A 275397-nucleotide genomic window follows, 5' to 3' on the forward strand; every position below is an offset into this window, starting at 1 on the left:
AGACTGGAGGGAAGAGCCTGGAGGCAGAAAGATCAGTGACCATTACAACAGCCCAGGCAAAGCTGGTTGGCCATGGAACCAGACCAAATGGAGCTTAATGACTTCATGCTCTGGACTCGTCTACAAAGATCCCATATCCGGCATTCCTTCTGAGCTCTAGATCATGTTTACAATAAAGAAATTATTCACTACAAATTTTTATCACTACAAGGGAAAAGTTTTAACATTTCCATCTTCATCGGCCTTGTAAGAATAAAGTCAAAAAGGGGGCAGCTGGCTGGGGCGCCTGGGTGGCTCAGTGGTTTGGGCTGCTGCCTTCGGCTCAGGTCATGATCTCAGGGTCCTGGGATCGAGCCCCGCATCGGGCTTTCTGCTCCGCAGGAAGCCTGCTTCTCTCTCTCTCTCTCTCTCTCTCTCTGCCTGCCTCTCTGCCTACTTGTGATCTCTGTCAAATAAATAAATAAAATCTTTAAAAAAAAAAAGGGGGGGGGCAGCTGGGTGGCTCAGTGAGTTAAAGCCTCTGCCTTCGGGGCGCCTGGGTGGCTCAGTGGGTTAAGCTGCTGCCTTCGGCTCAGGTCATGATCTCAGGGTCCTGGGATCGAGTCCCGCATCGGGCTCTCTGCTCAGCAGGGAGCCTGCTTCCCTTCCTCTCTCTCTGCCTGCCTCTCCATCTACTTGTGATTTCTCTCTGTCAAATAAATAAATAAAATCTTAAAAAAAAAAAAAAAAAAAGCCTCTGCCTTCAGCTCAGGTCATGATCTCACGGTCCTGGAATCGAGCCTCACATCAGGCTTTCTGCTCAGCGGGGATCCTGCTTCCCCTCCTCTCTTTCTGCCTGCTTCTCTGCCTACTTGTGATCTCTGTCTGTCAAACAAATAAATAAAATCTTTAAAAATAATAATAATAATAAACTTAAAAAGGCAGAAAAAGGGGAGCCTGGGTGGCTCAGTGGGTTAAAGCCTCTGCCTTCTGCTCGGGTCATGATCCCAGGGTCCTGGGATTGAGCCCCCGCAACCAGCTCTCTGCACAGCAGGGAGCCTGCTTCCTCCTCTCTCTCTGCCTGCCTCTCTGCCTACTTGTGATCTCTGTCTGTCAAGTAAATTTTTAAAAAAGAAAAACTAAAAATTAATAAATAAAATAAAAGGCAGAAACAACTCTACTTATATCCAAAAAACCAAACAAAAAGGTCTGATAGCAAGTACACTTTCTAGCTTTGGACCGTGTCCCGTTAAGTGAACGACATTAGAGGCTCTCTTCCACTTTGGGAGAAACTTCCTCCCAAAGACTGCACACTGTCAGCCACACTCTGACTGCCTTGAGTAGGAGGCTTCATTTGTAATAGTAAACTTCTGGTTGAAGAGCCCACTGAGGTCCTCAACAAACAGTTTTGCGTCTCTAATGTCATATTTCCAGAAAGCAATCATTTCCAGGAGACGTGAGATGCTGACTGTTGAAACGCAGGAGGATCCAGGATTTTATTGTGGCTGAGTAAACAGCACAACGGATTGAATGTTTACTCAGGGCCCACTGTGTACTAAAGACTGATGACACAGATGACTGCAACAGTCCTGCCTTCAAAGAAGCCACAGTCTACTGCAAAACATACACCAAAAAGTCAATGTAATACAAAGCAGTTAATGCCATTATGGAGGTATGTACGAGATGCTCTGATGACGACGACGATGATGATGATGACGACAACAGCCAATACTGATGAAGTACTTTGTCTATGCATGACCTATTCAGAGCATTTTTCCTATATTGATTTACTATCCTTACAATAAGACTAATATTATCTAATTTTTATAGATTAGAAAACTGAAGCACAGATTGACTGAACAATCTTAGCCCAGTCCTGCAGCCACATGATTAACCAAGTCAGTCAGGTTCCTAACTCCGGGACTGAAGTGCCCACCCTACTGCCCCTAAATGAAGGACCAATTAACCTCGCCTAGAAGCACAGTTCACACCAAAGAGAACAACAGAAAGTAGATGGCATCTCTGAGACCCACCACTGGAAAAGCAACCAAGCATTCACCAGACAGACAAGCTGTCTGGGGTGGAGGGTTGCTCTGTGCAGCAAATGGGTGAGGAGACAGCATTCTGAGCAACAAGAATGAACGAGGAGCGATACCAGGAGGGAACCAGCATCGGATTTAAGGGTGCTTGGTTTAGTCAGAAAACAGTCAGAAGCATAATCTTCTCATGGAGAACTCCTAGGTTCCAGGGCCAAGAGAGGAGGCTGTCAAAAACTGAGGTGGTACAGGCCTTGCACGCTTCATACTTCAGGTCAGAGACGCTCATCTGAGGCCTTTACTGCTGAGTGATGTGAGCAGGTCTGCCTTCAATAAAGATAAATCTGGATGAAAGGGGGAAGGTGGCCCAGAGGCCAGGAGACCAATTAGGAGGTTACACAGTAACTCTGTCAAGAAATGATAAGGAGTGGATGAAAGTGAGCAGATGCTTCTGAAGTAGAAGCGACAGTACATGCTGACTAATTGCCTGTGGAGGGTCAGGAAGAGAAGCAGACGGGAAAAGCTGAGACCCCTGTTCTGAGTGGAATAGGACAAAAGGAAGATCAAATTTTAAAAGGAGTAACAGTAACACTCATAACAATAATAATGATGATGGCCCTAATATTTTTTTAAAGTAAACTCTACCCTGTGATGTGGGGCTCGAACTCATGACCCCAAGATCAAGAGTCATGGGCTCTATCAGCTGAGCCAGCTAGGGTCCCTCTCATTTCCTAAGGTGGTACTACACACAACCGCTATGCTGAATCCTTTGACAAGAACAATCTCATTCAGTGTTAAGAAGGTAAGTTCTATTACTGTCGCCCTTTCAAAAATGGTGAAACTAAGACCGGAAGAAAGTAAGTCATTTGTTTGAGGCCATACTCTCTAAACACTGAAGCCAGAGAAGACTCAGGTAGAGTTCCAAGCGTCTGCGGAAGTGTCCAAGTGTGGGTCTCTAGCAGGCCACTGAGTAGCTTCATGGGGACGGGAAAGGGGGCATGCTAGAGATACAGAGTTACAATACCAACACAGCTACACTACTATTACCATTCCTATTGCTATTTTCTATGAAGCACTTTCCGTAAACAAGATATACTTTGAATGTTTTACATGCATGGTTTCATCTAATCAATACAATCCTGAGGGGGGAGCTGTTATTCTCATTCTTACAGAAAAAGAAACTGACATGAAGTAAACCATTCAGACTACTCAGACAGAAAAGGATGAATCTCTCCCAAATGCGGGGCTTCCTGATCCAGAGGAGGGAAGAGAAGAGGAAGTGGCAGCAGAAGACAGGGCTGGAGGGAGGGAGGGCCAAGGACTGAATCCTGGAGAATCCCATCCCTGACAAAGCTGGCAGAGAAATAGAGTAGCAAAGGAGTTTATGAAGGAGTAGTACACCAGGGAAGAAAAAGCAAAAACGGAAGGCGCTCCTCATTTGAAAACTAAAGGAGATGTGTAAAAGAATAGGGTAGTTAGTGTGAAATGATACACAGAACTCAGACGTGACCAGAGTTTACGTCGGGTAATAGGATTAGCAACAAGACACTTAAAACCCCTTCCCAGAGCAGTTCAGTGGACATACCAGGACAGTGGGCACAAAGGAGAAAAAGGTGAGGTAGAGCTGGCTGGTAAAAGAGAGGCACTGATAATAGCAATAACAATACCTTTCCTATTTCTTAAGCTATTACTAAGTACCAGTGTTATGCTAAATACTTTTACAAGAACAATCTCATTTAATATTAAATAAATAAACTTTCCTCTAGGGTTTGTGGGTCACACACTGTCCCATATTTTCCTTTTTCTTTTTTTAAACAACCCTTTAAAAATGTAAAAAGCATGTTAGCTGGGTTATACAAAAAACAGGCCACGGGATGGATATGAGCAGCTGGCAGTGGTTTCCTGACCCTTTCCTAGAGGGTGGTGCTTAAAAGCACAGACTCTGCAGTCAGACCAACTGCTCCTCACTGCCTGGGTGACCTTGGGCAAGTCACTTAACTTCTCTGCGTCTCAGTTTCGTTACCTGTAAAATGGGGATAACAACAGGAGCTACCTCTCTGGGTTGTCATAAGGAGAAATAAATACAGATTAAGCACTTAGTTACTAAAGAAAAGGCTTACCAGTATGAAGGGGGCGATAGAGGATGGGCAGACAAGAGTAAGCCAACAGAGAAGGAGAGATTTTAAAAGGAAAAGGACTAATTAATTTTTTTTCAAGTCCCAAAGAAGAAGTAGAGGAACAGGACCAGGATAGTACACGTGAATGCAAGAGAACAGCCTGTATCCTAACTGCTGGGGAAAAGTATACACCGGTTTGGAGAGCAGCCGGCCAACTTTCATCAAAATTTCAAACACATGGATCTTTTGCTCCCCTCTCCTCTAAACTTGGCTGTGCATATATCATATATGCATATATATACCCAAGCGAGGATAAAGCTATGAATGCAAGGCTGTTTCCACTACAGAAGTGCAGTAAAAATGGAGAAAATGAAAGAACTTACCAGTCCATCAGTAGAGGAAAGGTAAAATACAGGAATGCGCATCTATACAATGGGTCTCATGTAGTAATTCAGAAGAAAGAGATAAATACGCTGACAGGGAAAGGTCTCTACGATTTAATTTCTTATTTCAACTTTTTATTCTGAGATCACTGGAGAGTCACATGCCACTTTAAAAAGTTAACACAGAGAGAGCCCGTGTACCCTTTACCTAGCTGCCCTCCATGGCAACAGTTTGCAAAACTACAGCTCAATACTGAAAGTTAATTTTTAATATAAAAGCAAACTCAAACTAGTGTGCCTATTACATCCACTCCCTCTTGTGTATATAAGCCACCATACAGTCTCTGCATGTTCAGAAGATACACACTTTGCTGGCTCCCAGCCAACACCTCTGGAAAGTGAGAAAGGTAAGGGAGGGAGAAGATGAAGGACATTCACTATGGACCTTTACACCACTTCTTCTTGGCCACCAAGTGCAAATACGACTTCTAGGATAAAGCAAGTAAACAGGCAAAGGGATTAACTTTTGAAAAAAAGCCAAACACCTATCTCTTCCCTCCAGGGGGTTGGGTAGGTGAAGTAGAAGGGACAACAACTGAGGAAGCTCAGTGAAGTTTCCAGTCACTTAGTTATAAGCAGAACGGGTCGGTGGATTCATTCTGTCACAGCCAGCTTGCTGCCGGGTTCTGTTCTAGGCACTGGAGGGTCAAAAATTAACCACATAGGTACAGTCTCAGAACTCCAGGAACTGAGAGCCTACCAAGAAAGGTGGACATTAACCAAAGTTACACAATCATACTTAGCATTATATTACAGCACAGCAGTCTACAACATGGGCTGCAAGGCCTGACCACTGCGTGCAAATCCCAGCTCCGCTGCCAACGGGTTATGTGACTTGGTACAAGTGACTTAACACTCTGCACTTCAGTTTCCTTGTCTATAAAATAGAGACAATTATAGGTCCTATTTACTTCCCCATCTATCTAACCCAGAAGGTTGCTGTAAAGACTTAAAAGAAAAAAAAAATGCTATATATGTGTGTGTATGTATACATAGAGAGAGAGAGAGAAAGAACGCTCAGAACAGTACCTGGCACACAATAAACATCATATGTTTGCTATTATTGTAGTTGTTAGTCTCATTACTATTAATTATTTTAGGGCAAGTCTAATCTGTGTTCAGACAAATGGAAGGTCAGGAAAAGCTCCTTTGAGGAAATGACATATAAATTAAATTCCAAAGATGCATATGAATTAAAAAGCGAAAGAGAAAAAGTGTCTGGCAAAGGGTAGGACGGACACAAAGACCCCAACGCTACTCATTAGTGTGGCATGTTAAGAATTTGACAAAAGGCCAATGAAGCTGGGCTCAGAGAGGACAGAAAACAAGAAAGGGCATGTGAAACTTGGGAATTTTATCTTTATCTAAGTAACAGAAATTATGATACAAGAAATAACAGATTTCTTAGTTTTCCCTTTTTTTTTTTTTTTTTTTTTTTAGGGTCACTTTACTAGACTATGGAGACTTCTGTGATCGAGGGACGTAAACGTGAGCTCACCAAAAATGGGAAAAGATCAGGAAAGAACAGTCATTTTGGTGAAGGGGAAAAGAAGTCAGCGACAGGCAAGTAAGAGGGCTACTAACAAGAATAAAAAGCACAAATGAGGGCAGAACTCATGCGCTACCAACTGAACAAATAAACACGATTCCATCGTTTCTTCGGGCCCTAAAGCAGGAACATGGAAAATGGGCATTATTGTTAATCCGCAGCCAGAGATGGGCATAGCATGGGGGACAGAAGAACAAAGGTGCAGGAGAACTGAGGATACTTCTGACTCACTGAAAGTAACCATGTCCACGTGGACAAAAGTGATGCCAGGAAGAATGTCACACATTTGGAGACAGGCAAGATTTCAAGGGGCTGGAGGCCTCCGTGAAATCAGAGAGTAAGTTCAGCAAACGGCGGAACTGAAAAGACAGGAAATTGTGTTCAAGAGCAAAATTTCCAAATTTATGATTTCAGAGGTGGCAGTGTCACCAGCCCCAGGAATAGACTGCCGCAGACAAGTGCAAAGACAGACGGGGAAAGTGATCAAGCCAGAATGAGATTAGGATGTTGGACAAGCAATTGACGTAAACACTAAAGACACAAGAGATCAGGGAAGAGGTAAGAGAAAACTATTTCCAAGGATCTGGAATTAAATGTTCAGTTACATTCTAAAATACAGCACCATAAGGAATGTGTTGTTAAGTATCCATAGTAAAACAGGCATGCCTTGCTAATAACAAAGCTTCATTTATTTATTTAGCCAAATAATTTTCAAAGATTCCCTGAATACCATTCCTGAAAAAAGCTCTCAGAAGGACAAAAAAAAAAAAAAAAAGGAAACTTTCTTAACGATAATTATCTGTCACACTTCGAGGGCAAGCATCACCATAATGCTAAGAACTAAAGATATGGACAGCCAAAATCTGGAAGAAAATCTTTGCAAAACATATATCTGATTTTAAAAAAACAACAACTCGGGATGCCTGAGTGGCTCAGTGGGTTGAGCCTCTGCCTTTGGCTCAGGTCAAGAACTCAGCATCCTGGGACTGAGCCCCGCATCAGGCTCTCTACTCAATGGGGAGCCTGCTTCCTCCTCTCTCTCTCTGCCTGCCTCTCTGCCTACTTGTCATCTCTGTCTGTCAAATAAATAAATAAAATCTTTTTTAAAAATAAATAAAAAATAAAATAACAACAACAACAACAAAAACCCTACCCATATATCTGATTTAAGGACAGGTATCCAAAATATTCTAAGAACTCTTAAATCGCAACACTAAAAAAACAAACAACCACAGAGACAATCAAAAAAATGGGGAAAGATCTAAACCTCCCCAAAAAAGATACACAGAGATAGGAAATAAACATGCAACAAGATGCTCCACATCCATGTCACTGGGGAATCGCAAATTAAAACCACAATGAGATCCCACTACACCCTATTAGAATGGCAAAAATCCAAAAAGCTGACAACACCAAAAGCTAGTAAAGATGAGGGGTGACAGGGGCCCTCATTCACTGCTGGTAAGAAAGCAAGACCAAACTGCCACCCTGGAAGACAAGTTTGGCGGTCTCTTACCAAACTAAACATACTCTTAGCATACGATCCAACAATCACATTCCTTTGTATTTACCCAGAGAGCTGAAACCTGCACGTGGATTGCACAGCAGCTTTATCTGTAACTGCCAAAGCCTGGAAGCAACCCAGATATTCTTTGGTAGGTAAGTGGATAAACTAGGGTACATCCAGACAATAGAATATTACCCAGTGATAGAAAGAACGGAGCTATCAAGCCACAAAGAGACGGGAAGGAATCTTAAAGGCATATTGCTAAGTGAATGCAGCCAGTCTGAAGAGGCTGCCTAATGTACCATTCCAACTATATCACGTTCTAAAAAAGGCAAAATTATGGAACCAGCAAAAAGATAAGTGTTTGCCAGGGGCTGGAGGTGGAGGGGTGGGGAGGGTAAAAGATGACTAGGTGGACCACAGGAAATGATGAAGGCAGTTAAACTACTGTGTGCGATACTCTAATGGTAGATACATGACATCATGCATTTGTCCAAACCCTCAGAACTATACGAAGCAAATGTGGACCTTAATGTAAACTACAACTTGAATTAATGATAACATACCAATACTGGCTCATCAACTGTAACAAATGTACCCCTTAATACAAGATGTTAATACTAGTGGAAAGGTGGGGGCAAGGGGATATCTGGAATTCTCCGTACTTTCTACTCAATTTTTATAAATCTGCTCAAAAAATAAAGTCTATTCGGGGTACCTGGGTGGCTCAGTGGGGTAAGCCTCTGCCTTCGGCTCAGGTCATGATCCCGGGGACCTGGGATCGAGCCCCACATAGGGCTCTCTGCTCAGGGGAAAGCCTGCTTCCCTTCCTCTCTCTCTGCCTGCCTCTCTGCCTACTTGTGCTCTCTGTCAAATAAATAAATAAAATATTTTTTTTTAATGTCTATTAATTTAGAACAAAAACTAAAGGTATTATCAATTGACTCATATAAGAGAAAACAATGTCCAATATCAGTAACAAAATCCATTCAAGAGATTTAGGGTGCCAACTCTGCCTGGGCTGGGTGTGGCTCTTCTACCTATTGGCAATGTTGCTGTAAGCAAGTCATAAACTTCTCCAAGTCTCAGCTTCTCTACTGGAAATAACCATCATGGAATTAAGATGAACTGAGTGCATATACATAAAGCACTGAGACCAGTGACTAGAATTAAGTGTTTAACAAGTATTAACCCCCTGTTACTCAAAGGTCTATAAAACTATCAGTCAAAATCACATGGGCCTTGTCAGAAATGCAGACTCTCAGCCCACCCCAGACTGACTGAGTCTGCATTTTTCCTGATAGGCCATCTTTTTTTTCCTAAGTTTTTACTTAAAGTGTAATAGTTTCAGGTGTACAATACAGTGATCCAACAACTACATACAAGACCCAGCATCCATCACAAGCACACTCCTTAATTCCCTTCACCTAGTTCACCCATCATCCCCAACCAGCAGTTTGTTCTCTATAGTTAAGAGTCTATTTCTTGATTTCCTTCTCTCTTTTTTCCCTTTGCTCATTTGTTTTGTTTCTTAAATTCCACATGAGTGAAACCATATGGTTTGTCTTTCTCTGACTTATTTCTCTTAGCCTTTTACCCTCTAGCTCCATCTATGTCACTGAGAACGGCACGATTTCATTCTTTTTTACGGCTGAGTAATATTCTGGGGTGTGTGTGTGTGTGTGTGTGTGTGTGTGTGTGAGTGAAATATACACACCACATCTTCTTTATCTATTCATCAGTCAACGGACACTTGGGCTGTTTCCATAATTTGGCTATTGCAGATAATGTTGAGTAAACACAGGGGTGCATGTGTCCCTCTGAATTAGTATTCCTATATTCTTTAGGTAAACACCAAGTAGCGCAACTGCTTGAATCTGCATTTTAATAAGATCCCTCAGGTAATTTCTGCACACATACATAAAGTTGAGAATCATGGTATTAGGTGGTATTATTACCACCATAACTACTCTTCAATATTGTCACTAAAAAAGGAGCATAAGCTTTGGAGGAGTCCAAATTATCATTTGCTCATGATTATGATTAGAATACTTTAAAAAGAGAGGGAGAATCAACTGTAATAGTTAAAGAGATTCCAAAACATTCTATAAAGTGACCATAATTAAAACACATAGTACAGGTACACAGATAAGCACCCTTTGTCAAGAGTCTATTTTAAGGGGCTCCCGGCTGGTTTGGCAGGTAAGGCATGCAACTCTTGATCTTGGGGTTGTGAGTTCAAGCCCTACATCAGGCGCAGAAATTACTTAAAAATAACATCTTTTTAAATAAATAAGATTCTGTGTTAACAAGATCATTTCAAATAAGCACACAAGTGATAAACTATTAGGACAAATGCTACCCAAAAGAAATTTTTTTTTGAAAATCCAGATCCTTATCTCACATAATACTGAAAATATATTCTAAGTGGATTTAAAACCTAAATCTTAAAAATAAATTTACAAAGCACTAGAAGAAAATACAGAATATTTTTATTGTTCCGATGGGTACCTACATTCCTGAGGATAACATAAAACCCAGGAGTCCCAGTGGAATGATAGAGAGGATTAGCATGACCCCAGCACAAGGATGACACAAAAATTTGTGAAATGTTCCATATTTTTTATACAGACATGTAAAAATAAATAAATAAATAAATAAAATCTTTAAATAACAAAAGACACCATAAGTTAAAAGTTAAGACAAATTATATGAGAGAAAATACTTACACTACACATAATGAAGCATTAATAACCATATAAGAATTTTTAAAGTCCTAGACATGATTAAGAAAATGAATACTAAGATTTCAAAAAACTAACAGAAAAAAGGGGGTAGGGGAAATTAAAGTGGAATTTTATATATGTAAAGAGACTGAATTACAAAAGCTGCACCAGCACAAAATAAAATAAACCACCCAAATCTACCTACAAATATTTGCATGTGCTCTGAAAGAGACACGAAAGAACATGTACCAAACTATTAACATAGTTACAGCTACAGAGTAAAAACGGGAATGGAGGAAGCATTTTGCTTTTCTCTTCATAAATTTCTATAAATGGACTCTTTACGATGAACATTTTTTAAACTTATCTTTGTTTAATTATAAAAGAAAAAAGGACTGAGTGATAGTTTTAACTTAAAAGGCTAATACTTTCACGAGCTTCCTGGTTTGCTCAACAAGTACTTAACCCCAAAAGCTTATAACATCTGGAAAATATATTATTGTTATCAAAACTTTCCTAAGAATCTTTTTAAGTAAAAATATGCCAACTTTTCTCCTCCCCAAATAGACCACAATGTTCAATTTCTAGTGGCCCTCCGTTCAAAGCTAGTTCCAACCTAATTTCCAAAAGCAGTGTCTAAACCAGACAAGAAATTTAGCAACATAACACAGAATATCAAAATGGAAACCACATGTTCAAAATATGCCTCCAAGTAACAGACAGCCACTGGAGAAGAGTTAACTGCTAGTAACTCCACACTCACTTCAGTTTCAATTCTGAATCATTTCTCCATCACTAAACTGGAAAAAAAATTTTTTTTCAGCCATTTGTCATCTCTGACTAAACACAGGCTTCAGCCCCCAAATCACTAAGTGTAGAGAAGTACATGCCCTCACGAAGACTGCCAATAGAAGGGTTTTTCCAGAAAAAGTGGTTCATATACACAGCAGGAAAATCTTGTACTACAGGGAACTCGGTTACCACCTTAATTCCCTCAACCAATTTGGAAACTACTGGAAGTAAATGACTAAGAAGTAAAACATATGAGGAAAGATGAAAAAAAAATATTTCTACGTACTGAAAACCACATAAAGTGGTTCAAGTTTGCTTTTAGTTGCCTTCTGCTGAAGTTAGAATATTAAATTCTTTTGCTCTGTGTGAATCAGAAGTTAGTTTCTCTGGTTTCTTATAACACACAAAATTTTCAGCTGCTAAAATATACAACTACTTAGAGGGTTTGGTTTTTTTTACTACTTATGCTTAACAAAATGCATTACATGTAGATCTGCCCAATACTAACTATTCCTCATGTCATTAGACCTGAATTTATTAAAATGATAAAAAAAAAACTGCCAGGTCTTGGAACTAAGTATCCCCCTCTTTCCCTAAAACTGTCACTCAAACACGATGAATCTAAAACAGTAAGTAGCCATATCTCAGAAGATAACCAAAAGGAAGCCATAAATGAATGAGGCTGGTATTCTCCTCACAAAGGAGAGAAGAGAGTCATTACCCTTCACCATATATGTAAGAGGCATATATAGTCTCTTGGCTTTTACAGCATCTTCCAGGACAGCATCTTCTCCTCAATCTAAATTCAGGTGCCCGGATATTTGCAACCAAAACAAACTGCAGGATCTAGTTTCTTTTCTTCAAAAGGTAAACAATCCCTCTGGCCTGATTTACCAAAAAAGATGTGAGTAAAAAGAAATGATAGGACAACAGCATACCCAGGTTTTAAATTCTTAGTTAAGGCCCTTAAGACTCCCCATCTTTTAAGAAAGAGAGAGAGACAGACCTTGTCAGTAATGTTAGAAATTGCACAGTCGGTGCCTCGTATTCAGCCAAAAAAAAAAAACCTCTCCATGTACACTGATAATTTTATCACATGCCAGTGAGCATGTATCAGGAGGGTACAGGAAAAGTGTGCAATAAGAGTGCAGCGTGGAGAATTCACAGAGAGACAGGTCAAGAGAAAACAGGCTCAAAACTAACATCAAAGTCCATCAGTATTCATAATACCAAAATCACCTCTGTGCTGAAACTCGAGCTTCCTCTAAGGTATTATCAGTCAGTTACTACCAAGAAAATTTTTAAACAACTCAGAGTGCTTCTTTTGTCTAATTTATAACATACTTCATTATCATCTGAGACACCAAAAATTATATAACCTTATGCCTTTGTCATTATCTCTTATTTTTTTTTTAAAAGAAGTGTTTTGTTTTGTTTTGTTTTGTTTAATGTATTTATTTGACAGAGACACAGAGCACAAGCAGGCAGAGGAAGAAGGAGAAGCAGACCCCCTGCTGAGCAAGGAGCCTAATTCAGGGCTCAATCCCAGAACCCTGGGATCATGATCAGAGCCCAAGGCAGACACTTAACAACTGAGCCACCCAGGCACCCCAATCTCTTAAGGTATTTTAAATGGAAACATCATACTATTTACTGCCTCCTGCTCGTAACTCCTTTTTCTTCAATCTTGAAGATTACTGACTCTCAAACCTGGGTAACAAAGATTGATTGACCACTCTTCCAATTCAACTACAAGGCATTCTACCCTCAGTAGTAGGTTAGTACTTAACAATAGCTTACATTTCTTTTCTACTGATAAGCAGTGCCACAAATTAGAATTAACAGTATGACTGAGCATGTTCTCTTAAGGAACTTTATACTTTATGATTATTAGCTACTACACAGATCTTTATTTGTGGACTCAAACCTACAATAGCCCCTTTAAAAAAAAAAAAAAAGGCACCTTAAAATAGACCCTAAGTTCTTTCACAGAAAAGGATGGGTAATTAGCAACTAAACAGCATACAAACTGAGTTCTCCGGAAACACCCAAATATTATTAATATATCTGCACTGCATTTGACTTCTAATTGCTAGAAAACTTGTGCTTGAGAAAATCCAGGAACCAATCCCATAGAAAATAATTTGTCTCTAGTGATTCTTACCCAACATGAAAGTGAAATATGGTTTGACTTCTTGCCTTGCTCCGATAAATTCCAAATGACTTTATTACTTAAAAAAATGAAAAGACAGGATGAAGACTAAATGCCAAAAGCACAGTTCCATAAAAGAGCAAGTGGATAAACTGGAATTCAAAATAAAAGTTCTTGCTCTCAAAAGACACTGTCGAGGGGATGAAAAGATAAGCCACAGAATGGAATAAAATCTTTGCAAAGCAGTTATCTGATAAATTACTCGAGTCCGGAATATACAAAGAATTCTCAAAACTCAGTTAAAAAAAACAAACAACCCAATTTTTAAAAATGGGCAAAAGTTTAGAACAAGTACTTCACCCAAGATACACAGCTGGCAAGTAACTCCATGAGAAGATGTCAATATCATTAGTCATTAGGAAAATGTAAATTCAAAGGACAAGACAGCATATACAACGAGTGGCAAAAAAGTTCTCCTCCTAGCGTTGGTGAGGATATGGAGCAACTAGAACCCTTATACACTGCTAGACAGAAGGTAAATTTATACAGACACTTTGGAAGACAATTTGGCAGTTTCTTCAAAAGCTAAACACACACCTACCAGCCATATGACCCAGTCCTCCCACTCCAAGGTGTTTACCCAAGAGAAATGAAAACATAAGTCTACCCAAGGTTCCACATCAAGTTCCTAGCAGCTTTATTCACAATAGCCAGAAACTAGAAACAAATCACATGTTCATCAATAGAAAAATGGATAAACAAATCCCCTTATAGCCATGTAATGTGACATTACTCAAATTCATCACTCAGCAATAAAAAATAACAAACTACTCATACAGACAACAGTGAATGAATCTCTTTTTTTTTTTTTTAAAGATTTTACTTACTTTAGAGAGAGAGAGGAAAGAGAGAGAGCACATGCATGAGCACAGGGAGGGACAGAGAGAAAGGGAGGAGACTCCCACTGAGCAGGACACTGGGATCATGACCTGAGCCCAAGGCAGCCACTTAACCCAATGAGCCACCCAGGCGCTCCAACTGTGAATGGATGCTGAAACCTGGTTAAGGTCATTTACATGAAATTCCAGAACAGCAAAGATAACCTATATATAGTGACAGCAAAATAGGGGTTTTCTGGGGCGGGGGCATGGTGGGGAATGAACGCAAAGGGCACTAAAGAAACTTTGGGGGATAATAGCAAAGTTCTACATATTGATGGCGTGGTCATCACATGACTGTATATATTTGTCAAAATGCAAACTGTATACTTAAAATGGTTCCATTTGGGGCACCTGGGTGGCTCAGTCATTAAGCGTCTGCCTTCTGCTCAGGTTTTGATCCCAGGGTCTTGGGATTGAGTCCCACATTGGGCTCTCTACTCCCCAGGGAGCCTGCTTCTCCCTCTCCATCTGCTCATGTTCCCTCTCTTGCTGTGTCTCTCTCCGTCAAGTAAATAAATAAAATCTTGTAAAAAATGATAAAATGGTTCCATTTTATTGAATGCAAATTCTGTCTTAATCGAGTTAATTAAAATGTACTTTTGGGGGGGAAATCTATGAAATTATAGTGTTTCTTAAGGCGTTTATAGTACCTTCTACTAGATGACTTTCAATCTTTGACACTCTTACAAAGAATCTCAGAAAAGGCTGGGATTATTATCCCATTTTATAAATTGCAGGAGTGGAAGGGAAGCAGGATACATAGTGGTACCAATGAGATGCATGAGTTTGCAGCGTAACATTACATTGGGCAGATTTATCAATGGCAATCAAACTACCACCCAACAAACTGGCAGGGCAGGGAAGAATGAAGTGCTGGGTCTTGAACTGCTGGGAAAAAACTGGCTAGAACCACATATAAAACAAAGAACAAAAATATATACATATTCCCAGAAAGAAGGTAGGTAAGAAAAGGAAAAGAAATGCCTAAAGTTGGGGCGCCCGGGTGGCTCAGTGGGTTAAAGCCTCTACTTTAGGCTCAGGTCATGATCCCAGGGTCCTGGATCGAGCCCCACATTGGGCTCTCTGCTCAGCAAGGAGCCTGCTTCCTCCTCTCTCTCTCTGCCTGCCTCTTTGCCTACTTGTGATCTCTCTGTGTCAAATAAATAAATAAAATCTTTTAAAAAAAAAAAAAAAAAAGAGGGACGCCTGGGTGGCTCAGTTGGTTAAGCGGCTGCCTCCGGCTCAGGTCATGATCCCAGTGTCCTGGGATCGAGTCCCACATCGGGCTCCTTGCTCCGCAGGGAGCCTGCTTCTCCCTCTGACTCTTCCTTCCACTCTGTCTGCCTGTGCTCGCTCTCATTCACTCTCTCTCTGACAAATAAATAAATAAAATCTTTAAAAAAAAAAAAGAAAGAAAGAAAGAAAAAGAAATGCCTAAGGTCAACATTACCTATATGTACCACACACCTCAAATAAAAAAGGAAAACAGTCATACGGAAAACAACTACTTTCAATACAAGTGAAGTGTATAAAAGGAGGTCAGAACCCAGTATATCAGATCTGAACCCAGATCTGCCAATGACTCACTCACATTTTATTGAGGTCACTAAGTACCTCAGTGTCCCTCCTTTTATTTATTTTAAGATTTCATTTATTTATTTGACAGAGCAAGAGAACAAGCAGGGAGAGCAGCACAGGGAGAGGAAGAAGCAGACCCCCTGCCGAGCAAGGAGCCCAACATGGGACTCAATCCCAGGACTCCAGGATCATAACCGGAGCCAAAGACAGATGCCTAACTGACTGAGCCAGCCAGGTGCCCCCTATACCCCTCTTTTTATTTTCCTCTCCCTTTTTTTAAACAGAAATATTAATTCTGGTCCCTGAATAGTCCTTTGGGGCACAAAGAAATAAAGAATTTATCTGCAAAAAAATTTTTTAATTCTATAGTCAAGTCATATTCTCTGTACCAAAGCATGCAACTAATAATACACTACATTATCATCAAATCAAATTAATAATTAGGTACCTTAAGAATCAAAAATGGCTCCTATAGCCAAAAGATCAAGTCCAAATGCCTCAGCTAAAAACTCATGTCCTTTCTGAACCCAGTCCCTCCCATTTATTTTAATAAACCAATCTAGAGGCGTCTGGCTGGCTCAGCTGGCAAAGGATGCAACTCTTGATCTTGGTGTTGATGAGTCTGAGCCCCCACACTGGGTACAGAGATGACTTAAAAATAAAATCTTTAGGGACACCTGGGTGGCTCAGTTGGTTAAGTGTCTGCCTTCAGCTCAGGTCATGATCGCAGAGTCCTGGGATTGAGGCCCACATCAGAGTCCCTGCTCAGTGAAGAGCCTGCTTCTCCCTCTGCCTGCTGCTCCCAGTTTGCGCTCACTCTTGCTCTTGTGAGCTTTCACTCTCTCTTGGAGAAATAAATAGAATTAAAAAAATAAAATAAAATCTTTAAAATAATAATAATAAAATAAGGGGTTCCTGCCTGGCTCAGTAGAAAGAGCATGCAACTCTTAATCTCAGGGTCATGAGTTTGAACCCCACATCAGGGATAGAGATTACTTAAAAATTTTCTGAGATTACTTAAATATTTTTAAAATAAATGAATTAATAAAATAAAATATACCAATCCAAATTTATCCACTTTCCCTCACAGTGTTTTCCACCCCTGGACATGCTGTCTTCATACTACTATCAGCAACCCAACTCCTATACTTTGTTTGAAGGTGACCCCAGGGATGCCTGGGTGGCTCAGTGGGTTAAGCCTCTGCCTTCGGCTCAGGTCATGATCTCGGGGTCCTGGGATCGAGTCCCGCATGGGGCTCTCTGCTCAGCAGGGAGCCTGCTTCCCCCTTTCTCTCTGCCTGCCTCTCTGCCTACTTGTGATTTCTCTGTCAAATAAATAAATAAAATCTTTTTTAAAATTTTAAAAATAAAAATAAAGGTGATCCCAAAGTCTACGGGCCCTTATAAGAAGAACTTTGTTTATCTTTAAAACAACAACAACAACACAAAACTGCTCATCCTTAATCCAGTCTTCTTTCTAGTCTCTGAATTTGTGCTGAATCAGCACTATAAGATACGGCATTTAATTTTATGCCATATTTCCCTATTCTCTAATTATATTTTACTTTTTAAACCTTGTATCTTCACCTCCAAAACAAGATTAACCTTCCAGATCGACAGAATGACTTCTGTTGCTCTGTCAGTGATGGTGCATTATAGACAGATTCAAACTTCAAGGGACAGGAAGCTGCACTGCATTCCATTTGGGCAAGATCGGCAGCCATCTGGGGGCGTATCTGTCCTATCTGGAGTCAGTGTGGAAGAAGGCAGAAGGGCAGGCTTGGCACTTCTACCTCCAAGTTGCTGGGCATTTTGTTTTTTTGTGGAGTTCATCTTTGTTTTTATTATGGAAACTTTTAAACATATACATGAGTAGAGACAAACAGTGTAATGGTCCTCCTGGACCCATCAGCCAGCCACAACAGTTATAAAAAAATGGCCACTGGACTCTAGACTCCTGACCTTTTCCTCAGCAGACCCCAGATACAGTATTATGTTATCCCTCTGTACTTCAGCATATATTTCTAAAGGTGAGTACTCTTTCTTATGAAAATAACCAGAATGGGGGCACCTGGGTGGCTCAGTGGGTCAAAGCCTCTGCCTTTGGCTCAAGTCATGATTCCAGGGTCCTGGGATCAAGCCCACATCTGCCTCCCTGCTGAACAGGGAGCCTGTTTTCCCTCTGCCTTCTATGCTCCCTGCTTATTCTCTCTCTCTCTCTCTCTCTCTGACAAATAATCTTATTAAAAAAAAAAAAATTCCTTCTTATTCTCAACACTGAAGTGCCATTACCTCAGAGCTTTTAGCACATTCAGAAAAACATTTAATTCCATGACCCAACCTCCTTCCTTCACTGTTAAGTTGCCATATTTCACTTATCACTCAGGAAGAGTTTTGAGTTCTAATGTTAATAAATATAAATAATGTAGGCCCCATTAAAAGATTACTTCCCATTTCTATTAATCTTTTTGAGGAGCTCAATTTTAAATTTTAAGTTACTCCATTGTCTGCTTCCCATTTTAAGTGAGTTAATAACTGGTGGGACATTTAAAACTGAAAGATTACAAGCACAGTGCTAAGAGACCAGCATTAGGTTAGCTCCACTCCTTAGCCATGAACTTCATCCCTCATTAGTCACTTTGAGGGGAACCAGATAAGAAGGTGTTCAGTATCAGCTCAAATACAAACTCTCGCCTAGAAAATAATACAAATGCAGATAGTGAATCAGTGGGGTCACTGTTGTTCATCTTCAGCACAGATTAAGAGAAGCAGCAAACAGCCAAACAACTGGGAAGAATTCAAACTTTTTTTAAACAAAAGGAAAGGAATGACTGAGTGGCTCAGGTGGCAAGGTCGGACTCCTGATTTCAGCTCAGGTCATGATCTCTGTTTACGGGATCAAGCCCCACATCGCGCTCTGTGCTCAGCTCTAAGCCTGCTGGAGATTCTCTCCACTCCCCCTGTCCTTCTCCCTGGTTGCTTCCTGTCTCTAAATAAGTAAATCTTCTTTTAAAATAAAAATAAAAAATAAAGAAGCATAATCTTCACGATGACTTCTAAGGTAACTTGGACATTCGGCAGGACAGGGTCAATCAAAATACTTTTCTCCCCGCTTACTTAGGCTCAGCATTGCGGAGGAGAAAAAGGACATGACAGTCTCCGCCTTTAAGGAACTTAAGACTCTAGCTGGTGAGATGAGACTAAGACACTTAACAATCAGCCCACAGTATGAGACGTCACTGTGCATTAAGTTGCGTGAATCAAATGTGAAGTCCTGTAGCTCATGGAAGAGATGGGTCAGCGAGGGCTAAAGAAGCCCAAGAAGGAGGATTATGTAAGGTCAGAAGAATAGCTAAACCTTGAAGGCAGGTCAGGTTAGGAACCAGGAACACCAGGATAGATGGTAAGCTGTGGGTAGAGACCATGGTTTTTTTCTTGCTCATCACTCCATTTCAATGCCTGCTACAGTGCCTGGAACAAAGTAGACATGCAAATATTGGTGGATGACTAGAAGGATAAATAGAAGAAAGTAAAGGGGGGAAGAAACAAAGAATAGGCATTCCAGAAAAAAAAAAAAATTAAGATTAAATGTGGCGATTTCGTGAGACAGTGAGGAAACACAGAATGGTGAGAAATTAGGTAAAAGAGGTACAATGAGGGGTGCCTGGGTGGCTAAGTGGTGAAGCCTCTGCCTTCAGCTCAGGTCATGATCCCAGGGTCCTGGGATCGAGCCCCGCATCGGGCTCTCTCCCTGCTCGGGAGGGAGTCCGCTTCCCTTACTCTTTCTCTGCCTGCCTCTCTGCCTACTTGTGATCTCTGTCTGTCAAGTGGATAAATAAAGTCTTAAAAAAAAAAAAAAAGAAAAAGAGGTACAATGAACCCAAATCATCCATATTATGAAGTACTAAAATGAACACAGCCAGAAAGCACACTCAGTCGTGTTTCCACTTTTTAAGAACACTAACAGTGCAAATGGCCATTTTTCCTAAGATGGTCATTCATCCTTGTAAAATTCTAGGACACAGAGAACTAACACCACTAGCTAATGCAGACGAATTTCTTTTCCTGGGTATTTTTACTATCTAGAAATGTGCCTGGGTTATCACTAAGGTCAGTTTCTTTGAGAGTTGTGTAATCAAATGCCTGAGATTCACCACAATTAAGGCGAGGGATGGGGGAGTGTAACCTGGCAGAAAAGCCGGTGACTAATGCCGAACCACGGCTTCCAGGTGATTAATTCACCCAACTGTCAACCTCCCATATTAACACTCCCTTACAATAGTCGTTGAAGTAAATCAGAAGAATTATCCGGTAAGTATTCTTCCGTATTTTTGCAGGATAATGTGAAAGGATTGAAGGGAATAAAATCTAGTTAAGTCTAAGGTTTAGAAACCAAAATCTGTTAAGTCAAGAAGATTCTTACTCCCTCAAATTTCACAATAGCAGAATTCATCATTACAGTGAGTGGTCTCTTTGTATATGGATTCCCCGGGCATCCCCACCACAAAAAAGTTCTAGGTCCTGGCTACCCCTAGCTACAGTCTTCTGGCAGCTCTGTGATCTCTATAGAGACGGACTTCAGAAAAAGGAGTCTAATGGGGGAAGCGACACTGGAGAATTTTACTTAAAGCTACACATGCACGGCAAGAGAAAGACTTTAAATAATATGCTTATTCAGAGGGAGTCTGGCCAGTTCTTAGCATCTCCGTGGGTCATTTTTCCCCCCTAGCATTCCTTCCACTCTTGCAGCCTAAAGCATCTGTAACAGGCAAGGTGTCTGGTTACATATTAATAGTTATAATGACAGTGACAGAATTCTGGTTATTTAGAATTCCATTGTCCAGTTTTGGTGCCTAACACCTAGTATCATGGAAAGAACAAAAAGCCTTGGAGTCATGCTGACCTACTTATAACTCTACACTGAAAAGATATGTGACCTTGGACAAGTTACCTAACCGAACCTCAGCTTCCCCAACTAGGTGTGACGACAGATCCTTTGCAAAGTTGTTGAGAGGTCAGCCTGCTTTATACTGAGTACCCAGAACACAGTAAGCACTTAGCATATGGTAATTACGATGGAAGGCTAATAACCAGGCCCAAATTCAGATTTCCAAATAGTATTAACCGTATGATGAAAGAATGAATCATGCTGGTTTTGTCCTCCATGACGCTCACTCTCTCTAGTCCAGATGTTGGCTGACTTACCTACCCTCTTACATTTTCACCCAGTGTCTAGAAGAAGGCCCTCTCCCAGTACTCAGTCTTGAGGCCAAAAATGACCAATATTACAGCCATCCCCGTGCCATTACTATCATCCCCTCCCTGACTCCCAAGCCTCTAGAAAATCCTGTATTTTTATTATTGTCTGTTTCTCTTTTACGACCTATACCAAATGCATTCCTGTAACAGATTTTTTTTTTAAAAAGATTTTATTTATTTATTTGACAGATAGAGATCACAAGCAGGCAGAGAGGCAAGTAGAGACAGAGAGGAGGAAGCAGGCTCCCCGAGGAGCAGAGAGCCTGATGCGGGGCTTGACCCCAGGACCCTGGGATCATGACCTGAGCAGAACAGAGGCCTTAACCCACTAAGCCACCCAGGCGCCCCCCTGTAACAGATTTTAAATAATGTCTTTTCCCCAGTCTAACCTAGGGAACTCTGAAAGCCTCCGGTTTCTCTAAGAACCACCATGTTTTGGATTACCTTACTACCATACTCCAAGGCGGCAGTCAACCCATGATGTTCTGCCAGTGTCTAAATGCCTTTATGTCTGTGTCATAAGCAAAAACCCAGCCCCTCTCTGCCCTGGCAACAAGATCCTGATTTTAGAATGACAGGTACATCCCTCTCTCTCAAGCTTGCCTCATCCAGTTTTATTTCATATTATTCTCCCACCACCACTTCCCTACATCCTGGCAGGAACATTCCCATTTTGGGTAAAGTGAAAAGATACCCAGTGGGAGTCAGAAGACCTTGGTTCTTCTACCTCCACCTCTGCCCCTCAAACAAGTTCTGAAGGGTTATCTACTGCCTTCTGGGTCAATGCTGGACTCACCTCACAGGAGTGCAGTACAACTCAAATACAACATTTGTGAACATGTTCTACAGACCTTAGATACTATTATACTATAACAAGTTTCTACTATGACTTAAAACATCTACTATTTTTAAAGAATTATTATTTATTTATTTATTTGAGAGACACAGAGAGAGAGGGTGTGTGGGAAAGCACTAGCAGGGGGAGCTACAGAGGGAGAGGGAGAAGCAGGCTCCCCGCTGAGCCTCAATGCCACGAACCTGAGATCATGACCTGAGCCGAAGACAGACGCTTAATGGACTGAGCCACGCAGGTGCCCCCAAAACATTTACTTTTGAATATAAAACCATAACATATTTCTTAAAATCCTTTAGTATTATTTATATTAGCAAGATTCAAAATAACTCAAACAGTCATCCACAAGGGAACCAACTAAAAAAAAATGGTAACATTCTTTCATGGGAATACTGTAAAGCATTTCTTTTTAATTAGAAAACTCCTTATATAGTTACATGTAATAATCCTCAAGACGTAACAGTGTAAAAAAGACATAGACTAGTGTGTAGAATTTACTACAATTTGTTTTAAAAGAGGGGTACAAAAAAAAAGGAATATAAAAAACAGATATATATATTTACTTATATGTATATAAAATATCTCAGGATATATGAGACATTGGTAAGACTGACTGCCTTTTGGAAAGGGATCTGGATGGTTATAGGGTATGTGTGAGCAGGAAACTTTTCTGTTTCACTCTTGTAACTTATGAATTTTTGAACCCCTGGATGAGGCTGGAAAAATCATCTCTTCGTATAACTATAAGCCTGAGAAATAATAGCAACCATTAATGAGGATGACGGCACACCTGACAACTCATTTCCTGGGCCAGCTTCAACATCACAATCACCACCGCCTAACACAATGTTCCCTTCCATGACCTCATTCCATCAAAGTGACTAGAGTTTATTTATTCCTTCTAGTCAAACTTCCTGACTTGCTAACTTTACATCTGTGTGCTATGCCTTTCTACACTCAACATTATTTATAAACTCCTAAAACTTACTGTCTTTAGCATTCTATTGCTTGCCCTAGAAGGAACCTCCAGATGAAAACATTTCCTACTTTTAGGGATGGTTCAGAGATCCATTCCAATGCTACCTTTTCTGAACCAAAGACTGCGGTCTGTCTCTTACTTACTCAAGATTGACCACAGGATCCATGCAAATCATTAATTTGAGCCTCAACGACTAGAAGGCTATGATGCCAACCATCCCCCTATTCAGAGAAGAGTAAATTATGTTAATACCCTCTGATGTGGCAGAAAAGTACTCTTTCCAAACCTTGCAAAATAACTCTTCCATGGAGGGGCGCCTGGGTGGCTCAGTCGGTTCAGTATCTGCCTTCAGCTCGGGTCATGATCCTGGGGTCCCGGGATCGAGCTCCGCATCAGGCTCCCTGCTCACTGGGGAGCCTGCTTCTCCCCACTCATGTGCTCTCTCTAGCTATCTCTCTCTCCCGAATAAACAAAACAAAAAAACTAACAATTCTTCCATGGGGTAAGACTGACCAAGGCAGCATTCTCCCAAACCTAAGTTTTAATTATACTGCCTTAAACTTGACTTTCATCGTGCTGGGATGACATAACAAGACCTAAAACACTGCACAAAACAGCATCAGGCGTTCCCTCCATGCTCCCTCTCCTATGGCAGGCAGGTTATTTTTGGACCCAGCCTATGAAGTAGCACTTTGTTGACTACGAGCTTTACCCTCTGAATATTCCTTTCACATCCAACCTCGGTTCTCACTTTCTGGCACAGAGCTCCAAAACCTCAATGGAATACATAATGAAATGCTGGGTTACTTCAGTGCAAAAAGGTCAAGCTTACAAAAGCTTTCTAATTGGGAAATCTCTTCAATGAAAGCATATAGAAATTTGCTGACTCCTTCTTTTCCCTTCTCCCTTTTTCCAACTGCTATTTGCTTTCCTTGGAGCCAATCTCCAGTCAAACACAAAAGCCAGCCACCTACCCACAGCTCAAATACAGACAGGTGTTTTGCAAGCACAGTAAATCTCAAGAGTACCTAATCAACATGAGATAACATCTACTAACAAGCTGTTCATTGGTGTGCTCGAACAGTTAACTACCAGCACTGAGAAAAGTCAAGAACACAACTAAAAGAAAAGTAAGCCCATTTTCCATCAACAGAGACTTGCTCAAGGAAGAATCGTGTAAGTCCGCTAGTCCTGCACACAAAAACCCTTCATTCCGGGTTTATTTTCGGTGGCATTTAATTCCAGGGTGGAGACTAAGGGTCCCAAACAAACCTACTTGAGAATTTTTTTACTTTAATACTTCTAGAATCCATGGTTAGGTTTAATAAGGAAAAGTCTGAAAGAGCTTAACAAAACCGCTGCTATTTTTTTTTTTTCCAAAGAAAACGGGGATCCATCTGAAAATACACTTGTAAATCAGCAGTTACTTAGAATTAGGAGCCTTGTTGAAGCACTTTGGAATAATGTTCCAACAGAAAAGAAAGCAAGGATTCTTCCACAATTGGTACACTCTGTTCCATTTGCTCCATTCCCCAAACATTAAACTTCTCTAACATTCCTAAGACTCTAATGTTGGTTCCCACATAAGGATGACTGGACAGAAAATTCCAAGACAATACTCTATTTCAGACTATAAGAATTTCTAATGTTTTACAGAGCAGAGGGTACACTAAAGAAACAGAATGTTATTAGTTAGCAATGTTACCTGACCTTCACCCAAGTCATAGCCAATGAATCAATCTGATACTACAGGCCTTAGGAAAGAAATGTGTCATGTGTGAGGTGAAAAACCGACATTGCCGAAGTCAATTCTGTACACCACTTTTTAAAAAAGATTTTGTATTTATTCATTAAAGAGAAAGAGAGGGAGAGAGAACATGGAGGCATGATCAGAGAGAGGAGAAGCAGCCTCCCTGCTGAGCAGCGAGCTCAACACAGGACTCGATCCCAGGACCCTAAGATCATGACCTGAGCTGAAGTCAGACACTTAACAGACTGAGCCATACAGGTGACCCTGTCTACCGATGTTAAGTAATAACTTTTCTACTATCTGCTTTGCAGTCAGCTGGATGCCAACACAATTTCTTGATGCCTTTTCTGCCACCTACCCTCCCTGTGTATTCTGCATTAAAAGACCATGAGAAAAATGTTTTTCTAGAGATGCCCAAGATTATAAAATGAGAGTTAAAGACATTTGGGGGGCGCCTAAGTAGCTTGGTCGGTTAAGTGTCTGCCTTAGGCTTAGGTCATGATCCTGGAGTCCTGGGATCAAGCCCCGCATCAGGCTCCCTGCTCAGCAGAAAGCCTATTTCTCCCTCTACCCCTCACCCTGCTCATGCTCTCTCTCTCTCACTTTCTCTCAAATAAATAAATAAAATCTTTAAAAAAAAAAAAATGACACTTAGGATATCAGGCCAGAACTAAGGATGTCATATCATAGAAAAACTCCAGCAAGTAACACCCCCAAATCATTTCCACTTTGCAAGCTGACTCTCACAATAGATTAAATGTTTAATCAGTAAGTTAAATGAATGTCTTCTAAGGGGTAGCAAGAAGTTTTACTAAAGGAAATCACTAAAGTGCTTCCCATTCAAGACTGTTTGAGGCTGGCCTTCCAAACATGTTTTAAGTAGGAGAAAGCTGTAATAATTAAAGCTACACAATATCAAACCCAGTACAGATAGGATAATCAATGGCTTAAAAGAGTTTGGAAATGTACCCAAGCATCTGGAGATTTTGTAATAAAGTTGCATTTTAGAATTAAGAAATAAATAATTATTCAAGATACTGTGTTGACACCATAAGTTAGACATCTGGAGAAAAAGATTCAGTCATTCGGCAGATGGAGGCCATAACGTGAGGCAGGTACCGTGCTCAACACTGAAAATAAGAACAAGGGGGTAAAATTACATAATCCAATGCCCTCATGGAGCTTACAGTCCAGTGAGAGAAGAAAACTATTAATAACCACAAAAATAAATAGGAAGTTACAACCCCAGCAAATTCCACAACTGATCCCTTCCCATTCACTTTACACCAAAATGCATTCCACATAAAGCAAAGATCTAAATTTAAAAACAAAACCATAAAAGTACTTGACAAAAACATGGGCAAATATTTTTATAAGATTAGAATGAGGACAGAAATCACATGAGAAGCCATAAGGTAAAAAAACAGAAAACATAACTACATAAAAATGTTTATATATGTATTTTTAAAAATATACATACACACAAAGTCACAAGACAAACATAGAAATTCTTCTGTAATATTTTCAGAGGTAACTAATTTCCCTAATGTTCAAAAAGCTACTGCATAATTTAAAAAGGTAAAAAAGGGGGTGTCTGGGTGGCTCAGTGGGTTAAAGCCTCTGCCTTCAGCTCAGGTCATGATCCCAGGGTCCTGGGATCGAGCCCCGCATCGGGCTCTCTGCTCAGCAGGGAGCCTGCTTCCTCCTCTCTCTCTGCCTGCTTCTCTGCCTACTTGTGATCTCTGCCTGTCAAGTAAATAAATAATTAAAAATAAATAAATAAATAAATAATAAAATAAAATAATAGGTAAAAAAAAAAACAACAACAACAGAAAAGTAGACAAAGGACGCAGACAATTCCAAGAAGAAATACAAATAGCCAATCAGCAAACTAAATGACAATTCACTATTAAATAACTACAAATTAAAATGAGGTTTGTTTACCTGTCAGATTGACTTGCTAAAAAGATGGCTGGTTTCCAGTGTTTTAAAAACAGAGAGAGCACTGTGGTACACTCCCAGAATTGAGTGAAATTAGCTTGGCCTTTCTTGGAGGGCAATTTGGCAACATTTATAAAACTTGAAGCATTCACACTTCCAAGCAAGCATTCCTCTCCTAGTGGATTATTCTATTAAATTACTAACAAAATGAAGCACCTAGTTTCAAAAGAAGATCTGAACATTGTAAATGTCCTAAGAGAAAAGAATACATAACTTTTGGGACGTTCAATTTAAGCAGGACCTAATAAAACTCTTACATTTGATTTTTTTTTTTATTTTAAAAATTAAGTCTGACTGAGTCTTCTGAATAGTAAATAATGCAACCACAAATAAATGGAATAGAAGAGAAACACAGCACAAGTGTGCAAATATAAATGTGCAGAAACTAATAGATGCAATGTGTGATAAAAATCAATAAATAAAAGCTGAGAACAACCCCAAACCTATCAATAGGCTAAAACAGAAATAAACTATAGTATTCACCTTAAATGGAATACTCTGCAGCCATTAAAAAGATTGAGACGAGGGCAAAATGTGCGGACATGGGAAATTATCAGAGATACACTAAGTTAAAAAACAAGTAGCAAACTAGATGTGTGGTATGATCTCTTTTTAATGAAAAATATAAAATGTTAACACATGAATAGGAATACCTGGTTATAAAATGTTAACTGTGTTTTCTCTGGAGAGGGAACACAGCCGCTTCCTATGTTATATATTTATAAAGCTTGATTATTTTGTAAGACAAATGTATCAGAGAGATACATACATAGATGTTTTTAAAGAGACTCTGAGGCTACAAAATGCCCTGGAAAAGGAAGAACTATTTGAAAGTGGGAGAAAGGGAAACAATGAGTAAAAAGAGAAAAAAATATTCACAACCAGAGCACATTATTTCAGAGTTAGAATAACTTGACAAATTAAGAAACCAGTGCATCTTAAAAACTGTTATGCTACGAACAAAATCATCAAGAAAGTGAAGAGACAACACACAAAATGCGAGACCATATCTGTAAATCATATATCTGATAAAGAACTTCTATCCAGAATATGTAAAGAATTCTTACAACTCAACAATAAAAAGACAAAGCCCAAGTAAGATACAGGCAAAAATCTAAACAGACACTTCTCTGAAGATCTACAAATCGGCAATGAGCACAGGAAAAATTGTCACCACCGTTAGTCATTGGGAAATGCAAATCAAAACCACAATGAAATACCACTTCACATCCACTAGGATTACTAGATCAAACAAAAGAACACAAGTTTTGGCAAGGACATAGAAAAACTGCCACCCTCATACATTCATTACTGGGGGGAATGGAAAATGGTGCAGCCATTTTGGGAAGCAGTTCGGCAATTGCTCAAAAAGTCAGACATGGAGCTATATGACCCAGCCATTTTCCCTCTTTGGTATATATATGCAAGAGAAATCAAAACATATGTCCACACAGAAACCCGTATGTGAATGTTCATAACAGCATTATTCATAATAGGCAATGGGCAGAAAAAAACACAAATGGTCCACTAATTCACCAGTGGATCAACAAAATGCAGCCTGGCTAGACAATGGAATATTACTTGGCCATCAAAAGTAATAAAACTCTGACATATGCTACCCACATGGATGAACCGTGAAGACACTATGCTAAGGGAAAGAAGCCAGACACGAAAAGCCATACTTTCTATGATTCTATTTATATGAAATGACCAGAATAGACAAACCTATAGAAACTGATCAGTGGTTGCTTAAGGTTGGAGGAAGAAGGCTGAGGAAATGGGTAATGACTGTGAACATTTATCTTCCATTTCTTCTGAGGGGAGTGGAAATGTTCTAAAATTGATTGTGCCGATGGTTGCACAACTCTGTTAATCTACTAAAAACAACAAGCTGAGGGAACTGTGTAATATGAGAGTTACATCTCAATAAAGCTCTTAAAAAATATATATGTAAGCAAAAAAGAAACTGGAAGCTCCATGAGGTTAAAGAAAACTGGCCAAAGAAAACTGTCAGCGATCAGAAATTAAATCTGCAAACACAGCGCCTTGACTCCCACACCAGTGCTCAACTCATTGCTATGGACTACCTCAGGCAATCTGGATGGGCCCATAAGGTTCCCCAGAGAGCTGGAAAAGCAGAAAATACTGGTACCAGCACAAGAAAAAGAGAAATTTAGGTAGTAACCCAACTGAAATGTAGTTTTAAAATTTAATAGGAGTCCCAAATGGAGTCTTGACCCCCCCTCCAAAAAAAACCTAACCACGACTGATACAAGAGGTTGTGACTCAGTAGAACAGTACCCCTTTTACTAAGAGCTCAATGAGAGCAGAGGACTGGATGCAGCTGCTGACTGACAAAGGAAGAAGGAAAATGAGATCAGAAGAGGCAGCAGGCTGCAATCACTGGCCACTCTTATGCCCATGTCAGAGAGGCCAAGCAGCAACATGCTTCAAAGAAGTTATTTTATTCGCAAGGGGTGCAAAATCCTTTATAGAGGTCCGAAAGTATCACCCCCAAATTCAATTATGTCCCAGGACTACTGTACACATGTAAGATCGTTCTAGGTACACGATATGAACACAGTACCTCTGCAGCTGACTAAGACACAGAGATCATTGCTGGGACACAACTGTCCCATTTGACTAGAATAACAATATCACTGTTGACAGAGACAGGGAAAGTAAGCCAAGAACACGCGACCACTAAAAACATTATTTTGAGGGTTTGGAAAAACGCGCTACCAAAAAAATAAGAAAATAAAATAAAAAACCCTCATCTATTGTCCGAACACTGCTTTATGCAACACTAGAATGAACATTTTGACAGAAGGAAAGGACAACAGGAGGCAGGAAGCAAAAGAAAGAAGTAAGAATTCTTGCAGGTGCCCAACTAATCCAAATAAGAAACACACAGCTCTGCTCCTGTCTTCCACAATGAAAACAATTCTGTTTCTTGTGGCATATGAACCAAGATTTTTTTTGCCAGGAACAGAAAACAACTTACTACATGAAAATGTCAACTTGTTCCATGGAACACTACCCTGGCAGTGAATAGATATAAACCTTTTAAACTAGAGAGACTGGCTGTTTCCTCACTAAATTCTTAACATCACTGGCCCATTATCAAATTCAGTTCAGTTCATGCAAACTCTGACAGAAGTGGACAAAAATACCATCCTGAAGTATACCCTAGAAATAAGAAACTCTATAAAATATCTTGTCCCTAAATTCCTAACAACTTTCACTTATTTATAATCTTATGGTCGAGCAGAAGCTCTCTTAACCCACCTCCACCCAACCAACCTGCCTAGACAACCAGTGCTTCCCCTTCACCACATGAAGCGACCTGAAACTGTCCCGGAATACAACCCGCGCCAGAGAACAGCCGCTCTTGCTCCCTGACGTTTCTGCCCCCACATTGAGATGCATGCTTACCAAGAATGGATTTTCCCCAAACCTATTTCTACCAGGTGCTCTTGTGATTACTTATGTGAAATCAGGGAGAAAAGAAAGGCCTGTTCTATGAAAACTAAGTCAAATGCTTAAGAGACTTGGTAAAGTCAAATTAGATGTAGACGAGACAGATGTAAAAGACTGGGGGGAGGGAATCATAAAACTCAAGAGGGATTCTGTACTCACACTGCTTCACAAATGCCTTTCCATTCAAGCTCTGCTTTTTTAAAAAAAAACCCAAACAAACTGGAAATCATAGACGATAAACTATGGGTATGTTTAATGCAAACAAGATGAAGGAGCTCCAATCAAGACATCCAAGACACAAAGAAAGGCCTTGGCCCTACATCAAAAGATTAGCCTGTGTGTTCTTTAAACGAATTGCAAAGAAAAGAGAAGGAGGGGTAACCTATAGGGTAAAACAAATTAAAAACAACAAAAAAAAAACTTTTAAGGGATATCAATCAATTGTAATGTGCAGACTTTATTTAGATCCTGATTCAAACGTGTAAGTGGTGAAAAAAAAAAGAAAAAATATATATGGCATTTTAACGTTGATTTAATGACAAGAAGGAATTACTGTTGTTTTAGGTAGGATGATGGTCCTGGTGTCATGTTTTTTGAAAAAGAATCCTCATTTGGAGATACATGCCAAAATATTTATAGATAGAATGATAGGATTCTATAAGTTGCTTTGAAATAAACTAGAGAGACCAATCGGGAAGGGGTATGGATGGAAGACTGGCCATGAGGCGGTATGGGCATGGGCTGGGTGCTGAGTCTATGGGGGTTCATTATACTACTCTCTCAACTTTTGTTTACGTTTGAAATTTCCATAATAAACACTTTTTAAAAGATTAGTGAATGCCTATGTATATTTTAAATTAAAATACTAAAAGTATGTATGCATCCTTATTTTTGATTTCCCTAGTTCATTTGTTTTTTGCCCCAATTAACCAAGCAAGTCATAATCCAAACTTATTGCCTAAGAGGTATTCTACTGCAGATAAAGTAGTATATCGCCGGATGCCCAAAATATAGCAGTAATAACCCAAAAACATTCTAAGAACAATATCCCATATGGCCCAATTACCCTTTAAACCTCTTAACACATAGAGGACATAAGCAAATCCCAACACAATAAGGCTGCTGCATCACCATATTTATTCACAAAATTACCTCCCTTACAATTTCCCTTCACCATCTTTTTACCTTTAAAAAGAGGGAGGAGTAAATTACAGCCTTTGTTAATCTCTGAAATTCTCACTCAGGTTCACCAAAGAATAGTTATTTTAAAAGCCAGGGTTCAGGTAAGACTCTCCAATGCAGGTTTCACATCTGGTTGGGAAAGGTCCGGGGGGAAAAATGATGATTCACCAGCGACTGAAAGGTAAGAGTCACACTCACTCTGTTCTTCCTCGTCCAGGTTGGGCTCAGGGAAGGAATGTACAGGCAGCTGCTCTAAGTCCCTTTTGACCCGTCCTACAGCTGACACCCTAGGCTCAGAGGCACAGCTAAGGCCTTGAAAGGCAGAGGGGATACAAGATAAAGGAGCCTAACCCTGGCACGGTCTTTCTGGAAAGCAACGTGGCAAGACTGGTATCAAGTGTCTTAAAAACATGTGTACCCTCTGACCCAGTAATTTCACTTCCAACAATCTGTCCTGAGCAAAAAATCAGAAATGCATCAAAGACTTCAATGTACAAAAATGGGCATCACAGAGAACTTGAGAATAAAAAACTGGGAGGAATCTTCAGCTCTGAAAAAAGTTTCAAAAAATGGCAGTCATCAGACAATGGAAGGCTATACACTCATTAAAATCAATTTTTACAAAGAGTTTCTAATGATGGGAAGATGTTTATAATGATAGAAGAGGAAAGAAATGAAATAGTATAATAATATGATCCCAACAATGTATTTTGTAATATTCATAACAGTTGCCTCTAGGTGACAAGATTAGGGTGATGAGGATTAGATTTTTTTCCCCTTTACTTCTTTAAAATTTCCTGAGTTTTCCCAAAATTTCTTCCATGAGCAAAAATTACTTTTGTAATCAGAAAAAAACAAAAACAAAAACAGGGCAAAGGGGTAGAAGAAAGCCCAGTAATAATCAGCTATCAGGCTGGAGTAAGAGTTTATGCTGTCTACCTCTTCTCTTCCTCCTCCATCAGGCTCAAGCTGAAAGCATTCAACTGCTCCTTTAACTTCACCTAGAGTCTACCCTGAAGAGAATAAAATTTATCTTCTTGTCCTCTAGGACCAACAGTTGCTTTTTTTTTTTTTCCCATACAGATGACACAACAAATACCAGTTGAATTAATCTATTAATGGTAAGGACCATTAAAAGTAACACTTTAAGTTAAGGGCCAGTGACCCAAAGTCACTTTGTTTTTAAATCCAATCACTTTGTATAAAGAAAAGAACCAGAGGTAACTCAACACAGAGTTTAAAGTTATTTCAGGAAGTGCTAGCAGCCCAAGACAGACTGGTGGTGAGTCTGCAAATGAAGAAGCTCCAGGGCAGAAGAGGCAAAGCCTGGGGTTGGCTGACCACGCTGAATACAGCACTGGGGGCTTCTCAAGGAAACAACCTACCCACAAGGAAATAACCTCCGGAGAGCCTGGATACCCAAGAACCTTCCCTTTAAAGTAAGGGACTAGGGGCGCCTGGGTGGCTCTGTGGGTTAAAGCCTCTGCCTTCGGCTCAGGTCATGATCCCGGGGTCCTGGGATAGAGACCCCCATCCGGCTCTCTGCTCAGCGGGAAGCCTGCTTCCCTTCCTCTCTCTCTCTGCCTGCCTCTCTGCCTACTTGTGATCTCGGTCTGTCAAATGAATAAATAAAATCTTTAAAAAAATAAAAAATAAAGGGACTAGAATTTCAATGGTGGGATTTACTCTAGATAGAGAAAACTTCCTAGTAATGAAAGTTTGAGATATGCCAGAAATAAACTACTTGCCCAGAAAGCTAGTGGAATCTCCTTACCCAGAGATTTGTTAAGGGGGAAAAAAAAAAAAAACCAAAAATTACTTTTCTTTAATGTCTAAACTGGAGATAGAAAATTTCAATCATAAAATTCTAAGACATATTAAGGGTATAAAATGAAACTTAGCTCCCTTTTTTTAAAATCCTGATATCCATTCACTAAATGAGTATTTACAGACATTGTAGCAGGCACTGAGACTACAGCAGCAGACAACAGATTAAAATCCCTGCCCTCATGGAGCTTCCATTAAATTATCACACTGTGCCTCCTAAGGAGCATTAAAAGCTACATTTTGGGGGTGCCTGAGTGGCTCAGTGGGTTAAGCCTCTGCCTTCAGCTCAGGTCATGATCTCAGGGTCCTGGGATCGAGCCCCGCATCAGGCTCTCTGCTCAGCGGAGAGCCTGCCTCCCCCCCTCTCTCTGCCTGCCGCTCTGCCTCCTTGTGATCTCTCTCTCTCTCTGTCAAATAAATGAATAAAATCTTTAAAAAAAAAAAAGGCTACATTATTTTCTGTCTTTTTTTAACTTTAGGTTATTTCTAGAAACTTCAAGCATGTCACAAACACCTTCTAGCATTTAGACTGATCCAGACGAGAGCTTAATAAATATTTCTGAACAAGACTAAAAAAAAAAAACTATGTGGCTGAGTACAGGGGTAGCAGGCCGACTTAACTTCATTATATACAAATTTGCACTTCTTGAATTTTGTGCCAGATAGCATCCATTCCTGGCTTTTGATAAATAATTTTCAAAAGTTTACTGGATGGATGGATAGGTGGATGGATGGATGGATGGATGGATGGATGGATGGATGGATGGAATGAAAAATTTCTTCTGCAAAAAATCTCAGTCTTAGGGGCGCCTGGGTGGCTCAGTTGGTTAAGCGGCTGCCTTCGGCTCAGGTCATGATCCCAGGGTCCTGGGATCGAGTCCCACATCAGGCTCCTTGCTCAACGGGGAGCCTGCTTCTGCCTCTGCCTGCCTTTCTGTCTGCCTGTGCTCATTCGCTCTCTCTCCCTCTGTCTCTGACAAATAAATAAATAAAATCTTTAAAAAAAAAAAAAATCTCAGTCTTAAAGAAATGTGATCAGCTAACCTGAATCTTGGCATTCAGTTCTTCATAAGGGAGCAAAGGGAAGTAAAGCACACTGCTGGTAAGCATGTACATACTAGAGCTGAAACTAGGCAGAAATCTGAAAATTCTCAGAACTTCCTAATCAAAACCTAAATATAGTCTAAGACAACTAGCCAAAAGTATCCAACTGAGTGAGCGCAGCCCACACAGACAAGCTTGAACAGGCCACGGGTATATCACTCCTTCCTTTTCAGTTTCTAGGAAATGAGGCTGAGTATTCCCAATCTGATTCCTACCTTTCTCACTAAACTCTGACATGACATAAGTAGCAGCCAGAGACTTCTTGTCTTCAGTGCATCGCACATCTCCTAAATAAATCTATTTCTAAACAGAACTTCACCATGGCTCATCCAACAGGTTTGTAGTAGCTGAAGGAATTTTATTCTGAACAGATCCAAAACAAGCCTTTCCAAGCTAATTCATCCAAGGCTATTGAGGCTTCTCAAAGACATTGCCTAGGCCACTTATTTAACAATTATTTATTACGTTAGGATAAATATCCCTAAGAATGTACATAATTTTCATTGTCTGGATGTTATCAATCATCTACGAGACAGTGTAACTATATTATTAGGCCAAAAGGGACCAACCTACTCACTGTTTGAAGGAGGCAGGGACTCACCTGATGAGTGAGGTTCTTCACTTACTTAGGAAACAGGCATAGTAGCTCTTAGTAATCCCTACACCCAACATGGGGCTTGAACTCACAACCCCAAGATCAAGAGTTATATGTTCTGCCAACTGAGCCGGCCAGGCACCCCTGGGTCTAACTCTTAAACCAGAAAGTAGAACCACGTAAGAGGAGCCCTAGAAAATTGGTTCTCTTGGCCCTCACCTGTGTCATTGAGGGTATGTATCTTCTTGACCAGTTTTCTTAATGAGTTAAAAGATGGCACCATGCCCTAGAAATTGTTAGCAATCCGGTAAGGAGTCCATCTCAAAAAGGTCCTTCAAAGACAGACCAGACCAGACCAGCCCAACGGAGCAAAAGTATAATTACTCATATTCACTGGGAGTAAGCTAGATATAGTGGTGAAAGAAAACTCTATAAGGCAGGCTGTGTTTATGGTCATTGCCTTTTCTGTGTTCATTGCTTTCCTTTTTTTACTTCCTTAGTATTTTGAAACACTTTTTTTTTTTTTACAGACTTATTTATTTTTGAGAGAGAGAGCATGAGCGAAGGGCAAAGGGAAAGGGAGAAAGAATCTCAGGTGGACTCCTCACAGAGCATGGAGTGGGATACGGGACTCGATCTCACAACCATGAGATCACAACTGGAGCCAAAACCAAGAGTCAGGTGCTTAACTGACTGTGCCACCCTGCCACCCCATGAAAGGCTTTTTTTTTTTTTTAAAGATTTTATTTATTTATTTGACAGAGAGAGAGATCACAAGCAGGCAAAGAGGCAGGCAGAGAGAGAGAGGGGGGAGGAAGCAGGCTCCCTGCTGAGCAGAGAGCCTGATGAGGGACTTGATCCCAGGACCCTGAGATCATGACCTGAGCCGAAGGCAGCGGCTTAACCCACTGAGCCACCCAGGCGCCCCATGAAAGGCTTCTTTGATGCCTCAGTCAAGTCAAGGGGGCAAAAAGGGGTGTTTGAGTAGGATTTAAAGGCCAAGCAATGGACCCATGGAGGACTGCTGGTAAGTGACAGAAGTGACAGAGTGAAATAATGCCAAAAGGACAGGTGAAATACCGTGTTGTTATATTTACTCTTCCTCTCTACTTGGAAATTTTTCCTCTTATCCTGGCATCTGATTTTTGGAATTCATTTTACTAGAAATGCTAAATCTCTTAAACTTCAATTAGTAGGTACATCTTGTTTCTTTAATAAAAGATCACGATGGCAAGTACAATGTTTTCTCTGACTGGAGAAGTCAAAGTAGAGTTAACTAGGAATAGGGATCCCTGGATTCTAATTCCAACTCCGCCATTAACTAACTGTAGGATTTAGGCAAATTGATAAGGGGGGGGTTGATACCAAAGAGACAAAAATCTAATGGATAATTGGTGCAAACTACTTTAATTAGCCCCTAAAGCCTAAGATTCTAAATTCCATGAAATCCATCTTTCTAGACTCTGGAAGACAGAGGTAGAATAGAACATGTCTAAGATCTTTTTTGTGCCCCTCCAAATCAGCAAATCAGCAAACATGGATGATCATGTTTAATTTATGTGGAAAATGTATGTCATTCTCTTACAGATGTGAAAGAATGTAAGTTGTTAAAATTGAACACCTCCTCTATCTGAAGAAATGCATTAGAAAAAGCATTTTTACCCTTAACCATAATAACTTAATTTTTAAAAACATTAACCAGATGATACCAGAGCTCTGTTGTGATGTCCTCTGATGCCAATCCCATTTCATACTCAATTCCATCAAACAGCCTATGAGACCCATATGATCTGGCCCCCAACTTTCTTACCTCACCTCTTACAATCCTTCCCTTGTTCACCAAGCTCTAGGCACCATGACCTTGGGTCTAATCTTTGGATAAACCAAGTTCATTTCTATCCCAAAACCATTGTACTTGCCATTCCTTCTGCATTGAAAATTCTATTTTCCAAGTCTTCCCAGGCTGGCTTTTTCTTATCATTCAGGTGTGAGCTCAAATATCATCACCTTATGGGGCACCGCTTCTTGATTTTGGCTCTGGTCATGATCTCAAGGTTGTGAGACCAAACCCTGCATCAGGCTCTAGGCTGACATGGCTGGCTTAAGATTCTCTCTCTCCCTCTCCCCTGCCCCCCTCTAAAAAAAAAAAAAAAGAAATAAATAAATAAAATAGCGACAATCTATAAAATATCTATATACATATATCTCATCAAAATATTCCCTGACAATTCTATGTGAAGCAGCACCCTTCCCCAGCACTCTCTGGCCCATTTATTTTCTTCATGGTATCTACCAGTGTATGAAGTTATGTGTTTACATGTTTCTTGTCTGTCTCCTTGCATTCGAAAGTAAACTCCAAAAAGTCAAGAGCTTTTTGTCTCTCTTGTTATTGGTAAATTCAAGAGCCCAAGATAGAAGCTGACCCAAAATCTGGATTGAGTAATCACATGCTGAAGGAACAGATGGATAAGGGAAAGGTTCTATCCCTGTACAAAGGTATTTCTGATGTCTTTTAGAATTATAGAGGTTCTGGTGAGTAGAGAGCACTTCTTTTTCTCTTCAAAGCATCCATTTTGTTCTCTTTTATGCCGTGAACTAGAAAACATTCGCCAGATTGATGCTTGGAAAATGAAAACAGCACTTCTGGCACAGAAATAACTAGTCTGGGCACCTCTGGCTTGAGCCAGATCTATGACTTTCTAGGGAGCTGGCACCAAAGTCAGAATGTTAAAATAAACAGCTTTGATGTTGAAAGTGGAATACTGGTATTTTGACTCTGGAGAAACCAGTCCAAATCAATCTTAGCTCTTCACAAAATCTCAACAAAGTTAGTAACCCCATCACAACTGTATCAAAATGAAGTCAGTAGTCTTTCAAGAGTCATTTTTAGATTATCTAAAGATGGAGCTATCTTCCTCAAATGTATCTAGTGTAATCTTCCTTTCATTTTCTTCTTAATACAATTCTCTTCTCTATTTACAATGAATCTTGCTTTCGGCCTTTGCATGAGCATAAGCATCATCTACTCTGCTCCATTAAACTCTTACTTAGAAGTGAAAATACTGCCCCTTGCCTGCTCTGAATCTTTCTCTTCATGGAAATGAGTTTGCACTAAACCACACAACACACCCGTATGTCATGGCTGGTTCACATCTGGAATGGAGTCATGGGGCAAAATATTTTCTGTATATAATATCGAAAGTTAAGAATCCTGACCTTGGCCTTCAAAGTAGCACACTGTGCACCCAAATGCAAATGTATACTTAAATTTGTAGGAATATTTCTTCATATTCTCCACCAGATTTAAGTGAATCTCTGGGAGTTGGGGGGGAGTGCATGCAAATCAACTCTGTTCCATCACCAATGTAACAAAGAGTAATTACACAAGCACACTAAAAATGCAGGACGGCCCAAAGCAAAAGCCAGGGCTAGTCATAGTTTTCATTAGACAAGTCTCATAATTGCTTTAAAGAAGAAAAAAAAAGTTTAGGAGCGCCTGGCTGGCTCAGTCAGCAGAGCGTGCTACTCGTGATCTAGAGCTTGTGAGTTCAAGCTTATGTTAAGCATAGAGCTTACTTTAAAAAAAATGTTGAACTAATGGAAAATTGTGTTTTAAAATGTCAATTTCATGAAATTACTCCATAGTCCACTGGAGTTCAACCCAAATATCTCAAATTGGCATCTGAAATAACAGCTAACTCACTTCTTTACACTGAAAGCATATCATGAAGATGACATCTACCTGCACAAAAGAAATGGCATACGCATTCACAGACTGTTCCAAACAGATGAAAAGCAAAAATAGGGTAGCTCTGTCCTACTCACCTTTCTTACTACAGAAGCTGCTGCTGACATTTACCACATGCCTACTAGGTGCCAGGCACTGGTGTAGGACCTTCCCATATACTATCTTACTTAATTTTCCTGACACCCAAACTTGTGAGGGAAGTACTACTGTCATCTCATTTTACAGATGACCACATCCGTAATGACCACATCTCATTTTACAGATGACCACAGAGAAGGTTAATAATCCAAGATCACCCAGCTCCTAGGCAGAAGAGGATTCAAACCCAGGCAGCCTAACTCAAAGCTCAAACTCTTAACACAAGCCAGAAGCAAGCAAGTGATACATATGTGTTGAATTCACACCTTATAATTATTTGATCTAAAACTTGTATAGTCAGATACACATTTTTAAAATGCACACAACAAAAATCTACTCTTTGTTCCCATTCATCCAATCAGTAAAGGTATAATTAGGCACAGGCAACAGACTATAAGCAATCTGAAGGCAGAATATTAGACAGTGCCCTACCAAAAGAAAAGAGCCAGAGAATCTCAGACCAAGACTTCTCAAAGAAAAAAAAAAAAAAAAAAAAAAAAAGGAAACCAAAGAAGTAGGACAAGGTGGGACAAAGACAGCCAGGGTGAACTGCTGACCAAAGTGTGTCACAAATGACCCTCCTCTCCTGGGACCTGTTCGGAAATGATGCCCCAGGCACTGCAGAACTGCCAGTATCAAGCCTGAGCCCACTAACCCCGTGCTGCAGAAATCACCAACAACCTAACAGGAAACTCTCTCCTCTTTTCAACTGATTCTCTTCAGCCCAGGGTCCTACTCCAGGAAGTCTGAGAGTTAACAGAATTTAGGAAAAAGCCAGTTTCACCACTTAATGTTGGACAGAGGGCAGTAGCTTAGTCAATACATGAAGTTTACTTTAGCCTCTTAGTCCTTGGAATGGATGGTGTGTATAAGAAAAGGTGATCGTTAAATATTTCCCTGATGTTCAGAAAGCACCGATTACCTACCCTCCTTCAACCAATACAAGTATCTTCTGAATTACCTGAGTCCGAAGGTTAGACATGATTTTAAGAAAAGCCCTGACCATTCAGTGCCTTACAGGGACAAAAGGAGAAAGAAAACAATCACAGACCTCTGAAGATGAACCGAAAAATTATAGATTCTGGAAAGAGATGGGAAAAAAAATAATAACTCTCTTTGGTTCCAAGTGACCTGAATGCAGAAGTAAAATAAAGGCTGCAGTGCATGGGGAGAAAAATCTATCTCCCTAAGCAACTGAAACAGCAGCTTCTGCGTCTACTAGTACCTAGCTAGGCACCTTCCTCGCCATTATATAACCACACCGTGGCCTTAATAGGCCATCACACTGTATGTCAACAGCTGTTAGGCACATCTAAGCTGTCAGCATTTAAGAATCCCTTCCAAAGTGGATTCAGATAACCAGGGAGCAGGCCAAAATATGCTCATCGTTCACCCCAAGCACATGATAACTCCTTGGGAATCAAGCTTCACTCATGTCGTCAGAGTAATTTAAGCAGCAAAAGATAGGGTGCTTGTAACTGTAACTAGGAAATTGCACACTGCTACAGAAACACAAATGAGTGCTGCTGTGGTCCTCGCACACATGCAACTCATTGTCCAAGCCATCTCCTTCGGTCTCATTCAGGATTTAAAATATTTCCATACATACGAATTACATAACTGCACACCACAAATGATCAAAGATAAAAACCAACATAAACAGTGACACCCGTTTATAAACAAGCTAATGTTTGAAATGCTGCAGTCCTAAAGGACACCAAGGCCTCAGAAAAAAACCAAGAAACACACACACACACACACACACACACACACGAAAATTAGAAAGCAAGCAGATCAGCCATAATTAGCCACTGGCTTTGCTGACTATGGAAGATAAAAATGTCTCTTTTATATATAAAGCCAAGAATCAACTGTTTGCAATTACATTTACAAAAACATAAGACCCTGTCTGTCACAGAATTTTTTATCAATATTTTGGTGTATCCAAGGGCTGCAAGACACAAAATTATTCAATCGTAGATACCATAAACCAGGAAACCAATTAAGTTCATGGCGTGCATCCCCCAGAGGTCAGAGCAAAATAATCACAGGAGCTCAATGTGATTACTTAGAAGAGAGGGGGAGGTTAAAAAAAATAAATAAATAAAGGAAATACTGAAACAAGGAACAAAGCTCTCCAACAACTAGGGCTGTTTATAAACATTACTTTGGGTTAGGGAACAGTAAACAGAACTGGAAACACCTGGGAGCAGGGGTGGGGTGGGCAGAGAGGCACCAAAGTCTTCACTCAATCTAGTTCCCCTCAGGGTCCTCGAGTGACTTCAGAGAACCCTGGACTTTGGCATCTCATTCAGCTCAGACCTGCAGACTTGAGGCCCTCTGATAAAAACTGACAGAAAGGCTGAAGGGGGCCCCCCAGAGGAAGTGAAACTGACCAATCAATTTTCCACAACCACCTACCCTGCCACCCTGGTAAAAAGGGCCCCTTGTAGGCTTTGACAGAAAGGAGGGAAAAGGGAACTCCAGCTTGTGAGTGAGCAGGAGAGAAGGCCCAGACAAGTTACTGGCTTCTGAAAACAAGCAATTGCCATAAAAGCAAAAACAAGGTCAGCAATGATAAGGGCTAGGCTGAGGAGGTGAGGAATTGATGTGGCTTTGGTAGGAAGCGGCAGCAGCTATAAGGGTTCTTCATCAGGTTGAAGGAAAACACAAACTGCAGTTTTAGAAACAATGAATGACTACACTGAAAGTATTCATTCAAGTGAGAGATTGAGCAAAGCAAGATCTGGAGTACAAACGGGCTTTGTGGGTCCTCTCAAAACCAAAAGATTCCTCCTGATGACTTTGATTCCAATACTCCCAATGCAGAAGACTACCCACATTTCCTCAAAAACTAATTTTATATGTAAAATCGTATACCTATACTTTACATGGCTTCCTAATTGACCTTGGTCAATTTCACTATTACAGCTCCACAAATCCCTTGAGAACCGAAGGGCCCAACGAGTGTAATCCTCCAGAGTCTGGGTTCCTCATGCACCTCTTCAGTCACCCAGGCTTTTCCCCCCACCGCTGAGAGCCCACCCTGCGCTCTAGAAAGCCCATGATTCCAGACCCTCCAACAACTAAAAATAACCAGTAACCCAGCTCGCCCAAATTGTTTAACCCCTGACTACCTAGTGCCACCATGAACCTGGGGCGCCCTGGGCCTCTTTTCCCTAAGCTCCTTACTGGGGAAAAGCAAAGTAATTTTCTTCCTCGTTATTTTCCCATTTTCTTCATCGCCTCCTCCAACAATCTCGTCTGTCCTCAGGCTCCCATTCCTACCATCCATCAGTCCTAGACGATCAAACGCTGATTGGCATCTGTCATAAGGTACCAGGTCCTTCACATCTCCCGGTACCCTGCACCCACCACACACCCCTCGTACATGCCCCTGGCGTCCTTGTTCCCCTCCTAACTCCCCCAGGCCGCCAGTTTACCCTCGTCTTCCCCATCCTACTGGCCACATTTCCTATCCCCCTGCCCTCATTCCCTTAGGATTTCCTAATTGCTGGTTCCAGAGTCCTCTTGGCTGCCAGTCTCCGGCTCCGTGAGAGTTCCAAACCTCTTCTTCCAGTCGCCCCCTCCGCTACCCTCCGCAGAGCCCCGGCTGAGCACCCCCTCCCCATCGCCGGCTCCTCGGTCCCCCAGGTCTCCGCGCTCCGGGCCCCCCCCCCGTGGCCCCCTCGACCGCGGAGTTTCCCCTCTCCCGGCTCCCCGGCGTCCCCTACCTCCGGCTCGCCCCCTCCTCACTCCCTTCCGACAGCCCCCTCCCCGTCCGTGTCCCCGATCCCCAACGCTCTCCACTATCCCGAGCCGCGCTCGCCGCGCCGACCCCGCAGCCTCGCTGTCGCGGGTCCCTCCTGCCTCGCCGCACTCGGACGGACGGTCCCGGGGTGCGCAGCCCCGCAGCCGCCCGCTCCCGGCGCGCCACTACCTTGGCCTTGGTGACGAGGTGCGTGGCCCGCTTGACCACAGCGAAGTTGCCCTTGCCGATGGTGCGGTCGATCTCGTAGTAGCCGATGCGGGCAGGCACCGGCCCGCGGGAGGCCGGGGCTGGGGGACGCGGCGGGCCAGCCGCCGGGGGCACGGCAGCGGGGGCGGCCGGGGGCCCCGGGGCGGGCGGAGGCAGCAGGCGGCCCGCCGGCCCGGCTCCCCCCGCTCCGGCCCCGGCAGCCCCGCCAGCTCCGCTCGCCGCCGCCGCCGCCATCTTGTTGTGCAGTGAAACCTCCCGGGCCGCGGGGAGCCGGCGGGGGGGAGGGGGCAGGGGGGCGGGAAAAAGAGGGGGGGCCTGGCGGACGTCACTCCGGGAGGCGGGGCGCCCGCGCCGCCGGGGCCCGGCGCCATGGCAACCGCGCGTCACGTGCCGACGCGCGTCACTGCCCGCAGCCATGGCAACCGTGACCTCACCGGCAAGCTCGACCTTCCCGCGTGGGCCCCGCGGCTCTGGCGGTGGCTCCCGGCTGCCCCCCTCTGGGGATGAGACGGAGGGCACCGCAAGCCGGCCCGCCAGTCCCCAGCCGCCGCCGCGCTCCCGAGGCGGGGGTGCCGGACGCCAGGCCCCAGGCCGGCCCCCGCATTGCCCCGAGAATGGCTAATGTGACCCCTGCTGTGACCTCCGTCCCAGTTCAGCAGTCACCCGGGCCTCCCTTAAAACAAAATATTTCCTCATCACCAAAAATACCGGCCTTGTCCCACTTTAGCCCTTGAGGCCACAAAGGCAGGAATAGCTACAAGAAACTGTAACCAAGCGGGTGGCGAGGCAGGGGAATTCTTCAGTAAAATTCCTTCCCCTAACACAGCCCAACTCGCCGGGTACAACTCATCTGACTGTCACCGAAAACAGGGGGCCTAGGGAAACTGGGATTTGCGTGTTCCAAGGGTGGAGAAACCAGCCCAAACATGCATTCCAGTCATTGGGTGGGTGAGGGCCAGAGAGGCTACGTCATTTTCCTCCCACCCCGTCTCGGAACAGTTCTATAGCGAGATGACTGTCACAGTGCCTGCGTCCTATTTCTGTCACTTGTCTAACCCTGATGAAGCAGTGGTGCGTGTTGTCCAGGGAGCCGCGTCATGGTTAGGGACAAAACCGATATGTTGGGCAAACTAAATAAGTACTAAATAAATACTAAAATAAATACTAAGTAAATACTAAAATGACAATTCCCGGGGACTCTCTGGAGACGTTAAAGGCGATCAAATTTATAATTCCAACAATTAAATCTCACATTCCTTTTTTCTCCCTTCCTCGGCTATCTGGCATTCCACATCCTCCGGGGCCCCACTAGCTCCCGGGGGTTCCGCTTCTACGGCGTCCCACCGCTTTTATTAACTAGATTAACCAAACCACATGAGGTGGGGGTGGGAGAAGGATAGGACACCGGGCTGTCAGTAGCAGGATGGTCTTTGGCAGGCTTGTGGGGGCGAGGAGAGAGAAGACTGTGAACACTTCCAAGGTTAGGATGTATTCCTTCATTCCAGTGCTCATCTACCCACTTGTATATGTTTCTCTAGGTGGCAGAACCCTGTGGTCAGGTCATTGCATGTCAATATCCAAACTGACAGCCAGGGAGGAGAGCAGATGTTTACTCTCTCCGACCAAAAGCTATTTACTAGCCCTCTGGTTCCCCACCTGACTATGAGTAATGGCGGGCACTAGGATGGGACGGAGAGGTCATCCCACAGTTGTCTTGCATCAGTTCCCTGGTAGCTGTTCCAAATTGCCAAAACAATCAACAGTAATTGGTTCCTTGATTAGGGCAGAAGGATAAGGACGAAATGGTCCTCAGCTCCTTGTGCTGGTTAAGCCCTTTCCTTGGCTGAGCTTGTTCGGTCCCAGATAAATGACAGGGTGTGGCCAGCCTTGCTTACCACTTCATGACCTCGCTCACCTGCCTCTGCATTAACTTCAGTGCTGGGCCACAGAGTCACAGTTTTACCTTCTCCCTGGGGAGGGCGTCTCAACAGAAACCTTAGCTAGCTGGGAAGGCAAGGGGAAAAGAATCTTTTACTCTGAAGGCTGCAGGAGTAGCACCAAAACCATTCTCACCAGTGTCTTTGTAGCCTCTCCTGTCCTCATAGATATCAATGGCGCATCAATTACTCCAACTTCTGGCACTCTCTGGAGGGTGTCAAACACAAGAAGCCTCTAAGGAGAAACTAGGAAAGGGAGCATGGCTCTCACTTCCAAGAGGAAAGGCAGATCGTGCTTGTCCCCTGATAATGACTGGAATGTGTATGTGGTGCGTTAGATCATGTATCTAAAGCCCATATGGATTGAGGCCAGTAGATGGTGTGTCCTGCGGAGACTTGGACAAAGATTTGCTGGAAAGCTCCCTGAAGTGTCCTCTTTGGTGAGAAGAACGTGGAAAATTGTGGAGGGCATTGCACAGCAAAAATCATGAGGAAACAAGGAAAACAGTTTAGATGTATGCATTTAATAGGGATTTCTTGAGCACTAAGCCTGAGGTAGGGTTAGGGAAGAACTCACAGTCAAAAATAACAATGTGTCAGACACTACACTAAGCAGTTTATGTATGTGAACTCACTTAATCCACAACAACCCTAGGAGACACATTTTATTTTGTCCCCATTTTGCAGATAGGGAAAAAGAGGCATCGTAGGATTAAGGGAATTGGCCATGGTCATAGAACTAGAAAGTGGTAGAACTAGAATTCAAACCCAGGCAGCTCTCGAGCCTGAGATCTTCCAGGACTGGATTATAAACCTTGCCAAGGGAGGAGCTGGTAGGGGAAAAAACAGTTTCTCCAGAAGCCCAGGGTGATGGAGCTCACTTTAGACCCACGGAGGAAGAGGAATTCTTGAGAGGAGGAAGAGGAATTCTTGAGAGCAGGACAGAGCTGGCACCAATGCGTATCAATGAACAGCAGACTATGAGATAGGGCTGAAGTACCTAGGACGGCTTCACTTGTAGGTCGCGTCATGATGAGACTCACTGTTAAGGGTGTATTTGGCTGCCTTTAGAAAGCAGGTAGGTAGGTGTGTTCCCACGCAGCTGCAGACTCAGAGGAGAGGCCCAGGGGCTGAGCTCTCAGAACCCCTGCCGTCGAGTATAGAGGCAGAGAGCTAACCACCACCCAGTTCCCCAATCAGCTCGGTAACCAACTCACTCTTTTCTAAAAAAGCAAAAGATTGGGGCGTCTGGGTGGCTCAGTGGGTTAAGCCGCTGCCTTCGGCTCAGGTCATGATCTCGGGGTCCTGGGATCGGTCGGGCTCTCTGCTCGGCAGGGAGCCTGCTTCCCTCTCTCTCTCTCTCTGCCTGCCTCTCCGACTGCTTGTGATTTCTCTCTGTCAAATTAATAAATAAAATCTTTAAAAAAAAAAAAGCAAAAGATTAGGGGGGAAAAAAGACAAAAAAAAAAAAAGATTCAGAGATGAAAATGAGAAATTTTCCTATGTAATGTCATTATGCTTCTTTCTAGAATTTGAAAAGGACACACCAAGGCATTCGTGATGGGTACCGTAGGCCCTTAGACACTTCTAGAAATGACGCCAAACCTCTGAGGACCTAAGTTTTGTCTGGAAAAGAATATAAGCAGTAGGAAGCAATACATTAATTCTTTTTTTTTTTTTTTAAAGATTTATTTATTTATTTATTTATTTGACAGACAGAGATCACAAGCAGGCAGAGAGAAAAAGAGGAGGAAGCAGGCTCCCCGCAAAGCAGGTGTCGGGCTCCATCCCAGAACCCTGAGATCATGACCGGAGCCAAAGGCAGAGGCTTTAACCCACTGAGCCACCCAGGCACCCCTAATTCTTTTACAATTTCAAAGGCGCTCTTAGCCTGTCTGCAGGGTAGTTTCCCGGCGACCTGAAAGAAAACTGCAGCCTCACCACACAGCTCCAAAGATTCTCTGAGCCATCAGGGCCTTGAAGAAAGTCCAACACTCACTTTACATTGGCCCAACTTATTACTGCTCTGAAAAAAACTAATGTTATAGGAGCAACACACTGATAGAGAGGGGCATCATTCAGAAATTTTGTGTGTCAGAAAGCAATACCATATTTACATGCCATATATTCCCAAACTAGGGAATTATTGGATGGTTATCAATTCTGCCATCATGTAGAAATCAGGACACTTTGTTTGATCACACTGTCCAAACCCTCGGTGGCCATGGTTCTCCAGATGAGCCAAAAACACTCCTGTTTTTGCAAGGGCTGTGCTCTGCGTTATCACCTCAGCTAGGAGGCTGCTGCCTTCCCTCCTTCTATCCCACATCAACCTAGTCAAGTCCAAAAGCTCCCCCTGGGTGCCAAGAAACAGGTCTAAGCAGCCAAAGTAAGTACATAGTCTCCTGCTAGAAAATATCTTGGGGAAGGGGCTTAAGAGAAGCTAAGTAAGCTGTCAGTCAAGGGTTTTCTGACCCGAACCAAAGGCAGAGGCTTTAACCCACTGAGCCACCCAGGCGCCCCCCTATGATTTTTTTTTTTTTAAGGTTTCCTGCACTCTTAAATGTGACTAAATCATCTTTTAGGATCAATGTTTTTCCTCAGGGAGATACACCTTTGGTTTTATATGGAAAAATACACTGGGTACAGAAAAAAAAAAAAATTCATTCAGGACAACTTTTTTCACAAAACAATATGCTCCTTAAGGAAATGTACCCTTAGATACTCTGTGGTCAACTCCTTAATATTTATACCAATACATTTTTTTTCTTATGTGCTTCTTTCTCCTAACTTAAAAATATTATTTAAAATGTTGGCATATTTGAATCTTTTTCTCCCTTATATAGAAGTGTACCTAAAATGCTGGGAATTCACAACATTTCACAGAAAGTAAGCGGAAATTCTTTATTTCCCTGACTCTAAAGCTACGGAACTGCCTCTTTCCTGTTTATTCCTTCATCTTCTCATCTCTCCTGCCTGAAGAGCCATCTTCCCTGCCACAGCTGCCTTGGGAATTGCCTCTCAGTTTTAAGTGCTCACCTTCACACAGCCTTGCCTGTTTTGAAGACAGTACAGAGACTCTCTGCCTTTACAGCTGCTTCCTTGCATTAAGATGGGGGTTTACTTGGGTTTTCTACCAGCCTCTCCAGCTGTTGGCGAAGCAACATTTATGCAATTGGGATTGGCTTCCGGAGGTAGCCGACCTACCTTTGTTTGCTTCATTTCCACAATTTTCCCCAGTTTAACTAGCAAATCCATCTTGCACCTCTCAAGTGGGTTCTGCGGGAGAAGGCCCCTCTCCCTTGCCTGCAGAGACACCTGCCGGTGAAAGTTCTCAACTACAGGATGGTTAGGGGCGCTCCCTCTGCCATTCCACTCCAAGGCCTTCTAGTCCTTTCTGTTTAAACCACAGGCCGTTGAAACCACAAACCCACATCAGGAGCCAGAAAGCTGGAATCCAAATGGAAGCCGACTCCAGGAAGCTGGAAGTCTGTATAACCAAAGAGAAAGCTCAGTGGGCTGAAGTTACAACGGGTGCCTTGGACAGAGGTAACAGTCTGCCCCTGTGGTTTGGGGCCCCCCCAGCCATGTCTCCAGTTAGCCCCGGGCGGGATTCCCATGGCATTTTAAAAAGAATTCGTTAAGGATGCGATTAATGGTCACTTATTTTTATTTAAAAGATAATTTCCTCTTCGGCATGTTTAAAGAGCAGCGTGGCATCACAAGTAAAAAGAATAAGGATTTTACAGGTAGACCTAGATTTTGGAGTGGGCTTTTCCATTTACAAGGTCACCTTGAGCCTCAGTCTTTTCTTCTGGAAAATCACTCCTACCTCTTGGGCTTGTTAGGAGAATTAACTGTTATAAATATGTACAGGGACCTAGATTAAAGTCTGGCACATGATACACACTCGAGTATTAATATCCTTTCTCTAAAAGCAAGTAAACAAGGACAGGCCGCTTTCCAAGTCACCATGAAAAGATGAGGAATGATGGAGAAGAAGATTAGGACTGTGAAAACAAATTAACTTCAGGGGCACCTGGGTGGCTCAGTCAACTAAGTGGCAGACTCACGATCCTGGCACAGGTCATGATCCCAGGGTCATCCCAGTAGGCTTGAGGGTTCTGCCCCTCTCTCTAAAATCAATCAATCAATTTTTTTTTAAATCAACTTTAGAGTTAAAGGGAGAAAATGATAGTTTTAGATGTTTTCGTTTGGTTTATTAGGTATACATGGTTCAGTCTTTGGATGTCAGACAGCTTCATGTTCATGATACAATCATAGATGCCCAGTAAAACCTTCCCAATCTCACGACTTCATGAAGTAGTTCTTTTTTTTTTTTTTCCCCTGATGCAGGGCTTGATCCCAGGACCCTGAGATCATGACCTGAGCTGAAGGCAGAGGCTTAACCCACTGAGCCACCCAGGTGCCCTTCATGAAGTGGTTCTTATCCCCACTTATAGATGGTTGGATTACTTGACCCGCCTGATGACTGACTCACACAGCTGGGAAGCGGTGAGTCTGAGCAGATCCAGGCTTTTAATCGCCAAAGTTAGTTGTCTTTCTGAACCAGTGTCTGTGGTCTGTTTAAAAAAAAAAAAGATGCCAAGGATAATTTTTTTCTCAAATTTATTTAAAGTAGGTGTGTAGGGGCACCTGGGTGGCTCAGTGGGTTAAAGCCTCTGCCTTCGGCTCAGGTCATGATCTCAGGGTCCTGGGATCGAGTCCTGCATCGGGCTCTCTGCTCAGCGGGGAGCCTGCTTCCTCCTCTCTCTCTGCCTGCCTCTCTGCCTACTTGTGATCTCTGTCAAATAAACAAATAAAAATCTTTAAAAAATAAAAAAAAAATAAAATAAAGTAGGTGTGTAAGGAAAATACTAAAATATTTCTGTCATTCTTGTGCAAAAATCTGTTTAAGAAATTGTGTGCATTCTTGGGGTGTCTGGGTGGCTCGGTCAGTTAAGCGTCTGCCTTGGGCTCCAGTCGAGTCCCACATCAGGCTCCCTGCTCAGCGGGGAGTGTGCTTCTCCCTCTACCCCTCCCCCTGTTCATGCTCTCTCCCTCTCTTTCCCTCTCTCTCTCTCTTTCAAAAAAATAAATTAAAAAAAATTTTTTTAATTGTGTGCAGGACACCTGAGTGGCTCAAGTCAGTTAAGCGTCTGGCTTCAGCTCAGGTCATGATCCCAGAGTCCTGGGATGGAGCCCTGAGTCAGGCTCCCCGCTCAGCCGGTAGTCTGCTTCTCCCTCTCCCTCTTTACTCCTACTCCTGCTTTCTCTCTCTCAGATAAATAAATAAAACCTTAAAAATTTTTTTTAAAAATTGTGTGCATTCCCAAACTTTCTACAAGTGCCTTGTGAGAACTCTATAGGAACTCTATGAGGAAGAAAAACTCAACCCTGGTGGCATTTCTTTCTTTTAAAATTCATTTAAAATCATAAAAGTAAAACATCACTAATTATATTTATACCAATGCCTTCCTTTTATGCAATAATCTTTTAAGAAAGTCCAAACACCCATGTGTGATTTTTAACTCTATTTTTCAAAATGCAATTAAAATGTCTTAATTTCTTTTTTTTTTTTTCTTAATTAAGATGAATTGAGTCCAATGTTAAGGTAAAAATAGGGGCAGAATACAATGTGGTAGGTTTTAGTGTCTGAGCTCTGACAGTCCAATCCCCAACTCCAAGCTCCAGGTTGAGTGACATTCTGATAAAAGCTGGATTGTGAAAACCAAAGTAGGCATCAAACATTCTCCCCTTACATTTCACACCAACTTTAACAGCAGCTTTGATTTCTCTAGAGATTTTCTTCCAGTGACTTCCAAGCAACCGATATTTATGGATTTATTGTTTGGTAAAATTCAAACTCTCAGAGCAGAGGTCTCAAGTGCCTTTACAACCTGGCCCCAACCTCTTGGTCAGCATTTTAAATTGCAAGGATTTTCCCACCCCGCCCTTCCCCACCCAGGACCACTGCATGCTCCCTTAGGATCAAAATACATTCTAGATGGAACAAGATGGGATTGGGAGGGAAACAAACAGTAAGAGACTCTTAATCTCACAGAACAAACTGAGGGCTTCTGGGGGGTGGGAGGGTAGGGAGAGGGTGGTTGGGTTATGGACATCAGGGAAGGTATGTCCTATGGTGAGTGCTGTGAAGTATAAACCTGGCGACTCACAGGCCTGTACCCCTGGGGCTAATAATACATTTTATGTTAATTAAACACACACACACACATTCTGCACTTTCTCCCTAGCCTTTGCTCCTTCCTGCACATGTGTTTGGGATACCCTTAAAGCTCACCCAATTATTTGAAATTCCACTACTCCCTTAAGGTACAGCTCAGCTCAGGATCTTCACAATTCTTGTAAAAATCGTAGTTTTCTTCCAGGTCTCCTGACCATTTTGTCTATTCAGACCATAGGCTTCCGAGCTAGATTAACTGGATTCAAATGCTGACTTCACACACACCTTACTAGCTGTGCGGTCTTAAAAAAATAAATGAGCGTCTCTGGGCCTCAGTTCTTCAGCTATAAAATAGGGATAATCACAATACCTATTTCATGGGTATGTCAGGAAGATTGAATAGATTACCACGTATAAAGTACTAGCAATGGTGCCGGGCACATCATTGGTTCTCTACAAATGATTGCTAAAATTATTATTATTGCATATCTATTGTAGCATTTTTAACAATCTAACTTATAGTGCCTTCCATTTATGGCTCTATGTCTAAATTGATTGCAATCCCGAAACAGGCAGGAACCATGTCTGCTTAATTCACTATTCTACATCTAGGACTTAACACTGTGCCTGGGACATTACAAATATTTCTTTCTTTCTTTCTTTTTTTTCTTTTTTTCTTTTTTTTTTTTTTTTTGTCAGAGAGACTGAGCACAGGCAGACAGAGTAGCAGGCAGAGGCAGAGGGAGAAGCAGGCTTCCTGCTGAGCAAGGAGCCCAATGTGGGACTCGAGGCCAGGACGCTGGGATCATGACCTGAAGGCAGCCTCTTAACCAACTGAGCCACCCAGGCGTCCCCATTGCAAATATTTCTTAAATAAATGAATGTCTCCTCATTAAATTATGATTTCCTGGACGCCAAGGACTTCTGTCTGTTCAGAGCACTTCCTCATTACTTCATTTCTATACGCCCTGAATCTCATGGAACACTAGCCCCTGGCGGCACTCAGTCTACACTGAGCAAAAATAAAGCGAGAGAAAGACAGAGAGGTTTTGTCCTAAAGCACATATTCTCTCACTTGAGAGTTTATGGAGACACGACTGGCATAGGAGAGCAGCCGTTCAAAATCTAACTTTGGTCTGAGCATGTTACCTTGCAGAAATGCGGGGACCCCAAGGAACTTCTGGAGAAGCTAAGAGAAAAGCAAAAGGTTTGCTGGGCAATCAAGCACCCTCCAGATAATCGAGGCCACAGCACTGCCCAGGACCCTATGCCTGCTAGGAAAGAGAAAGCTGGAAGAAGGGCAGGGGAAGGGACAGCTGGCAATGATCCAGTTCTGACTTCAAGGTAAGGGGAAGGGAAGGTGGAGGAGTCCTCGCTACAATTAAAACATGCCCCCAAGGCTGCATAAGAGCTAAGAATAGTTTCTCCAAACTTGTAGTTTAATGTCGTTCTGTCCTCAGGACAAAGAGGAAGCCATTGGCTGAATTTTTTTACTACCGTGATTTACTAGTCTCTTTACCTCCAGGTAAAATAAAGCCTCTTAAAAACTCTCCTGTCAGGGCACCTGAGTGGCTCAGTTGGTGAAGTGTCTGCCTTTGGCTTAGGTCCTGATGTCAGGGTCCTGGGATCAGGCCTTCTGCCTCCCCTGTCTGTTCATGTCTTCTGCCCATTTCTTTACTGAATTATTTGTTTTTTGGGTGTTAAGTTTGGTAAGTTCTTCATAAATTTTGGATACTAACCCTTTATCCAATATCTCATTTGCGAATATCTTCTCCCATACCGTAGCCTGCCTTTTAGTTTTCTTTTTTTTTTTTTTTTAATTAACATATAATGTATTATTTGCTTCAGGGGTACAGGTCTGTGAATCATCAGGCTTACACAATTCACAGCACTCACTATACCATATACTCTCCCCAGTGTCCATCACCCAGACATCCCATCCCCACCCCGCCGACCCCCAGCAACCCTCAGTTTGTTTCCTGAGATTAAGAGTCTTTTACGATTTTTCTCCCTCCCCGTTCCTATCATGTCTCATTTTTTCCCTCCCTACCTGCCATGGCCCCGTGCCCTGCCACTCAAATTCCTCATATCAGAGAGATCATATAATAATTGTCTTTCTCTGATTGACTTATTTTGCTCGGCATAATACCCTCTAGTTCTCTCCACATTGCTGCAAATGGCAAGATTTGGGGGCTTTTTTTTTTTTTTTTTTTTTGATGGCTTCTGGTGTATAGTTGCTCGTAATATGTTCTTATAATTGTTTTTCTTTGGTGTTGGTTGGGATCTCTTCTCTTTCATTCATTATTTTAGTAATTCGGGTCCTTGCTCTTTTCTTTTTGAAAACTCTGGCGAGAGGTTTATCAAGCTTATTAATTCTTTCATAAGAACCAGCTCCTAGTTTCATTGACTTATTCTACTGGTTTTTGTTTTGTTTTGTTTTGTTTTGTTTTTGTTTGTTTCTATTTCATTGGTTTCTGCTCTGATCTTTATGATTTCTCTTCTTCTGCTGGGTTTAGGCTTTCTTTGCTGTTCTTTCTCCAGCTCCTATAGGTGTAAGGTTAGGTTGTGTACCTGAGAACTTTCCTGTTTCTTGAGAAAGGCTTGTATCACTAAATACTTTCCTCTTAGGACCACCTTTGCTCCATCCCAAAGATTTTGGACAATTGTGTTTTCATTTTCATTTGTTTCCACAATTTTTTTTTTTAATTCTCCTTTAATTTCCTGGTTGACCCATTCCTTCTTTGGTAGGATGCTCCTTAGCCCTCATGTATTTGAGTTTTTTCCAACTTTCCTCTTGTGATTGAGTTCAGGTTTCAAAGCATTGTGATCTGAAAATATGCAGGGAATGATCCCAGACTTTTGGTACCAGTTGAGACCAGATTTGTGACCCAGGATGTGATCTATTCTGGACAATATTCCATGTGCACTAGAGAAGAATGTGTATTCTTTTGCTTTGGGATGGAATGTTCTGAATATACCTGTGATGTTCACCTGGTCTAGTGTGCCATTTAAAGCCCTTATTTCCTTGTTGATCTTTTGCTTGGATGATCTGTCCTTTTCAGTGAGAGGGGTGTTAAAGTCCCCTGCTATTATTATAATATTGTCGATGTTTTTCTTTGATTTTGTTATTAATTTGTTTATATAATTGGCTGCTCCCATGTTAAGGGCATAGATATTTAAAATTGTTAGATCTCTTTGTTGGATACACCCTTTAAGTATGATATAGTGTCCTTTCCTCCTCTCTTATTATAGTCTTTGGCTTAAAATCTAATTTATCTGATATAAGGATTGCCACCCCAGCTTTCTTTTGTTGTCCATTAGCACGGTAAATTGTTTTCCACTCCCTCACTTTAAATCTGGAGGTGTCTTTGGGTCTAAAATGAGTCTCTTGCAGACAGCATATCAATGGGTCTTGTTTTTTTATCCATTTTGATGCCCTGTGTATTTTGATCGGGGCATTTATCCCATTTATAGTCAGGGTAACTATTGAATGATATGCATTTTGTGACATTGTATTGCCTATAAGGTGACTGTTACTGAATCTTGTCTCTGTTCCTTTCTGGTCTGTTAATTTTAGGCTCTCTCTTTGCTTAAAGACCCCTTTCAATATTTCCTGTAGGGCTGGTTTGGTGTTTGCAAATTCTTTTAGTTTTTGTTTGTCCTGGAAGACTTTTCTCTCTCCTTCTATTTTCAATGACAGCCTAGCTGGATATAGAATTCTTGGCTGCATATTTTTCTTGTTTCGTGCTCTAAGTATATCATGCCAGTCCTTTCTGGCCTGCCAGGTCTCTGTGGACTATGTGGATAGGTCTGCTCCCAATCTAATATTTCTACCATTGTATGTTACAGACCTCTTGTCCTGAGCTGCTTTCAGGATTTTCTTCTTGTCATTGAGACTTGTAAGTTTTACTGTTAGATGATGGGGCGTTGACCTATTTTTGTTGATTTTGAGGGGGGTTCTCTGTGCCTCCTGGATTTTGATGCTTGTTCCTTTTGTGAAATTAGGGAAATTCTCTGCTATAATTTGCTCCAATATACCTTCTGCCCCTCTCTCCCTTTCTTCTTCTTCTGGAATCTCAATTATTCTAATACTGTTTCATCTTATGGTATCTCTTATCTCTTGAATTCTCCCCTCATGGTCCAGTAGTTATTTGTCTCTTTTTCTCAGCTTCTTTATTCTCCATCATTTGGTCTTCTGTATCACTAATTCTCTCTTCTGCCTCATTTATCCTAGCAGTAAGAGTCTCCATTTTCTATTGCACCTCATTAGTAGCTTTTCTGATTTCAACTTGGTTAGATTTTAATTCTTTTATTTCTCTAGAAATGGATTCTCTAGTATATTCCATGCTCTTCTTGAGCCCAGTTAGCACCTTGATAACTGTCATTCTGAACTCTAGTTCTGACATCTTACTAATGTCCATATCGATTAGGTCCCTAGCCGTCAACACTGCATCTTGTTCTTTTTTTTTTTTTTTTTTTTGAGGTGAGTTTTTCCGCCTTGTCATTTTATCCAGAGAAGACTAGATGAATGAGAGAACAAAATACTAAAAGGGTAGCAATGACCCCAGAAAAATGTACACTAACCAAATCAAAAGAGACTTGAAACTGGGGGGAGAAGAAAGGAGGAAAAAAATATATACGTGTATATATATACATATATATATTTACATAAATATATTTGTGTGTGTGTATGTGTGTATATATATATGTGTGTGTGTGTATATATATATATATACACACACACTAGACTGGTGACTAGAACAGAGCCACACACTTGATTTTGGGTGTATTTTGGTCTGTTAGAAGAAACTGCTTCCCAAAATTTTAAAGAAAGAAAAACACATGTATATACAAAAATAACGGTAAACATGATGAAGGAATGGAATATGACTATAAAGATGGAAATTAAAGAAGATTCTAGAAAAGGAATTGATAAGATAAGAAATCGGCTGAAAAAAGAAAGGAGAAAAAAAAGAGGAAAGAATGTGATCAGGCTGGAGACTAGAACAAATTCATGAGCTAGATTTAGGGTATATTTTGCTCTGTTAGAAGAAACTGTATCCCAAAATTTTAAAGAAAGAAAAACCTATATGTATATAAAAAATAAAGTTAAATACAATGATGGGCTAGAATATGACTATAACAATGAAAATTTTAAAAGATTTTTATTTATTTTTTTTAAAGATTTTATTTATTTATCTGACAAGTAGGCAGAGTGGCAGGCAGAGAGAGAGGGGAAAGCAGGCTCCCCACTGAGCAGAGAGCCTGATGTAGGGCTTGATCCCAGAACCCCAGGGTCATGACCTGAGCCGAAGGCAGAGGCTTTAGACCACTGAGCCACCCAGGCACCCCTAAAAAGACTTTTAAAAAGGTATTGATAAGACAAAATAGTTTAAAAATGTTAAAATAGGAAAGCGGGAAATTTTAAGAAATAGAGTAAGAAAGGGATGCCTGGGTGGCTCAGTTGGTTGGACAACTGCCTTCGGCTCGGGTCATGATCCCGGAGTCCCGGGATCGAGTCCCACATCGGGCTCCCAGCTCCATGGGAAGTCTGCTTCTCCCTCTGACCTTCTCCTCGCTCATTCTCTCTCTCACTGTCTCTCTCTCAAATAAATAAATAAAACCTTTAAAAAAAAAAAAGAAATAGAGTAAGAAAAAATCAAATTTAACTTTGAAAGACTAAAGGATCATGGGGGAAAAAAAGCCATCAATTCTGTGTTGCTTTCCCTTAGCTCTGGAGTTATGCAGTTCTCATTTTTATCAGAGAATGTGGTCTTGGCTGGATGTTCTTGCTGATCTTCTGAGGGAGGGGCCTATTGCCGGGATTCTCAAATGTCTTTGCCTGAGGCAGAGTTGCACCGCCCTTGTCAGGAGTCCGGGTTCACTCTTGGAGCTTTTGTTCCCTGAACACTTCCCATAGAGCGTTGGAGGACAAGAATGAAAATGGTGGTTTTCCAGTCTCCTGCCCTAGAGGAGCCAAGAGCTCAGGGCCCCACTCCTCAGTGCATCCTCAGAGAAAAGCTGTCAATCCCTCCCATCTCCCTGGTCTCCAGCCACACTCCAAGCTCACGTGGCTTGGGACTGAGCATTTCTATTTCTGGCACACAGCTCTGTTTAGAGTCTCCAAACCCAGCAGATTCCTGCCATGTACTCCCACGCCACTCCTCCCAGAGCAGGAAGGTGAATCTCTCAGATCTACCACTTGTGAGATCCCTGCTTGAAGAGTAGTGGTCTGCCTGTGCCTCGGATCATGGCTTAAGGTAACCCCGAGCTGAGAGCCCTGCCTCAGCTCTGTCTCTGCTGCCAGCTTCCCCGCTCCAGTTCCTGGGAGTTCTGCCACACTCAGGCACCCCCAATCTTTCTGTGACCCCGCGGGTCCTGAGACCACACTGTCCTCATGAGGACTCCACCCCCCGCTTAGCCTCTGGACAATGTCCCTCATTAGAGCAGACTTCTAAATGTCCCAATTTTGTCCTCTGCTGTTCTTCCACTTGCCAGGAGCCGGCCCCTCCCCCGGCGGTCTCTCTTCCCATATGTCGCCTCGGATTCACTTCTCCAAACATTCTACCTTCCAGAAAGTGGTCAATTTTCTGTTCCTAGAATTGCTGCTCTTCTTCTCTTTGATCTCCTTTTGAGTTTGTCATTGTTTAGAATGGTTTGACAATTATCTAATTCAACTCCTGGGATCTGATGATATTTAGGTCTCCTACTCCTCTGCCATCTTGACTCACTCTTCTGCCTTTTAGTTTTATAGTTTCCTTGGATGTGCAGAAGCTTTTCTTCTTGATGAAGTCCCAATGGCTCATTTTTGCTTTTGTTTCCCTTCTCTCCAAAGACGTGTATAGTAAGAAGTTGTGCTGCCAAGATCAAAGAGATTCCCACCTGTATTCTCCTCTAGGAGTTTGATGGTTTTCTGTCTTACATTTAGGTCTTTCATCCATTTAGAATTCATTTTTGTTTATGGTGTAAGAAAGTGGTCCAGTTTCATTCTTCTGCATGTAGATGTCCAGTTTTCCCAGCACCATATGTTGAAGAGACTGTCTTTTTTTCCATTGGACATTCTTTTCTGCTTTGCCAAAGATTAGTTGACCATATAGTTGTGAGTACACTTCTGAGTTTTCTCAGATAGAAATCTACCTATGATACATATTATAGATCTATTGATCTATGTGTCTGTTTTTATGCCAGTACCATACTGTCTTGATGATTACAGTTCTGTATTAAAGCTTGAAATCAGTAATCATGGTGCCTTCATGTTTTTGTTTTGTTTTGTTTTGTTTCATTTTCAGGATAGCTTTGGCTATTTGTGGTTTTTTGTAGTTCCATACAAATTTTAGGATTCTTGGTTCGAGCTCTGTGAAAAATGCTGGTGGTATTTTCATAGAGATGGCACTAAATGTGTGGATTGCTTTGGGTAGTATAGACATTTTACCAATATTCTTCCAATCTGTGAGCATGGAATATCTTTCCACTTCTTTGTGTCCTCTTCAGTTTCTATAGTTTTCAGAGTTTAGATCTTTTACCTCTTTAGTTAGGTTTATTCTTAGGTATGTTATTATTTTTCATGCAATTTGCAAATGGAATTGATTCCTTAATTTCTCTTTTTGCTGCTTTGCTATTGGTGTAAAGAAATGCAACAGAGGGCGCCTGGGTGGCTCAGTGGGTTAAGCCGCTGCCTTCGGCTCAGGTCATGATCTCAGGGTCCTGGGATCGAGTCCCGCATAGGGCTCTCTGCTCAGCAGGGAGTCTGCTTCCTCCTCTCTCTCTGCCTGCCTCTCTGCCTACTTGTGATCTCTCTCTGTCAAATAAATAAATAAAATCTTTAAAAAAAAAAAAAAAGAAATGCAACAGATTTCTGCACATTGATTTTATATCCTGCAACTTTGCTAAATTCATGTATTAGTTCTAACAAATTTTTTGGCGGAGTCTTTAGGGTTTTCTACATAGAGTATCATGTCATCTGCAAATAGAAAAAGTTTGACTTTCTCCTTGCTAATTTGTATGCCTTTTATTTCTTTTTATTGTCTGACTGCTAAAGCTAAGACTCCTAGTACTATGTTAAATAATGGTGAGTGTGGACATCTTTGTCTTATTCTTGACCGTAGGGGAAAGTGTCTCTGTTTTTCCCCATTGAGGATGATATTCACTGTGGGTCTTTCATATGTGACCTTTATTATGTTGAGGTGTGTTCCATCTCTTTCTACTTTGTTGAGGGTTTTTATCAAGAATGGATGCTGTATGTTGTCAAATGCTTTTTCTCATCTATTGGCAGGATCTTATGATTCTTTAACTTTCTTTTATTAACATGGTTTATTAGTTGATTTTTGACAAGGATACCGAGACAATTCAATGGGGGAAATTATAGTTTTTTCAAAAAATGGTACTGATACAACTGGATATCCACATGCAAAAGAATAAAGTTGGGCTCCTAGCTCACACCATACACAAAAATTAAATCAAAATGGATTATAGGCCTAAATGTAAAGGCTAAAACTATAAAACTTTTAGAAGAAAATATAGGAGTAAATCTTCATGACTTTGGGTTTGGCAATGGGTTCATAGTTACAACACCAAAAGCACAAAAGACAAAATTAATAATAGATAAATTGGACCACATCCAAATAAAAATAGAAACAATAAATAATTTTTTTGCCACAAATAGTGACATCAAGAAAGTGAAAAGACAACTTACTGAATGAGAAAAAATATTTGCAAAGTCATATATCTGATAAAGACTTGTATCCAAAATATATAAAGAACTCTAACAACTTAGTAATAAATGGACAGTCCAGTTACAAGTAGGCAAAGGATTTGAATAGATATTGCATCAAAGAAGATGTACAAATCACCAACTAACACATGAAAATATACTCAACACTCTTGGTCATTAGATAAATGAAAACCAAAACCATAGTGAGATACTACTTCACACTCACTAAGATGGCTAAAATAAAAAAGATGGACAAAAATAAGAGGATGTGGGGATCACCTGGGTGGCTCAGTCAGTTGAGCATCTGCCTCTTGATTTTGGCTAGGTCATGTTCTCAGAGTTTTGAGATCAAGCCCTGCTCTGTGCTCAGTGGGGAGTCTCTTGAGATTTTCTCTCTCTCTCTCTCTCTCTTTCTCTCTCCCTCCCTCCACACACACTAGCATAAGCTCTTCATCTCTCTCAAATAAATAAGTAAATCTTTAAAAAAAAAAAAAGGGATGTGGAGGAATTGGAAAATTCATACATTGTTGGGGAAAATGTAAAATTGTACAATCAATTTGGAAAAATGGTTTAGTGGTTTCTCAAAAAATCAGACATAAAGTTACTATGTAACCCAGCAATTCCATTCCTAGGTAGGTCCAAGAGAACTGAAAGCATGTTCATACAAAAATCTGGACATTAGCGTTCATAGCAACCTTAATAGCCAAAAAACAAAAATAACCCAAATGTGAGTCAACTGATAGATGGATAAATTTTTAAAATGTAGTACATCCATACAGTGGATTATTATGCAGTGATAAAAATAAATGAAATACTAATACATGCTACAACATGGATGAGCCTTCAAAATAGTATGCTAAGTGAAAGAAGCCAGACACAAAAGTTACATACTGTATGATTCCATATCTATGAAATATTGAGAATAGGCAAATTCATAGAAACAGAAAGGAGACTAGTGGCTCCTTAAGACTGGCAGGGTTGGGCAATAGGAAAGAATGAGGTATGGTTACTAATGGATAAAGCATTTCCCTTTAGGATGATGAAAATATTTGAAACTTAGATCATAGTGATGATTGCACAAGTTTGGGAATATACTAAAATCATCGCATTGTATACTTTAAATGAGTTAATTCTTTTGGTAGGTGAATTATATCTTAATAAAGGTGATAAAGTTTTTTTAATTAAAAAAAAAACTAATCACAAAGAAATTCCCTACCAATGGAGACTCAACTGAAGGGAGTTCAGTGAAAAGGGCACAAAAAAAAAATATATTATCAAGTGTTTCATCCAAGCAAAAAAGGTCTTTGTAAGAAGAGATACTTTCAGGGAAGGCAATGGGAAGTGTTAAAGTCTGCACTACTTTAAACTTGTAGAATCCAGAATCAGAATCAGTTTTCTCTCTATAAAGAATACATATTGAATGAGGCACCTGGGTGGCTCAGTTGCTTAAGCATCTGACTCTTGGTTTCAGGTCAGGTCATGATCTCATGGATGGTGGGACCAAACCCCACATCCAGCTCCCTGCTCAGTGAAGATTCTCTTTTTATGCCTCTCCCCCTACTTGTACAGGAAGCCTGATGTGGGACTCAACCCCAGGATCCTGGGATCATGACCTGAGTAGAAGGCATACATTTAACCAAATGAGCCACCCAGGCAGTCAATAAAAAAATCTTAAAAAAAAAAAAATACATACTTCAGGGAAGGGAGGATGTATGAGAAACACCTCTGGGAGGGAGCCTTTCATGAGAGGAAGAACTAAAATGTTCCCCATTTACATTCATCAATTTTACTGAAAAAGAGAAAACCCCACTTTGTATGCAATGCTTTAAATAGACCATACAGCTAATCCCACTGATTCCTGGGAAAACCAGCAACCTTGCCCTGGAGTCCCTGAAGAATCCCTCATGGCAATGAAAAGCTCAGCTGGTTCTGTGACAGTAGCAATGTCTGCTTATTTCCCGGCTGTCCCTTGTTGATAGACCTCGAGGGTTGTCAATTACAGTTTCATCGTGGAGGTAGTCTCCTGGGCTGAACTATTTTCAGCTATTACGTGTTTACTTTGTTGGGGGAGTTCATCAAAAGGTCATGACCACCGGTGGACACTCGAGCTGGACTCTGGCAGTCAGAGGCTCCTCATCTCTTCCCGGTCCTTGAAATGTATGCTCTGCCTACCGTTCCACTGGCCCATGGTGCAAGCTATTCCAAGGACACACCCTTCAGAGAGTAAGGTTTTGTTGAGAACATCTGGATGAACCCAGTTTAGGCCTCCACAGAAACTTCTAAGATTTTGAGAAGCAAATGTGGATATCCACTCATCTTGTGGCCTCCTGAGACAAGCCTCATAAAGAGGTCCCCTGGTTTACCAATCTGGCTGGGTCTGCCTCTTTCTTTGGTCTCTCCTTGCCTTCCATATAAAGGGGGCCCGTTTGTGGACCAACACTGCCGACTTGGAAGAGTTGGATGTGCGTGAGGCTTTTTTACATCGTCTGAGATGCAGCCGTGAGATCAGCTGTTCGGAATATCTAGCAGATGGACGGAGACATGATGAAGTCCATCTCCTCCAGAATGGGGTTTGAAGTATGAGTTGGGGAAAGAACTAGAATGATATTCTCTGGCTTACTTCCTCACCCCTCGTGGAGCGAAGCTAGAAAGAAACGGAAAAAGATTGGCATGGTTTCCATAGAAGCCAGTACAACATGGCTAAGCACAGAGCACAAAAACTAGTGGGATAAAGGAATGACCTGAAACAAAATCAAACAAACCAGCCACCACTCGACCATAAGTTATATAAACCAGCAAGCCACAAACACCCCCTACATTGTGTGCATGAACTAGATTCGCTGAAATACACTCCTTGTATTTGAGAAGCAGGTCTTACGAAATAAACAACTTGCAAAGACAATGCTATACTGTAGTTAATTCTGTAGCCAAAAAAACCCAAAAAAACAAAAAAACTCTTTTCCAGGGAAATATCTTGGGTATATCTGCGGTTGCCTAGCATTATATCTGATAATAGGAGATATGTGATCAGAACTTAGGAAGAGGGACAGACTGCAAGTCTGAATTGGTGGTCTGATCAAAAAGAATGCTAGGTTGTCGAGGGACTGAAAGGAACAGAGAAGGAACCTAGGATGTTAATCCAAATCTATTAAATCAGAACATTTTAGACCAGAAAGGGCCCTGGCCCTTGTTTTCCAATCTTCTTATGGTACAAATGGGAAAACTGAGTCTCAGACTGATGAAACGCCTATCCAAGCACTGGCGATATTAAAAGACTTGTCTAAGCTCAGACGGGAGTAGCAGGTTTGGAATCAGAAGTTACATCTTCTGATGCTTTCCTTATGAAGCCAGCGCTCTTGCCTTGTCTCCTCCCGAGAGCAAGTGAAGAAAAGCCAAGAAACCCAAAGATCCAAGTAGCAGCCAAAAAGATCCTCTCCTTTCCACAGTTATGACAGACCAGAGCTTTGGAAGTCAGAGACAGAGAAAGAATAGACAATGAGGTCTGTATTAGTCAGCTCCGGCTGCCCTAACAAGACACATACACTGGGTGGCTTCAACATCAGGAATTTATTTCTTGCAGTTATAGAGGCTGAGATGTGCGAGATCAAGGTGCCATTGAATTTGATTCCAGGAAGAGGGGCTCCTGTGGGCTTGCAGACAGCTACCATCTCGCAGTGTCCTCCACTCTCGGAAGGAAGGAGCACGAGAGCTCTTGTCTGTCTTTCTCTTCTCAAGGGCACTAATCGCATCATTAGGGCCCACCCTCCTGACCTCACCCAAACCTGATCCCCTCCCAAAGGCCCCACCTCCAAATACCATCACATTGGGGAGTGGGACTTGGAAGTCTGAATTCTGGGGGCACATATTCAGTCCATAACAAGGTCTCAGTGGTCCAAGCAGGAAAACAAAACAAAACAAATATAGGAGGGCAAGTTGAAAAAGGGAGGAAAAAAGTACAAATCGTTTTTCCTTAGCCCTGTCTCGTGCTTCCTACTGAGGTTTGGGGGAAAAGGAGGGGTTGAATGGAGGACACGTTGCAGCTAGGTTGCGAGTAGAAGCACGATAGAGCCCTGCCCCCCAACCTTGTGCTCCAGTGGAGTAACAAGGACCTGTGCTCAAGGCAGTTAATAGTTTAAGGCTCGGCTCTGCCACTGAGTGTCTTGGTGACCTTGGACAGCTTGGGATTTCTCATCTGCAAAATGAGGACAGTAAGAGCCTCACTACAGGGTTGCTGTAAAAACTAAGGGAGATGGTGTTTACAAAAGTACTTTGTAAATTATAAAGGGCTATGTAGGTTTGTTTTGCTTACTGTTAGTTGTCCTGGGGCCATGCCCATGTGACAAACACGAGAAGTGGGAAGCATAGTCCCTGCTTCCTTGAGCTCCTAGAAGTATAAATAAGGCTTCCAAATATGAAAAACCTTTAGGAGAGCACATGGCTGCGCAGGGCTGATCAGGGATCTCATCTTGCCACTGCAGGTGGCTCAGGGATGGCTGGGTGTGTCTGGCTAGCTGGAAGGGTGGCTTTAGGGGTGTTTATTTGCAAGAACCTTTTGGTGCCTCATTTGAAAGACCTCCTCCCAGGAGAACATGAAGGCAGGTATCATAGGCTCCCCAAGAGTTAGTGCTTTGTTTGTCAGAATGGAGTGTGGTCTTTGTTACTCTGTCACAACTTCTAAGCTAAAGTCCAGGCCTCCAAGGAAAGACAAGCCTCATGTAGACATTGAGAGAACTATTTTCCTATGTCTATAACATATCGGACCCCAAATAACTTGTTTCGGGACATCCCTCCCCTGGCCAACACACCCCAACCACCAACTGTGTAACCCAGAAGAGTGAGAGAAGGTGTTTCTTACTTGGTTCCTGACCAGCAGGTGCTCCTCTGAGACATGGTAGGAGCCCAGTGGGAAAGACCCAGGGCACCCAGGAGAAAGAGCAGAGTCATGGTCATGCCAGCCTGCGGAGTGTCAATTTCCAGCAAGGACCACAGCACAATTACTGAATGCAGCAGTGTGCACTGTTTCCAACAGAGCAGTGACAGTCCCTGGCAGAAATGGCCACGCCAGGCTACATAGTGGGAAGCAGTGTTAATGGAGCAGCTCTGAGCAGCGGCAGCTCTTGATTGAGTGTGGGGGATATTTTGGAAATAAAGGATTTAGATAGTCTACAGAGCTATCAGGAACATGGAGGGAAGGGGATCTGCAGACAGTTGGGGCCCCTATGTTAGCAGGTAACCCCTAAAAGCCAGCAAAGGTTCATGTAATATAGAGTCATTTCAGATAACAAAAAAGTTGGTAGACTAGAATCATTAACATCCCAGAGGAAGCATCCATGAATCTTGAAGTTGTTCATGATGCATGATTAAATACTGAGAGGTGAGGCCCCTGGCTGGCTCAGTTGACAGAGCATGTGACTATTGATCTTGGGGTTGTGAGTTTGAATCCCTCAACTAACTGTAGAGATGACTTTTTTTAAAAAAAAATTACATCTTTTAGGGGCACCTGGGTGGCTCAGTGGGTTAAAGCCTCTGCCTTCGGCTCAGGTCACGATCTCAAGGTCCTGGGATCAAGCCCCACATCGGGCTCTCTGCTCAGCAGAGAGCCTGCTTCCTTCTCTCTCTCTGCCTGCCTCTCTGCCTACTTGTGATCTCTGTCTGTCAAATAAATGAATAAAATCTTTTTAAAAAATTTTTAAAAATTACATCTTTAAATATATTGAAAGATGCCTCTTAGTCTGTAAGTCAGAGAGCTAACACTCAACCATTAATTCTCCAACATCCCAAAGTGCCAATAGAGCTTGAAAAGAGACATCTTTAATGCCACGGTGCTAGACTAAGAGCTGGGAAGTAAGCCTCCTTAGGAGGTAACTCTTGCCATTCACCTAAATGCAGAGCAGCTGCTGCCTCTGCTTTTTCCAAGGAAAGTCTTCTCTGCCTTCTGCTTTGCCCCAGGGACCCAAAGGAGACAGAGAATCCTTAGCTCTTTCCCTGGGGAATAGGTGGTTCAGACTCCCTCATGCCTCCCAAGAAAAGTCAGAAACAGGTGATAGGTTGGGATGCAGTAGACCTAGATTACCCAAGGCCCTTGCCCACTGAAGAGTCCCTGCAAAGATGGTTGCCAGGGTTGCTTAGGGAACCTGCAGCAATAAATCTCAAGTGGTCTGATGGTTACCATAGGCAACACTCTAGCTTCCCTGAAAACAAGAGACAGGTGCTCTCTTTGCATCCTTCATACATTGGGGATGAAGTTACGGGGGGAAGGGGAAAAAAATGTTCCTAATTCTGAATTCATTTTAAAGATGACTACTCAATGAAATAGAAGCTGAATCTCCTATAGGATTTCCTAAGGTAGAAAGGATTTTAGTCTTCTGTATGGGGAGAGAGATAATAATTAGCAATCTAGCTAAGTGACAAGGAAATCAAATGAAATACAAGGAAGATAAAAGTTTCTAGGTCTTAAAGCTTGCTGCCTGAATGTAACCAGTGACAAGGGTATAAATTGGTGGGGTGTTTTTTGTTTTTTTTTTTTAAGATTTTATTTATTCATTTGACAGAGAGAAATCACAAGCAGATGGAGAGGCAGGCAGAGAGAGAGAGAGAGAGAGAAGCAGGCTCCCCGCTGAGCAGAGAGCCTGATGCGGGACTCGATCCCAGGACCCTGAGATCATGACCTGAGCCGAAGGCAGCGGCTTAACCCACTGAGCCACCCAGGCACCCCTAAATTGGTGGTTCTTAATCTTTAGTATCTATAATAATCACTGAGGGATTTGCCCCAGTAACTTCTTTTTTTTAAAGATTTTATTTATTTATTTGACAGAGTGATCCCAAGTAGGCAGAGAGAGGGAGAAGCAGGCTTCCTGCTGAGCAGAGAGCCTAATATGGGGGCTCAATCCCAGGACACATCCCAGGATGCCGAGATCATGACCTGAGCTGAAAGCAGAGGCTTAATCCACTGAGCCACCCAGGCGCCCCGCCCCAATAACTCCTAATTCATTAAGTCTGAGTTGTGATATGGATAATAGCAGTTTTCTTTTCTTCCTTTTCCTTTTATTTCTTTCTTTTCTTTCTACCATTGTCAACAGTCTGCAAGCAACTTAAAACTTTGGAGCTTACATCAGACTTGCTGAAACAGTTCAGAGAAAGCTAGAAAATTCATAAAACAAAGAAGCCTGAAGACTTGATCTCCTCCTTGGACTCTGGTCCTTTTGCTGATAAACTCCTTCCCCATCCCAAGATCCTGTCCCCATCCAACACTTCTGAGACTGAGGCGAGTCTCGAATAGATCTGAAGCAGGACTGACAAAGTACCTCCAGGCAGGATTTTGCCAGTGCGTTCTTCCTGCTGTTACTTGTAACTACACTCTGGGCTAGAGATGCTAGAAATGGTGAAAAGGAGAAAAATAGGGTCCCATCAAGGCTTCAGGTACTGATCCTCTTCTAAGCCTGAAAAGTGAATTTCATGCTTCTGGGGGCTGTAGATACTGCCTGGATGGTCTTCAAATCACAATGGCTTTGATCTAATGATAAGGTCAGTTCTGCCCTATCATCTTCTTAGTTCTGGTTACTCACTGTTTGAGCTCAGGCTGCCATAATCAAACACTATGGATTGGTGACTTAAACAACAGCAATTTATTTCTCATAGCTGCTTGAGGTTTTATGTCCGTGATCAGGGTACTAGAATGGTCAGATTCTGATGAAAGCTCTCTTCCTCATTTGTAGACAGCTGCCTTCTGGTTGTATCCTCAGCATAGCAGAGAGCAAGTACCAGTCTCTTCCATTTTTCATAAGGACACTAATCCAATCATGCGCCCCACCCTCGTGACGTTATTAAACCTAATTACCTCCCAGAGGCCCAAGCTCCAAATACTATCACATTTAGGGCTTAGGGCTTCAGCATGTGAATATTGGGAAGATACAAACATTGTATCTTGACATACATAATACGGGTTGACTGCCCTATCCATTAAAAAAAAAAAATCTCAGGGGCGCCTGGGTGGCTCAGTGGGTTAAAGCCTCTGCCTTCAGCTCAGGTCATAATCTCAGGGTCCTGGGATCAAGCCCCACATCGGGTTCTCTGCTCAGCAAGGAGCTTGCTTCCCTTCCTCTCTCTCTGCCTGCCTCTCTGCCTACTTGTGATCTCTGCCTGTCAAAAAAAAAAAAATCTAAGAGTCCTATTCCGCCCAAGACATTTTCCCCGTTCTGCAGCTTTTAAAACACTTTACCATGAAAACTTTTAAACATAAAAATATGAGGAAAACATAGTACAGCGATCCTCTACTTGCCTATCACCCAATTCAATTATCAACGCTCTGCCACTCTTTTTTAATGGATTCTAATCTCCAACACAGACAAGTAGTTTCTATGAAGACAGAAATTGTGTTTTAATGTCCTTAGAACCAGGTAAATTGCCTGGCTTGTGGGCACTTAAAAAATTATCGCTGAATTAATGCACGGTGACAATGGCCCTGTACTACCATGCTAGATGTTATGGGAGACACCAAGATAAATGAGACCTGCCTCCTGCCCCCAGGAGTTTAGAATCCAGAGGAGAGCTACTATAGCTTTCCTCACGGTGGGCAAGAGAGCCGTGCCAAGTCAAGTCTCACAACCCTGAGATCACAACCTAAGCCGAAATCAAGAGTCAGACACTTAACCAACGGAGCCACCCAGGAACCCCCATTTTTTGGTGTATTTTATTTTTCCAGCCACTGATCTTTTTATGGTTTCCATAGTTATGCCTTTTCCAAATGTCATATAGGTGGACTCATTCAGTACATAGTCTTTCTAGATTGTCTTCTTTCACTTAGTAAGACATATTTAAGGTTCTTCCGTGTCTTTTCATGGCTTGGTGGCTCATTTCTTTTTAGTGATGAATAATATTCCATTGTCTGGATATATGACAGTTTATTTATGCACTCACCTACTGAGGGACATCTTGGTTGCTTCCAAGTTTTTCCAATTATAAGTAAAGCTGCCATAAACAACCATGTGCAGGTTTTCACGTGGACGTGTTTCCAACTCATTGCGCAACAACCAGGGAGCCTCATTGCTGATTGCTGGAACGTATGTTAAGAATATGTTTCATCTGGGTTTGTTTTTTTTTTTAAGAGTATGTTTAATTTTGTAAGAACCCACCAAACCATCTTCCAAAGTCGCTGTGTACTTCTGCATTTCTATCAGCAATGAATGAGAAGTACACAGAAGTACACAGCGACTGCTGCGGTACGTTCTTGCCAGCATTTGGGGTTGTCTGTGTTCTGGATTTTGGCCATTCTAATAGGCATGTAGCAGTACCTCATTGTTTTAAAATATTATTTATTTATTTGACAGACAGAGATCACAAGTAGGCAGAGAGGCAGGCGGGGGGGGGGGGGGCGGGGAATCAGGCTCCCTGCTGAGCAGAGAGTCCGATAGGGGGCTTGATCCTAGGACCCTGGGATCATGACCTGAGCCAAAGGCAGAGGCTTTAACCCACTGAGCCACCCAGGCGCCCTAGTTATTTTATATATGTATTTCATTTTTATTATTTTAAAAAAGATTTTAATTATTTATTTGAAAGGGTGCACAAGAGAGAATAGGAGCTAGAGGAGGAGCAGGGAGAGAGGAAGAAGTAGGCTCCTGGGGTCATGACCTGAGCCGAAGGCAGACGCTTAACTGACTGAGCCACCCAGGCACCCCACTATCTCATTGTTTTAATTTGCAATTTTTCTAAAGACATCTGATGTGGAGCATGTTTTCATATGCATATTTCCCATTGTATATTTTCTTTGGTGCTGTATCAACCCACTGTGTAATTGGGTTGTTTGTCTTCGTATTGCTGAGGGGGTTTGTCTTAAAAAAAATTAGATTATATTATGTATGTTTCTTTCTACCTTGCTTTTCTCACTTACTACAATGTGGAAATCCTTCTAAACCACGTGGTATAGATCTTACACGTTGCTTCTTACAGTTTTATAATACTTCACAGCGTGAATGGTGCCGTTTGTTCAGACGTTTCCTGTGGACAAATGGTTATTCTCCTTGCACATGGCTTTGCTGTTACCAACACTGCTGCCGTGCGTAGTCTTATGCTTAAATCCTAACACACTGTTGCTTTTATTTCTATTATGAAAGGAAGATTCGGGTGGTGGGTTGGAATACAAACTCCGGCTTCAGATGGCCTAGATTTGAAACCTGTTCCACACTTAGTATCTGTGGCCTGGAATCACCTGATCTCTCTGTGCCACAGGTTTCTCATTACTCGCTATAAAATAAAGATAATAGTAGTTCTTACCTCATAGGGTCATTGCAAGGATTAAATGAGATAATGTTATGGTGCATGGAACAGAGCCCGGCACAAAATATGTACTCAATAACTCTCACCCTTGATTATTTTTTTAAAAAGATTTTATTTACTTATTTGAGAGAGAGAGAAAGCAATGAGAAAGAGCGCACAAGCAGGAGGAACAGCAGAGGGAGAGGGAGAGGGAGAAGCAGACGCCTCACTGAGCAGGGACCGTCCCAACTCTGGGCTCAGTACCAGGGCCCTGAGATCAAGACCCAAGCCAAAGGCAGCCACTTAACCAATGGAGCCACCCAGGAAACCCTGTCACCCTTTATTATTATGAGATAGATTCCCAACAGTGGGATTGCCTAGGTGAACGGTATGTACATTTTCAATTTTAACAGATGTTTCTAGATTGCTTTCCAAAAAGTCAACAAGATTCATATTTCCACCAGCATGAGAACCCTTCCCTTGTATGTCACGGTCAGCGGTAGACATGGCTATTCTTTTTCATTCTTTTGCATTTGATAGGCATAAATGACAGCATTGTTCTTGAATTTGTCTTTCTCCAGATGCTGGGAAGATGGGCATGTGTTCGTATGCTTTGTTGTCATTTGTGTTTGCTCTTTTGTGAATTGTCCATTCAAATCTTTTGTCCACTTTGCTCTGTGTTGTTTGTCTTTTTGTTACCAAATTTTAAAAGCTCTTTACATTTTAGAGTTCTTAGTCCTTATATGTCCTTTGCATGGTGAAAATTTTCTCAAGGTATTAATAGCCTTTTGGCATTGTTTATGGAGTTTTTTTTACACAAAAGCATTTTTTTAATACTGTTAACTCTGTTCTTGTATAATTCCTAAGTCTCCTGTCTTGATTTAAAGGTCATGCAACTGAGCTGATATATATATAGGTGTTTCAGTTTTCTTTATAATTTGTATTGTTGTTTACATTGAAGTTCTTAATCATTTAAGATGATTTTTTTTGTATATGATGTGAAGTAATAAACCTTTTCTCTCAAGATGGATAGTCAATTATTCTAGCATCATATACTAAATAAACCACCTCTTTTTCATAATTTTCTTGTCTGTTCTTGAATGTTTTTTCTCCCACATAAACACTGAGATAATTTTATCAAAATTTAAAACCCTGTTATAAAATGTCACAAAGTTTACAAATATCGGTAATGGAGTATATGTGTGTGTTCCTATATATGCACAATCTTCTGAAGGCCTACATACTACCATATGCTTTTTCATTGTACTATGTGCAGTGCACATCCTTGCATGTGTATTCTTTTTAAAGATTTTATTTATTTATTTGACAGAGAGAGATCACAAGCAGGCAGAGAGGCAGGCAGAGAGAGGGGGAAGCAGGCTCCCCGCTGAGCAGAGAGCCCAATGTGGGGCTGGATCCCAGGACCCTGAGATTATGACCTGAGCCGAAGGCAGAGGCTTTAATCCACTGAGCCACCCATGTGGCTTAAAATACACTTGCATGTGTATTTTAATACATAGCTAGTTTTATTTTTTTCTGAGAGGCAGAAGAGGATAGAATATACTTATGTTAATATGGACATGTGACAAAATACTAATAATTGGTGAATCTGGGGTGTTCCTTTGTTCGAATGATTTTTTTTTATTAATTTTAATTATTTATTTGACAGAGAGAGATTCCAAGTAGGCAGAGAGGCAGGCAGAGAGAGAGGAAGGGAAGCAGGCTCCCCACTGAGCAGAGAGCCCGATGTGGGGCTTGATCCTAGAACCCTGAGATCATGCCCTGAGCCGAAGGCAGAGGCTTAACCCACTGAGCCACCCTGGTGCCCTGTTTGAATGATTCTTGCAACTCTTCTATAAGTTTAAGTTCTTCAAAATAAACAATTTGAGAAAAATAAAAATAATAAATCATCTGGGAATGTAGAGGGGGGATAAGGCAAATTAAAAATAGCAGTAAGTTGATAATTATTTAAGCTAAGGGATGGGAACATAGGAATCCACTATATTATTCTCTCTGTTTTGTGTATTATTAAAATATAGGAGAAGTTAAAATTTTTTTTACAGATTGAAGTGGGACTTTAAGTGGAATTTCATTTAATTTTTGTCATCAGTTGTTGACATCTTAATTGTTTTCAATCTTTCGATTCAAGAGTATGGTAGATATTTCCCTTTATTCCAGTTTAGTTGTATGTCCTTTGGTGAGGTTTCTCTTAGGCCTCAGATTCAGTGACCCCTTGTTCCCACAAACATTTGCTGAGGCTCTTACTAGGGCAGGGACTGTTCTAGAGACAAGGATACATCAGCGAACAGAACAAAGATCCCTGCTTTTATAAAGCTTAATACTAGTGAGGGGAATGACTGGGGAGGGTTAAGCCTCTGGCACTCTGCTCAGCGGGGGGGCCTGCTTCACCCTCTCTCTCTGCCTGCCTCCCTGCCTACTTGTGATTTCTCTCTGTCAAATAAATAAATAAAATCTTTTTTTTTAAAGGATTTTAAAATAAGCTATAAAATGTGTCTGAAGGGGACAAATTTGATGGAAAAAACTAAGAGCACAACAGGATCAGGGATTCTGTGGTGTGGGGAGTGGGTGGTCAGGAGGCGCTTTACTGAAGAGGTGGCATTGAGCAAAGACTTGAAAAGGTGAAGGAGGGGTGCCTGGGTGGCTCAGTGGGTTAAAGCCTCTGCCTTCAGCTCTGGTCATGATCCCAGGGTCCTGGGATTGAGCCCCTCATCGGGCTCTCTGCTCAGCAGGGAGCCTGTTTCCCTTCCTCTCTCTCTGCCTGCCTCTCTGCCTACTTGTGATCTGTCAAATAAATAAGTAAAATCTTAAAAAAAAAAAAAAAAAAAGAGGTGAAGGAGTTAGCCCAACAGATACTGGAAGAAAACCATTGAGGAAGAAGGAAAATGTTTGTATGCTGAAGAGAATTATCGGAAGAAGAATGAAAAATGAGGCTTTTTGGAACAAGAAGGGACAATTGCTGGAGCAATGTCCTTCACTACATGACAGGGATGGAACCTAGGGCACAGTGGATGGGTTGGCTTAAAGCAGAGCACAGAGAGTTTACCCATGATCATAGGAAGATGGGTAAATGTGGTCTTCTTCTCTTTGCTTCAAATTTCTCAGGAAAGTAGGAGCCAAGGTCATGATCTAGGCAGGAATTAAAATGTTTTGAGGAGAGAGAGGCTATGCTGTTCTCCAGAAGAGTTGATGCGTGAACCAACTCTGTCATGTATCATGTATATACTGCACCATGATCACTGGGCAGCGTAAGGGGACACTTAAAATTCATGGTCTGGATTGTAAAGTGGGACGAGCCAGTGTGGCTGTGTTTTTGCTCCATTCACTCTCAGTTTCTCAGAACAGGTGAAAGTGTTTATGTATTCAGAGTTGTGGTTGTGCCAGATAAATATGATGAATCAAGAAAAGGGTAAGAAACTTAGAATACACACGGAGGTACTGATAAAATGATTTATTGTGGAATTTAAACTGGGTAAGGAGGGGAGAGAGGACATCAAGGGAGAGAGTAGAGTGAAAAGGTATGAGGAGAACAGGAGGTCCTGGGGGGTTTGAAGACTGTGGGTCTTCAGGGAACTGACAAGCATATGGTGGTCAGAAAAGAGTGACAGGTGGCCAGAGAGTGAAATGCATGGCCCGGATGAAAGGTTGTGGATATCGATAAAATAAAATGGGAAAAAGGGTGGAGAACAATAGGAACAGAGGAGAGGTGGTCAAGGGACTGAGAGGCAGGGTTATAGAAAAATCATGTAAATGTCTATTGAGATTACCAAGAATTAAGACATAAGCAATTCTGGAGAATAAGCCAGGAGCTAAATTAGAAAATAAATGAGGGGGGCGCCTGGGTGGCTCAGTGGGTTAAGCCGCTGCCTTCGGCTCAGGTCATGATCTCAGAGTCCTGGGATCGAGTCCCACATCGGGCTCCCTGCTCAGCGGGGAGCCTGCTTCCCTCTCTCTCTCTCTCTCTCTGCCTGCCTCTCCCTCTACTTGTGATTTCTCTCTGTCAAATAAATAAATAAAATCTTTAAAAAAAAAAAAAAAAGAAAAAGAAAATAAATGAGGGGGTATATTGGGGTGGGGAGGATGTTAAACATCGCCAGAGCTATGAGGGATAACAGATATTATCTGATAGCATGAGATTTTTATCTTGGGCTTATCGAGGAAGAAAGACTAGGGATGATCAGAAAGTGGCAGAGCACCTATCCCACGTCCAGACCCAAAGGCATGACGGTCGTGGAAATAAATAAAGCCACCACCTGAAATGGCTTTTAGGGTAAGAAGATATGGGGACTATCTGAGAAATAGTTGAGAATATAGGTGATTTTGCTGATAATGGATCACGAATTTCAGAGTAAAGAGTGGGAGAGTTTTTAGAATCAGGAAGAGTGAGAGAAGGGACACAGTAGAGGATATGCCAACCTTTATGGGGATTAGGCTGTGGGATATAAAGTGTGAAGGAAGAACCTCAAAACCTCAACCTCTTAGAGGAAGGCGGGAAATAGTAAGACTCCGAAGATGACAACTCGGCAAGGAGGGGGGTTGGTTTGCACAATTCCTTGGTGGCTAAATGCTGACAGGGAAACTTAGTGGATCAGAGCAAGACAGTTTCGTACTTACAGCACAGCCAACAGCAGGAGTACCAGCCTAATTGTGCAGATTCCCTTTGTCCTTCGGTCCCCCAGGATGACACAGCAGGACCAGATGGAGGCTGTGTATACATGTGCTTATGCCATGACTGAGAGTTGCCGGGCCAAGGATTCAACATATTTGTATGCTGAGCTGGTCCCCCTCCCTCAGGGGCTGGAAGGGCACAGTTGAGCAAACAGACAGTAGTCATACCCCCTTCACCTTGACCTACTTAGTTGCTCAGTGACTCTTGAAACTGCCCAGCATCAGGGGATATTAAGTCTTCCAATTTGGTTCCCTCTGCAGGGACATTCAGGACCCATAGTGGACTGTCTCTTCCAATAGAAGGGATTGCATGGGCTTTTTGAGACATAAACAGAGGTAATGGACATCATGAGATTAGTTCTAATGGATTCAAGACAGAAGTTCAAGTCAGTTCAATGTCGTTGGGGACTAGGAGGTAGTGGATACGTGGGCATCATTTTTCACCCTCGTTAATGGAGGCAAGGGAGTCTATGGATGTTGACTTCTCAGTCCCACTTCATGTCTCCTCTTGGCTTCCGATGATGCAGGTAGAAGGCCTGAGGGAGAGCAAAGGTCATGGTCAGGTTCTCAAGTATTCAGGTTCACTCTTGGCCCTGTTAGGGGAGGGTCAAATTCATACCAGATGCAGACTCCTCTTTGACACCTGCTGAAGAAGCTGAGATTGCTCAGGAAACCAGGGGTAAGTCTGGAGGTAGGGACTCCCTCTTTGACGCCTGATGGGATAGAAGACCAGAGAGATGTGTGCTCTTAGTTGAGTTCATGCGCCAGGGCAGGGACCCTTCTACACCCTTGATGCTGGGGTAAAAGAACTCAAGGAGACTTTGTCTTAATTCCCACACACAGTTCTCTCTGACTCCTGTTAGGGAAAAGCAAACCTGTTTCTTCAGTCTTTGCCTTTTCTTCTTCATGGTGATAACGTACATATAACATAAAATGTACCATTTTAACCATCTTTAAGTGTAGGGTTCTGCAGCACTAAGTACATGTCACATTGTTGCACAGCCATCACCATGATCCATCTCCAGAACTTTCTCATCTTCCCCAGCAGAAATTCTGTGCCTGTTAGACACTAACTCCTCAGTGTACCCCCCACCCAGCTGCTGTCAACCACTGTTGTAATTTCTGCCTTTGTGAATTTGACTACTCCAGGTACCCCGTTCATACATTTATCCTTTTGTGACCGGCTTATTTCACATAGTATCATGTCCTCAAGGTTCATCTGTATTATAGCCTGTAAAAGACTTTCCTTCCCTTTAAGGCTGAATAATGTTTCATTGTATGTATACACCACATTTTATTCATCCCCTCATCCATCAAGGAACGCATGGGCAGTTTTTGACCTTTTCAATTAAAAATTCCGTGGATGACAGATGGCCCCTTTTCTACCTCGATGGGTGTAGAAAGCCCATACAATTTGATCAAAATCATAACTCATAATCCTTGGTACATATGTACCTACTAACATTGGTCCGTGTGTGGTCTTATCTATTATTTATTTGTTTATTATTTATGTAATGACCTTAGTGCCTAACTTAAAAAGTGGAACTTTGCCAATAATTTACACCTATTTGCTTCTTCCTTGTCCTCTTCCCTTGCTCACTTTCATTTTACTTTTTCTCACACTGTTTATGAATGAAAAAAACATATTGATCATTGCACTATCTGTCAAAACAATTAGGACTTTATAATACAAACAGTGCCTCTTTATGTATGCAAACTTAAAAAAATCAACTAGAAGGACAGAAAAATCCTAGAATGGAATGCAGGTTGGGACAAAAGAATCGAACTGTATTATAAGTGACATAATTTCACGGAAGGGGGTGGGGAAAGAGAGGTGTTGCCTTAAAAACTTTGGGGACTCTACGGGCTCTCTGCTCAGCAGGGAGCCTGCTTCCTCCTCTCTCTCTCTCTCTCTCTGCCTGCCTCTCTGCCTACCTGTTATCTCTGTCGGCCAAATAAATAAATAAAATCTTAAAAAAAAAAAGGAACTTTGGGGACCATAAGACGAAAGACAAAAGGAATTATATGTATGCTTTGCCTTTTAGTTAAAGTCGTTTGCCTTAGAGGTATGGCTTAACAATCCCTAAACTACCATACAAGGATACTGGAAACGAGCAAGTAAGTATGTGGATGGCAGATGGTGGGAACCAGGTTTCTCTCTGTTGGAGTGAGAGGTTATGGAGAAGAAAGGGGAGTAAACTAGAATGAACCATATGGCACTGGGTCATAGTGGGAGATATCAGAGTGAACTTATGTTTAATTCTGTATAGATACTAGTAGATACTTGGAAAGTTAGTGATACTCCTTGTGTATACACGTTAGTGCCGGTATGTTTCTTCCCAAGCTCTGTCCTTTGAGAGCCCTACAGGCAGAGACACTCTGTAGCAGCAATTGCCTTATATATTGTCTTATATATTGTCTCCCCTTCATGCTATTATTAAAAAAAAAACTTAAAAAAAAAAAAAAAGAAGAAGAAAAAGAATCACTGCGTGATCCATCATTTCCACTTCTGGGTATATATCCAAAAGAATTGAAGGCAGGGACTTGAATGGATATTTGTACCTTCATACAGCACTAATAGCTAAAAGATGGAAACAACCCAACTGCCCATGAATGAATGAATGGATAGACAAAATATTGGGGGGGGGTTGTATATACATAGAACAAAATATTACTCAGCTTTAAAAAGGAAAGAAATTCTTTTTTTTAGACAGTTTTTAAAAAAGATTTTTTAAATTTATTTGACAGAGAGAGAGATCACAAGTAGGCAGAGAGGCATACAGAGAAGGAGGGGAAAGCAGGCTCCCCACCGAGCAGGGATCCCGATGCGGATCTCTATCCCAGGACTCTGGGATCATGACCTGAGCCGAAGGCAGAGGCTTAACCCACTGAGCCACCCAGGTGCCCCAAAAGGAAAGAAATTCTGACACAAGTTTCAACATAGATGAACCTCAAAGGTATTACGTTGAGTGAAAAAGCTAGACACAAAAGGATAAATACTGGGCACCTGGGTGGCTCAGTGGGTTAAGCCGCTGCCTTCGGCTCAGGTCATGATCTCAGGGTCCTGGGATCAAGTCCCGAGTCGGGCTCTCTGCTCAGCAGGGAGCCTGCTTCCTCCTCTCTCTCTCTCTCTGCCTGCCTCTCTGCCTACTTGTGATCTCTCTCTGTCAAATAAATAAATAAAAAATCTTAAAAAAAAAAAAAAAGATAAATACTATATGATTCTATTTATGTAGGAGGCACCAAGCATAGTCGGATTCAGAGAAACAAAAAGTAGAATGGTGGTTGATATTGGCTGGGGTAGGCGGTTGGGGGAATAAGGAGTTATTATTTTATAAAATGGCAGTTTGGGAAGATGAACAAGTTCTGGGGATGATTTCACAACAATGGGGATGTACTTAATACCCCTGAACTGTACACCTAAAAATGGTAAATGCTAAGTATATATATATATATATAAAAAAAAAAGAAAACAAAACAAAAAAGCATTCCCCAAAGAGAAATTGGATGTTTTTACACCTTCCTTAAAGTCTTTTTTTTTTTAAAGATTTTATTTATTTATTTGACAGACAGAGATCACAAGTAGGCAGAGAGGCAGGCAGAGAGAGAGAGAGAGGAGGAAGCAGGCTCCCTGCTGAGCAGAGAGCCCGATTCGGGGCTTGATCCCAGGACCCTGAGACCATGACCTGAGCCGAAAGCAGAGGCTTTAACCCACTGAGCCACCCAGGCGCCCCCTTCCTTAAAGTCTTTTAATGATTTCCATGTGCATTTAGTACGGACTCTAGGGCCCGGCATCACTTGGCCAGCCTCATTTTGGGAAGAAGGAAGGTAGGGTGAATCAGAGCTGGGATTCAAATCCAGGCCTCCAGACTCTCAGTGATATAGTCTGTCTACTGTAGTTGACTACATCAGATATTCCTAAGTTAAACTTTACCAGCTAACTAACACCTTAGATAAAATATTTTAGCAAGTAGCTATCCAACGTGACACCTTTCTGAGAATCAGGTCCTTACCTACCTAACATGATAGCCTTTTCATGAAGAAAGAGATCCTGAGCAGGGGACTGTCACCCATTCACGTTCCTTCTAGCTGAGGAAGCAGGGAAAGCCGTACAGAGGAAGGGCTATTAGAACTGAGCAAGGCTTTGAGGAGAAATAGGATTTCCATGGCTAGAGGATGTGGGAAAGGACAGTCAAGGGGGAAGATGTCCAGAGCAAAAACATGGGAAAATGAGCCGTGGGGTCTGCCTGAGGCATAAGTGTATTTGGGGAGTAGGAGATGGCGCTGGGGAGGCAGTTAGAGACCTAAAAAGGAGCAGAAAACAAAAACCACAATAAGGAAACTGGACTTTAAGAGGAAAAGAGAGCAAGTCACTACAGCGTAGACTTAGAGCCCAGAAGTCCCAAGAGTTTACAGTAGAAGGAAACCACGATGATCATGGGCTGAATGCCTGGCACCAGAGCATTTGGGGGCTTAGGGAAGGAAGAGAGAAGGACGGGAAGGAAGGAGAAAGATCTTCTCCTGGCCTATACTTAGCCAGGGAAATTAAAAAAGGAGAGGCCAGAGGCAGGTGTTAAATAATTATGATACCGCCCAGTGAACTGTGAGGAGGGTGGCGTGGATGTGGAATCAAGCGACCTTAACAAAAAAAAGAAGTGGTGTGGGGGGATTGGAGAAGCTGGGGAGCAGTGTTAGGGACGCCCATTCTTCAACAATAAAAGCCAAGACAGAAGTCTCTGAGGTTCCCAAACCCATCATAGAGGCAGTCAAACTAATCACCAAGCACTCTTTCTATACAAACTATGAAATTCACCTCTGTCACTTTCTCCTCCGAGTTAGTTTACTTATTTCTTGTTAGCTTTCTTTTCGTGGTTTTGCAGTAAGATCTGCAAAGCGGAAAGGTCTTGCGGCTTTTCTTGGGAAGTGACTGTGAAGGGAAGTTGGGTAGACTATGTCCACCTTCAGAGTCGGGGAGAGGAAATAAACCGGAGGAGAGAGTGACCGACCGGTGGTGGCTCAAGTTCCACACACAAAAGCACATTTTTAAAAAAGATTTATTTATTTCTTTTAGAGAGAAAGAGAATGAGAGCGACAGGGAGGGGCAGAGGAAAAGAGAGAATCCCAAGCAGTCCATAACTATGACTAGACCCTGAGTTCCTTGAGATTCCTTGTTACCCTGTTCATCTTTTCTCCGTATGGGTTAGCATCATGCCTGGCACAGAGTAAGCATTCAGTAAGAATCTACTGAGCTGAAGAAAATGTCATGTCGATGACTTGAACATTGCCTTTAAGAATATGCAGCTTTTAGGGGTGCCTGGGTGGCTCAGTGGGTTATGCCTCTGCCTTCAGCTCAGGTCATAATCCCAGAGTCCTGGGATAGAGCCCTACATCGGGCTTTCTGCTCAGCAGGGAATCTGCTTCCTCCCCTCTCTCTGCCTGCCTCTCTGCCTACTTGTGATCTCTGTCTGTCCAATAAATAAATAAAATCTTAAAAAAAAAAAAAAAGGATATGCAGCTTTTGAAGCAGACGAAAGAAACTATCTGCCAGAATGAAGTTGGACTCCAGCAGGTTAACTCCCGAGTTTCAACTTCCCACTGCATCTCCAGTCTTTCAGGATTCCTGTTGCTGAGTCTTATTCCTGACTTTAACTCCAGCCTCTGTTCCTCCCAGCTTTTATGGTCTCCTTTCTTGAGGCCTGAAAATTGACCTTCACTTTATTCATTCACCATTTACCAAAAAATATTCATTCTGCCAGGCACTTCCTGGCACTGGGTTTACAAGGAGAAAGGAGACAAGGCTCCTGCCTAGAACGCATATTGAATTAGGGAAGGAGGCTTGTAAACAAAGGATTCAAAGAGGAAGATGCATACTATGATGGAAACATCCATGTTCTCTTGGCTTCATAATTCAGCTTTTTATCTTGAGAGAGAGCCTGAAAATCCACAGATAGAAGGATTTGTAATTTTAATAAGGTGGAAATTTGAATGAAATTCTCTTCAAGGTAGGGGGCAACAAAAACAAAGCATTTAGCAGGAAAGCAAGGCCCAGATGCCTAGATAGGGTGTGAATTTCAGCCTGGCATTGGGGTTCTTTACTCCTCCTCAAGCATATTGTTACAGTCACAACAGAGATCAAGTGATTGCTTAAAAATTTCAAGAACATTTCATCAGAAAATTGGATGCCATTATGCGGTTCTCAAAAATGGAGTGTTCTCAAAGACCAAAATTTTCTCATAAATGTCAAGGATCTATTATATATACTTAAGAATAAATTTATCGAATATGCAAACCTACATAATATTGCTGAGAGAAGTTTAAGAAGATCTAAAATAATGGCACAGTAAACAGTAATCCTCAATCAGGGGCACCTGGCTGGCTCAGTCGGTTAAGCAACCAACTCCTGGTTTTTGCTCTTGATCTCCAGGTCGAGGGATTGAGCCCGAGTTGAGCCCCTGTTGGGCTCTAGGCTCAGCAGGGAATCTGCTTGAGATTCTCTGTCTTCCTCTCCCTCCGCTTCTCCCACCCTCCTCACCCTGTGCACACACTCTCTCAAATAAATAAGTCTTTAAAAATAAAATAAAATCTTTTAAAAAAATCATCAATCAGAAGACTCAGGGTTGTCAAGGAGTCAATTCTCCCCAAACTGATGTATAAAGTCAATGCATCTCCATCAGAATTTCAAAAGGCCTCTAGCAGAAATTGATGAGATCATTCTAAAATTTATATGGATATGCAAAAGACCTAGAACACTCAAAACAATTTTGAAAAAGAAGACAGGTGGGTGACTTAACATTATCTGATCTCAAGTGTTACTACATAGAGTAATTAAGAACGTTTAGTATGGGTGTAAAGGTAGATAATAGAGAAGGACGGAAAAGAAGTTGGCCCACACATACAGTCAATCGTCTTTTCAACTAAGGGGCCAAGATAATTCAGTGGAGAAAAGTTTTTCAACAAACGTGGCCAGAACAATCCCACATCCATATGCAAAACAGTTTTGTCCTTCACTTCACACCACACACAAAAATCACCTTTAAAAGGATTATTATCGGAGTGCCTGGGTGGCTCAGTGGGTTAAAGCCTCTGCCTTCCGGTGATTCCAGAGTCCTGGGATTGAGCCCCACATTGGGTTCTCTGCTCGGAGGGGAGCTTGCTTCCTCCTCTCTCTCTCTGCCTGCCTCTCTGCCTACTTGTGATCTTTGTCTGTCCAATAAATAAATAAAATCTTCAAAAAAAATAAAGGATTACTATCTGAAATACACAAGCTAAAGCTATAAAAACTTTTAGAAGAAAACAGAAGAAATTCATTGTAATAGTAGGCAAAGATTTCTTTCTTTCCTTTTTTAATTTTAATTTTTATTTATTTATTTTTATCATGAAAAAAGTGTATTTAGATTTAGCCAGCTGGACTCAGTTTAGATGATCCCAATTTTGTTGGCAACATCCAAAGCATCATAGTCAGGGGCCAGCCGAACGTGTGCCTTCTTCTCTCCATCAGGCCTGATTAAGGTGTTGACCTTGGCTACATCAATGTCATAGAGCTTCTTCACAGCCTGTTTGATCTGGTGCTTGTTGGCCTTGACATCCACAATGAACACAAGTGTGTTGTTGTCTTCTGTTTTCTTCATGGCTGACTCAGTAGTCAGGGGAACTTGATGATGGCATAAGTGGTCAAGCTTGTTTCTCCTGGGGGCGCTCTTTCGAGGGTATTTGGGTTGCCTTCGGAGACGCAGAGTCTTGGGTCGTCGTAATGTAGGTGATGTGCGGATCTTCTTTTTTTTTGTGACTGTGGACGCCTTTCAGCACCGCTTTCTTGGCTTTCAAAGCCTTTGCTTTGGCTTCGGCTTTGGGAGGGGCAGGGGCTTCCTTCTTAGCTTTCGGCACCATCTTCATAAAAGGCTTTCTTTCCTTTTTTTAAAAAGATTTTATTTATTTATTTATTTGACACAGAGAGAGAGAGAGAGAGAGAGAGAGAGTACAAGCAGGAGGAGCAGCAGTGGAAGAGGGAGAAGCAGGCTCCCTACCAACCAGGGAACCTGATGCAGGCCCTTGATACCAGGACTCTGAGATCATGACCTGAGCCAAAGACAGAGATGTCTTAAATAGGACAGAAAAACACAAACCACAAATGAAAAAAAAAAGATAAATTGTGTTTTGTCAAAGTTAAAAATTGTATTCTTTGAAAGATACTGTTGGGGCAAAGATACTATAAGTGGCCAAAAAGAATATGAAAAGATGCTTAATATTTTATTAATAATCAGGGGAATGCAAATTAAAATTACAGTGAGGGGGCGCCTGGGTGGCTCAGTTTTTGGGCATCTGGCTCAGGTCCTGATCCCGGAGTCCTGGGATCGAGCCCCACATCGGGCTCCCTCCTTAGCGGGAAGCCTTCTTCCCCCCTCCCACTCCCCCTGCTTGTGTGTCTCTCTCTTCCTGTGTCTCTCTCTGTCAAATAAATAAATAAAATATTAAAAACAAATAAATATAAAATCACAGTGAGATATCCCCACCTCTCATTAACATTAAAAAGATTGACAGTATCATGTGTTGTCAAGGATCCACAACAACTGGAACGCTCACACGCTGCTTGAAGCAGCGGGGGGATAAGATGAAAAATCACTCTGAAAAGCAGTTGGGCAGTTTGTTACAATGGGAAACATGCACTTGCAATTTTTTTTTTTTAAGATTTTATTTATTTATTTGACAGAGAGAAATCACAAGTAGATGGAGAGGCTGGCAGAGAGAGAGAGAGGGAAGCAGGCTCTCCGCTGAGCAGAAAGCCCGATGTGGGACTCGATCCCAGGACTCTGAGATCATGACCTGAGCCGAAGGCAGCGGCTTAACCCACTGAGCCACCCAGGCGCCCTGCACTTGCAATTTAACTAGCAATTCTGTCCCTAAATGTTTATCAGAAAAAAAATGAAAACACATACCTTTACAAAGACTTCTATAGGAACTTTCATCTTATTCATAATTAGCAAAACTTGAAACAAATCAAAAGTTCTTATCAATTGACTGGATAAGCAAATTGCAGAATAGCCATAAAACAAAATACTATTTGGCAATAAAGAAGAATACACACAAGGGGCACCTGGGTGGCTCTGTGGGTTAAGGCCTCTGCCTTTGGCTTGGGTCATGATCCCAGGGTCCTGGGATCGAGCCCCGAGTCGGGCTTTCTGCTCAGCGGGAAGCCTGCTTCCTCTTCTCTCTCTCTCTCTGCCTGCCTCTCTGCCTACTTGTGATCTCTGTCTGTCAAATAAATAAATAAAATCTTAAAAAAAAAGAAGAAGAAGAAGAATACATACAACAACACAGACAAATCTCAAAAATATATTAAACAGAAGAAACCAGAAACAAGAGTACCTACTGTATGATTCCATTTCTGTGAAATTGTAGCAAAGGCAAAAAACTAAAATGATAGAAAATAAATCAATGTTTGGTCATGTCAAAATGACTCAGGCAACTTGAATAGTGTCCTTTCCCCCCTCCTAAACATAGGACAATAGGGTTATTGATAACCTTCATAATTGCAGTGAAATAACACACGGCAAATGTATTTCAGTTTCAACTCACGAGTTTATAGTGATACAAAAACATACACACACACGTTGTTTATAAAAATAAGACAATGACAAATTAAAAATTGTCAGTGGTGGAAGCAAAAATGCTCTTGTAATATGTATATATTTTTTAAATATTTTATTTGTCAGGGAGAGAGCACACAAATGAGGTGGGGAGGCAGGCAGGTGGGAGAAGCAGACTCCCCGCTGAGCAGGGAGCCTGCCATGGGACTCAGTTCAATGACCCAGGACTAGATCCCAGAACCCCTGGATCATGACCTGAGCTGAAGGTAGACATTTAACCAACTGAGCCACCCAGGCATCCCAATACTGTATAAAAATATTTTTCACTGTATTTCTAACATTTGGCTGAACCCCAGAGATTTTAAATTCAAGATATGTTTAAATTAAGAAATTAGGAAATGTATGGTTATTGAGGGAAATGAAAATGTGCTTATTTGTAAGGGTGTAAGCAAGGGTCAAAAGGGTTTTCTTAGGTCAAAACTGTCAGGGGCAGGCCCCTGGCCAGATGGCGCCTGGCTAGTTGCCAGGTTAGGATTGCCTCGTGAGACTAAGCGGAACGCCCAAAGAGGAAGTAAACAGCATTGGTTGCTAGCGAAGTTGTTTGTTTAGGTGCACAGCCTGATTCGCTCCCTCCTGTACCCTGCTCGCTGATTGGTCATGTGAGCGTATATAAGTGTGTCGACTTGGGGAAATAAGGAGAGAGAAGATGCATCCGAACTGGGGCGCCTTGTCATCCTTGCGGGTCGAAGGCGATAAAAACATTTTTTTAATGTTGTTTTAACAATGTACAACACTTTTTAAAAACTTTTCATAAACCATCTGATCTTGGGTTCTACCCCCAGAAATTTCCTGAATTCACGTCGCGTGTCCATTCTCAGGCCACATAGCTTTCCCTCCTTCTTTCCACATCTGAAATGCCAGGTCCTCTGAAACCTCCCAGTTCCATTACTGTAACTAATGGAATGGCAAGCAGTCTCCTAAATTCCGGGCCACTCTTGACGTTTACCATTCTTAAAGTCCTAGGTTTACATTCAGTCCCCTTTACTTTTGTCCCTTTGAGGACTCCAATCAGTCCACAGATATTTTGTCAGGATTTATAAATTTTCTCCCTTTAGGGTGGCATTTAATCAATAGGGAAGCCAGACTAAAGAATCTGGATGGATTCATAAAACCCATCGTTGTTCATGGAAAAACAACTTGAAGCACAAGCTCTCTGGATAGTTTTCAATCAATTTGTATCATAGAAAAGTTGTTTTCACCCATCACCAACTGGGATTATTTGGAAAACGGACTCTGAATGGGAAATTCCGGGGGAAGGGGAGCTTGTGTGTGGGAAGTGAGGAGGAGTGAGATAGGATGTAGATGCCACCAGAAATATGTTCCTGTGGGGCACCTGGAGGGCTCAGTGGGTTAAGTCTCTGCCTTTGGCTCGGGTCGTGATCTCAGAGTCCTGGGATAGAGCCCTGCATAGCATGGGCTCTCTGCTCAGCGAGGAGGCTGCTTCCCCCTCTCTCTGCCTGCCTCTCTGCCTACTTGTGATCTCTTTCTGTCAAATAAATAAATAAAATCTTAAAAAAAAAAAAGAATTATGCTCTTGAATGTGACTGGGGGAAGGTGGAAATTTAGAGCTAAAAAGGACCTTAGCGATCATCTAGTCCATTCTTTTTATCTTACAGACTAAGAAACAAAGTCTTGAAAAGTAAAACAGCAGTAGCCTGCAGACAGCACCCTAGGAACCCCTGAAGCCTAGTTCAGGCTCCTTTCCACTGTACCACTTGCCTGTTTTTGAAAATGATCTATTTAGAAAGCTAAATCAGACAAATTCAGGAAACAGGCTCTTCATAGATTTCAGGGTTTGGTGATATTAAGATTTTGCCAAAACACAAAAACTGCCTGAGCTGTAAAGGTATTTAAATATTTGCAGAATCTTTAAAAAAAAAAAAGTCCCATTGAAGGGGCACCTGGGTGGCTCAGTAGGTTAAGCCTCTCTGCCTTTGGCTCAGGTCATGATCTCAGGGTCCTGGGATCGAGCCCCGCCATCGGGCTCTCTGCTCATTGGGGAGCCTGCTTCCCCCCCACCCTGCCTCTCTATCTACTTGTGACCTCTGTCTGTCAAATAAATAAATACAATCTTTTAAATAAATAAATAAATATTTGCAGAAGCTAGTTTAACTAGGTCTAGTATTTCCTAGGGGGTACACCTCCCTTGTTTATGTTTCTTTTTTTTTTTTTTTTAAGATTTTATTTATTTATTTGACAGAGAGAGATCACAAGCAGGCAGAGAGGCAGGCAGAGAGAGAGAGAGAGAAGCAGGCTCCCTGCTGAGCAGAGAGCCCGATGCGGGACTCGATCCCAGGACCCTGAGACCATGACCTGAGTCGAAGGCAGCGGCTTTAACCTACTGAGCCACCCAGGTGCCCTCTTGTTTATGTTTCTTAATGAAAAACTTGAAAACAAGAAAGTGGGGAGAGAGGCCAGCGGCTCCACCCCGGCACAAAATGGACCCTTGATCATTCGTTCCTCATTTAGCAATATTTAATACCTACTGTGAATGAGGCACCGTGCCAGGTGCTGGGAATCCAAAGAACACAGTCCCTGCTCCCTAAGAGCTCACACTATAGTAGTGAAGACAGAGTATTAAAATAGTAATTACATTAAAATATGTTGAGTGTTACAATTGGGGAAATGCCAGATTCTGTGGATTTATCCCCTGAGAATAATTCAAGCTGTTTCTCTTCTGTTATCAACATATTCCGGGGCTGCCTCTTGAGTTCCCCAAACATGAATTCTTTTCAATATAACCCTTAAAACAGCAAACATTTACTGAGCACTTACTGGTGTGCCATACAGTGTGTGAACATCTGCAAGAAAATTCCAAGGTAAATTAGCAATGGAAAAATCGTGCTATAGAAGGACGCAATTAAATGTAGTATCACTTGACAGCACAGGCAAGCTGGAAAACAATTTGATATATCTTGGTTTTTTTTTTTTTTAAAGATTTATTTATTTGACAGAGAGAAATCACAAGTAGACAGAGAGGCAGCCAGAGAGAGAGAGAGAGGGAAGCAAGCTCCCTGCTGAGCAGAGAGCTCGATGCGGGACCCTGAGATCATGACCTGAGCCGAAGGCAGCGGCTTAATCCACTGAGCCACCCAGGCGCCCCTATATCTTGGTTTTTATAGTATTTGTAACAGGTTTTGTCAGAAAATTACCGTGTATCCCGTTGCCCCCCACCCCCACCCCGTCCCCCATCATTTCAGAGCGCTGGAAGGCTCTACCTACTACCTGGCATGGGTCTGAATGAGGTCTGTCCAGCCTTAAAGGGCCAGCTCAGGGCTGTGTTCTACCAAACCTCTCGCTGCCCTAAGTCTGCGTCCATCTTTCGCCCTCCTTCTCTACTCTTATAGGTCCCGCATTAATATAGCATTTAGCAAGTACTCTTTTTAGTGTTGACTTTGTACATGTATGTCTTCCCTTAAACTGGATGGGTTGTTAAGGAAAGGACTCGCCAGCCCCCTATGATATCACCTTAAGAGGCGGTGCCCCCACATCCGTGCATTCATCACAGAAACAGAAATTCCACTCATAATGTAACAGACTGTCTCATTAACCTTGGGGCCCTATTTCCCTCCCAGTTGCAGCAATCTGGTTTATTCCAAGGGGTGGAGAAAAGGAGCCAGGTTGGCTGGGTGAGAGAGGAATGGCGTCAGTGTGAGGTCATGCCACATTGTCCCGAATGCCACCTCCACTCCACGGTGACATTCACGCAGGATTGAAGGATGTAGCTGGACGAAAGATAGTTTGCACCTCACGCAGACTGTGTGCAAAAAGAGGTCAGGACAGAGAACAATGCGGAGAACCTCGCGGGGCGTGGCAAGGCACCTGCGCGCCTGCAGCGAGTGCCGGCAGATAGGGAAGGCGGGCAGCGAGGAGCCACGCGGAGGCCGCGCAGGATGAGGCGGGACTTCCGGAAGCCATTTGCTTGAGTGGCAGGGGAACCGGAAGTGGGGGCGCTGCTGCTGGTGTTGGGGCCCGAGGAGGGACGCGCCGGAGCGGGGCCGCCGGGACTGAGCGAGCGACAGACGCGCCACCCGCCGACGCCGCAGCCGCTTGGGGCCCGCACGGACCCTCTGCCTGAGTGAGTGCAGCCAGGGTCGCGGGAAACCGGCGGCTTAGAGGTGGGGGTCGGAAGGGCCTGCGATTTGTTATTGTGAGAGGCCCGCGACCTCCCCTCCCCCACTGTGCGGGCCCCTCCCCCGCGCCACCTCCCCCCTCCCCGCCGACCCTTCGGGGCCCTCGCGCGCGCGCGCCTTCTTCGCGGTCCTGCGCAGCTTTCCCAGCCGCCCGCGCTGTCCCCGGCACCCCCCGGACCGCTCGCCGCCCCCCTTAGAGCCTCCCACTGGCACCCCACCCCCAAACCTGCCCACTGGGCTGGGCCGCTAGCCGCCGTCTCCACCCGCCTTTCCCGGGGGAGGGGTTCGGAGGAGGACTAGGGTGGCGGGGCGGCCGTCCCTCCCCGGCCCACCCCGGCCCACCCCCCTCGAACAGGCCTCTCGGCACCCGATCTCGCTGTGGCCGGCGGTTCGCCGCCTCCAGCCCCGTTTGTAGCAACTCTTCTGCCTCCTGTCTCAGCTGTTGCCTCTTCCCTCCATCCCCGCGCCCAAACCTCTGACCCTCCCTTCCCTTTCCCCCTACCGGAGAGGCCTTTAACGCGGGCCCAGACCCGTTACTCGGGGGTTTGTTGACTGGGCACTTTTTCCTCCCCTTTTGTTGAAAATTTTCAACTCTTTAGAAACTTCTCCGTTTCGTCTACTGTGTTCAAAAACCCGCAGACTGTCACGGCTCCGAAGGGATTGTTTCTTAGAGGGCCGTGTAGTCCAGCACCTCATTTTAGGGACGAGGCCCAGACAGGGTTGAAGATTTGCCCAAGGTCAACCAGCTGCTTAAAAAGGCCAATAGACAGATTTTCGCAGGTGCTTTTTACCAGGTCCGTCCATGGCCATTCACCATACCAGATCGAGACTTTCTGGCCTGCAGGTTTGCGATATACCCGTTGCATGGTGACTCACTGTTCTGCTTCTCATAGCTCTCAAGCCTGCGTTGTTTTCCATGATAGAAGCACAAACCTTAAGAAAAGCAAACACTTCAAGCTCTGGCTTCTTTTTTAGAACGCCTGCAGAGAAAGGGAAGATCATCTGCACCCACTCTAGGATTTCATTTTGTACAGTTTTAAATTGGGGCGAGGGGGATAAAGGTGTGGAGAAAGGAGGAGCAAAAAATAGAGTATTGTCTCTCCTGAGCATTTGAATACAGCTTTGCCCCGGATAAGCCTTCGGTCTTTAGATTCTCCTGGGCACATTGTTCTGATATAAAGGTTGCCTCCTTGTGGGGGAGCAGGGGAGGAGTAGGAAATCATTGTGCTTTAATTTGTTGGCTTGGGCGGGCATTTGATAATAAATTATGGATGTGCTGGAACCCCTGGACCCACCCACCAGCCCACTGAGGCAGGGCATTCTGGATGAGGCTTTTTTCCCTTTCAGAGTAAGCCTGCCAACTCCCTCTGAAACAGAATGAAGAATCTTGGGTCAGAGTGGACACAGTCTAAATCTTTTAATTCTTGGTGCAACTTTTCTTCTCCCTCTGTTTCCTGGTTAAACTAAAGATCCAGCTGAGCTTGAGAATTTATATTTCTTTGTTGTTGGAACTGGTTTCTGATTAAACACGCTACACCAGCTACACCACATACTGGTATAAGTATCTGGAAATTCTGGTGCTCTCTGTCACAGTCCTAGTTAAGGCAGAAGGAAGATAGAAAATATAGGAAGGTTGGGAAATGTGCAAGTTGCTCATTTTTCCGAAGAATTTATATTTTAATGGACAATTAAAGATTTCCTGGAATAGTCTCTCCTGGTAAATTAACAAAACTTTTGGTCTTCAGACCTTTATCTCTATTCTACTTGGTTTCTCTAACTGAACCTGCCGTTTGTGATCAGAAGTTAGTGACTTAAAATAATCCCCCCCAAAGGGATTATTATGAATCGGGAAGGTGAGATGGGAATCAGAATCCACCTCCCTGTTGGTACTTTTTTTTATTATGTTTCTGATTACAGGCTCACCGTTACCAATACTGTTGTGTATGGTATTGCTCTGAGGCAGGAAACCCAAAATCATTCAGGTTTGTGTGTCCTATCACAGTCTGTACTCTGGATAGCTCCTGATTCAGTCTTCATTTTCTCTTATAAAGAATATAGCAGTTTACTTTATTTGACTCCCAAATTTGAATCTTCTAAATGCATAGATCGCTAGATTATGCATTTCCAGCTTTGTTCGTAGGAGACTGCATGGGCTCATGGCTCAGTTTTTCTTTACTTGCTCTTCTAGGATGTTACCAAGCCATAGTCATCAGTAAAACTGAAAGCTACTTTGTATTGTGAGAATTTGATTTAGCAAAACAATACAAAATCCAAGTGTCTGAAGGCCCAAAGAAACAAATTTGTGCTCAGATACTTTGCCCTTGTTGAGGAGGAAGGATGACCTTGTATTCATAGTTTAGGGGGGAAAAAAAAGACTACCTAATTGGGAATATTTTGCAGTCTTCTCTCAATTCTGTCTGCCTGGTAGCCTCTGATAAGTGACATCTTTTCTCTCTGTTTCTCTGTCCCTGTTTCTTCATTTTGCCCATGAAGAAGTTTAGTACCTATATGAAAGTGTTTTGCTCAGCGTATCAGGATGCCATTAAATTTGGTTAGTAATGATAAGGTGTATAAATGAATCAAATTAGTAAATGAGAATTTATCATGTCTTTTCTATATAGAGTCTTAACATCCTTTGCTCAAGAATGATAGGCTTTGGAAGTCTATCACTCTGAGTTCCAGTTTCAGCTCTCCCTATCATGGAGCAGATTCTTTAAATCCCACTGAGCTTCAATTTTATTAAAATAACAAAGCGCTGGGGTGCCTGGGTGGTTCAGTCAGTTAGATGTCTGCCCACCCTCGCTCAGGTAGTGAACCCCCACGATCCAGCAGCCCCAGGTCGGACTCCCTGCTCAGCTGGGAGCCTGATTCTCCCTCTCCCTCTATCTGCTGCTCTCTCAGCTTGTGTGAGGTGTCTCTCTCTCTCTCTCTCTGTCAAATAAGTAAAATCAATAAAAAAATAAAGCACTTAGCACAGTGTCTTGTAAATAGTAAGTTCTTAATTTTAATTGTGATTATTATTTTACAACAGTTATTTACCTGTTGGAGGAAGTTTGAAAATCCATGTTAGTAAATTGAATCCTAGATCCAGAAAGATTTTAGAACTTAAATAGACCATTGGTCTTGAAAGTAGAGTATGTGCACTCCCTGGGGGTTACAGACGATGAATCATTGGAATACAGGAAATAATTTAGAACTTCTTTTTACATTTATTTTTTTATGTAAAAGAAAAGAGTAAACTTTATTAATATTTAATGTATAAATTAACAGTAACTCATATATTTACTTTGTAAGTAAATATATAATAGGACACACTTCAAAAAGATTCTAGAATATTAAAGATGTTTGGGCACCGCCAATCTGGACCAGTCTTTACTCATTTGCTTTAGTTCACTTTATGCTTTCTTGTTGGGATTCACCTTGCCTCCCTTTGACTCTCCATTGGGGGAATCTATTGTGAGAGACAGGCCATGTCATTTTGTAGTCATACTTGTTAGAAATTCATCTAACTGCACATTCTGTCCACTGGCCCTACTTTCCTATTTGGGGACGTGCAAAATAAGTTTAATATCTCTTCCCAGCGATCTTCAGATAGTTCGACATTTATCTCTTATCTTCCTCTTCCCTAACCAGTTTTCCTACAGATTATAAACATGCCTATTTCATTTAGCTGTTTCTAATATGACAGGCTTTCAGTTTCTTACCAGCTTGACTCCTTTCCTCTAGACACCCTCCAGTTTGTCAAAATTCTTTAAGCTTTTCAAGGTCTGAATATTGTGGGGCACCTGGGTGGCTCAGTGGGTTAAAGCCTCTGTCTTCGACTCAGGTCACGATCCCAGGATTCTGAGATTGAGCCCTGCATCGGGCTCTCTGCTCAGTGGGGAGCCTGCTTCCCTCTCTCTCTCTGCCTGCCTCTCTGCCTACTTGTGATCTCTTGTCTGTCAAATAAAAAAAAATTTTTTTAATTATTTATTGTATTTTTTTTTTTTAATTCTTTTTTTTTTTTTTTTTTAAAGATTTTATTTATTTATTTGACAGAGAGAAATCACAAGTAGAGGGAGAGGCAAGCAGAGAGAGAGAGAGAGGGAAGCAGGCTCCCCGCTGAGCAGGGAGCCCGATGCGGGACTCGATCCCAGGACTCTGAGATCATGACCCGAGCCGAAGGCAGCGGCTTAACCCACTGAGCCACCCAGGCGCCCTTATTTATTGTATTTATTGAATATTGTATCCCAAGAACTGAAATGAAGTTGAAGTGCCCACATTTTATCTTTTAAGTGGTGAGAGATAATGAAGGTCCCTTATATTTGTAGTATGTCACTCTTTCTTGTTCTTGAACAACAATCCCCAGGAACAGTAGTTTCAGTTCTATATTCATATAGTGAGAGGAGAGATTATTTTTCTCTATCTCAGTAGTGGTCTCTCAGTTGATTTTGTGTCAGTTAACTTTTACCTCAGAAATACCGAATATGTTAAGAGTCTCTCCAGGCAGGAAAACAAATGAAAGCAAACTAATGAAATAGTTGGGTTTTTCAAAATTAAGGGATGCCTGGGTGGCTCAGTGGGTTGAGCATCCAACTCTTGGTTTCAGGTCAGGTCATGATCTCATGGTCCTGGAATCCAGCCCAGGTGGGGTTCCCTGCTCAGCAGGGAGTCTCCTTGAGATTCTCTCTCTCCCCTTTCCCTTCACCCCTTCTCCCACTTTCTCTCTCTCTCTCTCTCTGTCAAATAAATAAATAAATATTTTTAAAAATAAATTAATTTTAAAAAAAAGATTCTCCTCCTTTCCCTCTGCCTTTCCCCCCTTTTAAAAAAGGGAAAGAAAACTATTTAAAATTTTAGGAAATAGCCTTTTGAATTAGTGGAAAGTGAAGTTGTTTGTTGCTCTGTTTCTTATATATGTAATTTTGAAATCCATAAAGTAGGAAAACTTCTTTGCCCCTTTTCTGTCTTAAGGCTAATACAGCTGCTTGAACAGCAGTAAAGAAAGCTTTTTTTAAAATTAAAACTACTGGGGCACCTGGGTGGCTCAGTGGGTTAAGCCTCTGCCTTCGGCTCAGGTCATGATCTCAGTCAGAGTCCTAGGATCGAGTCCCGAATCAGGATCCCTGCTCAGCAGGGAGCCTGCTTCCTCTTCTCTCTCTCTCTGCTTGCCTCTCTGCCTATTTGTGATCCCTCTCTGTCAAATAAATAAATAAAATCTTTAAAAAAATTTTTTTTTAAATTAAAACTACTATTAAGCACCATGTCAGATTTAACCCGAATAGCTAGACTTCAATCTAGGATTGAACTTGGACCCAAAGAAACTTTTGTATAGAACATACAGAATGTTTTCTTAGTTTAAAAACAAAAGCAGGGTCCCTGGGTGTCCCAGTTGATTAAGGGTCTGACTCTTGGTTTCTGCTCAGGTTCATGGTCTCAGGGGCATGAGATTGAGCCCCAAGTGGGCTCTGAGCTCAGCAGGAACTCTGCTGAATTTTCTCTCTTGCTTTCCCTGTGTGTGCATGCACTCTCTCTCACAAATAAATAAATCTTAAAATAAGATTTTATTATTTATTTATTTATTTGAGAGAGACAGACAGACATAGTGAGGGAGAGCACAAGAGGAGAGGAAGGAGCAGGCTCCCCGCAGGGCAGGGAGCCTGACTTGGGGCTCTGTTCCAGGACCTGGGGATCATGACCTGAGCTGGAGGCAGACCGTTAAGTGACCAAGCCACCCACGTGCCCCCAAAGTTCAGTGTTTCTATGTGACTGTTTTAATCCCCTGTAGTCATTTTTTTCTTTTTCCTTTAGGAAAATCTTTTAATTTTCCCTTACTTTTCTCAGGCAATGAAGCCTCAACCAGATAACCATAATCTGATTGGAGCTATACAAATTCATCTTGTGGTTTTTCCCAATCCTTGTATTTTATATGATGTTTTTAGCTCCAGGTAGTTTATGTTGTTTGGGTGAAACGGTTAGATATAAGAACTTTTAGGGAGTCAGCATGCATTGCTTTGTGATTAGGGGGCCAGATGTGTTGTTACTGGGGTCAAGCAAAACTGACTTCGTTCACTTACCGCACAAATTAGCTAAAATATCTGAGCCTCGTTTTTTTTTCGTTTTGCAAGGATTGGAAGTGGTACTTATAAAACATGGCATATATAGCCCTTCAGATGGCTATTATTTTCTGATAGTTGCAAATTTTAGTAATCTAAAGAAATACATACAGACAGAGATGGTCCCCGACTTAATAATGGTTCTACTTAATGACATTTTGACTTTACAATGGTGTAAATACTGTGTGCATTCAGTGGAGACCATATTTCACTTTTGAAGTTTGATCTTTTGTGGGGGGGTTGCTGGGAGTAAAGCCATAGAAGTTTATTAAGTGAAGATACAGGAAAAGCTCTGAAAAGTGAGAGGGGTCTGGACAGGGTTGCCAAGGAGGGCCTTTGGGGTTGGTCTTTTATAGAAAGCTAGCCAGGAAACTTAAATCCTTACTTTTAGGAGCTGGTTATTCTTTGTCAGTCACAGGTGATTATCATAAAGACACCCACCCCACAGGCCACCCACCCCCACACCTAGGCCAGATGGTCCCCCATTCTACATGCCATGGACAGGGTTTGGAAGTTTGATCTTTTCCTGGGTTAGGGACATGCGGTAAGATCCTCTGGTGATGCGGGGCAGTAGCAGTGAGCCAAAGCTCCCACTCAGCTACGTGACCATGAGGGTGAACATCCAATACAGGGACAGCTGTTCTGATTCTCATGTCCATTACGGTCTTCAGTAAGTTCTGTGAGATATTCAGTCCTCTGTTGTGAAATAGGTTTTTGTGTTAGATGATGCTGCCCAGTTGTAGACTAATGTGTTTTGAGCACGTTTCAGGTAAGCTAGTTTATACTATTTGGTAGGTTAGGCGTATGAAATGTGTTTTTGATTTGGGATTTTTCTTTCTTTTTTTCTAGATATACTTATTTATATTTTAGAAAAAGAGCATGCAAGTAGGGAGAGGGACAGAGGGAGTGGGAGAGAATCTCAGGCCAACTCTGCTGATCCTGGAGCCCACACAGGGTTCAGTCTCAGGACCCTGAGATCACAACCTGAGCTGAAATCTAAAGTGCCCCAGGTGCCCTGATTTAGGATATTTTCAACTTACAATGGATTTATCCAGATGTAATCCCTAATGTAAGTTGAGGAAGACCTGTACACAGGGTATGGATGGTGTTTTACATTTCCAGTTAGATACAGGCTTAACCCTAAGCTTAATTTTCTTAGACCTAATGCATTTAGAGTGGAACTAATTGGTTTGCATAGTTAGTGTTAAAACATGGGTTTGCTTCTGTAATGTATTTTTCATGAATGAAGGTCTGTTTTCACATTTCGAGCTTTGTTACTTTCTGATTCTCAAAAATTACTGCTTTGGCAATCTAGCGTGTTTTGTTTACTCAGTAAATGCTTATTGAATGAATAGAACTCAATCCTCTTTCAGAGAAAGCTTAGCTCTGTTAGATGATAGCAAGGGAAAGTAAGGGAGTGGTCCGCTTTTCTTTACACCACAAAACCCCAGATGTTTTTCTGTTTTTCGTCATCCTTTGTATATGTCAAGTGATTTCTTGAGCCTGATGTCTGTAGTATGTGTTCTCCAGAGTTGATTGAAAACAATCTGGTGTCTTTGTCTTTCTAGATTAGCATATCTAGGTTTTCTGAATTTTGCTTACTCCTTTACTGTCAGATTCTATATTTGGGCTCAGTCATTAATAACATTTTCTTAATGGATACCTGTCAAAAATAAAATACCTAGTAAGCATTTGTCAAAAGCCAGTTCCAAAGCCTATGGCTGGTTTTGTCACAATCTGTAATAGTTACTTGTGTGATATTTAGTAACCAGTGGACTCTGTTCATGGCTGTAGCAATTTTCCAGTGTCTAACTGAAACAGCGTAAGAGGCTCTAATACAGTTTTCATTGAACCCTTAAGTGTCTAATCCCTTGTGTCGTTTGGTACTTACATTAACATGTAATCATGAAAAATTAATGTAGATGTAAAGTATATACTTGGAGCAGATTTTTTCAGTGTAATGCACTATTCCTAAATGATATTCAAACCTCTCTAGAAGTTTCGGGATGCTTCTTGATATTCACGGGACTTAAGTAGTCATGTCCTAGAACTCATGTTTACTGAAAATCAACTCCAGTTGTTTCATTTCTAGGCAAAACTACAATGAGACTTAAATTACTATTTAAAACTTAACATGTGGCATTTAAGGGGTAACGAATAAACATTCCTGTTGATGAATGAAACGTGATGTCGACATTTGTCCCCTCAGGTGTAGAATGAGCCAAGGAGACTCAAACCCAGCAGCTATCCCACATGCAGCAGAAGATATTCAAGGAGATGACAGGTGGATGTCTCAGGTAAAGGGAAGTGCCTATGTATTACTCACCCGAGAGGAGTCTCTTCAGTTTTCTAGAGTCTTTTGGCCAAATCCACAAGAGTACATTTTTTATGGTCGATAAGAATCATCACTTTAAATAAAAATCTAATGTTATGCTAATGTTGTACATAGTCACCAGACTGATGTTGCACCAGAGGAATATTTTGAAAGCGTAGTCATTGCCCCCTGTTCATCTTAAAAGATAACAGTGTTATCTTTTAACATGGTCCTGCCAGTACTTACATTAACAGTGTTAATGTAAGTACCAAGATTCAGATTACACATTTTTGTAAACTTTTTAAATTTTGAAGTAATTTCCGAATTATACAAATACTGCAATACTACCGTATTCTTCATCCGGTCCTGCCAGTTATCGTTTCGCCCCATCGGCCTAAATGTTCTGTCTGTATCTACTTGGATGTCTACACACCAACATTCAGTGTTTCCTGAACCATTTGAGAGGAAGTTGCAATCATCCTGCCCCTTCACCCCTAAATATTTCAGTGTGTTTTCCAAGAATAAGGACATTTTCTTCCACAACTACAGAGTAGTTACTAAATCAGGAAACTTAACATTGATATTATGCCATGTTCACATTTCTCCATTTGTCCCAATGTTTGTATGTCAGTTTTCCTTCCAGTCTAGGACCACACATTGCATTGCATTGTCCTGTCTCTTTATTCTCCTTTACTGTGAAATGTATCTTAGCCTTTGTTTTTCATGACACTGACAGTTTGGAATATAGGCCATTTGTTTTGCGGAATATTCTTCAATTTGGGTTTACCACTTTCCTCCTAATCAAGATTGAGATTACACATTTTTGGCAGGATATCAGTGAAGTGATGTCCTCAGTGCACCACATAGAAAGTACCTGATGTTGGTTTTTCTCATTGGTGATGTTAACTGTGGTCACTTGATTAAGATGTTGTTGGCCTAAACCAGATCTTATTTATTATGGTATGGACTCCTGGGTTCTTATTCTTCCCAGTGGGCTTATAGAACCCATTGTAATTTTGAAGGTCATGCTATCCCAGGTTTAGCAAGTGGGAATCCTGTCAGGGCGGCTCCTGTGTCTTCTTGATGTGTTCCATTGTTCTTTAGCACCATGTCCTCTTTTATTATTAGCTGCCTTTTAATAAGCTGTTACCATTTAACCATAACTATATTTAACCTTCCCCTGTGGGTTTCCAACCATATTTCCTCTTTGGAATAACAAGCTCTGTATGATTTTATGTACCCAGAGTTTTGCATTTTAGTATTTAGTGATTTTGTTTTTACTCTGTGTTTATACAACTGTACTAGTTGTATAGTTCTTTCATTTTTGTCTTTCCAGACTTAAAAATCAGTCTGTCAACTAGCTTACTTTGAGTGGTAGTTAGTACTTTTTTTTTTTTTTTTTTACTTGTATGGATCAACTGCATGGTTATTCTTAATATTCCTAGTTTGTTTATATATATATATATATATTTAGGATTTTACTCATTTATTTGACAGAGAGAGAGCTTGCACAAACGGGAGTGGCAGGCAGAGGGAGAGGGAGAAGCAGGCACCCTGCTGAACAGGGAGTCCAATGCAGGGCTCGATCCCTGAGCCAAAGGCAGACTCCTAACTGATTGAACCACCCAAGCACCCCAGTTCATTTATATCTTAAAAAGTATTATGAAGGGGAGCCTGGGTGGCTCAGTGGGTTGAGCCTCTCTGCCTTGGCTTGGGTCATAATCTCAGAATTCTGGGATCAAGCCCCACATCGGGCTCTCTGCTCAGCCGGAAGCCTCCTTCTCTATCTCTCTGCCTGCCTCTCTGCCTACTTGTGATCTCTGTCTGTCAAATAAATAAATAAAATCCTCCAAAAAAAAAAAAAAAGTATTATGAAATCCACTAACCATCTGTGTATTTACCACTCATCCTAAAAAAAAAAACATTGCTAATAGAATCAATGTCCTGTGTATACTCCTTACTGATCATTTTCCTTTTCCCACCTCCCCACCCCCAAACCAGTATCCTAAATTTGGTGGGTTTTTTTTTCACATGCTTACATACTATGTATATAAAATTTCTAAACTGTATATATAGTAGTTTTGCATGCTTTTAAGCTTTTTGTAAATAGTATGTTTTTGAATGTATTTTTCTGCAGTGTATCATACATGTTAAAAGCATAGTTTTTTTCCTCCGTATGTTTTTTATTTTTTTTTTAAGATTTTGTTCATTTATGTTAGAGAGCGCTGGAGTCGGGTAGGGAGGGGAGAGAGAGAATCCCAAGGACAGTGCATGCTGAGCGCAGAGCCTGATGCAGGTCTTGATCCCGAGGTCCCTGAGATCCTGACCTGAGCTAATGCTTAGCCGACTGAGCCATCTAGGTGCCTCTTCTCTTTAAATTATATATTTTGCTATATAGGAAGATACCAATTAGGTGCATTTAGGCCATTTATAACTTTATTAAAAGTTAAAACTAAAACTAGGTGTCTCTGTTATTACTGACATAAATTAGCAGGCTTTAAATTAGCATTGACTGGAAAAAATAGTCAAATGGAAGAAAAACAGGAATATTAAAAAAAAGTTTCTTTTTAACCCGTATAGAAGGGTAACTTTACTAAATAATAAAATACATGCTCAGATCTTGGTTTCTTTGGTCCAATGAAAGGAACCAGGGCTACTTGGAGAAATGATTGCATCTATAGCTAGCGTAAAGGAAATAAAAGATGAACACATAGCATCTTGTAGTGCAAGAGAGCAACTACCCAAAAAAGAAAAGAAAAAACAGATGTATGGTAGGAATATCACAGAAGTGAAGTGTCCATAGTACATCTCATAGAAGTCATGAGATACTGGCTTGTCTCATTGATGTTACTCACTTTGACCCCTTGAGGCCAACCCGAAAGAGCACCCAGATGCAAAATTGGACAGTTTGAGCAACATAATAAATCATATTATTGGTTTATAACCCAAAGGATAAAGTAAATATTCACGAATCCATTTTGCTATAAATGAATGGTTGGATAAACAGGGGGAAAGAGACTAATTTTAATTAATGTAGGGGCACCTGGCTGGCTTAGTTGGTAGAGTGTGCTACTTTTGATCTTGGGATTGTAAGTTCGAGCTAGCCCCACATTGGGTGTAGAGGTTACTTAAAAATAAAATCTTTTTTTTTTTAAGATTTTATTTATTTATTTGACAGAGAGAGATCACAAGTAGGTAGAGAGGCAGAGAGAGAGAGAGAGAGAGAGAGAGAGGGAAGCAGGCTCCCTGCTGAGCAGAGAGCCCGATGTGGGACTCGATCCTAGGACCCTGAGATCATGGCCTGAGCCGAAGGCAGCAGCTTAACCCACTGAGCCACCCAGGCACCCAAAAATAAAATCTTTTAAAAATAAATAAATACAGAAGAAGGGAGGGAAAAGAAACCCCTCACTAGAACACCATGGTAATGATCACTGTAGGGAAGGTCTGTCAGTGAATACTAAAATTAGTAAGCACACCTTTAAGGAGAGAGAGTATATTTGCCTAGCCTCAAAAATATCCCCCTGAAAATTACCTTGGTGGTTTTAACATATAATCACATATTTTTTGATATCCCCTCCTTCCAGAAGGTAGAATATATTAATTCCCCCACGAGTGAGAGCTGGATTTAGTGTCTTTTTTTTTTTTAAGATTTTATTTATTTATTTGACAGAGAGAGCGAGAACACAAGCAGGGGGAGCAGCAAGCAGAGGGAGAAGCAGACTCCCTGCTGAGCAGGGAGCCCCATGTGGGGCTCTATCCCAGGACCCTGGGATCATGATCTGAACCAAAGGCAGACTACTCAACTGACTGAGCCACCCAGGCGCTCCTTATGTTTTATTCCTAACAAATACAGTATGGAAGGGAAAAATAACAGATAGTGGAGAATCCTAGCAAACACCCCCTTAACCAAACGGTCAGTGTTAACATCCACCAGTAATAAATCATGTTGATATCATACAGCAAGGGCACACACATCACCTCCATGGTAGTCTTCCAGAATAATTCGTCACATCAATCTGTTCATGACAAAATATCAGACAGACCCAAATTGAGGGAAATGCTACAAAACACCTGACTGGTACTAAACCTGTCAATGACATGAAATACAGGGAAGGACCAAAAAACTGACCCATGATGGAAGACACCAAGGGGACATGTAGACCAAATGCCATGTGGTATTCTGAATTGGTCCTGGGAATAGGAAAAGGACATAGAGGAAAAATTAGTGAGATCTGAATAAACTATTTTTTTTTTTAATATTTTTATTTTAGGGGCGCCTGGGTGGTTCAGTTGTTAAGCTTCTGCCTTCGGCTCAGGTCATGATACTGGGATCAAGCCCCGCACCGGGTTCCCGGCTTAGCAGGAAGACTACTGTTCCCTCTCGCACTCCCCCGGCTTGTATTCCCTCTCTCGCTGTCTCTCTCTTTGTCGAATAAATAAATAAAATCTTAAAAAAAAAAAAAATTATTTTAAGTAATCTCTATACCCAATGCAGGGCTCAGACTTACAACTTTGAGATGGAGGGTCCCATGCTCTGCTGGCTAAGCCAGCCAAGTGCCCCCGCCCAAGTAAGCTAAGATGTTAACATTGAAGGAAGCTGAGTGAAATGTACATGGGAATACTGTACTGTCTTTGCAACTCTTCTGTAGGTCTAAAGTTATTTCAAAACAAAATGTTAAAAACTGTCATGATTAAAAGAAGTTTTGAAGTGATAATATTTCCTGCTGTTCTTTTGTGTACATTTGATATTTTTCAGAAGTTTTTTTTAAGGGTGATACTAGTTATATGTTTTCTGAACTAGAAAGTAGACAAGCTAGAATTTGAACATAGGCTGTTCTGTCCACAAAGCTGGACAGAAGGAGGTACACATAGTCAACTATTTAAAGAAAAGGTGAGGAGGGGCACCTGGGTGGCTCAGTGGGTTAAAGCCTCTGCCTTCAGCTCAGGTCATCCCAGGGTCCTGGGACTGAGCCCCTCTTCTCAGCGGGGAGCCTGTTTCCTCCTCTCTCTCTCTGCCTGCCGCTCTACCTACTTGTGATCTCTGTCTGTCAAATAAATAAATAAAATCTTCAAGAAAATATTTTAAAAATTAAAAAAATAATAATAAAGAAAAGGTGGGAAGGCCTGTGGAAAAATGGCAAGAGGAAAATACTCCCAAATGGTAGTTACTGGGTTAAGATGGTAGAATTCTAAGTGTTTTGTTTTGATCTATTTTTCTAAAATTACTGTACCTACTTTTATACTTAAAAAGAAAACAGAGTACCAGGACCTGTAGAATAGCAGAGCTTAAATTCCATGACCTTCTAGAACTGTGAACTATTTTACTGGTATTAAGAGGTAGTTGGCACTATAGTACTAATGTGGGGAGGAAAAGTGTGGAAGTGTTCCTGCTCACAGCTGTAGTTGTATTCATGCCCACTTTATCTCTTCAGTTTAAAAATACTTATTGAAATAGTAGTAATTTAAGAGAAAGGCTTGACTCCTTCTTTGCCATTGTCTCACAGTTGGAGGCGAATAGGCATTTTCAAAGGCCATGTTAAATATATCCAGATAAGATACATGATTCTTAATTGGTTCCTACTTCCAAAAAAGAGTATTTTACCCAGCTCTTGGAACAACTGGAAAAATGGAATAGAAACTGAATATTTCAGGATGATTGTTCATTGTCTTAGATGTGGTAATAGTTTTGTGGTTTTATAGGAGACTGTCCTTACTCATGCTGAAATATTTAAGGGTGAAGAACCACACAGCATTTGCCGCTTACCTTCAGATGGTTCAGCAAACAAGCAGATAAAGCAAATGTGGGAGAATGTTACTGTTGAATACAGGCAGAGGATATACAGATGTTCATTGTACTGTGGCTTTTCTGTGTCTGAAATTACCTTTTAAAAAGTTTGAGGAAAAGATAAACTAAAATACATGTTAAATGTTTGTTTCTATTCTGGTTTCAGTTTCCTTGAGCATATTAGAATGATCAGTGTAGAAAAGATGGGAAGAAAGTCCCAGCAGTTCATTTCAGACAAAATAAGTAGAATGTTTAACAACAGAGTAACTGGTTGGACAACTGCTCTTTCTAGACCAAGACCTCTCACCAAGAACAAAATGCCAGTTTCTAATGTTTTTTTCCTTTTTCAAACCAGCACAACAGATTTGTCCTGGACTGTAAAGACAAAGAGCCTGATGTACTGTTTGTGGGGGATTCCATGGTGCAGTTAATGCAGCAGTACGAGGTAAAGGTGGAAGAAGAGGTGGGGGTGGGTCTTGGCTACTAAGGTAGATCCATTCATCGCCAGCAGACTTTGACTCTGAGCTGAACCTATAGGCTTATTCACGACACTTTAGAGAAGGTCTAGTTCAGAGTGTGAGGGAGGTCAGACCTGCATAATGGGATTCTTTGTGCCACCAAGCGTGATGAGACAAAAAATTTAGAATTGTTTCTGGCTCCCTTTTTTTGCATTGGTTTCCAAGAAGCTTCCCTGTTACATTTATTTACTTTAATTTGTCCTGGTCATGATTCCCAAGTCTTAACTATGTTTTACATTTTCTTATTTTGTGTATTTTTTTTTTAATTTATTTATTTATTTACTAGAGAATGTAGGGGAGAGGGAGGGTTGGAGGGGAACAGAGAGAGAGTCCCAGGCAGACTCCACACTGAGTGCAGAGCTTGATCCCATGATCCTCAGATCATGACCAACAGACAGACACTTAACTGACTCAGCCACCCAGGTGCCCCTTATTTTGTGTATTTTTGTGGGGAGCTTTTTTTTTAAGATTTGCACACTTCTAAGGGCAATTTAAAGGAAAAGGCAGGTTGATTCCTTTCTGGCTCCAGTGCTAGATTTTTTCATCTCATGGTTCTACTTCACCAAATTCATTTTAATGTGTGAGTAAAGGGAAGGGAGAGCTTACTGAGTTGGCACCTTGAGTATAAATGCTGGGACCTCCTAAGGGGCATCAGGAAGGACTGTGACTCCAGTATTGAGCTGAGGTCAAAGGCTGCATTAAGAACTGAGTGATAGAGGGGCACCTGGATGGCTTGGTTAAGCATCTGACTCTGGATCCCGGGTCTTAAATCTCATAATTGTGAGTTCCAGCCCCACTTTGGGCTCCACACTGGGCATGGAACCTACTTAAAAAATTAATTAAAAAATATATTAAAAAATAATCACAGAAAGAACTTAGTGATACAGTGCCATCCTCAGAGCCCTGCAAACACCGAGTTGCTCACAATTTGCAGCATGACATTTGGATATTGAAAATGAAAGTCATTCTTTCAGGTGCCTCACAAACACATCACAGTGGAGGAATTTCATTTCCCACTCAGTTTAAATAAAGCCAGTTTTTCTCTTTTTAGATATGGCGAGAGCTTTTCTCCCCACTTCATGCACTGAATTTTGGAATTGGGGGAGATACAACAAGACATGTTTTGTGGAGACTAAAGAATGGAGAACTGGAGAATATTAAACCTAAGGTGAAATGAAACTAATGTTTTAAAGAATATCTTTAATCTTGAGTCTTTTGCAGGTAGTTAAATTGTCTGAAACTGCTAATAAAAACAGATTGCTTCTTTAAAACATTATTTTGCTACCGTCTTTGCTTTGTGCCCCCTTAACGTCAATGATATTTTTGTCCTTGCTTATGAACATTGCATAGAGGTATTAAAAAATCAGCGTACTGCTTGCTTAGGTTGTATTTGTAGTTGTCAGTAATGCTCTTCTTCAGCTATAGGAAGGGATCTGATGCTCATGCGGCATGCTGTTTTGTAGACATGAATGCAACACCAGGGGGAATCTGCTCAGACGTGGCCACGGTGGCAGTGCCATGATTCACTTCAGGAAGAAATTTTAGAGCTGTTTAACCATCCAGACAAATTAGTAATCAAGGCCTCCCAAGTTTTTCTGAAGAAAATTTGAATCAGATGTGAACAGATGTTCATAAATGTGTACCATTACCTTAACACATCATAAATGTCCTGAGTTGGCACACTGTGGATAATCTTTTGCTTTGTTGAAAGTATGTTATTTTTGCCTTTAAAAATTTTTTTTGTTTTTTGTTTTTTAAAAAGATTTATTCATTTTAGAGAGAGAGCATGAACAGGAAGGGCAGAGGGAGAGAGAATCTCAAGCAGATTCCATGCTGAGCCCGATGCAGGCCTTGGACTCATGACCGAGAATGTAACCTGAGCTGAAAGCAAGAGCTGGGCGCTTAGTGGATTCCACCACCCAGGCTCCCCTTTTTTTTAAATTTATTACTTATTTATTCATTTAAAAGATTTTTTTTTTTTTTTTTTTAAATTTAGAGCACTGCTGCAAGTGGGGGGAGAAGTAGAGGGGAGAGGGTCAAGTGGACTTCATGCTGAGTGCAGAGCGTGATATGGGGCTCGATCCCATGACCCAGAGATTGTGATCTGCCTCAAAATCAAGAGTCAGACACTTAACCAGCTGAGCCACCCAGGTTCCCCCCACCTATTTTTTTTTTTTTCTTTTTTACGATTTTAAGTAATCTGAATATCCAATGTGGGGCTTGAACTCACAGCCCCAAGATCAAGAGTCCCATGCTGTACTGACTGAGACAACTAGCAACTAGGCACCCCTATTTTTTGGCCTTTGTAATAGAAAAACTTGTCCATGTTCCTTTCTTTTGTGACAGGGTAGAAAGTTACTTTTTTGGGTTGTAGAGTAAGGGATCTGTCTCTAGGTGACAGCCACCTCATAAATTAATTTTTTTTTTTTTTTTTAAGGAATAAAACTTGTTGAAACTTCATCTAGCCTCCTCCCCAGCTACTCTTCAGTATAACTGTGTGTTTATTTATACTATTACACTCTCTTGGGTACTTCCATTATTTTTTTCTGGAAGTCAGGAAGTTTCTATGGCAGGAGTTGCAAATATTTTTCCCTGGCTTTCTTAGATTTCACCTTTTTAAAATATTTTCTTCATGATGCAGAGTTTTTATTTTTACACAGTTGAATTTGTTACTTTTTTTGTGTAAGATCTGAATTTTAAGGATTAGCTTCCAGTTCCACAATGATGGAGGAATTTTGTCGTTTCCTCCTCGTATAGTTTTATTGCTTCTTAATTAATCTGCTTGGAATTTATCCTGAAATATATGAGGCCTAAGTCAGTGTTTGAAGATGGCTGTTCAGTTGAAGTTATCCCTACCATTTGACAAGTTCACCTTTCCTTCTTTTGTTTTTTGAAATGAGATTTTTATCTAAAGAGTGAACAATAGTATCTGAACACTAGATTTATATCCAAACATTTCTTTATTCTTGGTTATTTACCCCTCATCCCGCTTTTTTCTTCTTCCCTCAATTGTAGGTCATTGTGGTCTGGGTAGGAACAAACAACCATGAAAACACGGCAGAAGAAGTAGCAGGTGGAATCGAGGCCATCGTCCAACTTATTAATACAAGGCAGCCGCAGGCCAAAATCATTGTATTGGTATGTAGTCTTCGGGTCGGTAGTCTTTGATGTCATCAAGTCAGGTCAGGAATGTTTTTAGAAATAGGATCACTCATGAGTATAGAGAATCTTTAGGTAGAAACAGTGTGTGATTCTCCTGAGAGGCTCTTCTCTGATATGTCCTGTTGTGTGTTCCCAGACCAGCTGTGGGAGTCCTCTTTTATATGCTCATCCTTGTTTAGAGGTGGTTGTCTCAGCCTTCGTGTTTTACAGTTTTTAAAATTAGCTATGAGACTTGTCCTAGCCCTGAATCTCTTTTTATTAGACTGGGTTTGAATTAACTTAGATGTGTTGTTCGGTCCCCCCATTAATATGTTAAAGGTGGTATATTTATTAGAATTTCTGAATTCGATAAAACATTGGAGATTCTGTTAGCCAAAAAAATGGGTGCTTTATAGTCTTACTTCTAATAGAGAATGCTGCCCTTTGTGGAATTACAGCATTAAGTCTTCATAGTCTCAGAGATAATAGCTGTCTTTCAGTATGAAAGTTTACCTGTAGATATTTGTAGCAAAACTAAATTCTGAATGATATCTGATATGTATTCAGTTCTATAATGAGATGATGTTAGCATGAGGATCAGACCCAAGACACTGTCCTGGGTCCTGGACATACAAAAAATGGGTAAGACGTTGTCTCTCTCAAGGAGCACACAGTCTAGTCTAGTGGTAGATGGGCACAGCAGTATAAAGAGAGAATTAACATACTATATGCTAATAGGAGTAATTATACTGTATACTAAGGGAAAAATGGGTTTTTTTTTCTTCTAAGATTTTATTCAGAGAGAGTGCATTCCACGGGGAGGAGCAGAGTGAGGGAGAGAGAGGGAGGGTAAATGAATCTCAAGCAGACTTGGTGCTGAGTGTGGATCCTGATGTGGCGCTTGATCTTATGACCCCGATATCATGACCTGAGCCAAAACCAAGACTTGGATTCTTAAACCAGCTGAGCCCCAAGCGTCCTATGAGAACAGGTAGATTTTAGACATAAAAGCTGTCACTTGACAAGATTTTATTTATTTATTTATTTGACAGAGATCACAAGTAGGCAGAAAGGCAGGCAGAGAGAGAGGGGGAAGTAGGCTCCCCACTGAGCAGAAAGCCCGATGCAGGGCTCGATCCTAGCACCCTGGGATCATGACCTGAGCCAGAGGCAGAGGCTTTAACCCACTGAGCCACCCAGGTGCCCCATCGTTTGACTATAGTTTTAAAAGAATTCGTTGGTCTCCAGACAAATGGAGAAAGGAAAGAAGGCATGATAGAGGGAGGGGAGGAAAATGGTAAAAGGCTTATACTTGTGTGTGTTTGTTGTGAAAGTGAAGGGGGGTGCTTGAAGAATTTTAGGGCTGTCATTGAACAAAGTTCAAGGCTGGAATGGGTAGGAGAAAAAGGCAATGGCCAAGTTATGTAGGGATTTGTATGCCTTGGTAGAGGAGTTTGGATTTTTCTTATTGGTGCCAGTGCTTATTTTTTTATTCCATGGTATTTAATGTAGTGCACGTGTTTATACCCTAGTATTACTCCAGAAAGGGTTGTGGTCATGAGTCCACCTCTGAGGTACAGTGGCTGGTACTGGAGCTGCTTAGGACACATTTGTTGTATGAATGTTGCCGAATAACTCCTCTATAAATAGTCTTTGTTTCAACCAGACTTAAATTTGATATACACAGGTGTTCTCTACAACACCCAAACATCAGCAGTACCCTAAATGACTCTGTGAGAGAATGATTGCAGAAGTCACTGAACGTAATAGCCACGATCCAGTGACAGTTATGAGAATTTTGTGGAAACAAGATTTTTTTTTTTAAAGATTTTATTTATTTATTTGACAGGCAGAGATCACAAGTAGGCAGAGAGGCAGACAGAGAGAGGGGGGAAGCAGGCTCCCTGCTGAGCAGAGAGCCCGATGCGGGGCTTGATCCGAGGACCCTGGGATCATGACCTGAGCTGAAAGCAGTGGCTTAACCCACTGAGCCACCCAGGTGCCCCTGTGGAAACAAGATTTATGACGCATTTAAGTGGAAAGTCCAAATACTAAGCTATATGTATATTTTATTTAGAATTACTTAAAATACAAATGACCCTTGAAGGGCACTGATCCCCATACAGTCGAAAATCTGTGTATAACTTTTTTTTCTAAAATTTAACTACTGATAGTCTAATCAGAAGCTCTCCTGATAAGCAGTAGATTAACACATATGTGGCACGTTATGATGTACAGTATTCTCAACAACAAAGCTAGGAAAAAGAAAATGTGACTGAGAAAACCATAAGGGAGAAAAAATACATTTACAGTACTATATTTATTGAAAAACATTTGGGAATATGTGAGCCTGTGCACTTGAAACCTATGTTGATCAAGGGTTTGCTGTAGTCCTTTGGTAAAGAGATTAGGGGCATGATATTTTTCCTTTTTGTTTCTTTTAACATGATAGTATTTTAGTAATTAATTATTACTGGGAAAAATCACATGGTATACCTTTGGTATTTTCATATTAAGGAAAATGCAGTGCAAACACACATTGTCCTTGTTTGAAAATCAGAGGTGCAGTGCCCTGTTCTTAAGGTTTACTCATTTTTTTATTGCTTTGACTATTGGAGCAAAGTGTGTGTATGTTGTTCACTGGCCATCCTTTCTGGTTGCTCACATCTCATCGAGACTTAGATACGGAATCACGGAGGGCAGTTCTTTGTGAGTGCTAGATCCAGAGCCCAGTGCTTTACCAGTTATGTAAGCGAGGGTTGAGGATTGACTTCATCTGTGGAATTCTTTTTTTTTTTTTTTTTTTAAAGATTTTATTTATTTATTTGACAGACAGAGATTATAAGTAGGCAGAGAGAGAGAGAGAGGAGGAAGCAGGCCCCCTGCCCAGCAGAGAGCCCGATCCCAGGACCCTGAGATCATGACCTGAGCCGAAGGCAGAGGCTTTAACCCACTGAGCCACCCAGGCGCCCCATCTGTGGAATTCTTGAGGCGCTTAACAATGAGAGGAGATGGTCTAAGGTAGCAGAGTCATAAGTATCCATAGTTCTCATTTGGAACTACACAATCACATAATAAAGTAGTAGTAAAGCTTCCAACATTTTTAATTTTAAAAAAATTAAAAGCGGATGTGTGAACAAGTATTTACTTTGGCATAAAGCTTTTTTTTTCCCTTTCAGTAGAATACCCACAGAAAATCTATTTTTTAAAATAAAACCTCTTCACCGTAGTCCGTAGGAGAAATGGGTAGAAATTTTTTTGCCTACGTAGGAATAACTTGTGTGCTGTCATTAGTTACAAACTGACTGAAAGGTTCTCGACAGTAATTTTATAATAGGGTCAACATCTATAAAAGGACATTTCTAGTTTGAGATGATCAGCCTTGCTCTTGCCACATAAGGGTGGACCTTTATCAACTATAGGAGGACAGACCCGGGATTTATCTGAAAGTTAGAGAATTAACGTAAGTTAACAATGAATGTAGGAAATACCTGTTTTATCCCAGCAGATACTATGTGGCTCTGATTGTTCAAGAACACATGTGCTCCCACTGTTTCTCATGTACAGTAGGACAGGTTCCATGTAGCATCCATAAATACAGCCAGCAGTGGAGCTAGATGATTCTGGTGACTGAGTGGAGAGTGAATTGAAGGGACAACCACACTGGAGGTAGGAAGACCAGTCAGGAGACTTAACATTAACTGAGTGAATAGTGATAAGTTTCCAAGCCAGAGCAGCATGTGTTACCGGAATGAAAGGGGCAGAAATGTTTTGGAAAGTACTGAGGATGAGTAGTTTAATTGTAAATAGATAAGGTATGTGAAGTGAAAGACACCGAGATGTTGGAATGGTCAGTTGCTACAGAGAATGTGGAAGGAGCATAGCCTCGGAGATGATGAATTGGTTTTGGACCTGTCAGGTCGGGAGTGCCTCAGGAAGTTTGGGAAGTTTGAGAAGTTGGGTTCTGGGCTACAGCGTTCAGAGTGGGCCGAGCAGTGGGTCAAGGACAAGACCCTGAAGCATACCAACAGTTAAGGGACGGGAGGAAGAGTGGTCAAAGAACTGTCACTAAAACCCATCTAGTCCAGAGTTTCTGGTCTAGTGTTTGAGAAATCCAAGTTTCAAGAGTGTCTAATGCAGCAATCCTTCCAGGAATCTTGGAAACCACAGGTAAGTCAGGAGAGAAAAACCAGCGACTCTTCTCATCTGCTCTTCTCTGCTTTGCCCCAGGGTTTGTTACCTCGAGGTGAGAAGCCCAACCCGTTGAGGCAAAAGAATGCCAAGGTGAACCAGCTCCTCAAGGTTTCCCTGCCGAAGCTCGCCAACGTCCAGCTCCTGGACACAGATGGGGGCTTCGTGCACTCGGACGGTGCCATCTCCTGCCACGACATGTTTGATTTTCTGCACCTCACAGGAGGGGGCTACGCAAAGATCTGCAAACCCCTGCATGAACTGATCATGCAGTTATTGGAGGAAACCCCGGAGGAGAAACAAACCACCATCGCCTGACTGGCTCCCATCAGTGTTACTCGCACCCCAGCTTCCTCAGATCAGTTATATCACTGGCACTACAGAATCCTTCTCTTTCCTAAGGCACTTTGCATTGTAGAATGTTCCTGGATGTTCATATCTAGTGTTTGAAGGGGAGGAGGGATTTAAACTGGTCCTGTACATAGAAGGTTGGTTTGACACAGGAGACAAATTAGCCAAGGAAGATTGTTGTTTAAATTCATTTGAAACCAGAAGGGGACTTTTTTAGTTGTATGTGTGACATACTCATTGAATTATCACAGTTTTTCCTAGGACAACATCGAGCCTAAGGACTGAACAAAATGAAGATTTTTTTTTCTTGGCTTTTCTTTCTATGGATTATGTCATATAGAGTAACGATCAGGATCACACCAACTTGGCTTTAAAACAGATGTCTTTACCAGTTTTTAAAGTTAATAATTTAGCCCTGTGTTTTTAGTTTGCTTTACTCCTATGTATTCACAACATTTTCTTAACATACAGCATCAGATCGAACATGCTTGTGATTCAGATATGGGAGATGCTATGGTTACAAGTGAATTTGTTCCACTTTCTTAATCTTTCCCATGTTTAGCAGTGGAAGATAGGTTTTGCCCCATTTGGGGGACTCTACGGAGGGTATTATTTTTATGCTGCTGAATATCATGTCTATAATAGACCCATGCATGCAGCCTTTCCTCCCTCTTACCCCTCATCCCCTCTTTGTTTTTTGGGGGGGTCCCTGTTGACATTACAGGCTTTTAACACATTTTTGATCTAGGAGCTTTGTTTCTGGAAATGTAAGTCCCCAGCCATTTACTCTCATGATCCTAGTACTGATGTGCAGCTCATTCTTGTGTGGTGCTCTGTGCGTAGTTGGTGTAGTGCTGTCCACATTTGGAGTTCTGGTTTGGTTTGGTTTGTTTTTCCCTCAAAATGTGCTACACTTTTTTTGGAGAGAGAAAAAAAAAAAAAGGCAACCAGAACTCTGTTTCCCATTCCATAAGCCCTGACATTATTTCGAGTTTTATAGTATCTTAGGATGTATATTTTATTTTTTTATTGGCTTAGTTTTTTAAATTATATCAGTCCAGGAAAATTTGGCCTTTTTTCATGGGGAAGCAAATGGAGCCGCTCTTCAGAGTAGGCATTCTGCCTTGATCCCACCGTTTTAGAGAAAAAGAACTAGGTTTGTTTGACTTTCAGGGTTTGAAAATTTCTTTCAAGAGAGCTCTTTATGACCTTAATGGTTTGCTTGAGCTTCAAGCAAAAACAGTGGGACAGTACATGGTTCATTGTTAGTATACCTATGGGATATGTACAAACTGGACCTACAAACAAATATTTTAAACTGGACCAGGTGGGTATTGGAGTAGCCTATCAGAATGTGCTGTGCACTGATTGTGCTTAACATTCAAGTTCAGCGACTAAGGCATATGTCCGATGTTCTGCTTGCAAGGCAAGTGCTGGTGCTTTGGTGAGTTGGAGGGGTTGCTGATTTGTGCTAGGAGCCACTTCTCATGGAGAGGGATAGAACTTGGGCTGATGTTTTTCTTGTGAAACATCTTTCTAGGAATTTTTTTGTCTTATTTTTAGTCTTTTTTTTTTTTTTTAATACGTGTCTGAATGTATCATGTCTTCACTAACGACAAAGTACATGTGATGTTTACTAGACTCGTTTCTCACATTAAGGTTCCCTCAGTTTTTAGGAGCCCAGAGTCTTGAGTTTATCAAGACAGGTTTTTTCTTAGCTGAGGCATAGTTCTAAGGAGGGCAGAGAAGTTTGTGTGCGAGAAGACCCATCTTATCCGGGTCTTTTTCCATTTGTCAGAGGGCGGGAGTATCGCCCAGACAAACCCATTAGGTTATTCCTGCGGCATGCGCTTCTGGCTTCCCTCTTGGCTAAGGATCAAATAGCCCTTGGTGAGCTGACCTTCGGCTCCTTTGCTTATGTGTGTAAACCTTGGGTGTTACTACATTTTATACCTACCAGAGCGATTCGAGCAATAGTATTTGAACCACTAGCCTCTTAAATAAAATCTGCCCCATTGCTAATGTGCAGATACCGAGTCCACTTTCATTTCTTGCCCACTTTCTTTGCACTGCTTTAGGCAAAAAGTGTTCATCTGTTTTTCTTTGATCAACATCCCTGTTTGCTGCAGTGACAGAACTTAATGCTTACTCTTTGGATGTCTCTCTTTATACTTTCATGTATATTTAAATGTTATGCACTGTCCAAATGAAATGTCCTAGTTGTCATTGTGATTAAGGGGCCAACTTTCCAGACAGCTAGCAGAGGTGTTCTGATCCTCCCTCCGAGCAAATTTCCATTCCTTCGCCCATCCATTCCCGATACATTGCCGGCAGCCAGTGATGGTTGTGGATTTCTGTGGACGCATTGTAAATGTGGCAGGTTGAGGATGTCCTGCCACGGATGACCTAAGGCCTGGTGTTTTGCCGCCTCCGTATCCTAGGCTGCCACAGGCAGTGGTCTGGCGCCCACTTTAGGGTCTTTTTGGACTGTTGGAGGCATCTTTCTAAACCAGAACTTCTGTGAAAAACCTTTACCCAGCAAAACAAATCTTGAGTAGCTCATGCCCTGCTCTTAAGAATTCTGTCTCTCGTTAACAAACAGAAACACTTTTAAAAAAACCTAGTCACTGTTTACAGTTGTATGCTAAAGCCTGAAATACTGTCTGTGCTGTGGTGTATGAGCATTGCCAATTTTATATTTATTGCAGTGAAGAAGAAACTAAAAATATATGAAAATGAGGAGCATGTCCACGCTCCTAAATCTGTGTGGGTGCATGTGGGAGAAGTGAGTTGGGGTCTCTTGAAAGGAGGCTTTTTGGAGTGGGGTCTCCCAGGCTTCTCCTTGGTGTTCCTGCTTGGGGATCACTGCTGCTAGCTGACTGGACCTCCCCAACAGAAGTTTGTGATTCTGCTTTGGCGAAGTTTCATTGACTAGTAGAACTCATTCTGTTTTAGTGCATATTTCAATATAAATGTAAACATTTCACTCAAACTTGCTTATGTCTTTCTGTCTCCTTTATCAGAGTCTGGATTCCAGTGGGTGGGGGGGAAGGGGATGCCTCCCCCTCCCACCCCCTCCCCAACCTTATCACAAGCACATTGGGTACTTAGAACATCCTGCCGCTTTTCCAGGGAACTGAATGTACTGGGCTGACTGTCTCCACATCTCAGGGTTGAAGGAGGGAAGGATGGGAGGAGCAGATACAGGGAACCCTCACTAGACACCTGGGGAAGTTGTCAAAGGAAGTATTTCAGATTGCTTATGCGTATCTGTCAGTTAAAAAGAACTGATTCTTAAACTGTTAAACTAACCTCTTGGTCTTTTTTCCTAATTTCAGTCTTCAGAATTTGTAATTTCCACGGTTTCTCACTCTATTCCTCACACTAATAATCATCAGTTTCCTTTTTTACACTTCAGAGTAACTCTGTTACTCTTCCCCTCCCCCCCAGCATGCACTCGAGTACTTCAAACTAATTGGACTATTTTGAGTTCTTGGGCCATCTAGGGAGAAAACCCTACTAATATTACGTAGGTGTATCCATCCCCTTTCTGCTGTTGGCTGAGAGGCCCGGGGAGAGATAGATGGTATCCATCTAAGAAGTCCTATAATTTTGGTGCCTGAGCTGGGATTTGAACCCAGTTTTAAAACCGGATTTCAGAGTCCTTGCTTTGCCACTTTCATCCAATCTGGGCTGTCTTTCTAGTTGTAGATTCTGATTCAGTGAGTTCATGATAGATACATTCCTAGTTTCCTTTCAGTTGAAGGTCCTGGGAATGAAGCGAGCATCTTCTCACCTGGACCAAGCCAGCAGCTTCCTTCAGAACTTTCTGCAGCTGGTATACTTCGTTACCTTCTGTCCTCCACACGGCCACATGATTATTAGAATTTATTTAAAGTTCGTTACCTGGCCATCTTGCTTTCTTCCTGAAACCAGCAGTAGAGTGAAATTGTGTTCATGGAGCAAGAATTTGTGGTGGTACACATGAAGGAGTTCAAAGACTGCTTCACTGTTAACATGTCCATTAAGTTCAGACTGACAGGAAGACACTTGGGTAAATGATGTTTAAGATCTAAAGGAATCAGGAAACTATAGTCAAATGGCAAAAAGATAATCAAATTAGAAAGTTACCAGCTTCCATGTGCTGAGGAGTTGGGGGTGGGGACCACAAGGGTAGATGAAAACATTGAGGGTTCATCCATACAGAAACTTAAAGAAAGTACAGCTTGCCTCCTTGTAGTCGCCCTTTACCCGTGAGTCCGGCCTGTTTGCACAGGCAGGTTAGGCTGGTTGTGTGCCGTAGACCACCACATCTGAGCTGGATGAACGGCATCAGTAGCCTCAGGCCCATAACATCATGTGACCACAGAGTTCAGGACAGGAACCTTGAGCATGGACTCAGCTCTCACGTTGCATCTTTGCCTCCTAGTCTAAAACAGCCTGACCCAAGCATGACCTTTTCACAGTAATGACAGTAGAACAAGGGTCAGTTACTCAACCGGGCCATCAGGACCCAACTTGATGACTAGCGACCAACCACGCCAGCAGTAATTACAGCAGATAGCTATGCCACTAAAGTTTCTTAGCAGCTGCAAGCTTCTGTGTTTTTTGTATCAGCTACTTTATCACTCTTCACCACAGTGATGCTACTGAGTTAAACTGGTTCAGTCCTGGAAGAGAAGAGAATATGGAGATCCCAAGATACTTCTGTTTTTCTAGTCGTCTTCCTCCCCTGTCTAATCACACCAGGTTCTTCTCTACCCAGTGAAAGTAACCCAAGCCCTTTGTTAAGCGCATCCAAACTACCTAGCCAGGTGAACTTCACTGGCCGGGGACAAGTGGGTAGGAGGGAAGGCTCCCTCGCCAGCATCCACTTGGGGAAAAACTGGATAAAACCAGCAAGAGAGTCCCATCTCCTACTTTTCTCCTGTCATCGCAGGGGTGAAATCTTCACTCGGCAACGTATTTTTACATAGCCACGAAGCAAAGGTCTTCGATGTTTGATAAGCACATAGTCTATTTTCTACTCTGGCCTGATTTTATACTATTGCTTTTATGTTCTCAAAAGACATTCTGCAAACTGCTCAAGCTTTGACCTTCATGACACGTTAGTGTACTGTGGTAAGCTCATCAATAACTAGCAGTCGAAGCCATTAGAGAGAACATCCTATGCCCTCCATGACTTGACCCTCTTCAATGCGTATCTTCCCACCCCTTTGAACCTTTGTGCCAATAGCACTGAACTTTGAGTCTATGACTTTGCTCTAAGTCAAGGCCCCTTGTCGAAAATGCTCCTATTCCTTTGCTAGACCATCTTCTATTCATCTTTTCAGATCCCCCTTAGGGACACCTCCTGGGGTGTTTTCTGATTTCTCCTGATTTCCCTCATTTCCAGCCCTGGTTTGTACTAGATCTCTCATCTCTGAGTTCCCATAATACCTTGTGTAACTTATCATTGCACTTACTCTGTATTATATGCTTACCCATTTGTCCACACTGTTAGATTATGAATTCTTAAGAACAGAGAATGTGTTGTAAGTATCTGTGTTCCCAGCACCCAGCTTAGTGACTAGTACACACTAGGCATTGAATAAACGAAAGAATGAATGAACAGGAGGTTGAGTGATTTGTCCATGGTCATCTAGCCAACCGTCAGCACCAAAATCAGAATACAAATCTTTCAACTGCACTTCCTGTTCTTTCAATGATACTACACTGCTGCTTGTGAGGAACAATGCAGGTTATTAATAAGGATCAATAAAAGTCACTTAAAAACTAGATGCCATACATACCCATCACAAGTTTTTGACATATTTTCTGGAATTGTTTGATTGAAACTAGATGGAATTAATAAGATAGTTTATGGTTTTGTTTTTTGTTTTCAAAGATTTTATTTATTTGTCAGAGACAGCGAGAGAGGGAACACAAGCAGGGGGAGTGGGAAAGAGAGAAGCAGTCCTCCCACTGAGCAAGGAGCCCAATGCCAGGCTTGATTCCAAGACCTTGGGACCACGACCTGAGCTGAGGGCACACGCTTAACAACTGAGTCACCCAGGCGCCCCAGTAAGATGGTTTTTATAGGAAAAGTGAAACTGAAGAAAAAGACTGATTCAGAGGAACAAAGGTGTCGTGGATGAGAGAATCACCGTTGTGAAGGCTCAGAGGACCAGGGAGGTAAAGGAGAAGCTACGGGAGGTGGCCTGTATGTGAGCCAGAGTGTAAAGAGAGGGAACCCTTTCTATTATTGAGAGCAACATGGAGTAAGGGCTGAGAAGCTGCCTCTGTTATCTGTAGATAACAGCCAGAGAGGACGAAAAGCTTCTTGAGTTGCGTCTTCTGATTTCGTAGCTGGACACCCAAGCTTTCTTGAGGTAGGAGGATGGCTTATTCTTAATCAGTGATCTTTGGAGACAGATTTGAGTTGGTCCATTTTTTTTATCTTCTTGTTTTCAGCTGCGTGACTGACCAGCGTCATTTCCTGCAAAACTCTGACGTTGATTCTAGCACACGGCCACAGGGTACCAGGATGCGAGGCCTGATGTATTGTTCAAGTTTCTCAGTCAGAACGGTGAAAGCCCAGGAAAGGGAAAGTGGCTGATCTGTCTGTGGCAGAAACTTGGCCCCCCTCAGTCAAAACTGCTCTCCCTTGGGGCGCCTGGGTGGCTCAGTGGTTTGGGCTGCTGCCTTCGGCTCGGGTCATGATCTCAGGGTCCTGGGATCGAGCCCCGCATCGGGCTCCCTGCTCCGCAGGAAGCCTGCTTCCCTCTCTCTCTCTCTGTCTCTGCCTGCCTCTCTGCCTACTTGTGATCTCTGTCTGTCAAATAAATAAATAAAATCTTAAAAAAAAAAAAAAACTGCTCTCCCTTGACTCCCCTCCTACTCTTGAGACCGTAGTTCAGGATGGTGCATGCAGCCGAGCCCCGCTCCCCTGTGCTGCATTTAGGAGGTAAAGGGACATAAGCCATGACTCTGGAAGGCTCCAAAAGTTTAATTTCACCATGATGCACAGTGCAGGGACTTAAACAGAACTTTCTGACATCAAAGTCCTTGCTTTTTCCATAGTACCAAGAAACCATGTGACAGGTTTGAGACCAAAGCCCCAGAATGACGGAGTAAATACTCTGAGCCCTAATCTGATGTGCATCCCATTTTCATAAGCCTTAGAGAGATGACCAGACCCAAGGGCAGCCCTGAGAAAGAACAGTGCTTGAATGATGGAGAGAAAGAAGGGCTACACAGTGCTTTTGCTGCTGAGGCTCCTGGGCCATTCTGTATGAGCTCCCCCTGGATACACTGAGACCCTTTTATGGTCATGATGAAAATAGGGAACTTCAAGTCCACTTCCTTTAGAGGGCTTGCTTGTGTAACTTTCTTTTTCTGGGTAAAAGTTGCTTAATTCTAATGTTGGGTTTGATCCTGCCACCCACCCGTCGGCACAGCCACTCTACCCTCTATGGAAAACTGGGAATCTTGTCAGCTCCCTGGCTAATGGTCCCATTTTTTAGGTCCTTTCTGCACTCAGGATTGGAAGGATGGCGCACAGGGAAGCTTTAGAGGGAAATCATCTGAGCCTTGTGACCCCACCCTGCCCTCATTGCCAGGACTGGAGTCGGGTTTTTTTTTTTTTTTTATAAGGTGGCAGATAATGCAGTAGCGGGACCATCACAGAAGGTCCAGGGGGTTGCTCTGAGGCCTTGATATCTCCTTTGCTCTCATAAGTCTGGTTTTGAGACCCAGCACTGCTCTTCTTTTATGCTAACTGCTATAGCCAACAAAAAGGCCTTCTCTCAGCACTACCAGACCTGAGAAAGGATCTATTCATAACTGGGTTGTGCTGTTCCCTCCCTAGGGGGGGTGGGGCAGAAGGGCTGAGGAAAGTTCCGCAGACCTGAGAACTGCAAGAAAGTCTGGGGCTGTTGCCCTCAAGCCCTGTTCCAACACAGACGTTGCTGAGGATTCAAAGGTTAAGCCCATGAGCCCTTGCAAAAGGGAAGGATCCCTTCTGGATTTATTTAGACAGATTTCTCTTAAGATACTTCTAGAAGAAAGGGAGCAAACAAATATCAGCAGTCCCCATCCCAGTTGTCTAGCCCCAGAGCAGTGGTTCTCAAAATCTATTGTGCATATCAAGCTTCTGGAGTGCTTGTAAAACCCAGATTCCTGTGCTGCACTTCTAGAGACTGCAACTCAACAACTGGAAGTCATGTCTGGATATGCATTTTAAACAGGCCCGGCAGGTGGGAGGGCACTCTTTGCCCCAAAGCCTAAGAGGCAGAGTTAGAGTGCCCCCAGCCTGGGCTTATTCAATATAGCACCTGGACCAACCAGCCTATAGCTGAGAATAGAGGTTCTTACAGCACCCAGGAAAGTTCCAGAAACTAGTCAAATTACATCAAGCTAAGTGGGGAGCTCAAACTCAGAATGGAAGTATTTCTTAGAATTCCAGATTTACTGGCAAGCTGAGGAGGAGGTCACCATGAGAGAGAAAATGGAATTCACTTGGAATGTGGAAATTCTACATCCACTGTAGTCAGTGACTTTCAGTATAAATCGATAAAAACTTCTGGGGATTGCATGGGCTTATAATGAAAACTCTTCCTGTTATTCTGAGGGTCCTCCAATTCGGATTTGTCCAAATGTGCTGGAGTCTAATAAATTACCTACTCTACTGTCTGTAAAATGAAGGCTTGGTCCAGGAGTCTGCTAAGCTTCCCTTTAGTCTGACTTTCCAGGGTTCTTCAGATCCTCCAGCCTGCTTTTGATCTTCATCCTCAAGCACGAATGCTTGGGCAGGGGGCCAGGTCTAATCCTTGCACATACAATTTGCCTAGTATAAATAGAACAGTACCTGCACATAGTAGGTGCCCATTAAGTATTTATTGCAGGAATGAATAAATATTTATAATTGGCTATGAGATAAAATAGTCCTTTTTGGAACAAAGCCCAGAGAATAAGGCAGGGGCAGGAGCTGCGGCTGCTGGAATCTTGGAAGGAAAAGAATTCCCACAAGTCTCTGGCCCAGGTGGCTTCATCCAGGTGCAGAGAGCCCGATGTGGGGCTCTATCCTAGGACACTGAGATCATGACCTGAGCCGAAGGCAGCAGCTTAATCCACTGAGCCACCCAGGCGCCCCACATTTCTTTTCCTTTAAACAAATCTTATTTGTCTTAGAAATCCATGTGTATCCTAGAAAATATAAATATTTATTTATTTGACAGAGTGAGAGACAGCTTGAGAGGGAATACAAGCAGGGGGAGTGGGAAAAGGAGACGCAGACTCCCTGCTGAGCAGGGAGCTTGATGTGGGATTTGATCCCAGGACCCTGTGATCATGACCCGAGTTGAAGGCAGATGCTTAAGGACCGAGCCACCCAGGCACCCCAAAATGTATACACTTTTAAAAGATCTAAAAACATTTTGAAACCATCCACAGTCCAGTGATTTTTTTCTTTTTGCTACTTTTCTATACTTTTGGAATTAGATGAAATGATACATGTCATTTTAAGAGTCATTTGTAATTCAAAGATTTCTCGATGCTTTTCTATGCATGCCTACATATTTGGAAACCATACTCTTGATATAGTGTCATATTGTGAGTGTTCTCTGTTGACATGTTCCTTAAAGTCTTTTTTTTTTTTAATTTTATTTATTTTTTTGACAGAGATCACAAGTAGGCAGAGAGGCAGGCAGTGAGAGAGGAAGGGAAGCAGGCTCCCTGCTGAGCGGAGAGCCCGATGTGGGGCTCCATTCAAGGACCCTGAGATCATGATCTGAGCCGAAGGCAGAGTCTTAACCCACTGAGCCACCCAGGCACCCCTGTTCCTTAAAATCTTAAGCTTCATTTTGGATGGCTTCATAATAGCACTTTTAACCATTTCCTCATTGTGGACATTTAGGTTGTTTCCTTTATGCTTTATGTTACAAATATCGCAATCATAAGCATAACTGCCTATACATTTTTTTTAAAGATTTTATTTATTTATTTGACAGACAGAGATCACAAGTAGGCAGAGAGGCAGGCAGAGAGAGAGGAGGAAGCAGGCTCCCTGCTGAGCAGAGAGCCCAATGTGGGGCTCCATCCCAGGACTCTGGGATCATGACCTGAGCTGAAGGCAGAGGCTTTAACCCACTGAGCCACCCAGGCGCCCCTATACATTTTTTTTTTAAGATTTTTATTTATTTGACAGAGAAAGATCACAAGTAGGCAGAGAGGCAGGCCGACAGAGAGAGGGAAGCAGGCTCCCTGCTGAGCAGAGAGCCCAATGGGGCACTGGATCCCAGGACCCTGAGATCACGACCCCAACCGAAGGCAGCAGCCTAACCCACTGAGCCACCCAGGCGCCCATGTCTATACATTTTTAATCTGTATTTCATATTTCCTTAGGATAGAGCCCCAAAAGTGAAATTACTCTGTCAAAGAGTATAAAGCTCTTTAAAATTCTTGAAACACAGGCCAAAACATTTTGTAGAGAAGTTTTTATCGATTTATACTGAAAGCCACTGTCTTTCAATGAGCCTTTTAGCTGCCTCTGCAGAGAAGAGGAGAAAGCCCTGCAAGCTTCCAGGCCCAGTTCCTGTCCTCCTAAATGAGCTCTTCCTTTCTTTTCTTTTTTTTTTTTTTTTTAAGATTTTTATTTATTTATTTGACAGACAGAGATCACAAGTAGGCAGAGAGAAAGGAGGAAGCAGGCTCCCTGCTGAGCAGAGAGCCCGATGCCAGGCTCGATCCCAGGACCCTGAGATCTTGACCTGAGCCAAAGGGAGAGGCTTTAACCCACTGAGCTACCCAGGCATCCGGAGCTCTTCCTTTCTTAATGGCCCAAGGATGGGGGATGTCGGTGGGAAACGCGGTGAGGATGGAGGTGGATTCTTACGTTGAGCAAAGAAGTCTTTGTCAACAAGAATCCAGTACTTGGAGATCCTTCACGGAAACATCCATCTATTCCAACCAAAGCGCGCTTCCAGAGACGGGTAGGATTATGAAAGAGGAGGTAGTAGCGGGACAGGAGCTCCAGATGGCTTCCAGCTGGAGGGCTGCGGCCCCTTTAAGGCCCAATCCGAGACTTGGCCCTTTAAATCTGTGTCAGTTTCTCCTGACGTCAGCGGGCGGGCCGGCAGCCCTGCTGTTTACCGCCTCGCGGCACCGCACACTCCCCGGAGTTGCGAGCACGGGGGCCGCCGCGGCCGCCCGGCCTTAAAGGGCCCGCGCCCCGGAAAACGCGCCGTGCCGCGCCGTGCCGCGCCGCGCGGCGTCGGGTCGCTGCCACCTTTCACGCTCCTCACCCTCAGACCCTCCTCCCTTCCCGGCCGCCCCCGCCGCCGGCTTCCTGCCCTCCCTCCTTCCCTCCCCTTTCCCCGGCGTCTCCTAGCTCCCAGCAACCAGCCGCCCCCTGGCTCTCACGGCCCCGGCCGGAGGCCGCGGGGTCTCCGGGCCGCGCTCAGCCCCTCGCGAGCTGGTCCGTACCCCACATCCTCCCCTCCCTCTCCCGCCGCCCCTCCCCGCCGGGCCCCCTGGGAGCGTCTCTGCGGCTCCGGGGAGGGGACGTTTCCTAATCTCAGGCCGGGGTTAAAGTTCTGGTCCTGGTGAGATGCTGGAAGCTGCGGCCAGAGCCGCAACCCGTCCCGGAGGTGTCCTGTCGCCTGTCGCCGTCCCCGCCGCCGCCGCTGTCGCCGCCGCCACTGCCGCCTTGCCGGGGCCATGTTCGCTCTGGGCTTGCCCTTCTTGGCGCTCTTGGTGGCCTCGGTCGAGAGCCATCTGGGGGTTCTGGGGCCCAAGAACGTCTCGCAGAAAGACGCCGAGTTTGAGCGCACCTACGTGGATGAGGTCAACAGCGAGCTGGTCAACATCTACACCTTCAACCACACTGTGACCCGAAACCGGGTGAGGGCTGGCCTGGGCCGGGCTGGGGGGCTGGTGGTGAGTGGGTGAGCAGACCAGCGCTCTGCCAGTCAGTCAGTCCTCTGCTCTTTTAGGGGGCCATGAACGCGGCACCCTACTGGGTTTCGTTTTCCCAGAACCGCAGTGGACTCTTTTGACCAGTCCTCCTTGCTTTGCCACCAGTTTCTCTGAGGCTCCCACTGGACAGTTTCTAAAGTTGTCTCCTTCCCATCTTCTCTTTGAGCCCCTCCTTTCCAGCAGCTGTGCTCTGAGCAGGGCTGGTCCAGCACCCCAAAGCTGACAGCCCCACAGTCTGGGTGTAGGCGGAAGCAGGCCAGCTACTGGGCTTGGCCCACAAAACCCCAAGGAGATGAGACAGACTGACTGAAAGGCTCTGCTTGGCCAAGTTATAGCTAAGACTCCCCAGGGAGATGAGTGCAGGACTTCCCACTCTTTCTGCCTTAGAAAGCCCGCTGGCCTTGTTCAGTCAGAGGTGGTGGAGATAAGACCAACTCCAAGTGGGATGGGAGGAGAGAGAAAGTTTGTCTCCAATGGGGAATCTACCTCATCCTGACTTTCTCTTTCATTTTCTCCCCAGCCACGTGTTAAGCGTAAGCGTGATTGTAGCTAGATCTAGGAAGTCTAGACCCCGGGCAGAGCTGAGATTTGGAGAACTGTTGGAGCCTGGCTCTGTGGTCTCCTGCCTGGCTCTCTCCGTGATTGCATTTACCAAGAAGTGGTAGAGCTGAGAGTGGCAGTGTGATTATTTTTCAGAATGGGGCAGGATCTGCCTTCTGTGGCAGACCAGCAGCTGCCTTTAGTGCCTGTTTCTCTGAAGTTTGATGTCCTCCTGCTTGGAGTCCTTTCTTCCTTCTCCCCCCATAACTGGGGTCATCCCGAGAGTTACTTTCTACCCCTCTGGGAAACATTGCCCTAGGGCTCGGGTCTCAGCAGCCCAGTAACAAGCATTGCCAGGATCCATTGACTGATTTTCTTAAGCTCCCACTGTACGTTCCTCCATGCACCAAGAATGAGAGTGTCTGCATTTTACAGAGGGGGAAATCGGGGCTCAGTGGTGTGAAGTGACTTCTCCACAGCCCTGGCCCTTGGTCAGAGCTAAGGATAGAACTTGGCTTTCTTAGCTTTCAACAGTCTCGTTCCCCGCCTCCCCACTGGCTCTAGCCCCCAGATTAGTTGTTGAATGGGGACTTCCTGGCTCACAAGGAAGAAAATTGAGGAACACTTCTCTCCTGTGTCCCCGTGTCCCTGTGCGAGTATATCCCGTGAACATGGATAGGTATGGGGTATCCTGGGTTTGGCCAAAGTCTCCGTTGTGTTTCCTGTTGGGAAGTGAGGCCCTGGGGTTGTGTGGGTCCCATTGGCCTGCACATGTCTGCTAGCCAGGACAGGCCCTCTTCCAAGAGCCTCTCCTCTAACTCAGAGCAGATCCCTCCTGAAGACTGGGGCTGCTCTGGCAGAAGGGGCATAGCTAGCTGACCAGCCTGACTGGGGTGGTTGGGGGTGGAGAACAAAGTGGTTGGCATGACGGGCTCATGGTCTCTGGAGCCCTGTGTCCCAAGGAGCTGAGGTGGATTCACCGCAGGCTTGACTGAGGGGCGTCTCCATGTCATTCTGCAGACAGAAGGCGTGCGTGTGTCCGTGAATGTCCTGAACAAGCAGAAGGGGGCTCCTTTGCTGTTCGTGGTCCGGCAGAAGGAGGCTGTGGTGTCCTTCCAGGTGCCCCTAATCCTGCGAGGGCTGTGAGTAGGACCTGGGGATCAGGGAGGGGAGAGCCTCACCTAGGACCTGATCCAGGGCCTCAGGCCACCCAGGAGCCCCTCTGTTTCTCGTCCCCATTCCCTGAACCAGAGGGCTGCTCAGTGGCCAGGCCAGCCAGCCTAGAGCTTGTCAGCCTCGCTGGGGGAGGAGTAGGTAGATGTTGAAAACCAGAGATGGGGAGTCAGGGCCTTGCTCCTATGCTGTGGCCTGCTGGCTGGGACAGTAGTAATGTCCTGCTTTCTGCTTTGGGCTGTAGGTATCAGCGCAAGTACCTGTACCAGAAGGTGGAGCGGACTCTGTGCCAGCCCCCAACCAAGAATGAGTCCGAGGTCCAGTTCTTCTATGTGGATGTGTCCACCCTGTCACCGGTCAACACCACCTACCAGCTCCGGGTCAGCCGGATGGACGACTTTGTGCTCAGGTCTGCAAGGGCCATCCCAGGGGACCATGGGCCTGGCCTCTTTGCCAGGCTCTGTGAGTGACCGTGATGGGGGGGCTCTTCTCCCTCCAGGACTGGGGAGCAGTTTAGCTTCAATACCACGGCAGCCCAGCCCCAGGTAAGATCTATCTGGCAGCTGGCCCTCTGGAGAAGCAGGGACATGGATGCAGGAGTGGTCAGCAGAGTCCCAGATTGGCTGCTGGGAGTCCCAGGTTGACTGCACCCTGGCCATGGAGGGACTGTCTGGAAATAGGAGCTCTGGCCCTGAGGTGGTCAGGGACAGGCCACGTGGACGTGCAGAGGCATGGGGTCTGGCTGCCACCTTTCCTCCTTGCCTCTTGGGACACTATTGTGAGTGCCCAGCTGAGGTTGAGGGGAGTGATATAATTGGGCTGCTTGGGGTCAGGGTCCTTCTCCCCTGAGAGCTTCCACTGCCCAACTCTGAGAGGATACACACTGTTCCCTTCTAGAGGGACAGAGAGAGCATCCTCATGAGATGGGGCTCTCCTTGCCCTCCTGTGCCCTCAGTACTTCAAGTATGAGTTCCCGGAGGGAGTGGACTCAGTGATTGTCAAGGTGACCTCCAACAAGGCCTTCCCCTGCTCAGTCATCTCCATCCAGGATGTCCTGGTAGGTTGTCTGCCCTTTTTTGCTCTCTACCAGTGGGGAGCAGGACTGCTAAAGAGGGGACCCAGGGCCTGGGTTCCTGCCCATTTGCCTCTCCCCTCCTCCTTCTGTAGTGCCCTGTCTATGACCTAGACAACAACGTAGCCTTCATCGGCATGTACCAGACTATGACCAAGAAGGCTGCCATCACTGTGCAGGTAGGAAATGCGCATGACCCTGTAGGAGATGTAGCCAGGGGATGAACTTTCCAAACCCTTGCACCTTCACCCCTGCCCCCATTTTTACCCTACTGATAAGACTGAGTCTTGGCCTGCCAGTCCCTGAGATTTGGGGCTCTGCACTTTATGTGAGGGTTGAATCATCTTCCCAATCACCTTGTGGGGTAGGAGAGAGCAGAGAACCCTTTCTGGCTTTCGTATCTATTTCATTCACTGTAACGCGAGCTAGGAGGGGGAAAAGGAGGGGCGCCCGGGTGGCTCAGTCGGTTCAGCATCTGCCTTCAGCTCAGGTCATGATCCCAGGATCCTGGGATCCAGTCCCGCATCAGGCTCTCTGCTCATTGGGGAGCCTCCTTCTCTCTCCCTCTGCCTGCTGCTCCCCCTGCTTGAGCTCACTCACTCTCTGTCAAATAAGTAAGTAAGATCTAAAAAAAGAGAGAGAGATTGAGAAAAGGTTCCTGGCTGCTGCTGAGTGCTGCCCTCGAAAAGGCTGAAACCTGTGCTGGGGGCCGGGAGGGTGAAGCCACACACTCACCTGACAACATCCAGTCTTGCAACTGAGGGGGCAGCAGGCCCCTCCACTTTTCCTCCTGGCTTATGCCCAGACCACATGGCACGCCCATGGGTCCCCTGCTGGTGGTCGTGCATACGTGTGCTCACCTGGGTGGCACGCGGTCGCGGTTTGGGCTCTGGAGCAGGTAACCCTGCTGTACCACTTACTGGCCATGTAACCCTAAAGCCTAATAAGGGCAGTGCTAGTACTTATCTCGTAGGGACCTTAGTGTGGGCTAAATAAAATTAAGTGCGCATTTTGTGGATTGATTTTGATGGTGGTTGACGACAACCATGGTTTTGTCATCCCCATCGTCATCCTGCAGCGCAAAGACTTCCCCAGCAATAGCTTTTATGTGGTCGTGGTGGTGAAGACCGAAGACCAGGCCTGCGGGGGCTCCTTGCCTTTCTACCCCTTTGTGGAAGGTACACAGTGTACCCTGGGCCTCGGGGGTGGGGAGGGCTCGGTCGCTCCCCAGGAGGTAGAAGAACCTGCGTGGCTGATGGGTGGGTCCACCGGGATGTGACGTTTTGGCCCCGGACTCTCCCAGGCCTGGTCCCACAAACTTTTTAGCCAAGCTCCAGGCAGCTTCTTGTTTGACGTTCTGCTTCCAGATGAACCGGTTGATCAAGGGCACCGCCAGAAAACCCTGTCAGTGGTGGTATCTCGAGCAGTCACGTGTGAGTGTGGGTGGCTGAGTGAGGAAGAGGGAGGCTCTTCCTCTCAGACCGGTTGGGGTGGGGGGGGCTGACACGCAGACTGGCGGGCCTGGAAGGGGGAGTGTTCTTGGCAGCCTTCACGATGGGGGGTGGGTCCCAGGGTGGTGTAGTACAGAGTCAGACACTAATAATTGAAGTACTGAGTTCCAGTTCTCTCTTCACCCCTTGTGAGCCGTGCAGTCTCACTGAGCCTCAGTTTCCCTGTCTCTCTGTCTTGATGGTAATAGGATCTGTCCCAGTAGTCCCACCAAATTGTGAGGTTTAGCACAAAATTAGCTGGAAAGTGTTAGGCCCCTTAGTCATGCTCAATAAATATTTACCGAGTGATTGAATGGAGCCCTTTGTAAACTGGAAAATAGAACCTTAAAATAAGGGATTGTAACGGGAGGGGAAAGAAGCTGCCTGTCTTGTAGGAAATCTTTATTCCGCAAATATTTCTTGAGCACCGTCTTTGTGCCGGGTGTTTTGCATTGGCCAGAGTCCTCAGAGTTCCTGTCTGAAGAACAGGGGCCCACTTCTGGGCAGTGTGCTGAAGCTGTGAAGGGCAAAGGACAGTCACTGGGACCCCAGGACAGAGAAGCTTTCCTAGAGGATGCAGCCCCTGAGCTGTGTTTGGAAGGAAGCTGTGTTTAAAAACAGGATGGAGGGGGCGCCTGGGTGGCTCAGTGGGCTCAGGTCATGATCTCAGGGTCCTGGGATCGAGCCTTAGATTGGGCTCTCTGCTCAGCAGGGAGCCTGTTTTCCCCCTCTCTGTGCCTACTTGTGATCTCTTTCTCTCTCTCTCTCTCTCTCTCTCTCTGTCAAATAAATAAACAAAACCTTAAAAAGAAAAAGAAAGAAAAGAAAACAGGATGGAGATTGTGAGAAAGAAAGAGAGGAGAAAATTCTAGCTGAGGGAGCAATAGGAGGAGAGACAGGAATCACATCAGAGTTTGGCCTATTTCGGGGAACTGCCCATTGCTCACCCTGTCGGGCCCTTGTGTGCCATGGCAAGCATCCTTGGAAGGTCTGATGCTTCTTCTTACATCACATCTTCCTCTCTGCCCCCCCACAACAGCAGAGGCCTATGTTGGTGGTATGCTCTTTTGCCTGGGCATATTTCTCTCCTTCTATCTGCTGACCATCCTCCTGGCCTGTTGGGAGAACTGGAGGTAAAGCAGGGCCACTGGGCATCCCCCTTTTCTGGGGTGGGTTGAGCAGGGGAGCTGGCCTGGCAGGATCTAAGCCAGCCCAGGGCCCCAGCTCCACACCATCCTGGGGCATAGGAAGGCAGGTCCCTTTCAGGGTCAGTGCTCCATGGGCCTCTCCTCTGAAAACCAGCCCCTGCCCTCAACCTTCTACCCAAGCCAGGAAACCCCACATTGCTTCCCAGCCTGGGAAGAACCTTAAGGTCACAGACAGAGGACAGGGTTATGGGTGGAGAGGGTGGAAGCAGGCCAGTCCAGGGTAGGAGGGATCCTCATCCTGGCCCCTCTGGTTTGCCTCTGGATTCTGTTCCTGCAGGCAGAGGAAGAAGACGCTTCTGGTGGCCATGGACCGAGCCTGCCCAGAAAGCGGTACCTCCGGAGGCCTGGGCAGGGAGGGCAGAGTTTGCTCTGTGATTTTCTGGATGGTTCCCTCGGGGGCTGGTGGAGGAAAGGCCAGCTGGGGGCTTCTGGGTATTCAGATCGGGACTAACACTCTACAGATGGAAACAGGGCTGGGCTCTTGTGCCCCTGCGACCCTTACGTGCCCATCTTAATGGCTGTCACTCAGTTCATTCTCTGGGTCTAGCTACACTGTCTGTCCGCCTCAGGCAATACAGCTCAGAGTCCGGGGGCGGTTATTAACCTTTCATTCTCTCTCTTTTTCTTCCCTCCTTCCCTCTCTGTCTATCCTCCCTCCTGCTTGGGACCTTCTCTCTCAGCTTCTCTCCTTGGTAAGCTCCAGGGGCTGTGGGCAGAGGAGCTGAGGTCCAGAATGGGCGAGGGAGGGGATGCACCAGGGGGTCTGGGCGGGACCCGGGCTGTCCTAGCTGGTCATGTAGACACATCGGTTCGCTGACCACTGTCTCTGGAGTGAGGACAAAGGATGGCAAAGGCTTCTTCGGGGCCACTCGTGGGAGGCTGGGGCGGTCGGTGGGGGTGGGAGGTAGTGCGTTTGTCAGGATAGGTGCTTACTCTTTGCAGCTGCGTAGCTCCTCCGTGTCTCTTCTCTGGAGTCTCTCTTCTTGGCTGTGGGCCCCACTCTGTTGCCAGAGCTTAGGGGCCCCTGATTTCTCGTTGCAGGTCACCCTCGGGTGCTCGCCGACTCCTTCCCTGGCAGCTCCCCTTATGAGGGCTACAACTACGGCTCCTTCGGTACGTGTGAACGCCAGAGGTTGTCCTTGCCCACTCACAGCCTGGGCTTCTACCTCCAAGGCAGCAGAGTGGCCACGGGGTCCCTTCCGACCCCTGCCTCCCCGTCCTCTCCCACCGAGACCTCACTACGTCCCATGCCCCATCCCCCACAGAGAACAGTTCCGGGTCCACAGACGGCCTGGGGGATAGCACGGGCACCGGAGACCTGTCCTACAGCTACCAGGGTGAGTGAGGCAGGCGGGGCCTTGCAGGGCTGGAGCAGGCTGGGTGAAGCGTGGTGACGGGCACCCGCCTCTTCTGCCAGACGCTGGCACCAGGAAAGGGGCTGCTGGCTCCCTGCCCCTCTCCCCTCTCATGCTCTCTTCCTTGGCCCCACTTCCCGGTAACTTTCCCTTTCCTTTGAAGGGCACGACCAGTTCAAGCGGCGCCTCCCCTTTGGCCAGATGCGGCAGCTGTGCATTGCCATGGGTAGATGTGGGGTGGGGGGGCGCTGCTCTGCCAATCTGCTCCTGCCAGGGCCGTTGACCGGGGCCGGTAGGCTCCAGGGCCAGAGAGACGCTTTGTGCATGGCTTCCCCATCTAAAGCCAATAATTGCCTGCTCTTGTGTCTTTTGAGAGAAGCAGGCACTGGCCTTGATGCTGGTGGACTGGCACCCCAGCTACCCCTAGGCCAGATGTTCTGGTTTGCTGCCACGTTTGCCAGCATCCTCACTCCCTGGCCTGCTGGGGTAGGGCCTATGGGCAGGGGTATCATGTCCTGGCCTCTGGGGACTTCGCTCCAGCAAGGTAACAAGAGGAAGCTTCTGAAGGCACCAGAAAAGAACAGGAGCAGGTATCACCCTTGCTGTACCCCAGAGCCCACTGGGTCTCTACCAAGTGGGGGCCAAGGCCATGCCCTCTCAGAACCCACACAGCTGGGCACCTAATCAGCATGACTTCTGCCGAATTCAGTCCTGTTGCTTATGTCTGGGGCCCAAGGTCTGCTCAGGGTCCTGGCCTAGAAGTCCTATGTCAGTGAGGGGGACAGGGCTGGAGGGGTCCCTCTTTGGTGGCCTCTTCCCAGAACCCACCCTTGTTCCCCTTGAGGACTTAGGAGCACCTGTGATACCTTTGCCCTGGGCCTGAGCTCACCTCCACCCCTGCTCTGAGCCCACAGTTTGCCTCTGCCCATCGCCCAGTAATTGTGACAATTGCCCTAGGTGGGTGGGGACAGACCTTAGGTTCTGTGCCTGTGGGTTAACTGTTTCCTCCTGCCCACCCCAGATCGCTCCCTCGACCCCGTGGGCACTCGGCCTCGCCTGGACTCCATGAGCTCTGTGGAAGAGGATGACTACGACACGTTGACGGACATCGATTCCGACAAGAATGTCATTCGCACCAAGGTCCGATGCCCTGTGGGCTGGCGCTGGCCATGGGTTTCCCAAGGAAAGTAGATTCTGTGTTCAGGCCCCAGCACTGAGCCCCAGCTCCCTCTGGGGTGACATCTTAGGGGAACAAAGGGAAAGAGCTCAGCTGTGGCAGCATCGATCCCAGGAGAGGCTGACTCCGTTCCCAGCCCTGCCAGACTGACGGGCCAACAGCAGTGGGGTGGCCTTGAGCCGGGCCCTGCAGAATTATGGCCTGTGGGAGGGGCGGGGGGATTCTCTTGTTTTCCTCTACCTGGGCAAGAGGGGCTTCTCCAGTCTCCCGGGCAGTGGGAAAGCGGGGCTCACTGCAGCTTCTCCCCAGCAATACCTCTACGTGGCCGACCTGGCACGCAAGGACAAGCGCGTCCTTCGGAAGAAGTACCAGATCTACTTCTGGTGAGTGGGTGGAGTGGGCCAGGCCTCCTGTTACCGGCAGGGTGGCGTGGCCGTGTCTCGGGTTCGGCCTCCTCACCGCTGTCCCCCACCCCACAGGAACATCGCCACCATCGCGGTCTTCTATGCGCTTCCGGTGGTACAGCTGGTGATCACCTACCAGACGGTGAGAGGCCAGGCTGGCTCCCCTGGGCCCGTGCAGAGCACCCTTGCCGAGTGTCCCAGCCTGGGGCTCTGGCGTGCGCACAGGTCTTAGGTCACAGGACCTGGGTTCATAGCCTAACTCTGCCTCATGGGCTGGGTGACCTGGAGCGCGCTCAGGGAGCTTCAGTGTTCTCATCTGCAAAATGGGGCCGTTCAGTAACGGTGACGGCACCTTCCCCAGCTTGTTGCGGGGTTTACGCAACTAGGATCATAGGACTTTGTAGGCCTTGGTTTCTCTTCCTTTTTCTCTGGGCTGTGATGCAAGACCCTCTGTCATGGTCATGCCCCGTGATCTTGGGCTCCACGTAGTGCGAGGGGCGGGGACTGTGCCAGAGAGGGCTGGCCCGGCCAGCCACTTGTGTGGCACTTTGCCATCCTGCCACGTGGGACTGCGTGGTGTGGCCCAGGCCTGGCTCCCTCTTGCCTGGGCTCCGGGCCAAGTCAGGTGTTTCAGCAGCCCCTCCCGCCGCCGTGCCCCGCTGCAGGTGGTGAATGTCACTGGGAATCAGGACATCTGCTACTACAACTTCCTCTGCGCCCACCCGCTGGGCAACCTCAGGTGGGGGTCTTCGGGAGTGAGCTAGGGATTGGGGGTGGCAGGGGAGGCGGGGAGGGCTCCGCCAACGCCTACCGCAGGTAGGGCCGAGGCCATGCGCCCCTGTCCCTCCTTCCAGCGCCTTCAACAACATCCTGAGCAACCTGGGGTACATCCTGCTGGGGCTGCTCTTCCTGCTCATCATCCTGCAGCGGGAGATCAATCACAACCGGGCCCTGCTGCGCAATGACCTCTACGCCCTGGTGAGACAGCACCTGCCACAGAGGCCTCGCCGCCTCCAGGCCCTTTCTAGCAGGCGTGGCCCAGCCCACATGCCCCACCACAAGCCACACCGTTCCTCTCTCCTGCTCCCCATCTTTGGGTCCCTCCCTCCGTCCCTCTTTCCCCTTCTCTGTCCTTCCATCCCTCCCCTCCCCCTTCCTGCCTCACCTTCTCTCTCCCTTCCCTTCTCCCCACAGGAATGTGGGATCCCAAAACACTTTGGCCTGTTCTACGCCATGGGCACAGCGCTGATGATGGAGGGGCTGCTTAGTGCCTGCTATCATGTCTGCCCCAACTATACCAACTTCCAGTTTGGTGAGTGGGGCCTCCTGCTTCCCTGGCTGCACCGGGAGCAGGGACCTGCCTGAGGTCCTCCACCGTCCCCGGGTCCCCCGCAGGGATCCCCAACACTCAGCCCCTGTGGGAGACTCCGGAGCTGGGCTTCCTGTGGGCACACATGTCCTAGTTTTATAGTAAAGAGGCAGCTGGGTGCTACCGCATTCCTTTGTTGAGTGTTTTCTATGGAAAAGCAAGGGTAAACGCCGAGACAAGGAACATACTTGAGCTCTGGTCCCTGATCTTAGGGTGCTCAGGCTAAGTTGTCCTTGCTGTCAGGGGAGGTCAGACTGGATGCCGGCCAGTGGGGCCGCAGTGTGCTGTCCTAGGGACAGTGAAGGGACTGGCGTTCAGCCCGCTGCCCTCCTGCTCTGTGGCCATGGGAAGGTGTTGGGCCTTTCTCGGCCCCGCAGGCTGTCTGGGCTGGGAGTTCATTGCTGAAGTTTGGTGGATGTGTTTGTAGCTCACGTTCCTGTCCCCCAACCCAGACACGTCATTCATGTACATGATTGCTGGGCTGTGCATGCTGAAGCTCTACCAGAAGCGGCATCCAGACATCAACGCCAGTGCCTACAGCGCCTACGCCTGCCTGGCCATCGTCATCTTCTTCTCCGTGCTGGGCGTGGTGAGGCCCTGGCCCACAGTACCCACCCCGCACGCACCCCCTATCCCGTCCCTGAGGTGCCTTCCCTGGGCCTGCCCGGAGAGCCCCAGCCCCGCTGCTCGGGAGGAAGGGTGGGCTGGGGTAGCGGCTCTCCTCAGCACCTCCTCAGCCCTGCCTACGGCGGCCCCCGGCAGGTCTTTGGCAAAGGGAACACAGCGTTCTGGGTCGTCTTCTCGGTCATTCACATCATTGCCACCCTGCTCCTCAGCACACAGCTCTACTACATGGGCCGCTGGAAGCTGGGTGAGGGCCTGCCCGGGGTAGGGCGTGGGGGTCTGGGCAGCCGGGCCCCTGGAAGGAGGGGTCGGTGGCCTTGGGAACCCGCACTCACTTCCGACTTTGGGTTCTGCCCTCTTGCCGGGGTCCCTGGAAGAATCACAGTGGGAGGAGTTGGATGAGGGTTGGCACAGCCATGCTCTCCGAAGCCCTGGGGTTCTCTCTGCTGGCGTGGGCCAGGGGCCAGGAGAGAGTGGTGCCTGTGCCCGTCAGCTCGGTCCCTTCTTGCAGACTCAGGGATCTGCCGCCGCATCCTCCACGTGCTCTACACAGACTGCATCCGGCAGTGCAGTGGGCCCCTCTACGTGGTACCGGCCCCGCCCCAGCCCTCTCAACTCCTCTGTCCTCTCTCCTCCCTCTGGGGTGGGGGGCGGGGCACTGCTGACAGCCCAGGGGAGGGGGGGCAGCGGCTGACTTGGGCCTTCCTCCACTTCTCTCCCTCTCTCTCTTCCCCGCTCTCAGTCCTCGTTTCTCTGCTTCCTTCCAGGACCGCATGGTGCTGCTGGTTATGGGCAACATTATCAACTGGTCGCTGTGAGTCTGGCCATGGCCTGTGGTAGCCTGGCTGGGGACTGGGCCAGCCACTGGCTGCCTTGGGGGCCATGAACAAAGTCTCAGCTTTGGGCATGAGAAATGGGAGCTGAGGAGAGAAATGTTGGCACCTCGGGTTCTAGCATTTCTGTGGGCCTCTGAACCCAGCCTCACGTCATCATAAAATGTGGGGGAGGGGTGAGGGAGAGCCCTTGCCTTGCTCTTGGTCCTCCCTGGCCTCACCAGCATTCCCTCCCTTTGCTAGAGCTGCCTATGGGCTCATCATGCGCCCCAATGATTTCGCCTCCTACTTGTTGGCCATTGGCATCTGCAACCTGCTTCTCTACTTCGCCTTCTACATTATCATGAAGGTGAGTGGTGCTGGGCCTCTGCCACCAGGTGCCCTGCCTTTATGGGATGGAGCCAGGCATGGCCTGCTTCCGGTTAGCACTGAGAGGGGGAGTTTTTCCTTCAACTCTGCCATGAGGTCTGAGGAGGGGAGAGGCTAAAGTCTCCTGCATGTACTCCAGCTGCATCCAGAGACTTCCCTCCTCCAGGAGTGGCCCTGTGGGTGGCAAGAGCCCCGTGCAATGCAGGGGGGGTCTGAGCTGGGGGTCACCAGGTCTGCACAGGCGGGGGCCTCTGACAGCTGGTGTGAGAGGAGCCTCTGCACCAGGAGAGCCCCCGGCCAACGCGCCCCGCCAGCACGGGGCTCTGCGCACCTGGGGGCCTAGCTAGGGTGGATGTAGGGGTGAGGACCCCAGGCTGCTGGCGTGGGACACATTCACTGTGTAGCTACATAAGGTGACGGTGCGAATCTAGGAAGGCTTCCCGAAGGATCCATCCTGTGTGCTGAGAAGTGGCACAAAGGGCGGGGTGGGGTGCGGGGAATGGGCCAGGCCAGGGTCTGGCCCTCAGGCTGCTCTTCCCTCCCACAGCTCCGCAGCGGGGAGCGGATCAAGCTCATCCCACTGCTCTGCATCGTGTGCACGTCCGTGGTGTGGGGCTTCGCGCTCTTCTTCTTCTTCCAGGGACTCAGCACCTGGCAGGTGAGGAGCGACCCGCCGAGAGGGTAGGGCTCGTCCGCAGGCTCCCTGTGAGCCCACCCAGGGCCCCTTCTCTTCACAAACATAGTTTGTGTGTGCTAACCCCGCCCCTTCACAGCCGCCTTTTCACTTAACCCTCCTAATAGTCAACACACCAGCATGGGGCTGTCCCCCCACCCCCACCCCCGTTTTGCCTAGGAGGCCGCTGAGGTTCAGAGAGGCCAAGGGACCTGCCCAAGGTCACACAGCCAATGAGTGGCACAGCTGGGTTTTGAAGCTGGAAGTGCCAGGCTCTCCCCTCTGGCCTCGCAGGCACCTGCCATGATTTGGGTTTCGATTCTGTGGTCAGAACCAAGCCTGCTGGGTCTCTGCCTTTGAAGCACTTAGAATCTAGTTCAGGAGAGACCATCGGTTCCTGGACTGCTCTTTGCGATATGATGCACAAGCTGAGGCGGATAGGCAAGGACGGGAGAGGGAATGGACCCGAAAACAGAGGACAGAGTTAGGAGGTCCAGGAAAGCTTCCTTGCGGAGGCAGACCTCGCTCATGGCCTTCACAAGACCTTGGGTGATGAGAAAGGGCCTGTGGCCCAGCGATGCTGTGACCAGACTCACGACAAGAGGCAGAACTAGACGAGGCAGATTTGGGGTCAGAGAAAGCACGAATTTGGGGGCTGAGTGAAGACTGAAGTCCCGAGGGCAGGATGGTTTTCGTCTCAGTGGCCTCAGCATGTGGCACGGACGGCCCCCAGATGCAGTGATGTCCAGGCAGGGTTAGTAGGGTAGCGTTATGGCAAGCAGGGAGGACCCAGAGTGCTGCAGGTCGCGGCGCACAGTCCTGGCTCCGGTCCTGGGCGGCGTGGAGGGCTGTGTGGCCTGCCGGTAAGGCTCTGGAGAACAAGTGAGCCCGGAGTTGCCGATGGGAGCAGGGGCAGAAGCCAGCATCCTCCGGGAGAAATCTGTCACAAAAAGCCCATTCTTAGCTGTGGGAGACGAGGGCAAGGGTGAGTTGGGAGGACGGTGCGCTCACGCCTGGCACGGGCCGCAGCTTGGCCACGGGCAGCCACAGGCGGGTCTGGTCCAGCCTGGGTGGGCGCGCCCCAGGCAGCTCTCCCTCTTCCTCCCCAGAAAACACCTGCCGAGTCCCGGGAGCACAACCGCGACTGCATCCTCCTGGACTTCTTTGACGACCACGACATCTGGCACTTCCTCTCCTCCATTGCCATGTTTGGGTCATTCCTGGTCTGTGAGGCTGTCCTGCCCCAGCACGGGGGTGGGGTAGAGGCCGAGGTTGCCCCGTGGCCTGTGCCTGACTCGCGGTCCTACCCCACAGGTGTTGCTGACGCTGGACGACGACCTTGACACCGTGCAGCGGGACAAGATCTACGTCTTCTAGCGGGAGCCAGGCCCCTTGCTTTACTCACGGGGGGAACCCCCCGAGCTCCTCTGCCTCACTGCCTAGAGCCTCTGTAGCTCTGGGGGTGTAAGTCCTCACCCTGCGGCCCAGCGCGGGTGGTGGTGGGCCCGCGAGGTCTGGCCCAGACTTGGCCTGGGACGGTCGTGGGGGGAGCTGTGAGCCTTGTGGCTATCCTCTCCTGGGGAGGAGGCCCGCTCCCCTAACACCCCAGATGTTGGCCAATGGCTGCTGCTTCAGTGTTGAGAGCCTCTCATGGGCCCTGTCCGTTGGCTCTCCGTTTGTTCCTCTTCAGGATGAAGGAGAGAGTGTTGTTGCCCTGCCCATCTCACACCTTGCATTCCGCCCGTCCTTCCCCTCCTCAGGAGCCTGCGATCCCAAGCCCTTTTTTTCTTCCTGATCTCCAGTCCAGGGCCTGGTTGGGCCTGATTCTCTGTCCTGCACCAGGGCCCCACTGCTTTTTGGGGCCGTCCCCGACTGCCATCACTGCCCGCTTCAGTCGGGAGGAATGGGGGTGTAGGATTTTGGAGGCTGGCCAGCTGGTGCCAGGCTTTCGGTGCTAAGGCCTAAGAGGGGCTGCAGCCAGTGCTGCCTCCTCCCTCTGACCTGTGCTTGGGACTGGCTCTGTAGTAGTAAGGATCAGTGCACGTGGGAGAGTCGCTTTGGTCTGAGGGGTTGGATTCAGAGGTCAACTTCCTATCCCATCAGCCCCCAGACTGACGTTGGCACCAGGATCGGAGGGAGAGATCAGTTCCCCCTTTCCCTTCCTTTTTCTTTCCAGCCCTCCGTCCTGCCAAGCCCCATTTGGGGGCCTTTCAGTGCCATTGACGCTGCCCAAGAATGTCCAGGAGCAAAGGAGGGGGATACAAGGCGCCCAGCTCCTCCTGCCTCCTCACAGCCGTGGGAGCCCCAGTGCCTATCTTAGAAGGAGGCTCAGGAAGGGACACCATGTTCCCCTCGGTGTCCCCGGTCCAGCCTCACTCTGGGACCCAGGGCTGGCTTCCGTGTTTCCGTCCTGTCTTCGGCCCAGTTTTGTGTTAGTCACACACACATGTATGTGTAGGAGTTTACACTGAGTTGCCCCAGCTCTGGGCCCCTGGCTGCTGTGGTCCCTCGATCCCCATCACCCTACCTGGTCCGTGCCAGATGCCAAGGCTGGGGGAGGTCCGGTCGGGCCTCTGCCTTGGGGATGGGAGCGTGTTTTATTCTGCCCAACTTGTTTTTATGGCTCTCCCTGGGACTGGGGAGAGGAGGTGGATCTGGATCTTTTTTCAGAACTCCATTCAATGTCTGTGTCCATGCTACGGTTGCGTTTCTGTTTTCTATGAACAAGTCTGCATTCAATTAAAGAAACAACCAGACGTGCTTCTCAGGCCCCTCTTTGCTCCCCCTTTCCAAGTGGAGGTGTTGGAGGGAGGGTGGGACAGAGGCCTTCCGTTTCCCAGCTCTGCTGGTCTGCCCTTCTCTTTTCAAGAAAGTAGAGTCCCCCTTGTTTTCCCCATGTGTCCTTGAGTCCCCCGTGTCTCTTCTCCCCTTTGAGCAACTGCCTCAGTTCAGGAAACATGTACCAGGGGCCTGCACCGTGCCAGGCACGGTGCTGGGCAGAGAGGATGGTGGAGTGAAGAAGTCGTAGCGTTGCCGTCTCGCCACTGAGATCCGCCGCTCCCCCCAACCCCCGCCACCTTACCTGGCAAATGGCAGCAGCCTCTGCCCACCTGGCCCCTCACCTTCAAGGCAGGCCAGCTTCCCTTCTGGCCTGAGCCTCTCCCAGCCTGGCAGACTGTGGGTGCAGCCAGTGCTCCCTGACTGTGACTTTAATGGACAGGAGAAGGCAGAATGAGGCAGGGCTGGTTCTCCAAGGAACACAAAGTGGTGATTATATAATAGGGAAGTGTGCATGTGGATGGCAGGCAGGCTCCCAGAAGAGGGAATTTGGGAACAACCCTAGAAAGTTGATTTAGATTCCAAACAGGCCTAGGAGGCCAAGATTTGGGGGGCCAGGAAGCTGGTGAATTCAGACCTAACCTGAGGTCCGCCTTCCTCTAGCTGATCCCCTCCCTGCTGTTCCCAGAAGCCACCACTGGGGGGCACTCCAGCTCTGTCCCTGGGCTCTGGCCTTAGGAGGCTGGCTGTGGTGGGCGTCCCCTCCACCGTCCACCGCCCCTTGCCAAGCGCAGCTGCGCCTCTCCTAGAGGGTGTCCAGGGTGTGGCGGAGAGTGTTAGCCCCTCCCTGTTAGGCCGCTGTAGGGAGAGGGTTGGGGTGGTCTCACAGCGGGCAGCCCAAGGGACCCCACTGGCAGTCTCTTACCTTCTTCGGGGACCCCTTCCCCAGACCCCTGAGACCAGCTCTAAGCCACGGTATGAGTGGGTCTGCTTCCAGGAGTGGTGGAGTCCAGTCTGTTCTCTAGGGTCGGGAGGGAGGGAAGGATAGCAGCCTCGGAGCCTCCCACCCAGCGCTGGTGTCTCAGCCCGGCCAGGCCTTAGAAATCCTCCAGCTAGGGGCTAGGGGCCAGGGTCGACTGAGCTGCGGCGGAGCCCTCAGATTCCGCCCCCAGCGAAAGCGGGGAACTCCAGACCCACCACAACGGGACGCTCTCAACTTGAGCAGAGTGGGACAGCTGAAGGAGGGGGTCTGCCAGCCTCTCCCCTCCCACACGGGGGCCAGCAGGGACACCCAGCTTCTGCCACTCGTGACATCCCCACCCACGTGGCCTTGAGTAAGAGATTTATCTGAAAATGAGGTTAGTAATTACGCTCCCACGATATAGCCCTGAGGATTAAATGAGAACATTTGCAAAGCATTTCCCTGGCATGTTGTAGGTTCTCAGTAAAGTTTAGTTCCTATTTCCAACTGGAGCGAAACCCCCAGGAGGACAGGGTGGCTGGTTAGTCCGATCCCCCCAGCTCTTTCCCCCTCTCTCTGGCCAGACCCTCTAGAATTTCCCCCCCCCCCGACCTCAAACTCAGGGGCAGGGAGCAGTGAGGAAGGAGCCTCGCTAAGTCCAGAGAGCAGGGGAGGCCTTCATGGTCCTGCCCATAAAAGGCTTTTCCCGGCGGCTTCCCAGCCGGCAGCTCAGCTCCGCCCCGCCCGCTCCATCTCCAAAGCACGCAGAGAATGTCTCGGGCAGCCCCCGGCAGACTGCTCCAACTTGGTGTCTTTCCCCAAATATGGAGCCTGTGTGGAGTCACTGGGGGGGCCGGGGGTGGGGAACAGGCTGGGTTCTTCTAGCAGGGAGGGGGCCGAGGGGTGAGCCAGCGGGGGAGGCTGACATCACCCCGGCAGCAGCCCTTTAAACCCCCCACTCAGCCAGCGCCCCATCCTGTCTGTCCAAGTTCAGACACGGAGTGCTCCTTCCCTCCTGCGAGCCCGAGGAACCCCTGTAAGTGCATGTATCTCTGGGTTGGAAGGCAGACAGGCTAGGGCTTGACGGTAGCAGTAGGGGTCCTGGGGACAGGGCCTTCGGGGGTCCTGGTCTCCAGCTTCCTGGGTGGAGAAGGCCACCCTCTCTGTTAGTGTGCATTCCTGATCTCCAGTTGGGGAGGTGTCCTATTTGATGGTGGGGATGAGCCTGCCAGATCCCATCTTGCTCAGACTGGGGAGCCCGGGGCAGGTGGAAATGTTGAGGGTGACTTGGCTGATGCAGAGGGACTGATGGTAAAGACCCTGATGCCTGGGGTGTGGCAGGGGGCTCCGGTGTTCAGCCCTTCGTCATGCCCATGGGGTGTGTGATGGGCTCGAGGTGTTGGGTTAGACACAAGCTGTGTTTGTTGTCCATCCAGGAGGCTGTGCAAGGGCGTGGCAAGTTCTCCAGTGCTGGAGAGCGTGGGCCCATGGGTGGGTACCCAGGGCCTGAGCAGCAAAGGAGAAGCTCCGGGGAGCCACTGAGGCAGCGGGGAGGGCCGCAGGCAGGTGGGCAAGGGCACAAGAGGGCCTTTTCTGGACACATGGCTCCTTCCATCCTCTGAAAATGGGAGGTGGCCCGCTGCAGGCAGAGGGGTAAGGGATGGGTCCTGCGGGAGTTTTGCAGTGTTGGCCTGGGTGGGCCTGGGACCCTGGGCCCTTTCAGAAGGATCTGGCTGCTTCCCCTTAGTGTTTGCTATCCAAGGGGTAGCAGTGAATAGCTGCTAGAGAAGCTGCACTTCTCTGCTGCCAGAACTGAGATAATCCCGACCTCTGGTCGAGTCAGAAAGCACCAGAGGCTTGCTCCTGTCTTCCGAGAGAGGGGGGCCCGGCGGTCCTGCAGAGACCCCTGGTGCTGCTAGTAGTTGGGGGTTCCTGCTAGTAGCAGGTACACGCTGTCCCTTTACAGCTGGACTTTATTCTTTCTCTGGGTGGAGGGGGAAGCTGACAAGAGCCACAGAGCAGGGGCTGTCCTGCCTGTCCTGTCCCAGGAGGCTTTATCAAGAAAGGCTCCTCGGTGATTTGGCTGGCGACCCTCTCCCTCTCCCTCTCCTCTTCCCAGCAGCACATCTAGGTGGGACTGGTTGGAGGCCTTGGTTGGAGGACTGAGAGGGATTTCTTGGAACTCTCCACTTTCAGACTCTTCACCAGAAGGGAGAAGGGTGGGGTGGGTGGGGTGCCTTTCATCCCCTTCCCTGTTCTTTATTTTTTTTTTTTAAGATTTTATTTATTTATTTGACAGACAGAGATCACGAGTCACAGAGAGGCAGGCACAGGGGGTGTGGGAAGCAGGCTCCCTGCTGAGCAGAGAGCCCGATATGGGGCTCGATCCCAGGACCCTGGGATCATGACCAGAGCCCAAGGCAGAGGCTTTAAGCAACTGAGCCACCCAGGCGCCCCTCCCCCTCCCTGTTCTGATCAAAATCCAAATATTGTCTCTGGATCTACAGGCTGCAACTTTGCGTTCTTGTCACAGTGGGCCTCGATACCACTGTCTGCTCTGAGTTTCCTAGACTGGAAGCTGCAGGGGGTGGGGGGCACTCTGCCTTGGCCTGTTCTTCACAGGCCCAGCCCACTGTCTGGGAGGGAGGGCAGATGGGAGGCCAGGTCGGTTGGAGAGTGGGGGGGAGGGGCAGGCTTGTGGAAGGTGGTGGGTGCCTGGACCACAGGGATGCGTGCTGCCTTCCCCGGGCTGGTGGGTGAAGGCTGAGCCGGGCCGGGCTGCAGGGTGGGCCCAAGGTACCTGGTCCCAGCTGACTCATGGGTTTTGACCACTAGTCTTTGCCCCCCTGGTGGTTGGGAAGCTGGGAAGCAGGTGTGAGACCCACACCCCGCAGGCGCAGGCGGGGAAGGAAGGGGTGGGGCCCTTTAGAGGGAAACAGAGCAGAGACTGCTTTGGGATTCTCTGGGTGTCAGCTGGCAGGGGAGAGGGCTGGTGGTGCTCAGAGGGGGCCCAGCCCTCTGGGGCTTTACACCTCCTGAGAGAAGGGAGAGTTTAGATGAGTTCTTTGTCTCCACCTTTGCTGTCCCCTCAGGGGATGACTTGGAAAAGAATGAAAGGAACAGTTTTTGTCCCTGGGTCAGGGCCAGCAGTCCCAGGTCGGCACCCGGAGGCGACTTAACAAGACAGTGGCTCCGTGAAGGCAGAGCCCTCTGAGAGAGATCCCCGCCTCCCCGGGGCACAGACAGGGAACTTGAATGCAGGGAAGTTGTCAGCTGGAGGGGAAGAAGGGTAGGGCAGCTGACCGGGGAGCACTGGCAAGCGAGGACTTTCACTTGGCTGTCCACGGTGGCGGGGAGTGGGGAGAAGGTCTGCCTCTGGCCAGAGAGGGAGTCGGCGTAGCGTGCTGCTACCCCTTCCTCAGCCCATTCTCTCCCTCCCAACCTCTGACTTCTCTGAAGCCAGGCGATGGGTCGGGCCTCATTTGGTACCTTTCTCGGAGGGAGGGCTCTCCCAGGGAGCTCTGAGCACCACCCCTGGGTGACCACTGCAGCCAGGTCTGGTTCCTCGGACCAGCCACCTTGCAGGCCTTGCTCCTGTAGACTTTCCCCCACACTACGAGGCTCTCCCGAGCAGGGCCAGTCCTAGGCCTTAGGGCAGCAGCTGGCGGCTGGTCTACACAGGGAGGGGCTCCCCATGTTCTGGCTGGCAGATTCTTGGCTCTGGGGGGGTCCCTGGAGGGCTCTGGCTCCTCAGTTGCTCTAGCTACTAGGGTGGCGGGAGCCGGGGGCACAAGGGGAAGTCCGTGGGTCTGTCAGTTCTCTCTCTCTTCTGGGCCACCTGAGGAAGTGCGGCTTCTTGACCAAAGGCTCATGGGTTCTGCTGGCTTCCTCGGCCTTGCCAGGGGTGGGTAAGCTGGAGCCTCTTCTGCAGCTGCAGGCCGGAGGCCAAGCTGAGCTGGCAAAGAGCAGGCGTTCTGCGGTTCCAGCTTTGGGGCTAGAGGCTAAAGCGGAGGGAGAAGGTAACTATAACTTCAGGTGGAAGCAGCAACCCCCCCCATGCCTACCTGGACAAGGAAACCTGCTGCTCTCTTATTGTGCCAGGGCAGGGGGTCATGTGGCCTCCTCTGTGGCCTCTAATGCCTCTGTGGCCAGTCTTGGCAAAGAAAGAAGGCTCTAGAGCAGTGGTTGTCAAACTCTGGCCCGTATGCCAAATGCAGCCGCTGTTTGTCAAGTTTTATTGGCTCAAAGCCATGCTTCCTTGTTTACGTATTGTCTGAGGCTGCTTTCACGCTGCAGTGGCGGAGACCATACGTCCTGCGCAGCCTAAGATGCCTGCCACTGTCTGGTGGTCACAAAGTCAGTTTACTACCCTTGCTCTGGACTTCCAAAGATCTGGTGTCCTGTTTCTCTGGTCCCTAAGTTCAGAGAGGCTCCCTGGATGGAGAGGATGATGGGCAGTGCCATGAAAACAAAATGAGCAAACCAGGGGAGGTAAATCAATGTCTAGGACAGATTGGCCCCGCCCCCTCCATCCCCCTGGATCTCCACGGCCTGCTTAGCACAAGCGAGAGCCGAGTTGTTCTCTGACCCTCTGACCTCCCTTCTCTGGCCGGCGCTGCTTTAGCTCTCTCACAACATGGCCAACAAGGGTCCTTCCTATGGCATGAGCCGCGAAGTACAATCCAAAATCGAGAAGAAGTACGACGAGGAGCTGGAGGAGAGGCTGGTGGAGTGGATCATAGTGCAGTGTGGCCCCGACGTGGGGCGCCCGGACCGCGGGCGCCTGGGCTTCCAGGTCTGGCTGAAGAACGGCGTGGTGAGTGGCACCCTGGAAAGGGGGGCTGGGGCTTCGCCATCCTGCTGGGCTTGCGGGGCAGGCACCCCCAGCTGAGTGCTAAGCTGTGTTCTGTGCCCGGCAGATTCTGAGCAAGCTGGTGAACAGCCTGTATCCTGACGGCTCCAAGCCAGTGAAGGTGCCCGACAACCCTCCTTCCATGGTCTTCAAGCAGATGGAGCAGGTGGCTCAGTTCCTGAAGGCAGCGGAGGACTACGGGGTCACCAAGACTGACATGTTCCAGACTGTTGACCTCTTTGAAGGTACAAAGAGAAGAGGGGGTGGAGGCGGCAGGTAGAGGACAGGAAGCTGAGGCAGAGGGGACAAGGAGTGGTCCAAGCTTGCCACCACACGTCTGCAGAGTGGGAATGGGATGTGCCGAGAGAATGCCAGCCACACTCGAGGGCATCGTAGGATCTGCTGCAGCCTCCTCATCCCCCGGGTTGGCCAGTTTTCGGGGGGGGGGGCAGGCCCTGCTGTGGAGTCCTGTGGACGTGGACCTGAAGTTCACCGCCCCCCCCCATTCCTTTCTTTATTCTCCCAGGCAAAGACTTGGCAGCAGTGCAGAGGACCCTGATGGCCCTGGGCAGCTTGGCGGTGACCAAGAATGATGGGCACTACCGTGGAGACCCCAACTGGTTCATGAAGTACGTGGCCACCAGGGTTCTTTGTGCGCTAAGCATGTATCTCTGTGTGAGATGGGAGGTGGCCTGAGCTAACCTGGGGCAGCAGATAGCTGGGAAGGTACAAAGTGAAGGTCTAGGCTAAGGGGAAGATGGGTCCCTGCTGCTTGCCAATGTCCACGGCCCGTGGGACACGTGAGGTGAAGGAAACAAGAGAAGTGAGATGGGGGCCCTGGGATGAGACTAGGATTGACAGAGGAAACAGAACCCAGGTGGAGAATGTGCAGTCCTGGTGAGTCTTTATCCTGGTTTTCCCACTTCTAGGAAAGCCCAGGAGCATAAGAGGGAATTCACAGAGAGCCAACTGCAGGAGGGCAAGCATGTCATTGGCCTACAGATGGGTAGCAACAGAGGGGCCTCGCAGGCTGGCATGACGGGCTACGGACGACCTCGGCAGATCATCAGTTAGAGGGAGTGGGCCAGCCCCTGGCCCTGCCCTTCCCAGCTCGCCGGCCGCAGCCATCCTGCCTAGCCCACTCACCCACACCGTGTAGTTCCTTCAGCCCCGGCCAAGCTTCGAGGCTCCGTCACTGAGTAAAGGTGACCACACTTGGGCAGCTCTTCCCCACCCCTCAGCCTCCGCCCAACTTCTTATCCCAAAGCACTACTCCCCTAACCCTCCTCCCAGCTCCCCTACCGTCTCCCACCATCTCCCGCCTCCCGCCACCCTGGGCCGGGCAATGGAGGGGGGACATGGGCCGGGGGCAGCTGGTAGGGGCAAGTCCACCATCCTCCTTGGCCGCAGATTCCCATTGAAGGAAACCCAGCCCAAACTCTCGTGTTTTTTTTTTTGGTTTTTTTTTTGCTGGAATATTTTGGAGGTTGAAATTCAAAAAAGAAACAAATATATACATCAATCTTTTCTCAGGCCTGGCTGGCAGAGTTTGATTTGCCCTAGTCACTTCCGGTTCCACCAGCTATGAGCAGGCAAGAGGCAGGGAACATTTACATTTTCCTGGCTGTCAGCTCTGAAGGACCCCCCCAATTCAGGGATCCCAGGGCGGGTCAGCTTCCTTCAGAGGCCCAGGCAGAGGAGGAGTGAATCTCAGGGACGGGGACCGAAGGCCAAGAGGAGCGACATTCATGAGCTCTGGGAGGCAGATGAAAGGGGACGCGGAGCGGCAGAGTTGCGTGGAAGGTTTTTATTTTGGAAAAGCTGTGCAGAAAAACATTCAACCAAATGTTGCTGCGAAAAGAGAAACCCAAATCTTAAGCGTTAAAAAAAAAAAATTTAGATCAACTAGCTCCGAAGAGGGGAGGAGGCCAAGGCCGGGAGGAGTCCTAGCTGGTCAGGCAGATAGCTGGCCTCCAGCGGGTAAGGCCATTTCCCTGAGCGCTTTGCAGAGGAAGACAGGGCATTCGCAGGGCTGGAGTGGCAGTGGCGGACCCCTGTCGTACTGCTGCAGACCTGCCCCGCAGGCCCTGGGGAGCCGTGCCCAACCTCCTGGCCTTGCCAGGAGTGTCGTACCGATCCCTCAGGGTGGAGGGTGGGGGGCGATGGTGGAGGAGTCAGGGCTGTGTTCAAGGTTGGCTTCTGATCAGGGCTTAAGGAGGCAGCGGCTTTCAGGGTGAGTGTGCTGGGCCAAGGGCTAACTATCATACCAGTAGGTCCTAGGCTCCAGGTAGAGGCAGGAAGGGGAGGGATGCACAGGAAAAGATTGCTCTTTCTAGGTCCTGGGTCATTAAAAGGACAGGCATATACCCACCCGCCCTTCCCAGCCTTCACCCTGAGCCCTGTTCCCCTGTGACCCTGTGGACGTTTCTGCGGAGAGACTCCTCTGGCCATAGCAGCCGCCGCCCCACCCATGCATGGATGAGGGTCCCTCTGACCCACATCACCGGCTTGCCCAGGAGAAATGAGGAGACAGGCCTGCCCCATGGGGGGGGGCGCCGAGCCCTTGGTCAAGACCTTCTAACCGGAAGCTCCTGTCCAGTCGGAGGAAGATCCAGTGGCCATGGCCACACTGTTCACACGGCACGATTCCTCAGAAGGCCCTCGGCCTCCCTGAATGTAGTCAGAGGGTGCTCTCCAGCCTGTGGATTCCCGATGGGAGCATCAGGCCGCCTTCTCTCCGGGGCTCCCGGGACTTCAGAGCAGGCTTCCAAGATTCTCCAGCTTTGGGAAGGAAGAGTCTGTCCCATATTGAGCCTGTTGGGCCTTGGGTCAGCAAATCTGCTCCTCCTTCCCCTGCAGCAGGTCTGGGGCTAGGTGATGATGAGGGCAGTTCAGGGTACTCCTGTCCTGGGATAGGCCCCAGGCCCCTGGATCCAGCAGGTCTGGGGCAAGGAGCTCAGAGGTGGTGGGAGGGCCCTCACTTTCTGTCTCCACTCCGTCTGGATCCTTGCTGTTGCAAAGTGGCACTGATTCTAGCTCTGTCCCCTCTTCCCTGGCTTTTTGGCTTCGTTGGGGCCAGTGGCAGGGTCCACTCCTGCAAACTCGGTGAGAGGCCACATTCCTCTGGCTCAGATAGATTTCCAGCATGTAGTACACGGTCCAGAAGATGGTAAAACTGCCTACCAGCACCAGGGTCTGGGGAAAAGTCAAGCACCCAAGTTAGGGATGGTTTCCCAAAGCCTGTGGCTTTTCTCAACCCAGAACAATGAGCTCAGAAAATCTCACCTTCGGGACTGCCTCTCCCACCCCAAAGCCCTTGCCCCCACCCAAGAAGCTCCCTCTTAGATCTAGTAGTCGAGTGGGGGCCCAGCCAGCTCCTTGCAACCCGTCACTTCTCAAGTCACCTGGAGTACCCCAGCAAGGTCCAGACCCCCCAGGACACTCCTGCCCTCCCGCCTGCCTGGAGCTGGAGGCTGGGCCCTCGTACCTTGAGGGTGTTAGGGGTGATGGTGTAACCGTTTTCCTCGGGGATTTTCAGCCCAGGAGGGCAGGGCAGAGTGAAGCCGTCATGCAGGTATTTTCCACTCATGGCACTTTCTAATAGTCTGTGCAGAAGAAAAGAGAGGAGGACGCCCTCCTGAACTTGGTTCCCTGACCCCTGGCGTCACTGATTCTCCCACTGCACAGCTGGGGAGGGAGGAAGGCCCATAGCAAGAAGGGGTCCCAGGGCGGTGGAGCTCCCTGCATGGCTTCTACTGGCCCCAGGAGCTGCCTCCCCCCACACGTGTGCCCGGAACCCACCTTTGCCTGTCCCTGATGTCCACTGGACTCCACACAGAGCCGTAGAGGGTCAGCTGCCACTGCCGAAGGACGCCAGCCTGGAGCGTCTCGTCTCCTAGAGCCGCAAGCGGGGCAGTCCGTGAGCTTGGCCCCCACACTGGCTGTGCAAACAGCAGAGGCCCGCCCCCACCCCAGCCCCTGGGGGGACTTGGCCACACGGTCCACTGCCCAGGGGTTCTATTGAGGTGCTTCTTGGGGGCCCTCAGGGATGGAGACAGGGAGGCTGAAAGGTGTGGTTCTGAAGCAAAGATGTTCTGCCTTTCTTTCCTTCACATTTTAGGGTTTCAGCTGGGATTTTGCTTGGGGGGAAAAAATGTCCTTCTACTAAATTAAAGCAAGGTTTGAAAACCAGCAGTCTAGTGACTACCTAACTTGGCAGGAAGCCAGGAGAGTTGGGTTCCGTTGCTACTCTCCTCACTGGAATAGTGTGTGACCTTGTGCCAGTCACTTCAGACCTTGGGTGGGCCTCAGTTAAAAAACAAAGGGAAAAAAAACAAAAACAAAAACAAAAACAACCAAAAAATGGTGAAAATTAGTCCTGCCCTTACCTGCCTACCAGGGCTGGTCGAAGGATGGTTATATGTGAAAGGACTTGAAATGTGGTTTCAACAAGGAATTTTTGTTGCTATCCTGAGGAAAAATGGATCAGTCACTTCTCCAAGGAACATGAGAGGTAGGATCAATGAACAGTCTCAGATCTCAGGGCCCATGTTCTAGATGGGGTGTATTTCTCGGCAGCTACCCTGTCGGTCCAATGGCAGTATTCTCCATGGGGCTGTTTCTGCAGGGACTCTGAGCTCCAGAGGGACCAGATGGTGGGGGACACGGGGTGGGGGGCGGGCTTACCTACATCCCTGATCACAAGTCTGTAAATCCCCTTCGCTCTTTCCCCCCAGCACCGCACAGTGGAGAAGGTCCAATCATTGAAGCCATTTGGGTCTCTGCGGGGGGGGGAGAAAAGAGTAGAAAATGCAGAAGACGTGGGGCAGGGAACCGACCCTCTGCCACAAACATGATTTCTAACTGTAGGAGCCATCAGAACATAGCTGTTGTGGCCAGAGCTCCAGCTACTGGGGAGCGTGCCATGAGGGGTCCCCAAGTGCTGTCCCTTCCCCAGGGATCCCATGAGCTGAGGGACTTGTCAGCATGTGCTAGTGGGAAAAGCAGATGTGGAGAGACCACAGGCCGGGGAGCTCGACAGATTTAGGCTTACTGTTACTTCCTGAGGCACTTACTAGCTCTGTGACTTGTTTCCTCATCTGTAAAAAGAGGGTAAAGTCTCCTCTGCATCGTTCATGTAAGCATTAGAGGAAGTATTTCTCAAGTGCGGTGCTTAGCACGTTTTAAGTGACCTCTAGGAAGCAGGTAGGAAATGGCATCCCGCTGCCACAGTCAGCCAGTGCCATGACAGCAGAGGACAGTGTCCGTGTCCGCTTTTTTTCTATCTTTTCCTCATTGCCAAAAACAGCCCAGAAGGTGTGGGTAGGCATACGTACGAGTCCATGCTGCGAGGCGTGCCGATAAGGGACATCATGCCGCTGGGGCAAAACAGTTTCAATTCCAAGCTGCCACGGCGTGGGTGAGTGATGGAGACTGTCACTGCCACGTGCTCTAGAGTCTTCAGCCCCGACATCTCCAGGTCCGTCCTGCTGACTGTGGGAAGTCAGGCTGGGCAGCTGGGAAACCGGCCCCATCAACACTTACGCCCTCACTTCCTCCCAACACACATAAAGGCACATACTCACTGAACCCACATACAGATACCCAACGCAGCCCTAACGGAGACCCAGCGCAGGCGAGTGAATGGGATGTTGTGGCTGATTTCAAGGGGCTGAAAATCTCGTTTAGTGTCTCATTGGGAAGATCACATATTCAAGACACAACATAAGAACCAAACAGGGCAGCTTCAACCATTCATTCATCCAAAGAAGAATTTACCGAGTACCTCCTACATTTCAGGCACTGTACTAGATGCTGGGGATAGAAAGGTAAGTTGGACATGATCTCTGCCTTCTACCTGCAAGCGGAGAACGAGACGGTATGAGGAGTACATAACTGATGCTAAAAACAGAGAGGCTCTAGGCATGGGGCAGGGAGAGCCTCCGGAGAAGGGGATGAACACAGCGCAGTTGAGAGGGCTATGGGCAGTGGTATGTTCCAGGAGGGGAGATGGCCCAAAGGCAGGGGAGAAATGAATGTGTTTCATAAAGAAGGCAGTACAAATTTCTAAAAAACTAGTCAATGGAATACACTTGGAGGAAATGGTGCTGAATGAAAAATAAGCCTGTCTCACAAGGATATGCAGCACGTGACTTCTGCTGCGTGATCCTCATGAATGACAGCAGCGTGGAGCAGGCTGCCAGGTGAGTGGCTGCCAGGCACGAGGGATGGGGCTGAGGGCATGGGCATGGCCACCAACGAGTGACACGACGGAGTCTAGTGAGGCTGGGGTGGCCTGGGTCTTGGTGGTAGTGGTGGGTACCCAAGGCTCCAGGTGTGGCAAACCTGTGAGGGAGCCCCGCCCCCACCCCGACACACACACACACTCGTACAAACAGGAGTGTGTGTCTGAGTATCCTTCATGGACCATAGCCATGTCCTTTTACTGGCTTTGCTACTGGGCTGGAATTGTTTCAGACATTCACGCGGGGAGAAGAGTGCACGAGACTCCCCTAAGCACAGCTTTGCAGCTCCCTGGGAATCCACAGTTATCTCAAAACAAAGTTTAAGAAAAATGCGAATGACTGCCATGGAAGAACTCCTCAGGGGATGGATGGAAAGGAAGAATTCCTTGGGGGATGGTGGAAAATTAGGGGGCAAGGAGACGCCGTCCTTTCTAAAGTACTTCTTCCCACCGATCCGTTCCAACAGGTGAGGTGGAGACCAGCACCTCCACCTTCCAGGGTGGTGGACAGCTACATGGAAGGAAGACGGGAGGCAAGGCTCAACCCATGACACCACCTTCTGTCCTTCCAGGCCGTGTGTCTGCCGGCCTCCCGCTCAGCCCCACTCTAGTTCGCTCACAGAAATGCACCAACTGCCGTCATCCACTATCACACGGCACCCAGAGGACTGCTGTCCCATGTCATCGTGACCTCATACTGTTTACCTCCCAACCTCAGCACCCACTTCCATGACCACACCCCAGGCCACATCATTATCCAGCACTGCCTCACTTCCAAACAGCTTAGAAACTCTCTTTGTGGGTTTCATCAGATAAGCAATGCAACAATCAGAGGAACCGCTGAGCAAAACGACAACAAAGAAGTTCCTACACTTCTTGATAACGTGTTGGGAAATACTGATCTGGACCTCTCCCTGGGCATAGATGTGTGCACATGTGAATGGTCTTTCATTCCACGCGGCAAGTCTTCCAAGCCAATGTCCCACCCACCTTCTCTGAGCACAAGGACATCTCATCTCTCCGCTTCCCTCACTCCCTTCTTGAGCTCTTCCTTCATCTCCTTGGGTGCTACCCGGCTCCTCTCTCTCTTTTTTTTTAAGATTTTATTTATTTGACATACAAAGATCACAAGTAGGCAGAGAGGCAGGCAGAGAGAGAGAGGGAAGTAGGCTCCCCGCTGAGCAGAAAGCCCGATGCGGGGCTTGACCCCAGAACCCTGAGACCATGACCCGAGCCAAAGGCTGAGGCTTAACCCACTGAGCCACCCAGGTACCCCCCCAGCTCCTCTCTAACAGCTCAGATCCTGCAGCTCAGCTCTCCATCTCCCTCTTGTTTACTCTCTCAAGCTTCATGGGTTTTCTTTTTCTTCCACAGCAACTGTCTGGCCAGAGTCCAACATTGGACCGGCCCCATTCGCCATCTTCTTGGCCTGATCTTCTTATGTCTTTGCTGCTACAGATGAAAGCCAAAAACAAATAAACCCTTTCTCAACCCTTCCCTCTCTTCTGCCCACCGCGTGAAGAATGTGGGCTCTGGTGCCATCCAGCCTGGGTTCGAATCCCACCTTGTCCTAGCTCTGAGGATAGGATTCATTTCCTTATCTGGAAAACTTGGGAGAGTAACAGTACCTACTTCCTAGGGTTGACAGGAGGATTATATTAGTTCATACACATGAAGTACTTAGACGTATACCAAGTATTAAGACTATGTAAGTATCAGATATTACATCTTTTCCTTTACTGGTAAACTTCTTGGAAAAGATGTCTACATTCTCTATCTCTACTTCTTACCCTCCCATTCATTCTTAACATTTTTTCCTGTCAAGACAGTATACATGGTTTTAAAAGTGAAAGAGCAACTTCCTACCCCATTCCTCACCATCCTCCTGAGCCACTCTCCAGAAGCAAACACTTCTTACTGCTCTCGGTTGCTTTCTTCTGGGATCTACCTTCATGTTCCCAAATAATAGGCATGTGTGACTATTTCATGGTTAATCAGTTTTAGACATTATATATCGACTTTTAATTACAGCCCATGAGGATTTGATACCACACCGACCTTCTTCCTACCCTGCCGTCCCCTCTGTCCTCTCAAAATAATTATAGCACCATTTTTAGATAGATTAATATTTTGTTTCCTTACTATGGCCTTATAAATCTTGGGATTTAGCCAAGTAGTATAGAACGATTGTATTTCATTTTCTGAACAATCTGCTGATGTCCCCTCTGCAGTTAGTAACTGTCCTGTGTTTACTCCATATCCCCCATCACTCATGCTCCCACTGCACAAAAGAACCACATGGCCTCTCTGGATACTATTTCTTCAAATGAACAAACAGATTAGAAGCTCCACCAGTGCCTCCATCTCGGGCTCCCTGGTTCCCGTTCCTATCCACTGCCGTGCCGCTGGGCTGGGACCTTCCTCTCCTGCCTTGGGCTTCTGTCTCCTCTCTGCCTACCCACCCCCCCCCCCGCCCCATCCTCTCCTTCCCTTGGTTTATCCTTCCTTGTGGAATCACTGCCTCTCCACCAGTTTCAGGCAGTATGTGAAAGCATCTTTCCTCGACCTTCTCATACCTATCCCGTACCCCAGGATAAGCAGTTTGGCTGAGTTTTAGCGACTAAAAACATCCTTAGGATTTGGAGGTTTTTTGTTTTTGTTTATCTTCTCCCCAAATAGCCAGTGATCCATATTGGCTGAGAGCCAGTCGGAAGCTCTAAGCATGGTGGAGTTTTGTACTGGTAGGCTTCCCTGACTAAAGTCAGCCGGTCTGGCCCCGGACTGGTTCATGGAGGAGCCCTTTGTGTCCGTATCTCCAAGTCTTTCTGTGAGGGGTCCTTCCATTGCCCCAGAGAGGAACCACCAAGCTCCTGGCTGCCAGGGCCCTGGGATCTGGGCAGCTGGCTTGGAGGGGAGGGGCCCCGGCTCCCAGGACATTCCCTGTCTCTAGAACAAGAAACTTCCCAACTCCTAGCGGAGTAAGGAAGGGACATCATCTGGCTGCCAAGGATGGGAGAAGGTGCCCCAGCATCTACCTTTTTACGGATCCCTATTCTCCGCCTCATACCCGCCACTGTCTCCTGGAGCACATGGGATTTCTGAGTCCCCAGCCCGCTGGGACTCTGGGCCACGAAGGGGCTCACTTCTTAGTATCACCCTTGTAGACACTTGGTATGCAATTTTCTCAGCCCTGCTCACTACTCCATTCGTTTTTCATCTTCTAAAAATGTGAAGAAATCTCTCATTTGCTAAGGCCTCTCTCCCATTCTCTTTGTCCTTGTGCTTATATCATTAGTATTCCTTTGTTCTTTTTTTGGTGAGGTTTTGGGAGAAAGTAGAAATAAAAGGACGTGACAATTTGCCATCTTTAACCAGAAATCTCCTGCCTCTACGAATTACTCAACCAGCTGAGATGGAGCGTTTGTCCCTGTGAGTACCTGGAAACGGTTCTCGAAGGCACCGGGGGCCTGTGCAGCAAACCCAGGGCCGCCTCTTCCGTCCTTGTCTCCGTGCCCTCTCTCACTGAGACAGCCCTGAGTTCCCACAATATCATCCTCCAGACTTCCTCCTCCCCCTCCCCCCACCAGCCCATCTCATCCCTCCTGTTCTCCTCCGGAAGGGTCTTTCCACGTACCACCACACTTTAACACAGCCCCATGCAATTGCCGGGTCTTCTTTTATCCTGTTATCCTTTGTCTGCCCACCTACCCTGGGGACCTCCTCCTCCAGATCTTTTCTTCCCTTTTGAACTTACTTCCTCACTGCTTTCTGCATATAACCTTTAGGTGTTGCCCGAAACCTCAAACACAGCAGAGCCAAATTCCAGGCCTTGGTCCTTCATACTGCCCAACCCTTGCCCAGATCTGTTCTTGGGCCTGGGTTCTTCATCTCATTTGATGTCACTACTAATTAGACAGTTGCTCAAGCTCAAAAACTTGGAAATCTTTTTATATGTTAAAAAACATAAATGCATGTATATATTTATATATACATTCATACATATACATTCTGACTACAGAAAATCCCAGATATATATAAAAAATAGAACAGGTGTTCTCAACATCTAACTCCAGTATTTATCAATTTATAGCCAATCTTGTTCCATCAATAGTCCTCACTTCTCAGGGCGCCTGGGTGGCTCAGTGGGTTAAAGCCTCTGCCTTCGGCTCCTGTCATGATCTCAGGGTCCTGGGATCGAGCCCCGCATCGGGCTCTCAGCTCAGCGGGGAGCCTGCTTTCTCCTCTCTTTCTCTCTGCCTACTTGTGATCTCTATCTGTTAAATAAATAAATAAAATCTTAAAAAAAAAAAAAAAAGTAGTCCTCACCTCTCCTTCCCAGAGTCATGTGAAGGCAGAGACCGAGTATATAGTTTTGAAAGACAAGGGACTGGTCTCCTTCACCCTCCCCTACCAGCAACTTGTGAAAACTTGTCTCAGATGCTCCCCACATACAGACCTCCAGGTCACATTCAACTTCCTTACTGAGGCACACGCAGTTCTGTCTGGCCCTGCCCCAGCCATGCCACACAACTCGAGGCTCCCTGAAGTTCTGTGGACTCTACACATGTGGCCCCTGCTTCTAGATGGCCCTCTCCTCACCTCCTCCCGCAGCTTAGGTCGGTCTCTAGCTTCTCTAAGAGCCCTCCTGTTTTGCCTGGGTGGGGGTCATCTCTCGGACACTGTGTCATCTCTACAGCAGACAGGCTGCCTTCCCCCTCCCAGACGGTGAGGTCCTAAGGGCAAGAATCCTGTCCTATCTCTGAATCCCCAGAACTTAACGCAGTGCCTGGAACGAGGTGGGTCTCGCGTTAGCAGAATGAATGAGTGAATTGATCGAGAGACATTGCAGAGAAGTACAGAAAGACGGCCTTGCACGGGAACGGACAGGGTAAGACCTGGGGAGAAGCAAGGGGTCCGAAGTGGCTGACCACGCCAGGGCTTCAAGCGTGCGACTCTACAGCAAGGCAATGGCTCTAACGGAGAATGGGAGAAACCTAGAAAGTAAGCTGGCTTTTGGAGGGTGACAATGAAATCTGAAATGTCGTATTTGTGATGTGCCGTGATGGTGGGACACCCAACACTGCACGGTGACGCAGGCAGAGGAAGCTGCAGGGGGACACCGGTGGCATGGCTGGAGGAGAGCGTTAACATGGCAGACAAGGGGCTCACAAGGCATCAATGCCATGTTCCAGAATGTCACAGAGCAGAATGGAATCCAAAAAGAGTCCCACGAGAGCCCGTCTGTGTTAGGATATGTGTGGGGCCATGCCACATGCCCTTTCTACTGGTGCAGACCGACTCCGGTGGCTGCGCACGTGGGGACGCCGGAACCAAGTGAGTTACGGAGTTAAATGAAGGAACACTCAGAAGGGTGCTTGGCTCCCAAGAAGGATTCAAGTCCCAGCTGATGAGGACTGTCTGATTATTCTCATTTGGGAATAAGTCAGGGTCTTTCTCAACTCCCCCCCGCCCCCTTGGCCAGAAGGTCCCAGGGCTTCCTCCGCTCGTGATCTTGGGGGAGCTCTGACAATCTCTATCCCTCCCACAGGTAAGGGATCAGAGGATGAGATTTCGAGCTAAGAATCCTTCGTGGAAGTCACAAGACCTGCTGCACGGCAGAGGGAGAGACCCGAGGGAGGCGAAAGAGCCACAGAGGAGTATGAGGAGGCACTCACGGGCTGGGAGTGGTGACCGGGCCCACAAAGGACACGAGGACCTCGGCAGCAGAGCTAAGAGAGGGCTCTGGAGAGAGGAGGTCATGGAGGCTGCACAGGAGGGAGGCTGCTGCCAGGGCCCCGTGAATAAGGTCACAGCGGCAGAAAGGTCAAGAAGGATGAACTCTGAACTAACCCCAGTGCCTGACCGGGAAAGGGGGCACTGTGAGCCATGGAACTGAGTCTTCAGTGATAGAGACGGGGTGCTAAAAGTGACCAGTGGCTGGGGTGCCTGGGTGGCTCAGTGGTTTAAAGCCTCTGCCTTCGGCTAGGTCCTGATCCCAGGGTTCTGGGATGGAGCCTCACATCGGGCTTTCTGCTTGGCCGGGAGCCTGCTTCCCTCCCTCTCTCTCTGCCTCTCTGCCTACTTGTGATCTCTGTCTGACAAATAAATAAATAAAATTTGGGGGGAAAAAAAAGTGACCGGTGACTTTAGTTCATTCACTTTTAAGGGTTCCAGGTTAAAGGCCGACAGGGACTTCCATTTGTTTCCCCATAGGTGACCCAAGGTCGTGTGAAGGCAGAAGAGTCAGTGCAGAGGGAGAGGGTGGGCGGGATAGGGGAGGCACAGAGAGGCAGCAGGACTCCTGCCTCCACGGAGGCCTTGCCTGTTACACTCAGGCTTCAAGTAGGGTAACAGGGTAACCACAAGGGGCTTCAGGATATTCCCTGAAGACGTGCAGACGCTCTCGTGTGTTAGATACTCCTCCCCAACCCCGCTGCCCCTCCTGCCCTCTGGTAGTGATTTCAGACCCGGAGGCAGCTCTACGGGAACCAAGGGGACCCGGTCCCGCTTCCCCCACATCCTCCGTTTGGCTCCATCACTGCACTGCCCAGCATGGCGGCACACACGGTTATTTATGTGAAGTTAAATATAATACAATTAAAACTTAGCTCCTCACTCACACTAGCCACATCTTAAGTGTTGAATAGCCCTCGCATAGCCAGTGGGTAGAGAGCACTTCCATCACTGTGGAAAGTTCTGTGGGACACCACCGTTCTATAGTGTTAGCAGTACCGTACCTCCTCTCCTCTCTCGGCGACCTTCAGCTCCCTCCCTCTTAGAAACAGCTGACTTTGAACCCTCGGACACCGATTCCCCCCGGTCTGGGGGAAAAGACCAAGCTTGGTCACAGGGGCATATCTGTGGACTGTCTAATGGCTCTAAACCATATTAACTACAGTCCCTTCAACCTCCAAGTGCACCCACAGGCTTGTACTTTCTGTCCTGTCTGCTGGAGGGTAAACGGAGCCACAAGAGAGAAGACACCTTCGCTGAACTCAGAAATTCGCAGCTGTCCTGCCTGCTGCCCCCCACGCTAGCAGAACTCTGGGTCTACACCTCCCTTTGCTTCATCCTCTCTGCCCACTAGCCCATTCCACTCTTCTCCGTCCAGGACAACGTCCAGGTCAGCGGGCACCCTGCCCCAAACCTCAACGTTTGCTTTTATGCTTCCTATTGACAAAGAAGCGGTTGCTGGGGAGGTTTGTCACCCGTGCTGGGGTAAGGTCCCCTGGTCAGCGGGAAGCAGAGGATGATGAGGCTCGAAAGGCCCCCAACCCTCTTCTAAGTTAACTCCCATTTGGCAAGTGCGACTCTGCATTACTTTGTTAGTTAAAGGACAGTGGGGGAATGCTGGGTGAGAGGTGCCGGTTAAAAGGTTCACTATCTCCAAGACTCATCAGTGCAAAGCCTAGAGGTTCCGACTGAACTGCATTCCCAGGAATGTTCCTGGACTTCTCTGCCTTGGTGGATGCCCTTTCCGAGACAGCATTCCTTTTACGGAAAACGCAATGAACCAGGCCCGTGGATTTCCTTCCACGTAGAGAGAATGGGCAAGTGACAGACACGGTTAGGGAGAGAGACAACGGAACACTTCTTGGGGAAACCTCTACTGGAGGGAAGCTGCCCTGCCCCTCCCTTCTGGGCTCCCTTCTTAGGCCATTCCTCCTCTTATTCTTGCTCTGGTTTGATCACTCTCTAGGATCAAACTGGGGTAAGTGAGGACGGAGTTCTAATTTGGGCCCAAAACATGGCATGATTCAGTCTTCACAAAAAATAGCAAATAACTCTGACTGGCAAAATTCTTTAAGGGGGAAAAAAAAATCCCCCTCGGAGCTGGGAGTACAGAAACTCTCACTCGGGATCTCGGGGGAATCTGCTGCCGGGCACAAGCATCCCCATCCTGCTGCCCTCTTGTCCGGGAAGGGGTTCAACCGCAGCACTTCACACAACCCCAGGGAGCCTGGGTGTGACGGAGGCGGGCACATAGGACAGATAACGGCTCCTGGGGGAGACTTCAGCATCCTCCAGTCCCGCCCCAAACACCCCACCAGGCTTCTGTATCACAGAAGCCAGAGAGTCAAAGGAAGAGATTCATTTTCTTCATCCAAAGGCCACTGGGCTGAAGGGGTCTGCCTGGCCAGTCCCCAGCCTGGAAGTCGGAGCAGCATCTTTCAAGTCCTGCCTCCGTGGCTCAAGTCCCAGGGCCACTCCTCCCCCTCCGTCCCGCCCTTCTAACCGGTTGCTCAGCAGCTCCTTCCACTACTAGTAACTCAGGAGAAAGGTCTTATTTAAGCAGCCAGGGGGCCAGCCAAGTCAGAAGCAGCAACATGTCCTAAAATGGTCAAAGAAAACTCCACAGGTCTGCCTGGAGCTCAGCTCCTAAAGGAAGGGGGCAGAGTCGGGCAGGGCCGATGAGCTGGACTTCCCCGGCAACCCGCCCCAAACCTCAGGCCCGAGATTAACCCCCTTTCTGCTGACTACTTACCATTCCACAGGACCTCCAGTGAGTGGGGGGACAGCGGGATAGCCTTGTTCTCTTTTAACACAGGGCTGACATAGGAAGCTAAGTAAGGGACAGAGGTCCAGATCTAGTAAAGGAAAGGGGTGGTGGTGAATGAGCGAGACGGGCCACGCACACTCATCCACTCGATTCTCGGGGCCCAGCTCTTCTCTCTCCTGTCCTCATCACCTCCTTTCACTCCCGAGGCTCCTGCCGACACCCGGGAGTGCACCCTATGGCACCGAAACACGGAACCAGAGCGAGTGGCTGCGTCCAGGGTGCGAGAGGAGGCCCAGCGCACCCTGGGAGCCCCAAGCTACACTCGCTAACAGTTCGGGAACTTCTGTGAGCGTGTTGAGCCTGCTTCTCCGTTTGAAAAATGGGTGTCAGATGGCAAGAGGGTAAACGAAACGAAGAACATTTATTAAGTGCCTACGACGTGCCAGGCAAGGTTTTAGGCACTTGCCCCCACGCCCCCCCACCGTGCCAGGCAGGGGTCCCCACGCTGCCAACACCCATTCACCTTGGCTGCATTGACGAGTCTCCAGGCGTTGAGCAGGCCGAATCCGTGCTGGTGGCTGTGGCTGAAGCCGGCCTCGTTGGTGATCCAGTCGGCACGGCGATCCTCGTACTGCAAGAACAGAGGTGCCGCTTGGTCTCTGGGGTTTCCCAGGTACGCCCAACTCTTGAACAAGTCAGTTCAACACAGCTGAAACTCCATGTTTAACTTCTAACTGCCCAAACCTTAACTACGAATAGCCTCCTGCAGACCAGGAGCTTTACGGAGAACGGAAGCAGTTGGTACACACAAATTTTGTACATCACATCGATAATGTATTATATTCCTACAGTAAAGTCAGCCAGAGAAAAGGGAGTGTTATCAAGAAAATCTTGAGGAAAAGAAAATACATTGACAGCAGATCCATGCATCCAGACCCATGTTGTTCAAGGGGCAACTACAAGGTCAACAACGTAACTCGGGTTTCCTTGCTGCCCCTGTTGGCTGACCTGGGCCAGACTCCCACTTGGGGCCAAGGGGACTGGGTTCCCCAAGGAGAGCTGGAACAAAAGGTCCAAGCCTCATGATGTCACCACCCTCCCGGCTTGTTCCTGGAGAGGGAACCAGGAGTCACAGGCCCTGGAGGAAGGGAGCCCAGCGAGCTGCTTGGCAGGTGAAATGGCTCAGGCAGAGCAGGTATGAACGAGTTCAGGCCTGAGATCTTGACGGGCCACTCGCGCCTGTTCTACACACCGGCAACTCTGAAAAGCATCTGGCCCCTCGCGTTTGGAAGAATCTGAAGCCGCCTTCTCCCTGCATGTGCACGGAAGCAGAAGCGTGGGGAAGGCGGCTGGGTCTCACCTGCGTGGCTGTGAAGACAATGATGTGTTGGACATCCCGCCACGTGAGGCACGGCCGCACCTGCAGCATCAGCGCTATCATGCCCGCCGCGAGGGGGGCCGCAGCCGAGGTCCCCGTGTGGCCTTCGGTGCAGCCTGTGCCCTTCTGAAGGTCCCAGTCAGTGGTCACCTGGGGAGTGGATGGGGGGAGGGCGGGGTTAGACACAGAGTGCACAGGTGCTATGTGAGGGAGTGGGGGGTGGTGGTGAGGGGGTTGGGGTGGGGGGGGTGGGCGCTCAGAGTAAGCCCTTCAGGTGGGCCCTTCCCTTGTGAGAACCGAACCTCTGACCAGAGGGAGGCCCACTATTGGGTCAGCACAAAGGAGATCCTTAACCCTTCAAGGCCCTGTAGGACAAGCTCTGGAGAACTGAGAAAAGATGAGTAAAGACTAAAAAGCTACTTTGGAGGGTCTGGCTGCAGGCAGAAAGGAGAGAGCGCTGTGGGAGATGCCTTATGTGCAGAGGACAGCCTTCCTGACTCCTGCTCCTCTAATAACAGCTTCCCAAATTCCCCACCCCGACCCTCTGGGCCCTGCGACCGTGCTAGATGGAGGAAGTGGCTGGGGGAGCTCCCGGGCCCCAGCTGGAGCTGCGACAACAGTGACAGCACCATTCAAGGAAATCCAACTTGGCAGCTCGGCGACAAGGGCCGGACTGACATCAGTGGGAACAAAGGGAGTGTGTTCCCAGGGAGAGGGAGCTGAGTCCTTGCCCACCCTGTGAGCTCAGGGTGGGCTTCGTGTCTACATGGCCTGCCGGCCCTGGCCCAAACTGCCTCACCGCTCTGGGCCTGGGGCCTCAGTGTGGTTCCTGTGAGCCCCCCTCTCTACCTGTGGTTCTGAGGTGGGGGTGGGGAAGGGGAGTTACCTCACGGGGACAGATGGCATCAAGCTCTTCTTTTCATGCTCGAATCAACCCTGGAGCCATAAAGGGTTTGCCTAAATCTGCCCCACGCTGTGGCTCTTTGGATCTAGGCCATGGTGCCAATGTTAAGACTAGAGAATTTTTTCCTTCCAGGCTTCTCTCTGGGTCAGATACCAGGGTGCTAACTTCTGCCAAGAACTGCCCTTTCTCCATTGTACTCACTGCTTCCCTCCCAGCTGTTACAGCAGCTGCCAAGAGATGTAATTTTCACTCAGACACCGTGTGCTCCCAGAAGAAAAAGGAAAAAGCCCTCCAAGTTGGAGCCTCAACGAGACTGGGAAGGCTGGTCTGTGCCAGGGAGCAGACTGGGTTTTTTCCTGTTAAGGAAACAGCGTCACGGGATAGTCTCAGGGGTAGCTGTGAGGGCTGTGAACATGCCTAGGGCAGCAGGAGCCCCAGGCAGCCCTGGGAAAGTCCAGGGGAGCACCCCAGGCGCCCAGCGGGGGAATAGCACAGGCTGCTCACCCTGCCTCCAAGGAGACTGCTGGTCACTGAGCAAGAACTTGCAGCGGGTTTCCAAGGCAAGGACATCCCAAAGCTGGGACCTTGGCTACATAAACTCCTCTCGCTTCTGGGCCAGGGACAGTTCAGGTGGAGGCGGGGGTGGGAGTAGGAAGGGGAGGGGAGTTAGAACAGCTAGGCACTGCAGAGCAAGTCGCAACCATGCTAGGGAGGCCTCGGCGAGTGGGCTCCCGTTTCTGCCAGGGCACCAAGAGCACAGTTTGCTCCTGCTCTTTCTTCTCACCCAGCCTGGCCTTTGGGGAGCAGGGGGCCCTCTGAATCCGACACCTGCCTGCTGGGCAAAGCCTCTCTGATGTGTTTCCTTTAGCCCACTCCCTTTTTCCTTCTCCCGGGGCGGGAGCGGGAGGCAGAGGGCCACGGGCACAGGGCCTTGGAACTGTGCGTTGGCCAGAAGTCACTTATTGGCAAAACAGAATTTCAGTTTTGGAGAAGGAATGTGACCCAGCAGGAAGACAAAGCGGCTCCAGAGAGACGTCTGTCCCCAGGCCTCTGGAGAAGGAGGACACCCCCAGGCTCTAGCCCAGCTCTTCCCTGGAGCTCTGGGGTCCCAGTCCAGAGACCTGGCCTGAACACGCCGGGATGGAGCTAAGCCAGCGGGTGTGGGCAGCAGAGCCTGAATTCTTTAAAAGGTTCCCCAGCGTGACAAGCTCCACTCCCCTGCTCTGATCCCTTGTTGGACGTGGTTCCAATTCTAGCTCCAAGGAAAGGAGTGTTTCTTGGGTTGACAGACATTTCCCAGACTCCTCTTCCCGCCCATCCCGTGAAAACAACCACTAGCTTTACTCCCGATGAGGAACATGACCAGAACTCATAGTATTTACGTAAGGGCTAAAGAGTAATGGAATGAAGGTTCTTTCCTAACCCCACAGGAATTAGCCAAAGCCCAAATTCCACCAAAAGAAGACATTTCAAAAGAGTTCTTTAATCAGGGTGATATGTACTAGTCTCTATAAAAATACATATATTCGTAAGTTAAAATGCTGCAGGTATTTTAACCTGTACAAAACCAAGTACAGGTTTGTTCAGGGTCCTAGTTCTGATTTCCCAACAGCAGCATGCCCCGATGAGACTCTGATCTGCTGGGAAAGAGGAACTGGAGGGGTGGGGCGGGGCGGGGGAGCAGCGACCCTGAGAAATACAGCCGTGCTGCCTGAGGGGTGTCCTGTGGGACAGTGACGGGGAGCACAGGGCACAGGAGGCACTCACAATGCTTCGGAGCATCTTGTCCCCACCACTGAAGGTGACCGCCAGCATGGAGGCACACTCCTCGGCATAGAAAGGCATCCGTCCCTCCTCGTCCACAGCACCTGGGGGCAGAGCAGGGGAGACGTGCGCCAGGGGCCTGATGGTATCAATTATCGTCTGGGAGGCTGTCCTTTGTTTAAAAAATGATCTCTGCCCCTCAAGTGCCTCAGAGGGCACATACGCCTCACCTGAACAGGTAACCTCAAACGGCAGAGGGGATTCTGGGCCCTAGTACCATTCTTTCAGTAGGCCGCACGGTAGAACTGAGGGTGTTCCCCTTGATTACTACTCATCTGTTCACACATTGTCCAAGTTTATTCACTCATTAATGATCTACTGCGGATCCCGCAGTGGGAGAGGCATCGGGGCCACATGGAAAAGGCCACGGTCTCGAGCTCAGGGATCCAAAAGTCAGAGAGGAAGTAAGGTAAGTAAATGCAACCGGGGCAGCAGATGCTGTGGTGGGGGGCACAGGAACGGGCATTTCATTCAGGCTCGTAGGGGTCAGGGAAGGCTTCAAGCAGGAGCCAAGTGGCCCATGGGAAGGGAGGCTGGAGCAGAGGCCTAACCAGATGACGGGCTGAAAGTGTTCCTGGGGTATGGTGACATCTAAGGAAGTCCTGAGATCCCCAGAAGCAGGGCTAGTCCCCCCTAACTATATGGCTCTGAAGACAAGATCATGCTCACACAGACAGACACCATGGAAGCCAGGGCACCCCGCAAATCCACAGCCCCTCCCCCCTCCCCACTGCGGGACACCCTCCCCAAAATATGGAAGTCCTCTACAGCCGAGGGATACACACCCCAAAACACCCCCCCCCACTGAGTCCCCCACACACCAAAATAGAGTCCCCTCCCCGTGGAGCGACACACCAAGCACTCATACACACACAAAACCGCCAGGCCACTACCTATGGTGACGGTGTAGATGGAGTTGGCGTAGCCGTCGTAGTTGCAGTTGTCGTTGTGCTGACCGCCATTGCCGCTGGCCACCACAAAGATGCTCCCGAAGCCCCTGCGGCCAGCAATCACCCCGTGTTGCAAGGCAGCCTGAGGAGGACAATGGTCATGGGTCAGCTGAGGAGCTCAGAGAAAGACCTCTACCTTCCATACCAGTCCTCTCCCCCCCTTCCAGAAAGAAAAGGGGAAAAAGCCCAAAGGCATTGGGCCAACGTAGAGAGAGATTTAAAGATGGAAAACAAGAAAGGGAGGGACCTGGGAGTTGAGCAAGTGTCTGATGAGAGTCTGCTGCTTATCAGATCCGTGGGGCCAGTGATACGGGGGCAAGCACAGAATCACAGGGAAATGACTCAAGGCACCGTCCACTTCTCTAAGAACTGGTGTTAACTGTGCTGCCCCACCTCCAGGTTAGAAGGAGTCACCCCAAAGGGGGTGGTGGGTCTGGATGCTGTGAGTCCGGCCCCATGGATGGGGTAGGCTGGGAAAGTGAGCGACTTGACCTGAAGGAAGAGGGTGTCCTGGGTCTCGCAATCTTCACACAGTTCAGTTACCTTTCCAAGCTGGTGGGGGCCGTCCACTGTCTTCCCATCATCATCGGGTCCCCAGCTGTTGAGAAATACCCAGAGGGAAGAGCCAGAGCCCCACAGTGGTGGCCCACCCAGGCTTCCCAGTCCCAAGTGGCCACGCCCTGCCTGGGCTCTTCCTATCCTCCCAAGGGTTCCAGTCCAAGCCCCCCATGATTAAAGGACACAGGGTTCAAAGATCCAGCCTTCACTCCAAAGTGGAAAATGGAAGTACGTGACAAGGCTCTTTTTTTCCCCTTAGAAACTTTCCCCCTCTAGGACCACTTTCACCTGCCCCTGAAAATCCTTTCTTGGGTCCCAGGGAGCAGGAGACGACACATATTGGTAGAGAGGGACTGGAGGACACCCCATCTTCTGATCTAGGGATCTCAGACAAGGCTCGATGGCAGAGTACCCACAAAGGACCTACATTGTCTGTGTGAGTTCCTGGGTCTGAGGAGCTCTCTCTTCCTTCTCTAAGGGAAATGTCCTCTATGGATGACCTCATGCATTTAAGGGGGTGACGGCTGGGGGAAGAGCCGGTGCCATCGGTGCTGTGAGGGCAGCGCAAATTCAGTTTCCCCTTTCTCAGGAGCCCAGGCCCCACCCGCTCCCACCTATCGCCAAAACCCAAAGCTGTAGGTGCACTGACGCCTGCAGGGTGGCGGGAACTGGCACTGCATGTTCTGCCCGGCTGTGGTGGGAAAGGAGCCCTTCGGAGGTCATGAAACAGGTAAACACGGGGCAGACACTCCTCGTGTGGGCCCCTGATGATGGGGTGGCGTAGGGCTTGCGACCGAGAACCCAGGGCCAGGGGTTTGGAGAAGCAGGTGGTGGACTTCCGGCCTGAAGGCAGCAAGAGGACTCCAGCAGGCACCTGCTGCTCCGCTGTGGGGGCTGCACGTTCCCGCCCAGCCGTACCTGCAGCTGTAGATGTCGTTGATCTGGTAGTGTGTGTTGAACGCCACGGCCTCCATGCTGTCCGTGAGGGGCCCGTCCAGGACCCGGATACCTGGGCGGTGAAGGCCACATCAGCTCCCCGACCACGTGGGTCCCCGATGGGGAGCTGGTGGTGGAGAGCCACACGGGGAGGCTTCCTTTCCCTGCTGAGCTCTCTTTTTTAAACCATGTGTATGTACCAAAATGGGCTTTTTTGTTTGTTTGTTTAACTAATGCTGAATCTTGGATTCTAAGGATCATCGGGGCCGGTAGGACAAGGCCTGGGCTAGAATGTAGGCAGTCAAGGTTCCCTTATTTGCATCCTTAATCCTGTAGAGCCTGGGTGCAGTGCTTGACACATACAGTGTGCCTAATAAATGGTACTTATGACCATTACTGCTCCACGGATGCCTACTTTTACCCTCTAAAATGGGGTGGGTCACATCCTGGTGGTCAGGTAGCCATGGAGCTTTGGGAAGGGGCTGGGGTCAGGAAGTTTCTGGCTCACTCAGTAGTTCCTTTATGGAGAGGGCTGCTGCCCTCTGCTGGAGAATAAGGGGAATGCAGCCAATCCGTTCTGTCTGCAGGTTCCAAGCATTTAGGAGCAGTAGGGGAGGGTTTTCCTATTCAGGCTCTTCCCGTTCCCCCTTGACATACATTCCCTCTTGATGTAGGAAGACTAAGAGAAAGAGCCTTAGAACAAGCTCCAGTAGGGGCCAGGGCTGCTCAGCTCTCCTGAGAGGAGGGCGCGCAGACAGCAACTTTCAGAAGGACTGGGGGATGGGAGGGGCATCTCCACAGACAGAGGGGATGAAGGAAGAGGGGCAACTAAGAGGGTCCTTGGGAAGTTAGGGAAATACAAGTATAATCTAGATAAGGAAAAGGAGTTATTGTTACAGTGAGCTGGTCATTTGACGGGACATAACCACGATCAGAGAAAGGGGGCAAGTGAGTGAGTGGTTGGGGCTCGAGGCCTCCGTCCCACTTCAAGACCATTCCCTCTTTGATATGTTTTATATGATAGGGTTTGCGGCTAACAGCATGTTTGAAACACTACTGCACTCACTAACATCAATGACCTGGTACGTCCTACAGCTCTATCTATCATAAACTTATCCTTTGCTTGATTCCATGTGCGTTGATCAACACGGTCAGCCCTTGAGAGAGGAGCAAGCGGGGAGTGAAGCCCACTGAGGCTAGAGCGGAAGGTACCTGCTATGCGGCTCCCGTAGGCCACTCCGACGGCACAGAAGCTGTTGTTGGGCACGGCGGCAATCTCTCCCGCACACCTCGTGCCATGGTGGTTGCCGTTCTCAGCGTCCGGGTGTGGCATTGGGTCAGGGTCGTTGGAGTTGAGGTCATAGCTGCCCTCAGGGCTCTGAAACATTGGAGGGGACATGTGGTCATTCACAAGTTTTAATGGGTTGGGTCCTAGCACTCAGGGGGAGAGGAGACCTGGGAGAACCGGGGACTTTGGGGCTCCCAGCCAGCGCAAGAGGCCCATCCCTCTCTGTCAGGCTGCAGAGGTGAGAACAGGACACATGGGGCAAAACTGAGAAGTGCCCCAGGTCTCAGCAAACCTCTCTCTTGTCCGTTACAGAAACGGGCCCAGGAGACAGCCCTGGAGCTTGGGAAGCCCAGGATAAGAGATTTAGAGCTACCTAAAGAGCAGGCTTTGGAGGAGGAAGGTGCTCAGAACTCTGGGGAGAGGCAAGTTGCCTCCAGAGGCCACTCCTTACTCCCCAGGGCAGGGAGCAGCAGCCAGAACCAGGAAGTGCCACGCCAAGTTCTCTCCCTGGGTCTTAACTGCCAGACTGGAACGCTGGCTGTGGGAGTGGGGAGGATGAAGAACACCATCCCACCTCCCAGGCCCTTCTGTGTGGCCCAGGGACCCCTAAGAAAGGGGGCCAGGCTGAGGCAGTAACAAGAAGGAGATAAGATGTGGGCGTCGGAGGGGGCGCGCCAGGGCCACTCACGTAGTTGGGTGCGATGTCCTGGATGGTATGTTCTACTCCATCATCCACCACCACCACAGTCACCCCTCGGCCCGTGACATTGCGTTCCCATACACCTGTCACGTTGATGTCCCTGCCAGGGCTCCGCCTGTTATTCTGTGGGAAACATAGGCTCAGGAACTATTCCAGAGCCTTGGGAGCCTAGTGACACACGACATAGCTCACAGACAGATGAGTCAGAGCCCGCAGTCCCTTTTTCCTTCCCTCCCGGCCACCACCAAAGAGCCGCACAGCGGTTGTGGACAGAGAGGTCTGGGTGGGGACAGGGGGACAAGGGAGGGCTTTCCCACGGGCTCACTCTCCAGGAAGGCCTGGCATCCTTCACCGGTGCTAAAAGTGAAATGGTGGCAAGGACAAGCGTTGGAGGATACGATTCAGCCATATAAAGTATATCCTATGAACACTACAAAACATAACGTGGTACCAAGTGTTTACAAGGCATCAGGCACACACATATTAATTCACTTCTCCCAATCAGAACTCCACCAGGTACACACTGTTACAATCTCCACGTAAGTGGAGGAGCTGGATCTGAGCCCGGGCAGCCTCGCCCCAGCACCCACACCCCAACTTCTGGCTCTCCAGAAGCCAGCACAGGGAAGGAGGAGCCCGAGGGCAAAACCCGCCACCGAAGCCAACAGAAATGAAACATGTTCTCAGGCAAAGGACAGGGGCAACGGGAGAGTAATAGGGTCAAAGGCCCTTTAGAGAACAGAGCACCCCAACTTCTCTGCCTGAGGGCTGCAGGCAGCAGGGCCAGGCTCACCAGGTGCCACTGCTGCGGGTACTTGGGGTCGTTGAAGTGGACGCTGCGCTTGGCCCGCTTGAGCAGCCTCTGCTCCGAGTGCCAGCGCACAGCCTCGTGCCCGGCTAACACGGCCTCTGCCTGCCGCCGCACAGCCTCCGCCGGCTGCCCCTGCTGCTGCCCCACCGGCTGGACGAGGAGGTAGTACCCCCGCAGCTCCCCGATGCGCCCAGCATTCAGCAGCCCCGCTGCCTGGGCCAAGGCATCTGCCTGCTGCTCCAGAGTCTCTTCCGGACCGCCGTCTTCCAGGCTGTCCAGGTGCACGGCCCAGCTTAGCCCCCCTGGACCCTGGGCTCCGGGCCTATCGGTCCCTGCCAGGCCCATGACCCAGGGAACCAGCAAGAAGAGCCCGGCCAACTCCAGCCAGAGGCAGATGGGTAGGCCCAGGGGGGCATCCAAGTGTGGCACTTTCCGCCTCCCCTTCGGCATCAGAGCAGCAGGCTGCAGACAAACAGAAAGGACATCAGGGACCCCTGCGGGGAATCTGTAAGGAGACCAAGCCATCCCTGTAGGTCGCCTACAACCAGCCTACAACCCCCCAATCTACTCCGTTTACATTTGTAAACACTGGATCCTCTCTTTTCATAAACATTTATTCCAGAGCAATGGGCGGGGTGTGGGGTATGGGCAGGTACAACCCCAGCAGATACCCGCAAGGTGGCAGGATGGCAGTGCCATCTCTCCAGATAATCAGGGAGGACGTCTCACTGCTAAGAGGCACCACAGTGCTCTTTGCCACTGCGACTCTGAAAAGGGCTCAAAAGTCGTATCGCTCCCATAGGTGACTGGCAAAATCATGACTGTTCTTCCTCCCTTATTTCAAGGGGACATAAATCTTCCCCCCAGCTGACATCTCAGTCCAGTTGTCCTCAGGGCTGACTCCCCACACGGGTGCCCCAGTCCTACCTGGGCTCTGTGTGAGGTTGAGCTCCTGGTCTGGCTAACCACCTCACACTCATTTTGTGCAAATGGAAACCAGGCATCACTTTCACTGTGGAGTGGCGGTTCTGAGCACAGACTGCAGACCTGTGGGCCCCAAGCAAAGAAGAAATGGTGTCATTCCAAATTCAGTGGAGCCAGCAGAGGCTAGCCATGACCTGTGACCAAGGGAAGTGGCCAGTGATCAAATGTCATTTCCAGGGATCTCAAGTGGGTTGCAGACTAGCACAGAAACCGTACTTCTTATCCTAACCATCATGCCACCCTCTTTTCTTTGTTCCCCAGAGGTCCAGAAGAGGGCTTGAACTGTTGCCAAGACACCCTCCTAGAGAAGCAGATAGTACTATTTCCTAGAAGATGAGGTGGTAGCTAACGTCCTGATTTCTGTATCTCTGATGGATGCCAGGGGCAGCAAGGAAATGGTGAAAACCCGAGGATGCAAACAAAACTGAACAGGCCTAAAAAGCATGTGGGCAAGCAGGAAAGGAGAAATGATCAGACAATTGGAAAGTAGCACTAAACATGGCCATCCTTCAGCACAAGCTCAGCTCGGTGGCCTGTAAGTGAGGGCTTACGCTCCAAACTTGGGATTGCCACCCATGGTTTGATTTCAGAAAGGCTACATTTAGAACCAGGGGGCAATGGTGGGGCCAGGGACAGGTGAGGAGGGCAGCAGAACCTGTGTGTACCTATTGGCGACTGGGTTCCTTTGGAGTCATCTGCTCTGTGCTGGTGGCACCCCGAGGCAGGGCTTCCTATCCCCACGCCCCCAAAGGGATCCAACCCAAAACGTGACAGAAAAATAGGTATTTTACTGAAATCTCTTTGGAAAGGGAGAAGAGAACTTAGGCCCCCTGACTTTTCCCTCCGAAAAGCTGCATTCCGTGTCTCCTTCGCATTCCCAGGCACATTCCCTCTCACATTCCTCCGGTCCTTCCAGCAGCCTCCACTGTCCCAATACACTCAGATGCCTTCCCCAGACCTTACTAAGTAAAACAACATCTCGCCAAGCAGCCAGATAGTGCCCCCACCGAGGCAGGCCCCTCCAAGTCCCCTAGATCCCATACATTTCCGGAAGAGAAGAGAACCCCGACCCCCACTTCCTCCTCTCTCTTGGCAGAGCAGGACCGTCTCCCACTCCCACCCCAGGTTTCTGGGAAAGGAACCTTAAATAGTCCCTGAAAGCAGATCACAACCTCACCCAACTTCTGTTGCGTCTCTTCATAGGTCTCAGGTGCCAAGGGAAAAAAAGAAAGAATATGGGCAGCCCTGAGTCCTGGAACGAGACTGTCCCAAGAGACTGACCTCCTCGCAGCCTCTCCACCCGGTTCCTAGAAACCAGGTGGAGTCCCGGGTCAGTTTCATTGATTTCCTTCTCTCCGGCCCCGACTGGCCTGTGCACTGTGACCCTCCCCTCAGAGGGACCCCTACTACCCTGGGATCCGCGACCCCGGTGTCCCGTCTCCCGGGGCTCCCCCACGCCGGGGCTGAGGGCGCCCTCCATGCGGCCCCCTGGTCCTCAGGGGCCAGTGCCCCCCCGGCTCTGGGCCACTCGGACTTCTCCTGCCCCGCCCCCACCGAGTTCCCAACTCACCGGCCCGGCCGCAGCTGCTGCCGCCGCCTCCCTGCGGAAACTCGCGGCTTCCCGGGAGCCCGGGGAGCCAGTGACAGTAGCATCACTTCCGCCCGGCGGCGCAGCCAATCAGCGGCGGGACCCGGCCCGGCCCAGCGGCCCGGAGCAACCGGCGCTAGGGGGCCTCCCGCTCCGGGCATCCTCCGCCGGGAGAGGAGCGTGCGGGCGTGCTGGGCTCCGCTCGCCTGGCCCCACCGCCCCGAGTTGTCGGGGTGTCTTCAGCGGGGGCCCTGTCCGGAGGGACCGTCTTGCCCTTCATGGCGTCCTCTGGAAAGGGCGTCTCGGTTGCGACCTTTTAAAAACACCTCGTTCCTCTTTTCTCTCTGATCGCCATGGCCCCGACTCTCCCTGGGACCTTCCCAGAGGAGCTCCTCCCTCCGCCGGGTCTCCTTCCTTCTCGCCGTCGCCTCTCTCTCCCTCCCCGCGTCCCCGGGAAGGTCCACTTGTACGTTAGGGGGCTACCAGGGAGTCCGCGGCTCCTCCGCGGTGCCGGCTCTGGCCGCCAGAGGGCGCCGTCGGGGGCGGCGCAGTGCTGCCGAGGCCGCTCCTCTCCCGACCGAGCCTCGCCCGCTCCGCTCGCGCCGCCGGAAGTGGGAGGTGCGGTGCGCGGGCCGGCGCTCGACCCCTCCCCCCGAGGCTCGGTCGCCCCCTCCCCCCGCTCCGCCCGCTCAGGTGCGTCCCGTCCCTCCCCCCACTGCCTCCCGGGGGCGCGGCGCGGGAGGTGTGTGCGGGGCGGGCGCGCGGGGAGGGGGCTGCGACGCCGGGGACCAGGGCAGGGGCGGAGGGGGGGGTCGTCGAGGCGGGGGGCGTGGAGGGGGCCCGTGCGGACGGGACAGGGGGCCCGGCCTAGGAACGGGACGGCGCCGGCGACGCGGTGGGGCGGGGTGGGGGGCGCGATAGAGGGGTGGGGGGGGGCCCGGCCGGAGGAGGCGGCGGACTTAGCGGTCCCCGGTTGAGGCGGCCGTGGCCGCCGGGCGCTGCTTCCCCCATTGTCCCCTTCGCGGCCGTGCCCCGTTTCCCCCCGAGCACCCGTCGCTCCCGGTGTCGCCACCTCGCTGGCGGTCGCCGCAGGGATTCCCTTGACACGTTCGACTTCTTACCCCGCGCCGCAGCCTGCAGCCCGACGTACCTGCCCCGCTCCCCTTTGGGCTGTAGCGGCAGAGTCGCACGTAGGACCCATGCCCTGGGCACCGAGGACCCCCGACCCTGGGCTCTGTCGGGGCAGGATGTTTGCCCCCCGAGGGAGCAGTAATGGCGATTGGGGCCCATTTCCTCCTAGGAGCTTTGTATAATGGGGGAAACTGAGGCACAGCGGGTCGCTGGCCTGTGACTGAAGTGTTGACAGCGCCCAGTCTCCATTCTTGCCCATGCTTGAAGGTTCCGGGCGGAGTTGGGGGAGGTGTGAATATCTGCGATGCTATTAAAATAAAAACAAGAATTTAAACTAACACTTCCACCCCAACGCCCCCCCCCCCCCCCCCCCGCCACATTCTTTTCCCCCCTTTGTCTTCATCGTAGAGGGCTGTGAGTTTGTCCTGCTACACAAAGGATGACCTCCTGATCCAGGAAAGGCCTCTGTCCCCATCCCCTGACTTGGATTACCCTGTTTCTCAGCCTCTTTCTCTTGGAGGAGTACCCAAGATTCCTGTACTCTTTTGCACTCCTGTAGTAACTCTGAAGAGTCTGTGTTTTTCTCCATTAGTGGCTCTCAAACATTTCCCATGTGTGGGGAGCACACTGACGCTAGAAGATGCTCTGATTGCCCAACATCGCTTTGCTTTTTTCTCACACACGAACACCTCCAAACAACTTAACTTAGATGCACAGAGCATGATTGTAATCATTTAAAATGTATGCTATGGTTGATTATTAGGCCCCAAATGCATTCTTTGTAAATAATACTAGGTAAAGAAGGCATGTGGACTGTTTGGGCGATTCTCACACGCTGTAGTCTGTTTTAAATGACTGCATCTCTGCCAAAAGCGGGAAAGCTTTGTACACACTCCTAGAGATTTATATAAAGCCGGTGATTTTTGAGGATCCGTGTCCACTGGGGCCTCTTGTGCCCAGTGGCTCTTTTAATACCCTGCTACAGAAAAACTCAGTATTTTCTCTTGGGACGCAGCTTTTTCTTTGTGTTTCTTTCCTGGAACAACTCTGGTATGGACCTTCCAACGGGGAAAGATAGGCTTGTTTTAAAAATTGGAAACATGCAGCCTGTAATTTGTTTCTGAATGTACAGAGCATGATGGCGGCAGCGTCTGAGGTAGCTGGTGTGGTGTCCAGTGCCCCCAATCCTCCAGAATCCTCCTCTAGTTTATGTGCTTCCAAATCAGACGAAGGTCTCCCAGATGGTCTAAGGTAACGTACGCATCCTTGACTGGGAAGATTTCATTCGGGCGAAGGGCTTTTGTGGGATGGCTTCTTATGGAAATGGAGTGGGGTTTTCCTCTTTTTGGCTCTAATGGCCCTGGCCCAGAGTAAGCTTTTTAAAGGTGGGGACTGTCTGATCCCTGTGTATTTATGGTACCTAACAGAGCGTCTGGCACTTCGCAGGCATGCTAAGTGTGTCAGTAGAATACAGGGGGTGAAACTCTTTTGAAAATGCTAGTATTTCCCCACCCTTTACTGTATGTTCAATTAGTTGTATATTTATAACATAATCTCTGTGTCTATATCTGCATATTATGCCTGTATTTCTATGTTATGATTACATATACTATAATGGTATTCTATATCATACTTGTGTATTTGTATGTTTTCTATGTTACATAGAGATATGGATGTGCATATCTCTATGTGCAAAGCATATGTATGTGCAAAGCACATGTATATTCATACATACCCACAGATATACGTGTCTGTATTATCTACAGATAGCTTTGTTCCTATGGCTTCCTGCTTCACCTAGATATTTTGCCTCCTGTCTACACTCTTGAGGGCTGAATTACGGTTTCCCAGCTTCGCATTGTACAGTCCTTAATGCATAGTTATGTACAGTGTTGTGCTAAGTCAACTCTATATTCCTACTCAACTCTTTTCTAGAGCACCTGGGACCTGATATAATAGGTCATACTGTACTAACAGTTGAATATGTATTAACACATTTAATCCTCGTAACAGCTCTAGGAGGGAGGTGCTAATATTACTCCCATTTACAGGTGAGGAGATTGAGACACACTTGCTTCAGGGTTGCCGAGCTACACTGGAGTCAGGGTTTGAACCCAGGCTTGTCTGACTCGGTAGCACCTCATAAATACCGGTTTAAATTAGAGATTTGTTGGCTAATGGGTAATAGGGGAAAATGTTGAGTAAGCCTAACCATAATCCTGGATCTTCATTTTATAAATAGAATCATCCACGTACTCCTAGTAATAGTGATGGCAGCTAGGGTTGATTGAATATGTACTGTGCCAAGCCCTGTACCAAATACTTCAGAAGCCCGATTTCATGTCATCCTCTCAATAACCCTATTAGGTGGGTCATGTTTCAGTTTGATGAATGAGGTGAAGTAACTTAACGAGAGTCAGACAACTGGTAAATAGCGGAGCAGGATTTACACCTGGGGACTGTACTGTATATGCCCAAATTAATAGTCTAAGTGTTTCCCCCACTTCCCCAGGTAGCTCTCAGGAAGGAGTCAGCTAGAGGTGTTCATGAAGGTTTTCGTACCCCAAAGACACTGTTGGTTCTTTTATTTTGAACAACATGTGCTGTTGAGGACAGGAAGGCACTGTCACCTAAAGCCTCAGTCAGTGCTGGCTTCGGGTACTTAAGAGCATCAGTTGACACAACCTGGTTTTTTTTGTTGTTTTTTAAAAAGGGGGCAAAGAAGTTTAATACAGATGCAGTCATTATTCCTGGGTGGCAGGTTCACTGTTGTGACTGTTAGAAGTCACTGTAAATTGGTTTTAAAGAGCTCTTCAAAAAAAGCAATATGAAACTGGCCATGACAAATGTCAGAACGGCTTTCCCAGTGTTTCTCCGTGTGCATGTATTTGTCTGGGATAAAGGTCCCACTGACAGCTTCAGTTTTGGATTTGGTGTCTGTACCTCAGACAACCTCAAGACAACCACTCATTCCTGTGCTCTGGGAAACTGTTGAGGAACCCGAAAGGTGGTTCTGGCCAAAGATCTGTGTGAGGGATTTGAATGAAAATTATTTTTATGAAACGTGAGAGTGGAATAAGAACATTTTTTCTAAATTAATATATTTTTTTATTAGAACATGACGTGTAACCAAGTCAGTACAGCTCACTAAATGAAAAACTTTAAATGAGCAGTAGGCTGTCAGTGACATTCCCCAAAAGGATTCAGATTGGGCCTCACAAATCTGAGGCTCTTCAGGGTCATTTATTGTGTTTATTTACGGTCACCCTACAGGAAATGTCTGTCTCCAGCACCCAGCTTCTAACCATCAGGCTCCACTCCCCGCATGTGGGTCAAAATCGCGGACAAAGACCAAGTTCCACGTCATTCTGATAATTTGAGGGGCTTATGTAGTCTGGTTTTATTCTTCTAGTCGTTACGTTAAAGATATGTCTTTAATCTTCCTTAAGATTGGGTGAAGAGTGAAACTTTTTATCTTGTGTTTTTTGATAGCCCCAAAGACCCTGCACAGAAGCACAAGAACTCGCCTCTGTCGAGTGTAAGTAGCCAAACGATAACCAAGGAGAATAACAGAAATGTGCATTTGGAACACCCAGAGCAGAATCCTGGTTCATCAGCAGGTGACACTTCAGCAGCGCACCGGGCGGTTTTAGGAGAAAACTTGCTAGCCACAGCCCTTGGTCTTTCTGGCGGTGGGTCTCAGTCTGATTTGAAGGACGTGGCCGACACAGCAGGAGAGGAGGGGGACACATGCCTCCGGGAGAGCCTCCATCCTGTCACTCGGTCTCTTAAGGCAGGGGGCCATACAAAGCAGCTTGCCTCCGGGAATTGTTCTGAAGAGAAATCCCCACCAGCCTCCATCCTAAAGGAAGGTAGCAGGGACACAGGCTTGGATTTCCGACCTGTGGTGCCTCCAGCAAATGGGGTTGAAGGAGTCAGAGTGGATCAGGATGATGATCAGGATAGCTGTTCCCTGAAGCTTTCTCAAAACATTGCTGTACAGGTCAAGTATCAAGTTTCTACTACTAACATGGAATTTGGGCTATTTATGTATTTATATACTTATCAAGGGTAGGAGACTTTTTTCTTCGTAGGTGGCGGAGAACTACTCTGTCCCGTTTTTTTATTGGCATCTGTCGTACGATTTTCGTGCAGTGCTATGTGATGTCATCCTTCTGGTGTTCAATAAATAATAAAGCCAGGAGCCAGGATCCTGTCGTGGCGCCAAGAAACTTTATGACCTACGTATAATCTCTTTCACTGACTAATGGATGAGTGTAGGTCATTAGCATTCATATTTCCCATCTTTGTCCTTGCAGGAGGAATCCTTGTTAATTCTCTGACCTACATCTTAAGAAGTACAGTGGATCCTGCCTCCTAGTGCTTGGTGTGCTTTGTTATAGGAGGAAAGATGGGCACAAGAGGCAGTAGGGGGCGAGATTCTTACTTCACGCCTGAGGCTGTCTCTCTGTCAGTTCTTGGGTCTCGTTCAGGTTCTTTTGTGGGATAAATGTTCAATGCAATATACATGCCAGCTCCTATTTGCCAGACCTATAGTTCTTCCCTTGTTAATAAGCCACTAAGGGAACGCAAAATTTAGCTGCTTAGTTACTTGTGACAGATTTCTAGGTAAAATTACTAAAGAGCAGTTCTGCCTTTTAAAACGTCTCTGAACAATCATGAATATAATTGCTTCTTTCTTTATAGACTGACTTTAAGACGGCCGATTCAGAGGTAAACACGGATCAAGATATTGAAAAGAATCTGGTGAGTACTTAAACTGTCACAGTGAATATACAACATCATTCACTCAGACTATCTAGAGTCATACCATCTCATCTGGAAAAGATGCAGGAATCTCCTTTTCAAATCCCTAACAGATGGTCAGCTAATTTCTTTCTACTTGATCACTCCCAGAGATGGGAAGCTTGCTACTCGTAAAGCAGCCTCTTGTATTTGACAAAGAGCTCTTATTGTTACATCTTGTTCTGAGGTGAGGATAGCACCTGTCATACTTAGAGTGGTCTCCTGAGCTATGTAGACTAAATCCAAATCTTCCTTTACTTGTTGGCCCTGTGTATCCTTGAAGTTTGTTTATTCCTCTTCCCCTTATTCCTCAAGCGTGAATCTTTCCAGAAAAAACATTCCCAGACGTTTTTAACATTCTTCTTTTCTTCATCCAATATATTTTCCAGCCCTTCCCTTGTCCTGGTGACTTTCCCACCTGGACAAGTTCCATCTTATCAATGTTGCTTTGAAAATGTGATCCTGAGAACTAAATACAATAATCCAAATACAGAATAATGAAGTCACAACACAGTGGGGTTCTCCTTCTGTCTATCCTGCCAGACACTGTTTCTTAAGTCTCCCTTGGCTAAGTCTCCCCAGTCTGCTCAGCATTTTGAGCTTTCAGCCAGACTCCCATCAGGGTTTTTCTGGTGTACCGTTGAGTCGTCTCTTCCCTTTTATTCCTAGCAATTGGTTTTTAAAACCTAGAAAGCTGCACATTTATCTTTGTTAAAATGGTCTCTGATCTATCTCTGGTATTTTGTCACAGAAACTTCCACCCTCAAGAATATAGATACCAGGGGTGCCTGGGTGGCTCAGTGGGCTAAGCCTCTGCCTTTGGCTCAGGGCACAGTCTCAGGATCCTGGGATTGAGCCCTGCGTCGGGCTCTCTGCTCAAGAGGGAGCCTGCTTCCCCCTCTCTCTGCCTGCCTCTCTGCCTACTTGTGATCTCTCTCTGTCAAATAAATAAATAAAATCTTAAAAAAAAGAATATAGATATCAAAGTGTCTATTTTTCAAGAGGAAGGATGATGTTGGGAAAGGTACCCTAACGTCAGCAAGAGGTTTTTAGAGTAATATGTCTTAACTGAGTGAAAAAAAATGAGAGAGAAAGTGCTTGTAGCAACCAGATGAGAAAGTAGGTATTTGTTCAAGTTGAAGAAATTGAGGGGCAGATGGAAAGAAGGAAGTTGTGTTGTGGGAGTATATTAGCAAGATGAAGTGAATAAAGTTTTATAAATACAAGGTAGCAACTTGGAGTTACTCCTAATAGGCAGGTAAAAAGGTCCTAGAGATAAGCGAGCTGGTGGAGATGTGCTGGGTGAAAACCAAGCCAGAAGAGAAGTCCCAGGGAAGGGGGGTGGGGGTGGGGATTCACCTTTTCTTGAATACTTACTCTAAGCACTTCACATAGAGTATTTATTTTGTCCCCACAGTTGTATGGTGGGGTTCTGATGACTATAGTAATCCAAGGGCCAACTAAGTTATAAATAAGTTTTAGCATCAGTCTGAAGCAGGAATGGAAACTAGCAAGTGATTGGGCCAGAAGAGGCCCCGGGTTATGTTTTGTGTGGCTGTTTTCTTTTGGGTAGCGGGATGGCCCACATGCCTTTATTTTGTTTATTTTATATTATTTTATTTTTTCAAATTTTCCTTTAAATTCTAGTTAGTTAACATACACTGTGGGCCCACATGCTTTTAAAAAGTCAGTGGAACTAGGCAGGTGTTAAGCTTGGTAGCAATACAAGAAATCTGGCTTCTGTTTTGTTTCCTTTTTTGTGCATTTATGGTAATTTCCCACTGGCTGCGTTTGAAATTATAACTTCTAGTCCTTGGAACCAATTAGACACTGATTAAACCAAGTAACTTTGGCTTGTTAAGATGAAATGATAATGGATGAAGTAGTTTACTCTATAGCCTTTCAGTTCTCTTTTTGTATGTACTAACAGTGTATACCTTGAGACTTCTTTTCATGAGACTGGTGGTTTTTTCCCCTGGTCTCTGTTACTTTAAAGAAGCATTGTGGGTGGGGAAGGTACCACAAGAAAATAAAGGGAAAGAGCTGTGTTGAAGAAAGAAAATATTCCTCTTATCTACTAGTTGCATATATTGGTTCTTAATATTTTGCTTGGTTTAAAGTCCTCCTTTGGAATCTTTTGAAAACTTAATTCTCCTTTCAGAAAAATTTATCCTCCCCACCACATTCCCCTATTTCAAAGAGTTTAGAGACCCTTGAGGACGATCCATAGATCCCAGGTTCAGAATCCCTATAAAAATGTGAGCTGGAGGGTGCTGGGTGGCTCAGTGGTTTAAGCCTCTGCCTTCGGCTCAGGTCATGATCCCAGGGTGCTGGGATCGAGCCCCACATCAGGCTCTCTGCTGAGCGGGGAGCCTGCTTCCCTCCCCCCTCCCTCTCTTTGCCTGCCTCTGTGCCTACTTGTGATCTCTCTCTATCAAATAAGTAAATAAAATCTTAAAAAAAAAAAAAAGAAGGACATGAGACTGGAGAGTCCCTGGGAGCCCTAGTCACATTTCAGCACCTGGACTAAGGACTAATTTATTGCAGAGCTAAAATCCCCCCCCCCTTTTTTTTAAAGATTTATTTATCTATTTTAGATAGGGAGCACAAGGAGGAGGGGCAGAGCGAGAGGGAAAGAGAATCCCAAGCAGGCTCTGGGCTGAGAATAGAGCCCTATGCAGGGCTGGATCTCACAACCCTGAGACTGAAACCAAGAGTTGGACACTTAACTGACTACATTACCCAGGTGCTCTGCTAAAGTCCCATCTTGAAGCTTCGTTTTTATTATCATAATGTAATAAGTTTTCCTTTGTTCGCCTCTAAAACCTGTTTTTTCTTTGAAAATAGTTAATCTTTTAATGAATAAGTTTAGTTGAATGCTCTTTGTTTAAATTTGACATGGGCTGCCTTATACTAAGTGTGTTTTAAATTGACCGTCTCTTAGCATCCCTTTGAAATATAACCATCACTTTTCTTGATTTACGGATATGGGGAGACAGAGCTGAACTGTGGTCCTCAGAAAACTTTCTTCTACTCTTGTGCTCATGTTTGAGAGCTTGCTGATTTGTCCAGTCTGAATATCATGTTCCCCAGACCTCTTTAGTGGATCTGTCCATTTTCAGCGCTAATGGCCAGTAAGGAATCCTCTTTTCTGGATGCGGTTTTGAGTAGGTGATCTGTTTTTTGTTTTTTTTTTTGTTTTTACCTACTCATTTCTTCTTGTTCTGATAAAATGCTTCCTTCTTCTTATTCCCTAGAGCAGTGATTGACAAATGTTTTCTGTAAAAGGTCAGAGGGTAAATGTCTTAGGCTTTGGGGCTCTGTGGGTTCTGTTGCAAACATTCCACTCATTGTAGGATAAAAGCAGCCCTTAAGCCATTGGGAATGTCTATTTTCCTATAAAATTTATTTATATGGGCACTGGGTAGCTCAGTTGGTTGAGCTTCCAACTCTTGATTTTGGCTCTGGTCATGATCTCAGGGTCGTGGGATCCGAGCTTAGCACGGAGTCTGCTTTTCTTCCTCTCCCTTGGCCCCTCTACCTGCTTGTGCACGCAAGTTCACACGCTCTCTCTCTCCCCCCCCCTCCCTGAAATGAATAAATAAATCTTAAGAAAAAAATTCAGACAATGGCTGGATTTGGCCCACAGGCCATTCCTTGCCACCCCCTTCCCCCAAGCTGAGCTGTGCAACAGGGTTTCCTGTAGTGATGGAAATGTCTTCTATCTGTGTTGGCCAGTGTGGTAGCCATTTGTTCTTGGGACTAAGTACTGAGTACTTGGAAATGTGGCTAGGTGACTGAGGGGCTGTCTTTTAAAATGTTCTTACTTTAATTAATTGAAGTTTATATAGCTACTCATGGCTGTAGTTAGAATATTGGACCCTGTAGCCTAGAGCTCTGCACAGTGCCTTGAACAGCTGGTGTTTTTTGCAATTAAACTTGGGAATTAAACTTTTTTTCTCTTGTTACAAATAGGACAAAATGATGACAGAGAGAACACTGTTGAAGGAGCGTTACCAGGAGGTCCTGGACAAGCAGAGGCAAGTGGAGAATCAGCTCCAAGTGCAATTAAAGCAGCTCCAGCAAAGGAGAGAAGAAGAAATGAAGAATCACCAGGTACCCCGCTTATGTTAAATCTCAATAAGTATGGCTACACTCCCTAATCAGGCTGTAATTTTATTTCTGAATTGGTGGAAGAGCAATGTTTATCTTTTTAATGGTTGTGTTAGAATTTTAAGGATAAAAAGAAGCTTTGAGGGTATCTTGTTCAAAATCTGAGTTTTTTGTTTTGATTTTATTTATTTGAGAGAGAGAGAGCGTGCATGTCTTTGAGCCATTGGAGGGGCATAGGGAGAGAATCTCAGGAAGACTCCCCATTGAGCGCAGAGCCCAACGAGACACTTGATCCCACGACTCTGAGGTCGTGACCAGAGCTGAAACCAAATGTTGGACACTCAGCTGACTGAGCAACCCAGGAGCCCCCAAACTCTCACTTCTATTTTAGTTTAGAGACAAAAGTTAATTAATATATTTTGTTGACATTCGTTACTTGGAAAACCATGTAATTAGACTCTTATGTTATATTAAAAAACGGTAATTCTAGGGGCAGCTGGTAGCTCAGTTGTAAGCGCCTGCCTTCAGCTCAGGTCATGATCTCAGAGTCCTGGGATCGAGCGTCAGGCTCCCTGCTCAGTGGGAAGCCTGCTTCTCCCTCTCCACCTCCCCCTGCTTATGTTCCCTCTCTCACTATCTCTGTCTGTTAAATAAATAAATAAAATCTTTAAAAAAACCCAAAAACATAATTCTAGTAGATTAAAAATCTACGTATGAACACTGGAAAAAGTGTAAATTAGAAGGAAATTTAGGACAATGTTTATAAAACCTTGGCTTGCAAGAGGTCACTTTAAGCCAGGTAAAAAAACCCAGAAGCCATAGAAAAATGAATCGATTTAATTATGTATCATTTAAAACTTCTGATATGGCAGATGATACATCAGAAGATCAGTGGTAGATTGGGAAAGTATTTGTAGCACATCTGATAAAGGGTTTAATATCCATATCTGTGTTCTGAGTCTCCTACAAGTTCGTGGTAGAAGTCAAGTACTCTAGAAAAAACTCAGGAAAGGTTATTGTATAGTTTCCTGTTTCTCCTGTAACAAATTACCATCAATTTGCCACCTGAACACCATACAAATTTATTATCTCACAGTCCTTTAGGTCAAAAGTCCAAGTCACTGGGCTAAAATCCAAGTATTGGCAGGGTTGCATCACTTTCTGGGGACTCTGAGGGAGAATACCTCTTTCTACATTTCCAGCTTCTAGAGGCTGCTTGTATTCCTTGACTTGTGGACCCCGTCTCTACCTTCAGGTTCAGCAAATTTGCATGTCTGACCACTCCTCCCCAGCCACAACTTCCTCAGATCACAATTGAGACAGGTTCTCCACCTTGAAAGACCTGTGTGATTATATTGGGCCCACCCAGATGATCCAGGACTGTCTCCCTGCATCCGGGTCTTTACCTTAGTCAGATCTGCACAGTCTCTTTTCTCGTGGAAAGAAACATAGTCACAGGTCCCAGGGATTAGGTTAGATTAGAATGTGGACATATTTTGGGGGCAGGTGTTATTATTTTGCCTACAACAATTATTAATGGTGGTGCACCTTGGTGGCCTAGCCAGTCAAGCATCTGCCTTCAGCTCAGGTCAAGATCTCAGGGTCCTGGGATCAAGCCCTGAGTTGGGCTCTCTGCTCATGCGCTTGTGCTCTCGCTCTCTCTCTCTCTCTCTCTCTCAAATACATAAATAAAATCTTTAAAACAATTATAAATGGTAGTATACAGAAGAAGAAAAGCAAGTGGATAATATATAAAAGGCTCGGCCTCAGCCTCACTGGAATTCATTCATTCATTCATTTAGCAAATGTTTTCAGAGTTCCTGATCCGGTCTCTGCAAATTTAGCAGTAAAGGGAACATAGTCTCTGCACTGAATGCTTATTCTAGTTGGAGGAGGCTGACTGCAGAAACAGTAGAGAATGGGAGTTAGGAAAATGTTTCTTAAAATGATTAGATATCATTTCTCTCTCTCCCCTCAGAAGATTGGCAAAAATGAAATAGGTTATCAAGAGTGAGGAAAAATGAACCCTTTTCAGACATTTGTATATGGATTGTTACAGCGTTTTGGAAAAGTTACTAAGAATTGTCAGTTAAGACTTAAAATATTCAACGACCTAGCAATCATTTCATTAAGTCTTTTCTACAGAAATAAAAGTTTTAATATGAAAATGTAGATATACAGTGTATTTATTGCAGTAATTTGTGTAGTTAGAGAAAACTGGAGTCAACTTGACGGACTCCTTACATAGAATGGTTAGATAAATTGGATATATATACATAGACATGTTATGTCACATACTGCTATTTTTAAGTTAAATCTGTATATTTATTTTACTTTACTTTTTAAGATTTATTTATTTATTTGAGAAAAAGAGAGTACACTTGAGTGGGGGAGCGGTAGAGAGAGAAGGGAGAGAATCCCAAGCACATCTGCACTGAGCCCGGAGCCTGACGGGGCTCGATCCTGCAGCCCTGAGATCATGACCCAAGCCGAAACCAATCACATGTTTAACCAACTGAGCCACGCAAGTGCCCCCAGTTAAATCTGTATTGACAGTATGCTCACATCAAGTGAAAAAAAGCAGGATGCAGAATAATGTGTATAAAATCATCTCATGATTGACCGAGCCTGGGTGGCTCAGTTGGTCAGACGGCAGACGCTGACCATTGTATTTTGGTTAGCGTCTGCCTTTGGCTTAGATTGTAGTCCCAGGATCTGGGGATCGAGTCCTGCATGGGGAGCCTGCTACTCCCTTTGCCTGCCGCTCCTCCTGCTTGTGTTCTCTCTCTGTCTCTTTCTCTGACAAGTAAATAAATAAAATCTTTAAAAAAAAAATCATCTCATTTGGAAAAAACACAGAAGCAAAGAACTACATATTTTAGTATATGTGTGTTTGTGTGAGAATAAAGATGTGAAAGCAGTCCTATGAAACAATGAACATATTAATGATGGGTGGAATTGGCATGGATTAAGGAGTGACTTAACTATCACTTTTTTATTATTCCACTTCTTACTGCAAAGACATATATTTTTGTTAAAGTACAAAAGGAACCAAAAAACTTCTTACACATAAGAAAGCAGAACCTTAACAAAACAAAACAGGACCATTTTTATAGGACATAATGAATTTCTACCCCATGTAAGAATGCCTTTCTCAGCATTCTTAGCAGGTGTTCATTTGGCCTTTATCCGAACATGGGTAATGGAAGGGTTATTGCTTCTCAAGGCAGTAAATCCCATTTTGAACAGTTGTGATTGTCAGAAAGTTTTGCTCCTGCTGAATTGAAATCTGCTTTATTGTAACTTTCTCTCTTACATCTAAATACTGGCTTTCAGAGCTACTCATCAACCCAATTCCTTCAATCCAGCTTGAATTTACTAGAGTCCATGTATTAATTTGTGTTAGTTGAAAATAACCTTCAGACCAAAAGAACTAATTCATTTCCTTCTTTATTTGTGTGTGACTGTAATTATGGGGGACTCAGGAGATACTAAAAGCTATCCAGGATGTAACAATAAAGCGAGAAGAAACAAAGAAGAAGATAGAGAAAGAAAAGAAGGAGTTTTTGCAGAAGGAGCAGGATCTGAAAGCTGAAATCGAGAAGCTTTGTGAGAAGGGCAGAAGGTAAATGATGCTGTCAAGAGTAAAACCTCTGTGTGCGTGTGTGGATTTATACGTAGCATCCAGTCGTGTTTGTGTTCCTGCTTTCTTTCGGTCTAATTTTTATTTGAAAAACAAGTGCACAAATAAAATCCTCTAATGATTTTAGCTTTTTCAGCACCTTGTGTTAGATTCAATAAAAAAAAAAAAATTGTTTTTTTTTCAGATTCAATAATACCTTGAAAATAATAGCAGCTGATTGTTGGGTCCTAAGTATGATCCAGATTTTGAAATGCATCTAACACCTGCTTCACTTGCTTTGAACCTGGTTTTTATTTAGAAGTTCAGGCTTTGGGAATATTTTGATTATGTTATTCAGCACCAAAACAAATTTCAAACAGTAACATTGTAAGTAAGCCTTTGGAAAGAATTATTCAGTGGATCTCTGTTCTCTTTTGGGTACTATAGCAAGAGCAAGGTGTGCATAGAATTTGGTCAAATATTCAGTTTTCCAAGTTTCTTAACATGGAAATCGAAATAATGTGAACCCTGATGATTTTATTTAAATTCTAAAATGTGCTTTTATCAAGAAAATCTTGGCCTGCTGATGAGTCAGAGCTCTGAGGGAAAAGTATCAAGTTCAATGGTTGAATCATTTTCCAGGTATGAAAGGCGGTAATCGTAAAAGGTCAGCATGAGAAAGAATGTTTGGGAAAGAGCCTAAGGACCAATCTGTTTCGTTGAGAATTGAATGATAATGCTTTGAAGGTCGGTTAGTTGTCCATAAAGATCCATGTGTCAGCGATTATGAAGAGTGTGCTAGGAGTAGAATGCTATACCTGGCGTCGTTAGTGATCGCACACCCTGCCACCCCCCACCAACAGCATGGCCTCTGCCATCATCTTCACAGGCTGGAGGGGGATGGTGAAACAGAGACGTTAGCAGCAGTCTTAGCAGAAGCTGGGAAGGTGAATCTGCCGTGATAATTCTAGGCTCTGTGAAAGATTTCCTTTTGATGTGTACTCTACACTCTTAAATGTTATCTCTGACCACTTTCTCGGCCTTCTGAGTGGATAAGCCCAGATGGTGATTGATGCTAACAGTTTACTGCTCGTGGTCTGGAAGATACAATTGGGCTTTCTTATGTGTTACCATCATCAAAATGACCCTTTCTGTCATGGTTTCTGTGGAATGTGGAGTTCACTTTTCCAGAAGTAGGTAGAAGAAGTCTTCTGTATTTATCTTTGTTCTAGCAGGGATGCGTGTTTTGTTTTGCGTTCCATCATCCACAGTAACTGTGGGCACAGATATTTTGATCATTGTATTTGTCTGCTCAGACTGCCATCACAGAGTTAGCACAGACTGGGTGACTTAAACAATAGTAATTTATTGTCTCACAGTTCTAACGGCTGGAAGTCCAAGATTAAGATGCCAGGAGGGTTGGTTTCTGGTGAAGCCTGTCTTCTTAGCTAGCATACGCTGCTGCCTTCACGCTCTGTCCTCACATGGCCTTTCCTCCTCGTGTGCTTAATCTCAGTGTCTCTGGTCTTTGTGTAAGGACACCAGACCTATTGGATTAGAGCCCGATCCTTATGATCTCATTTAACTTTAATTACTTCATTAAAGGCCTTATCTCCAAATACAATCAAATTGCTGGTGAGGGCTTCTACACATGAATCTGCGGGGGACACAATTCAGGCCATAATAGTCATGTTTCCTGTTCATAACTCTCATTCTGTCAGCCAGCGCTTACTGAGTGTCTACTGCGAGACTGACAATATGGGCCTGGAGAATAGAAGGTCCTTGTGGAGCTTATTGTTAACTAGGAGAGATGACAGATAGATAATTACAAACTAGTATAACGATACCATAATAGTGGTGGTATGAGAGCACGTAGAAGGGGTAATGGAACCCAGATGAGGCGGGGAGTCAGAGAGGCATTCCCAGAGGAAGTGATTTCCAGAATTAAATCCTGAAAGGTGAAGGGGAATATGAACTCTGCATGCAATGCATGATCTTTGGATGGATCCTGGATTAAACAGGTAACTTTCAAAGAAAGAGTTACAGGGGTGGAGGTTGGTACAGGGAGGAACTGGGGCAAAGAACAGGGGAAAGACATTGTAGGCAGGTGGCCTACAGACAAGAGAGAACAGCACCTGAGCTGTAGGGAGGTGGGGAGGAATGAGACCAGTACAGCAGTGGGAAGCCCGTCACAAAAGACTCATGTATCAGGAGTTTGTGTTTTTCCCTGGTAGAGATAATGAAAGATTTTAAGTGAGGAGAGGTATCAAAGGAGGAGTTCTGCATTTTAGATAAATTACTTTGGCAGGTGGAAAATAGGTGGAAATAGTGTAGAGGACCACGTAGGAGACTTAAGTCTCAGATCCTGCATGAGAGTGACAGTGGCCCACACTGCAGTGGCCCGGCTGGGAGGAGAGAATTTCACACTGATGCTATATAAAGGTGAATTTACAGAGCACCCGGGTGGCACAGTTGGTTAAGCGTCTGACTCTTGGTTTCAGCTCAGGTCACGATCTCCGGGTCGTGAGGTTAGAGTTCTGAGTCTGGCTCTGTGCTCAGCGTGGAGGCTGCTTGGATTCTCTTTCCCTCTCCCTCTGCTCCTGCCTACTCCCTGCTCTTTCTCTTCCTCAAAACTAAATTAATTAATTAAAAAAAATTAAAGGTGAATTTACTTAATAGAAATCTGCTAAGTGCTTTGTACTCTTTGAGGATAGTATGTATTTTAATGTAATTGTAATTGTAAAGAGGACATCCTGAGTTAACAAAAAAACAAAACCCCAAAACCAAGGAAGTAATATTCAGTTTAGTCACATATTCGATGATTTTCTCCTGGATACCTGGTAGCTTTGTTATGGCCATTGTCCTGCTTTTGTGGGTCCCTTCCTAATTCCCAGATGATATTCTTGCGGGGTATTGCTGGTCTAAGGAGGGGAGCAACAAGTAGGACTCCTCCTCAGTAGAAGATGGTGAGCCTGTACTTTAAAAGACATCATTAGTTGATTCATAGAAGTACCCTGGGACAAAAAGCAGGAACTGAAATACTAAACATGATTCTTCTTTTTAAAAAAATATTCTGAGCATGGGGCACCTGTGGGGCTCAGGTGGTTAAATGCGTGCTTTCAGCGCAGGTCATGATCTCAGGGTCCTGCAGTTGAGCCCTGCACTGGGCTCCCTACTCAGCGGGAAGCCTGCTTCTCCCTCTCCTTCTACCGCTCCCCTGGCTCATGAGGCTCATGTACTCTCTCTCTCTCTCTTTCTTAAATAAATAAATGAAATCTTGAAAAAAAAAATGTTTTGAGCTTGCCTGATGAACTCATATGATAGTGTAATAGGTAAGTAGCACATCGAAGGACTTACTGTTGGACGTATTTTTTTAAAGATTTTATTTATTTATGAGAAAGGAAGAGAAAGAGAGTAGGGGAAGGAGCAGAGAGAGAGAGGAACAAAGAGACTCCATGCTGAGTGCAGAGCCTGCCACAGGGCTCGATCTGAGGACCCCGAGATAATGACCTGAGCCAAAACCAAGAGTCAGACATTCAACTGAGTGAGGCACCCTGGCACCCCTGGAAGCATTACTGTAGGTGTCATTTCTGAATCTGTACTAAATTGAAATCAACAAGGTACATGAAGATTTGTTTTGGAAATTTCTCACCAAATGCTAGTTTATGTAACTGGTATGTGTAGAAGCCCTCGCAGCTTGCCTAGCAATCAGTAAGTCTGGTGAACATTTCCTGGGTGCAGAGCAGTGAGCCAGGCTCTTGCAACATCCTGTACGTGACCATAGCTGTCCTTCCTTCCAGCAGGCTGCTCGTTCCCAGTGAGTCTACACTTTGACCGCTTCATGTCCTCTTTCTTGTTCGGTGACCTCACTCCATCTCCCACCAGTCTTCCAGCTCCCTGGAAGCATGTCTTCCTCATGCCAGTCTTGGTGCACGTCCCGTGCTTGGATTACCCCCTTGGTGTTCCCCTCAATTCTCTTTCCTCTCATTCTTCTGTAGTACTCCGGTCCTGGGTCAGGTCAGCCACCTGACCTCTCTGTCTTTACAACCGGGCTGCTGAGTGCTGCTGGAGACAACCCTCCACCTGTGTGTCTGCTAACATCACCTGAATCCTCGGGGCTCCCTCTTCCTCTCAGGGTTGTCCCAGACTTTTACCTCCCTTTCTCACCTTCCTCTCCCTACCATTTTTCTCCTTAGTTTTAGCAGATGATCTCGCTTTTTATTTCACTGTAAAAATAGAGAACATTAAGTGAAACCTCGTTCTGTTTCTCAGCTCTCAACAGACACAGCCATCCTTTCCTCTGGTCCCTGTATCTGAGTCTAAACTTTGTACCTGTATGTAACTTCAGTTCACTCTTGCTTCTGCCATTTCTCCAAACATGGCAGCACTATGTACCCCCTGTCTAAACTGAATAACCAAGAGTCATCCTAAATTCTCTCTTAGCGCCCTTTCTACCACATCTCTTTTACTAAGTCCTGTACATTCTTTTTTTTTTTAAAGGTTTTATTTATTTATTTGTCATAGAGAGAGAAGCGAGAGAAAGCACAGGGAGACAGAGTGGCAGGCAGAGGCAGATGGAGAAGCAGGCTCCCCACCAAGCAAGGAGCCCGATGTGGGACTCGATCCCAGGACGCTGGGATCATGACCTGAGCCGAAGGCAGCCACTTAACCAACTGAGCCACCCAGGCGTCCCAGTCCTGTACATTCTTAATATTAATTATCCCTTTATTTGGGTGCCTGGGTGGCTCAGTCGGTTAAGCAGATGCCTTTGGCTCAGGTCATGATCTCAGGGTCCTGGGATTGAGCCCCACATTCTCCCCCTGTCTGTCGTTCTCTCTGCTTGTCCTCTCTCTCAGTCAAATAAATAAATTAAATTAAAAGAAGTAAATAAAATCTTTAAAGAAAAATTATCCTTCTCCCTGTTAACGCTGACCCTGGCAGTTCAGGATCTCGTCAGTCCTAGATCACTGAGGTGGGCTATGAAACTTTCTATGCCTTCACTCTTCCTCCCTTTTCACTTGTATAATACACAGCTACTGTAGAAATCTTTTTCACATCCACATCTGATAATGTCATTTCCCTGCTGAAAATTTTTCATAGTTCTTTATGGCTTTCAGGGTAAAGTTTTAACTCTTTAGCGTAGTATGGAAGGCCCTCAATGACCTAGTCCCTGTTCATGTCTCCAGCTATACTTTTACTGCTCCCCCGAAGAACCCTGCTGGTTTTTACTTACTGCTACCTGAACTCATTTAAAACTCAGCCTGTATTATCTACTCTAGAAAGCTTTCCCAGATCCTCCCCATCTCCTCCCCTTCACACATGGTGAAGGTTTCATTTAGATGAGCCTCTGTATGCATTAGCATGCTGAGTATACCTCTGTCTTAACACACACCTCTCATGGTCTTTTTGTTGACCTGAATGCCTCCCCCATCATGTAGTTAGTTTCTTGAGAGTAAGTGTTTTGATGATCTGTTGCTGTGTAAAACAACCATCAATAACTTAATATCTTGGGGTGCCTGAGTGGCTCCATCTTTAAGTCTGCCTTCAGCTTGGGTCATGATCCCAGGGTCCCGGGATCAAGCTCCACGTCAGGCTCTCTGCTGAGTGGGGAGCCTGCTTCTTCCTCTCTCACTCCCCCTGCTTGTGTTCTCTCTCTCACTGTATTTCTTTCTGTCAAATAAAATCTTAAATGAAAAATAACTTAGTATCTTAAAACAAAATAATTTATTATTTTTCACAGTTTGGGGGGTTGATTAAGTCTCGGATGGACGGTTCTGCTAGTCTCCTCTAGGGTCATTCCTGTAGCTGTGATCGGATGGCGGCTGGGACTGGAACACCCAAGATGGCCTCATTCATATTTCTGGAGCCTTGGCAGGGACCCCTGGAAGGCTGGGCCCAGCTGAGCCACAGACAAGTCTAGGCCATTTCTTACTCTTTCTCTCCATAGTGTCTTTTCCCTGTCCAGGTGGTCTTTCCAGCAGAGGGGCCAGATTTCTTACTTGGTGGCTCAGAGCTTCCAAGAGTACAAAAGTGGAAGTTTCTAGGCTTCCCTAAGGCACAGACTTGGAACTGGCACAGGGCTATTTCTGCGGCATTCTTTTGGTTAAAATGAGTCACAGGGCCAGCGCAGATTTAGTGTTGGAGGGGGCTGAGCATGAACACCAGCAGGCCTGGTTCTTTGGGAGGGGTCCATATTTGGAAATCTGTTACTGCAGCAAGTAACACATCTCACTTAACTTTTTCTGCTCAGTATGTGTTAATATCTTTTGGATATAGGGAATCATAGAAGTTATACAAATAGGAGATGCATAATTGGAGATGTTTTAGAAATATGCAGAGTGAATTATGGGGAAAGAATGAGGTTGGGACACCAACCAGGAAGCTCTTACAATAAACTGAGTTTCTAAGGATTGTTATAAGACTCATGATGGTGGAATGAAAAGGAAGAAATGGATTCTGGAGGAATCAGTGCTTGATTATTTTAGAGATTAAGGCTGGGGGAGGTGTCAGAACGAAGTTCGGTATTGACCCTGGGTAACTGTGTGCTACCTGGATAGTAATTGGAGTGGAATTCCCATTTTAAGTTCTGAGGGTAAGGGTAATGTGATGATATGAGACATAGAAGTTCAAATCCTCAGTCGGCCATTGAAAGTGGGACCCTGGAGTAGAAGAAATGCTTTGTCTTGGTTTGGAGTTGACTGCATGGTGGTGATAGTTACAAGACTGAAAGTGTTCCATGAGAGAAAGTGTAGAGTAGGGCTCAGTTCTGAACACTGAAGCACACCTACAGTTTGGGAGTACAAAGACGAAGGGAAGGCAGAAAGAAAAGGAAACAGCTTAGAATAGTAATATGGGGCTTCAAAGGGGGAGGTGCGTGACAATGTCAGAAACTGCAGGGAAGTACATGAGAACCAGGTCTGAGTAAAGGCCATTGGTAATTACTGAGTGTAACCAGCAGGGATTTGTAGGCAGAGGAATTAAATTACTGGATTCACTTTTCCCCCAGTATCTTATTATGAAGATTTTTAAACACTAGGAGAAGCTGGAAATGTTGTATCTTAACACTCACTCCCTAGACTCAACAATTAACTTTCTGCTAAATTTGTTTTAGGAATATCTTTCCATCCCTCTATCCATTCATCAGTCCATCTTTTTTTTTTTTCTTTACGAAGTATATCAGAGTAAGTGGCAGTCACCAGTAACTTCACCATTAAATCTGTTAATGTGCATATCATTAATTAGAGTTAAATTCTATTTGTGTTTCCTTTTTTTTGGCAATGTATATGCAGTTAAATACATAAGTCTTAAGTATGGTGTTCCATGAGTTTTGACCAATGTCAAATGCCTGTGTAATTCAAACCCCGTTAAGATTCAGAGAATACTACCTTTAAATCGAATGGTCCCTTCACACTTTCCCAGTCTTTTCTTGTCTCTTCTTCCAAAGGCAACCACTGTTCTGATTTTCTCACTGTAAGTTACCTCTGCTTGTTCTAGAGTGTCACATAAATGAAATCATGCAGTATGTACTCTTTTGTCTAGGACTTCTTTCATTCGGCATCATGCTTTGACATTCATTCATGTCTCTATATTGTCGAGTAGTATTCCTTTTGTTAATATACGACAGTTTATCCATTCCCGTTTGAGAGGCATGTAACAGTTTCCAGATTTTGACTATGACGACTAGAGTTGCTGTGAATAGTCAAGTATGTCTTTGTGTGAGCATATGCTTTTATTTCTCTTGGGAAAATTTCTAGGAGTAGAATCACCAGGTTGTAGGGTAGGTATACGTTTAATGTTATAAGAAACTGACAGATGGGGGCGTCTGGGTGGCTCAGTGGGTTAAGCCTCTGCCTTTGGCTCAGGTCATGGTCTCTGGGTCCTGGGATCAAGCTCCCAGGTAGCATCGCATCACATCGGGCTGTCTGCTCAGCAGGGAGCCTGCGCTCTCTGCCTGTTTGTGATCTCTGTCTGTCAAATAAATAAATAAATAAAATCTTTTTAAAAAGTTAAAAACAAACAAACACCCCCCCCCCCCAAAAAAAAAGAAACTGACAGATCAATTTCCCAAATGGATATATACCGTTTTACACTCTACCTACAAGGTATGAGAATTCTGGTTGCTTCATATCCTTGCCTTTCAAGTAGTTGCGTTTCCTTGTGGTTTTATTTGGCATTTCCCTCATTACTAATGATGTTGATCACTTTTTCCATTTGTTTACTGGCCATGCATATGTTTGTTTGTGTGAAGTGTCCACTGAGATTTTTGCCGCCTTCCTTTTTTTGGGTTGTTTTTGTCCTTTGCCTATTGCAAATATAAAGCCCTTAGTCAGTTATATATTCTGTGAAAATGTTCTTCTACTCTCTGACTTAGCTATTCGTTTTTTAATTGTATCTTTTGATGAACAGAAGTTTTAATTTTAAGGCTATCTAATTTATCACGTTTTCTTTTATAGTTATTGCATTCTTTGTCCTAAAAAACCTTGGCCTACCCTGAAGTAGCAAAGGTGTTCTCGTCTGTTTTCTTATGGAAGCTTTATCATTTTAGCTTTTATCTTTATGATCCATCTCAGGGTAATTTTTGTGCATGGTGAGAAGTAGGGGTTGAGGTTCTTTTTTTTTTTTTAAGACTTTATTTATTTGACAGACAGATCACAAGCAGGCAGAGCAGCAGGCAGAGAGACAGAGGAGGAAGCAGGCTCCCCGCTGAGCAGAGAGCCCAAAACGGGACTTGATCCCAGGACCCTGGGACCACGACCCGAGCCAAAGCAGTGGCTTTAACCCACTGAGCCACCCAGGCGCCCCTGAGGTTCATTTTTTGAGGCTCATGTGCCTATCTAGTTGTCCCAGCACGATCCTTTTCCCCCATTGGATTGTTTGACACTTTTGCCAAAAACCAAATGACATTTTGAGTCATCTGTATAAATAGTGGGTCTATTTCTGAGTACTATTGTATTGCATCGGTATATTTGTCTATCTTTATGCCAAATCATGCTGTTATGATGATTATGGCTTAATAATAAGTCATGGTCACAAAATACAAAGTCTGCTTTTTTTTTTCCAAGGTTCTTTGGACTTTGTACTATCTTTAGGTCATTTGAACTACCATATATGTTTGAGAAACAGCCTGCCAGTGTCTACAAAAACAAAACAAAAATTGGTGGTTCATAGTTTCTTTGAAACTGTAAATCAGTTTGGAGAACATTGACATCTTAATAATACTGAGCCCCCCAATCCATAAATATATATCTGTTTATTTAGATCTTTATGTTACCAACATTTCAGAATTTTCAGAGTATAAGGTCTTACACAGCTTTCTTTAGGTTTCTAAAGAAATTTTTTCCTAAGTATTTTATGTTCTTTGACACTATTTAAGGAGAATTAAATTTTCTTTTTTTTTTTAATTTAAAGATTTTTACTTACTTATTTGACAGAGATCACAAGTAGGCAGAGAGGCAGGCAGAGAGAGAGAGGAAGGGAAGCAGGCTCCCTACTGAGCAGAGAGCCCAATGTGGGGCTCGATTCCAGGACCCTGAGATTATGACCTGAGCCGAAAGCAGAGGCTTTAACCCACTGAACCACGCAGGTGCCCCAGGAGAATTAAATTTTCAAAAAAATTTCCAACCATTTCTTTTCTTATTTTTTTTTTAAAGATTTTATTTATTTGTTTGACAGATCACAAGCAGGCAGAGAGGAAGGCAGAGAGAGGGGAGGGAAGCAGACTCCTTGCTGAGCAGAGAGTCCGATGCCAGGCTCGATCCCAGGACCCTGAGATCATGACCTGAGCCCAAGGCAGAGGCTTAACCCATTGAGCCACCCAGGTGCCCCAACCATTTCCTGCTAGTATGTAAAAATACAATTTATTTTGTATATTTACCTTATATCTACTACTTTGCTAAATTTACATATTAATGTTTTAGTTGTTTTATAGATTCCTTAAGATTTTCTACATAAACAATTATAGCTTTTATGAATATACAGATTTATTTCTTCCTTTCAAATCTTAAGCCTTTTATCTCTTGTGAACATTAGTACACTGACTAGGACCTCTGGTACAGTGTTGAATAGAAGTGGTAGAGTAGACATACTTAGCTTGTTTCTAGTCCTAAAGGGAAATGTTTAGTATTTTACTGTTAATTGGGATAATAGCTATAGGTTCTATATAGATGCCCTTTATCATACTGGGGACGAAATCTTCAGTTTCTAATTTTTTGAGAGTTTTAACATGATTGGGTGGGTGCTTAGTTTTGTCAAATAGTTTTTCTGCACCTATTAAAATTATTGAATGGTTTTTCTCCTTTATTCTGTTAATATGTTGAATTATATTGATTTATTTTTGAATGTTAAGCCAGTTGTCCATTCTTGGGATAAACCCCCTTGGAAAAGATAAATTATTGTTTTTATGTATTGCTGGATTTGACTTGCTATTATCTTTTAGGGATATTTCTATCTAAACTTACTGAGGCATATTATTCTACTTTCTTTTTTTAATTTTTAAAAATGTAATTATATCGGTTGCTTGAGGGGGTGATGTTAGAATCTCTATGATTATAGACTTTCCTCCTTTTAATTTTGTGAATTTTTGTTACTTATATTTCGAAGTTATATTGTTAGATACATATACATTTATGATCATTACATATTCTTTTTTGTTTTGTAAGATTTTATTTATTTATTTGATGGAGAGAGAGATCACAAGTAGGCAGAGAGGCAGGCAGCGGGGTGGGGGAAGCAGGCTTCCCGCTGAGCAGAGAGCCCGATGCGGTGCTCAATCCCAGGACCCTGAGATCATGACCTGAGCCGAAGGCAGAGGCTTATTAACCCACTGAGCCACCCAGGCGCCTGGTCATTACATATTCTTGATGAATTAGCCATTTTGTCATTATGAAATGTTCCTTTTTCATATTCTTTATGTTTTCTTTTTTAAAGATTTTGTTTATTTATTTGACAGATAGAGATCACAAGTAGGCAGAGAGGCAGGCAGAGAGAGAGATGGGGAAGCAAGCTCCCTCCTGAGCAGAGAGGGCCCAATGCGGGATCTCAGGACGCTGGGATTATGACCTGAGCCGACGGCAGAGGCTTAACTCATTGAGCCACCCAGACGCCCCCATATTCTTTATGTTAAAGTTTACTTTATGTGATATTAATATAGGTGCTGCATTCTTATGCTTATTTTTTACATGGGGTATATTTCCATCATTCATCTTCAACCTGTGTGTCATAAAGACAATATAATAATTGGATCTTTCTTTTTGATTTATTCTGACAAGCTGCCTTTTAGTTAGAGGCTTTAGTCAGTTTATATTTAATGTAAGTATTGATATGGTTGAATCTAGGTATACTCTTCTACTATGTAAATTGAATATTAATTCTTGAATATTTTTCAGAATTTTATTTTAAATTGGCCTTTCCTTTCCCAAATACACATCTGTTACATTAATTCACTGGCAACATTCATTACAAAAATTACATGACTGCTGCTTATTTTGTATTAGACTTGTAATTTTCCTGGATAAGGAATTTGGGAAATTTTCAGTCTTAATTGTGGAAACTTGGAGTTATTATCCCTTAGATTTTTAACAAAGATTTTTAGATATAATATACATCAATAAAAGGCACTTATTTTAAATTGCATGTAGATGAATTTTTACAAATTAATCATGCATGTAAGCACCAACACAATCAAAGTATATAGCACATAGCCGTTACTTTCTAGTGTTCCTTCTCCATCACTGCCCTTTCTTCCTCTTAGTTCCCAGGTAAACACTTTGTCACTATAGATGACATTTACCTTTTCTAGAAATTTGTGTCTAGCTTTTTTCACTCAGCCTATTTTAAGGATTCATCCTTGATGTTATGGATATGAAATACCTCAATAGTTTATTCCTTTTCTTTTTTAAGATTTTCTCTTTTAGAGCAGTTTTAGGTTTACAACAAAATCAAGAGGAACATACAGAGATTTCTCATATACCCCTGCCTCCACACATGCATAGCCTCCCATTAATCAACATCACTTACCAGAATGGGACATTCTTTACTAAGGGTGAACCTATGCAAAGTCCATAGTTTACCTTAGGGTTCACTCTTGGTTTTGCACATTCTGTGGGTTTGGACAAATGTATAATGATGTATATCCATCATTATGATATCATACAAAGTATTTTTCAGTACCCTAAAAATCCCCTGTGCACTGCCTATTCATGTCCCCCTTGCACCTGTCCCCTACCAAGAGCCTCTGATTTTGTTACTGTCTCCATAGTTTTGCCTCTTCCAGAATGGTATATTAGTTGGAATCATACAGTATATAGTTATGTAAGATTGGCTTTTTTACTGAGTAATGTGTATTTGAGGTTCCTCCATGTCTTTTCATGGTTTGGTAGTTCATTTATTTTTAGTCCTGAATAATAATCCATTGTCAGGATGTACCACAGTTTTTTTAAATCCCTTCATATACCAGCAGATATCTTGGTTGCTTCCAGGTTTTGGCAGTTATGAATGAACATAAACATGCTGCTGTAAACATCCATCTGTGGATTTTGTATAGACCTAAGTATTCAGCTTCTTACAGTAATTACAAAGAGTGCAATTGCTGGATCTAATGGTAAGAGTTTGATTAGTTTTGTGAGATATCACCAAACTGTCTTCCAAAGTGGCCGCACCATTTTGCATTTCCACCAGTAATGTATGAGGATTACTGTTGCTCACATCCTTGTCAGCATTTGGTATTATAGGTTTTGGCCATTCTTATAGATGTGTAGTGGTATCTCATTGCTGTTTTAATTTCCGTGTTTCTGATGACAGTTGCTGTGGAACATCTTTTCATATGCTTACTTACCATCTGTGTGTCTTCTTTGGTCAGGTGTCTGTTAAGGACTTTGAACCATGTTTTAATCAGGTTTATTTTCTTATTGTTGAGTATTAGGGTTTTTTTGTATATTTAACCATCCTCTATCAGATGTATCTATCATAAATATTTTCTCCCAGTCTGTGGTTTGTCTTCTAATTCTAGATACTATCTTTTGCAGAACAGAAGCTCTCAATTTTTTAAAAGATTTAATTATTTGAGAGGTGGGGGAGAGGGAGAGACAGAGAAACTTAAGCAGACTCTGCACAGAGCTGGTCACAGGTTGGATCTTAAAACCCTGAGATCATGACCTGAGCCGAAGCCAAGAGCTGGGTGCTCAACTGACTGCACCACCCAGGTGCCCCAAGACGTTCTCAGTCTTGAAGTCTACTTTGTCATTTATTTCTTTCACAAATTGTGTCTTTGGTTTGTATCTAAGAAGGCATCACCACACCCAAGTTTGACTAGGTTTTCTTCTATGTTACCTTAGAAATTATATAGGTTTTTTTTTTTTTTTTTTAACATTTAGGCCTGTAATCTATTTTGAGTTAACTTTTGTTAAAGGTGTAAGGTCTGTGTTTAGTTTCACTTTTTGCATGTGCTTGTCCAATTCTTCTAGCACCATTTGTTGAAGAAACTCTTTGTTTCATTTTATGGCCTTCATTCCTTTGTCAAAGATTAGTTGGCTGTTTTTGTGAGGATCTGAAATAGACTCTTTATTCTGTTTTACTGATCTATTTGTCTGTTATTTTGCCACTATCACACTGTTTTGATTACTACAGAAAATACTTTATAGAAAGGCTTGAAGTCTGGTATAATTAGTTCTTCAAATTGGTTCTTTTCTTTCAATATTATTACAGCTGATCTGGGTCTTTTGCTTTCCATATAAACTTTAGAATTAGATTGTTGACATCCATAAAATAATTTGCTGAGATTTGGATTGGCAATGCATGGAATCTATAGATCAAATTGAGAAGAATGGACGTCTTGATAATGTTTGATTCCCTATCCATCAATGTGAAATATCTCTCTGTTTATTTAGTTCTGTTTTTGATTTTGTTCATCAGAGTTTTACAGTTTTCCTTATAAAGATCTTTTATATATTTTGTTGGATTTATACCTAAGTATTTCATTTTGGGGGGATGCTAATATAAATGATACTGTTTTTAATTTAAAATTCCATTTGCTCATTGATAGTATATAGAAAAGCAGTTGACTTTTGTATATGAATCTTGTATCCTTCAACCTTACTTTAATCTCTTTTTTGTTCAAGGAGGGTTTTTTGATTCTTAACAATTTCCTATATAGATGATCATGTCATCTGCAAAGATATTTTTGTTTTCCTTTATAATTTGTATACTTTTGATATCCTTTTCTTGTCTTATTGCATTCTTCCAGTATGATTTTGATGAGTGGTGAGAGGGACATCCTTGCTTTATACCTGATCTTAATGGGAAAGCTTCAAGTTTCTAACCATTATGTATGATGTTAGCTGTAGGTTTTTTGCAGCTAGTCTTTATCAAGTTGAGAAGATTCCCTTCTATTTCTAGTTTACTGAGTTTTTATCATGAATGTTGGATTTTATCAAATGCTTTTTTTGATAGGATCTTTGGTTTTTCTTTTTTAGCCTTCTGGTGGGACAGATTATGTTAATTAATTTTTGAATGTTGAACTAGCTTTGCACACCTAGGATAAATTCCACTTGGTCATGGTTTAAATTCTTTTTATATATTTTTTAGATTTGATTTGCTTACATTTTGTTGAAGATTTTGCATCTTATGTTCATGAGCGATATTGGTGTGTGGTTTTCTTTTAATATCTTTGTCTGGTTTTGGTATTAGGTTAATGTTGGCCTCATAAAATGAGCCAGGAAGTATTCCCTCTACTTCTGTCTTTTGAGGGAGAGTGTAGAAAATTAGTATAGCTTTTTCTTTTTCTTTTCTTTCTTTCTTTTTTTTTTTTTTAAGTAATCTCTGGGGGTACCTGGGTGGCTCAGTTGGGTATCTGCCTCCGGCTTGGATCGTGATCCTAGGGTCCTTGGGAAGGAGCCCCGCATCAGGCTCCCTGCTTGGTGAGAAGCCTGCTTCTCCCTCTCCCTCTCCTCTAACTTGTGTTCCCTCTCTTGCTGTATCTCTCTCTGACAAATAAATAAAATCTTAAAAAAAAAAAAAAGTAATCTTTGCCCCTAATGAGATCCCTACCCTGAGATCAAGAGTCTTGCTCCACCAACTGAGTCAACAGGTGCCCTGGTCCAATTTTTTTCTTACATGTTTGGTAGTATTTATCAGTAAATCCTCTAAGCCTGATGCTTTTTTTGTTCTGGAAGGTTATTAATTATTGATTCTTGAATAGATCTAGGTATTCATTCTTTTTTAATGCTGAGTTGTCCATTTTGTGAATATCTCTTTGCAGTTATTCTACTGTAAACTGGCTTCTATTCTTCCTGGTGAGAAGTCAGTGACCGTTCATATTAGTGTTTTCTTCTATGTATTATGTCATTTTTTCCTATGGCTTCTTTCAAGATTTTCTCTCTTTCATTTTCAGCAATGTGGCTTTGATCTACCCAGGTGTGATTTTCTTCATATTTTTCCTGTTTAGGGTTTTCTGAGCTTCTTAATCTGTAAAGTTATGTTTTTCATCAAATTTTGTGAAATTTTCTGACATAATTTGTATATATTTTTTCTGTCCCATTTCCTCCTTTCTTTCTGGGACTCTGCTTTCACATGTTCGTCACTTTTATATTGTCCTATAGTTCTTGGAGGCTCTGTTCATTTCTTTACTATGTTTACACTGTTCCTCATATTGGGTAACTTCTATTGATGTATCTTCAAGTTCACTTATTCTCTCTTGTATCATTTCTATTCTGTTGTTAAGCCCATGCAATGAATTTCATACTTCCGGTATTGTATTTTTCAGTTCTGTCATTTCAGTTTATTTCTTTTTTATAGTTTCTGTTTCTCTGCTGAAAATTCTTTTTTTTTTTTTTTAAAGATTTTATTTATTTATTTGACAGACAGAGATCACAAGTAGGCAGAGAGGCAGGCAGAGAGAGAGAGGGGGGAAGCAGGCTCCCTGCTGAGCAGAGAGCCCGATGCACGGCTCGACCCCAGGACCCTGGGATCATAACCTGAGGTGAAGGCAGAGGCTTTAACCCACTGAACCACCCAGGCGCCCCTCTGCTGAAAATTCTTACTTATGCACTTCTTGAGAACATATTTTTTCTGTCCTTTTGCATAGTTAAAGTAAATGCTTTAAAATCCTTACCTGCAGGGCGCCTGGGTGACTCAGTGCGTTAAAGCCTTTGCTTTCGGCTCAGGTCATGAGCTCAGGGTCCTGGGATCGAGCCCCGCATCGAGCTCTCTGCTTAGCCGGGAGCCTCCTCCCCCTCACCCTCTGCCTGCCTTTCTGCCTACTTGTGATCTCTGTCTGTCAAATAAATAAATAAAATCTTAAAAATAAATAAATAAATAAAATCCTTACCTGCTAATTCCAGCATCTTGGTGACCTTGAAGTTCTTGTCCATTGATTTCTTTTTTTTTTTTGGTCGACTAGGATTTAGAATCACGAAGGATCATTCTAAATAAGAAACCAGCATCAAAAGTACATACTATCTATTTACATCAAGTTCTAGGATAGACAGATCTATAGTGAGAGAAAACAGATCAATGATTGTCAGTGGCTCAGGGTAGAGGAGAGAGATTGATTGCCATATAGTAAATATCCAGGCTTGCAAATCATAAGTTTCTGTGGCAACTACTCAGCTCTGTTGTTATAACTATGAAAGCAAACATGCACAATAAGTAAATAAAATGAGCATGATTGTGTTCCTCCAAAAATGTTACTTATAAAAAGAGGTGGCGGCCTGAATTTGACTCACAGGCCATAGTTTGCCAACTGCTGCTCTTGACTGTGGATCATGTTTCCTGTTTCTCTGTGTATTGGTAATTTTTGGTTGAATACTGACTTGTAGAGACTCGGGATTTTGTTCTATTTCTCCAAGAAGTCTTGGTTTTTATATTTTTATTTATTTATTTGTTTGTTTGTTTGTTTGTTTAAGATTTTAATTTATTTGACACACAGAGAAAGAGATCACAAGTAGGCAGAGAGGCAGGCAGAGAGCGGGGTTGGGGGGAGGCAGGCTCCCCACTGAGCAGAGAGCCCTACCAGGGCTAGATCCCAGGACCCTGAGATCACGACCTGAACCAAAGGCAGAGGCTCAACCCCCGGAGCCACCCAGGTGCCCCTAGTCTTGGTTTTTTTAAAAAAAAAATCTGTCACGGGGCACCTGGGTGGCTTCGTGGGTTAAGCCTCTGCCTTCGGCTCAGGTCATGATCTCAGGGTCCTAGGATCAAGCCCTGCATTGGGCTCTCTTCTCAGCAAGAAGCCTGCTTCCCCCTCTCTCTCTACCTGTCTACTTGTGATCTCTCTCTGTCAAATAAATAAATAAAATCTTAAAAAAAAAAATCTGTCACATTGGGCTTAAACATCAACATCCAGTTACAGTAGTTCTCAATTTTGTCCTTCAGTTCTCAAGCTGGTAAACCTGTAAGATTTCTATCTCAGTTTCAGCCATCAGCATAGAGCTGGCTAGGGTTGGCCCTTGGGCAAATAACTACAAAACAGGAAACAACAGTGATACTCACTTCTCGCAGGTGTCAAGTCTTCTCCAGTTTATGGCTGGTTCTTGTTTGCTGTCTAATGCCTTCAGATAGGTGCTTTTTTTTTTTTTTTTTTAACATTTTGTTTAGAATTTATGGCTTTGACCTGTAAGATGTTGGTCTGTTAGAAGCAACTCTGTCCTTATTAGAAGTGGAACCTCTCCAGATCTAATTTGTAGGATAATTCTGTCCACATCAGATTAGATGGGCTAAAGTATCGATCAGCTGGTGTCAGGAAGACAGAGTTTCAGACAGACAAAATGAAGGTCTGATCTAATTGCAAAGGAACTGAGCGGGGGGTATTCTGAGGTAGGAATTGATAAGATTTGTTGACCCCTACAGAGAGAGGAGGTGTAATGACAATGAGATGTCTGAGAAACAGAAATGATAACTATAGGAAGGGGAATAGGTTGCAGTGGCTTTGGAGTGGGGTTTGCAGATTCTTTTCTTTTTAACTGCAATTTATGGAGGTATACTTTATATATGATAAAATGTACCAATTTTAAACGATGAATGCAGTCACAGAACCCCAGCAGAAAAATGATATGAATGCAGTCACAGAACCCCAGCAGAAAAATGATATACAATATTTCCACTACCCCCCAAAATTCCTTGCCTCCCCTACCCTGAGCCATTGGCAACAACTGATCTACTTTCTCTCACCACTGTAACTTCATGTAAATAGAATCCTATAATACATAATAGCCTTTTGTTTAGTATAAAGCTTTTGTGATCCATCCATATAGTTGCATATATCAGTAGTTCATTCCTTTTTTATTGCTGAGTAGTATTCCATTATAAAATTTTATCAGATTTGTTTATGTATTAGCTACTTGTTGGACAATTGTTTTGTTTTCCATTTTTAAAGATTTTATTTATTTATTTGACAGACAGAGATCACAAGTAGGCAGAGAGGCAGGCAGAGAGAGAGAGAAAGGGAAGCAGGCTCCCTGTGGAGCAGAGAGCCCGATGCGGGGCTCGATCCCAGGACGCTGAGATCATGACCTGAGCCGAAGGCAATCTATGATAAATAAAGCCACTCGGGTGTTTCTGTGGATTTTTTTTTTTTTTAAGATTTTATTTATTTGACAGAGAGAGATAGCGAGAGAGGGAACACAAGGGGGAGTGGGAGAAGGAGAAGCAGGCCTCCTTCTGAGCAGGGAGCCTGATGTGGGACTTGTGCCCAGGATCCTGAGATCATGACCTGAGCTGAAGGCATACTCTTAAGGACTGAGCCTCCCAGGCACCCCATGTTTTTTTTCTCTTGGGTAAATGCTTAGGAGTGGAATTGCTGGGCCATATGTTTGCTTAACTTTATATGGAACTGCCAAACTGTTTTCTAAGGCTGCTTTACTATTTTGCATTCCCACCAGCAAGTGTATAGTATTGCCGTTATTCCGTATCATCACCAATACTTGGCATTATGAGTCTTTTTAGTTCTAGGCGTTTTCAGTGTTTTAATAGTATCTCATTGTGGTTTTAGTTTGCATTTCCATAATGACTATTGATGTTGTGCATCTTTTCACGCCCTTATCTGTATCTGTCATTCTTCGTTTTTTTTTTTTGATGAAGTATCCATTCAAGTATTTACCCATTTACAAAAAGCATGTTGTTTTCTTATTGAATGTTCTTGACACAGCCCTTTCATCAGATACGTGTTTTGCAGATATTTTTCTCCCTGCCTGTAACTTGCCTTTGTGTTTTTTTTTTGTTTTGTTTTTTTGTTTTTTTTTTTTTAAAGATTTTATTTATTTATCAGAGAGAGAGAGGGGGAGAGAGCGAGCACAGGCACACAGAATGGCAGGCAGAGGCAGAGGGAGAAGCAGGCTCCCTGCTGAGCAAGGAGCCCGATGTGGGACTCGATCCCAGGACGCTGGGATCATGACCTGAGCCGAAGGCAGCTGCTTAACCAACTGAGCCACCCAGGCGTCCCGCCTTTGTGTTTTGTGATGATGCCTTTTGAATCGCAGAATTTTAAGTTTTGATGAAGTCCATTTTTCCTGTTTATCAGTTTTTTTCTCTTGTGGCTTGTGGATTTTGTGTCCCAAGAACTCTTTGCCCAACCCAGAGCAAAAATCAATTTAAATAGAAGAATAACATTGTTTACCTTTTTGGAAGTCTCTTTTTTAGTGGAAGAAGCTTAATTCTCCTATCTTACTTCTGTAAGTAATCCATTGCAGTATGGTGATTTGATTGAAGTGTGTGAAGAAAATCTGGTCATCACACAGGTAGTTGGAAAGGTGAGGAGTATTTTAATAGCTTAAAAATTTTTTTTTTTTTAATTTCTTTAAAGGGACGCGTGGGTGGCTCAGTGGGTTAAGCCTCTGCCTTCGGCTCGGGTCATGATCTCAGGGTCCTGGGATCAAGCCCCACATCAGGCTCTCTGCTCAGCAGGGAGCCTGCTTCCCCTCTCTCTCTGCCTGCCTCTCTGCCTACTGTGATCTCTGTCTGTTAAATAAATAAATAAAATCTTTAAAAAAAATTCTTTGAAGTTTTTATTTGAGAGCAAGAGAGAGATTGCACATGAGTGAGAGGAAGGGCGGAGGGAGAGAGAGAAGCAGACTCTCCACTGAGCATGGAGCCTGATGTGGGGCTTGATTCAAGGATCCCAAGATCATGACCTGAACCGAAGTCAGACGCTTAACCAACTGAGCCACCCAGGCACCCCTTAGTAGCCTTTTTTTAGATAATTGTGGATATTCTTTTTTGATAGTCTCCCAAAATAGTACTGGTGATAGTTTCTTAAAAATTAGTTGAATCCATTGGCTTAAGTTATACTTTGAATGGATTTTTTAACTGTGTTGTATCAGGGAAGACAAACTTCCCTCTGCCCTATTGGGTTTAATGTCTGAGTCCTGCAATTAAATTGACAAAAGGGAGATTAACAGGAGAGCAGTTTACAAGTACAACTTGTATATGTGTGGGAGAGTTGAGTGATGAGTAACTCAGAAGGTGGTTGGAATTTGGGGCTTATCTGCCATCTGAGTAGGTGGAGGGGAGCCGGGAGAAAGGCACTTATGGGAAAACAGATGACTTCTTAGGAAGGTGGGGAGAAAGGGGACTTAAGGGGCTTTTTGGAAAGATAAGTGGCTTTTCAGGAGAACAAACAGATTAAAAGTTTGTGATAATATTTGTCTATACAGGTATGAGTGGTTTTTCTGTCTCTTTCAGACCCATAACACTTCTCTACAGAAGGGATTTTATTCACATTCTGTCTCCTGGGAGTAGATCCGCTCTGAAGAGGAATTTATGACATCCTTATTTCCCAGAAGTTGCTGCTTTTTAGGCAGATAAGGGAAGCTCCCAGAAGGCTTTTTTCTGCATCTGTTGAACCTCAGATGTCTTCAGCTTAAAATCATCTTTATGCCAAGTCTTTAGTTCCAAGTGGGTTCCAAAGTGGATTTGGTAACACAGTGCATTGATAATTTGGATAATACTGGTTTAGAGTTACTCAGACCTTCTAAGTGTTGACATGTTTTTATCATATAGCCTTTAAGGAATCTTATTTGTTTATGTCACTGTTGATCTCATCAGAATAGTCTGTAAGTAGTGGGGAATCCTTTAAGCTACCAGTGGCTGGCATAGATTTTCCAAAATTCTAATTTTTGCTTGAAAGCTCAAAATTGGTTGTTGGCAATAAATACTGTCAATTGTTTTCTTTGTAATAGCAAGAGTATTTCATTCATTTTCAAGGATATATCTGCCAAATACTCAAGTTCAAATATCCATAGTTTGTCTCTCATTTGTTCTTTTAACTAAAAATGGTGTTTCATGAAAAAAAGGCTAGCTCAACTCACAATTCAAATGGTATCACAAGTGCTTTTCCATGAGACAACCACATACTTGGGGGCATGTAACATTTTATCAAACAGAATATTTTAAAAATATGTAGTTAGAGGTCAGGATTTAATTAAATTATTATTTTGTATGTCTTCATCATGACATCCTTAAGTAAAGCTTAAACCATGACAATAAAAGGTCAGTCAGCTTAGGTTATGGGAGCATCACTTGTGTTTGTTGCCAGGAATTCACAGACGACATTCTGTCTGATGCTTAGTTGGTGCAAGTACTAGATGAATAAAATCAAGATAGTGAATCTAACTGCAGTTGCAGATTTGTCCGTTTGTGAAGCAGAATTACAGCTCTGCAGATGAGATCTTAACTCTCTCACTTCAGCTGTGAAGCAGAATCTTTAATTTGATGAGTTACTATGTCATTAAAAAGGGACATTGCCATGACTTGTTTTACTGACTTTTTATCCAGCAGGCATGTAGCAATGTCAGCTGGACAAGGTTGTGCTTCTCCGGTTAATGAAGAACAGTAATTTCCCTGTAAGATGCTTCAGCAGCTTTTTCATTTCTGGTTTGAAAGGCTTTAACGATTTTTATGAATTTTAAAGACTTCATCACATCTGCGTTTAAAATAGGCCCTTTTTCTTTAAATTCTGAATGATTGATCTCGAAATGTCATTATAACTTAACTGGCACAATATAATTAGAAAATGTTTTGTGGCTTAAGATGAAGTAAAGTAAATTATGAATGTCTGTAAAGGCAAGCGAAAGATGGCTTTTGTCATACTTTTGTTTCTTATTTATAATTCTGCCCAATTTCTTTGGAGTAGATTCTTTCTTTCCATGAGTCAGAAAACTGTAGGCCACTGCGCCTTTTTTAGGATCTTTTAGATGTATTACATTGCAGCTATGGGTTGAGAAAGTGAGTCTTCTAATCTGTCTTTTTTGAGCCAATGATTCATTTTTCAATGTAAGAGGAAAGAAAATCTGGTATTTGTAATACATTTTCTTTTAATTTAGAAAAAAAGTTAAATTCCAAAGTAATAAATTTTATTTAAGATTTTTATTTATTTACTTATTTATTTGAAAGAGAGCGAGAGTGCGCATGAGCAGTGGGGGGCGGGGGACAGCAGAGGGAGAGGGAAAAGCAAACTCACCACTGAGAAGGGAGCCTGACATGGGGCTCAATCCCAGGGTGCTGAGATTGTGACCGAAGGCAGACCCTTAACTGACTGAGCCACCCAGGCACCGCTAAAGTAATACATTTTAGATTTAACTTAAAAATAGAGAAAATTTTCAAAAATTAAAAAAAAATTATTGCAAAAATAAATTAACAAAAAGTACTTGTTTCCACCCAGATGCCTGGAGAACTTGGAAATTTTATAGTGATTATTTACACTAATGAGATTATAGAGATTATAGCAAGTATAACTAAAGATAGCTAGTAAAAGCACAACAGAGGTACGGAGCAGGAAAAAAAAAATTGAGACCTTAAATTATGCCCTAAACCTATTACTTTAGAGCATGCTAGAAAATATGAGAGTACAGAAGCATATATTCCATTAGCTATCATTGACAATACCGTCATGTGTCCTGTAGCCTCAGGAAAATCCACTGTAGACTCGTGAGGGGATGGGAGTGACAGAGGCAAGTAACTTCAGTGTCATTATGAAATAAGTTCCAGCCTTACAGACCAGGCCCTCAAAGTGTTTTGGGGCCTGTGGACTATCCTTTGCAAACTGCTACTCTAGATGAATTCTTCCATACTTAGGGCTCCCACTACTACTGTCTTCAGGGTTGTGACACTCATTTGCGTCCCCAGCCCAGACTACACCACTGAGCGTTGGACTCGTGTGTCCACTGTCTGCAACTTTCTGGACCTCCCTCAGCCAAGCGCTCTCTTCCTCCTTGGCCTCTGCCCATGCTGTCTGTTCTGCCCAGTTTCCTCATTCTCTTCATTTGCCTGGCAAACTGTCTAGATTGTGAGTTTCTTGGGGCAGGACCTGGGCATCTTTATATCTCCAGGTTTTAGCATAGTGCCAAGTACACGATGCTGCTCGGTAGATGTTGTTGAATTAAATTAAATCAAGGAAGAATTCCAGCCTCATAAACAATAAGTTTGCAAATCAACCCTGAGGTAAATTTTTCTGCTTATGTCTGATCTCATGCATCCTGTATTGGTTTGTATTAGTGTTAGTTTCAGAGTAAAGGATTTTATAACTTTCACCCCTGTATATTAACTTACTCAACAGTTTTTGTTTTGTTTCCTTTTGCCTTGCCTAGAGTATAATATATTCTAAAAAAGAGGGTATTTGGGCTGAGGATACAAACATCTTAATTTTTAGCTTTGTCTATGACCATGGAGAGTGTTTCACAAGAAATTTATCAGCTTCTGCCTATTAGAATCATCTGAATTCCACCATGCCTTATGGAAAATTCATATACATATATTTCGGTTTCTCTGAAAAAGATGTTCTACCATCCCAATGAGAGAACTAACATTTACTCAATTCTTCCTATATGCCAGAGACTGTTCTGTGTGTTTTACATACACTAATTCCTTTAGTATGCTAACATCTCTATGAAAGGTAAACTCTATTGCTATCCCCATTTTATGTTAGGAAAATGAGGCACAGAAAGGTTAAGTAACTTGCCAGAGGTCACATAGATAATAATATGGTCTGGATTTGAACTCAGAGCTTAGTTTGGCTTCAGAGGCCATGCTCTTAACTACTGTGAAACTACTGCTTCCTCATAAATCTAGATACATTACTTTTATCATTAACCCGTGTTAACAATAATAATAATAATGCTTATTATTATATAACATATTAATATATAATATATATAATAATAATAATATATAATATGATAATAAGCTTATTATAAGCTGTACTTGTTAGCTGTATTAGTTATAATTGTGAAATTGTAAATAAGTTAATACTCAAATAGATAATAGTGTATATGTACAATGGATGGTTATTTAGAAATCAAATTCTTGAAGAATACTTACTGCTATGGAAAAGCACGTTTGGCTGAAAAAGTAAGAGAAAGATCACAGTTTCTGTTTGAAAGCACACATAATGGACTTATATGTGATAAATATATAAATATTTATTTTAAAAGACTGGAAAGAAGTATATGAGTGATTCTTTGTATTACAATTGTGAGAAGGTAAATTTGAAAAATACTTTTAAAATGTCATTTGTTCAGGGTCGCCTGGGTGGCTTAGTCTTTGGCTTTGGCTCAGGTCACGATCCCAAGTTCCTGGGATACAGCCCCGCATCAGGATCCCCGCTCAGTGGGGAGCCTCCTTCTCCCTCTCCCTCTGCTGCTCTGCCTGCTTGTGCTCTCCCACTCTGTCAAATAAATAAATAAATAAAAATCTTTTTAAAAAAACCACAAATTGATGTTTGTTGGATACTTCCCATGTACTAGGTCCCATATTAAATTCTTCATGGGTGTTTTCTCAGTAAATTTTCCCATCAGTCCCATGATCTAGGTATTACTCATTTTTCAGATGAAGAATCCTAGAACGATTATATAATTTGTCTAGGGTCATATAGCCAGTAAGTGAGAATTGGAACCTCTATATAAGACTCTTTCTGTTCTGTATTTTATAAAATTTTCATAAGTTACGTTATTTACATGATCAAAAAATTAATTTTATAAATCATGCAAAAATTGGGAGCTACAAGTCAGACTTATACGACCTGCTAGAATTTACTTATTTGAGCCATCAGTTCCCTAAACTAGCTATGCAAAATAACAGAAGTCTGGGACTTGGAAGAAATGAGATGAGGCATTTAAAAAGTTTAAATAGACTCACTGGTTTCTCTTCTACCAAGAATTTTTTTCGACCATTTACCATGGGGAACTGATTATTTTTCCAGTGTGAGTTGCAGGCCTGATGCATATGTTATAGGCTAGTTAACATATGATAAAGCTGAGCATTTTTGACTGTTTAAGAATTCCTTAACTATTTTTGTTGTGGTTTCTACTGGTTCCTTTTGTATCGTTGGATCCCAAAGTAGATGTAGCCAATGCCCAAAGAGAAGATTACTGTATGTGAATATGTGGACTGACCCCCTCCCCATGGACATGGTAGAAGGATTTTTCTTATAGAAATATGTATCTATAGTTGACAAATGTATTTAATGAAAGAGATACTCAGTGACATCTATAATCTTCAAGAATAACATCAAACACAGAAGGCAGCTGTCCCATTTTTCTGTAGTTATCCCACTGTAAGCAAAATGGGTCACTGAATGACTCCATAGCGTATTTCACATGTCCTTATGGTAAGAGAATTCTGACTCCTCGTGTGATTTTTAATTTGAGGAATATGTGTCATAGCAGGAAAACACAGTTACCTATAAACCTCTGTCTGAAGAATCATTAGAGAATTCTAATTTTGGCAGGAGGTTGGTTTGGAAATGACAATACATAGAGATCAAGGAAGAAAATGCCCACCTGGTCATTTCTGTTACGTGAATAGACCTTGTCAGTAGAAGGGCAGACTCGTGGTGAATCTGTGAATGAATGTGTGTGTGTCATCTTATCTGTGAAAGAGGGAGCAGGGAGCATGAAGGACAGGGTCACATGTAAGGCATGTAAGGCTACTGCTGAAATAAAAGGGGACTGAACCTGTTTCTTTTACCACAGAAAAGTGGGAACATTTTTCTCAAGAGACAGCTCTTCCTAACCTTTTCCTTTTCTTTTCGACTTTTTAAACATTTCAGCATCTCCATATTCTTTCCACTGATCTGGGTAATCCTTTGCTTTCCAGCCATAAAACTTGATACAGTCCAGTGCCATGTAGTGAGCTCCTTCTGTGGGCTCTGTTCCGTTAGTCCTGAGTACGGTGCTTGACTCTGCCACCCACGGCAAGAGCTCTGGGAACAGGTGCACCGGGCGGTTGGTCACCCTGACCCTGTGCGTGTATGTTACGTTGCAGGGATGGGGCTGGGAGGGTGGCGTGAGAAGAGAGGACGCTGATGGAAAGGGGAAGTTCTGAGGTGTGAAGAGAACAGTTTTTTCTTCTGAAGAATGTTTCCTATGGCTAAGCAAATATGAAAATCAGTGAGCCAGCGTCTGTGTGCTGAGTAGTGAGTCAGAACTTGCTGCATTAGACCTGAGTATTAAATGGGTCTCTGTGTTTGGTCCTGCACTCTCCATTCCTGTACTAAAGGACAAATGGGGAAGTAAGAGGTATAGCGTAATGATTCTCATAGACCTTTCTGCCTGCAGTGGGCTTTGGTTCTAAGTACACTCTTTCCTGCTTTGGGCAACCTTACTTTAGCAAGTGGAGATGTGAACATGTTTACCTTTTTTGTTAAAGATTTTGTTTATGTGAGAGAGTGAGCAAGCACAAGCAGGGGGAGCTGCAGCGGGAGAGGGAGAAGCAGATTCCCCACTGAGCAGGGAGCCCGACACAGGGCTCAATCCTGGGACTCCAGGACCACAGCCTGAGGTAAAGGCAGACCCTTTACCATCCAGGCGCCCCATATTTTTACTTTCAAATATAGGGCCTTTATGCAATTACGGACCACTTTTAAACATTCTTTGTCTAGATCTGTATGAATACTTAGAGTAAGACTTCCTATAATATACCTGCTAGATCAGTTTCAGGTTTTACTTCTGCCTTGATGTCCCTGAGCAATCTTGTCTTTCTCCCCTCTCTTGTTCTTGGTTTTTGACCTTACAGAGAAGTGTGGGAAATGGAACTGGATAGACTCAAGAATCAGGATGGCGAAATAAATCGGAACATTATGGAAGAGACAGAGCGGGCCTGGAAGGCAGAGGTGAGAAGAGCTCTGTGGGAAAGCCTTGATTTGGGGCTTCCAGATAGTATAATCTTTGGGTGTGGTGTTACACTGCTAAGCTGTACAAGTATTATACCATACAGCCACTAAGCACTTGTTTTAACTAGCTGGGGGTAGCTTCATATATGTAAAATTAATAATGTGTGTGTGTGTGTGTTTGTGTGGTTTCCTTAGATCTTATCACTAGAGAGTCGGAAGGAGTTGCTGGTATTGAAACTAGAAGAAGCAGAAAAAGAGGCAGAATTGCACCTTACTTACCTTAAGTAAGTACCCTCCCATTAGAGAGTTTTAATGGTCATGTAGTTTTGCATTTTTTCGGTGGTTTGGTTTGGTTTGGTTTGGTTTGGTTAGTTTTCTGAAACCCGAGGCTTGCTAGTCTGGCACTTACTCTGTCTTCACAGGAACCCCAGGGCCACCTCTGTCTGCACAACAGCCATGGTTTAGTGATTTCTCTTCCCGTATCTTACAGTTTTGTATTTTTGATTGTGTTGGTTCCAACTGCATAAACAGTATCTCTTCACGGTGTCAAAGCGTAACAAGTATCTTTGGAGATTTGTTTCTCATAGTCATTTCTCCTCTTTCTGCCATGGAATCTGGAGGACCCCTGTGGCATTTCCAGGCAGACCAAAGCCCTCTCTCTGTGGTTGGTCCTCTTTCTCTAAGAATTGGCTTTAAAGATGCCTGACTTAGAGTGAAGCGCATGAACTCCGGCCTCTTCCTGCCCCTGGTTGACCAGCCACTGTCCTGCTAGCTCCGAGAGCCAGGAGCTGGCCTTGCTCTAATTCTCTGAATTCCTGTTGGTTTCTTGAAAGGTCAACCCCCCCAACACTGGAGACAGTTCGTTCCAAACAGGAGTGGGAGACAAGGCTGAACGGAGTTCGGATGATGAAAAAGAATGTTCGGGTAAGTGTTGTACTGTGTGACCTTTGTGTCACGGTTCAGTCAGTGCTTACACCTCTGGTGACTGGGAGGGACCTTGTACATTGTCACTGAGGGCCTGCCCCACCCCTGCCTTTGCTCTCCCGACACCGGACGATGCCCTCTTTCTCGGGCAGCTTACTCAGCTCAGCAGAAAGGGTAATCTGCTCCTGGCTCTCTTTCTAGGACCAGTTTAACAGTCATATCCAGTTGGTGAGGAACGGAGCCAAGCTGAGCAGCCTTCCTCAAATCCCTACGCCCACTTTGCCTCCACCCCCATCAGAGGTGAGAGGGCTGGCGTGGGGCCAGTCTGCCTTTCTGTGCTGGTGGCACAGCCAGAGTCTTCTACTTGCTCCTTTTGTAAAGAGATTGGTTTTACTACTGGTATTATTTATTATAACATTATTATTGGTATTATCTGGCCTAAGAATTACTCACTGATTTCTGCTCCAGATTCCTAAACTTTCATTTTCGTCCTTTCTCTCTTGTCCTTCACCTCTCCCGCTCTATAGACAGACTTCATGCTTCAGGTGTTTCAGCCGAATCCCTCTCTGCCTCCTCGGATGCCCTTCTCCATTGGGCAGGTCACAGTGCCCATGGTGATGCCCAGCGCAGATCCCCGCTCCTTGTCTTTCCCAATCCTAAATCCTGCCCTTTCCCAGCCCAGCCAGCCTTCCCCGCCCCTTCCTGGCTCCCATGGGAGAAGTAGCCCTGGCTTGGGTTCCCTCGTTGGCCCCCATGGTCCACACATGCCCCCTGCTGCCTCCATCCCGCCTCCCCCAGGCTTGGGTGGTGTTAAGGCTTCTACTGAAACTCCCCGGCCCCAACCAGTAGACAAACTGGAGAAGATCCTGGAGAAGCTACTGACTCGCTTCCCCCAATGCAATAAGTAAGTATCTTTCAGGACTAATTTTAAAAAAATGTGTCAGAGAAATGTCTGTGGTTGAAAATAGGGGAGGTTTCCTGGGTATTTCCCACAAGGACAGCGTAGAATCTGTCTCCTTCAACATACGGCTTCTTAGGGCCCAGATGACCAACATTCTTCAGCAAATCAAGACCGCACGGACCACCATGGCAGGCCTGACCATGGAGGAGCTGATCCAGTTGGTAGCAGCCCGCCTGGCTGAACACGAGCGGGTGGCGGCCAGTACTCAGGTGGGAACTCAGACCTGCTCAGGTGGGGGAGAGGCAGGTTTTGGAAGAACTGGGGGTGACACACAGCACTGCAGCCAGGGGTCTATAGCCTGCTGTCTTCCTTTGTTGGAGTGGGAAAGAAATGATTTCTTTTTGTTACCTGCTCTGTTGCTCAGACTCTCTCTCCTTACTCTGACAATATTTCTGCCCACAGCCCCTCGGTCGCATCCGGGCCTTGTTCCCTGCTCCGCTGACCCAAATCAGTACCCCAATGTTCTTGCCTTCTGCCCAAGTTTCGTATCCTGGAAGGTCTTCACATGTAAGGCTCTTTTTCTTTGAAAACTGGGATGTGGAGAAGCTAGGGGGTGAGGAGGGACCAGGTTTACAGGTGGAGTGCAGGGAAAAACTGCCCTCTCATCAGCTGGGCTGTTGGCCGCCCCAGCTGAGAAAACGCAGGTGCTTCCAGCAATAATCTGTATTTGAACTTCTCTTTCTTTTGGTATAAACTCTTTTAGCATCATGGACAGAAGAGGCAAGGAGACCCAGAGGTTCCTTACTCTATGGCTGTCCCTCCTCTGTCCTGCAGGCTCCAGCCACCTGTAAGCTGTGTCTAATGTGCCAGAAGCTTGTCCAGCCCAGCGAGCTGCACCCAATGGCTTGTACCCACGTGCTACACAAGGAGGTGGGTGCTGCCGACCTTCTTCCTTGCCACTCCTTTGCTGAGTTTTTCCTCAAACATGTTGCTGTGTTGATACTCATCATTAATATCTCAGCATGAGGTTTTCAGTAGGTTGTGGCTTTAATAGTCAACAGAATTCAGAATGCTGGCAGCTAGGATCTCCCAGCTTCCTCTCCCCCCATTCTCTTTAGGGGACTGGGTGAGCAGCACGTCCTAGAGCACTGATAGGTTACTTTCTTGGAACACTGACAATAAGACCTTAGTATCTAACCATTGTTTCAAATATAGCATTTTCAGGAGGCTGCTTAGACAAGGATGGAATGGGGAACCTGAATGTGAGATTAGTAAATCCATTAACAGAACAGCTTGGAGGTCTGCCTGTTGGGGATGATCTTCACAGACTGACAGGTTATTCCTATGGTGGATTATGTTACCAGACAGAGTTAAGTCTCCCAGCAGCAGGGATGATTCCTTCTTTACTGTTTTCTTTTGTTCGTTTTTATTTTCCGAGAGCCAGCAACTGAATTTACATCTAAATTCTTAGGGGAGAATCCTGAATAAGATTTGAGGGTGGTGGTATCTGGAGATGGGAGCATTTCTCAGCCTAAATGGATCACGAGAAGGGGATGTCCACTGCAGGTCTCCGACACAAAGCAGCGCCATACCATTCTTAGCTAATTGTTAATGGTCCCTGTAAAAAGAATAGATTCCCCTGCTTTGAAGAGTCTTTTGGGGGTAAGAGCCAATGAAATAGCCCATCTGGTCCCCATGGAAAGAGGCTGTCTGACATAGTCATGCCTTCCTCAGCCCTAGTGAACCTCGGTGGCTCGCTCTCCCCTCCTTCCCTCATCTTTCCAGATAAACCTGAGATATGTCTTTCTTCCTTTCCAGTGTATCAAATTCTGGGCCCAGACCAACACAAATGACACTTGTCCCTTTTGTCCAACTCTTAAATGACGGACCTGACTGGGGAGGAAGAAGAGGAGAAACTGATGTGAACAGGAAGCGCGGGTTCAAGATTTCTAAAACTCTATATTTATACAGTGACCTATACTCATGCCATGTACATTTTTATTATATAGGTAATGTGTGTATAGAAAGTCTGTATTCAAATGTTCGTAAATGAAAGTATGTATATTATGCAGAAATGGTCTCTCCCCCTCCCCTTGCAGTTCCTTCGAGGGATACAGATCGTAGCCTGATGTTTAGTTTGCCCTTGAAATTACAATATTCTTGCCTAGGGCTGTTCTCAAGTACAATATAAAAACCATCTAGGAAGCTGCTGTTGCTCTAAGGCCATCCTGCTTTGATTTGGCTCAGCCTCTAGTTCATTTTCTTAAGGCTCATGTATGCAGATTTGAACCCTGGTGCTCACCCGCTGTCCAACCAGATGCCTTGCTTACCGAAAGCCCACGGAAGCCCCAGTGTTGTTCTAGCCACTCGACGCCAAATGGATAAAATGAGACCGATGGAGAAAAAAAAAATGTAACCCTAATAGTTTGAATTTCCATTGAATATTTTACTGTGTTAACGCTCATTATTTGCACATAGACATTAGGTTTACAGCGTATTCCGTTTTACATCAGCAAATTCACAGTCCAAGAATAACAACATAACTGGGTCCCATTTCCCCCATGCGTCCCGAAAACTTCTGTCCATCTGACTTCCTGGGTAGTCCTCTCTTTAGAAACTAGCACAGCCCACAGATCTTTCCTGGGCCAAGCCATCCCTTGCTGCCACTGACTTGGCTTCCGATCAAGCTCTGACGGACCAACCTTGTGAAGGCCTCACCTCTTCCCCTTCACTTCTGGTCTCCTGGTCAGCTAGTCCCCCTCCCCACTGAAGGTTAAGGCAGTTGGTTCACAACCAAGTTGTTCGGTGACCTTGGGTGAGCTCCAGGCAGGCACTGGGGTGAGGAGATGTCTGTGCAAAATTATTTGCAGAATGATCTTGGGATGCCGGATTTTAATTTTTGAAGCAAGAAAATTATGGGGGACATGTTTCCTGTTCTGGGAAAAATGGAGGCCAAAGTGATATGAAGGGGAGTTGGATTTCAAGTTTAGAAGTCATTTGTTCTATAGATAGCTATCTAGAACAAGATCGCTTTCCCATGTCTGCTTATTGAGCACTTCCGGTGTTTAGGTTTATACCTGTGAAAGCTGTGAATCTATGAGAGCTTTGAATCTTTTCCTATCCTTTTATCTGTACTCCTACGGGAAATGGCTTCAGCTTTCTTCTCTTTTGGAATTAAACAAGGAGAAACCAAGTCTTAATTTAAAAAAAAAAAAAAAAAAATCAGCTCCAGGGGAAGGACGTTGTTATATTACCAACAGCTCAGTTTTTCCCCTTCTGTGACCTGGAAATGCTTCCTGGCACTAGCAGTACTATCAGGGTAGCAAAGCCTCTCCCTTTCAGATCCAATTATATTCCCTGCTCTCTGTTTTTTATCTTTTCCTTCTTTGTCCTTCATCCTTGCCCATTAGTTTCTTAGATGCAGTCTTTCCCTTCTCCTGCCTTCCTTGCTCAGGCTTGTTGACTGGCTTCATTTTCAGGAGCTGGACTTCCCAGGACCACATTGGCATCTTGTGGGGTGATTGAAATGGCCTGAGTTCTCCCCTCTGTAGAGGTCAGGTGACCCACTTCTTTGGTTAATGAAATATTAATGTCCAGTTTGTAGCTATCACGAGTGGAAATGTGGCAAAATGGAAGACCGGTTCCTTTGTTCTTTTCATCTGGGGGCATTTACTTTTTCTCTTGTAATCAAAAGATACTCTCTCTCATCAACTTTGCAGTAGCCTTTAGGCCACCGGGAGTGTTTTTCAGTATTCCCTAAAAGTCTAGAAATTAGGAATGGGTATAAATGCTATTCTCTTTCTTTTCTACAAATACTTGAAGCCAAAGGAGTATAGAGAGAAGAAAGGAATAAGTGGGAGGGGACTTAACAGCTTCCTCGTAAAAGCCCCTTGAAAGCCAACGGTAGCAGGGGGACAGATGTCTGGGGAGTATGGAAGTTGGGGCCTCACTGTTGCTGTTTTCTCTGTCTTGTTCGGGATCAGTCAGAAAGCAACATTTAAGTTTGGGGCACCCATGCTCTCCCTTTTCCCTCTGTCTCCTGGCCTGTGGGGGTAGAAGCCATGCAGATTGGTGGGAAAGGCCTCTAATGCAGTGAGTAGAAGTGGGACAGTCACTTTTCAGGAGTCGATTCTAAAAATAGAGATATATAATATTTTTACAAGCAAGAAACTGTTGTCAAGATTTTTTTTATATATATACTTAGACTTAATAGTTTCAGGATAGAAAAGAAGCAACTGTAAAAAGAAAAGTAAGTACAAGTTAAAAAAAAAAATAGGACATTGGGACTTACTAATGAAGGGGTTGAGTTTTATGCCCTGGAAAGAGCTGGGAAAAAGCCAGTTTTCCCCAACATGGATAGAAATTATAAAGCAGAATGTGGCGTTTTCATTACATGGTAGCAGTTCTGGAAGTTTTATTTACACAGTAAGTTCCGAGCTGGAAACAGTCTCCAGTCTTTCTGACAGTCTTTGTAGTTAGGAGGGGGTGTTCCCAGTCGTCCAAAGCAGCACCAAGAGCAAGGGGAATGAAGAGAACCCGGATAAAGAACTGTGATTCAGTATTCTTTTTTTATTGGTTTATGGCTTGTGGGCAGCTGGCCGAAGCCAGGATCTCCAGAGGCCCTCCTGTATTTCCCTTTCCCTCATCAGGTAATTCCACACTCGGCAGGCAGGTCCCATACCTGGAAGCAGTGTGTTGACAAGTTAGCAACAGGACCCGGTGGGTCTACTAGGAGAATCACGTCTTCCGCTAACACTGGTATCAGAGTTGACTGTGTTAGAACTGATGGGGAGGAAATGAACTTGGTCCCCACTACCTAGCCCAAGAACCAGCCTGGGTATCCAAGTACTATTTGGAGTGGGGAGTAGAGAGTAGAATAGGGGAGAAGGGTGCCCTCCCCTAAGGAGCTCTGGAGGTGAAGGAAGTATGGAAGCCCTGGGGCTGCCAGCCTTTCTCCAGCAGTCTTGTTACCGAAGGCAATGATGGTAAAGCCATAAAGCCCCGCGGTCCGGACACTGGGTATAATACTAGTGCCACTGTGGGGTGCCAAGGTAATGGAGGGTACATCGGAGGGGGGAGAAGGTGACGAAACAGCTCTGTGTCATGTGGAGATCTTACTGCTACGCTCAACTGAACAGGAAGAGATCTGGGCAGAGGTACCGGGGTACCTGTACCTATTGAGTGAATCTGGTAGATTCTGCCTGCGAGGGTTAAATTAGAGAGGTCTCCTGTCTATCCCTCTTAGCACCTCAGCTGCAGAGCTGCAGAGGAATAGGGATTTGGGGTAGGGAGTGAACACGTAAGCAGGAAGACAGAGCCCAGCTCTGCTCTATTTGCTGTGTTCCAGTTGCTTCCTCCTAGGGCGCTGGGGGTGGGGTGGGAAATGTCAGTGTTATGTATCACGTGTGGGGCAAAGGGTTCGGGTAGAGACAAGTGCAATCTTTCAGGTAGAAATTGAGTTGTCAGATGGAACTTCTTAGTGGGCACTTTTCATTTAAGAAAGTTAAAAAGAGCTTTTTGGCTAGGTAAGCCCTTCTTCCCAACTCACTTTTGGTCAGGCTACAACCACAGAAAAGAAAACACTGGACAGCAACACCCATCTTCCAGGATGGGCTTTTCTTGGAGATGCCGTCCGAAACTGGGACTGGCAAGGGGTCGTGGTTCTGCCTTTTCTAGCTCCAATCCCTGCTGTTCCCTGTCTTTGTGCTCCCTCTCCTCTCTTCCAACCGCCCCCATCTGTACAAATATTCAGTCTCATTATTTTTTGTTTAATTCAAGAGGCAATCTGTGTACCAATGCTAGGCTTGTTTATACAGTCCCTATTACTAAAGCAAATAGCAAACTGTGCATCCGTTCCTGCTGACTTGGGCCAGCAGGGAAACGACATTGGCCCTTTCTCTGCAGAGAGACACACTCTGGGGTGATGTAGCTGTGATGCCGCTACTTCTGGAACTAAGAAAAGAAGAATACTTTGGGTTGGAAAATCCAAAGGGACGGTGGGCAAAGGTTGAAGGCTGAAGTGTCAAGCAGCAGAATTTCCCAGCTCAGGCCTGAGGAGCCTAAGAGTATTCCCGCCACCAGAGTGCTTCTTTCTTCCGTCTCATGTTTCCTACAGGTGCCACTCCTGTAACCCAGCTTGCCCGCTTTTCCTTCTTTTTTGTCAAGGCAGAGGCATCTGGTGGGCAGGTGAGGGTCTCGGGGTGCTCTGGCCACCAGTGCCATCAGTGTCTCCCACTTGTGACCAAAGTGAACCACCAGATGCAGCCCAGGGAAACTTCGGTCTCCTGCCCCTGGGCCGCCTCACTTCAGCAGGGAGATGTCATCAGCAAAGTCATCGTGTTGATGGCGCAGGCAGCGGAGGCAGCGCCACTGGCACACCATGAGGCAGAGCGGCAGCATGAAGAGGGCGCAGATGGCCGCCATGACATAGGCTATGGTCATGAGGGTCGACTCGTCTGTCTGTGGGATGTTGTAGCCACAGTCTTCCATGTCTGGGGTGATAAATGGGCCTTCCACCGCTGCCGTCCTGAACTCATCGTGCACTGGGGAAAGGGCAAACGCGAATGGGCAGCTCTCAACGTCACACAGCAGTTTGGGTCATACAACAAAAAGAACTGCCCGGTAAGCCTTGAAATGAGCCCAAGGGGAGGCTCTAGCCCCTCCTTCCTCGGAGATATTTAGGAGCAGGCCAGAAAAGCCGTGCTAGGTAGAACCACGTCTCTTCCCGGGGCCCTAGGAGCAACAACCCTTTCCTGTGGAACCAGGCGGTAGGAATGATACCTAAAGGTCAGTCTTCTGATTTGACCAAAAAGACACCCCATATATGCCCAGTACGCTCACCGGCTTCCGCTGATACTTCTTGCAAGACCCCACCGCCATTCTGGAGGAGACTTCGACCCCATCGGGTAGCAGCCCACAGGGTCACTGCAGGCTCGGCCTGCTGCCCAGGGATCTGGAGCTTCCCTAGGGGCTGAGGCGGCTCTGGGTCTCCGGCAGAGGTTACAACCCGGGCAGGCCTCACCACGCCAGGCAACACGGACAGAGCCCGAGGCCGGGATGCTAGCTCTAACAGTGTATTGACTCTGCCTTGAGGCAACTGTGACTACCTCCCAGACTGGCAGGCCGGGGCTCCTAACTGCCGGACGGTGAGAACACGCACAGATGAGCCCACACCCTCCTCCCTGGCTCTCTTACCATGACAAGCACTGACAGCAAAGCCGATTCGCTTTCGGGCCCGATCAAAGACGACGTAGAAGCCCTCCATGATCACAGCTCCCATCACAGTGCCCGTGGAGGACTGTGAGATGGCGAACTTGTAGCAGTCATCTTGGGACGTGGCCACGTCTTCCACTGGCCGCAGGTATTGCTAAGGACAAGCAGTCCGAGAGGGAGAGGATGTCCTCCCCTCTCCATGTCCCCCGCCATCCCCAGCCTTCTAGATATCTGTGCTTAGGGGGTGCTCTTCCCGCCACCTTCCCTAAGCTCCATGGGCTTGCTTTGTGCCTCCGGACCCTGCTCTCTTGTCTTCCACTTTCTGGGAAGACATGCCGGCTCCCTGCCTCCCCGTGGGAACCTTGCCTTCTTCCTGGGACCCCACCGACTCCGGCTGGGGACATACCTGTGGAAGGATGGTGATGCGGAAGGACTGATTGGTGACCTCACCCATTAGGTAGAGGGAGATGACCGGGAAAATGTTCCAAGGGGTGGTGCCCGCCTGCCAGCACACCAGCTGCTCCCCCAGCCAGAACCCGTCCGGGAACTTCTCCGTCTGTGTGGCCAAGAAAGGGGAACAGTGAGGAATCCGCCTCTTCTGCCATCTCGTTTCTCCCGCTCTCAGATAACACTTACTGGGCCCTCTTTTTGCTTTTCTATGGAGTGTCCAAACTGGGGGAAAGTACACTGAAACCCAAGAATTAGGGGAACAGAGCTGGAGAGGGAGGCCAAAACTCTGCACAAGGGGGCCTGTGTGATGAGCACGCCAAGGCCCGTCAAAGACTCGCTCTGAAGACATTGAAGTAGAAGGATCTAAGGGTATACAGCTTGGCTCTTGCTGAGGGCTGTGACCTTCACGGACTTCCTCTGACACTGTATCATCTCTTGTACCCCTGCCCTGAGTCCTACTGACCGAGGAGGCTGCCTTGATGGATTTGACGGCAGCTTCAAACACTTTCTTGGGCAAACGAAGGTTGGTGGTGCCACTATCCACGATGCTCTTGTCGTAGTTATACTAGGATGGAAAAGGGAGGGTTAGAAGAGTCAAAAGCCTTTTTTGACGCTGGGCTCTGGCCGGAATCATAAGGGTAGATCTGACTCCTTAGGGTGGCATCCTGGCTTGGCACTTCTCTTAGGATTATACCCTTGGGCAAGTTGCCTCTGTGCCTCAGTTTCCTCATCTTTAAAATGAGGATAATAATAGCACCTACCTCAAAGAGTTATTATAAGGATGAAATGAATACATGCGGAGCTCTTAGAATGGCGCCCGGCACGGAGGGAGTATTCTGTAAATGCTAATTCTTAGTATCTTGGGTTGGGCAGACGTTCTCCAAATCTTGAAAATAAAATTACCTTGTATAGTGCTTTAACTTTTCATAGTTCTTTTATATTCTGATTGAACATACATTAAGAATCTAGGTAAGGAAGACCCAAACAGTTGAGCTGCTGTTTATTGGGTACTGTTGTGTGCCAGGCACTGGGAGAAGAAATTTATTTTTCTGTCTTCACCACAATCTCTGGAAAAGCTGTTTTTCCCTCTGCTTTGCAGATGAGGAAACTGAAACACAACCTAGTAACTTGCCTGTGGGCACACAGCCAGTAAATGGCAGAACTAGAAACCTATGTCTTTCCAGCTCCAAAGCCAGATGCTTCCCCTGCATCATTCCACACTACCTGGCACGAGACTTGCCCAGGGCTGCCCAGCAAGGTAGTAACTGGAGCCCAGACATGCTTTTTTCCCTTACCAGACCATAAGCCACAAGGTCCCCATGCAAGTGCCCTGCCAGTCCCTAGCCCCCAACCTCAGGTCCTGCTGTGTTACTGATACCATTAAGCTCCCAATTGTTCTGGGCTCAGCCCCCAACCCTTTCTGCACGTCCTGCTCCTCTGCCTCGTCCTCCCAACCTCATAACTCAGGGTCTGACCTCATCCTATGTTGCCTCCCCCTTCCCTCTCCCTGGCCCCCCTTGGTGGTGGTACCTCCTTGCAGTCCATTTTCAGGTCCTGCCCGTTGATCTCCACCCGCACGATGATGACCTCGTAGTACCACTCCCGTCGGATGGGTGTGTACCAGAGGCTGCCCGTGTACAGTGAGTGGTCGATACCCCCAATGATCTGGAGACAAAGGGAGGCAGGTACCCATGTCCCGGCACAGAGGGACAGCAAGTCACCCAGAGAGCAAACAGTGGGATCAGAGATTTCTGGGGGGTAGCAAAGCCCTTCACAGGCCACCTTTCTTTTCTTCCTTCTTCTGATCAAATCTTGTCCCAAAGTGGTGATTTGTAGTTTTTTAAATGTGTTAAGAATATATCAGGGGAAGACTTTACAGGATTTTAAATTATTTGTTTCAGAGTCTCACAGCCCTCAATATAAAGTTATTTAAATCCAAACTGGCACAATAAATGTTAAATGAATGATTATTTGCTTCTTTTACAAGTTTTATTTTCTCCGTGTGTTAGAGATGGAGAACCATTCACCAGTTATCCTAATTAATTAGTAAATAGACTTTTAAACTCCTTATATCACTGCCTTTTGTTCATCAGACTGAATCATCTTACTTTGAGAGGTCTTCTTCTTTTTTTTTTTTTTTTAAGATTTTATTTATTTATTAGAGAGCATGAGGGAGGGCAGAGGGAGAAGGAGAAGCAGACTCCCCGCCACTCAGGTGCCCCAGAGGTCTTATCTACATTTCTTTTGAAGTTCCCTAATCTTATACCTTTCCAAGGTACCTGGATTTCTTTCTGGATAATGCAAAGAAGAAAAGGATAGAAAAAGAAATGTGGAGGTGGCGAGTTTAAAAAGGTTTCCCTTGATTCTAAGTAGCAGAGCCCAAGACTGTGCTCCAGCCTTGGAGGTGGGGGGGAGGTACCCATCCCTCTTCCCAGGGCTAGAACCTGCCCTCTCCTAGGGCGTACTCACCATGCTCCCTCCAACTGAGGCTAGCACTTCTGACTGGTTGAGTGGGAAGCCTGCACCACAGAGCTGCAGGGAGAAGAGGTTGGGAACGTGGGTCTGCTTTACCAGGGAGTCAAAGAACGGCTCCAGGGAGTCATCCGGCTGTGGCAGAAAGAGACAAAGAGGGAAGCCTCACACAGGGGGCCCTAATGGAGAGGCCAGCCTCCTGCCTAAACGGGAAGGCAAAAGCAAAACTCGGGGGATGTTCCTAAAGCAAAACTCGGGGGATGTTCCTCGGCAAAGGCTATCTTGAAGTACTGAGATTTGGCAGAGAGGGTTAGCAAGAGACACTGGCAGTACAAACAGGAAAGATCTATAGGATCTTTGATCCCCATATGCTTAACCTGTTTTCGGGTCAGGGGGTGGGGGTGAGGGGGCTCCCTTATTCTTAAGATATTGAGAGTCAGTAGAAACCAGAGCCTAATCTTGTACCTGTCACAGCATCCCTCACTATAGGCCTGACCTCTGCAGGGACGGGATTCAGACTGCCACTAACTATCCGCACTAACTAATCCTTTAGGCTGATCTGTGTCCCACCTTTAGTCAGTTCCCCTTCTCTCCAAGCCCGTCCCTGGGTAACATGCAGGGTGTGGTGTGGACATAGTGTCCAGGGCTCAGCCTTGCGCCTCTCACCCTGGCGATCTCAGCATAGGCCAGCCCCAGGATGCCCTCCCAATTGGAGCCATTGATGAAGAACTTGTCTGATTCAGTGATGGCAGCGATGTTGGCGCGCACAGTGACGTTGGGGCCGTGGGGGATGCTCACCAGGTCGGTGCCCAGCTCCCCCTCCCACTTGCCCTGGGTGTAGGGCACATACACGCCCTTCCGGAGGTCCCGGTACGTGCTGGACCTGTGGAGAGGAGGCAGAGGTCTGTGGAGGCATGCCACGACCCTGGCACGGGGACCCAGCATCTAACCTACTCCTGAGGCCTCATCTTTTCTCAGGGTCATCCCACATAAGATAAGATGCTTTCAGGCTGCTCAGTAGAATATCCCAGCTCCATCACCCAGAACAGAACATAGAGTAACCTTGCAAACAGATGAGGGGAGCTATTGCTGGGGCTCACCGTCCTGTCTCCACAGCTCCTATCCCTAGATCTGAAGCTCAGGCCCTGCGGGGAACAAGCCTGGGCTTTGTGTATTGTGGCCACGGCCGCAGAGAAACAGCTAGCGGCATCGCTTCCTCCCCCCTGTTTCATTGGGCTCCCAGAGAAAAGGAGCCTTTGGCTGTCGCTGCCTTGGGACCTGGTGGTACCATCTGAGTGGTAGAGAAAGTGCCAGGCAGGAGGAACGCAGAACCTCTACAGCAAGTTCTTCCAGAGAAAGAGCTGGCACCGCATCTCAGCAGAGCAGGTAAGTATTAACACACTACTTGTGTGGAACAGACCTGTTGGCACGTGAGACCTTCACCTGTGCCTCACGGCACCACGACCCAGGCCTGTGTGTGCGCCGGCTGGGGCGGGGGGCAGCGGTGGGACTGGGGCCAGGAGCTGGAATGAATTCCTTTCCTGGGTCCTCACTGCGCCCCGCTCTCAGCCGGCCTTCTTCAGATGGGGAAGGCAGAAGATGTGGCAGGCGGCTTTGGCATCTGCCTACCAGCCCAAGAATGGGACGTAAGCCTCCCCTCACAGATTTCCACACACAGAGACACCTCAGACATTAGATGTCTTCTCGCCACTTGTGTTTATGCTAAGGAGGCTCCCACGTCATCTCTATGCCTCTTACCTTAAAAACTCACTTCAACCCTCTCTTCCACCACTTAGCTAAATCTGGCCGTTGGAACCCTGGGTGGTGCAGGGAGACATTTTAGCTGTCGGGCCCTGATACTGGTCCAGGCCGTGGGGCTTATGGAAGGCTCCTCCTCCAGTCCCTTGAACTGTGTGATGCCACCAGGAGCAGCCCCTGGATGAGGGCACAGCACAGGGAGCAGTCACGGTAGCCTGCTCCGCCTAGACCGCCTTGGTCTTGCCAGATGCCTGACAGCCCCTGTGGGGGGTGTGGGGTGAGGTAAAGTCTCCATGTCTCCCAATTCAAGCACAGACAAGACCCTGAGATGGCTCTGGGAGCTTTGGGGCTCTTCTCCTTCCTTCTTTCCCTCCCCAAGGAAGCTGCCCCACCTCAGTCCTGAAGAACTTCCTTCTGGCCCCTCAACCTACCCTTTCCCATAATAGAGCGCCTCAAATCCCCCCTCTCCACTCTTTCTTGGAAAGGATCTGAGGAGCTAATCTTTCTCCCCAAAGCCCTCCCCTGACCCTTCTGGGCCCTGGATCCTTGGGAAGGATTCTTCTGTCTAGCTCTCCCCAGGACTCACAGCTGCCTCTGGTAGTAGCGATGCAGGAAAGGGTGGGGGGCAGCCCCCACCGCAAAGTTACTGCTGCCTGTGTCCACGAGGATGTTGAGCTGTCGGAGAAAGGGGAGAGAAAAATGTTACCGACATGAGGCTCTGGGCTCTCTGCCTTTGTTGTCCTTCATGCCACAGCCAACAAAGTCTCCCTTTGGAACATCCAGGAAGAAGCTTCTAGGACGCAGGGCTGGACAGCCTAGTGCCTGCTACCACCATGAACACCGACAGAATGTGGCATCCCCGGACACCCTCAGCATGGCCTTGTGCCTGCTCCTGGCTTCTCTATGGAATCCTAACCTTGTCTGTGTTGTCAGAGCCGTGTGATCTCTGCGTGTGTGTGGTTTTCAGTCCTCTCTTCTCTCTACCTTCAGACTGCCCTTACCTCAGGTACCTGTCCCAGTCCATCTGCGAGCTCACGCCTTCCCTCCTCTGGTCCTCATGGGAAGCATATCACCCAGCGGGCAGCTGGGCTCATATCCCCGTCAAGCTCGGAAATGCTATTCTAGGAGCTGGCACTGGCCAGGGAAGCTACAGGGACCAGGACGGCCTGTAGGTGCCACATGTTTCTGACCCTGCCTGCCAGAATGTGGCTCCCCAAGAAGGGCTCCCCTCCTGTCTCAGAGGTGACACAGGCCTCTGAGTCCTACTATCAGAAAATAGGAGGGAGCCAGGAGCCCACTCTGCCGTCGCAGTGAAAACCCATCTTGTCAGGGCCCTGGGTTTTGGCTAAGATGGATACGGACAGGTGTCTTCCCGGTGCCCCTTGCTGTGCAGCTCCTTCTAGTATTTCTTTCTTGACCCTCCTTTCTCCTTCAATGGCCTGATCCCTCCCTCCGTCAGTCTAGAGCCATGTTTTGAATGCCAGTAGTATCCTCACAGGCAAAAAGAGCGTATGCCCCTGTCCTCGGAAACCTGGAACCCTGAGAATTCAGCCTTCTTTTGCTGACTTTTCATGCCCATCAGCTCAGCGGCTACCCTGACCTCAGGGCCCTTTTACTCCCTCGTCCTCTCTCCTCAGTGCAGTGAAGTCAGCTGACCTCAGTTTTGATGCAGGCTCTGACCTTGTCACCTTGGGCAAGTCACTGTGCTCCTCTGGGCTTCAGTTTCCTCCTCCCTGCCAGATCCTCAGGCTCCTTCCTGTTCTCAGTGGTCCCTGCGGCTCTGCAGACCGCACCTCCCCCAATGCCTGAGAGGGCCTCCTGCCTGCCCCCCCACTCCTGCCAAGGCGCCTCCTCTCCATCCCACAGTGGCCCAGACCTCTGACCCCGCCCCGCCCTCCTCCCCAGCCCCCTACTCCTGGCCTGGTTCCCATTTGCCTGCCGGCCCTTCTTCGCTGTCTCTACCCCAGGCCCTCTCCAGGGTCTCCCAGTGGCCACCAGCTCCAGATGCTGTGCTTTCAGAATCAATAGAGCTGGAGGCACAGAAGCTCAGATTTCAGTCCACCAGGTTAATGATTAAAACGCACCCCCCCACCCCCCTCTCAGCACCCCCTCCCCCACCTGCCAGGACTCTGCTCCCAGCCCTAGGGTTGGCCTCATTCTTCCAGGGATTCCTCCTCTCACTGGACCCCAAAGAAAGAGGGTCCCCAGGACTGTGCAAGAGAGGGCTCCCTGTAACGTGTGCCTGACAGCTCCAGGAAAACACAACCACCTTTCACTCTGGCACAGGGTTTTTTCTGAGGCCCCAGCTGGTCCAGGCCTCCCCACCGCTCTCCCCTCCTGCAAACCACTCTGAGCCAGGAGGCCCAGCCTTTCTCAGCTGAGGAAGTCCTCCCCCTTCCTCCTCCTCAAAGCAGGTCAAGCCCACCCCCCCCCCTGACACTGGGAGTTCAGGCCCTGTCTGCCCGCCACCCCCTCTCCACCCGCCACAAAAAAATGAGAAACCAAAACAGCTGAGATTCCTTCCTGAGCAAATGGCCAGCTGTCTGTTTGCTCTTTGCAAAGTGCTCCTGGCTTCTGGGAGAAGGATTCCTGGTCTCTCCTTCTAACACTTCTTACTCCAGCTCCGGGCAGGTTTTTCCCCCCTCCGGCTCCCAAGGAGGCCTGTCCCAGGGCAGGAGCCTTCGGCAGCTGAGCCACTACTCATCCTGACGCGGGGCAGGTAAGGGCAGCCTGGAAGAGGAGGGTGAGGGGGCCTCCCTCATCCCCACAGCCAGTCCTGGCAACCTGCCGATGGCCTTGTCCACCCGTCCTTTCCTTCGGCTGGCCCTCCCCTGCTCTGGGTGGGTGCCCGACCCTGGGAACTACACCCTTTCCCTCCAGTGGATTCGCTGCCGTTCTGCCCCCCACCCCGATCTGGGTTCCTCCTGCTGGCATTTACAAATGCTCAAGTCTGTCCATTAAAAACCTTCCTCAATCTCACCTCCACCTCCAGCTCCCCGCCCCTCCTTCACAACCGAAGTTCTCAGCCAAGCTGTCTTCATTTCTTCACCTCCCACTCATTCCTCAACCCGTCCCAAAGCCCGTTCTCCGCTGCCCCTCCCTCCACTATGAAACAGCCCTTACTACAGCTACCAGAGACGTCATGTCACCAAATACAAAAGGCATTTTCAAATCAGTCCTCCTCTGCCTGTGAGGACGTCTCCCTCCCAGAAACTCTTTCCTGTCCCCCTGGCCTGTAGGGTGTCCTCCCACGGCTCTGACCAGATCTCCTCTGTCTGCTTTGCAGGCTCCCTTCTCGAGGCTCAGGCTTCAGCCCTCTTCCCTGCAGGCTCTGCTCTCCCTCAGCCACCTCCCCTGTGGCCACAGCTCCGAGGATCCCCTAGGAGCCCGCCACTCCTAAGCTCAGAGCCCTAAGCCCTTTCCTCCCCGTGTAGCACCAGAAGCACAGAGCGTACTCCCTCCAAACCAGGATGTCCAAAGCCGACCTTCCACAGTCCCGCCCATCTGCCTTTTCCCAGCGTTCACTGTATCAGTGGATGGCGTCACCGTCCATCTGTTCTGTAAGTCAGCAACTGAGGGGACATCTTAACACCTTCCTCTTCTTCACATCTCTCCCCGCTGCATCAAGTCCTGTCCAACTAACCTTCTCAAAAGTCTCGTGAATGTACTCCTCTCTGGCCACTTCCCTTGCCGCCCTGGGCCACGTTCTGGACTATCACAATAGCTTCTCAACTGGCCTTGGCAGCGTCCATCCACCCTTGACCTCTCCAACCTGCCTCTGTGCTGCGGCTGGGGTGGTCTTTTCTAGGTACAAATCTGACCATGTTGCCTTCCATGTCAATCATTTTCCTTTGCGACTAAAACAAAAATTTAAAGCTTTGGCATGTCCTACGTGGCCCTTCATTGTCATGGCTGGACACTCAGCCCTGTTTGTTCTCTACGCCCCAGACCCCTGCCCACCGGCTACACCTCCCTCTTCACAGGTCCTCAGAGCAGCCACGGTCCTCCCCCTGAAGGCCATTCGCTCTGCCCAGACCACTTCCTCTCCGTCGGCGAGTGTGTCTTACTCATCTCCCACCATCCCGTGGTCTGGGCTCAGAAGGGATGACTTCGTAAGAGGGAAAGACCAGGTCAGACGCTCTTATGAAAATGCTGCTATACAACGTGTCACTCTATAGCTTCACGTTAACTCTCATCTCCCTTGTATCTAATTTTTTAAAAATTCCCCATTGTATCCCCAGTGGGTATCACGGTGCCTGGCAGAAGGGACAAAGAGCTAGTCTGTCTTGCTTGTTGGGTGGCAGAGATGCCACAGGGACTCCCCAGCTGTGGGCCTTCTGAGGTGTCGCTTTAGCTCAGATCTGTCTTCCCTTTGCCAGGGCTGTGGTTTGACATGGGAAGGGGACGCAAGACTTAGGGTCCTGGAGCCATCTTCTTCTCCATCCCTTAGGGCCAGGCTGACTTGGGAGTCTCTGCAGCTATTGTATTTAGATCCCCAGGGGATCACAACCTAGGGTCAGGGCTAGGTCACAGCCAATCACTTAACAAACAAATGTGTCACTGGGTGCCTCTGAGGGATGGTGACTTCTTGGGAAGTGCTAACAAGCCCCTTAGGGAAAGGTACACCTGCCCATTTCACTTGGCAGGCCAGGCTCCCCTGGAGGAGGAGTTTTCAGCAACAGATCTTGGGTGATGAGATGGGTGTGCTGCCAGTGAGTTCTGGGTAAACTCTTTGTTCCCCAAATCTCACCTGTCTTGGTCCCAGCTCTCACTAGCAGACAGGGACAGCTCAGGTTATTCTGGATGAAAAGAGCCTTTGGGAGTCATCTTTTGGTTAGCCTAGGGAGATTCTGAAAGATCAACTCTGAAAGATCTCTAGTTACTAAGATCCCAACCCTTCTTCGTAGCCTATCCCGGGGCTCTAGGAGGGAGCTTTTTAACTCTAATTCTTCCTATCAAAGAGGAAGTCTCTTTCCTTCTATGTGGGTCTCTGTGTTGATGGGGGAAGAGCTCTTACACACTTGTTTAGCAAGCCTTTTACCCGAGGCTGAGATGTAGAAGGCTTTCTTCCATTTTATAGAGAAGGAACTGACATCTGGAATGAGTGAGCAACTTGATCCGTTCTACACAATGATCCACACAGCTGGATAGGAATCCACGGGTTCTAGGCAACTCCACATCTGGTCTTTGATGTCCTTGACCTTCCCGTCTTTCACTTGGAGAGGAAGTATATGGTAGATTGCTACACTAACGAATCACATACCCCTGTATCCAGGCTCTTGTGTGATCTCCTGACGTTGACACTGGGTTTGAGCATGTGACAGTTCTGGCCAATGGAAATCAGCAAAGCAGGAAAGCAGAGGCTTGGGGAAGGCCTGCGCCCTGGGTTCCTCTTGGAATGCTACCCTGAGACTCATGGGGAGAAGCTCCATCTTGCCTCCTTGAGGATGAAAGCCTTCATGGAGAAAGAGGTCCAGCAGACACCCCACTCACCCACCGGCTGAATGCAGCCACGTGAGTGAGCACAGATAAGACCTGGAGAAGAGCCACAGCGAACCCCCACAATCCTGGAAACCACTGTGACTCTTGTTCCCAGCTACCAAGTTTTAGAGTAGTTTGTTACATAGCATCGGATTCACAATCCAAATTCAATCTTGAAATCCTTGTCCTTGGGGGCATCTCACCTACCAAGGTCAACTCCAATGAACATTTCTCACCACTTTTCCCCCTCCCTCACCATGCTTCTCAAAAGCATGATGATCTCAGCTCTGCATCTTTGTGTATGCTCTTTCCTATGCCTGGAATATTCTCTCTGTTTTGGCTAATTCTAGTCATCTTTCAAGTCACAGTGTAAATATCCTTTCTCCCAAAGGTCTTGCCCTGACACCCCCAGCCAAGATAAGGTGCAGGTCCTGTAGGTCCACTGTACTTTTTGTATATTGCTCATCAAGCCTTTAACCATTTCTGTAGGGTGCCTGGGTGACTCAGTGGGTTGGGCCTCTGGCCTCCGGCTCGGGTCATGATCTCAGGGTCCTGGGATCGAGTCCTGCATCGGGCTCTCTGCTCAGCGGGGAGCCTGCTTCCCTCCTCTCTCTCTGCCTGCCTCTCTGCCTACTTGTGATCTCATTTTGTGTGTCAAATAAATAAATAAAACCTTTAATCATTTATGTAATGTCTGTCCCCCATACTATGAGCCCCACAAGGGTAGGGGCTTATTTTATTATCTTACCCATCACTAACCCTTAGCAGGTGCTCCATAATGATTTTTTTCCTGCACTGACAGTAATTGCCCAATTTCCTGCAGTTCCCTGTGACCCTACAGACTTCAGCGATTCCTTCTCAGTCCCACGCTGACTGAGACTAGTTTAATCTGGGACTGTCTATGGTGACAATAACTGATGCCCACCTTAGCCACGACACTGGCTGGATTTTCCACGTGGGTTCTTAGACCAAGGGCTTCCTTGGTCTCAGAGCCTCGAGTTAGCTTCATCGGCTTGCCTAAGTGGATATCCCCAGACCTGAGTTTGCCCAAGGCTGAGAGAAGGGGGCAAGGAAGGACAAGAGGAGCCTAACGTCAGCATCTGGGAGAGGCTCGGGGTCAACAGAGCTCACAGCTCCTGCCTCCAACGACTCCAGCGATTGGATCCTGTCCAGGTTCCCTCCACCTGGACCGATTCGGCTGACCCACTGGAAATCCTTTCCCTAGACGGATCCTCTGCCTTCCACTTCTCTCTCCAGGCTGAAGCTGATGACGGATACCTGGGGGTAAGCAGGCTCCCTGGTGCCACTTACCCTACTTTGGCTTGTTTTGTTTTTAGGGAATTCTAAGGTGGCAGGGTCACCCCAAACCTTATTGGATGCACGCTTGTCCTTTTAGACAGGATGCTGCCTGTCCTCCGGTGTCAAACCCAGCTCAAATGATATTTATTAAGGCTTCCTATTCAGATGATATGATGGAGGCGAATAGACCAAAAATGTCCATGTCTGTTCTTAAAGAACAGATCTACGATGATGGTTTTTCAAACCTCTTTCTTTCTTTCTTTCTTTCTTTTTTTTTTTTTTTTTAGCAGGAGAACCCTTTTCCAACCTTATGCAGGATCCCACGTACCAAAGAGAAAAGAACAAGAGTTGTTCTTTTGTAGAGAGAGGTTTTACCTCCTCGGTCTCTGTCCCCTCCCTGCGGTGGCTCTTCATGCAGCTCCCCAGTGCCCACAGGCTCCACAGAACCCACCTGGGCACCCCCAGTCCGTGAGGTCTCACAGCAGCTACTGGCTCCCTGCTTTTTCACCGTAAGACAGCAAGTGTCTCCTACTGTCTAACCGTGTCCTTGTGCACAGGTTGCAGTGGCTTGAATCTTCTCTTGGTCTGTCCTCAGTTGAAAAGATAGCTGATCTCTGGCAGAAGCCCAGTCTCTTCCAGGGCACCTGGGTCATGTTTGAGCCATTGGGAGATGCCATCGCTCATGCCTCGCGCCATCTGGCAAGGAAAGTCTACAGGCACTGGAAAAGAGTTGGTGGCGTTCACCAGCTCTAAGAGGCCAGTATAGCCCAGACACAAGGTCTGGGTGGGGGGGCATGGTGGGCAGTAGAGAGAGTAGCCACAGGTTGCTAGCAGTCCAGGAGACCTGCTGACAGTGGACAGGCTGGCACGGCAGAGGCACAGAGCTCAGCCAGCTTGCTCTGTGGCTTTGTCACAATCTTGAGAAAAAAAGCCCAGGGAGTCCTGGTTCCCCCAGTCAGCCCCTAAGACTACTGATTCCCCATTCTCCTCAGAGGGAGTACTGCCTCCCTCTCAGGAACCACTGGCTACAGCAGCTGCGTGCGTGGTGTCAGCAAATGCTTCCCAGCCCTCTGGGCCCATCCTGCCTGGGGCAGCTCACGGACTGGGAAAAGGGTCTGGCTCCTGCCCAGACCTCTCCACTGCCCAGGCCCCAAAGACAGATACTCTCAGAAGAGAAGTTAGTGGTCAGACATGGCAGTTTCCTTAAGAGAGGTTTCTCTCCCCAGATTTTCAACCAGAATTTTCTGCTTAGATCTTTATTGGAGATACCCAAGAAGGGTTCCTGACCTTCTACCTTAGTGGGAGGTCCCAGTCTTTCCCATACCCCCCACTCGCAGCTGAACTCTTCCTCTCCTGACTTGGGGAGGCAGAGGAGAAGTGGGTGAAATGACAGTGGGAGGGTCCTAGCAAAGCCCTCTGTGCTACCTGAGGGGAGCTGCGGTCTCAGGGACGAGGTGGGCAACTTAGAAGTGGGATCTTGTCTAATCTTGCTTTGTCTAATTTGGATAGTGGCTCTTTGAGGTCAATGGTTTTCAACCTTTTTGGTATAGGAAGGAAGGAAGAATGGAAGGAAGGAAGGATCTGGAATTCCACTATATGAAAACAATAAAAGTTGACTTGCAAGCAGGGAGAAGGGGGAGGGCTTGGTGATGGGAGGTGTGAAAGGTCCAAAGTCTTGCCTCATACCTACTTCCTAATCTCCTTCATCCTTGAGGTTCTTCTATAGAATCCCACAAATCACATTTGAAAACCATTTGAGGGAGAGGGGGTGGAAAACCATTGGCTCTTCTCAGTTTCCAATACCCTGAACCCTCATTTTTCTACTTCTCTGATCATTTTCTCTGGCACCGTTGAGTCCCAGTCTACATTCAAAATTCCTTCCCTAATCATTGCCTCCCCACTTTCCTCCACTCTCTCAAACAATAAGCCTGTTTGTGAACTTGGCTTCCAAACCATCTCTGCAGGTGACTCCAGAGTCTGCCTGTCCAGTCCTAACTTCTCTTGTGGTTTCCAGATCCCCATGCTTAGCTAGCTGCTGGATCCATCGACAAGAAAGGCCCACTGGCATCTCAAAGGCAACCAACATGTCCCAGACTGGAGAACACAAGAAAGAACCCAGTATTTAGACTTGGAATCCAAAGACCCAGATTTGAACCCCGGCTCTGTTTTCCCTAGTTGAGTGTCCGTGGGCAAACCCCTTAGTCTCTCTGAGCCTCAGTTCCCTTATCTCCCCAACCCCCGCCAAAGGACACACTAGTACTTAACCCTTGCAATTAAAGCAGAATCATAGGCATGGGATTTTGATAACCTATATTATACTTTAAAAGTTCGCTCCTTTTGTTGTGCTCCAACAACCTCTTCTCTTCCCTCTCCCTCCCCAGGAGCACAGAACTCCTGGATGAACGGCCACGTGAAGGCTGGATCTCTGAGGACCCCCATCCTTTCTGTCCTCCCTGCCATCAGCATCTTTCAGGCCCTCGGGCCCTGAGTCAGGTCTTAGTCTGGGGCTCTAGACTATCCAGCTACGTTCCACCCAGAGTTGTTTTCCTCGAACCAGAATGATACTGGACCATTGCCCTTCTCATATACTCAAAGAACTCTCGCCTGCCTGCAGAATACAGCCCAACCTCCACTCCACCTCCCGGCACCACTGCCGCAACTCCCAGCTTCTCAGCCAGGCTCGTGCATCCTCTCTTCACGAAGCCTTTCTACCCCCTACTCTCCACAGAGCTAAGCTTTCTCATCTTTCTAGGCCATACTCAGATGCTGCCTTTTCAAGCAAGCCTCTCCTAACACCCTGTCAGTAGTAACTGCTTCTTTCTTTGCACTTCTAAGACTCACTGTTCTTCTTTTTGTACCAAATGCTTTTGGTCTTATATGATATTTAGCTGTTCATATGTCTGTGTCTCACACCAAACCCCGGGCTCTCCAAGGGCGAGGGCAATGACATTATTTTTCTCTTCTGCACACAGTAGGTGCTCGACAAGCATCTGCTACACTGCATTGACTGCCACCAGATTTCAGTCCTAACAACCATCATTATCCTGGGTTTGGAGACCGAGGTTCATCCCATTAGAATGAGATGATATCCTTTCATTTAAGTGAAAAGGATGAAAGTGCTTCTTTCTCTCAGAGCGCCAGTCCTGCACTTAGAATTGCCCACCATGAGTTCTATTTAGATGTCTTACATTTTATTTATTCACTCGCTCAGTGCTTTTTAGGCGCGTGTTCTGAATCTGCCGCTATCATGGATATGAAAGACAAATAAGACACTGCAAAAAAAAAAAAAATCTTTTTAAAAGAACTTGTTCTCGAGAGCTTGATGTTCTGGGAGGGAAACAAATAAAAAACCAGTTATAGTATTCTATAATACTGCTTAAGTCTCGTAAGGGACACGGGAGCAGGTGTCATGGGAAAATGAAAAGGAATGCTCTTCTCCCTCTCCTGTCCCCCAGACACCTGGGCAGGTGGCTAGGAGAGTGTCTGAGATCCAGACGACAAAGGGTCTCAGCGTACAGGCCGGTCTCCTGGCCAACTGTTTAAACTTTCACTCCCCATTTCTTTTGTAAGAAGGGATGAGACCATTTGTATATATTGCAGGAATTACTGTCAAGAAGAAAATGACGTAGAACATATTAGAAAACTTTACATAAACTGCCACCACAAATACAAGGTATGTATTTGTATCCGGCAACCCCTCCTGGCAGCTCTCCGGGTCCCTCGGATGGTCTTGCTATCTTCCAGTTCAGCGCAGATCAGGATCGTGAAAATCATCTCATACCTTCCTCCTCACCTGTCACACCAGTGTCCCCAAATCCTGTGTCTGGCTGCCCTGGGACGTTCCCTCACTCTGGTCTTCCCTTCCCTTTCCGTCTTATTACGGCCACGTGCCGTCCTCGTGGTGCTTCACACCTGGACTGCTGTGACAGAGCGCGTCACCCCCGTACCTCTCAGTCCCATTCCTCCTCAAAGTCAGATGTCTCTTCCTCAAAGATTGCTTTCTCTATGTCAGCCCCAGTACAAAGAAACTCAAGCTTCCCCTGATATCTGCTAACCCCAACCCAAACCGTAGAGCTTCATATTAAAGGCTTCTGGCGATTTGGTTCTATCCTCTTTACCCAGACCTGCAGCATTAACAGGATTGGGTTTCTTGCTGTCCCCTGAGCAAATGCACAAGACTCATTCTCTCATTCGCTGTGGCTTCCGGTCCCAGGGACCCAGGCTAACGGTGGGGAAGCAGTGGACATTCGAGTTAAATGCAATGACAGTTTGATGGGATGGATGGATGCCACTTCCCCGCTGGGAACAGCCTCCCCTCTCCTCGCCATCCTTCAGGACCCTGCTCACAGCACACCTCCCACGGGGGGGGGGGGGTCTTCCCTGATTTTACCTTCTGAACACCTATAGCACTCACTCTTTGTACGACGCCAGATCAGTGCTTCTCAAACTTGAGCGATAACCACCCCCCGCAATTCTAACTCAGTAGGTCTGGGATGGGGCCAGAGAGGTTTGTAATAGATTTGATGGTGAGGGTCTGGGAGCCCGCCTTTGGGTGCTGCTCTGGATTACCTTGTCCTGGCTTCCATGCTCTACACTCCTTATGGACAGAAAACTTATCTCCTGTTTCTTGGTGGGTCAGTTCTTAACCCCTGAACCTAAACACCTGGCGTATAGAAAGTGCTCTGCCCACCAGGTTCTCATCTGGTGCTCACAAGAGCCCCACCAGCTGAGCAGAAATGGCCTCCTTCTCGAGAGTGCTGGGGAGAGAGTCAAAGTCACCACAGGGTACAGACAGGCTGGCGCTGGCTTGGGTTCCCAGCCAAAGGGTGAGCCAGAGTCATTCCAACTGTGGGCTCCCTAGCAATGGTTCCTTGGGCCAGTTTTGAACCATAGGGCCACTTTCCCTTTCTAGGAAGGAAGGGGGAAGGAACTGACATTTGTTGGACAATTACTCCTGGCCAATTTCTGGCCCATGCCGGGGAATATACATATGCTCTCAGGGGTCCAGTGAAGTCTAGTACCTGTCCCCTGAGTTCCATATGTGTGACACATGGTGGCCCAGAGCATCCAAGTTCTTAGGCTTCATTGCATAGCCCAGAAGAGACACATGGCTGGAGAAGTTAGCGGAAAGTGACTTCATATGTACTAGAGGTCAGCCGTGTGTCTGGGTGCATTGTTCAAGGTGATTTCCCCTACACAGTCCCACTTAATCCCTCACGAGAGCCTTGCAAAGGAGATCTCATTTCACCCACTTTGGAGACTGGGCCCTAAGCTCAGAGAGGTTGCAGAATTTGCCCTAGGCCACAAGACTGAGAAAAGGAAAAGCTGTGGGTTGGTGCTGGAATTCCTGGTCTGTCAGGTGGCTCCACAGCCCCTTTGTGTGTCCCCTTTGTGTGTCCATGTCCCAGGGTATAAGTCCTTGCATCACTTATCGGTCGCAGACACTGGCGGGCAGAGGTTGCAGGTCTCCAAGTCCCCCTGTTATCTGATCATACCTAGTCTCCTGTTGGTCCCGGCTGCTAGGGGCCTATGGTCACCCTGACTTGAGACTTTCTGGGGAAGTTATGGTACACAGGAAAGAGAAGGAAAAGTAGGGGAGACCAGAGCCTTGCATCAGCGGGGAGGTGGGAGGCAGGCCTGAGCCTTGGGGACTGGGAAGATTTGCTTCTGTCAGGTAATTGGGGGATGGAGGTTTGTGTTTCTCCCAGATCCAGGGTAAGAGCTGTCTGAGAAGTTCACAGAAGTGTGGCTCTTCCCTCTCTGCACGTAAACACACTCCCACCTTCACGGACCCTCCCAAGGGCAGGCCTCCAGGACACAGATCCCACAGATCTGGGGGGAGGGGGTTGGCTCAGCAAAGTGCAGACTCAGATTCAAGGTGACACACACCAGCACATACAGAACCGTCCCGCCACCCGCGCCCAGGCCCACCACCCACGGAGAAGGCAGATGTGCCCCGGGGGCAGCCCCAGCACCCCACCCACGCAGGCACAGAGGGTGCAACCTCCACCTGCCACCTTGCAGGTACCGCGGAGGGCTGGAAGGATGGGGACAGCTGGCGGTGTTTTCTCCATCCACGCTGCCACGCTCCCTTCCCCCCGGCGCCTATCGCCTCATAGAGGGAGTCGCATTCTTAGAAGGGGGCTCTGGCTCCTGGACTGTGGTTAGTCCTTTCCCCAGGCTCAATTCAGTCCCCTCCGGCCTGTACTCCGCAGCACGGGGGAGGGGGAGGGGCTGGAGTGCCGAAGGCACTGGGGGAGGGGGAGGAGTTGGGAGGGGCTGGGGAAGCAGGAGTCTGCCCAGGGCTTCTGGGCTGGAGTGGAGGTCAGAGGAGCTGGGAAACCTCACTTTGCTGTCCCCGCGCCAGCCCAGACAGTGGGAGCAAGGGGCTGCTCCAACTCGTGCCAGGATTCCTGGGTCCTCAGGGTGCTGGGAATGATGGTCAGAAGCCCAGGTTACCGGAACACCGGAGGAGGGCTGAGGGTTGGGTGGACCAAGATCCCCAGTGCCAGGGTTGGGAGACTCAGGCTTGGCAGGGCTGACACCTGTTCACAGAGCCCCTATTGCTTGGACCCTTCCCCAGGCCAGGCTCTCCCATGGAGTGTTTCTCTGGCCCCAAATCCTTACTGAGGGGTAGGTGTGTGAGGCTGGGGAGAGGGGAGGGCAGTCAGATGAGGGAGGCAGGGAAGTCTGTGAGGGGACAAGAGGTGGGAAAGGGGAACTTTGGGGGTGACTGCTACCAAGCAGATCCCAGAGGAAACATCTGGGAGATGGTCCCTCCAGTCTACACCGTCCTGCCCATTTTAGCGGGGGCCAGCATGCTGCACCCCTCCCACCCCCATGCAGAAAGGACGGTAGGGCTGGCCTGGAGACCTTACCGTCTGCGGGGGGCTGCCCACGGTCATCTCCACGTAGTAGCCCTGACCGGACTTGCCCCTCAGGTTGTCCACCATCTCCACAAAGCTGCCCCTCCGGCTGGGCTCCTCCGGCTCCTCCGCGGTCTCCCGGGGCAGCCGCAGCCCCAGAGGGGGCGCCCCCAGCCCGCTTCGCAGGGGCAGCCGGATGCCGGGCTGGGAGCAGCGGGCGGGCAGCACTCCCCAGCCCATCCACAGCAGGAGCCAGGGCAGCGCTTGGGCCATGGTGGGCCTGGCCTCTGGGGCTCTCTGGGCGCACTCCGGGACCACGTCCGGCCCTGTTGCTGCCCTCAACTCCGGGAGCCGGTGGTGGCCGCTCAGGACAGTGGGCTGTGAGGCATCAGGGCTCCGGAGCCTGCAGGCCCCTCGCCGGCCCCCGGGTGCAGGCTGTGGGGATCAGACAGGAGAGATCCGCAGAGAGAGAGGGGAGGAGACGGATCCGAAGCCGGCTACATCTGGCCAGTGGCGCCCAGCCTCAGCAGAGGTCTGGGAGAGGACGGCTCGGGCCCCCCGGGCGGCTGGGAGGGGCGGGCATGGCCGGTCGGCGGCCGCGGGCTTCTCGGTCCTCTGGCTGGCCGGGCGGCGGGGCAAGGCGCAGAGGCTCCCGGCGGCCGCAGCTGCGTGTGCTGGTCAGGCCACCGTAATCCAGCTCCCAGCTCCTAGGCAGGCTGGGGAGGCGGAAAGACTTGTGGCGGTGGCTGTCAAAGCCAAAGGGTTTTCGCTCTTCCCTGGGATCGCTGGGAAGTGTAGTCTTCCCATGGCCGGCAGCCCAGCTTCCGGGGTTGGCGAGGGGTCTGGGATGCCCTCTGCCGAGGCGGAGTCCATCCTGCAGGACCCTGGCCGGGCGGGGGGGACCGTAGGAGAGAGTGGCCGCCGACCTCCCATTCGGTCAGTTCCTTCATTCTGCAAGTATTGAGCACCCACTGGATGCCTGGCATTCTTCCAGGCACTGGGGCTACTTGGAGAGAGAAAACCCATGTGCCCCATACCAGACAATGTGGCATGGATGAGTAAGGATTTGGGGAGACATCTGGGGATCTGGATGGACTGGGTGGGAGGAGGAGCATTTACTTTGAGCTGTAAAGAATGGGTGGGATTTCCACCAGCAGAGATTGGGGGAGCAAGAGTAAGAGGGGTAGAAGGGTATTCTGTTCGAGGCAGCCAAGTGCATAAGCCAGGTGCAAAGGGGAAAGCGCAGGGACAGTTTGTCTCCACAGGAATCTGCAGTCTGTGGGTCTTTTGTCACCTGAATCTCTGTGTGCCTTTGATACTCTACCTGCCCTCACCTCCACCTTGAATGCTGTGAGTCCCCAAGAGCCCCCTCATTTCTGGGCTGCCCTTCAGACTCAGGGTAAGTGGCTGCTGTCAGCTTCAGTCTTACCACTCGGAGAAGTATCTGTACTTTATTTTTATTTTTTAAAAAGATTTTATTTATTTATTTGATGGACAGAGATCACAAGCAGGCAGAGAGAGAGGAAGGGAAGTAGGCTCCCCGCTGAGCAGAGAGCCCATGCAGGGCTTGAGCCCAGGAACTGTAGGAAGAGGCTTTAACCCCCTGAGCCACGAAGATGCCCCTAGTATTTGTACTTTAAATGGTAAGATCTTAAAACAAAAAGCTTGAGAGCTCTAACAGCTTAAAGGAGAAAAGCCGTATGATTATATCAACATATTATTTAACCAATGTTGAAAGCTGTTGTCAGAATTCAGCAGTTCTGATAAAAACTAAGAGGGAACTTCTTAAACAACCTAACAGGAAATCACAGAAAACACAATAGTCGACAGACTGAACTTACTCCCATTAGAATTAGGCTTAACCAAGGGAAGGTCATTATCATTACTCTTCTCCCACGTAGCTCATACATTTTTAACTTTATTTATTTATTTATTAGTAGGCTCCACACCCAGCACAGGGCTTGAACTGATGACCCTGAGATCAAGAGTACCATACTTGGCTGCAGGAGCCAGCGAGGCACCCCTCCCACGGAGTGTAGATCAGCCTAGCTAGCTGAGTAGGATGAGAGCATGTACTTGTGCTATAAATACTAAAGAGCAAACAGTGGAGTGGTGGTTGCCAGATGTGCCTGACCGTCTGCTCTGAGCCGCAGCTGAGGAGAGTGTTGGAGCCACCGGAGACCGCCTGCACCCCAGATGGACCACAGAACAGCATGTGCCAGAGGTGGGCATCCAACGTAGAAGGACAGCCCTGCTGAGCCACCAAGAGTGTCAGCCGTACCCAAGGGGATGTCAGCACCAGCAGGTACCTGGGGCGGATTTCCAAGAGGAACTGAGTAAGGCATCCTTAGCTGAGGCACCAAAAGGTGGTGAAAGCAGGATCCGAATATCCAGGTAGCTGATTTCCCAGTGAGAAACCAGGTTCCATCTACCCTCTGAAGCTTCTGCCCCACATTTGCACTGTTTGTAAGAGAACCTGTGTGACACCTTCATCTGGAGCCTTCCTGCAGGTCCTAAGGATACTGAAACCTTGCTGCAGACCTTGGATTTGGTGGAGCAGCAACCGTGACTGTGGGAAAGAACAGTGAGATGCTGCAGCACATTGACTATAGAATAAGAGGTATCCTGCAAGATGGCCAAGTCTTCATTGGCAAGATTTTATGTTTTAAGTACTCTCTACAGCAAACATGGGGCTCAAACTTACAACCCTGAGATCCGGAGACACAAGTCTACCGACTGAGCCAATGGCACATTCATCGATACCTTTAAGGCTTTTGCCAAGCCTGTGAGCTTGATCCTCTGTGATTGTGATGAATTCAGGAAGATCAGCCCAAGAATCTGAAGCAGCCAGACCATGAAGAAAGGTGGGTTTGGGGTCAAGGTGGGGGCTACAGGGGGAGAACTTGGTTTCCATGACTGTGGGAGGACTGCCCCCCAAAGATGCTGGTATTGCTTGGGTACCACTTGTTGGAGCTGCAGGAGGCCCTGGGGTTGGCAGGGCAGCTGGCAGAGGCATGCTGGCTAGTGTTGCAATTCCCCAGGCTTCTGTTGGATTAGCAGGCCCTGTCTGAGGGGTTGGGGGGGCCTCAGGGAAGAGGTTCTAGAGCAGCTGTGCCGTTGTTGCTCCTACCAGCAGTGCTGTAGTCCCATCTCAATGTCCATCTAGATGGGGGACCCCACCCACTTCTGAGGGCCGAAGAACACTCCCCCAGGCATGTGGCCCCTCCACTTGGCATATGACCACCCACAGGCCCACCACTTGGGTTCCCAGGAATGAGACCCTCTCCACCAGGAATTAGGGGTCCACTCCCCCCAGGAGTGCATCCACCAAGACCCTATGATACTGTCGGTCCTTCTAAGTCATGTTTTCCCCTGCAGTATCTCTTGCGAATCTGTGTAGGGTGTTTGTATTATTAGCTAATAAATGCACAGAGCAATTAAAACATATATCAGAAAGCAAAGGAATGCTCACTTGCAGATATGAGTAGAAAATCCTAACCAACAAGGTGATTTGAAACACGTTTAAAAATGAAAATCAGTTAAAAAAAATCAATAGATCAATGTATGCGTGGAAATTCTGTATATGATAAAGATGACCTTGCTACTACTCAGCCAACAAAAAAAAATGAAATCTTGCTATTTGCAACGATGTGGATGGAACTAGAGGGTATTATGCTAAGCAAAATAAGTCAAAGGGAAAGACCATTATCATATGATCTCACTTATGTGGTATTTAAGAAATAAAACAGAGGATCATTGGGGAAGAGAGGAAAAATAAAACAAGACAAAATCAGAGACTCTTCTTTTTTTTTTAAGATTTTTTTTTTTAAAGATTTTATTTATTTATTTGACAGACAGCTCACAAGTAGGCAAAGAGGCAGGGATCACAAGTAGGCAGAGAGAGAGGGGGAAGCAGGCTCCTGGCCAAGCAGAGAGCCCGATGAGAGGCTCGATCCCAGGACCCTGGGATCATGACCTGAGCCGAAGGCAGAGGCTTTAACCCACTGAGCCACCCAGGCACCCCTTAAGATTTTTTTTTTTTTTTTTATTAGAGAGAGTACAAGCAGGGGGGTGGCAGGTAGAGGGAGAAAGTGAAACAGGCTCCCCACGAGCAGGAAGTCTGACGCTGGGCTCCATCCCAGGAGACTGGGATCGTGACCTGAGGCAAAGGCAGGTGTTTAATTCACCGAGGTACCCCTAAGAGACTCTTAATATAGGAAACAAACAGGGTTGCTGGATGGGAGAGGGGTGGGGGGCTGGGGGTAACTGGGTGATGGACATTAAGGAGGGCATGTGGTAAAGGGCACTGGGTATTATATAAAAAAATAAAATAAAACAGAAAAACAAAATAAAAAATGAAAAGTACTTAGATCATACCAAAAAAAGATGACATTCATATCAAAAGGAAATCGATACATCTTTTTTTTTTTTAAAAGATTTTATTTATTTATTTGACAGACGGAGATCACAAGTAGGCAGAGAGGCAGGCAGAGAGAGAGAGAGGAAGCAGGCTCCCTGCTGAGCAGAGACCCTGATGTGGGGCTCGATCCCAGGACTCTGAGATCATGACCTGAGCCGAAGGCAGTGGCTTAACCCACTGAGCCACCCATGCGCCCTGATATATCTTTCAGTAACTGTTTTTGGGACAATTGGCTATCCATTTGGAAGGAAAGAAAACGAACTCTCTATCTCATGTAAAAATCACCTTCAGGTAGATCAAAGGGTTGATCACGAAGATCACGAGGGGGAACGTGAAAAATAAAACTACAGAAAAAATAGAGAAACATTTAATAATCTTATGTTGAAGAAGAGCTCTCTAACAAAACTCAAGAGTTTTGTTTTGTTGTTGTTGTTGTTTTTAAAGGACAGGTTTGACTACTTGAATTTTTAAAACTTCTGTAGAATCACTTCTAGTATTCCAAGTGTCTGTCACTTAGAACACAGGAGACTCCAGCCTCGTTCCTTATCCTTTGTAGGTCTCAATTTTTAAAATGGGGATAACAGGAGTACCTACCTTGTAATAGAAGATTTAAATGAGGTAGCCCATATAAAGCACTTAGAATGGTGTCTGGCATTTTGTAAATGCTCAGTAAAATTTAGCTATTGGCTTTACTATCACTATGACATTTACCAAATGAAAAATGACATTTACAAAGTTAAAGATAAGTCACAGACTAGGAGATATTTGTTACATAATAAACAGCCAAAGGGTTAATGTCTATACAAAGACCATCTACAAGTCGATAAAATCCCCAACCAACCTGGTAAAAAGATGAATAAGAATGTGAATTGATAATTAATAGAAGTTCAAATGGCTAATAAACACGTGGGGGAAAAGTTCAGCTTCATTAACAGTGAAAGAATGCAGTCACAATAATATTTAGATACCATCACCATTTACTTATTTATTTATTGCCTTTCACTTTGGCCATTTTTGGTGTTGGTGAAAGGCTTGGTTGGACTAAAATTATTCCGTTTTTAGAGAAAAATTTGGCAATGTCTATTAAAAATGTAAACTCTTTGGGGCACCTGGGTGGCTCAGTGGCTTAAAGCCTCTGCCTTCGGCTCAGGTCATGATCTTAGGGTCCTGGGATCAAGCCCCACATCAGGCTCTCTGCTCAGCGGGGAGCCTGCTTCCTCCTCTCTCTCTGCCTGCCTCTCTGCCTACTTGTGATCTCTGTCTCTCAAATAAATAAATAAAATCTTAGAAAAAAAAAGTAAACTCTCTGAGCAATGTCACTTCTAAGATCCTATCTAATTAATACAATGAATTCAGCATGTATGTAATGCCGAAACTTTGGAAACAAAATGAATGATTACCAGTAGGGGAAGGAGACAGTCACTTGATGGAATCCTACTTCACCATTATAAAGAATGGAGTAACTCCTTATGAACTCTCCTTGAAAGATGTCAAGTGAAAAAAGCACATTGTAGAACAATATGTAAAGATCTCATTTCTGCAAAACTTAAAAAGGATGCACATGTGCATATATATGCATGCATATAAATATACATTTGCATAAACATTAAAAAGTCTGGAACACAGAAACCAAAATGTCAACAGTGATTTCTTCTGAAGTGTGAAATTCCTTTGTTCAGTTAGCTTATTTATTCATTCAGCAAGTGTGTATTGAGAACCTACTACATGCTAAGTTCCCTTTAGGCACCATGGATACAGCAATAAATAAAATGGACAAAATTCCTGTCTTCATGCACTTTACATCTTCCATAGGGAGACAAATAGTAAGAAAAATAAAATAAAATATACAGTATTTCAGATGGTGATATACACTATGGGGGAAGATAAAGCAGAGAAAGGAGGTAGAAGGGCAGTTTGCAATTTTAAATATGGTGGATTGAAAGAAGAGAGGGAACATTTCATCATTTTATATACCTAAAAAATTGTAGGGTTAACAGGTGTTTTTCTTTCTTATGTGGGTGATTGTCTGTATATTACCAGTAAATAGTATGAAAAGAGAAGAAAAAGTTGTAACGGTGAAAATTCTGACTTCGTGGGTATGGCATAAATTTTGGGACCGATTTCGTTTTCTTCTTCCCACATCTTTGAGTGCAGAAGCTAACCTATAAAGGATGAAATTCTCAATCTCTCTTCCTCACTCATTGCATATATTACTGGTTTATCAATTGGTGTGTCATTTTTGTTATTCCCCCCAAAGATTTGCTTTTCTTAATTATGTTTGCCTAAGGGCATTTTATAAATTGGTTTGCATTTCGAAGAACAAACCTACAGGGGAAGCTGATAAAATGCAAATTGTTTATCTGTGTGGGGTAATCCCATTAATCCCCTGGTGACCCTGACTTTATTAGCTCTCCCCATGAGATGGAAAGGGACCAATAATATGGAATAAAAGTTAAGAATTTTGACGGCAGTTAAAGTCAACCGAATTGATTATAATTTCTGGGACGTAGAGACCAAATCTACCAATGGTTTTTTTGGATCCTGTTTTGTGTAGGGTCTGTGGTGGATGAGCGGGTGAGCCCTCAGAGACCCATCCCAATCTGTCCCTCTTGCTGCTCAGGGAGACTTTCTGTGTGTGGGGGGCAATGATTTGTCATCTGAAAGCAGAATAAAGGAAGTACGGGCAGAGCTGTCGCACAAAAGGCTGAAGTTAAACAGGAGAAATACATCTGGGATGTCTGGCTTGGGATCTACAGGGACAACAACCTGAGTTCCGAATTCTGGGCTCAGAGCCAGGTGGTTTCAGGAACTGGTAGGAGTTGGTAGGAGTCAGATCCACAACAGAACCTGTCAGGATCTGCTCTAGGTGCTTCATTCTCTCCAACTGGGAAGTTCACTTTTCTGCCCTGCAGTTTCCCATTGGTGTAATGACCCTCTTAACTTCTTTGTTAGAAGGAGGTTGAGGACAAAAAAGATCTGCCCTCCACCTGAGCCAGATTAAGCTCTTTGGGATTATATTAATAGCAATCCTTCTGCCAGACTGAGTGTGGAGGGGACTACACATTGTGTCACTTTCTTCTTAAAAATTTATTTAAGTCATCCCCACACCCAGCGTGTGACCCCAACTCAGGACTCCAGGATCAAGAGCCACAGCCACCGCCCCCCCCCCCCCCCCCCCCCCCGCCACTGAACCAGCCAGGCACGCTTGTCACCTTTTTCTTCTGAAACAGACTCTGTGAAATAGTTATGAGTGATGTTATCATCCCCAATGTTGCAGACATTCAACAGCCCTGGGCTCTGGGTCAAAGGTAAACACCGGGAAAACACAGCTCTCAAGTCCTGATCAGGTGCTCACTGATTTCATCTGAGCCCAGGGAAGCATCTTCTGCGGGGGTGGGGGAGGGGTGGTCACCCCTTACCTTACATTCATATTTCTTTTGTTTATTAAAGACTCAACGGGTTACTGATGATCAGTGTCTTCTTCACCTGATATTAATCACACTACTTAAAAAATGAGGACGAATAGATTTCTTTAGTTAATTCACGTTACCATAAATACTATGAATGACCCTTTCCTGCCCCGGGAAGAAATTCCCCTCCTAATCGAATTCGGAGTTCTCCTAGGACCCCTTGCGGCTCCCTCATTAACGATCTTGGACTACATCTCCCATCGTGCAATGGGAAAACGTGCCCAAGTCCTCCGTGACCCGACGGGACCTCTAACCAATGCAGTGCCACCGCTCTCGTTCAGCGACCTATTGGCTCCGTGGAGAGGCGGGACTCTCAGTTGCTAAGTCGGTACCCTTTCCGGAAGTGGTTGTTGGCCGCTGCAGGGCAACACCCCGGCGTCCCTGGAAGCGGGGAGCCGGGGTGGTGCTGGGGAAGCTGCGCAGAGCCGGGAGCGTTGGTCCAGTGCTTCCCCGGGCGGGGGGCAGGTGAGGACCTCCTCGAGGAAGGGGTCGGGTGGCGGAGGAAGGAGGGAAGCGGGAGAGTTGGGGCACACTCGTGTGCCCGCCAGCGGGAGGAGCACGAGTGTGGGCGGGAACTGGGGAGAGGGTTTGGGAAGGAGCGGCCGCACTAGGGTGCATCCATCCAGAATCTCTCCGAGTGTTGGAAGGGGCGCTGGGCTGGGCTGGGGTCCCGGCGGGGAGCGAGCGGCGAGCCGGAGCGCGAGTGACAGCGTGTGAGCTTGCTGGGGCGCCCGTTTACTTGTCCCGTGCATGGAGAGTGAGGCCGGCCTCCGAACCGCCCTCGAATTCGTGGGGAGGTTTTCCCCGCGCCCGAATCCAGGGCTACCCCGAGCTTCTGCCGTCTTTGGGCCAGCTGGGGAAGTTGGGAAGTTTTGGAGATTTGTTTTCCCCTTCCGTTCCTTGCACTGATTAAAAAAATCTATCTCCTCCACCTGGAATCGCAGCCCTCATTTGGCTTCCACGACTCCTCGCTCCCGGGCCTCCTAACTCAGCGGTCTTTGCAGGCCTGTCCTTTCTGCTCACCACAGGCCGCGTCTGGGTCTGGGTGATTTCTCCCGCAGTTCAGTGACCGTCTGTTTAACTACCGTGAGCCCCAGCCACACCTGTTTCCTGAGCTCAGACCTGCTTACCGATCATCTCCAGCTGCGTCCCTCCCCCGCCATCCTGGCCCCCCAGGGCTGCGCCTCCTCCTGTAGTTCCTGTGTCGGTGAAGGACTGCACCGTTCACTCAGCCAGGTCTGCACCTGGAATTCAGTCTTAGGATATACACAGCAAACATTTGCTGGGCATTTCCTATATTCTGGGGAGTAGGCTAGGTGGGGCTATTGGGCAAGGCATAGAAGTGAACAGATAATCCCACGCTAGTCTAAGTGCCCTGATTTCCCTCCTCCCCATCCCTCACTTGCTGCAGACTTCAGGTCCTGTGATTCTGCAGCCTAATACTGTAGGCATCTGGTCCTTCCTTTCAATTCTTACAGCCACTGGCTTAGTTCATAATTTCTTTCCTGTGCTTTCAGGAAAGCTTCCTAAGTGGTCGCTCTGCTTCTGTTCTTGCCCTCCTGAAATTAGTTCTTAGACAGCTGTCAGAATATCATGCTAAACTGCAGATCTCATCATGCCTGTCTCCTTTGTGAAATCCTGTACTGGCTCCTCCTCACATACAGGATTCAACCTAAATCCTTCCAAGCCCTTTATAGTGTGCTCTGGGCCTTCCACTGTAGATCTCTCTCCTGCCACTCCACCCTTTCATTGTCCCTTGCGTGCTGGCGGAGTGGTGAAGAGCTCAGGCTTTGGGGTCAGAGAGACATGGGGGTGGCATGTCTGTTAGGCGGTGCCCTTCTGCTATCTGTGAAGCCTTGGGAAGTTGCTCTTTTTTTCTTTAACCTTGCCGAGCCTCACTTTCCTTATTTGAAAAATGGGAAAAATATTTTCTACCCCTTGGAGAGAACGGGGTGAGATGATGTATATATAGTATTAGTACCGTTCTTGGAACATAGGAATTATTCAGTGAATATAAACTTTTGTTGTCAAAATGAATTCTCTGTGCCCACTGTGTTCTTTCTGCCTCTGTGCCTTTGTGCATGCTGTTTCTTCTGCCTTCTCTTCCCATATCCTGGTGAGCTCCTGCTGATTCTTGAAGAGTCCTTTCATTGGTCCTCTACTCTGATGCTTTCCCTGATCTTCCAGAATAAGGTTAGTTGTCCTTACCTTGGTTTCTTGTTGTACCTCCTGCTATTTAACATGCCTCGCACATTCTACAATCATGTCTTTATGTGTTTGGCTTCTCAGCTAGGCTCAGCTGGAGTTCAGGACCTCATGTAATCAGGCTTGTAGCCCTAACAGTTAGCACAGTGCCAGCCCATGGTCAGTGTTCAGTAAGTGGTCATTGAATGTCAGAAAGGCCTTCACTTACATTCCCTGGTACTCTATCTGTCCTCTGGAACAAGGTAGAATAGGCCTTTCAGATATGTAATAGTAATAACAACAACTCATTTATTGAGATCTTACCATGTTTTAAGTATTTTATGTGTATTGAATAATTTATTTTTATTTAATTTTTTTAAAAGATTTATAGTTTTTAGAGAGGGCATTCATGCAAGAGTGAGCATGAGCAGGAGGAGGGGCAGAGGGAGACAGAGAATCTCAAGCAGACTTCGTGCTGAGTGTGGAGCCAGACGTGGGGCTCAATCTCATGACCTGAGTAGAAATCAAGAGTCAGAGGCCTAACTGATTGAGCCACCCAGGCGTTACCCCTCTCCCCCCGCCCCCGCCCATGTATTGAAGAATTCTATTCTCACCGCCCTTTGGGATAGACCTTGTTATCTCCATTTTACAGATGAGAAAATTGAGGCAGTTTGCTCTGCTGGTAAATGGCAGAGCTGGGGTTCAGAGCCAAGAACGTTCCCAGACCTGCCCTCAGTTACCACTACATAATCACTTTTCACATCTCCCGCCTTCTCCCCAATGCCTTCTTCAGTAAGCCTGCTTTTCTCGGCTGCACTTTCTCTGTAATTGTTCCAGCAGAGTGGAAGAAATCCATACCCAGGGAACTCTGATTATGCATATGTGTGTGTAAGTATGCTCTGTTAGCTTGCGGGTGTTTTTACTCCTCATCACGTCTCTAGTGCCAGCAAGAAGTAAACTTAGTAGATGTTCAATAAATATTTCTCGAATGAATAAATGATGTCTAGTAGTCATTAAAGGCTTAGGATTTCTCTTTCCACCACCTTCCTCATTCCTACAGTTCTTGTTCTTTTGGTCTTGCCCTTACCCACATCCTTTCTTAAGCCGGGCAAAGCAAAGAAAGGAGGGAGAATATAGCCCACCCACATCTTGATTTTTTTTCTGATGGAAAATTTTGTTTGATTTTGGAGTGATCCGTGAATTTAGATTTTCTGGGTTCTTCCTGACCTTTTCCATATAGCTAATCAGGTATTCTGCGGCAACAAGATTTTACCTGCCGTCTGCTTTCCCGAGATGGGATGTGTCTAGGGATATGTGACATCTCTCACACATGAGATTTCTCTGTTGCTCTGAGGTGGTTGACAAAATGCCTTGTGAGAGATCACTGCCCTGGGGCTCCTGGGTGGCTCAGTGGGTTAAGCCGCTGCCTTCGGCTTGGGTCATGATCTGGGGGTCCTGAGATCCTCCAGGATCCCTGCGTCGGGCTTTCTGCTCAGCGGGGAGCCTGCTTCCCTCTTTCTCTCTCTGCCTGCCTCTCTGCTTACTTGTGATCTCTCTCTCTGTCAAATAAATAAATAAAATCTTAAAAAAAAAAAAATCACTGCCCTGTTGGATCGAATGATGGCCAGCCTGATGTCCCCGGGGGTCCTTGCCCTCTTCTTCCTAACTCAAAGATTCCCGTGGCTCCTTTAGCTACATCTGGTTCCTGGTACCTTTCTGCTCTGCTTTTCCAGAGTCCGTGACCCTACTTACCTTTGCTGTGTGTGGACGGAACATTACTTCGGCAGGGTGTTATGGGATCTTCGGGTAGGAAGCAGATCCCCACTTGGGTTGATGCACCACAGAGGAGAACGCTTCTTCCATTAGCCTGTCGTCCTGAGGCATGAAGTTACTGCTTGGAGATGTCACGGTGGAAGTGAGAGGGGCAGAGCCTGACTTTCTTGGCTCCGGTGTGCTGAAAGAGGGAGCCATCACTCATGAGTCCTGAGGCAAGATACGTTCCTTGGCTGGTTGTCAACTCTCAGGATATGGAGGGGACCACAGCAACAGTCCCTCCTCTGTCCTGTGCTGTTCGTCATGGGTCCCTCTCTGGGGGACCTGGGACAGATTCTGAGCTACCAGAAAAGGCCATGAGCACTCCTGACCTTCTTTTGGATGACAGGGTCTTTCTGCTCACTTCCCCTGCTAGAAGACAGCTGTGTTGTGCTTGCTGCTCCGGGTGGAGCAGTGACAGCTTCTGAAGAGGCTGCTCTAGGCTCGTGTCAGTCACACCAAGGTGGTGACAGCCCTCCCAGCAGCGCCGTATGCGGCAGCCCCTGTCTAGGGTGACTTGTCTCTGCATCCTGGGGAGCTTCGGTGTGGGAGCTGCCTGAGGGGAGAGTTGTGACCCGGGGTTCTCAGTAGTTACAGGAGGAGGGATTGGAAGGGAGGAGCAATTCTAGAACGGGGACAGCTCGTCAGTTGAACAGTTTGACACTGGTCCATCCTTGGAGCTGCAAACCGTGGTTTCAAGTCAGACTCCTTTCCCCCAACTGTCCTCCTTCCTGGTCCTATGAAGCCTGCCATCACAGCCTCTGCCCCTTCTGCCTTCTCTCTGCTTCTGCCCTCGTTTAAGGCCTCCTCAGTGGTTTTCCACCAGTCTCATTCCTCCGGTCCTGCCGTGCCACTCCTGCCAACGTTCTCAACCTAGAAAAAAGCCACTCTGTGCCACTTTCTTTCACCAAAGCCCTCAGCAGCTCCCTTTGCCACAGGGGAGAGGTGAGGCTCTTCCGCATGGTCTACACGGCTCTCCTCCGTGACCGCTTTCCGCCCCAGCCCCTGCCATGCCTGCTGGGGTCCAGCACTCCAGAACAGCTTGTCTGCACCCGATGTCCCTGGCCTAGAACACCTCTCTCCACTCACACCACTCTTGACCGCCCTTCGTCCCCAGCCCCTTGACAAAGCCTGCGATCCTCCCTTCAGCGGGAATGTTCCTTCTCTCCTAGTATTTCCAGAGCTGTATGGTTTTACTCCCCTTCTGCCTTCTAGCATTAAAGTTGGGTTTGCTACTGCCACTAGATCGTCAGCTCCCTGAGGACATGGTTGAAGGCAAATAGGGTTGTGTGCTGAGACTGGGACTGCCCTGGGATACGTTGGTATATGGGGGTGAGGGGTGCTGCTAGTTCCTCTGGTGTTTCACTAGGGTTTTCTAGCTGGGGAGCCTATACTGTGAATTATTTCTCCTGTGTTGGGGGCAGGCGGCCTATGAAGTCAAACTCTCGAGAAGGCTGGGTTTCCAGATCCTTTGTGACTCACCATGTGTTCAGCAAGCCTTTGGGAGGTGTGTCTCAGGGAACCTTCCCAGGTGCAAAGCCTAGAAGGCCTGGGTTTTGAGCTGTTTGTCCCACCCTTCACTGTCCCTGGAGTTGGAAGATTCCCGGCTAAGCTGGTGTGCATGGTCTGGTCTGACCCAGCTCCAGTTTTTCCCCTTATAAGCCGGTCACTGATTTTCTCTTTGGGCGCGGGTGTTTGGGACCGCAGGTGTTTGAGCCCAGACCAATCATGGCGGGAAGACCCATCCGCATAGGAGACCAGCTGGTTCTAGAAGAAGATTATGATGAGACCTACATCCCCAGTGAGCAAGGTAAGAGGCCGGGGGTGCAGTTCGAGGGCAGGGATGATCTCGGATTGAGCTCTGTCCTTCCAATACGAAGCGTGCTGTGTGTGTAGGGCCACTCCGTGTATTCGGTTAGATCAGGGAAAACTATAGTCCATGGACCTGACCTGGCCTGTTGTCTTCTTGTAAATAAAGTTTTATTAGAAAATAGCCATGCTTTTGCTTATGTATTGTCTGTGGCTGCTTTTCATGGCACAGGGCAGTGCTGAGGGGTGTGGCAGGAGCCCTGTCATACACAAAGCCTAAAATACTTAGTCTAGCTCTTCACACAAAAGGTTTGCTGACTGGGTTGGATTAGTGATTAATTTAATTTATTTTTGTTTATTTATTAGAGAGAGAGAGAGAGAATGAGCAAGGGAGAGAGGGAGAAGCAGACTCCCCACTGAACAAGGAGCCCGATGTGGGGCTCATTCCCAGGACCCTGGGATCATGACCTGAGCCTGAGGCAGACGCTTGACTGACTGAGCCATCCAGGTGCCCCTGAACAAAGATTAATTTTAAAATGAAAATAATAGGGGCGCCTGGCTGACACAGTCTGTAGAGCATGTGACCCAATCTCAGGGTTGTGAATTTGAGCCCTATGTTGGGTGTAGAGGTTACTTAAAAATAAAATTTTCAAATGAATGAATGAATGAATGAATATTTAAAAAAAAAAAAGGAGTCCATCTTAAGAATAAAAAATATGGTAGGGGATACAGTGTGTCCTAAAGCCAGGAGGTAACCCAATTTCTTAAGATGAAAACTAAAGCCTTTTTTTTTTTTTTTTAAAGATTTTATTTATTTGACAGAAATCAAAGCAGGCAGAAGCAAGCAGAGAGAGGAGGAAGCAGGCTCCCTGCCAAGCAGAGAGCCTGATGTGGGGCTCAATCCCAGGACACTGGGATCATGACCTGAGCCGAAGACAGAGGCCTTAACCCACTGAGCCACCCAGGTGCCCCCTAAAGCCTTTAAAAAAAAAAAAAAAAGATTTTATGTATTTATTTGACAGAGATGGACACAGTGAGAGAGGGAACACAAGCACGGGGAGTGGGAGAGGGAGAAGCAGGCTTCCCACCGAGCAGGGAGCCCTGTGCAGGGCTCGATGCCAGGACTCTGGGATCATGACCTGAGTGGAAGGCAGATGCTTAACGACTGAGCCACCCAGGCGCCCCTTGTTTTTAAACAGCAGAAATAACAGAATTTACTGAGTACTCCTCTGTACTGGTTTCTGTGCTAAGAACTTTACATGTATCTCCTTTACTCTTTTTTTTTTTTTTAATTTTTTTTTTTTTTAACTTATTTAAGTGATCTCTGTACCCTGCGTGGGGCTTGAACTCACAGCCCTGAGATCAGGAGTTGCATGCTCTTCCAGTGGAGTCAGCCAGGTGCCCCACATGTACTTCTTTTCAACCCTTGCAACAGCTCCATGAGTTAGATACTGTTACCATTCCCATTTTACAGATGAGGAAATGGGGCACAGGAAGGTAAACCAACTTCCCTCAAGGCACAGGTCTGCTGAGCGGTGCAGCTGGGACCCGCAGCCAGGTGTCCTCACGAAAGCCACCGCCTTCCTGTTTGTGCTCCCGCTTGCACCAGAGTGTTCTTACAGTGTAAAGCAGATCATAGCAGGGCTCTGCTTTTAGTCATAATCTATTCTATTTAGCAGAGCACCCTTAGTGGGGTGTGCGGGACTCTGCATGACCCAGCCTGCCACTTGGCTGGGGTCACCCAGTGCCGTTCTCTCTTTCCTTCTCTGCCAGTCACATGACCTTTCTGACAGTCCCCAGAGGGGCCAAACCACCACTTGCCACAGGCCTTTTGCACCTGAGTGCTCTTTCCTCAGTGCTCTGCACGGCCAGCTCCTTGTCTCCTCTAGGTTTCATTTGTGTTCCATTCTGAGAGGTTTCTTGACCCTTTGCAAAGGAGTGCTCCCCTCCACCTTGACGTTCTCTCTCTCGTACCTCATTTACTTCCTTCATTTCCTTTATCAGAAGCTGCAATTCTTTGTGCAGTTGTCTGTTCACTTCTTTACTGGTGGTTTCTTCTCCATAAGGACAGGGACTGATTCTCTTATTCACAGCACACAGGAAGCACTCAAAAACTATTTGTGAGCTCTGTGAATACGTTGGTCCCTAGCTAGCCAAATTGCAGCTGGTCCTTTGAAAAAGTGCTTTTTCTTCCCTGGTCCCCAGGTGTGTCATCCTTCCCATTCCCCCTGAGATGACCCAAACTGGTGATGCTTTTCTGGCCTGGGCTCTTAGCAGCTGAAGCATCGATGTGTTTATTTCATTATTCCTGGGGGCTCTGGTGACATTCCAGTGGTTATCATCTGTCTTTTTCCCTGTTGGTGTGAGCTAGCTCTTAGTATGTATATGTATATATATATATATCTCCCCAGTTCCCCCAGGTCTGTGGTGAAAGAGCTTTCTAAATGCTTCCCACAAGAGTATAACGCAAGTCTCAGAGTCTATAATATATAACATATAGTCTAAAAGAAACAACTGCCGTCATGGGTGAGAGGGTTGAGTGGAGAAGAAGGCTGCTCAAGTATCGTCCCCCTTTCTCAGCTCAGATGTTCCAGGACCCTGAGCAGAAGTCACTGCTCTGTCTCTGCTCCCGGGCACACGGTGCAGATCTCCATTCAGACACCTGCCCTGTGGTTTAGACTCCGTTCGTGGGTCGGTAAGGTTCTCCGGGGGCTTAGTCTTCTCTAGTTGAGTTCATGCTCGTTGATTGAGTGACCAGCACTTTTGCAGCAAGCTTTTGGAAATCTTGGGAGAGCTTGTGTCTCGGTAAGGCTGCCCTCATTCAGGATGGCTCTGGCTGTGGCTGGTGCGCTTCTTCCCCAGGTCCCTGCCATACTGATGGTCTTGGTCTTACCGTTTTGCTTTTGTCATCCTTGGCTTCAGATGACATTCCTGGAGTATGGCAGTAGCATGCCTTGGTTCAGGTGTACCATTTATCATTTAAGAACATGAAATTAGGGGCGCCTGGGTGGCTCAGTGGGTTAAAGCCTCTGCCTTCGGCTCAGGTCATGATCCTAGGGTCCTGGGATCGAGCCCCACACTGGGCTCTCTGCTCAGCAGGGAGCCTGCTTCCTGCTCTCTCTCTGCCTGCCTCTCTGCCTACTTGTGATCTCTCTCTGTTAAATAAGTAAATAAAATCTTAAAAAAAAAGATGAAATTATGTAAGTTTATTGTTTATAGTTAGAGACATAACACTTGCTCACTTAGGAAAATTTAGAGAGTAAAGGTGAAGTAGAAAAAAAGTTGTCTAGGAAGAAACTCTGCTTTTCCTTTACTCTCACAGTCAAAATGCTAGCACTAGATGTCTGGGGATTTCCTAACACCAGCTGTATGTCCTACAATTCAGTTCAGCCCTGACACTGTGTCCCCGGAGAGAACATCTGATTCCACAGGCTAAGGGCTCAGTCCCACAAGACTGCCCTTACTTCAGACTTGCTGTAGCAAGTCCCAGGCTGTGCCTGGTACTTCTGACCAACAAGCGAGACACCAGAGTCCCATGTCCCCCTCTTTGGGTTTGATAGTTTGCTAGAACAGGCCACAGAACTCAGGGAAACACTTAAAACATATACTTTCCAGTTTATTATATAATAAAGGATCTCATAAAGGATACAGATGAATAGCCAGATACGGAGATCCATAGCTTGAGGTCCAAGAGGGTCCCAGTGCAGGAGCTTCTGTCTCTGTAGACCTGGGACGCAGGTTCCCCCAGCACATGATAGTGCTTACCAACCACTGCAGCTCTCTGAGCCCTGTAGTTTAGGGATCTTTATGGAAGCTTCTTCACCAAGTCATGATTGATCATTAACTTCTTTTTGAGCCCCTCTCCGGGAAATGGGGGTGAGGCTAAAAGTTCCAAGCTTCTTTTTTTTTTTTTTAAGATGTTATTTATTTGTTTTAGAGAGAGAGGGCGTGTGCACAGGAGCCTGGGAGAGGCGCGTAGGGAGAAGTTGGTTCCCTGCTTATCAGGGCTGACATGGGGCTTGAGCCCAGGACCCTGTGGATCATGACCTGAGTCCAAGGCAGATGCTTAACCGACTGAGCCTCCCAGGTAGCCCCCCCTTTTTTCCAGATTTTTTATTTAAGTAATCTCTACACTAGCATGGGGCTCAAACTCACCACCCTGAGATCAAGAGTTGCATGGTTTACCATCTGAGCCAGCCAGGTGCCCCAAGGCCCAAGCTTCTAAACATGGCTTGGTCTCTCTAGTGACCGTCCCCCATCCAGGAGCCTGCCCAGAATCACCTCATTGGTAGAAAAGATTCTTTGGAAGTTCTCGGGGCTTTCGGAGCTCCGGTCAGGAACTTGGGTCCAAAGTCAAATAGTAACAGGAACCGGGAGCCAATAGGTATATTTGTTATTATTTCTTATTATTGCACAAGGTACACTGTTGCACACCTTTGATTTTTTTTCTCCTTTCCACATCCCCAACTTTTTTCCTTTCTCATTCTCTTGCCTCTTCTTGCAGAAATTCTCGAGTTCGCCAGAGAGATTGGTATCGACCCCGTCAAAGAGCCGGAACTGATGTGGCTGGCGAGGGAGGGCATTGTGGCCCCGCTGCCTGTGGAGTGGAAGCCCTGGTAAGTCGGCACGCATGCGGCCCGCTGGCTTGGCCTCTCCCAGGCAGAGGGAGCTGGCCCTGGAGGTGAGCTTGCATTTGCCACCTTTTGAAGCCTGTCCTGCACAGAGCTGGGAATGGCAGTGGGCTGTCCCCCTGCTGCGCCACCTGATGCCTTGGGTCTGAGCTTACGCTGACCTGCTTGGTCCAGGGACCCAGGAGCGGCTGCCTTGGGTCGGGTCTTGCAAGGGCAGCGTCTGTTTCCCACACGCTGGGGAGGTATCATTGCTATTCTTTGCAGACTGCCATGGAGAGTGACAATACTGAGACCCGGTCAGCATGTCCACGGTGGATCTGGTGCTAAGGAGGGCTGTGGTGGGGTCCCACAGCCTGGAGGGGATTCTGTCTCCCTTGGCAACCTGTCTCTGACTTTGAGTTGTGGATTCGTTCCTATTTTTAGTTTGGCTCTGAGCTCTCTGAATGGTGGCAAGTGGACCCACTCAGCTTGCGTCAGGGAACCAGGTTGATGGTGAGGAGGCTAACAGGGTCTTGGCAGCTGTTGCCAGGCTGTCGTCGCCTGAGAACTGCATCCTGCCCCACTCTTGGGGGACAGTGACACCTGTTCTCTCTTCTGGCCTCCTGCTCTGTTCTTCCTGTCACGGGTGCAGTGCGCACCGCCTTGCCTCTGCAAGTGTGTGCTAAGTTTACTTCCTTCTGGAGTGTGCCACTTGCCTATGCTTTTCCCCAGCTAGTGCCCCAGGTGTCTTCTGGGGTCCTCTGTTCTGCCGGTCTGGCACGGTTTTGTGGGCACGGTGTAATTATTCTGTTCTTACCCATCCCATTCAGTGTGTTGGCCAAGCTTCAAAATGACTGCATCTGTGGCCTTACCCATCCCTGCTGAAGAATCATACATCATACGTAATCCTTTTAGCTTCTCCTTAGGTGACAGGTTCCGCGTTCTCTTGATCTTTTTAGCTGCGTCTTTTTGGATCTCCTCCAGTTTCATCTTTCTCATAAGAAGTCTGTCCGTGCTGTACACGGTATTCCAGGTGCCGAGGACACATGGTTGGGTTTGTAGGATAAGTTCGTAGGAAGTGGTTTCTGTTTTGTTGCCAGTATCCACCCTGATACCCACATTTGCCTTACCTATTTTTTTCCACAGATTTGTTCGTTTATTTTAGAGAGTACACATGAGGGGAGGGGTAGAGGGAGAGAATCTTCAAGCAGATTCCATGCCCAGGGCAGAGTCTGATGCCGGAGCTTGATCCCAGGAGATTATGACCTTGATCGTGACCAAGAGTTGGGTGCTTACCTGACTTATCTGCCCTGGGGGCCCGGACATTTGCCTCATCCATTAATCTCTGTCTTCTCCGTTTTTGTTTTTATGTTTGTTGGTACACGTGCTGTTTTGATCCATTTTTGAATGAAAAAACCACACGAGAATTATAATCAGTATAGTAATACCTTAATGCACACATACCTAATAAATAAATGGCAGCCGTGTTTGTAAAAAGGAAAGCGGAGGGTGGAAGGGAAGACACCGTCGTCGGTTGTGGGTCAGCCGGGTGCCCGTGTGCCCGCTGCCTTCACTCTCCTGCTCGTGGTGGCCGGTGCTCCCTCAGCCTGGAAGGGAGCATGAACTCTCCTGCAATTTTTAAAACACTGTAAGTCATTAAAATTTATCTGCACGTGCCATCTTCTACCCTGTCAGTTCCAAGAGTAACTACTGTTAATTGGTGACTTCCTTCCTGGCCTTGAGAACACACCCCACAGGACGCACATGGTTTTGTTTGTTACACTAAGTGTGTGCAATATACATTGTTGCTGTTCTTTTGTCAATGTGTGGCCCACCTTAGCCTTTTATCAGCTACACACTTTTGCAAGTAGAGATGTGCCCTAATTTTTAAAAATCCTGATTTATTTAACCACTCTTGTACTGAAGGGTGTTTCGATTTTTTTTTTTTTTTTTTGCAAATTAACCCTATGTGTGGGTCTACTTCTGGCTTCTCTGCTCTCTTCCATTGATCTGTTTGTCTACCTTAACACCGATACTGTATGTACTATCTTGATTACTATAGCTTTATTATAAGTCTTGAGGTCATTTAGGGTAAATCCTCCCGCTTTGTTTACTGTTTTCCAAGTTGTAATTATTGTAGGTCCTCTGCATTTCCATATGAATTTTAGAATCAGCTTGTCATTTTCTACAAGAAAAAGAAAATCCTATTAAGATTTTGATTGGCATTTAGTTCTCCCTAAATCAATTTAGGGAGAACTGACCTCTAAAATTACATGGAGGCTTTCAACCCCTGAGCAGGGCCCGTCTCTGTTTATTTAGGTGGTTCTTTAAGAAATGTTTCATGGTTTTTAGTGTACGTGTCTTGCCCGTATTTTGTTAAATTTATTCCTGAGTAGTGTGTATTTTTGATGTTTCTGTGAATGGTATATATTAAAATTTCAATTTCCTATTATTTTTATATAGAAATAAAATTCATTTTTGTATATTGATCTTGTAGCTGGCAACCTTGTAAACTCATGTGTCAGTTCTTTTTTTTAATAGATTTATTTATTTATTTATTTATTTGAGAGAGAAGTGTGTGTGCTCTTGGGCACACAGTGAGCTGGGGGAGTAGGAGGGGGGGAGAGGGAGAGAGCAGACTGCCCTCTGAGCATGGAGCCCAAAGCAGAGGATGGGGTGGGGAGCTCAGTCTCATGACCCCAAGATCATGACCTGAGCTGAAATCAAGAGTCTGATACTCGGGACGCCTGGGTGGCTCAGTTGGTTAAGCAGCTGCCTTCGGCTCAGGTCATGATCCCAGCGTCCTGGGATCGAGTCCCACATCGGGCTCCTTGCTCCGCAGGGAGCCTGCTTCTCCCTCTGACTCTGCCTGTGCTCGCTCTCGCTCGCTCTCTCTCTGACAAATAAATAAAGAAAATCTTAAAAAAAAAAAAAAAGAGTGATACTCAATTGACTGAGCCACCCAGGTGCCCCACATATGTCATTTCTAATAGTTTTGTAGATTACATAGGATTTCCTATATATGTGATCATCGTCTTTGTGCAAAAGACATTTTTACTTCTTCCTTTCCAATCTGGATGCCTTTTATTTTTATTTCTTTCCGTACTGTACTGACTAGAGCTGCCAATAATAGAAGTGGTGACAATGGATATTTTTGCTTTGTTCCTGATCTTAAGGGATTGAGTATGGTGTTAGCTGTAGTTTTTGTAAATGCCCTTTGTCAAGGTGAAGAAGTTCCCTATATTACTGGCTTGCTTGGAGTCTAAGTCAAAAAGCATATAGGTTTTTAACCAAATGTTTTTTCTGTATCTATTGATAGGATCGTGGGTTTTTTTTTTTTTTTTTCTGTTTTAAACTTAATATGGTCAATGATATTGATTGATTTTCAAATATTAAACTGACCTTACATTCCTGGGATAAAGTCCACCTGGTCGTGATCATATATTATTGGATTTGATTTTCTAAAATGTTGTTAAGTATCTATATTCTTTTTTTTTTTTTTTAAGATTTTATTCATTTATTTGACAGAGAGAGATTACAAGTAGGCAGAGAGGCAGGCAGAGAGAGGAAGGGAAGCAGGCCCCCTGCTGAGCAGAGAGCCCGATGTGGGACTCGATCCCAGGACCCCGAGATCATGACCTGAGCTGAAGGCAGCGGCTTAAACCACTGAGCCACCCAGGCGCCCCGAGTATCTATATTCTAAAATAACATTTTGAAGGGGATGAGGTAGATAGAGTTTGGGTATTTTTTTTTTTATTATTGATTTCCAATTTTATTTATTCATTTTTTTGTTACAAGTCAAGACCTCTTTTCTGGTTCAGTAAGTGGTTCTATTTGTGTAAATGTTCTAGGTGTTTTCAATAAGAATGTAGTCTCTCATTTTTCAATATAGGGTTCTATAAATATTCTATCAAGCATCTAGATGTGTTTATGTCTTCCTGTGTCCCTAGGCACTTTTGTCTGGTCTCACTCTGAATAACAGTTTAATTGAGTACAGAATTGTCTCTTGAATTTGAGCAGCCTTGGCCAATATTATGTACCATTATCTTCTGACTTACGGTTTTCCTTAATAAGACATATTTTCTTGGTCTCATTTGTTGTTCCTTAGTGGGTAGTAAATCTTTCCCCCTTCTGGTTATTTTTATAATTTTATTTTTATCTTTGGTGTTCTATATTTTCACTGCAGTGTATCAGGTGTGTATTTATTTCTATTTCCCAAGTTCAGGATTTGGGTGCTTGCTTTCTTTCTTTGAGGAGTCCTGTCTCTTCATCCCCCTTTCCTCCACTAATTTAATGATTTTACCAATTCTTACAAGTTCTGTTATGTTTTTTCAATATGTCTTTTTTTTTTTTTTGAGTTCTGTTCTTTCATTATGGCTTCTACTCTTTTTATCTCTACAGTAATTTTAGTTGTAGTTAATTTTAGTTTTCTTTTGATGATTCTACCATGCCAAGTGTCCTTGTGTGCTAATGCTTGTCTTCGCTGGCTCTGATTCCCCTTCACCATGAACTATCTCCCCCATGGGGTTTATTAATTAAGTATTGGGACTTTTGGACTCCATCTTCTTCTTTTTTTTTTTTAAGAGTTTATTTATTTAACAGACAGAGATCACAAGTAGGCAGAGAGGTAGGCAGAGAGAGAGGGGGAAGCAGGCTCTCCACCGAGCAGAGAGCCTGACGCAGGGCTCGATCCCAGGACCCTGAGCTCATGACCCAAGCCGAAGGCAGAGGCTTTAACCCACTGAGCCACCCAGGCACCCCTGGACTCCATCTCCTATAGAGTATTTTCTGTCTTTTATTCCTAGGTTGTTGAGTGGCTTTACGATAGCTTATGCCGAGGATTTTTCAGTGGGTTTAGGACTAAATTTTTACATTAATTTTCTGATTTGGGATTTCCTTACCACAATTTGGACTCTATGTCTACATGTGTCTTGGGGTTTTAATTTTTAATGAAATTTGATTTTGCCTGCCTAGGCCTGGATTGGGTCCTTGCTCCACTATGTTTTTCTACTCAGGGAGCAAGAAGCCTTAAGGGCCCAGCTATATGCAAGGGTCTCATTCCTGGTTTCCAGATTCCTGAAAGCCTAAGGTCATCTTTTGTGTCTATCAGTTGGCATTAAAACCCAGGTTTGAAAGGTCTCTGTCTAGGTCAGACACCAGACTATTGACCTGTTACTTCTCATACTAACCAGGCTTCATGTGTTCTTTCTTTTTCTGGCCTCTGAGAATTTGGCCCCAGGTGAGGAGAGGTCAGATGTTTCCTTCAGTTTGGTTTCAAGCACATTGCCTGAGATTTTGTATGTGTGTCTTGAGAAGAAATTTCTAGAATTTGATTTTAGATGTGATTTGATTTTAGATTTCTAGATTTTGAATCAACGTGTTTAAAGATATGCCGAATTTAAATATCATTAGTTAATGCCAAATTACTTTCCATTACAGTTTAACAATCCCTCCAATAATAGCACATGTGGTTCATTTAAAAATATTATCAATTATAACATTGTCAACCCCCCAGAAATGATCAGTAAAAAAAAATTGTCACTCCAAGGGCAGGAAATTATACCTGATCGTTTGAATTTGCATTTCTCAAATTGTTCATTGAGTGGAACTGGCCCTCTGTTGGCCGTTTGCTTCTTTATACCCTTTGCCAGTTTTGTCTGCTGGGTCGCTTATCTTTTTATTTTAGAGAAGGTGAAACTGATTTTTCTGTGTATGAATCTTCTACTACTGTTTCTGTTATTTTCTTCCATTCTCCTGTTTTTTAATGTCTTTACTCTTTCTTTTATCACACTGAGATTATACATTTTTTTGTAATTTTTTTTTTCTGGTAAAACATACATAACATAAAATGTCCTGTTTTAACCATTTTTAGGTAGACAGTTGAGTGGCACGAAGCACATTCACAGTGTTGTGTAAGCATTACCATCACCCAGTTCCAGAGCTTTTTCAGCTTCTAAATTGAAAGTCTGTGCCCACTCTCCCCACCTGCCAGCTCTGGGCAACCTCTGATCTACTTTCTGTCTCTGCTTATTAACCTGTTTTAGACTGCATCAGTGGACCCACAGTATTGGTCCTTTTGTGTCTGGCTTATTTTACTTAGCATCACATCTGCGGGCTTTATCCGTGTGGTAGTCTGTGTCAGTATCTCCTTCCTCTTCAAGGTGGAATAAAATTCTAGGGTATGTCTGTGCTACATTTTGTTCATTCGTTTGTCTGTTGGTGGGCATTTGGGCTGCTTGCACCCTTCTGCTATTGTGAATAATGCTGCTGTGAACATGGTGTACAAAAATCTGCTTGAATCCCCACTTTCAGTGTTTTTGGGCGAAATTACTGGGTCATATGGGAGTTCTGGTTTTAATTTTTAGGGAACCACCACACTGTTTCTCATGGTGGCTGCACCCCTTTCCATCCCCACCAACAGTGTGCAAGGGTCCGGTGTCCCCACATCCTCGCCCACACCTGTTCGTCCCTGCTTGTTTGGCAGCAGCTGTGCTGCTGGGCCTGAAGTGGCAGCTCACGTTCCCTGATGGTCACAGGTGTCGTGCACCTTCTCGTGTGCTTCTCTGTCATTTGTTAGCTTTTTATCTTTCATTCCTGATATTTTCCCTGCTTATTTCTGCATGTTTTCTCTTGTATTAGAATCACGATTGAGGGAGTGCTGTGAAGTGTGTAAACCTGGCGATTCATAGACCTGTACCCCTGGGGATAAAAATATATTATATGTTCATAAAAAAAAAAAAAAAAGAATCGCGATTGAGCTTGTGGTTTTATAAGGAGCCTGTTTGGGATTCTACTGGGATTGTATTGAAATTATACATTAATTTGAGGATTATCAGCATGTTTATAGGCGTGAATCTTTTTTTTTTTTTTTTTTAAATGTAGTTGCTACACCCAGTGTGGGGCTTGAACTCACAACCCCAAGATCAAGAATCATGTGCCCTGCCAACTGAGCCAGCCAGGCGCCCCCAGACTCGAAGTCTTTCTATTCAGTAGCAGGGACTGTCTCTCCAAGTGCTTTTTCTTTTTTTCCTTTTTCCTGATTTTTTGGTAAAGCTTTATAAAGATTTTGCACACTTTGAATTTAGTCCTGGGTATTGTGTCTTTTTATATTGCTATTGTGAATGTGGGGTTTGTTCTTTGTTTTTCTAATAGCTGTCCCAATGGATTGTTGACAACAGTGAACATAATGAATGGCTCATTTTGGGCTTGTCTATGTCAAAACACAGATTCTTGAAATGCACCTTTTGTGTTGTTTTTCTTCTTTTTATTTTTTTTTAGAGGGAGAGAGAGAGAAAAAGAGAGAACCTGGGGGGCGGGCAGAGGGAGAGAGAGAATCTCAAGCAGGCTCCATGACCCTGTGATCGAGTCTTGAGCCCATCTCAAGAGTCGGACGTTCAACCGACTGTACCACCCAGGTGTCCCTACGTTATCTTCTTCTATCGTTGATCCCCACTGACTTGGATTGTCACCTCTTGTGAGTTCAGAGTCTTCTGCAAAACCAGAGCTTTCGGAATGGCTCTTTCTTCCTTATGCCGTTTATAAAAATAGTAAACAAGGTTGACCCTTGAATTTATATCCAGGATCCCATGGCGTCTGTACTTACCATCTAAAACCAAGTTTATACCTACTCCAATCCAGCATGAATTCCCAGGAACCCCGATGATTATATATCTTCTTCTAGAGAAGTCCTTAGGCATCCCAGTCCTTTGTTCCTAGCTAAGTTAAGTCCTGTCTTAGCCACACGGTACCCTTCCGTTCTGTGTTACTCCTCCCTGTGTCCTCTTGTCCTCCTCTTTCTCCGTCTGCTCCTCTCACACCATTCTTCCTTCTTCTCCATCTCCCGGCCACTTTTCTTCTCTTTCTTTTTTCCCCTAATTAGCTTTGGGCCTGAGCAGAGACTAATTTCTGATCTCTGTTGTCCACAGCCAGGACATCACAGGTGATATTTACTATTTCAACTTTGCCAATGGGCAGTCCACGTGGGACCATCCGTGTGACGAGCACTATCGGAACTTGGTAATCCAAGAGCGGGGGAAGCTGTCAGCTCCTGGAGCCATTAAGAAGAAAGACAAGAAAAAGAAAAAGGAAAAGAAAGATAAGAAGGACAAAGAGAACCCCAAAAGTCTGCTGGTGAGTCCGTGGCTGCCAGTTCCCAGAGAGGCCAGGGCTGAGACCTAAGGGAATGTTGGGAGCCTCTAGGCCTTTCCAGCTGGGAAGTTAAGAACAGCACCAATAATACAGCAATTTCTTCATAGTATATCACCTCTGATCTGCCTGTCTCTTGGAAAATTTTCCTTTTAGCTTTTGGAAGTTCTTACTGCCTCTGAACAATTCCTTTTATCCCCCTTGGGAAGCACATGCTGTGTGGCGGGATTAGGGAGCAAGAGCACTCTGCCGAGCTCTGCGGTGGTCAGGGAAGTGGTGTCGTTTGTCCCTGTTCAGAGTCAGGGACGGGGGACAGTTGATGGAGAACCCAGACGAGTGGAGTGTCCTTCCTGCCCCGTCAGAGCCAGGTCTTCCCAGGGTGGTGCAAATTCCTAGATGTCAGATGTAGCCCTAATTCAATTGTCAGGACGCCAGTGCCTTCCAAATCCAGCGAGGAAAGCTCTGGGCTTTATCCGTTCCTGTGGATTGTCTTTGTTGCCCGCGTTGGCTGTTAGCGAAGCATAATTGACATTTGATGGCAGTGTGATCATCTTGGTCTCGGGTAGCTTTGTTTTTTTAACTCGGAGTTGAAAGCGCTCTTTGCCCTTATTTTGTTTCATTTGTTCCTCCAGTGTGTCTGAACTCTAGAGACAGAGTTATGGCCCTGAATTTATAGGTAAAGAAGCTAAGACTTGGAGCCATCCCGATGTAAGGCCCAGGCTTGCCCAGAGTGCTCTGGTGGTCCAGGAAGTCCTTCACCCAGGTGTGGGGCAGGTGTGGCGCAGGTGGGGCACAGTGAGGAGAGGGAGGCCCCATAGGAACCCAGGCCAGCCGGAGTGGAGGCGGGGGAACACTGACACTATCTTTTCAACCCTCTCATTTGTCCAGCGTTCTGTTTGTAGTCTGTTTCCCACAGTGCTTAGTGCTTGCTTCTCAGTGAAGGTTTCCTCCAGCTAACTAACTAACTTCCTTCCTTCCCCAAGGCATCAGTTCTGCCCCTGGATGGTGGCTGGTGAATTTGTCTCTTTCAACATTTCCAACCTCTAAACATCCTTTTCCCCATGTACTGCTACTCATGATCCCAAGAAATAAGATAGCAAGCCCATCCCTCCAGATGGAGAAAAGAGGCTGGGTAACGTCCACATCAGTTGAATTTTCTGATGTTACATGTTTGAAAGGCCTAAGATGGATAATGGGCTTTTCATTAGCCCAGGACTACTTCAGTGTCTGGGCAGGCTCTGGCATGGCTAAAGGTGAGAGAGGGAATGAGGCGAGCGTTCTGGGGCAGAGGGTTGGGTGACAGAGTTCTGGGTATGTGAGTGAGTGCTTGGAGCTCCCTGTTAAAAAGGATTCCTTTGTGGTGTCAGGAGCTGAGGACGATTGGATAGCCCTGGGCTGCCAGTCTGGATCTCAGGGCTCAGGACAGTGCCTCAGACCTGGGTTTGTGCAGAGGGCAGGCCTGAGCCAGGTGGGTGACCTGGGCTCAGGTGGCTTGGGCTCTCTGGCGGTGTGCGTGCATGGGCCGGCTGGAGCTTAGTGTGAATGTTTGCAGGATGAGGTCTGTCTTTTAGGGTCTCTTTGAGACCGAAGAGTCTCTGGTGTGGACCTCTCTTGAGCAGTACCAGTTTGCATCTCTGCTGGAAGACCTAGATGGAATTCCCAGGGCTCAGCTTGCTGGCCACGTTTCCCTTCTCTCCCTTCTTAGACAATTTCTGGTGGTCTTTGGTAAGGCGGGTGGATTTCATGAAATTCACCAGTCCCAGAACTGAGAGCCTGATGACACCTTAGGGATAATCTGGTTGGTAACTCAGACCTTTGTGAATAGTGAAATGCTGTCTTCCAGTCAATTCCTCCATGGAGGTCCAGCATATCAAGAAAAAGTGAACCTTGGGGTGTAGGTCTTGGTGACGCCCCCTCCCCATTACATGTACACTAGAATGATCTACCAGCAGGTTCTGTGAAGCAGGGGGGTAAGCCCTTGATCTAGTCCAGCTTCCTCTATAGATGAGGAAACTAGGGCCCAGAAAACAATGGAGGTGAAAGGAGTTTTTAGCTTTTTCTTATGTTTTCTTTTTTTTCCCTCTTAGTTTGTGTTTTCCTTTAAATGGCGGGTGGGTTTCTTCTAAGGGCTTGCCCAGGACTGAGGTAGCAAGTATAAAACAGAAGTGCTTTGTCTTCATTCTCTCTGCATGTTTATATACCCATCTAGGAAACACAGCCTGAGCAGGGACTTCTGCCTTCTTCCTCCTTTCTCCGTGGCCCATCCCCTCTCTCGGCACCTGGGCTTGCTGATCTGGACCCAGACCAGGAGATGCAGGCTAGAAGTGAGGGCTGCTTTAAGAAAGGGAAGAGCCCCAGCATGCTGGGTGACATGCCCTGGCCTCTCCTGGGCACCCTGCCTGGCAAGCTACAGCCACTCTCCAAAGGCCAAGCTTCTCGCACCCACCAGATCTTTGCCGATGTGGAGGAAATCTTAGGCAGGGCCCCAGCCCAGTGCAGGACAGAATTAGGTGACCAGCAGGGCCTGGGGAAACCCCAGAAGCTGACAGACAAAATCTACCTGGGGTTTTCCGACCCTGAAATAGAAGAGCTGGAACTGAGGACCAGACAGCAGAAGCCCAGTGCCCTGGGCACTGAGAATACCAGGCCCCTCCAGAATGGGCAGGATGTGCTGGAAGGCAGGAGCCAGGCCTCTGTGTACTCAGGGCTTTCTGAAACCGTCACCGGCCTACAGCTGAGAGGGGAGCAGCATGGCCACCTCATGATGGCCAAATGGGGCTCCACTGGCCCCGGGGGAGACAAGAGCCAGAGTCCCATTCCTTCACCGTCCCTGGAGGAGGACCGCTCCCAGTCCCTGTGCTCCTCTGACCACATGCCGCCTACCAGGAAGAGCCAAGCGCTCTTGCTAGATAGCGCCTTGGCCGATGGCCTGAGCTGGCAGGGCATTTCTGGGGAAGGTGGTAGTGTGGGCAGGGGGAGGAGGAGGAAAGAGCCCCCAGAACTGTGGATGGGGCAGGTCTCCAAGCTTGTCAACCAGGATACCTCGGGGAGCTGCGAGGAGACAGGACCCGATGCCCCTGAGGCTCTAGGGGCATCAGCCAAAGATCCGCCGCAGGAGCTCTTCCTGCTGCCGCCCGCCCCGCTGGCTTTAGAGCTGGCCCAGAATGTCCCTGCCGGGAGTGCCCCTGGACGCTCCCCTGACCGTGAGGAGAGACAACCCCCGGGGTCCCTAGAGCCCCCAGAAGAAGACAGGAAGCCTAGTGAGTCTGAGCCTGACGTGGAGAGCAGCAGCCTGGCTTCTCACCTGGGCTCACAGATCCTGGGTGAGGTGAGCAACTTCCCTTGGGACCTGCAGAGCTTGCAGGGCTCTGAGCAGGGCGGGGGCCAGCCGGCTCCCAGGGCCGGAGGGCAGCGCTGCAGCCCCTTCCTGGGACTGCAGTTGGCCCACTTGCAGAGCTCTGCTGACGAGCAGTCAGAGAGCGAAGACTACTCTGAGGACCAGAGATTCTACCGGCACATCCTGCAGATGGTCAAGATCTCCAGGCGGCTGGAGGGCCTGGAGCTGCCCGAGAGCACGCCGGAGACGCCATGTAAGGCTCTTGCCGGCATGGTCTGTGGCCTGGTGGCCGAGTCTCCCAGAATGTCTAGTGAGGGTGAGCACGAGGCCAGCAGAGCTGTGGAGAGGGACCCGAGGCTCCTGGCTTGGGGGCCGGAGATGCTGGAGCACCCTCAGGAGGCGGCTCTTGCCCCTGCTGGGCAGGCGGTCCCTCAGCAAGCCTGTGTCCAGCCCAACAGCAGCCCCCTCAGCCAGGGGCCGGACGAGCTGAGGTGCAGCAGAGCGCTCGCTGCAGAGCGGGGCAAGGTGAGGCTTCTCAGCCAGGTAGGCCTCTTAGTGAGTGGGGCCTATGGGCCTCCGTGAACCTGGGCGGGAGGGGCCAGGTTCAGCTGATGTTCTCACTCAGCTGTCAGGCCTGCTTTCCTGTTGTGTGCTCTCCCCTGGTAACTGCTGATCTCTTAGCTACCCGGCCCAGCCCTCTTATGGGCTGACAGGTCTTCTGTTTCTTATACCTGTGACCTCCGAAACAGCGGCAGAGGGCAGCTAGCCTTCCCTTCCTTGGAGCTTAGGTCCCGGGTGGGTCACGGGCTTGGCAGATGGTCAGTTCTGAAGGTGAGCGAGGTGGTGCCGATCCTGGCATGCAGGCGGGATCTAGGTGCCTTCCCAGGACTTGGGAGGCCTTTCCCATCAGCCGATTGTGGACAGAGGCTTCCCCAAGTGACACCCTCCTCCCAAGCTCTGAATTTAGTCCCTTCTTGGAGTTCCCTGGAACTGGAAAGTTAATACAGTCGTGGGGTGCGGGGTGGGGGGAGCTGAAGCCCAGAATCTCTCTGCTGTCCGGTGAGCTGCTTCTGCTCCTGCATCCCAGGGGTCCCAGGAACCCGGGACTAACTGGCGTCAGGCATTGCAGACCTTGTTTGTACCTTTACTTACCCCCTGTGGAGATTTGACATAGGATTCTGCCTTCTCTGTCATTCTGACCCTTTGTCCCTTTAAAGAGTCTCACTGTATTCTTCATTCAGAAGAAGTCAGGTCAGATCAGAGACTGGGGGGGTCAGGCGGAATTTCCCAGGCTGTTCTTTTGTTGTCGCCTGGCTGCGGCCGTGTTCCCTCTGGTTTCTAATTGCTCGAGTGTCCTGGTTCCCTGATGGCTTTAATAACTACTGTAGCATGATAAATCTCGGATAAGTTGCAGATGATCCTGAAAGTTTTAATTAGTCCGATGGCAGCAGGTTTATCTCTTCTGAAGGGTAAGGCCATGCACAGCCCATAGTCAAAGTTAATGGCCAGCTCTAGAAGATGATCAGCTAGGAGCCAAGGGTGTGTCATTTCCCTGCCGACTGCTGATTTGGTAAAGGCCTGGGAGACAGAGCCCTCAGCATGCCTGTCTCCCTCCCTCAGTCACCCGGCACGTCTGCAAATTAGCCGCCAGAGGAGTCTATACGTTTCCGTAAATGTAGTGTGGGAGAAATTCTGGTTGTTTATCGGCTGGGGCTGGTTGGGAGGGCTGAAGTCAGGAGGAGCAGACCAGTATGCTCCCAGTTTACCTTAGAGAAGCTCCTTTTTGGCCACAACCAAGACGTGGTGTGACGTACTGGCTGGGAGATAGGCCTGGGTCCAGTCCCGTGCCTGTGCCCCCCCGGCTGGCCCGTGACTGCGAGCTGGGGGTCTTTATCTCCACCATCTCCCTTTGTAGGGACTCTGGTCTCGGGTTGTCATGAGAGCAGGAGAGATGGCACGTGAGGGCTGAGCCCAGCCCCTGGGTTTTGTGGGCGTCTGATTGTACCTGCTCCTTTCTTCCTGCTGGAAGTACTCTGCAGCAGGCCAGATGGTTGGGCAGTGACTCGGGTGTTTAAAGTCTTGGGAGTGGTTCTCATTTCACTTTCAGATGAGCGTCGGCTGCTCTTCCCACACAGGAAGGGGCCCTGGTCAGAACCCGCCCGATAGTCTGGGCCCTTCAGCCCGGGCTGGCGGGCTGCCTGTGTGTCTTCAGCCTGACCTTCTCTGGGTTCCCCTTTCTTCAGTCCCCTTGGGATAGACAGAAGGGGTTTTGTGTTGTTTTATACACTTTAAGTTTGAGCAATGAATTTTAAAGAGCCTTTTGTGAATTATCCCCACAATGCTCTCCTTGCCCCTGCTGCTCTGCCTGATCTATGGGAATGTGTGTCCTTCTCACGGCCATTCCACGGTGGCGTAGCCCTGGACCACTCCCATGTGCTCCCCACCTTCATGGTCTCTCTTCAGCTTCCCAAAAAACCTTCTTAAGTCGCAAGACACCTATCATCTCTGTCTTGTCGATGAGTAAACTGAGAATCCGGGAGTCTGTGAATGAGCTGAGGTCTTGCAAATTCTGACTCCCAGCCTGGTTTCTTTTCCCATCCTCCCTAGCCAGAAGCCTCCTTCTGGCCAACGTGAGAACAGGGAAACCGGTCAGTCCTTTGAGCAAGGCTTCATTCAGCCACCTTCCTTGTCTGTGGAAGAGGGGAAAGAGAGTTCTTCTTTTGTCATTCATGTATTTTTTTTTTTTTAAAGATTTTATTTATTTCTTTGACAGAGATCACAAGTAGGCAGGGTCAGGCAGAGAGAGAGGAGGAAGCAGGCTCCCTGTTGAGGTGAGAGCCCGATGTGGGACTTGATCCAAGGATTCTGGGATCATGACCTGAGCTGAAGGCAGAGGCTTTAACCCACTGAGCCACCCAGGCGCCCAATTTTTTAAAAAAAATTTTTACTTATTTATTTGAGAGAGCAAAGAGGGAGAGAGAGAGCATGAGCAGGGGAGAGAGGCTGATGGAGAGGGAGAAACAGATTCCCCACTGAGCTGGAACCCCAATGTGGGGTTCGATCCCAGGACCCCAGGATCATGACCTGACCCGAAGGCAGACGCTTAACCTACTGAGCCACCCAGGTGCCCCCATGTGTTCGTTTCATAGTTGATATGTATTTTAATGAAAGGAATACACGCCCATATCGAACAAAGTCGAATAGTATCAGAAAGCATGTAACGAAATACAGTTCTCTGGTGTGCGTACCCCTCCCCAGAGGCAACGGCTTTCTGCTGCTGTGTACTTCCACATTTGTAAATAATATGCTTAGACTGCTTTTTCTTGGTTCATCAGTTTTAAACTTCCATCTATTGAGACTTCTCATTCTGGTAGATGAGGCTTTTGTCTCTGCCCTCCCCCCGCCCCCCCACTTCCTATGTGGCTTCTGAAAGGGGAGCAGAACCCGCTGCGGCATCTGCCAGATGTGAGGGAACCGTGCGCTGTGTGCCGGCAGCGGAGTTAGGAGAATCAGCAAGCCAGCCTGTGATTTCTCACACAGTTGGCACAATGGCAATTTCTGGATGTTGTGTTTCATTAGCAGCCTCCGAGCGGAGGTGGTTTAAATTTGAGCGGGGAGGATTTAGATGTTTTATTTTTATATCTGTCTCTGGCACTCTGAGAGCCATGTGGTTTCTTGGGTTTGTAACAAGATGTTTTGTGTTGCCCAGGCCCTGGGCTCCTCATTAGCCCCAGTCCACGTCCCTCCCGGGGGCCTGGCTCCCTTGAGAGGTCTTGTGGATGCCCCCACCTCCGCTCTTCGTGGATCGCAAAACGTGAGCTTGGGGAGCTCGGCGGAGTCTGGTCAGCTCGGAGAACTCACACTGGTAAATGGTTTTTCTCGCGTTCAATCTGTCTAGTGGCCCTGGGGTCTCTGTGTGCCTCGCTAGGAACGGTGGCCCCTAGATAAGAAAGAAGGCGTAGGCCGAGTCTTCAGAGTTCATGGGCAAACTGGGAAGCTGGGAAAGTAAATCACGCTTGTGTGATGCTAGATGTGTAGTCTGAGCTCCAGATGGTAGACCCGTGGCAGGGAAGGGGGTGGTGGGGGTGGTGGGAGGGGGCTGCAGCGCTGAATTCCCAGTCCTTACAGCAGGGGCATTGGGAGTCAGGAAGGGATCCGTGTGACCTGGGGTCATTTCCTGGGCATGGCAGACTTGTGGTATGAGACCTCCAAAGAGAGTAGGGAGAACATTCTGCAGGTCCTTAACGTGCCCCTTGACTTTCCTTCTCTACTTTGGAGCCTTCACAGGGTCTCAAGACTTCTGCTTATACGAAGGGTCTCTTGGGCTCCATCCATGAGGACAAGAATGCTCTCAGCCTCTTGGCTTTAGGGGAGGAGACCAACGCAGAGGATGAGGTGGAGAGCGACAACCAGGTAACGATGAACCCTCCTCCTGCCTTGGAAACCCTGCGTGCTATCGAACAAGGAGTTTATTTTATTGTGGGCAGCTACGTACTACGCGCAAGTTACTATTATAACCACTTGGAAGCGTGCAGTTCAGTGGCATTAATTACCTTTACAGTGTTAGACGGTCATTACCACTGTCTGTCTCCAAAACTTGATTGCAATCCCAAACAGAAACTGTGTGCCCGTTAAGTAAATAGTAACTTCCCCAACCCCTTCTCCCCTTTTGTCTCTTCTGTTCTGTTTTCTATCTTTGAATTTGCCTGTTCTGGATATTTCATATAAGTGGACTCCTACAATGTTGGCCATTTTATGTCTGCCTTCTTTTATGTAGCCTGTTTTCAGGGGTCGTCGTGAGTAGCATGTGTGGCTGACTAGACCTCATTTTGTCCAGCCATCCATCTGTTGACGGACACTTGGACTGTTTCCACCTTTTGGCCAACTCTATACTCCTTTAAAAATAAGTAAGATGATTTTCCAGCCCACAGCTTCATTTCTTGCCCAATCTATATACTTTGTGGGCCTGACCCAGATAGCGTAACCAACAAGGTGCTTCTTGGCCCCCTCACCCCCGGCTGACCCGTTTCCTTGACTTACCACCTGTAATCGTGTTTGTTTTCAGAGTGTTCGCAGTTCAAGTGAGCTTTTGAAGAACCTGCACCTGGACATTGGGGCGCTGGGGGGTGACTTTGAGTATGAGGTAAGAGTCTGAGGCCTGGCAGGCAAATGATTCAGCCTGGTCTGTCCCTCCTTCCTTCCTAAGCTTTTCTGCTTGGAGATTGCGGATTTGGAAAGAGAAATGTTTTGTCCCAGTGCTGTCTAGATGGGCTTTCTGGGGTTTGGGGAAGCACAAAGAAGAATAGGACTCCATCCTTCCTCTCGTTTGCCTGGTAACCACCAGTGGTTGAATGTTGTCAGGTAGGGCCACTTTGCTGGGGGCTCTCAGTTGTGCAAGCCTAAGTTAGGTGGGATTACTGCCCCCCTGAGGTTTTGCGGCCTCACAGAAAGAGGGGCTTCTATTCCCAGAAGACAGGGTAGAAGGCAGTGAGACGGGGCATCATGGGAAGGAGAATCTGGGGTCTCCAAGCTGCATGGATCCACCAGGCAGGGCTCTGTTGAGAAATTGCCATGTAAGGTGAACCAGGAAGGATGGTGGGCAGGACTGGGCGGGCAGGGGTGAGTGGGGAGAGAGAAGCCCACATGCAGGGCCTTGCACAGACAGGGGCAGAGGGTACAGGGTTAGATTGGGGAGGGTGAGGCTGTCCTCTTTGGCTGGAGCACAGACAGAGCGCCTGTGGGAGACGAGTGGGAGATGGTTTGTGGAGGTATCTTGGGCTGCGTCACGGAGGCCCTGAGTGCCAGCAAAGGAGTTTGTTTTGGGGTATGCAGGCACCGGGGCCAGGGGTGGCTTTGAACAGAGGTGTGACAGCCAGAGTCTTAGCAGTTGTCGAACGTTGGCCGCTGCGCTAGGCCCCGTGAAGATACAGAGGTTGGAAAATGGGTTGGGCTGGCCTCATGGAGTTTGCAGCTGGAGAGAGAGAAAGGACAGCAGGTCTTTGGTGTTTAGTGAGTGCTCGCTGTGGAGTAAATGCCTGTCTAGGCAGCCGTAAAGCAGGGCGGCTTGGGCGAAGAGCTCCGGCTGGCACAGGTGCCCGGCCTAGAGGAGCTCTGAGTGGGCAGGATATGACTTGCCTGGAAATTAGGAAAAGCTTGGAAGAGATGACATTTGACCTTGCTCTTAAAGAGTAGGTAAATTCCAGACGTGGGGGTGTAAGGGTTATTTTAGGCACACAAACAGCTTGAGCAAAGGCGAGGGGCCTGGGAAGTGTGGACTGCAGTGGGGAATAGCTTCCAGAGTCTTCCCACGGTACTCCTGTCACTTCTAATCTCCGTCCCCCGGCCTGTCCACCCATTGCCACTGGAATGTTCTTGAAAACAAACCAAACCCGACTCATCATGGTGTTGTAATAATCTACAAACCCCCAGTGTGGTTTTCTGCTTGAAAAGGAACATTCCCTATCGTATGCCCTTTCTCTAATGTCCGATTTACTAGTTCTTAGCAGTTAGGATTTCTCTCAGTATTCCTGTGGTGTTCATACACCCCGTAGTAAATCATGATGTCAGGAACTCAGATTTCCCCATACTTTTAAATATTGATTGCAAGCTGAATTAAATTTTTTGTAAGTCTAATATATAAAATTCTTATACACACTTGCAGTACTTTCAAATGAAACTAGGCACTCGCCTTTAATTAGAATGATCCCAAAGCTGGCCAGGAAAACAATAGTGCCTATAATGTGGTTTTAAGTTTGTTTCCTTATTATCTCTTAACTGTGTTCTTATTATCTCTTACCGTGCTCTTACTCTTTCTGACTTCTTGGTTTTCAGCTCACGTCAACAGCCAGGGTTCCCTTCTCAGCAGGCGGGGGTCACGGGTGCTGGCGCACAGGACTGGGGTTGTAGCTGGGCCTTCTTGGATGGTCTAGCTCTAGCCCCTGGGCAGTCTCCATGTTATTGTTCTGCTTCTTCCCGGAAGCATGTCCCCATCTTGACCCCAGAAATTGTCCACGTTTTGGGCGGTGCCCAATCAGATACCTTTTGCTTGTGACTTTAACACTGTGTGAAATGTGACGCTGTGTTCCCCAGTGTCCCATCTTTATCATCAACCTGGTTTGTGTCCACTTTGAAACTTCCTTGTGTGTGGGGCCTGGTCTCTTTGCATTATATGGAAAGCCTTCTGTGTGTTTGGTTCCCTGAAACGACAACTTTGTTTCTTCCCATCAACCATTAAGACCTTATTCTGCCAGTGTAATCAGCAGCTCAGGTTTGTAGCTGAGAAAGATGACCATGAGCGGGAATGGGGCATCAAGAGGGCTTAAGTG

The 275397-nt window shown here is 46.3% G+C and overlaps 8 protein-coding genes, 2 long non-coding RNA genes and 1 pseudogene across 66 annotated transcripts in view; 7 read left to right on the forward strand and 4 right to left on the reverse strand.

Annotated features, from left to right (window-relative positions):
* SIK3 (SIK family kinase 3) overlaps window positions 1–42967 on the reverse strand; it is a 246365-nt gene extending 203398 nt beyond the window's left edge. For 11 of the 12 annotated variants that reach the window (XM_082683452.1, XM_082683451.1, XM_082683456.1 and 8 more), the window contains exon 1: window positions 42677–42964. In XM_082683452.1, the coding sequence (XP_082539578.1) occupies window positions 42677–42949 (273 nt within the window). In that variant the 5' untranslated portion in view covers window positions 42950–42964. Of the gene's footprint in view, window positions 1–42676 lie in introns of all 12 variants that reach the window. The other variant, XM_082683457.1, reaches the window with a different exon arrangement.
* A 38909-nt stretch (window positions 42968–81876) lies between these two features.
* Window positions 81877–82379, reverse strand: LOC309840902 (large ribosomal subunit protein uL23 pseudogene; annotated as a pseudogene). Its single transcript has one exon. The product of its transcript is annotated as a large ribosomal subunit protein uL23 pseudogene (transcript).
* Window positions 82380–87655: 5276 nt separating this feature from the next.
* Window positions 87656–113650, forward strand: PAFAH1B2 (platelet activating factor acetylhydrolase 1b catalytic subunit 2). Of its 2 annotated transcripts, XM_082683483.1 has the most exons (6): window positions 87656–88208; window positions 96568–96655; window positions 102813–102902; window positions 104027–104143; window positions 105991–106113; window positions 110347–113650. In XM_082683483.1, exons 2-6 carry the CDS (start codon window positions 96575–96577, stop codon window positions 110623–110625), a joined length of 690 nt encoding a protein of 229 aa, XP_082539609.1. In that variant the 5' UTR covers window positions 87656–88208; window positions 96568–96574; the 3' UTR covers window positions 110626–113650. The 2 variants fall into 2 exon arrangements, with proteins under 2 accessions (XP_082539609.1, XP_082539610.1); XM_082683484.1 differs by lacking the exon at window positions 96568–96655 and having other exon boundaries at window positions 88044–88208.
* A 6144-nt stretch (window positions 113651–119794) lies between these two features.
* Window positions 119795–137656, forward strand: SIDT2 (SID1 transmembrane family member 2). Of its 2 annotated transcripts, XM_082683460.1 has the most exons (27): window positions 119795–122538; window positions 124174–124295; window positions 124571–124735; window positions 124826–124871; window positions 125282–125383; window positions 125494–125577; window positions 126477–126576; window positions 126766–126831; window positions 127928–128021; window positions 128374–128426; window positions 129138–129209; window positions 129362–129433; window positions 129615–129677; window positions 130473–130591; window positions 130938–131011; window positions 131108–131174; window positions 131698–131771; window positions 131887–132010; window positions 132227–132344; window positions 132854–132990; window positions 133164–133272; window positions 133537–133613; window positions 133793–133839; window positions 134102–134207; window positions 134775–134885; window positions 136010–136123; window positions 136215–137656. In XM_082683460.1, the coding sequence occupies exons 1-27, from the start codon at window positions 122356–122358 to the stop codon at window positions 136275–136277; spliced, it is 2562 nt and encodes an 853-aa protein (XP_082539586.1). In that variant the 5' UTR covers window positions 119795–122355; the 3' UTR covers window positions 136278–137656. The 2 variants fall into 2 exon arrangements, with proteins under 2 accessions (XP_082539586.1, XP_082539587.1); XM_082683461.1 differs by lacking the exon at window positions 129615–129677.
* Window positions 137657–139422: 1766 nt separating this feature from the next.
* On the forward strand, window positions 139423–145023 carry TAGLN (transgelin). Its single transcript, XM_082683485.1, has 5 exons — window positions 139423–139675; window positions 143264–143455; window positions 143559–143736; window positions 144018–144120; window positions 144421–145023. Exons 2-5 carry the CDS (start codon window positions 143276–143278, stop codon window positions 144563–144565), a joined length of 606 nt encoding a protein of 201 aa, XP_082539611.1. The 5' UTR covers window positions 139423–139675; window positions 143264–143275; the 3' UTR covers window positions 144566–145023.
* Window positions 145024–145283: 260 nt separating this feature from the next.
* On the reverse strand, window positions 145284–170748 carry PCSK7 (proprotein convertase subtilisin/kexin type 7). Its single transcript, XM_082683462.1, has 17 exons — window positions 170139–170748; window positions 168512–168631; window positions 167567–168046; window positions 166762–166896; window positions 165998–166163; window positions 164768–164858; window positions 163835–163889; window positions 163235–163373; window positions 162285–162385; window positions 159596–159763; window positions 158759–158866; window positions 158221–158323; window positions 148828–148984; window positions 148178–148272; window positions 147293–147386; window positions 146979–147096; window positions 145284–146686 (listed from the first exon to the last, which is right to left on the reverse strand). The coding sequence occupies exons 3-17, from the start codon at window positions 168032–168034 to the stop codon at window positions 146321–146323; spliced, it is 2364 nt and encodes a 787-aa protein (XP_082539588.1). The 5' UTR covers window positions 168035–168046; window positions 168512–168631; window positions 170139–170748; the 3' UTR covers window positions 145284–146320.
* On the forward strand, window positions 149015–155866 carry LOC309840908. Its single transcript, XR_014298855.1, has 2 exons — window positions 149015–155069; window positions 155284–155866. It is a non-coding gene; the product is annotated as an uncharacterized lncRNA (long non-coding RNA).
* A 15-nt stretch (window positions 170749–170763) lies between the features above and the next one.
* RNF214 (ring finger protein 214) lies at window positions 170764–215189 on the forward strand. Of its 6 annotated transcripts, none has more exons than XM_082683464.1 (15): window positions 170764–170849; window positions 172420–172538; window positions 174780–175290; window positions 175995–176054; window positions 180069–180209; window positions 183692–183831; window positions 210826–210922; window positions 211118–211206; window positions 211756–211846; window positions 212048–212146; window positions 212374–212750; window positions 212884–213016; window positions 213210–213314; window positions 213582–213677; window positions 214566–215189. In XM_082683464.1, the coding sequence occupies exons 2-15, from the start codon at window positions 172423–172425 to the stop codon at window positions 214629–214631; spliced, it is 2121 nt and encodes a 706-aa protein (XP_082539590.1). In that variant the 5' UTR covers window positions 170764–170849; window positions 172420–172422; the 3' UTR covers window positions 214632–215189. The 6 variants fall into 6 exon arrangements, with proteins under 6 accessions (XP_082539590.1, XP_082539592.1, XP_082539594.1 ...); XM_082683466.1 differs by having other exon boundaries at window positions 174780–174825; XM_082683468.1 differs by having other exon boundaries at window positions 170775–170849; window positions 174780–174907.
* Window positions 215173–239115, reverse strand: BACE1 (beta-secretase 1). Of its 3 annotated transcripts, none has more exons than XM_082683474.1 (9): window positions 238298–239115; window positions 225226–225314; window positions 223548–223764; window positions 222879–223016; window positions 221940–222074; window positions 220873–220974; window positions 220366–220515; window positions 219942–220113; window positions 215173–219289 (listed from the first exon to the last, which is right to left on the reverse strand). In XM_082683474.1, the coding sequence occupies exons 1-9, from the start codon at window positions 238556–238558 to the stop codon at window positions 219048–219050; spliced, it is 1506 nt and encodes a 501-aa protein (XP_082539600.1). In that variant the 5' UTR covers window positions 238559–239115; the 3' UTR covers window positions 215173–219047. The 3 variants fall into 3 exon arrangements, with proteins under 3 accessions (XP_082539600.1, XP_082539601.1, XP_082539602.1); XM_082683475.1 differs by having other exon boundaries at window positions 223680–223764; window positions 238298–239106; XM_082683476.1 differs by lacking the exon at window positions 238298–239115 and adding an exon at window positions 226320–226338.
* Window positions 223784–242699, forward strand: LOC309840907. 4 transcript variants are annotated; one of them, XR_014298851.1, is made up of 4 exons: window positions 223784–224267; window positions 228074–237443; window positions 239551–239684; window positions 240223–242699. It is a non-coding gene; the product is annotated as an uncharacterized lncRNA (long non-coding RNA). The 4 variants fall into 4 exon arrangements; XR_014298853.1 differs by lacking the exon at window positions 223784–224267 and having other exon boundaries at window positions 227621–228769; window positions 229915–237443; XR_014298854.1 differs by lacking the exon at window positions 223784–224267 and having other exon boundaries at window positions 227621–228199; window positions 228623–237443.
* Window positions 242700–246476: 3777 nt separating this feature from the next.
* Window positions 246477–275397, forward strand: part of CEP164 (centrosomal protein 164) — a 57050-nt gene continuing 28129 nt past the window's right edge. For 12 of the 33 annotated variants that reach the window (XM_082683416.1, XM_082683418.1, XM_082683420.1 and 9 more), the window contains exons 1-7: window positions 246477–246640; window positions 251879–251981; window positions 256485–256596; window positions 264516–264720; window positions 271782–271937; window positions 272351–272485; window positions 273138–273215. In XM_082683416.1, the coding sequence (XP_082539542.1) occupies window positions 251900–251981; window positions 256485–256596; window positions 264516–264720; window positions 271782–271937; window positions 272351–272485; window positions 273138–273215 (768 nt within the window). In that variant the 5' untranslated portion in view covers window positions 246477–246640; window positions 251879–251899. Of the gene's footprint in view, window positions 246641–246744; window positions 246889–251878; window positions 251982–256484; window positions 256597–264515; window positions 264721–265406; window positions 265499–266102; window positions 266204–266944; window positions 268598–271781; window positions 271938–272350; window positions 272486–273137; window positions 273216–275397 lie in introns of those variants that run through there. The other 21 variants (XM_082683421.1, XM_082683432.1, XM_082683437.1 and 18 more) reach the window with 11 other exon arrangements.

The sequence above is a fragment of the Mustela nivalis genome (genome assembly GCF_964662115.1).
Source record: "Mustela nivalis genome assembly, chromosome: 9".
NCBI classification, from domain to species: domain Eukaryota; kingdom Metazoa; phylum Chordata; class Mammalia; order Carnivora; family Mustelidae; genus Mustela; species Mustela nivalis.

What these genes read in the sequence shown, in the direction of transcription:
- PAFAH1B2 (XM_082683483.1), top strand. Translation starts at nt 96,575, where the DNA reads ATGAGCCAAGGAGACTCAAACCCAGCAGCTATCCCACATGCAGCAGAA. An exon ending in ATGACAGGTGGATGTCTCAG is followed by an intron (nt 96,656 to 102,812) that starts GTAAAGGGAAGT and finishes TTTTCAAACCAG; the next exon opens with CACAACAGATTTGTCCTGGA. An exon ending in TGGAGAATATTAAACCTAAG is followed by an intron (nt 104,144 to 105,990) that starts GTGAAATGAAAC and finishes CCTCAATTGTAG; the next exon opens with GTCATTGTGGTCTGGGTAGG.
- SIDT2 (XM_082683460.1), top strand. Translation starts at nt 122,356, where the DNA reads ATGTTCGCTCTGGGCTTGCCCTTCTTGGCGCTCTTGGTGGCCTCGGTC. An exon ending in AGGCTGCCATCACTGTGCAG is followed by an intron (nt 125,578 to 126,476) that starts GTAGGAAATGCG and finishes GTCATCCTGCAG; the next exon opens with CGCAAAGACTTCCCCAGCAA. An exon ending in CCATGTTTGGGTCATTCCTG is followed by an intron (nt 136,124 to 136,214) that starts GTCTGTGAGGCT and finishes CCTACCCCACAG; the next exon opens with GTGTTGCTGACGCTGGACGA.
- TAGLN (XM_082683485.1), top strand. Translation starts at nt 143,276, where the DNA reads ATGGCCAACAAGGGTCCTTCCTATGGCATGAGCCGCGAAGTACAATCC. An exon ending in TCTGGCTGAAGAACGGCGTG is followed by an intron (nt 143,456 to 143,558) that starts GTGAGTGGCACC and finishes TGTGCCCGGCAG; the next exon opens with ATTCTGAGCAAGCTGGTGAA. An exon ending in GACTGTTGACCTCTTTGAAG is followed by an intron (nt 143,737 to 144,017) that starts GTACAAAGAGAA and finishes TTATTCTCCCAG; the next exon opens with GCAAAGACTTGGCAGCAGTG.
- PCSK7 (XM_082683462.1), bottom strand. Translation starts at nt 168,034, where the DNA reads ATGCCGAAGGGGAGGCGGAAAGTGCCACACTTGGATGCCCCCCTGGGC. An exon ending in AACGACATCTACAGCTGCAG is followed by an intron (nt 163,890 to 164,767) that starts GTACGGCTGGGC and finishes ATTTCTCAACAG; the next exon opens with CTGGGGACCCGATGATGATG. An exon ending in ACTGGAGGTCCTGTGGAATG is followed by an intron (nt 148,985 to 158,220) that starts GTAAGTAGTCAG and finishes GACTTCCCACAG; the next exon opens with TCAGCAGGACGGACCTGGAG.
- RNF214 (XM_082683464.1), top strand. Translation starts at nt 172,423, where the DNA reads ATGATGGCGGCAGCGTCTGAGGTAGCTGGTGTGGTGTCCAGTGCCCCC. An exon ending in GGTCTCCCAGATGGTCTAAG is followed by an intron (nt 172,539 to 174,779) that starts GTAACGTACGCA and finishes GTTTTTTGATAG; the next exon opens with CCCCAAAGACCCTGCACAGA. An exon ending in CCCACGTGCTACACAAGGAG is followed by an intron (nt 213,678 to 214,565) that starts GTGGGTGCTGCC and finishes CTTCCTTTCCAG; the next exon opens with TGTATCAAATTCTGGGCCCA.
- BACE1 (XM_082683474.1), bottom strand. Translation starts at nt 238,558, where the DNA reads ATGGCCCAAGCGCTGCCCTGGCTCCTGCTGTGGATGGGCTGGGGAGTG. An exon ending in CGCTACTACCAGAGGCAGCT is followed by an intron (nt 223,765 to 225,225) that starts GTGAGTCCTGGG and finishes TCCTCTCCACAG; the next exon opens with GTCCAGCACGTACCGGGACC. An exon ending in CCTATGCTGAGATCGCCAGG is followed by an intron (nt 223,017 to 223,547) that starts GTGAGAGGCGCA and finishes TTTCTGCCACAG; the next exon opens with CCGGATGACTCCCTGGAGCC.